This window comes from Molothrus aeneus, chromosome 25 (assembly GCF_037042795.1).
Source record: "Molothrus aeneus isolate 106 chromosome 25, BPBGC_Maene_1.0, whole genome shotgun sequence".
Classification (NCBI taxonomy): domain Eukaryota; kingdom Metazoa; phylum Chordata; class Aves; order Passeriformes; family Icteridae; genus Molothrus; species Molothrus aeneus.
The window spans coordinates 4,970,151-5,248,758 of record NC_089670.1 but is presented as its reverse complement, the minus strand read 5'-3'; the positions used below and the strand labels follow the sequence as shown (position 1 = coordinate 5,248,758).

The window sequence follows — 278,608 nt, the reverse complement described above, 5'->3', positions numbered from 1 at the left end:
CTGGGGTTGCAAACGGCTTAGGGTGGCTGTGCATCTACCCTGGGCAGCATCCCGCAGGAGCGAGGGATGGGCCAGAGTATCCAGCCCTTCCTTCCCTGGGAGGGTAGAGATCATACCAACAGAGCCATTTCCAAGCAGTTTGGGCATCTCCAGACAGGTCTGTGACTCACTATGACACCTCGGCAAGGCTTGGGTGATATTACAGCCCCAAGGTTCAAACAGATCCCTCCCTCTCCATCCCAGGCACAATTTTTAGGGAAGCCAGGATGGGATTTAGGGGGAGCCAGAATGCTCGCAGCTCCTCCCCACCCTCTCACTTGCTAGAGCAGCCAGAAAAAAAAGGTGGTTTATTGTTATTTAGTTTCTTGCCCCTTTCATACTCCTTTGCCGGAGTTTTTGCCAGCGGCAGGCCCCGGGTCTGGCGGGGATCCAGGACAGCCGAGGCGCTTTTAAAAACAAAGCAGGGCGCGTGCATGCACACATACACGCACGGCATCCAACCCCGCTTTTAACTCTTGCCGGAGCAATGCTGGTGGAAGCATCCATTTCCAGCAGGAAACCATTTTACACACGGTCCATCGCCACTGGGATCCAACAATTCACCTCCCACCTTCCCAGAAAAACCTCTTTGTGGCACTGGGATCCTGACAGAGAGGTGGCAGAAGTGATGCTGGTCATTTTCGTGGTCCTAGAACCAGCCAAGCCAGAGGATGGAATGCCAGTGCTGGCAGTGTCCTTGCCACATCCCCTTCTCTGCAGCCCTGGGGAGCACTGTCCTGGTTACCGTGCCTGTGTGCTGCTAGCAGCCGGGCACACGGTGTCCCAGGGCTGGGGCTGCCCTCCCTGTCTGCCTTCGAGCCGTCGTCATCTGAATTATCATGTATTTCTGGGTCAGACAGCCAAAACGGCCTCTGCAGCCCTTGGGGAGGGGCAGCTGAGCCCCCTGGTCTGGGCTGAGTCACCAGGAAATGCCCAAGGGATGGAAATTCCCCTCCTGTCCCAAACCTCAGCCTCCTGCCTGTGACACTGGGGATGGCTGCCAGCCTGGCTCCATCCATGGCCCTGAGGGACCTCCACATTTCCAGGAGATCCCAGATTCCCTGGCATACCCCAGTGCTGTCTGACCATCTCCAAAGGATGGCAGCATGACCTGGAGCAGACTCAAAAGTCTCCACATTCATCCCCTTCCCCAGAAGGGTTAGCCTGGTTTTCCCCCCACTCTTTTACAAAGACAAGAAAAAGTCAGCTGCAGTGGCCCAGGCTGACAGCAGGGACCACAGGCTGCCCTGCCAATGGGCGTCCAAAGGCTGGGGACAGAAATACAGACCTGGGACAGGGGGAGATGTGGAGCTGTGAACACAGGGAAATGGGGGGCAGGGGGCAGGGGCTGGGCCAGCTGATGCCCAGCACAGGCTCCTCCATCTCCCTGTGTGATGCTGTTTCCTTGTCCCTTATCTCCTGCACTGGCACAGCGACTCTTTCCCTGGCTTCAGGCACTCCAGTGGCAGCCGGGCCCCTTTCCAAACACAACACCTGTTGGAGCCCAGCTTTGAAAACCAACTATCCCTTCACTCCTTCTGCTGCCTGTGCGGGGCTTTTCCTTCCTAGCTGGAGAGGTGCGAATGCCAGGATGGGAAAACCCACCCAGCAAACATCAGGCTACCAGAGGAGACCCCCCTTTACAGGGAGGTCAGGAGCCATGGGAAGAGGAAGAAAGGATTGACCCCCACCCTGCCATGGAGCTGCAGCCCCACCACCATCCAGCCTCGTGGCTGCCGCACTCTCCAGAGCCTTTGAAGGCTCTTTTCTCCCGCTCCCCCCACCCACCCACCGCAGGCTGGTTCAGGAGCAGGTCTGGGCACGCTGTGGGGTGGTGGGGTCCCCGGCACGAGGCCACCACCAGCCCAGCTCCCTGGGCACGGTGCCTCACCCCGCTCCTGGCTCAGTCCTGGAGGAAGAGGGAGTTTTGCCCGTTTCGGCAGAGTTTCTCAGCGTCTCTCCGCAGGCGTGCCCACAGCCTTTCCAAGTCGGAGCGTGGCTGCGGAGCCGGTCCAGCCCGTCAGACCTAGAGCGTGCGGGGAGAGGAGGGGAGGACACAGCCAAGGACGCTTTGGGAACTCGTCCTCGAAACTTGGGCTCCAGGGAATGTGGCCAGAGCCACACTTGTGCTCGGTGGCAGAGCCGGGTGCAGCCGCCTGCACTGCCCAGGGCAGGAGTGGAGCAGGAAAGGTGCCCAGACACCACTGCACCACTGCCACCAGGGAAAGCCATCGGGTGTAACAGAGCCTGACACGATAAGGATCCTGCCCAAGGCCAGTCTGAGCTTTGCTCTCCAGCCAGACCAGGAATTGTACCTGGAGTACCCCCGGACAAGCCTCGCTCAATAGCAGCAGCAAAGAGGAGGATAGTCCTCCTCTGTAAGGGGGGATGCTGCCTAGCACAAAGGCACATCCAACACTATTACAAAATTACTAACAGATTGCAAAAAAGGAGCAACTTCTCCCCCAAACAACTACAGACCTGCTGGTGTTGGGAGAAGTATAAATCCCAGCAGGTCATAAAAGGAGGGCAGATGTTTCTGCAGAGGACAGGGACACAGGGTGCCAGTGGCAACGGCTAACAAATCACAGGAGAGATATTAAACCTCACGCTTTGAGGCTTAAGCTGATACAGCTACTAGGGATTAGGAGGAAATTCAAGGGGGAGAGAAGGAGCGATTTATCCCACATCTGCCTGCTACAGTCTCACAGCACGTGGAGCAACATTGCCCTTCTCCTGCCAAACTGGATGGTGGCAGCAGCATCTGAGGGCTGGCACAGCTCTTGAGAAAACCTTAACATGCTTTGTGCTGCTGGGGTGCAGTGGTGAGAGGCTCCAACACAGCCGTGGAGATAAAGCCAAGACCCCTCTGCAAGCTTTGCTAGCATTTAACGACTTGCTAGGTCATGGCCCAGACACAGCCATGTCCCATGAGCCCACCCCAGTCCTTAATATCTATGGTCTGGAAAGCACCAACATAGCTGGTGAAATGGGGCAAGTGGCTGACCGAACCTCCTCAAGGCAGAAGCTGAACCCCAGCAGGGCTTTGCTCCCTGTCCTTGAGAGTTTCACACCAGTTTGCTCAGCTGCTGCCCTTTCTTTGTACTTTGCATACGTTTAAACAAAAACCTTCACCACTCCCTTGAGGAAGGCAAACAGTGAGTCCAGCTCCCATCGTCTTTCACAGCTCCTCCAGCCCCCGCTATCACAGGGGCTCCCCCTCTCCCAGCATCACCCTGGCATCCCCCCATCCCCTGTCCCTGGATCCTGCATTCAGGGATGAGGACATCCAAACTTTGCTGGGCACCGTCCAGCTCCAGAAGCTGTTGCCCCAGAGATCCCTGGCCAGAGGGGCTCTGCCTCTCACCTCCCCCGGGAGCCCCAGCCCCTCGGTGCTGGCCCTAGCCGGGCTAACTGGTGCATTGTTGGCGAGGGCAGCAGCCGCCCAGGGACGTGATTGATCGCGGGGGAGAGAGGCCAAAGCCGTGATGGGTCGTTTAACAATTTCAATTAAACTCTGCAACGCTCCCGAGGCAGAGGGGAGGGGAGAGGTAGAAGGAAAATAAAAAGCGGGATGTTTCCATTGCCAGGGAGCCTCAGCAAAGCACGGCTGGCCCGGCAGGAGCAGCCTGGCTCTCCCAGACCAGAACCCCCTCCCTGGCTGCAGGAGTGACCACGGCGTCGCGCCGTCCCCTTCCCGCAGGCAGGACAACTGCCCTTGCCTGCCCTTTCCCTCCTGGCTCCTGCCCCCAAAAATCTTGTCCCTGCCCGCCCCAGCACCTCGGAATGAGAGGTGCTGTGACCCACTTGTGCGGCGGCGCTTGCGCGGGGAGGAGGCTGCGCACGGAGAATATTAAACGTGTCCCTGAAGTTCCCGCTGCCGGGACTGGCGCTTGGATTTTGCTTACGTGCGGTGACTTTTTTAGGCACAGGAAGCCCCAGAGGGCTGATCACAGCGATCGAGCTCCCAATCCACTGAGACAGCAGAAGGACTCTTAGAGGGATTTAAAAAAATATATAATAAAAAAAAAAAAAAAACCAGCATCTCAGCCTGTCATATGGAAAAGGCACTTTAATGAGCAGCAAAGGCAGCAAATGCTTGGCTCACATGGCATCGGTGAGAAGAGGGAAAGGGAACCATAAGGGACGGGGAGGAGTGGTGCCCTCCACGCCAGGGATGAGCCTCCAGCACAAGGCAAGCCCCACAGCAGCTCAAGCACAGGAGCCCCACTGAGGGCTTGCAGCAGTGGCCTTGGAGGGGTCAGGGGTTTTTGGCCCCTCCTTATAAAGGAATAAAATGAAAATAAGCTGAGGGAGCCGCTGATGCCGCTGCAGCGGGGGAGTTAAACACACATGTTCACGTGGGTGCCCCACGGCTGCAGGGAGGGGAAGACTCCAGAGAGAAAACAGACAGGATTGAACTGTGAGAGAGTTACTGGAGGGTACAGGAGAAAACAAGTGTGACTTCACCCCTCTGGGTGTGCAGGAGGAGGAGAGCCATGAGCACCCCAGCCTGCACACACTGCCCGGCCATGGGACACCAGATTAGGGCACGGGGCTGCGTCAGCCAGCAGGACACTCATGTCCTGACATTATTTATTGCCTTGGGGGTGTCCTTCAACCCATCCACATGGACAGACTGCTCTTGTTCAGCTCAGGGACCCTGTACAGGCACAGTCCCTGAGCAGTAGAGGCAATGGCACCCAGTACCTTCACCCAGGGAAGGGGCACCAGATGCCCCTGTTCTGGGGAGGAGGTGGCTCCCAGCCCTTCTGAAAGCTCAGCAGTTGAGATTTGCAAAGTTCTGGCCCAATCAAAGCTTTCCAGTAGATGACCCAGGGGAGCTGATCCCCTCCTCACATTTATAATCCTCAGCCTAAGTCGGGTTTCTTCGTGCCAGTCTCTCTGCTCTGAGCTGCTCCTAAGAAGCCTTCTCTTGCCTGAGTTTCCTCTCTCCCTCCTCCGGACAGCTTATTCCCCTTCAGCTTTTCCACCCACCCCCATGAGACCCCCCACGATGAGCAGCCTTGGCAGAGGTATCCACACTCCCACAGCCTGGGCAGCCAGGGTGCACCTTCCCCCAGCCAGACATGGCATCGAGAGCCCTTTTATTTACTTTTCCCAGTTTCCTTCTCTTGGTCTGTCAGGAGAAACGGCCAAGAGCTCAGTTCTATACACAGGCTCCGTGACAGTGGCCACAATCTCATCCACCTTTCCACCCTCCCCATCTCCTCCAGATGCTGTGCAGCGTCTGCAGGACCCCGGTGCCCTTGGGGACCCCCCCAAGCCCTCTGCTCATTCCAAGCTCTGCTTGCTGCTGACCTTTCCAAGAGCACAAGCAAGAAAACAGCCCTGCTGAAGGGTTAAACATTACCAGACTGAAATTCAAGGCTTGACGATTGGTTCCAGTCGACTGGCTGGGATGATAATTTTTCACAAGATAAATACGGCTGGGAGTGAGCAGCAACCGCTAAAGACCCTTTGTAGCAGCGTCCCCCCCAAAGCGGTTCACTTCCCCCCGCCACGGCTGCTTCCCTTCACCCATCCCTGCTCAGTGGCCCACACTGCAGGGCCCCTGGCCCCGAGCCCAAGGGGAACCCCAGCTCAGCTGTAGGATTGCTTACAGCCCAGTCATTCATCCGCACGGGCTGTGCTTGCGCTCCTGCCTCCGGCCGCAGCATAACTCATGAGCCGGGGGTCAGAGCCAGCACTTGCACCCCGGCTTGGCCAGCACTGAGACTCACACCCCAGGACTGGCAGGAGTGCCCAGCCAGGGGGAGGGAGCCCAGGGCTCTCTGCCCAGGTACTCACTGCTCTTGGACGCCTTGATCTTGGCCACCAGCTTCTGCACTCCAGGTACGTCCCCGTTCTTCACGGCCTGGATCAGCTCCTGCTCGCGCCCCATCGCAGGCAGGTGGGAGCAGCAGCAACGGAGAAACCCTCAGATCCCAGAGGTTTATAAAGCCATGGGAATAAGCCCCTAATTCCTCAAAACACACTTTGATGAGAGGTGAAATCCAGGAAGAAAGACACTTTACAATCCCACAGGGCATAAAAACCAGAAGGAAGAAGTCTTTCTGTTAAGGGCAGAAGTCCCTTTCTGCATCAGGAGGACAGGACCCAGATGGGGTTTGGTTGGAGAACATGCAATCAGTTAAAACAAAAATTACTTCAGTGCTCGGGGACAGGCTCCCAGCAACACAAGAGCTCTGTGAGACAAAGCCAGGCAGCTCGAGGCAGGGTGTCCAGCGCTGGCAGCATTGGGATGCCCTCAGCCTCTCACAGCACTCCTGGAGCCAGAGGTGGTGTGCTTTGCTCCCTTCAGCAGGCTCTGCTGCGTTGACGAGTCCCTAATTCATCCCAAAGGGATTACGGGCTCGTTGCCATCTGGAAGTTATAGATCCTCCCTCTCTGGTGCTCATTAGCCCCTTCGTTTCGGCATTCCTCTCGGTGACGGCACTGCAGGCACGCTGGGGAGCCCCGTACAAGCCGAGCCCCGGCACAGCAGCCCGGGACCTGCGGAGGGAAGAGCAGAGTCAGCCCCCAAAGGCCATTTACCTCCCGGCTCTGTCGCGACAGCTTTTGTATCCGTGCTGAAGAACGAATACTTTGACTATATTTAGTCCTGGAGGGACTTGGCTCGTCCTTATGTTAAACGGAGAGGGAAGAACCTGTGGAGGAAACCTCCCGAGGGTGCTGCCCCCAGAGCGGGACAGGACAAAGCTCCTTCCCTGCCCTCCTGGGGCCAGACACACACCACGTCCTCCCTGAGGGCAGCACACGGGGCTTGGGGCACACGACGTCTCCCCCTCTCCTTTCCCGGTGGCAGTACACAAGGAATGGAGCTGGGAAGGTTTAACCAAAGCTCTCTGCAGCCCATGGGAGTGGGTCAGCCTGCCTCACACTCTTCTCCTCCTGTGCAAGGATAAACCTTCACCCTCCAAACTTCCCGGGACGCTCCATGCCCTGGGACCCAAGACACCTCACAAGTTCAGGAGCTCTCTCCGGCCCCAGTGAGGAGCTGGGTGTAATTCAGCAAGACAACTGTGCTCAGAACAGGATCAAAGCCATATCCTGGCCAGCCAGGGTACCCTGGAGAGGGCATAGGGTCCTGCAGAAGCAGTTCACATGTCCCAGCCTGTGCTCCCACAGTGCACCCGGGCTGCCCAAACTGTGTGGCAAGAAAATCTCTCCTAGTTCAGGGCCATGCACCTGGCAGGCTGCTCCAACGCTGGGGAGGAGCGTGCGTGCAGGAGAGCAGGGAGCACACACCGTGCCAGCTGCGAGGCTATCGCCAGATCACCCCACAACTTCCCCTCTGCCCATCCAGAAGGGATCAGAACCAGCTGGTGGCTCGGTGGAGTCTCCCTTCCTAGAGCACTCGCTCTCCACAGTTTATGTAACAGCGCGTGTTGCTTCCTCCAAGCAATCGAGGTCACTGTTCAGAGCATGGAAATCACAGGCGAGACAAGGCAACAATGACAGGTCCTGTTGGGATGGGGGCAAAACCAGAAGGAGAATCCCATGGCATAGCATTGCTCAGCCGGGAGCTGCAGCTTCACATAAACATGGACCCCTCACGGCTTCCCCGTGTTCCTGCACTCCCCAGGGTGCAGCAGCACAGGGCAGATGAAAAGATGATCCTCAGGTACTGCCTTGGCTTCTGGAACAAGGGGGTGTGTGATTCCCACACCAGGCTGGGGGGTTCTCCCTCCACCGACACTCATTCAGCTGATGAATCCCTCGGCACTGAAGCTGGTCCCCCTCGGGGTCAGCCGTCACCTCCCCTCGTCCTGGGGCACATGCACAAGCTTATCTACCTTACAACAAAGTTTCAGCCACTTGACTCACACTAACCTCTCGCTGCAAACAAATCCCCTCCCGAAACCTCCTGTGTCGCACCGTCTTCAGAACTATTTCGTTTAAACCTGTGCACTGCATCCAACTCTCTGCTGCTCCTCAAGAGCGCTCACAAGAAGCGAACGTGAGGCGGTGAGACGACTTTGTATTTGAAAAGTCTGTCCGCTCTCTTGGAAAACAGCCCCGGTGCTGCTGCTTCGGCTCCCGGAACACGCGGGGCTCAGCGGGCAACTCGGAGGGACCGAGAGCTCCGAATGCCGACCTGCACCTCCTCAGCCTCCCCAGAGAGGAGCAGCGAAGGTATAATTCGAGAAAAATTCAAAGCTGGAAAAGCAACAGCAAAACATCCCTCCCACACGAGCAGAGCTGAGCCTCCAGCCCAGGAATCCACCTGGAGAATCAAAGTATCCCAAACATTCCCGCAGCCAACGGCAGCGCTGGGGGAAAAAAGGAGGGAGAAGAGGGGGGGAAAAAACCCCAAACAAACCCAAACCAGTTACGTAAGTGGCGGAGGAAAGATGCAAAGAAGCTGCAGGCACCCGGCCGGGTCCCGAGGGGCGGTGGGGGCAGCGCGGTTCCCCCGGGAGGCTCCAGCCCCGCTGCGGGCGCGCCCGGGCCCCCCTCGCTGCCCGCCCGGCCGCGCCTCCGCCTCCCCCGCCCCGAGACCCCCGCGCGGGGCGGCTCCTTCCTCCGGGGAGCTCGGGGGGATTTCTGCCCCCACCGAGGGCAGTTGTTCCGCGCATCCTGGGGCGAGTTGCTCCGCCGGCCCCACTCACCTGGCGGCGCTCCCAGCCCGCCGCACCGGGGCGAACCGAACGGCGCCCGGGCGAACCGAACCGCGCCGGAGCGAACGGACGGCACCGGAGCGGACCCGCCCGCGCCGTGCGGAGCCGCTCCGGAGCGCGGCGCACCGAGCAGTGCCGAGCCCGGCCCGGCCCGGCCCGGCCGCAACTTCCCGAGCCGCGCAGGGCGGGAGCGGGGCCGGTACCGGAGCGCAGCCGCGGGTCCCGGCTCGCAGGCGGCGCGGCACTCTGCAAAGTCCCGCTCGGGCCGGCCCCGTCCCGGCAGGAAATCCCTCCCCGGCCCGGCCTGATTGGAAAAGCCCGGCGGGTTGTGCGGCGGGGCCGGGCCGGGGCGGCTGTCACTCACCGTGATGCGGCGTCGAGCGGGGCAGGGGCCGGGCCGGGGCACCGGCACCGCTCCGCCCTCGGTCGGGCTGCCCCGGGCTCCCGAGCATCGGCTCGCTTTGAAGGGGGTCCGGCTGGACGCGCAGCGCGGGCCGGGACCGGCGATGGGGAGCGGGACCGGCGTGGTACGCGACCGACCCGGTGCTTCGGGACCGGCGGGGTTCGGAACCGAGCTGGTGGGAGATTCCCCATTCTCGATCCAGGACCGAGCCAGTGGTTCGGGACCGGCTCCCTTGGGAATCCTCCATCCTCCTCAATCCAGCTCCGAGCCGGTGTTTAGGGACTGGCATCGTACAGGACCGACCCAGTGCTTGATCCGGGATTGGTACAGGACGGGCCTCGGAGAGAGATCCCCCACCATCGATCCAGGAGCAACACGGTGCTCTGGGAACCAGCCTTCCCCCCCTTTCAGCCCCAGCCCTCCCCCTCAGCCCTTTGCCCAGCCCCCAGCCCCTTTGGCAGAGGGGCTGCATAATGCCACTGATGGCACCCATGGGACCAAAATCCGATCCCCAGCTGTCCAAGCCCCAGATTAATCCTACTCTCACAAAGCACTAAAACCACCAAAAATCACCTATTTCTGCCAATCTTCAGGAGAAGCAGCAGAGGCAAGTGCTCCCTCGAGCACAGTTATTTTAAAACAAGAGATTGCCTAATAAAGCTGGACAGTTTTTGTTGCATGATACCGCTGGATTATCATCAACTAATCAGATTAAAAACACACGGAGGCTTTGGTTTTATTCACTAAATGGCCAGCCCACGGCTCCCTGGGGGAGTTGCAATGATCCCACACCTCTTCAAACCAGGCCCCCGAGACATTTCACCAACTGATGGTTTCATGAGCAACCCCAATGAGGGGGATCCTTGGCAAGGAGGAGGGACTGACGTCTCCAGACATACCCTGTCTTTTCAGCTCGGGAATAAAGAGATTATTATGCACATCTAATTATAAATGTCAACATTTTATGGCTGCTATGCTGAAGCACGAAGCTCTAAGTAGCCCTGCTAGAAAGGGCTGTGAAGTGAAAGGTCTTGTTATTCCTCCTCTGAGTTTTTCCAGAGCTTGTAAAGCGCAGTGACATTTATAATAATCCCCTGAATTTATATGGCACCTTTGGTCCTTCTAAGGATCTTAATTAAGCTTTGCAGCTTCCTGAGCACAGAGTAAACCCACTTTGCAAAAGAGGAGCCCAGGTCCTGTTTGGTACAAAACGTGTGTCCCATTTCAGGCAGGGGAAGGACTTTTTCACCCCAACGACCTTCAGCACACGCTGTTACACCACAGTAAGGGCACAGCGCCCTGACATCCCCAGCCAAAGTCTGTGCTGCTGCAGCCACACTCGTGTGGCTAAAGCTGGGTAATTCATACTTTAATCTCTGGTGTCACACAAGCCTTTTAAATGGAGGGTGTTATTGGAGGGGTTTACTAGAAATCAACAATTTCTAGTGCAGCCTCAAACATTTAACCACATATTGGCAGTCCTGACACTGCACCAGTGCCTTCCCTCTACAGCCCTGCCTGCAGGGAGTGCAGCTGGGAGGAGCAGGCAGCAGACCCCATTTCCCCCTATGAATCCCAGTTTTCCAGCCACCCCTGAAGGTTGAACAGCTGGTTGGTGACACCAGCAAAAGAGCTGCCATTGGCTTCAGCCGTGCCCACCTTGCAGAGCTGACAGACCCCCCATGACATTTATTCCCCTGTGCCTGCAGGTGCTGACAGCATCAATTGAGTTTTCACTGCAGAGAAAGTCCTTTAACAACTCTATGCAGCAGTACAAGATGTTTTAGAGTCTAGGGGGTTTCAAGGTGCAGGCACAGTTGTGTGGCCAGCTCTGCCCTCAGCCTCTGCAGAAAGGTGCCCAAGGCAGCACTGACTTGTGTTCCTCACTTTGTGAGGGGCCTGGGGGCTCCAGCCGGGTCGGGCTGCTCAGTTCTGCGGGGCCCCGGTTCCTGCTTGCAGCTCCTCAGGTCGATGTTGCCATCTAGAGGTCCCTGCTACGGCGATCGTCTCCTTGTAAAGTACTGGGAAGGAGGTTGTTGGGGTTTTTTCAAATTCAATACAACAATTCAAAGCAGTTTTTTAGGTTCGCCCATGTCTTGGGTAGCTGCAGCTCATCCTGGCTTGTCTCACAGCCCCTGCAGCTGTGCAAACCCCTCCTCTCTACTTTGACTTTATTTTGAGATGGGGTAAAACTCTCAAAGCTGTGCATTTGCTGCCCGGCATGGAAGCAGCCGCACTGGCAGAAGCAATACACACAGTGGTATCCACAGCAGCTTCATGGCCAGCGCTGGCTCCAGGTGAGGCTGACAAACATGGCTCCAAATTTTGGAGTGCAAGACTCCCAGTCCCAAATCTCACTCATGAAAACCAAACTTGGAAGTTCATGGCCATTTCATCCTCACTGAATGGGCAGGAGATCTGCAAAGGCCCATACCAGACATCCAAAACATTTAAAGTATGTTATGAACCAACTGGATGGAAATACACTTCTCCCCTTTCAGCAGTGGCTCAGGCTTCTCTTTTCCTTTTTAAAAAAACAGTGCTGGTTTTTAAAAGTGTGCCCATCTTGACCCCAGGCCTTGCTGCAATCCCAGGGCTGCATCTCAGACAAGGGAGCAATGGCAGTTTGATGCCCATGGCAAGGGTCGATTCCCTGGGTGGGTGTGCAGACACTGCTGTCCAAACACTCCCAGTTCAGGGTCAGCACAGGGCTGGTGTCTGGCACCTGCACAAGGGCAGCACCACCATGGCAGAGGCTGCGTTGGATCACAGGATCTGTCCTGCAGGGAGGAGGGTGCAGGCTGAGGATGAAGCAGGATGGGGAAGGGCCTCTCCTGCACCAAATCAGGCCATGCCAGAAAGCAGGTTATTGCCCAGATTTAAAGCCACCCACAGGAGCCCTTCCTGCAGCTCCTGACATTTATTCACACATCACCTGGCTCCCTGAGCACTGAGAGGTGATGGGTGCCCCACTGCTGGGCTTTGCTTGTGTCCTTAAGCAGCCCAGCAAGTCTCTGTTTCATTCCTGATCCTCAGAAGTCACATCATGTCCCCATGGAGCCTTTCCTGTACCGGGATCCATCTCCCACATTTCATCCAGGCCAGGCATTTCCCACCCTGCTCAGCACTCCACCTCACAGGCACCAGTGTGAAGGGCAAAGTGAGAGCAGGACAGAGGATCTGCACACAAAGGTGCTTACGTAGGTATTTACTCCATTGCCTCTTACACACCCTCCTGGCAAGAGCTGCTGCTGGAAGCAGTCCAAGGAGATGAATTAGGGAGCTTGATCAAGAGAGAGATGCACTGCCCACAAGGAGGAGGAAGAGGATCACAGCTCCCTCCCAGAGACCAGGCTCTGGCAGACAGAGCTTTGGGCTGGTTTGGCCCCAGACATCTCCTGCCATGCCACAGCACAGCTGCTACCTGCAGCTGGCCACTGCCACCAGGAGGGCTTCAATGCCAGGATACATCCCAGGCCCAAGCCAGAACTTGGACACAGCTCCATGAACTCATGCCCTGTGAAGCTGAACATCAGCCTTAGTGTGAAATGCAGCAGTGACTGCCCTTAGCAGAGCTGGTGGGACTTGCTGGTGGCAAAGAGCTACAGAAACCCATCCAGAATCAGCTCTCAGACAGGTAGCAGGGCTTGGTGGTTTAGGAAGCTCTGGTAGTATTTTTTGCAACAAATAGTTTCCCCTCACAAAAGTAATGAGGTAACCAACACCTTGCTACGTCATTCCAGGCTGGCAGTCCAGCTCTGAGCTCCCTTGAAAAGCAGCTCCTCAGCCCTGGCTGGAAGACGTGCAAGCCAGGAGTTACAGCCTGCACCAGCCCCTGCCCTGGCACAGCAAACCCAAATCCTTCCCCTGAATCCCTGTGGGAACTTGGGCAGGTGCTGGCGTGGGGCTCCTTCCCACGTGCCAGTTCCTGGCTCCTGCTGGACTCACCCCTCCAGGTACACGTGAGCTGCTGCTCTCACTGTCCTCCTCGCCCTACCTTCCTCTTCTTGTCCCCCTCCAGCCTCCCTGTGCTGACAGTCACTTCTTTCTGCTCTTGTGCCTTTCTTTTCTCTCTGTCTCCCTTGCTTAGTCCCTTACTCAGGAAATTAAAGATAATCCTCCCTTTTTTTGCAGCCGGATTCCCTGTTTAACATTCGCTGCATGTGCTTGCACTGATTCAAAATGGGATTAGACTTTCTGTTGCTTTGATGTCATTTGGGCTTTGCACTTAAGGCAGAGGGGGGAAAGAAAATGTCTGTTAACAAACCTCTTGGATTCCACCCACCCTCTTGTATCCATCCTAGAAATGAAGGTCAGGCACATTTACCTGCAGAAACTGAGCCCCCTTCTAGGACTAATGTGGGGGGAATAAACCAACTCACAACTGCAGCACCGCACTCACAGCGTGTGGACCTCATTCCCTGGAAACACCCAAATTTCACTCTGGCTTCGTTATCATCCAGCTGCGTGGAGGCTGAATGGCTCCCATGAGGAGGGAGGTGTCATTAATCATCAGAAAACCACAACTCGTTGGCTGTCAGTGGATATTGCAACCTCCAGCTGCCGTGCAGCAGGGAGCGCGTGGGCCACCGGCATCGCTCCAAGGATCGGGGCTGGGGCTGCCCGCCGGGAATACCCCGAGCTGCTGCTGCAGGGTGGCTGTGCTGGAAATCCACATCCTGGGGCGTGACATTTGTGCAGAGGCACAGTCCATAACTTTCCAGGGCATTTCCCTCTGCTTCCTCAGGCCTGAACTTCTCCCCCTTTGGAAGATAAGGGTTTGGGGTTATTCTTACTGCTGGTCCTTCCAATGCCAGTACGAAGCAGATGAAGAACATTTTTCTCATGTTGCCTGAAGACATTTTGCTTTGCTTCCAAGACACCACTCCTCAAATCCGTGATGTCCAAAGTGACACAGTTCACACACAGCTGGAACAGAATCTCACACCAGAAAAGTGCCTTTCACAAGAGATTCTGCAGAGCCATGGCCAGGGCTGGGATGTGTCAGTGGATGCTATTCCTGCTTATCCAGGACAATCCACGGTCTCCAGAGCCTCACAGGTGGCTTCTGCTTCCTGATACTCCGTCTCCATTCCCACCAGAGCTTCCCTTCACAGGCAGCTGTGTCTCCTCTGGGTAACAGGCAGATCTGGGGGCTGCATAACTGGAGATGTTCCAATATCCCTGAAACCATCCCAGGACCTTCTGCACATTGTTTAGAAGAGCAGCTCCATGGATGAGCACAATCCATCCATGACCAGAATCCACCTCAGAGCCCTGAGCCCCATGGGGAGTCACAGCCAGCACCAGCAGAGCGGAAGTGGGGACGCACCTTGGCAATTCTGGGGCTCTGGCTGCTGTAATCCCTGTCACCCACACCACATCACTGTGCTGCAGCCCTGACTGGCACTGCCACCACGCTGGGATTCCTTCAGGACTGCCCAGGGACTCAGGACGTGCCTCTGCCAACAGCACAGTGTCTAATCCATTTTGCCTGGTGCACACTCACAGACTTGATTAATGTCTGCAATGAGCTCCATCCATCATCAGGGAGTAAAGGAGATTAGCTGTGCAGCACGCCTGCCTTGCGTTGATCCCATTCTCCAGGCCTCCTGATTAATGGCGAGGCCGTCTTATCTGCCAGGCCAGGAAACACGAGGATCCGGCCTGCCTGTGGATGGAGGGAAGCTGTGGGAGCTCAGGAGCAGACAGGGCAGTGCCAGCACAGCCACAGCTCGCTCTGCCATGGGGCCATGCTGCTGCACCTCTGCTCCCCATGCTGCCAGCTCTGCTCTCCATTCCTATTGATCCCTCCGTCCCACTGCTCCTCTCCTCCTCCTTCTGGCCCTTCCCAGCCATGCTGACAGGAAGGAGAGCAGCAATTGGAGCACTGATGCATCCATGCAAGAATGCATGGAAACCAAAGACTGGGGCTCCATTTTCCCTCGATGGGTCAGCAGGGAAGATGTCATTCCCTATCCATAGAGGGAATTCAGATGAGTTGATTTGGAGGCCTGGAATAACCCAGTCAAATCCCCTCCTGGGGTGGGGGCGAGGCTGCAGCTGACCAGGGCTGTGGAGAGGCTTGGCTGAGCCCTTCCCGGGAGGACGCACGTGTTTAGTGGATGCAGGGAATTAGCGGTGCCATCTGGATGGGCTCCAGCTCCTGCCCCTGGCTCGCTGCTGATGCTTCATTAACAGCTCCCTCCTTTCAGCTCCGTCTCCTCGGCTTCTGCTGTGATCAGCTGGGCTGGAGTTTTGTTGTCTTGGGTTTTTTCCAAGTGGAAATTATTTCTCATTTCTTTTAACAATCAGGATGGAGAGAAAGAGACAGGAGAGGAAGGAATTTCTAGGAGATGAAAGGGCAGGATTAAGGACACGGCTTTCACTTTGTTATCCCTCTAGTGTGGCTAAGAAATTCCTTTCAGAAGAAGGCTTTAATTAACCATGATTTATGATGGGAATAAATCCTGGACCTAGAGATAGGTCTGGCTTCTTGGGTCTACTGACAACCTCAGCTGCAACCTCAGCAGCCCAGATTTGTACACACACACATGATGTTACACAAAACTTAGCACATTTAGAATTGCTTTGCAAAGGCACTGACTGTCACCCCAGTCTGGAAAATAAGGATCAGAGGAAAAAACCCCAGGCATTAGCAGGCCACTGTGCACGGTGCCAGTGGAAAGATGATCTGGGTGCGCTGAACCATGGGGCTATGGTGGCTCAAGATGTGGGAAGGGGCCTTTTGCACAGAGTAATAACCCAGGACAGGAGGCAGTAGAAATATCTCTGTTGCCTTCCAGATCAACAGCCCTTCTCACACAACAGGAAAAATCAGGGAGAGAGGAGAGAAAGACACCCAGTGGCAAACTGGGACATTTAGAAAGCATCGCAGTGATGTATTTGCATCTTCCACTGCCGCAAAACCTCCAGGAACTGAGTCAATCAAAAATAACATTTGGAGCTGATTTTTATCCAGATGAACTGTCTCCAAATATTTTAAGGCAACCAGCAAAATGGCCAGCTTCTGCTTGTTTAACCCTTCTTCTGGAACCTGCACTGGTTCTGAAAGAATGCACCATTGGAGAAAGCGCCTTTTCTGTGAGCCTGACCTGCAGAACTGGATGTGGTACCAGGCCTGTTCATCCCCAGCATCACCCTGGTCACTTCCCTGTGCCCTAACTCTGTCCTGACTCACTCAGCGTTCCTGCAGCTCAACTTTCTGTGCAGATCTGGACATGAAAGATGAAGAATCCATGCAGGTTTCCAGAGGAAGCCTCACCCCCAGTTTACATAACAACTCCTGCCAGGGAAACATCTCAGCAGGTCCCTCTGAGAACCACATTTGCCTTTTTCTGAGCCATGTTAAACAGGGAGCTCACACTGAACCCACATCCTGCTCCTCTCCCATCTTTCCAGCTAATGAATTCCCAGCTGATAACAAACGCTGGCTGCTGCTGCTGGAGCATCTGCCTCTGCTCATGTTTAACAGCCCAAGAGGCAAAGCACTTTACTGATTATTGTTTTCATAAGTGAGCATCATTTTACTTTTTCATTATCATTTTAAAAGGTTCCCACCTCTTCCACTGCCCGGAGCCACTGCCTCCAACCCCAGCAGATGCCACTGTGCCCTGCAGTGGCACAGGGAACATATGGTTGTTTTCCCTGGGGGGAAGTGGAGAGGAAAGGAACATCTGGCTGCTCCAGCAACCCAGCTGCTGAGGTGAGCAGAGCTTTTCCTGCAGGGGCCTGCAGGTTTGTGTCAGGAGGGTTTCCCATCCCATGCTACCACTGCTAATGGCCCTCTTGACACAAGACTTTGGTCTCACTTGGGATTTAATGCCTTATTAATTTTACAGATTTTGTGCTTGTTCACATCTTCTGCAAACTAAAAATTTCCTGTGACATGCTGTATCAAATGTTTTACTGGACTTCAGGTAGAGTTAAAAAATCAACTATTACTGCTTTCTTCCCCCCGCTTGCCCCTTCTCAGGACTAGGCAGCAGGATTGCTGTCTCTGGTTATGAAACACCACTTTTTTTATTAGCTCTGTCATAAATCCTTACACTTGGATTTGCAATTTCATGTGACAGCTCTTTCCAGACTTTGAATGGAGTTTATCTCGTTTCCCTGACTTGAACCTCTCAGGATTTTCCCTTTTGCTTCATCTTGGATCTGTAATTTCCATTTCCATTTCCAAGCTTAACAACATCCTAATTCTCATTGAAAAGAAGGATGGCATAGCACTCATTTTGGGTTGGGCAGACACCAATTCTTGATCATCAACCTTCCACATCAATCCTCATGTTCTGTTTCCTCTTGAGCTTCATGAACAGTTATCCACAAGCCACAGACCCAAGCCAAAACTTTCTTCCCTCAGTTCAGACTCAGGAGGAATTCAGGTTCCAGCTGCCTTCTCCTTGTGCTAATGCCTGCTCTTGTAAAAGGGAATCAATGACTAACAACAAATACATACCCTGAGGCAGGATTTGTCTCCCTGAGGGCTCCTGGCTGTTCCTGTCCAACGTCAAGATGTGCTGGCAGCTTCTTATCTCTGACAAGGACACGGGGGATCTGCCCATTTCACCAAGCACACATCCACATCCCTGACCTCAGCACATCGGCTGACCTGGCCCTGGAGCCCGACAGCCTCTCACAGGGCAAGTCCTGCTTAGCCCCTTGTTATTTTTGGCTGTGCCTTTGTCTCTGGGATCCACTAACCTTTAGCAATGAAAACAAAACCACAGAAGGTGCTGCCCTGGCCTTTGGCTTGCTGAGAGCAGTGGGATGGCCAAAGGCTGAGGGCTTAAACCTCAAATTAGCAGTGTGGGACTGGAATGAGCCAGGCAGCCTGGACCTGTCATTTCAAGGGCAGGAACCAGTAGGGAGAGAGGAGGTCATCATCTGGTTTCAGATAAATGCCCACTTTGTGCTCATTAGAAATTCAGCACAGATAACAGAAGAGCTTAGATGACCATTTAGCTGAAGAATTCCTGTAAAGCCACATGTGGCTTTTGAGCAGCTGAGAAAGGGAATTCACCTGCTGCTTTCATTAGAGATGCTCATGTCTAAGAGAAAGCAGAGCCTGGGAGTTGGGAAATCAGGAGTTTGCTCATGGCTCAAGCTCCTTGTTCATAAATAGCAGCTCGGGGCAGAACTGGATCACACTGTAGCACCGACCTGAATCAAATAAGGCACCAAGGCAACATCAGCTTCTTTCCAACCTGCCAGACCATACATACAGCTGTGCACATCTGGATCAATGACAGCAGCACCTGAGTCACCACCAAGCTGCCTTCACTAACCTACTCCTCCAAACATACGAGTTTTCTGTGTTTAGTTTTTAAATCAGATCATTACATTCAGTACACATCCCTCTGTGAAGATAAAAAAGTTGTGCTGAGATAGACATTGCAGGAGTAGGGATAAGATGCTGCAACCAGGGCTGTTGTAGAGAGAATTGCTGTCAATTTTTGACCTCAAGCTCAGCATGTGGCTTTAGGGAAATTGTTTAAGTTTGCTATCACTTCTCATCTACAGGGAAGGAAAATGTTATGTGGCAAAGACCCACTTTCATCAAACGAGATAAAATGAAACAGCAGTTGGAAACTGTTTTATTGATCTTGCCTGGAAAGAAGGGAGACTGATATGCAGCTATCAGACAAAAACAGCACTCAGTCAGCATGGAAGGTTGATGCACCATGTCTAACACATCCTGAGTGAGATCATCCCTATCCCTAAGGCCACTACAAGGACAAAACTTCACCCATTAGGCTACTTGGTCAATGTAATCACAGTCAAAGAGCTAAGCAATAAAAACGCAGAGGCCCATTCTGTAAGTCTGGAGTTGTGAGTAAGGAGAGCAATGAGTTAGCAGGGAGGATTTGCAACCTGGCTCTTAGTGAAGGCTTCTCTCTCCAGAGTGCAAATCAGAGCAGCAGCCAGGTGCTAAATAAATATTTAGCAAATGAGAAAGTCTCCATTTAGTGAGAAATTATTTGGTGAAACCAGCAGGGGAAATGGTTTCAGTAGCACAGTAACAGAAGCCGGCGTTGCTCTCTGCCCCATGGGATGCTGTGGTTCCACTCATGTTGCGTAAGTCAGGATCTCCAGCTGGGACAGGCACAGGAAATATAACTCATTACTGAAATGCAAGAGCCTTTCAGGGTTAAACTGCTGTTAGACCAGCCAGATTCATTCCCTGGTTGCAGAATTTGCCCAGCAGCAGCTTTGGATGATTACTATCTTTCTTCATAACAGCGATGTTGCAGACAGGATGGTCTAAGTGTAGTGGTGATGCCAAGTTTGTAGGAAGAAGTAATTTTTCTTTCTTTTATGTTCAAGGGCTGAGCTCCATTTCCTCACTTTTATCTACATCATTAGGCTGTCGAGATGACAGTTCCCTGTCTAAATGTTAATTACTATATCTCTCTCTTAAGAGGTGTTTTCAAGGGGTTAGTGCCTCAATCTTCCTTGTAATTACATGCAGTGGTTAGCACAACTCATCGGCTATATCCCAAGGTCCCCTGAGAGCTCATCCCTGCTGCAGTTTCCAGTAGATGAACACTCACAGAACCAGTCCTTCAGAGAGCTGCTGTCTCCAAGTGTTCAGGCAGATAATGAGCCGATTACTGTGCCTGCTCCTGCTGCCGACGGCAAGCTCTGTGCACAGACAGGCTGTGCATCACCAGTTGCTGCAGTTCCAATTCCTCCCGTCTCTCTACCCCTTCAAACTCGGCAAAACTCTGCACAACCAGTCCCTCCCCAGGGCAAGAATTTCCAGATTATTGACAGAGCAAAAAAAGGGAAAAACAAACCTTGTCAAAGCCTGAATATAAAAGCCCAGTAATGAAACAGTGACACAGAAATGGTGGTGAGGCAGATCTCAGACGCTGAGCATGGCTTTGTCATGTCAGGAACAGAGCTGCTGTGGGTTTTTATGCCTCTACAGCTGAGAAGAAGGAATTACAGCTTCCTCATGTGTGAGGCTTTTCTAAGTGAACAGCAATAGCTGAGATTGCAAAGTAAAACTAAATGTGTGCTTTGGAACAACTGCTATATTTAAATGTCAGACTTTTTCTTTGAAAGCTATAAGATACCACATTCCTCTCCAGGGAAAGTGAGTAGGAGCCTGTCTGTGCAGGGAAAATGTTTGCAATAGCAACTGCCTACCAGTTTCCTATGCAAATACTCCTAATCCATACTTCAAACCTGGATAAAACTAAATTATCTGAAGGCACTCTGCAGAGAACAGCACCCTGCTCATAACACTCGAACACCCACACACATACCAGTGCTTGCTTTGCAGTAGTAACCTCATAGAGATGAACACTAACATTCATCCAAGATATGAAGGAAACAGTTTTTAAAGAAAGTATTAACTGAGAAACATCAGTTTTCAACAAATTGTACATGTTCAAAACTTAGATGCCACAGATACCTGCCATGGAAAAAAACTCACAGGCAAATCACTGACTGAGGCAACTCCAGAGACTCAACAAAAACCTTACAGCAGAGCAGACAAATTGGCTTCATCCTGTCTCTGATTTTTAAGAGCTTCAATGCCAGGGCAAAATGTGCACCAGGTTTCTGTCTGCTGCTGGTCCACTAGAGGACAACCTAATAATGATGAACTTCTTTGGGTTACACAAAAATGGCCCATACTGAAACTGCTGCTGCCAAATCTGGCTGGGATTGCTGCTCTGTGTGTTCACCTCCCTTTTACAGGTACAGATTGATTCCTACAAAATTATGAAGCTCCAAAAAATTTCTCCTTCAGTTGATGCTAACCTTTGCAACTACAGAAAGAAAGAGACAGAAACAAGGGAGATTTCCAGGCAGACATATGTCATTTTTATAAAGCAAACCATATCCACTGCACTGTGCTCTGCCACAGAGAGAACCCTGCCTGTTGCTGCTCATAGGCAGAAGGATTTCTCACAGGCTTCTGACATGATACCATGGGTTTTTTTCAGTCCAGGAAGTGCTCTGAGGTACAGAACGATCTGTTTGCCTTGGTAACATGTGATTTATCAAACTGTAATGGAGGAATCCATCTCATGTATAAACAGTGGCTAGGAGCACAAGACAATCATCAGCTCAAAGCCACAGAAAAGCACAAGCTACAGCTCTGGCAATGCAAAGAAAAGGAGTAAAACAGCTTCTCAAAACCCAAGGGAGTCCTTGCCTAGTATTTTTAAGGCAAATAGAAGACAAATAAAATCTGAGCTAGCAACAGAGCTAATTTCTGGAGCTAGGAAGCAAATGAGCTGTGGCAAGAAGCAGAACAGCAGAAAACAGCAGAGAATTAATTACAAGTGAAGTGTCTCAGGTTAGAATTGCAGTTAGAGGCATCAGAGGGTGAAAGCAACAGTTTTCAGTGGGTAATTTGCTTTCTTAACATCCTTCAGCCCCACTGGGACTGTGCCTATGGCTCAGGGACTAAAAGTGCATGTGTCTGTAAAGAGAAAAATACACACTGAAGGCAGATCAGAGCTACTTAAAAAAAATAAAAAATAAAAAAAAATTGGTACTCCTCCTGACGCCGGCGAGCGCAGGCCCCGGGAGGGCGCGAATCCCAGCCATGCCCTCGGGTGTGATGTGCGGGGGCACTGCCCAGCCCCGCTGTCGGCCCCGCTCCGCACCCGCGTTCCTCCCACCGGCAGCGGCGAGGGATGCTCGCCCCCGGCGTCTGCCCGAGTCAGCTGCTCCTTGATGTCAGAACCTGCTCGGGCTCGGCGGGGCGGGAGCGGCACCGAGCGCAGCCGAGCTCAGCCGCCGCTCGCCGGCTCTGGCAGGGAGGGAGGGCTCCCTCCTCCTCCTCCCGCCTTCCGCCGGGACAGCGCGGGGGAAAGAGCGGCCCGTCCCAACGCGGGGAACTTGCCCAACTTTCTCCGTCCCGGCTCCCGGCACTCGCTGCCATGGCCCCCGGCAACTCTTCCCGCAACTTCTCGGCACCGGAGGCTCAGAACGGCTCAGGTGAGCGGGGCTGAGCGGGGCTCGGAGGGGCTGCGGGTGATGGGGGCTGGGACAGGGACCCCCACCCTGCCCGGGCCGTGCCGCCTTCAGCACCCGCGGCCGGACAGCGCCGGGCGGGCGGAGGGACGGGCTGGGCGCCCCGGGGCTGCGGGACCCCCCGGCACCGCACAGCGCTGAAACACCGCCCGGCCCCGGGCCAGCCGCTACCTGTTGGCTGCCAGGCAGCAAACTCCAGCAGCCCGCAGGTCCTGGCTGCTGGGAAGGGAGGAACCAGCCAAGCTAGACAGGGAGGGAAGCACAGAAAAGATGAGACAGCGCTGGAGAGGGATGCAGAGATCCTTACCAGCCTCCCGTTTGCTCCATTCCGACCCTGTTTTCAAATCAATAGTTTAGGGTCGGGCAATACAGTTCTCAATGGCTCAGGCTGGTGAAACTCTTCAACAGAAGGTGGTTTATACGTGGTCTTTGACTCTTTCTGCACCAGAACAGTCCTTTAAAAACCAAAAGTATGCCTTAGGTACTTCCTTATGAAATGCAGTGAAGATGAAGTCTATTACATATCAGAGTATGGCTTAGTACAACAACCACCTTAGAGAAAAAAAATTAGCCCAGTCCTCATTCAGTTCACATAGAGCAGCCCCTTTGGGACTTTAAGAAAAACTATCAGGGCAGCCACAGACCTACAAACAAGGACAAATCAATGCCTGAAGCAGCTGCTTAAATACAAAATATATTCACTTGGATATGCACAAAAGCAGCACTGAAAATTCAGATTCAATGATGTCTCAAGATGAAAGAGACTTTAGAAAAGACAGAACTTTTGAGTATTTGATAGATGTGCTCTTGTGACTCCAGCCCATAAAACACACATGAACTACAGCTCCAAATTAGTGCAGCTGATCATTCATGCAAGTCCTGCTTGTACAGACAGCATCAGCAGGACAGGTGCTACAGCACTGCACAGCCCACCCTCACACAAAGCCTTTGGGCCTGCACACATCCTGCTCTGAGTCTGGCTGAGCTCATTCCAAATGTTACGGCATCACCATGAACACTGCATCGATTACACAGCAGGAAAGGGACATTTTGTCCCAATTTCCAGCTGGCATTAACCATGTGGCATTTATGTTTCACTCAAACAATCCTTTCCCACCACACTCATAAGGTCTGCAGTTAAAAGAAAGGAGATCAGAATTCATAACAGCTCCATGCAGAACAGCAGGATCAGAATCATCATCTTCCAGTTTCTGGTCCTCCATCTTCTAGCATTAAGGAGGCTTGAGATATCTTTGGATGCTCAAGAGTGTCAGATTTCAAGAGGGTGCTGATGGCTGTAGGTTATCTGCTAAAAATCACATAACAGGGGATATTTTCTTGCATTAACGGGTCACCAGGAGGAACAGGGAGCACTTGAACCCCCACAAACGGTCTGGACAAGGCTTTTTTGTCTTGTCAGCCAAGCCTGGCTTCCACCTTCAGGCCCCCTGCTAGCTCTTCTGTGCCTCACTGGCTGCTTTCCAACACCTGCAGAGAGGCTTCCCAATAAATAGTGCAGGAACTGCTTTATTGGGTTCTGGCATTGGCCTTGGACTTATTCACGCCTAAGCTGGCTGCTTCCTAAAGCCAAAAGGACTGAGCCAGTGGCAGCTCATCATGGCCACTTCTAAGAGCACTGAAATATGGCACACACATTTCCAGCCACAGGCCAGCAGTGTAGCCCCAGTTATCTTGCTAATTCCATCAAACTTCTCTTCACACTGAAGGAAATGTGGAGAAATTTGTACTCAAGAATTCCAGAGGTCAAAGTTAGCAAATACCACTTCAGCAAACAGACACTGCTTTGGCAAAGACTACACCTGCAAGTATCTCTTATTCCACTTAATCTAATTGTCAAGATTTCCCTAGGTTCTGTTGGAGGAGGCTTCCCCACTTCTGCTGCTAAGGAGATGGAACAGTTCAGTGCCTGAAAGCATTTCCAATTAGCAGCACATTGAATCATCTGCAATTCAATGAAAGGCAGCCTGGGCTGAGGGGCTGTCACGAACAGTCCTTGTACAGCCAGGTAAATAACTCACACAAAACCATTTCCTAGAAAAAAAACCCCACCAGGTCCCATAGGAGAGGAGTAATGAGATGAAATGAGATTTGCCTCAGCTAAGAAGGGCTGTCTTAGACTTCAGCACAGGGGAACCCTGCAGAACAGAGAGCACCACCATCACTGCCTTCAACACCACCTCCAGTGCCCAAGAGCTTGTGGCTTCAAAATGTGATTTTACACCCTGGTGAGGGACAAGGCCAATGTGAATTTGATTATGTTTGGGGGTCCCACCCCAAAGAGCAACAATCAAGCATTGGTGTGGATAAGCTAAGTATTATCAGGCAAGAATTTTGCCTTGGAAATCCAATCACATCCAGAACTCTAAGACAGTAGCTTTGAGCTGTTTTTCTCCTAGGACAATCCCTGTTGAAGGGCCCCTCTGAAACATACTCCCAAACCTTGTCTGACCACATACTTGGATTTCTTATTAGGAAAAAAATTGGAGAAAGTGAGAGAGGCAGGGAAGGAAGAGGGAAAGGAGAGTGCTCTCTGGCCTAACCTTGGTAAGAGAACAGGGACACAGCCAGGGTACAGTCCCAGATCTCACAATACAGATAAGCATGAGGTGTCTGCCTGCATGGTCAATGAACTCCGTGTCTCACACCATACAATAGATAAACTACCCAACAGATGAACTGAAGCTTTCTGACAGCAGCTTGAGTATAGACTTTATCCAGATTTTGGCACCCACAGAAAGGCTTTACTTCTCCAGTGTGGGAAGCACAAGCTGCCTCACCCACTCCCCTCAAAAACACTTCACTCCATGGAGTAAAAGTTACTCTCAACTCTGTCAGGTGCTGGTGAATGCAGAGGCACACCAGCCAGAGGTTAGTCCCTCAAAAAAGGGCTGGGGAGTTGCAGGGCAGGACAGAAGCACATCAGGAGAGCTGAGGAAAGATGCCTGCACATAGTCAGGTTTGGGCATGCTGCACGTACTGAGAGGCAGAAAAGGAAGTGCCAAATCCCCAGCTTAGCCTCTCCAAGTGCTGGAAAGGGTGTTAAAATCATTCCAATCTATGTCTTTGATGGGGATGGGTCCATCTGCAGGACAGGGCAAGCACACCGAATTGTAAAGAGGTTGTCTCTGGGTTGCACTCACTGCTTTGGTTTGTTTTGGCATTAGCAGAGAAGCCAGCACCACACACCAATGTGATCATGCCCAGCCTCTTCAGCATCATCTGCTTCCTGGGCATCATGGGGAACCTCATTGTGATCTTCACTATCGTCAAGAAGAAGAAGCTGAGATGCAAGCAGACCGTGCCTGATATTTTCATCTTCAACCTCTCCATCGTGGACCTCCTCTTCCTCTTGGGCATGCCCTTCCTCATCCACCAGCTCTTAGGCAATGGCTCATGGTACTTTGGAGCTCCCCTGTGCACCATCATCACCGCCCTGGACACAAACAGCCAGATCACCAGCACCAACATCCTCACAGTGATGACACTGGACCGTTACCTGGCCACCGTGTACCCCCTCAAGTCCACCTACGTCCGTACGCCATGTGTTGCTGCTCTCGTCATCTGCCTGGTGTGGCTCCTGTCCTTCCTGACCATCATCCCCGTGTGGATGTACGCAGGCCTCATGCCCCTGGAGGACGGGACCGTGCGCTGTGCTCTCCTGCTCCCCAACCCAGAGACCGACATCTACTGGTTCACCCTCTACCAGTTCATGCTGGCCTTTGCTGTGCCCTTGGTCATCATCTGCGTGGTCTATTTCAAGATCCTCCAGCACATGGCCACCGCCGTGGTGCCGCTGCCCCAGAGGAGTCTCCGGGTGCGTACCAAGAAGGTCACCCGAATGGCAGTCGCCATCTGTTCCGCCTTTTTTATTTGCTGGGCTCCCTTCTACATCCTCCAGCTCGTTCATCTGGGCATCGACACCCCATCCATGGCCTTCTTTTATGCCTACAACTTTGCCATTAGCTTGGGCTACGCCAACAGCTGCCTCAACCCCTTCCTCTACATCGCCCTCAGCGAGACCTTCAAGCGCCAGTTCTTGGTGGCCATTCGCCCCGCCAAAGAGCCCTGTCGCAACAGCAGCTCTGCCAACAACAACAGCATGACAGAGGCCAGCATGTGCCTGAAGCTGGCGCCAGAATCCACCCAGCAGACTCAGTTCCAGGAGGACTTTTCCCCACGCTCACTGCCGGTGACTGTGGCTGTTCACTAGGGCAGCAGAAAGCCTCTGGATCTGTGATTTGATGGAGGAGCAGCAGCTTCAGACAGGTCTTGGAGCTGCCTATGGACTACAAACTTCCACTTCCAAAATGCAGGTGCCTCCTTTTTCCATTACTCTGTTTCTGCACTGCTCCCAGCCCATGAGATGCTGTGTGCTGCCGCTTTTCACCCTGCACAGGAGGACCCTGCCACCACTGGGCTCCCAAAGAGGATGAATGGAAAAGAGAGAAAGGACAGAAAGAGGATTTCTGGGGGGAATATTTACCCTACAAGAGCAAAACCTCTATCAACACTGCCCAATAATTCCTCACCTCTTGGCCTAAGAGTTCTAAGCAGCTTGTCAACATAGATCTTCTTCATTCAAACCTTGAACCTTTGAACCACAATGTCATATATGTTTTTTTTTTTTAATAAGTAATCTGCAGACTTTGCTGGCTGTGCTGATATCCTAGAAGCACACAGCAGAGAGATCTTGGGGACAGAAGTCTCACTCAGCCCTGTTGCTTGGCTTTTCAGTCCAGCCCCATCTGCCTCCAGTGGGCTGTATTGTTTGGCAACCAAAACATTTCAAGAACTGGCTCATTTTGATGCTAATCCTAAATATCTCAAGCAAAATAAGACACATAATAATCACACTGCTTCAAGGGACTGCAAAGAATTCTCAAAACTGTTGCTGCTAACACCAGCTTTGTGGTTTTTCATGCCAATGAGCAGACTTTCACAGTGCTAGTTCTTCATGCTGCTCTTCTGCCTCATGGTCTGCATGGCCATTGGGGAACCCCTGGCAGAGGATTTTAAGCAGGACTAAAAATCACAATCTGTGGAGCAAGAAGATGTGAAAAAGCAGCTCAGGGGAAGCAGAGTTGCTTATGCAGCTTCCTCAAAAATAACAAATGCTTTTCACAAAGTTGAAAGAGGGAAAATTAAATGTCTGTGTGTTGTATATGCAGCTTTAACAGTCGGAGGTTAGGAAGTAACTCTGCTCATTATAAAGTAGAGAAAAGACAGCAGAGATCAGCTCAAAGCAGGGATTACACCGACAGCCTGTGCTGGGCTCCACAGGGACCATGCAGGCATTGTTCAGCACTTTGTCAGACATGGAGGGACTGGTTACTGTAGATGGATTTAATTTAAAGAATTAAAAAGATCAAACAGTCCAAAGGAATTTGTTATTCCACACTTACGGTTTCATGCCACCAGCCACCCACGATATGCTGAGAACAGAATTTCACCCTTACTCAGCTCCAAAGCAAAACTGTGACCTGCACAGGATGTCCTAAGCCATACACACACTCACAGGTGCCCCTAATGCACCCACATTGCACTTGTAAGTGCATTCAAGTACAGCCAATATTTCAGGCTACACCCTGTAGAGAGCACACAGCCATTCACTCACCTCTGGGGATCAAAGCAGCCAGGTGTGCAACACCAGCACCTCTGACACCATCACATGCAGCACATTGCTTTCTGAATCATTGTACAAACCTCAGGACAGGGTTTCTCTGTATTTTCTTCCAGACTCTGTCAAAACCAGCACATCCAGACCGTGGCTGAGATTATCTTGTGGATGTTTCGCCCGTGTTTCCTCAGCCAACAAAGCCAGACACCTGCAGAACTTTCAAGCTTTATGGCTCAAAAGTCTTTGCTCCGTTTTAACTGCCAGGAATTTTCACCTGCTGTTTTTCATGGAGCTGCTTTGCTCTTTGGTCAGTACTCTCCCTGAAGGGCTCATGGAGCGAAGGTCGAGGAGGATGTGTGCTGTGCCAGCCAGACTTGCCCTCGGGACAAGGGAAGCTATTGTGTTACCTTTCTCCCATGAGGCAGGGAAGGCAAGAGCTGGCACACTTTTCTGGGAAAGGAGGTGGTAATGACTGGGTGGGTGTTTCTTCCTCTAGTGCCAGCCATAAGGAAAGTATGAGAAGCAAAAACAGCCCGAGTTATCAGGGCTCTCTCAGAGAGCAGTACATTGAAGATACTATCTCGCTTACACAGTAAAGGTGTTTATGGTTGAACAAGTCTGTTCCCATCTGAAGTGAGTCCATCTGACCCATGTGGCCAAGCCATGTGCTAAAAACCACAGGGGCAAGTGGGCTAACCACGAAGGGAGGCCACCCCAGCACCAACTGGTGCAGCACTCAGGAGGGGTTTTGTGGGGCAGACCTTTCCCAGATCTCATCACACTGAAGTCAATACACCAGTCCAACACTGACCACAACACAGGCACCTTCCCAGCCCAAAGTCCTGTAGATCTCATCTGTGTGAGGTGGAAATCCTTACTGGAGAGATTGGTCCCAACACCATGGAGAAAGCTTCCAATGCCAGTGTCCCAGGAGAAGCATGTGCTTCTTCCCACTACCCTGCAAAGGCTCTGGTTTCCATTCCCTCATGTTTCTCCTGCCTGTCGTGAAGGGGTTTCCTAGTCCAAATGTTTAAATACTGGCCGTGGGGTCCTTCCCTTTCCATGTACATCCATAAAAGCGTCACAAATACTCCCTGAGAAGACAAGGATGTGGACACCTGTGTATGTATGGAGAGGCTGGGAAGAAAGGCACAGACAGGAAGCAAGCTAGCAATTAACATAGCCAGCATATAACTTTTGTCAGCTTCCCAAAATCACCCCAGAGCACAGGGCAAGATGAACAAAAGCCTGTCCTTAGGAGCAAACCTACTGATCAAATGCCTTTAGAGGTGTCACTCTACTAAGATAATAAGGCAAAGCCTTCCAGGAGCTAAACAGTCTCTGTGCACCTTGGTGTGACCTCCTCCAAACATCCTATCCCTTTTCCAACTTTTTCAGAGCTGGCTTTATTCAGCCAGAGAGTCCATTGACATTCTGGTTTGTGTTCAGCTTTACCTCTTTGTCCCTCTGCTCTTTGTATTTATTATGTGATCTCCTGTCTCAGTGCCTTGGTTACCAAGGGCAGAGCCTGAATAAAGGGAATTGCAAAGTAGGGAAGGGCCCAGCTCCTCGTGCAGGGATGGGGAGCCTGGAGTGCTGCGAGGGCTGCCCGAGAGGCGCCGTGAGAAGGGCACAGAGATAAGGCAGCTCATTTCCCAGCAGTCCTGCTTCCCAAACACAGTCCATTTTCTATCTTGAGAGAAATCAAAGGGAAATCCAGCTGAAAAAACAGGGGGAAAACACCCTCAAAACCAAAGGGTGATAGAAAAACTATTCAATCTGTTTTTTCAGATCAACAGCCTACTATGCTTGAGGAGACAAATTTCCTCTGCTCATTTTGCCAGCACTTATCCCATGTGTTTGTGAGCTGCCTTGTCAGACAGCAGGGCGACAGATGGGTTCACTCTCCAGCCCCTCCTCTTCCCCTCATTGTCCTCAGAGGTGCAAGTGAAGCCACATGTCACAGCTCTGCTCTGGATAAACTCCCACAAAAGGGCAGATGGTCCAGTTACTTTTACTCCTACTTTCCCTCCTAGTGACAAAGCCATCCTTGGCTGGTCGTGGCAGGATTCAGTCCCCAGCTCAAACTTCTCAGTTTCCTCTATTCCACTCTCCACCTCCCTGTGTCCCTCAGGCAGCAAAATAAACTCCTGCCTTCCCCCACTCACAGCTCTGCCAAGCCATCCCCGGAGCTGAGCTCCCTGGAGCCCAGCTGGTGACATCCTTCCCTGGACATCCCTCTCCACCTGAAGTCTCTGCACAGCTAAACCTGCCCAGGAGAAAACTTCAGCCGTGATGGAGAACACGGCTGGAGGCTGCGGGGTGGGGAGGAGGGAAAGGTGGGGTGACTCACTGGCCCCTGGGACACAGCCAGAGCCTGACTAATCCTGTTTCCTCAGCCCTCCTGGGCTGCTAATTGAATGCATTTCATTCAGCAGACTCACTGGTGGGGAGAGGAGCCACGTGGCAGGTACGGATACGGTTCCCAGCACTAAACTCACTTCTCCTAAATCCTCCTGCCAGATGCAGGGACCACACAGCAATGCCCTGCCCTGCTCACCTCCTGCTAGCAAAGCAGCTCAGCCAAACCCCCATAGCCTTTCCACTGGCTCCATCCCTGCTGTGGGTCTGGGGAGGGGCAGCAAAAAGGAAACACAACTACAGGGGAGAAGTAAAGGGGGAAGGATGTCTCATCTACAGCCCCCATCTCCCAGTGAAGGGCTCCTCCAGTCTCCAGCCTCTGCATTGAACAGGGAACTCACTGCACCACTGGGGAAAAAACTTTGCTAAGAGATGTGGACCACAATTGCAGAAGGGCATTGGAGAGGATACCAGCTCTGAGAGCCTTTGTCTCTATCCATATGTCCTTTGGGAAACAGCTCCTATGATCATATAGGACACAATAATTGTTCCTCTCACATCTTTCTACCAATAGAACTGCCTTGGCTATGGAAAGCACCACTCCTGCTGTCCCAGTCTGGTTCAGGGAGAGCAGCAGCACTGGTTCCTCCCAAAGGGTAGAGCTGGGCTTCAACAACTGCAGTCACCCTTGAGAAGTGGCTCCAGCATGGCAGTGCACAGAGCAGTGCTGCCAGAGGCACTTCAGGAGTGCTGAGGACAAACATCCCAGGGAGGCCATCAGGGTGTCACCTCAGTACCTCTCACCATCCCTAAACACTACTGGAGTCAGGTCCAGCCTTTGCAGGAAGCCCTCCCTCCTCTGCTCCTCCAAAGCCAAGTCACTGCATCAGCCTCCCCTCCCCACAGCAGCTGAACAGCACAAGCACCACTGAGGGCTCAAGGCCTCGTCCTGCAGGTCCACACAGGGTCAGTCCTTTGGAAATGAGAGCCAGGCTCTGCCCATCACACCAGGGGTGAATTGACACCACAGCACTGAGGAAGTTTTTAGCACACCAGGGACCAGATCCTACCCCAGGCACCAATTGCTCATTGTTCAGCACTGCATTGCAATAGGATCTGCAGGGTCTGGATCCACAGAAATGCATTTAGGGCAATGATTTTTCCAAGCTTTAGTTAAACCAAAACTGGAGCATGTCCCTGTTTAAGCTTTAAACCTTATTTCTCCACCTGAAGCTGAGTTAACAGATGAGTCAGCCCTTCCCTCCAACCTGTGCTCTTGTTTCCCCTGCAGGTTTCCACTCACAGAGTAGGCAGCCTGAGAGTCAGTGACATAATTTTAATTATTCTGGTGTTTAGTTACTACTCAGTTGTCTTTGCTAAGTCTGAAGGAGCTCTTACAATTATCTTCCTACACATGCTGCTGTAAGCACAGCCGCTCAGAAGCACCAGGCTGCCATTCCCTGCCCCACCAGACACTTCAGGGCAGAGAGCAGAGCTCTCCTTAGGCAGCCACAGCCTCCAGGAGCATCTCATACCCACATCCTACTCCAGGCTCCAATCCTCTACCCCCTCCTCCCATGGGGCTTGAACACAGAAAGCCAAATTCTAACATTTTATTGCACATTTTGGCACAGAGGAGTCAATAGGGTTAAGCAGTGGGATGGAAACAGTGGCTGAAGTTATCCCTGATGAGAATTTCTAAAAGTTCTTTTTGACTTACTCTTTTAGGAATTTTGCTCTTGGAGGTGCATCTTCTCCAGCAGCCAGGTCCCTCCCATCATGAAATTGCAAGAGATTGTGAAAGGAGCTGACTGTTCACATCAGGGCTCCCTGTCCTCCTTCCTCTCAGCTCGTGAATTAAGAGCTAAATTTCAATTAGAGCTAAATTTCAATGCACAAAACATTTTGGGGACTTAACTCCCTCCCACTTTTGTTTTCCTTAAAGGTCAACATGTTACAACCACCTAGACCCCAGCTAGGATTTCAGCTTAGACGTTCAAGTGCTCTGGACTTGTGCATTTGTTATGTTATCAACACAGAAACTATTTGAGAAGAAAAAGAAAAGAGTAAAATGTCACCTCTGAGAGTGAGAACAAGTCCTTTGCTTTCATTCAGATCCAGATATTTTTCCTCAGCCAACTGCTGCCACTGAAGAAAGCACATGAACATTTGCTCCCAGGCTGTGCCAGCCACAGCCCCCAGTCAGTTCTGGGGGGCTCAGGTCTAAGAACAGCTCAATGAGAAAGGGCTCATTTGCTGTAATTAATATTCAGCCTTTCTGCAGCATGGGAAACATCGATTGTTCCGTGAGAAATAAATCATGTGTCTTTCTTGGGAGGATTTTAATGAAACCTCCCCCCTCTTTTCCTGACACTCTCAGGCTCAGGGTAAAAGGAAAAAAAGAAAAACAACATTCCAGCACCTCCCCATCAACCATGTAGTGGCCCAATCAGGCTAATTAAGATGTCTCCTGTGTGCCGAGGGAGGCTTTACCCAGCAAATCCAGCCCCACTGTTCATTATATTGCCACAGCACAGCTAATTACTCCTGGCTTTAGTGGGGAGAGGAGCAGACCAGCTTTGTGTGCAGCTGGGAAAAGGGCTGTGCTGGATACAGTCAGGTTCTGCCTTTCCCTCTGGCCCTACCAGCTCTCCTGCAGCTCTGAAGGCTACAGGATGGAAGGAGAGGCTGAGCTGGGTAGTTATCTCTCAGAAGAACAGCATAAGGACCTAAACACACTGGAGACACCTTTATTTTATCTCCAAACTCACCCTCACACCTTCAACAGCAGTTAACCAGGGAACCTGCCTTGAACATGCTCTGGGACCAAACCACCCCTCCCAAGGGGTTGGGTACCTGTCCCAAAAGGGGATGGCACCCTCCACAAGTCATCCAGGAGGCAGTGGCAGCACTGCCCAGCTCCCAGGGGCACAAGGAAATGGGGCATGGGCAGCTTCAGGCCCCTTGGCCACAGGGAAATCCAGAGCATCCTCTCACTCACCGCTGCTTCCTCTGAATTAATGACATGGGATTAGAGAAAAGCCAAGCCAAACAAGGTCTGAGTCATGCCAAAAGCTTCTTCTGGCTGCCTAAGACTCAGGGCTCTGATTTCACCACCAAAATGAGCTGCTAAGAAGGAAAGCTGACATGTTGCTGTCCTTTAGTTCCTGAATCTAAAAACTTCAGATGTTTTACAAGTATTTATGACCCAAACCTCAGATGAAGGCTGGAGATAGGAGAATAATGAGGATCATTTTTTATCCTTGGAAAGTGTGGGCTGTTGTCTCAGATAAAATCTATAGTAGTGCTGAGAAAAGCAACTGCTTATCTTGACTGTCCCTTAGTAGAGGAAAGGAAAACAGGAGAGAGCAGTGGGTGCCTCAAGGAAAGACAAAGCCACCAGTGACAGACCAAAGCTGCTGAGCAGCTGAGCCTTGATGTGTTAAACACAGCACAACCTCCATTCCTCTCATCTCCCCAAATCTCCTCATGGTCCTGATTCTTTAAAATATGCTGATTTAAAAGCTGCAAAGAGCTCAGATACATCCCATGGGCTGGGGGAGATGGCCCAGCAGTGAGTGTTGCTTCAGATGAGTACAAGACAGGGTAGCACACAGCTGATGTACAGAATTGCTCACAGAAAAGAGATTTCAGGAGCCAGTGAGGAGCTGGGGTACCTAGATCTGCCAGATCTGTGTTTTCCAGGAGTGTTTAATCCCTTCTTTAAAGAGGAACGGGATAACTTCTGAGGATATCAAGTTCCAAGCAAATTCCACATCTCCTTTAGTCTGCTCCTTCCTTGCCTTGATGATGAGTAGAAAGGGGCTGTGTTACTCAAACTGGGTTTGACTTGGAAATCCTGCACAGGAAGAATCTGGGGTAGCACTGACAGCAGTGAGGGGACAAGAGCTGGCACCTGGCTGGGTCATCTGGAAAAAGTTGGACAGTTTTCATCAAATAACAGGGAGTGAGATATCTTTAAACAAGATCCATGGCCAAGGGTGATGATACAGGCAGTGGGAAGGAAAACAGATGCAGGGAAGATCTAAGGACTTGGCAAAGAGAAGAGGCAGCACTGTTTGTGCCACTTGGAGAGTGGAAATAGTCAAGAGAAGTGAGCAGCACTCCTGGTGGGATTGTTCTAAGCTCCAGAAGGAGCAATGGGGACTAGACATTCAGAGACAAGACAATTTCAGCACTGAAGGGTAGCCAAAGGGAAACAAACTTGTTGTTCTTTATGAAAGAAAGACTTTGTTGGGTTTCTTCTTTTTAAATATACCATCTCCAGAAGTTAGCTCCTGCTACTTCCTCTTAGAGAACAAAATTAAAAAACCCTCACAGTCAATTCCAAGTCCTCCAAGCACACTCTGAGAAGAGAATTATTGAGCTGTTTAAAACCAGAAGCAAGTTTTACCAAAATCTATTGCACTCTGATTGCCTTGTTAGTGGCTCTGTCAGGACAGTTGATTTTGGCTGTTTATATTCTTCAATCCAACTGGCATGGGGGCTTCAGCACCTGTCCAGGCTCCCCCACCAGGCATTCCCTGGCCATGCTGCTGCCAAAACACCCCACACAGCAAAGTAAACCCAACAAAGCACAAAATGTCAGCAAGGGGATGCTGGCAACACAACCATCTAGCATAGGAATGGAACATCCTTCCTGAGCCTGTAAGAGTTTCTGGTCTGCACATTTTCATTTCCTCCCTGACAGACAAAAACACTTTAACTGGTCAGAGTGAAGCTGGTGCTTAGAGCATTTCTGCTGAGACACTGCAGAAATTGGGTGCTTGAACTGCATGAACACTTCATTCTCTGTCCTGGATTTAGGAGAGGTCCCTGCCCTCATACACATCTACCTAAAAGCAGTTGCCAGCCTTTTTTGGGCTGAACCTGAAAGGGACATCTGCATCCCCTGAGCTTCCACTGAGGGCTGGCACACACCTGGCTGTGACTCCAGCTTCCCACAGGTTTGTTTCTATAACATCTTCCAGGGTCAAGCAGGGACATTGTTTCAGCAAAGTTTCCTTTTCTTCTGGGGATTTATTATTGATGTTTCTATGGTTCCCATCTTCAGCTCAGGCCTCAAAAGTAAGCAGCACTGCAGTGTGCAAATTGAGAGAATTTTCCAATTGCAAACCTATAGCAAAAGGAACTCTCTATATAAAAACACACTTTGTTTTTATTTATTATATTTGTGTGGAGGAACAGGTTCTCATTGTGCTGCACAGTTCTCAAATTATCAGCGCTTAAAACACACCAGTCAATAAACTTTTTTTTAATTTAAAAGCCGAATGAATTTCTGCTGAACAAATGACTTGTACAGCTTTTTGTCCCTATTGCAACATTGGTTTTAAAAAAACAACTCCCACATTTGATTTCCTGTGAAGTCAGAAACAGATTTCAGTCTGTTCTGGTGTACAGTAACAGATCCAGAATGGAGTAAATCAATACCTTTTGAATGGATTTGCCTGCAGCTGTGCTCACACCTTTATTTACTTCCTCCACAATTCTGGGTTTATTTACTTTGCTTGGATAAGCTGAAGCCTAGGCTTATTCTTCTAGGTGTGTATGTAAGAACTGTCCCTGCTGTTCATGCACGGTTGGGTCAATATAAGAGAAGGATTAAATATGATGTTTTATTATGAGCACAACTGTGCACACACAGGCCCATCACACGCTGGCATGGAGTATTTAACAAACCCGAAATGCATGTGAAACTGCTCTAAATGAGTGATTATTCAGATAGTCACAGAGAGGGTGTCCACACAGGGGAGGCAGATCTGAATAGCTACAGCACAATTACAACCCTACCATTACTCTGGATAATTTCCTAGCAGACACGCCAGACTCCCCCAGCACACAACACAGCCTCAGAGCCAGAGATCCATAAGCCAATTTACATGGAAAATTAGGAGGTGTCAGAAGAGGCAGAACTAGACAGGTCTCAAGGATATTAATTCCTGCTGCCTTAGCCTTGAGCTTTCAACATATCATTAATTTGAGATCGTTGATGTTATGCTGTCATCGATACTGTGAAAAGAGGGAATACTTCACACATCCTATGCTTGTGCTGGGTGAAGATAAAACCAGCTCCAGAACCAGCCTGCATGTGCAGGGCAAAGCACTTCCAGCCCAGGAACAGGGATCAACCTCAGCTTCCAGAGCTCACCCCTGCCCATGGCACCCCAGCACCACAGACCCCAGGGCAGCAGAAAGAGATGACAAACGACACCAAGATACTTCCACAAAGAGCTGTTCATTTCAAAGCTTAGCCAGCACCACTCTTTTCTTATTTTTACTTCCTCTCAGGCTCCCTGAGCAAGGCTGTAAGCACCCAGGGCTGGGATAACTTTGCTCTGGAGCACACCTCCCTCCCTCTCTCCCAGCACTGTCAATCAGTTTGATGCAGAGTGGTGTAAAGCACACCCAGCACCACCCCAGTCTAGTTCACTGTCTTCAAATTTATGATACATCTGCAAGCAATTTGCTCTGGGACAATGAAGTCCCAATTAATTTGCAGCTGGGTGCAGTTACAGCAATAACAAAGTGGGTAAGGGATGCAAACTAGTAGTGCCTGCACAGAGCATATTAACCATCCTTTTAGGCAGAGCAGCAACGAGCCCATGGCTGCACCAGTGAGTCATTACAGCAGAGAATAAAGCTCCCTTTGGATGCTGTTATCAATTTTTATCTCTTCCCAGGAGCTGGGGTTTCACACAAAGCCAGGGCAGCAAGCGGCCGTTTCTGTTGGATTCAGCAAACACAGCTGTGAGGTGCTGGGGTTTGGTCACACTGCTTCCCACGCCTCCAGCCCACAGCTGAAGTGTTCCCCAGCCTGGATCCCCTGCCAGTGACACCCTCTGTGCATCCACACAGGCTCTTCCTCCCTGGCTGGGAGGCAGCTCAGCTCCACAAGAAGGGCTGAGCAAGCTCACCTCAGTGCCAAGTGCCCCCACCCTGCCCAAGAAGCAGCCCCTGCACATTTGCTGGTTTAATACAGACACCTGGGGTTTGTTTTTTCCCTCTTCTCCTTTTCCTAAACAGCAAAGGCTGGCAGCCCAGAGGATCATTATATTTTATGGGTGTATCAGACACAATTCCCATCCTGGATCCCCTGTTCTGGCCTTTTGGGCATGATTACAGTATCAATACATGACTTGTTCCAGTAAATGCTTGCAGTGCTGCAGACCCCAAGGATTCAGAAACATCAGCCTTGACACCAGCTATAACCCAATAACACAGGCAGCATCCTTCCTCCTCCACAGCTCCCCCCAGTGCAGGAGCTCAGCCTTTAGGGGCTACAAGGATAAACACCAGCAGGCTCCCAGCTCTCCAGATCCCTGCAGGGTGCCTGTGTGGTCTCTTCCACCCACCCACCACCCTACAACCACCAGTCATTTTGGGCTCTTTTCCTTGACTCTTGGTGCTGGTGTGATGGGATTTTAAACCCCTGGCAATTCAGCTCTGCCATAACAGGTTCAGCATTGGTGGGGCATGTGCTGGGCATGACAAATCTCTCCCCTGGATCTCATATCATTTTCTCCACCTCGAGAGGGAAGCTGCCTCTGAAGAACAAGGCAGCAGCAGCTAAAAATCAAACCAGACAGCTAGACCAGGACTAGGACCACATGGCCAGGCACGCTGCTGCTGGAGGCAGTGCTGCTCCAGTGTCTTCACACTGAATTCACACCCACCTTGTTAATAAGACCTTTGAGACAGGCCATGAAATTGCATTAAATTAAATACCAAGACAGACTACCACAGCAGAGGCTCTTCCTCCCAGGAGTCTGAATGCATTTTAACTCAAAATTAAGAGGACAGGTGAGGGGAAATGTTGTATTTTCCCATTAGCATTTTTCCACTTCTCAGAAGAAATAGCAAGCAACAGCTCCAGAAATTAATTTCTCTTGTGAGTTAAAGTAGGGGAGGAGAAGCAGCCTGGTAGTGCTGCTGCAGACCAGTGGAGGAGGGAGATGGCCTCAGCAGCTATTTCCACCTTCCAGCTGAAATAAAGACCCTGCCCAGCTGTAGCTCCTCAGCCAATTTTAACCTTGCAAGGCAACAAGCTCTGATTTCTGTAGAAACCCTAAGCACCAGCCTGCCAAACCAGCTGTCCCTGCAGCAAGGCACTTCATCCTCCCAAATCTCTACTTCAACCTGCAGCTTTTTCAAGAGACTTAAATGCACTTAAAGGCACAATTAAAGCTCAACCTTTCATGTTCTTTATCCTTAAAGAGCTGCAAAACTGGAAAGTCATTCACAGCTGAACAGGACCAGGTCATCCTGCATTAAAGATTGGGCAACAGAGCTGCATTTGTGTAGTGGTTAAAGCTAAATATTAATTAGCACATGCTGAACCCAACCCAGGCCAGTCCCTCCCCTATAAAAAGATCCTAGTGACATTAATATAAAGCTAAACAGAAAAACACAACAGAAAAACCCCAAGGTATCAGTTGATTCCCATCCCACTCCTATGTGATTTTATCTTCTCCACCCTGTGAAAAGATCCCAGTGACATTAATATAAAGCTGAGCAGAAAACCCCCAAGGAATTGGTTGGTCCCATCTCATTCCTATAGGATTTTGTCTTTCCCACCCTATGAAAAGGTCCCAGTATTTCCCAATACAAAGCTGAACAGAAAAATAGAGCAGAAAAACTTAAACCCAAGGAATCAGTTTATGCCCATCCTGTTCCTATAGGATTGTTTTGTTTTAACCACCCTGTAGCTGAGCAGCCACACGAGAAGGATACTGGATACACCTCAGCAGCACCTGCTGACACCTCTGTGGAAGGACACCCAAATGGCCAAATGATTTAAAATTTAAAGTTCAATTCAGCCCTCTCCCCCTGCTCCAAATGGGGGGAAACACTTCCCCACAGCCAGAAGCCTCATGGCTCAGGTGTGAGTCACCAGCCACCCACCCTTGCTCATGGACCAGTGTTGATGCAGGGTCACTTTGGCAGCTGCTGGCCCCTGCAGCCCACAGCTCCTCCATCCACCCTCTGGCTCACAGGGACAGAGGTATTTTTAGTGCACCTGGTGTTTTCTAAACAAGAAATGGCACTTTCCCCCGATGCGCTGGCCGTGGTTGCACAGCAGGGGCTGTTGCCTTAAGCAGTCATGACTGATGCAGAGTCCAAAGGGCTGAATCAGGCAGAGCAGTGAGGCTTGGAGGAGCTTTAGCCTCCAGCTGGCAGAGTAATGCACAACTTGGGGGATGCCTTTTGCTGCTGGGGCCAGCCCAGCCCCATTGCTGCAGCCTCCAGCTCTGGCTGCTCACAACAGCTCACTTCACCCAAGCAGAGTGAGCTGGAGACCCTCACTTCTGCCTACAGGGAACTAAAGGGGCAAAAAGCAAACCCAAGAAGTTCTGACTAAGGAAAAAGCCAGCAGTGCTCTTCCCAGCAGCTGTGCAGGCAGGCAGTGGCTCATGACCCCTGCGGGGTCACAGTGGCTCTGTCACCATGGAGTGACTCGCCAGCACATCAGTGCCAGTGAGGTGGGACAGGGTTCTGGAGGTCTTCCCGCTCTGGCACTGTGGTAGACAAACTGTTCCCAGGCTGGCAGGGAAATTATCCAGCTTTCCAAGCACACTGGAGGATGAAGGCAGTGACAGACTGCCAGCACTGGGTAACAGGATCCCTTATCCTATTAGGCAAGCTACATCCTAGGGAAGTAACAGCACTATTTCACTTGGACAGGATGAGGGTAAAATGGGCTCATCCAAAGCAAAGACTCCTGAGCTCACTTTGCAAGATTTAATTCACTACATTGCCCTCCAGAAACTGATATAACTAAACCCTGTCAGTCACAGAGTAAACAATTCCAGCTTTGTAGGTGGATCAAGAGCAGTTTTGTGAGCAGATGATATGTGAGATGGAGCATGTTTTAGTTATTTTTCCTAAGTGCAAGACATCATTTGGCTTCCAGTCCAAAAGCATTTTTATTTCAAAAGGCAGATAAGCAGTTTCCAGAGTTCATTACTCTCACAAGCTCTTCTTTCAGGAAACAGCCTATTCAAGATAGGAAAAGAAATTCCTTGTATGAGACAGGGAGAAGCCATTCAAGGATCTGCTTACTTTAAACTGAGGCACTTCAGAAGGCAGAAACCACTTCCAGAGCACCTCAACACCTCTGTAAATTGGGAAACTTACATTTTCAGGATACTTAATGCAGGAGCTAAATAGCTTGTTCACAGCCAACCTGGAAGGACTTATTCCATTCCACTTCTGCAACAGAATCATTCCACTTTCTGTGAAGGGAAAAAAAAAATCAGCTTCCACTCACACACAACAAAGCAAGTTCCCCAAACCTTGTCCCACCACGCCAGGAGCCTGACTCAGAGTCCCTTGCCCTCAGGGAGCCATGCCCCCACCGCAGAGCAGGAGCTTCGGGCTCACAGTCATCCTTGCTCAGGTCACAGCAGCTCACCTGGCTCAGGAAAACCCTGTTGAGCCATGGACACACACTGGGACCCACCCAGCTGTGATGGGAAGCTGGGCAAGCTGAGCTTCAGTGCCTCTTTTGCTTGGAATTAAATCTGCTCTTCCAGCAAAGTTACAGGCAAAGTTTGTGATTTCCATAAGGAAAAGTGTAAGAGAAGGGATCAGATTGAATGAGGCAGCAGACAGAGAGATGCCACTGCCACCTTTTCCTCCCAGGAATCCAAGGAGCCTCTCCCCTGCCTCTAGGAGGGGAGCAGCTTCTTGGGTTTGGATCCTGGCCCCTCCAGAGCTGACAGGGCTCCCACAGAGTCAGAAAAAGATTCATTGTCCTGGCAGGCAAATTTGTAATCACATGGACCCACAGCCCAGCAGCTCCCCTGAGCACAGGCTGGAACAAACATCACTGGCAGGAGCCACACAATACCTTCCCAACCTTCAGAAAAACCCAAACTAATCAGCAAATCTCTTTGCTTTAATCATGTGCACTGGAGGCCAGAGCAGCACAGAGGTGTCTCATTAAAACTGACCTATCTGCCCTGGAAAATACATCTCATCCCCTTCAGCACGGGAGGCACAGGGACTGAGTGATAAAAAAGGAGGAGGGATGGGTTCCCTGCTTTGTCCCTGCCCCGCACTGAGGCTTCCACTCCATTACAGGAGACCTCAGCCTCATCTGCACACAGGCAAACCTCAAAGAGAACAAAGTATTTAAATGGACCAGCTTTTATTTCCAAAGAGAAGATGAATTCCTATTTGTTTTCAGGATTGCAATTTTCTCCCCACGCTGCAGAGGATGTGAACAAACGAGTAGGGAATGAAAGGGATTAATGAATGAATGGGTGGGAGCTGGCTCCCAGCTGCAGGGAGAAGGGGGGCACACTCACACAGTGGGACTGCCAGGGGGAGAGAACCAGCATGGCCAGTGCTCAGCACCACAGACATCCATCCCTGGGACCCCCTGCTCAAATGTGGACAGATTAACAATCATCTTTGAAAGGATTCACTTAAGGGAAAATCAAGCAAAAGGAAAGGTAGGAAGGGTTTAAAGTTTAGATCAACCACACATGGCATCGGAAGGGCTGTTTTTACAGAAACACTGAACTTCCAGCTGCTGACACCACTCAGTTCCCAGCAGCTTTTGTCCTCTTTAAATGATGGACCCACCCACACAGCAGTAGTTTCCTCCCCAAGTCTTAAAAGACTCAGAAAACCAAAAAGGCATTTGGTGTTTACTGAGGCATTTATACCAAGCATTGCTCATTTGAGACCTATTGACTCTCCCAGCTGGATCAGAGAGATGCAGCCCTGTGGAAACTGCAAAACAAGGAAAAAATAAATCTTCTTTTTCCCTTATTCTCAAGCTATTTTAAGCCAAGTCCAACATCAGGGGATTAGAGGCAAAGTTTGGGATTAGGATTAGTTTTCAGCCTGGTGCATGAGCTGCTCTGCTTTACATGGCAAGCTGGTTTCTGGTGCGATGGCTCCCAATAAATTGAATGAACTCATGCTTTGCTCTCAATGCTCCAAGATTAATTTTTCCTTTGGCTTCCCAGTGCTTGGGATGGGACCCATGAAAGCCACATTAAAGCCACCATAGTTTGTTTTGGTGGGAGAAGTGACACTGCCTTCTAAATCCAAAGACCTGGCATTTACCCATCATGCTGCTATAATGTATGGCTTAATTTAAAGGCAAGCTCAATTTGCAGATTAATTATTATAGCCTGTGACTGGTTGAGCTTGTAATAAATCACCTGGGTGAGAAATTGCACAGCAATTAACTGATTGTACACTGAGCATGTAAATGTTGGTAAAGAGGTGTCACCTAATGGAGACTGATGTTGGGGAACTGCAGGCTGCAGCCAGCAGAAGAAAGTCACAGTGCAAAGCAGGTCAGGGGAGTGGGTGGCAAACAAAACCAGAGACCAAAACGCTTAAAAACATTCAAATCAGCCTTCAGGAACAACATGCAAAACCAACACAAGATTTTCAGGGAGCAGCAAATTATGGTGGAAGCTGCTGGGGTTTCTTGCAGGTAGAGCTGGGCCAGCAGATCTGGGAGATGGGGCCGTGGTCAGGACAGCCCCAGCCCCAGGTGAGGATCAGCATGGACAGAGCTCAAGGTGAGTGACCTTCAAACCACAGGGAGGCTGCAGCACATGAAGCTCTCTGGCTGCCACAAGCCTGGATTTCAGAAGCATCACTTCACACCCTGTCCTGCCAAGAATTCCCTTCTGGCAGCTTTTCCCTTGCAGCCTCCTTGGGCTGCAGCAGATCTCACTGACCAGCTGATCCCAGGCCTGGGGCAGGGTGAGTGCTCTGGGACCTTGGGGCACACAAGCAATGATTCCCCAGCTGTGTCCCACCCCTGGCCAGGGAACAGCTGGGTTCTCTCACGAGCACTGACACACAGTGCCCCTCTCACCCTCAGCAGGGAAGGTCTGAACCAGCCTCCTGCCACCACAGTGGCTGCCCCAGGTGGCTCCTTTCTGACAGCAGCAGAGCAGTAACAGGTGAGTTTCTGACCTCACTGCAATTATCACAAACCCATGGAGAAATTCCCGTTTGCTTTTGGAAGCTTCACTGTCCAGCAGTGGCAGGCTTTGGTTCTGTTTGGGAACCTCCCTTCAGAGGAACCAGGTTTCCAGCTTAATAATTAAAGTCCAAAGCTGTGGGGCAGCCGAGGCTAGAAATAGCTTTAGAATAGCAAGCCCAAGTGTGTTATCTTTCCTAAGACAGGACAAATGGGAAACAAGGCAAGTTTAGAAGGTATTTTTTCACTGTAGAAGGGCTCAAGCCTTAGGGAGCAGTTTGCCACCCTCAGGGCCCACCTGTGGGATGTCCCCCTCCACAGCACCAGCACTCCCACCTCAGGACACTCTTCCTTGGAGCCCAAGGACTCCCTGTCAGCACAGCAGCAGCACTGCTGAGACAGCAGTCCAAGAGGCAGAGGGAGGGAAACTTCTCACCTGCTTGGACATGATCCCAAAATGGGCTGGGGAAAGGTGGCAGCATCCTGCAGAGCTGGAGGAAGCTGGGAAATAGCAAAGCACCTCAGCCCATCAATGTTAACAGCTCTCACAGACTACTGGGTGAGATTCAATTTGCCAAAGGATCTGGGATTTATTACCATGATCAAAGTACTAGGAACAAACACAAACACTTACAGCACCATGAACACTCATCCAGAGCTCATCCAGCATTAAGACAAGTGGCCAAACCAGGCTGCAGTCTGCGTCCAGGGCCAGGACCTTGATTAGAGCCAGCAGATGTGGATCCTTCCCTAATTCACAGCTCCCTCCTTCACTGCCAGCTGCCCACAGAGTTGATCAGCAACAGAAGGGCTGATACTGCCAATTTATCCAGAGTGAGCCTTTGGGCTCCCAGGAGGAGATGCTCTTACCTGACACTGTGCTCCCTGTGCTCTCAGCCATGGAGACCTGCCAGGGAAAACCAGGAGCCCCTGGCACCCCAAGGTAATGGCGGGGGGATCCCCCACAGGCTGCACCCCTGCCTGCATGGGATGCACCAAGAAAAAGCAGCACATTTGCCTGGCACAGGTGCCTGCAGTCCCCATTTACACACCCCATCCCTGCAAACAGGGCTCTGGCAGCAAGCCTCCCTTGCCTGAAGCTGCAATAGGGTTAGGTTCATCACTCCCCAGTGTTTCCCAGTAAATTCTTGTCCTGAGGCAGACCTAGCAGGCAGAGGAAGCACGGAGCTCCAGCTGCCTTTGACAACACACTCAGAGGCACATCAGGATCACCAGGATCCTTCTTCAGGGTGAAAACAGGCCAACATTAAAGTCCTGCAGCCATTGCAGCCCACAACTGCAGGGTTTCCATCACATTCTTTCCCTTTAACTCCCAAATGCAGCTTTTTGGCAGCAGGTCCCTGATGCACTGGACACTCTTGGATAAGGATTTGCTGTGTACATGGTCTCTCCACCAGAGAATCAGGATTTGTCCAAGACCCCATAGCAGCCCCTGGCAGCATCCAGGGGTCTCAACCCAAAGGGCCCTATCCCAGCAAACCAGCAAGAACCCCAAATGCAGCTCTGCCTACAAAAACAAAAAAGAAAATATGGGAAGCTCAAATTCATATTTATGATTCTTGATTATCTGCATTATCAGGAATTTAGCAATGCAGGTGAGGTGGCAGAGATAAGCTGTTCCTCCAGCCCCAGAAAGCACCACAGCCCACACCTGGAAGGACTGAAGGCAGAATGAAAAAAGTTCATTCTTCACTGAGAAAGAAAACTTTCCTGAGGAATGAAAAGATGACAAAATCTGCTTTGCTGCAGCAGAGCTTCCAGGGAAATTGGGCCAATTACAAAACCTGCTTGGGATTTAGCAGGCAGCTGCTGGGAAACGTGTTGGTTTGTCCAGAGAAAGAGAAATCAGGTTGGAGAATTATTAGCAATGAAAGAAAGGAGCTTTCCATGCTCCATGCCCGAAGTCAATGTGAGTGCCTGCAGCGCTTAATCCTTATCAACATCAGATTGCACAGCTGGAGCCACAGGCCCATCACCCTGGGGACCACAGAAACTGCCCAGGGTTCCAGCCAGCCTCTCCATCCTGCTGTGGGGAGTTTCAGCCTCACCTTGCAACACTGGAGCCTTTGGCTCTTCCCCCTGTGACTCTGTGTGAGGTTTCTTGCTTTTTACCCCACCAGCTGCAGTGGGTGGGTATGTTCTGATTCTCAGTTTTACACAAGTTTTCTCAACTAGGATCAAGACAGTCACCCATGCTGTGCAGAGGAGCAGCTCAGCAGCACCAGGACCCTGCAACACTCAAAGCTGAGCACATGGTGAGGTCCAAGACCTGCAATCCTGCTCCTGGGCCTCCAACACCTCTTGGAGACCTCTCCGTTCTCCTCTAGGAATTACTGACCCTTTGGGCTGACACATGCAGTTTATTTACCTGCTTGCCTGGGAGCTGGTTACTTTGCTGCTAGATGGCCTGTTCCCCACAAAAAACAATTCCATCTTTGGTGTCCCTAAGCAGCAGGGGCACCTCTGGAAGGGTCTGGGACCTCATCAGTCTCCAGACAATTTTCCATGCACTGCAGAAGGGAGAGGTTTCATTAATTACAAGGTGAGCCATTCCCCAAGCAAGGCAGCAGCTAACAAAGGAAATTACTCACTGGCCTCCCAACAGTTACAGCTTAATTAAACCAGGATCCTTCCTCAAAGGCATCATCAGATTTCTGGAGCCTTGCTAGAGCTGAAGGAGGAACTAAGCAGCCTTCAGCCCCAGGGCTGCAATTGCAGGTGGAATATCCAATGCCAGAGAAAGGCACTCCATTTTCTTGCAAATGGATCTCATCAAGAGCAATGCTTCCCTGGAGGTTTTCCATCCCAGAGTGGTGCCACAGCCCAGTGCTGCACCATCCCATTTCACCTCCATGCACAGGGCTCAGATCTGGTGTCTCTCCAGCAGCAGGGCAAGCACAAGGGCAGCAGCATTGGAGGTGGACTCTTCCACACTCCTGTATCCTCCTTGAAATCCCTGGTGCCTCCTTGCAGCGGGAAAGCTGCTTGACCCACAAAACTTTCATCTCCAGTCCATAAAGAAAAGACAAAGACTTATATTGCCAGGTGTTCTAAGCCTGGTGCTCCATTTCTCTCTGCACCACTAGGCAGATCCACCAGCAGCTTTTCCATCTGCAGATATATAATTTAAATGGAATTATGCCAGCAGCAGGGATCACGCTGTTCCTGTTCTATAGCAATGCTTTGGAAATGGATACAGATTTATTTAATATCGAATTCTGACTTTTCTCAGATCTGTCAGCACAGCTCCCTTGGCTTCAGCATAGCTGAGGTGCTGGGTGCAGCTGAAAGCAAGATCCAGCACACAGCACTCTGGAGTTATTAACAGTGCATGAATAATCTGGATACAATGCCCCTCTAATGCCAACAGCAGCATTAAAAGAGCAGAAACAGAGCCAGCAGAAGCAATTTCTCTGCTCTCATATGAGCACAGACTGCTTTCCACCCACTGCCTCCAGCAAGCTCAGGAACACCGGGTCTGCCTCTGGCCCACTGAACATGCTCTGGATGTTTGTGGCTGTCGAGACCAAGGCAGGACCATCATCCCATTTATCTGCACAGCTGCTTTGTCACAGCCAGTACAAAGATGTTGGCCAGATGTCCAAACTCCCAGAACTTGGACCCTGCAGCCTCACAGTGCTGAAAACAGAGCCCCCTGCCCTCATTTCATGGTCGGAAATACTTCCCTTCCCACCTGACGACTCCCATGCCTGTCTTTTTCGTCCAAATTAGGTGCTCGGTTTAGTCAATATGCAAGACAAGTCTGGCCAATTCATGCCATCCCAACAGGAGACAGCATTTCTCCCTTTGGGGTGGAAGTCATTAGCAGATTGCACAGTACTTCTAGCTGCAATTGGTCTGATTTTATCCTTCAGACAAGCTCTCATTGTGCCTTTTTTTGTACTATTAAAGTGCTCTTTGTTATCTTGCATAGTACTTAAGTGTAATTAAGTCACCCAGTCCTTCATTTGATAAGGACTAAGCCGACTGAGTTCTTGCATTCTTTCCCTCCACATGCCTTCCAAGCTTTCAGTATCCTTTTAAAACCCCTAGTACAAAAGTTGTAGGAGTCACTTTAGCATTTCTGGTCCAAAGAGGGGAACAGATCACCTCCCCGCCCTTGCCTCCCACCTGACACCAAACCTCCTTCCCACCCAGCAGCAAAGGCAGGGGGACTTTCCCCTTCCTCCCCCCTTGGAGGCTCCTGCATTTCACCCACTGATAGCAGAGCCCTCTGGTACTGCAGCCAGGGCAGGCATCCTGTTACAGCATTGCACACTGATAACAGAAGGGTTTCTGTATCCAGGGTTACCTCTGCATGGGGAGGTGTAGCCAGAGGGTTCAACCTTGCCTGTTCCCACCCCAAATCCTGCTGGGCTGGTGGGATCATTGCTCACACACATTGCAGATCAATGCCACCTAAACACCATCCTCATGCTGTCCCCTGCATGCAGGGCAGCTTGCTGCTAGGTATTTCAGAATAAATTCCATCTCCTTTTAGGAGTGTACCAAGGAAAAATAAAAAAAAAAAAAGTCTCTCCAGTTGCATTAGGATAAAGTTATACCTGGCTCAAGTTGACACTGTGCAGCCATTTCTGCTGGAACAGCTTCTTGATTAAATCCACCCATCCCTACAGCTCCTGACAGCTCCCAGCACTGCCTGAAAAAGGAAAATGAGGCTTTCAGGAGAAAGGAGCATGGCTGTTCACTTCAGTGGCATCAGCCTCACTTTTCCAACTCATTGTTCAGAGTACTACATACAAAGTTTGCATCCCAGCCTGCCCCCCAAGCTCAGCTTGAGCACACCTTTTAAAACCTCATAGATGGATATTGAGAGATTCCTGACACCAGTTCTCTGTGCTCCCAACTGAAATAAACTAAATAAAAACATTAAATTAGCTGCACACCAATGAGAGCTGCTCTGGAACCACAAGTGAAGCATGGCTCAGGTGTACCGAGGTTTGCAATGAGAGGCACAGCCCTTGCACCCAAGTGCTCTTGTGAAGCTCAGTGCTCCCAGGATGACCAACAGCAGCACTGTCAGGACATAAACCACTCACCAAAACAGCCAGGAGCTCTACCAACTTCTTTGAGGCAAGCACAGGCTGTAGGGCCCAGCATGGATTCAGGTTTTCAAATTAGTTCAATTTTTAGCAACAAATTAATGGGAGACGAGGGGGAAGGCAGCTTGGTTAATGGGAAAGATTTATGGGACAGTCTCTGCACATGTGGCAGGAGCTGCCTCATGCAATATTCATCCAAATGTCCCAGGGCTGCTGCACACACAGACTGGACTCCACACCTCCCCCAAGTGCTCCATCGAACACATCAGCTCCCAGTGTGGTTTTAGAGGACTTTAAAAAATACCTTTGCTGTGTCAGGTGAAAATTACTCTATTCTTCAGCATAAAACCTTGTTGAAAAGCAAAAAGCAGACAACTGCCTTTACAATCTGCACCCAGACCCACACGTGACTGGCAGAAAGATAACAGCCCTCAGGCACTGAGTGGTTTTCAATTTACACAGTTCTTTCAGTGCAAAATGCACCACTCCTACAAACCTGCCTTTTTACTCCAGATGGAATCCAATCACACAAATACCATGCACACATTGGAGAGAAAATTCTCAGGTTATAAGTTTAAAGCAAAAGGGAGTTGTAGCCACAAAACAGCCTTGGTGTTGGCTCTGAAAGTTGTGTTCAGCTTCAAATGCAAGAAGCAGCACTTGGCTGGGAAGTGTCCAGTCAAGGCCAGCTCTGTGCAGGGATCAGAGTCTTTAACATCTATTTAATGGCCCCAAAGACAGGGCACTCTGCAGGATCCCACAGCCAGTGGGACACTTGGGATCAAAGTCCTTGATATTAACCCCACCAGGCTCCCAGCTTGACTCCTGAAGCCACACACCCAGTAGGGAGGGAGACCAGAGAGGATATTAAAGGGGTTGCAAGTGTCATGTAGTGGCAAACCTTCTCCCAGCATTGAAGAGCTGCTGTGGAGTGAAAGCTGGTGGAGAAAGAACAGAAGGATGAGACAAAGGAGTCAACAATCATCACATGAAGCCTCCTCCCACCTTCCTCATCAGAGCAAGGCATGCCAGCTCCTCCAGCCCACCCCACAAGTGTTGCCAAGGGCCAGCTTTCAAGCAGCAGCCCAGTTTTCAAATAGCACAGAGCATAATCACAACCTTACTTCACAGCCTTACTTCCCACCCCTCAGTGCCTGCTTCACACCAGTTCCCAGATGGAGACTCATCCCTTCCCACTCCATCCATAACTCTGCTGGCAGTTTGCTCCCCATAAGAAAAGGAAGCAAGCAACATCTTCTTTAGCCTTGTGTACCAAGAACAAATCAACCTGCTCTAGTGCTGGAACTGAAGCTGTCTCAGCCTGTCACGGAGCTGCAGATGGCACTCGGTGTTCACAAGGCTGATTTGTTTGTTGGAGCTGTTAAAACACCATCATTATTCTAAATTCTTGCTGTAGCACTTGAATTAAACTCAGGAGCTCAGAGAGGTACACACCAGCATTCCAAATAAACTAAGCAGAGACCTTTGAAACACAGACACAGAAGAGAGTTCAGTGGTCCTGGGGCTGCTGGTGCAGACACTGAACAGCTCCTCACCCTTTCTGAGCACACCATCACCTGCTGCTCCACATTTCACTCTGCTTATGGACTCACCACACAAGCACAGCAGGAACTGTTCATTCCATTTGGTTTAAAGCCTGGCTGTACAGAACAGGTAAGGAATAGCCTGAAGCTTCACAAGCTAATGAGACACTGCAGAGCAGATCCTTAATCTCACAATTCCTTGCCTTAAACAATATATCCTCTCTCTCAGTCTCCAGCACAAGCCAAAGGCACCCTGGGTGTCCTGACTCAGTCACTTGTCTCCCACCTGAAGACATTTCCCTGCCAGGCATCTCCTTTCATGGAATACTCAGCAAGAAGCAGCAGGATTTTGAGTGCTTCTCCAGACCAAAGCCAGGGAAGACATTTCCAACTACCTGGTGAGCACAAACACATTGCAGAAGTTATGAAACTTGAGCAAGGAGCATAATCTGTAGCCTCAAACTCTGTACAGTGAGACTCCTTCACCCCAGGCAGGCACTGCAGTGTCAGTCTGTCCAGCTGAACCACGAGCAGGGTGCCAAGGCACGTTGGGAAATGAGGAAAGCTTCAGCCATTCTCTCCAGACAGAAATAACTCAGCAATTCTCCCAGCACATCACCGAGGTAAGAAAGGCTCCTGACCATTTCAATCAGTCTTGCTGCACTCAGTCAGTGGTTCCTTGGTTTTTACAAACAATTAACAAAGTGCAGTTTACAGTAAGTGATTGCAAATAAATCCTTAGGTGCTCAACAGACAACAGCTCCAGAAAGTCACACAGTGACACTAGAAAGCCCAGATTCAGATCAGTACTGGGGTTTCCAGTGGCTGATTGTGTACCACAGCTCTGCATAACAACACTATGTTTTCCTGCCACCAAGCAGAGCCCCAAGAATTGTCCTCCAGTATGGAAAGTGACACAAAGGCAATTTCTACCACAAATTTAGAAGACAGTGTGAAATTTAAGCTCTTGCCATTTCTCAGCCATCAAGAGGCAGTGGTAGCTGTCAGCAAACCAGAGCAGTAGTGGTTATGGAGAGGTATTAACTGCTTAATCCCCAGAGTCCTGTTCTCAAAGACATGTTTGTTGGGTTTTTTTGTTAAAAATCTCCTATCTTCTAAGCCCAGCCCTGATGAGTGACAACAGAGGTTTAGCCCAGAAACCCTCTTCAGTAATCTCCTGTTTGGACAAAAGTCTCTTTCCATTGCCCTGCCCCAAACTCCCAGCTGTAACATGCTGTGGGAATGATCACAGGCATCCTAAAGCAGTAAGGAATTTGCCAAAAGACTCCCAGGTGAGGCTAGAAAACAGATCCCACACCTCCCAGACAAGCTGTAACACCTGACACCATTACCTGCTTTGCATCCAAACCCAAATACTTCAGTGTAGGCTCAAGGTCTGCCAAATCCTGCTGGAACAGACTGCCAAACCACCCCTTCTCATGGCCTACTCTAAGAAGTTTAAGCTGTCTCAATGATGCTCTGGAAGCTCAGAATTGAGATTTTCCACTAGAATATAACAAAGTATAATAAAAATCAGACAACTGATTGCTGAACTACAGCTAATCCATGATTACAACTTTGTTGGGCATAGCTCAGAGCAACTGTGATAACACTACAGGTATTGCAACACACACAGGAATTGAAGGACTTGCCAGTTTTACAGAGTTTCATAGATTCACAGAATGTTTTGGGTTGGGAGGGACCTTAAAGCTCATCCCTTTCCAGACCCTGCCATGAGCACAGACACCTTCCACTAGACCAGGCTGCTCAGAGCCCCCCTCTATCTTGGTCTTGAACATTTGTACCATCCTTTTCTGTCCCAAATCACACAAACCTCCTGGTATCAGAACAAACTCCATGAGTTGCAATGAAGGCAAGAGGATGGGCAATGTTATCCATCTCAGACACTGTTTTCCAAGTGTTACCATTTGTAAAGTCTGAGGCACAGCTGATTTTTGCAGAATTACTAAAATTTTTCCAAACACCCTGCCAGGAACTGCAGGAGTTGTTAACACAGGGATTAAAGCAGGTAGCTGTACCTGGCAGAGCTGCTCTGCTCCAGCACAGAGCATACAATTCCCACCTGGCTGTGCTACATGAAACTAGAAAAACAATCCTAAGGCCAAACCTTCTCCTGTTTTTTCAAAAAACACTGAGTCTATTTACATCAAGTTCATCCAGGAGTTAACCACAAGGAGCTTGTGAATACAGAGACTGCATAAACACGACTTCAGCACAACAGGAAAGGACTGGAAGGACTCATACCCATCCTCAGACACCACAGCTCTGCTCTGCTCCCCCCTGGAGAAGAGTCAGAAACAGGAGGGAGAACCAGGGACAGGCTGTCCTGTTCAGAACAGGCAGTCAGCCCCCACTTTTCTTACACTTTATTAACATTTTTCCCAATCAGACAAAAACCCCACCACAGTAAAGTGGGCAAATGCACCACACTCACCAGCTCCAAGAGCCCACATGCACTGCTCTGGTTTATTCAGTGTGGTGTCTCTCTAGGCAAATCAAGCCCTTTCTCAGTTGGGATGATGGCAGTGTCCCACAGGGGAATCAGGAGCAGCTCTGGCCTCCACCATCAGCTTCCACCATGGCTTCCCCTGCCACCCAGACAGTGAGGGCTGGATCCTGCTCTGCTCCCTGGTGCCACACACCCACAGTCTTCCTGTGGGACCTCCCAGTCCCACATCCATCATTATCTGAGCTCCCAGGACCCCCCGAGCGAACCATTCATTCACAGTGCCAGCTTTCACCACTGCTCAGCTCAAGGACCATTAGTTCAGCTTCTTTCCACAGCCCTGTGCACAAAGAGAACTCAGGACAGTCATGCTCCACTCAAAATGCATTCAGGTTCCACCCTGAACAAAGGTAAAAAGATACTAAATTTAAGGAAAGAAACCCATTAAAAAACCCCACCACAAGCACAGTTCTAAAGCAGCAGGACAGAAACCCAATGGTAAAAATCCTAATTCAAACCCAGAATATCTAAAGTGAAAAAAGAGAGCCACCTCACCCTCCATTTGTAAGTGCAGAATAGGAAGTGCGGCCCCCAGGACCACCCACACCCAGCTGGTGACACTCAGAATTAGGGCTGATAAGAGGATTCAGCTGGGGAGAACATGAGTCCCATCCTGCCAGGGCTCTGCTGGTGCCCCTGAGAGGAACAGGATGTCCCCCCATCACATGACAGCTAAAATCCCAGTATTGAAAAGAAACATGAACCGAGATTAGTCTTGACATTTCTGGGTCTTGTAATCACAGTGGGTGACAAAAGCAAATTCCGGATCAGAGCTTTTCCCTGAGCAATTTAAACACAGCTATTTTAAGAAGACTGAGCTAAACAAAGGGGTGACAGCCCAAAAGTTGAAAGCTACAGGATGTGGGGTCCTGGGATTATGTGATAATCAGGCAGTCCAAACAGTCTCCAAACTACATATACTTTTTGGAAATCAGGGTGAAAAAGCACTGCCCCTGCCCAGCCTTGTTCCCCTCACCCCATCTGTGGGTTCTTGTCCTCTCACATGCCATGGAGAGGCACTGCTGGCCAAAATCTCTTGACCTCCTCACAAGGTGAAGGCTCAGTTCAGGAGGAGGAAATAACGAGGCAGGAAGTGAAAATTAAATCATTTCAGTGGAAAATGGAAGGGAATGGTTTTTACATTCATCTCCTTTTGTTGGCATCTTGTCAAAGGGCTTTTATTGGGAAACCACAGTTGGACCCAGGGACTCTGGTGGGGAGAAAAGCTGTGTTTTTCCTACTTGAGGCTCAGTGCCTCCTGTGAGATATCCCACAGCAACAGGAGACAGGTTTGAGGTGAAACTTGAACTTTTGGTGTGTTTTCCCATCAGACCTGTCCATGCCTTCCCTGGCAGCCAGTCCAGCCATGCTGGCAGAGGTGTGAGGCCCTGCTGGATCGCTGCATGCTCCAGGCAAAGGCACCAGCCACTGCTGGAGGCCAGGAGAAATAGTGACACCATTGAAGGGACAATCCTCCTGCCCCAGGGGCAGGACACAGCCACTTCCACACTGGTCTGGCTGGTCCCATATGGTTCTGACAGCCCCATGGTAGGGAACAGCCTGTCAGTGATGCAGGGGAAATGTACTGAAGAATTTATTGAGCTGATAAGATTTTAAGAATTTGTTAGCATTTAAGAATTATTTATATTATAATTACTAAGAATTTATTATTTAAGAAAGTATTTTCCTTTGGAGAAATGTATTTAAGAAAGGGCAAAATGCAGTGAGGAGAGAGAGGGAAAACATGATAGAAGGTCCTGTGAGCAGCATGGCTGGGGGAAAGAGGGGAAGGACAGGTGGCCCAGGTGCTGCACTGCTCCCCAGAAGCCCAGACAGAGCAGATATCCAAGCCTGGATTATATTAATTAGCAATAATTTTTTGGGGTTTTGTTTTTTTTTTGTTTTTTTTTTTTTTAATCTTAAACCCATCCTGTTTACCCGTATCATTTACCGGTGCATGATCTTCCTGCCCTTTACTCCCATGATTCGTTTCACCTCCCTTCTCCCATTCCGGCTGCGGACGGGGCGTGAGGGGAGCGGCGGGTGTTGATCGGGGGCAGCTCAGCAACGGCGGACTTGGGTCAGATCCCGGGAAAAACCCGGTGCCCGGCCCTGTCCCTCAGCAGTGCCCGTCTCGGTGCTCCGTCCCTTCCCTGGCGCCCATCTCTGGGTGCTCCGTCCCCTCCCCGGTGCCCAGTTCTGTCCCTCAGCAATGCCTGTCTCGGTGCTCCGTCCCCTCCCCGGTGCCCATCTCTGGGTGCTCCGTCCCCTCCCCGGTGCCTATCCCTGGTGCTCCGTCCCTTCCCCGGTGCCCATCCCTGGTGCTCCGTCCCCTCCCCGGTGCCCATCCCTGGTGCTCCGTCCCCTCCCCGGTGCCCATCCCTGGTGCTCCGTCCCTTCCCCGGTGCCCATCCCTGGTGCTCCGTCCCCTCCCCGGTGCCCATTCCTGGTGCTCCGTCCCCTCCCCGGTGCCCATCCCTGGTGCTCCGTCCCTTCCCCGGAGCCCATCCCTAGGTGCCCTCTCCGCTCCCTCCCGGTGCCCGGTCCCCGCCGCCCGCAGTCCTCCGAGCCGCCAGGGGGCGCGTTGTCGGAGCCCGCCGCTCTTGGCGGCGCTCGTGCCCGGCGGCGGAAGGACGCTGGTCCGGCACGTGCCCATGGAGGCCGGCGGGTCCCGCCGCCTCAGGTGGGGCGGAAGGGGGGAAAGCGGGGAGGGGGCCGGGGAGGTGCTATGGGGAACCGCAGACAACCGCACTACGGGAAGCCGCGGGAGCACTGGGGGAGTCTGCACTGTTGGGGATCCGGGAGGCACCGGCGGAACGCGCGGTACCGGGGAAAAGGAGGCACTGGCGGGAGCCACCGATGAGGGGGCCGAGGAGGTACCGGGGGACCCGCGGTACGGGGCCTGGGGAAGCACCGCGGGAACGCCCGGTACGGGGATCTGGAGGGGCTGCCGAAGCACGGGAGGACCGGGAGGCCCCGGGGGCACTGCAGTCCGGGGCTGTCCGGGGTGCTGGGGCTGGCGGCCGCTCTCCCGTCCCTCACCACCCCGCTGTCGCCCGCAGCACGGCAGAGCAGCCGGAGCGCCAGGCCCCGCGGAGCCCCCGCGGGCAGAAGCCTTTCCTCCCCGACGGCTCGGCCGGGCAGGCCGAGAGGCTGCGGCGCTGCGGCGAGGAGCAGTGGCGGCTGCTCTGCGAGGAGCGCCCGGAGCGGCCGTAAGTCCATCCCTGGAGCGGCGCTGGGAAAGGCTTTCCCCGTGGAAGGGGTGATGCCGGCGGGCAGAGCACAGCTCGGGGGTTACGGGTGCGATCCTGTTGGCAGCAGGAGGTGTTGGTCAGCGCAGTAAACCCCCCGCAGTTCACCTGCGCTCAGTGCCCGTGCTGGAGCAGCAGCAGTGCGACACAGCCTGGCTGTCCCTGAAGGAGCACAGGGACATGCTGGCACACCTGTGGCTTCAGAAAGTCCCTCACAGAGCTCTTGGTTTTCACAGGTGCGTGTGTAATCCTGTGGCCTTTGCAGGTAGCAGCTACAGCCTTCTTGGGCATGATCCAAGTTACAGAGTGTCTTGTTGATGCTCCTGTGTGGCCTTGTGAAGATTTGACCAGGTGTCAGTGTCCCTGATTTATTAGTCTTGGTGCTTTCAACAGTGCTGCCAGATTTTGGTGTTTATCACTTGGGAGGCATTCACACCCACTTCTCAACACAAACCTTCTCTGCTTGGCCTGCAGCTATTGATTTTTTCCTGTGAGTCCCTGTGGGTGGGGTACAGTGATTAGAAGATGTCTTGGCAGCAGCTGAGTTCTGTATGATACAGAATCACTGAATGGTTTGGGTTGGAAGGGACCTTAAATATCACCCCATTGGACTCCCTGCCATAGGCAAGGACACCTTCCACTAGACCAGACTGCTCAGAGCCCCATCCAACCTGGCAGTGAATGCTTACAGGGACGTGGCAGCCACAGCCTCTCTGGGCAACCTCAGAGAAGGTTAGTTAACTAACACCTCAGAGGTGTTAGTTCCTCAATATCCACATATCCTGCAATAGGCCCTGCATCTCCAGCAAGCTGCTGTAGCCTGTGGACATGTCTCTGTGGTGCTGACTGAAGACACTTTTAACTTTTTGGTGGTGATAAAGTGGTGCTGCTAGAGCCAGGGGATGATGGCTTTCTGATGCCTTGTAAAAATGCCACCTGGAAACTTCCTGCCTTTGACACCTTCCTGAGCTTGTTTTGTGCTGCTACACCAGGAGCTGATTGTAGGCCACCCTAGCAGTAACAAACGAATCTTTATTCTTCTCAGGGGGAATCTGGTGAAGGCTGAGTGGAAACCAGAACAGGGCATCGTGGAGCTGAAGTCCCCTGCGGTGAGTGCTACAGAGTGTGCTCAGTGCCATCATCTCCTGCTGCCTCACAGATTCCTTAATTTGCTTCTTGCAATGGAAAGGAGCCTGGCTGTCAGCAGGGAACAGCCAGAACCAATCAGGGATTTGTGCTCCTGTTCCAGGGAAAGTTCTGGCACACCATGGGGTTCTCAGAACGAGGCAAACAATGTCTGCTGCCCGAGGAAGCTCTGTACCTGCTGGAGTGTGTAAGTAGGATGAGAGCACTGGGTCCTCACTGATTGGGGGAGCTATAATAACTGATAAACAGCTGGTTCTCAAAGAATTGTCTCTTTTAGTGTGTTGCTGATGGACCTGTTTGTCACCAGGCTGTGGGGTCTTTCCTTCTACTCTCAAGCAGCCTCTGTGTCACTGACAGAGTGTGTCAGTTGGATCTGTGGCCAGTTCATTCAGCTTAAACAGAGATCTTTGGGGTTGCTGCTTGGGATTTCTTCCCAGTATATATGTATATTATTATACTAATATTATATTATTATATATATAATATATATAGTAATATTATTATAATATTACATATATATTATATGTATATTTCTTCCCAGTATATATGGCAGAAAGAAATTTAAATGTGGCAGACAGAGTAGTGAGACCACGTTGTGTTCAGTGCTCCTCTGCTTGCAGAAATGCTGCTTAGGGCTCAGCTGGATTTCTTTGCTGTAGAAAGGGGGTTTTTTTGGTCTCTCCACCAAAACCTGTTATCAGTAGAATTGGTGCATTGATCTAAAGGGAACTTTTATCCCTCAGCAAAACAAACAGGTTGTGAGTGTCTGATGCCATCTCTTAAATCCTAAAGCAAAGGTGGGGCTTTTTTACCCCTGGCATTCTGACAAATAGGTTGTAAACAAATTGATGGCAATAAAGTGGTTTAGTCAGATGCTGAGTACAAAATCCCCCAAAAGCAGAAAAGACCAGGGAGATGCCTCCAGCCTATGTAATGGAAAAGGTGTGATTCCTAGGGTTTTGTTTTCTTTATGAGTAAACACTATTTAAAAAGACAGAAAGGAAGAAAAAGGTGTAGCCTAAAACAGCCTCCTGGAGGTCATTTGCTGTTCCCAGGGGAACTTACCTATGGGATCTCTGGGTCTGTAAAGGAAGTAAATGCTTCTGAGGAGGCACCAATTGATGCCACCTGAAGCTGTTGTTCATTCCTCTGCTCCAGTTCTCAGTTATGCTGGTATAAGTGCTTTTGTTGTTGTGCTGTATCCTGAATCACTCAGATCATCAAAGTTAATTTATCTGTCCAAGCAGTGGTTATTTTATCAGCTGAGCATTTTGCTCCCAGGTGCATCCTCTGAACAGATGCAGGAGCTGGAGCAGGAGCTGAGAGCTGTGGGTGGGAACTTCTTACTTGGCTGATTAAACCAGGGTATGGGGGAACTGGGTATGAGAAAGGGACTGTAAGTAGTCCAGGTGGCATATGGGGAGAGATGGATATCCTGTCAGGGAGAGTGCTGGGACCAGCTGTCAGGAGCAGTGGGAAAGGACAGTGTGAGCTTGTATAGATTTGTTCCTGTGACTCACACCAAGCTTCTGCCCTGCAGGGCTCTGTCCAGCTCTTTTACAGAGATGTGCCCCTGTCAATCCAGGAAGCCTACGAGACCCTGTTGTGCCAGGAGGCAATGAGCCTGTCACATTACCAGGTGTGTTGGGACCTCCAGCTGTTGGAGGAGGATGAAGGCAGAAAGCCCAGCCTCTGCCACACAAGCTCTTCCAGTGGCTGGAAGCAGGGTAGGCTGATTGGGGAGGGAAGGGAAGTCATTCTCAGTTGTTCCCACTCACCTTCTTCCAGATGTTCAGTTCCTGTTTCCCCACCTTTGCTTTGGGTCCTAACCCTGGCATTTGCTCCTCTGCCAGTGCCACACTGTGTTCACTGTCCTGGTTTAGGGCAATTTTGGGAGAAAAACCTCTAAAGAGGTTTCCTCTAGAAAGCAAATTCATGCAGCCCCTCCCACAACTGGTTTGGGAAAAAGATTTCCTTGGAGAAAAGTGGAAAAAACTGTTCATTTAACAGGCAAAGCATTCACCAGCACAGAAAAAAACCCCCCAATATTAAACAATAAAACCTCTTGCCCCTCCAAAAGAGATGACAAACTCAGAAAAGTCCCCTTAGTGGGCTGTAGCTCGACTCACTCAGTCTCTTATCAGTCCCTCCGATGCTGGAAATGCCACAGTCCAGGCTCAGCCTGGTGGGCCGCAGGTGTGAGCTGCCAGTGCTCTTCTGGTATTCGGTCCAGAGCAGGCTTAAACAGGTCCAAAGAAAATGAAAACCCACAGTCCAGGGAACTTCTCTGCCTCAGCTAGCTAAAAACTAACTAAAAGCAAAGGAGAGCTCTGTCCCACTGTCTGTCTGTCCGCAGACAACACAGTCCAGGAGCAGGAATGTGTAGGAGTGAGTGCAGTGTCTGAAAACAAACTGCACACTTCTTCTCCCCCGCCTTCGCTCTCAAAACCAATCTTAAAGGTGCAAAACTTATTTCTGGGCTAAACAGATAAATGGGGATACAAGCATTATAAAGTCACCCCAGGACATCATTCAGTCATAGTGGAACCGAAGTAAATAGTTTGTGTTTAGAGCTGTCATTTAACCTTCTTGCTTTCCTTTGCTCTAAGGTGTTCAGCCACTTGAAGCAATTGGGTTATATTGTACTGAGATTCGATCCCAGGTAACCAACTTTTCCTTCCCGTGCTGCTTTCTCCTTCCTGAAGACCCTGAGACTCTCTGTACCCACTGCCTGGCCCCAGGGAATGGAACCAGAGAAGAGGACTTTGGCCCTGCATTTCATCTCTTGGGAGGATTTAAGGCTAAGAGTGCCACTCTACCCTTCCTTGCTCCTCCCTCCTGAGGAGGTGATTTGGAACATGAAATGGGGCATAAACTGAGGGCCATCCTGGTCCCATTTGGGCATTTTCCGTGTCTTTGGTTGCTATATTCTGGGGGCTGGGCAGAAGGTAGCTCCTCTACATCACCCTGCTCTCAGCCTCTGTGTTGGTCTCTCCTTCCAGCACTGTCCTGTCTCCCTATGAGAGGCAGCTGAACTTGGAAGGTCACTGCAAGAGCTCTGGGAAGCACCATTGCAAGAGGAGGAGGAGTTCCAGTCCCCGGTAAGGATGTGGCCCAAAGCCTTCTCCCATCCTCTTGAGGCCACGCTTGCTCAGGAGCAGCTGCTTTGCTGCAGTGTCCCCAGGCTCTCCTGCTGGGGGTGACCTTGTATGGCACCTTGCTCTTGGCTGTTCCCAGGCAGTGCAGCACTTTTCCTGAACGCTTTGCAGTGTTCCCTTTTGTCACATGTGTGTGTCATGCCAGGGCTAAGAGGGGCAAAGTGCCCCCAAGTGCAAAAGGAGGCCATTGCAAAAGGAACACAGGCACCTCCTCCTACTCTTTTTTAGCAGGAGCACAGCTACCACAGTGCACATCTTCCATTTATCCACCTCCTCAGTCCAATTTACCTGCCAAGATTCAACAGCAGAGAGCAGACTTGTGTCCTAGGGCTTGCACATGTCCAAAACATCCCCACAACCTGACAATGAGCAATTCTCATATTCTGACAGTTCCCAGGAGGTGGCGTCAGCCTTTCAGAAACAGGGAGGATGAGGCTAGAGAGTCTCTGTTGACAGTAAATCAGTGCCTGAGGAGTTTGGAATTGTAGGAACTGAGAGATTAAACTGCTGGTCTAAGAACTGTCCAATCTCCTCTGGAATCAAAGTCTGAATCTCACACCATAAGAGGTGCTGGCAGGCAGGTTTCTGCCTGGCCTGTGCTGCTTTGGCTGAAGTCCATAGTGTTTGCATGGAGGTGTTTGGGTCAGTGTCTGGGGTGTGGACCTGGCATGGCAGGTTGGGAACATTGTCTATACAAATCAAGGCTGAGATTCTCTTGGGCGTTGAAGTCAAACCTTGTGCAGGACTTCTCAGAAGTTTAATCTGCCTTTGGCATTCACTCTTTAGTTTTGCCTGCTTTTTTCTTTTCTCATTTGTCTCACAAAGAAATTGTTCTGTAGGATTTGCAGACCTATCTGGGGGTTCCTGCCACTTTTGCTGTCCTTCCTTCAGGCTTGGCAGACTGCATTCTTCCTGTTGGCAGGGAGCAGGCAGAATTTAAAGGAAAGCAAGCTCTACCACATGCTCTCCCTGAAATTTTTACTGTATCTTTGTCTTTAGGTTGCATGAGAAGAAACATAAAGTAGATGAGGACCTTCCAGAAGCTGAAGGGACCTCCAGCAAAGATGGAGATGACTATGGAGACTCCATTCCTGTGGATGAAAAGCCCTTGTCAGTGCAGCCAAAGGAATCAGATGATGGCAGTGCAGAGAGGGAGTCAATGCCAGTTCCTCTTGATACAGGACAAAAGGACTCTCTGAGCTTCTCCAGCAGGCAGGCTGGAGACCACAAGGACAACAGCACTGGCACCCATGCACCCCGCTGGGATTTTACCGTCATCACCTTTCCCAACATAGCCTCAGACCAGCCATGCACACATCTGCCCTCCCCTGACAGCAGGCTCCTGCCAGAGAACGTGCCAGGCAGGGAGGTGGATGCAGCTTCCTGGTGCACACAGATCAACCAGAAACAGGAGAAGCTGACGCGGAAGGAGAGGAAGCAGCGCGAGAGGGAGAGCAGGTACAAGAGCAGTGTCAATGCCGACCAGGAGGTGAGGTGCTGCTCCAACTGGCAGGAGTACAAAGCCCTCTTGGAGCAGAGGAGGCAGCAGAGGGCTTGGAAGCGACCGTCGCACCTCTGGAACCAAGCTGTCACACCACTGCTGCGGCCAGAAGAAGTGACCTCGCCAGGTAGTGGCTCTGGGAACTTGACAGGGACCATTCTCTCCCCCCCCAGCTGTGAGAAAGAGTGTCTGTTATGCAGCAGCAAAAGGGACGACATGGAGAAGCTGACATCAGTTCTGGGGACAGTAGTTTGAGCAGGAGAATCTTTCTATAGCCCACTCAAGTGCCAGGATAAACAAGGCCTTGGGAGGGCTTCTAATCCATTCCCCATGTCCTGCTGTATTGCAGTCCTTCCTGCTGGGCTGTTAGGCATGTGCAGCCAGGGCCAGCAAGATGCAAAGCAACTGCAGAGTGTCTGGGCTGTGTGCTGGGAGGAGATGAGGAAGTTGAGGTCTTTGAAGTAGCCAGTGGTGACTGTGGAGCTGCCAGCCATTGTCAGAGGAGGAAGGCTCGTGGGTGGTGTGGAGTGCTTGGAGTGCCCTGGGAGGGAAATTGCTGGTCTGATCCTTTCCCGTTCCTTCTCCCTCCAGCTGAGCTCCTCCAGCAGATCAGTGTGCTGCAGCCCTCCCACATCCTGGATGGAGCCTCCTGGTTAGTATCCAGCCAGTCGGCTTGGAGCTGTTGGGGAGCGGGAGTGTCTTGTGACTGTCCCTGCTTGTGAGGTCTGTGAGGTGCTCCCAGCAGCAGTTTGGGAGCTGCTGCATATCCAGGATGCCAAGAGAAGCCAGTGCTGTTCTCCATGACCCCCTAGCATCTCTAGAGAGGGGGTGACATTTCCATGAAGTAGCAGGTCCTGCAGCAACAGAGCTTTCCAGGCCACTTAAAACAGCAGGGTTCCTCTTTTATCCTGCCCTTCCTTCTCTGCCCCCAGCTAGAGGTTTGATTGGGTTTCACCTGTGCCTCATCCCTGGAATGTGCTGCCATCCCTGCTTCAGTGGTTATGAAACCTTGGTTTTGGGACTTTGGGTTCTGCTCCTGCCTCAGAGTCTGTGTGGTGCTTGTGAGCAGTTCCTGCAGTGCTTTGCTCCTGTCTTTGTTAGTGCTGCGTCTTGTGAGGGTGTGGGGTAGATGTGAGCCAGGATCTTGCTCTGGTCTGACCACAGGAAAGCTCTGGAAAGTAATTGATACAGTTGCTGGGTCAGCCCTTTGAGGAGTGAAGCCTTTCAAGGGACCCAAACTAGTCAAAACTAGACCCAAACTAAAGGGAGTTTTTGCTCCCTCTTTTCTCTGCTGTACCCATACCCTGCAGTGTTCTGATCTCATACCTGTGTGGGTGTGTTCCCCTGCAGGCTGCAGGAGGACCGAGAGGCCATGAAGATAGACTTCAACGTGTACCAAGCAGACGCTGTGTCCAAGTTTAAGAAGACAAACCCTGGGAAGCCCCATGTCAGGATGTGTGTTCGGAGGTACCCTCGCATCTTGTGCTGTTTCTGAAACTTTGCAGTTGTTGTGGAAACGAAGTCCTAATGATCTGTAAATGACCCAACGTCTTGTGAGCTTTACAGATCATCAGAATGTTTCCCTTGAGGGTGGTCCTGCCCAGGATTTTTTTTCTTTCAGTCCTCATCCTTTGTTGGAGGCTGTGGCCGACAGTTCCCCCCTCTACCCCCTGCCCTTGCATTCAACCCACACTATTTGGTCATGTGGTTGCTGCTCATGTCTGAGTATCACTGGGAGTCAGGAGAAAGAAGCCACAGCTTTTATGAAATGCTTGTGAAATTCAGGTAGAACCCAGTGCTATGGGAGCTGAATCCTCAATCAGTGCAGATCACTGTGGAATTCTGCAGACATGAACCTCCCCAGAACTTGCTACAGGCTCTGAGCCATAGGTTCAGTATTTTGATCTTTGTCGAGTGTAATGTTAAAATCACTAAGAACAGAGGGTATGTGTCCCCTTTCTTGCTGGATCCAGAACCTGATACTAGAAGTCTGTAGCTCGGTACAAAGTTCAGTTTCTGCCTTTTCTCATTTTGCTTTATTGAAACTGTCCCTCTGCTCTCTGCAGCTATAGTAGACAGAGCAAGGAAGGTGGTAATGCAGTTTTACCAAGGTATATCATCAGCCAGTAGGATGATCCTTGTTGTCTAAATATTTTCATTGATGAGCAAACAGACTCTGCAGAATTAAAAGGAGGGAAAAGCAGGTCAGATGTTGATCCCAGCAACCTAAAGATCTTCCCAGCACAAAGGCATTAAGATTGCAGTGGATTGACCATGTGCCAGTATCCCTGTGAGCCACATCTGACCGGCACAGCGTGGAGCAGTGTGTAGTTATCCTTGTTTTTGGCAAAGGATTCAACAGCTCCCAGTTCCAGGCATGCTGGGTACTCACTCTCAGGGCTGGCAGGACTGCAGTGGGTGGGGAGAATCCCTACCAGCTCCTCAGGCCAAAGGGAGCTGTTGTGACGGCTGGCCAGGACAGCTTTGCCTCTGTGTTCTTCTAGCTTGGAGAACAAATAGGATGTTTTTTTCTCTCTGTAGCTTTGATGAGCAGATCCCCTCCCTGCGGGCTTTGAAGCAGGTGACGTATCTGAGTGGGGACGTCCCTCTGGTCTTTGCACTGGTGGATCATGGAGAAATCACCTTCTATTCACTGAAGGAGTTCAAGCTGCCTGTTGATGTTTATCACTGAAGTTGCTGTCACTTGCAGAAATGGGATGGGATAAAGGGAAGAGTTTTACTCAAGAGTTGTTTTCCTGATTAATGAAATATTACAGAAAACAGAGCCTGTGATAACTGGAACCTTGGGAAGTTGGCCACTTTATTGGCTGTTACAGACTTCACCCACCCAAATGGCTCAGGCATAATGTGTGATTTACAGCACACGAGTCTGTTTGGCTTTTCTGGGCTGGAGTACACACTGCTTTGTTCTTGAAGCCACTGGCTCTCCAGCTTTCTCACCTCATGGACCACCAGCCTGCCTTTCCTGAGTCATCTTTTGCTGACTGTGGACCATTAGAAAACACTTTGCTGGTCATCCTTTTTTCACATGTAAAGAGCACTGTGCTACACCGATGGAATGGTTGGAGTGTCACTGAGGTCAATCAGGGACAGAAAAGCCGATCAGTGCTGGTGGCCTGAGCCTCTGTCATTCAGCTGTGCCAAGGACCATCAGATCAGATTCTGGTCTGGAAAGGGCACAGCCATAAACTCGTTCACCTGGAAGAAAATTTCCAGACACTTGAGAGCAGGAAACTGTGCCTTGAACACAATTTCATCAGCCAGAGGCCACAGAAAGCCGCAGAGCATTGCAGACAGCAGCTTGGCCTCCTGCAGCAGCTGTGCTGAGATGCATTTTGGCCACACAGTGTTAAGCCATGCTAAAACTTGACCACCACTATCAGCACACTGCATCTGGCAGTCTCAGCTGGGCTGAGCTGCAGCCCCTCTCTTTCAGCCCTTTCCCAGCTGTGGATTCTTGTTATTTCTCTTGCACGTGGGAGGTCCCTGAGTAAAGAGAAAACCTACAAATTCCTCATGAGCTTTCCAGTCTGCTCTCCACCAGGATATCTAGGTACCAAATTTGCTTTAGCCTCTATGCCAAAAGTGCCAGGTGCCAGAAGGTCTGCTCAGTGGGTGGAAGTGAGCTAAGCATGGCTGTGTTAGATATCAAAGTTTTCAGAACTGTAATAGCAACTGGTTTAGATGTGTTTTATTTGGTATTTTTTTAGTTCCTTTTGGAGATGTGGAGAAGGCTAAGCAATAAAAAAATCCTTTTCCAACGATTCAAGCTCCTTGGTGTATTTCTTAATTCCCCTAGAAATGTTAAGTTATGCAGAGGGAGACTGTGGAGGCTACTGGGACCCGAGCAGCAGCAGCTGGTGAATGCCTGCTCAAGGTCATACTGTGGCTGTGTAACCCTGGTAACCCTGCTCCTACGCCGGCTGTTCCCGGGGAGGGCAGCGTGACTCAGAGCCTGGAGGTGTCCCTACATCCGCGTGCAGTTCCTGTCGGCACACGACACCTCTTCCTCGTTCATCTTCCTCCTGCGTGGTCAGAGGTATCGTAGCCCAGGGTGCCGGGGCTCTGCTGCCAGCGCCGGCTCCTGTTTCACACACACGCCCCACTTATCAGATGCTGGAAGTCGGCGCGGCTCTCCTGAGGTGAGGGGTCTGGCGGCTCCTCCCACGCTCCCTCCCCTTCCTCTTCCTCCTTCCAGCAGGGCTTTGGCTCCGATAGTTTCGCTAAAGCCGGGGTTGGCAGCCCCAGCTGCCCTCAGCATTCTCCCAGACTGTTTTACAGATTAAAGGCAGTGGAAAGGGAGTTTCTAAGAACAGGCACAGCCAGGAGAATTCCAGCCTGACCCACAAGGCTCATGTTTGTCCTGGAATTAGGTCAAACTCACTCCTGTTGATTTCAATCAGTCTCATCTCTTTATGCCGAGGTGAAATTGTATCGATGAACTCTACAAGAGCCACCCAGTGAGTTTCACTGGGGCAGAGACTCCCTGATTCAGCACAAGACAATTACAATTTAATAACCACTGCAGGGAGGATTGAGAAACTGTGGCTGCCTTGCTCAGCACTGTAACATCTGATGGTGCCTTTACCCACCCCAGAACAGGGGCATGATCCAGACTGATACCACTGCTCCACTTTGGCCTGTGATGCAGATCGACTGAGCATTGCAAGATGAGAGAACTGAATGTTTAGTTGAAAAACATGACTTTTGGAAAATGGGTGAAATACTGTTACTGGACTCTTGTCAGAGGGAATTTCAAGCTTTTGATGGATGCAGAGTGGGCAGACCTTCACCCGCCATTGCCCTTTACATAAATACAGCATCCTTGTCCATCTGCTGTTCCCTGCAGCAGGACAGGGGATGGCTGCTGCGGGACTGTGCGGTGGGACTTTGTATTCTTCTCTCCAGCGAAGGCTTCGACTTTTTGCAAAGTCTGCCAATTTTCACAGGCAAGGCTGTGAAAGCTGGGAGCTCCCTGGCGGGGCTGGAGCCGGGAGGAAGGGCCCTGAAGTCCGGTCCCGGCTTTCCCCGCCGCCCTTTCCTGGGCCGCCTTTCCCGGCCTTTTCCCGGTGCCGGGTGCCCGCGCTCCCGAACCGTGCGGTGCCGCTCTCTGATTGGCTACAGCGAGCACGTTGCTGAATTATTCATGAGCGCGCTTGCTGAAAGGGAGGCAGAGCCGCGGTCCGGCCTTATTTGCATGCGAGGCCACGCCCATGCATGCGGTTTGGATAGCGTGGCCCCGCCTACTGGCCGGTCCCGCCCCGGCCCCGGCCCCGCCCGCCGCGCCCCGCCCAGAGGTGCCCGCGGAGCGAGGCCGCCGCGCAGCTGAGGGGGAGCGGGCGCGGAGCGGAGCGCGGCCGGGGCGGCCCGGCCCCAGCCCCCGCAGGTGAGCGCCGCTCGCTTGGGCCGCGCGGGGAGGCGGGAGGGGCTCCCGGGAGGGGAGCCGGCGGGGGGTCCGGCCGGCACGGCCCCGGCAGAGCTCGCCGGGGCGGCCCCCCCATGCCCGCCCGTGCTGGGCTGCGCGGCGGGGCCGGCAGGTGCTCGCCGGTGCCCCCGCCCTCGAGTGGGTTCCCTTCGCCGGTGCCCGGGCTCTCCGCGCTGCCTGCGCCGGCCGTGTCGGGGCTGCCCACACGTGAAGCCCCGGCGCACCCGGGGACTCCGGCAGTGTCTCCCCTGGAACTTGCAGCCGCGGCGCTGAGGGCTGGTGGGGTTTTGTTTGCTGCTGTGTCCGCTCCCGGGCTCGCTGCGCTGTGTCGGTCCCGGCCGGAGCGCGCAGCCCCGCGGGTACCGCGCGGCCGCTCCGCATCCCGGGATTCCCTGGGGTGGTGGCGGCAGTGGCCGCTCCGGGACTTCCTGCCGGGCCCTCCAGCGGGTCCGGGCCGGGGCCGCTCCCGGGGGCTGCGGGAGCCGCTCCCGCCCGGTGCTGCGGTCGGAGATGCCCCTGCCCGCAGCCCGGCCCGCAAGTCTCCAGTGCTGCCGCTGGCTCCAAGCAGCGGGTCTTGGAGAAGACAAGAGCAAGAACTGCAGTGACTCTGACTCCCTCGGGATATTCTGTTAGCATTTTCTCTCTTTATTTTTTTTTTTTCCTATGCCTGTATTAAATGCATCTTGTCACTATTGGTGGTTTTTCTTTCCCCTCCCCAAAGCTGCGAGAACTTGCTGAATGAAGGAGCACGTTACTTCCAGCAGGCAGCAAACAGGTGTAATAAACCGGTGAAGGAAGTTGTTCAGCCTTTGTCTCAGGTTGCCCTTCATTGTCCCGTGGGAACAGGCTCTTGCTGGTATCTCCCCTCCTGGAGCTGAGGCTTAACCTTGGTGTTGGAGAAAGCTTTGCCTGTTTGTGTTTAGTTTTGTTGATGGTGTAGTGCAGTTGACTCAGGCTCCCGGGTCTGTGTTTCTGCAGGCAATGGCACAAAGCCGTGTGTTGGTGTGGGGATAGTGACAGGACAGGGGGACAGCTCCACTGACATGGTAGAAGTAAGAGTTGTCCATTGTCATGTCTTACTTGATGGGGAATGCTGCTCTTTGTAGTCATCTGAGAGCACTTCAATCAACTGGAATATCTGGCTTTACCAAGTCCCAGCTGAAGCTGTGTGCCCAGAGCAGCTGCCTGGTGATCTGAGCTTTGAATCGGGAAGCTGGTGCTTCTGGCAAGTGGGATGCAAAGTGCTGGTACGTCCCAAGGCTCCTCCATGAGTCCTGGCACGTTCCTTGTAGGAATAGACTGGCCCGTGGAGGAGATGAGGATGATCCGTGCCAGTAGTGAGCAGTCCCTAATCCTGCTCAGTGCTGCTTGTAGCCTGTCAAGGGGCTCTTTATAGTTCGTGGTATTGGAGAGGGAGACAAGTTCTCAAACGACTTCATAGGATGGTGCTGAGGAACGTCTTTTATTTGGTTTTGAACAAATTACATCTGCTATAACAGCTGACCGAAGAAAAGTACTGGAGGAGTTAAACCAGTTGAGAGCCCTTTATCTTCCAGTGGCCTTCTGGTATGGTAACATAATTGTTCCTGGGAATTGCTTATGGAAGAGGTGTGTCTTTTCTTGGCTGACACAGAAGCTTGAGAAATGTCAAAGAGCAAGGGAAGTTTTAAACATATGTCTTGCAGTTAATACACGGCAGTAAGAGAATGTGATACTCTCAGTACCCTCATCTTTCTTTAAAATACCAAAAGAGACACTGGTTTGGTTTCTGTGCAGAAATTGTGTGAAAACTCCAGTTCTTATATAAACATTTCTCATAGCTGGATCTCTTTGTGTTGCTTTATGAAGCAAATGCTTTTGTGGTTTGTTGCATCGACCCACTGTTTGTAAAGTGCTGCTCCAAAGTTACAAGCCACTTTTCTGTTTGATTCACGCTCCTTAGCAAAGCCTACAAAAGGTTTTGCATCACGAGCAATAATGTTGTACAGTGTAAAGACTTTGTTCTGCTGTAGTATTTTGAAACTTTGTGTTGTCATGCCCCCATGACAAGGAGAACACAATAGGAGTCTAATGACACACAAGGTTTGCACAATTCCCAAATTCATTGCAGGTGGGCGGTTCCTGGTAACTCCAAGTACAAGGCTGTTGGCAGTACACGAACTCGCCTGAGTTGTGTGATTAGTTCTCGATTCTTTTCAAAGAGTTCTCGGAGAATCGATGTCAGATACTTTGTTCAATATTGTTTGTGTTTTAGGAGGGCAGCCACCTGCACATAGTGTTGCCACAGTCTGTTCAGTTGTTCATTTCACTGTCTGTCTCTCCAGGTTCACTGAAATAAATCCTTTTTAGAGGATCTTTTGGTTTTCCTCTCTGACCACTGTATGCAAGGTGCACATGAACACTCTGCTGTTTATGAAACTGCAAGTGGTGGGGGGTAGCAGTGGCTCAGCAGTTGTGTAAGAGAGATCTCTGCATGGTCTCATTAAAGTGAGAATAATGTTAGAGCATCTTCCTTCTCCTGGGAAAAGGAGGTGTTGTCTTACTCTTCTCTGTGTACTGCAACTGCTCCTTCCCTTGCTTTAGCTGTTCTGCTTGGCTTGTGCTTTCTTTTTGAGTATCTGCCTTGACAGTGTGTCACAGCCAAGCAGGGTGGTAGAGATGAACAGTTAAAGAATAGCTCAGGCTCGTTTCATTGATTTCAAGCTAAAATTGTTCTTAAACTTGTCCTTTCACGGTGAGTCATGGCACCTGTAATCGATAAATGTGATAAATCTGGTGTTGAAGTGATACTTTGCTCAGTTCTGTTGGTGTGAGATCACTGGTGCTAAGGAAGAGCTTTTTGCTGTGCAGCTGAGCCAGCCTCTGTTGTCTTGCTGCTGTGTTGGTAACAGCAACAAGGCAAAAACTCCTGGGTGAGGAGAGAACCTGGTTCAGACAAGGCCATGGGAGTGACTGTTTGTTACAGCAGCACCAACTGCCTGGAGTTCAAACAAAGCTGTCCGATAAGGCCTCTTTTATTTTAGCAGGGTTGATAAAGTGTTATCAGCTGCATAGGTAGATGTTCTCCCTCTAAGGACCTGTAAGCAGGAAGGAGTGCTGAGGAAGGAATGAGAAGGAAACTGAAATCAAGGCAGGATTTAAGAGTTCTTGAGATACTTGCTGGCATTTTGAAAAGAAAGCTGTTGGACTGTATCCCATTGAAAACCTGTTCAAGCTGAGTAAAGGTTGCCAAAGAAGCACACAGATGGTACCTTGCAACTCTGCTATGCGAGCAAAACAAACTCATTATGGGTATGTTTTTGTTGTGGGGTTCACTTGAGACTGCATCCACACTTAAAACTGTCTACGTAATAAAAACTTCTGACCTGGGCTTCCTCTTCTTGCAAGACTGGATTAACTTGTGTGATTGGGACTTACAACATTTTGGCTGGAAATTCCACTCTCATGAGAGGACATAAGGAAAAATTGCAACCAATTTCTGCACAGGGTAGTTCCCTGCCAGCCTATGCCAAGCTGATGTAGAAAATGATGGAGAGTATCTCAGCAAGCTGTGCACGGGCACCAAGATGCATTGCTGTGTGCAGAAGCAAGGAAGCCAAAGGAAAACGTGGAGCTCTGGACTGGTTACACTCAGCAGTGAGGAACAATTAATGCTGCTCCTGGGAAGGAGCTTTTGTCCTTCTGTTGAATGTGGGTTCGCATGAGTGGAGCTGAGCAAGGAGGACAGAGTGAAATCTGGTTGTGATGTTAAACTGCTCTTTAGCGTCTGATTGGAAACAGGATTGTCTTGCCACTCATGCTTTCATTGCCTTTCCATATGAATAGTGAGGAGATTTTGCTTTGTGTCTGGATCTAATCCAATGGGGTGAAAAAGGGGACTTTACTGTATTTAGCTGAGCATTCAGGTAAGGAAGCAGCAGGAGTTTGATGTTCAGGGCACTCTGACCTCTGCTGTCAGGTGTCCATGTCCTGAGTACCAGCAAGACTTGGGTTGGCTCAGCCTTGGGCTATTGTTGCCTCTAAACAGCTGCTGGGAGTGCATCTTAAAAGAAGAGAATGTTGCACATAGTTTCTGGTAAAAGACTTGTCTTTGAAAGCCTAAAGAATTGTTTCCCTGGAAAATGAGAACATTAGATAAATGCAGACCTGGCATAGCTTCAGAGGCTACTGGAGAATTCCTCTCTGGCTACTGGTAGCCACAACTGTTACCAGATGGTTGTAAATGCTGACTGGCAGACAACTGCAGAGCACATAGGGCTGGAGTTTTATGTAAGACTCCAAAGGTGTGTGGGAGAGAAACTAAACTGCTAAAATGTAAATGTGCATCTGGAAGATAAGATTATACAGATTGTGGAATCTATTTCTAGAATTGGAAGAGATACTTGCTTATTGTACTAAAACCAAAATTCTTCTCTTTGATAAGTGTCTTGTAAACTTGTGATGATAACTCTTGGACAACCTGTGCTGCAGTGGATGCTATTCCTTCTTTGCCTTTGTTCAAAACTGCTTGTCCTCTCATCCTCTCCCATACTGTGACACTCAAAGGTTCTTTGGTCAGAAAGAAACTGATATGAGTCTATGAGAGGTGACTTTTGTAGCTTGCCTTCTCTGATCCTCTCAGCCCTTCAGGGTGATGGTTCTTCAAGTGAGTTACTGCTTAGTTCAGAACTACTACACTTCTTAGCCTGTTGAACAAGTTATTGTGGGCTGGAGTGTGAATGGTGGAGCTCTTGCATAAGCAGGCTCAAACAGCATGCTTCAGGATGCCATTAATATTTTAGGATAAAATATTCTAGCAAGTTTTAAAATGTAAAGTTGTGTCTCTCTCAAAACAAGCCCCCTGTTCTTTGCTCCTAACACTGAGTTTGTCTCTGCTGGCATAGCTGAGGTCTTTTGTTCTAAAGTGGGGAGGGTAATTAGTAGAGTTTCTCTGTGGTTTTGCCTCGTTTAACAGGTCCAGGATATTGATTGACAGTGGGAAAGGGTGCGTCTCCTTGGCACTTTCCTTTCCTTGTCTGGCTCAGGGCAAGTTGTGTGTTATACATGGGCATGATGTGCTGTCCTTTCATTGCACAGCACCTTGTCACTGCTCTGTAACTTTTGCTAACTTAAAGTGAATGCAGCTTTGTGAAAATATGTCCCTCTCTCAGGCATATCTAGTAAAAGAAGTCTTAAAATCTGACACTATTTTTGAAAATTCAGTTGAGGTGCTAAATCCTTGTAGAAGGATTTACTTTCCAAGTAAAGTACACTTTTATTCTTCCTCTCTTTTCTGAGGTCCTCATATGTTTCTGTGCACATTCTTCACCCCTGCATGTGCTGGTGGCCCACCAACACAGACAGCTGTAGCTGCCCTACTCAGAGCCAGTTTTTCTGTGGTAGTTGGTGCTGCCAGTTATTCTAGGTGACTGGAATGTCAGGTAGGTGACATATTCCAGTCGTGTAGATCCTAGTAATATTTCAGAAGAAGTGACTTGGGTGATTGATCCTTGTGTGATCCTCTGGTCCTCTGAACCAGGGATGCGTTGCAGGCCTTTGGTGAGCTCAGGGCAGTGCTGCACAGGTGGCTGGAGATGTTGGAGTGAGTGCAGGAAAGGTAAAAGGGCAGTAGTGCAACAAAGAGGTACAAGTTCAAGCTCAGGGAGTTTCTAAGGGAGTTCTCAAAATATGCCTGTGGAGCATCCTGTTTATCACACCATTTCCTTCTTTTGGACCTTCACAGCTGGTGCAAGGCCTTGCTAGGAACTCTTTGAAAAACAGCTCAAGCTCTTCAGGAGTGGCTGCTTTAGGTCATTATCCAAAGGCCATTGTTGCTGGCAGGAGCACAGAAGCAGCCACCTTGTTTCCAGCTGTGCTGTTCCTATCTCTACAGGTGTGAAAGCTTGTCCCCTCAGTCACTCATGTCCAGCCTCACTGTTTGAAGGGTTCAAACCCCTCTGTTCACATACCAGTTCCTTAGGTGCTCCTGATCCCTCTCTTTCTCATGCAGTGTTGGCCCCCTGCTCCCCACCTTGCTGTAGTGTGTATGAACCTCTTCTGACCATGTATGATATCCATTCTGACCCTTCATTGCACCTCAGAAGTTCTGGCCTCCACTGCACACATGTGTCATGTACAGAGTAGCTGGCAAATTGCTCCCTGTCCAGCAAATTAAAATAAAATACTGAGTGCAGTGTCTGTAAACTGCAGCTTGTGAGAGATGGCCAGGGCAGGCAGGAGCACTAACACCAGGGTAAGCTGTCAGCATGTGAATTCAAGCCTTTGCTCTTGGATTGGCAAGGTTTACTTGTCACTTAGACCCTGTGCAGAGGGGAGATGCGACAGCCTCCTGAGCTGTAGAGAGCAGGAAGCTGGAGCCTGGTATTCCCCGTGTGATTGCTGGCTGGCCAGTCAGGTCTGATTTGTCCTGCTTGGATCCTCCTGTGAGAGGCCAGGCACTAGGACACTGCTTTGTGCTTCAGCTGCACAGTGAATTGCAGGTGTGAAATTCCCTTCCCTACCCCCACCTCGAGCAGGGAGTTCGGCTTGATATTTTACAAAAGCAAGTTAATAATTAATGCAGCTCCCCTGCAGGCAGCACAGCGCCCTTTCTGCTGTGCCCGTGGAGAGACCTGAAAATGGGATTCTTTCTCTCTTTGGCTCAATAGCTGGAGAGTTACCTGGGGTGAAAACTGATGCTAGTCAATAATGCCTGAGCCTGGGAGTTGGCCTTTAGGTTGGGTTTGTCTGAATGTTTATGCAAATGCTGCAGTTTTGCCTTTTCTTTGGATAAGGTCAACTCAAGGGATTGCAAAATGGCCAAGTGCAAAATCCTTTTTAGAATCCTCTTGTTTTATCTGTACTAGTTTGCTTAATCAATGTGAAAATAGAATTGTGAAGTGCTGCAGCAGAGAGCCGTGCTAGACTGGTATCAGGTTTTAGTCACTCGATAGTGATGTTGTCTCAGTCTGCTCTGGCTGATTTGTTACCTGCTATACCAAAATAAATAACCTACTTCTGCCTGCTTTCTGCTCAGGCTGCTTTTGTTTATATGGGCTCTTCTTTTCTATTTTGTTAGGATTTTTGTTGCCAAGATACTACAGCGAGGAAGATGAGAAGGTTCTTAAGACCCGGACACGATCCAGTGCGAGAGAGGCTCAAGCGCGACCTTTTCCAGTTCAACAAGGTACGGGGCTTTCCTCAGGCTGCAGGGCAAATCTGTCCTGAGCCACTGCATCCTGGAAAAGGAGGGAGAAACCACTTGAGTGTGGGTGGAAAAGTTAAATATAGGAGCGGTGCTGGTTTGTTCTCTTTTTAGTTATGCCTTTTTCTCCCCCAATGTGCCTGAGTAGTTTCCTTTAAGGTCCTGGGCATGTTCTCAATTTTCTCTCCTTTTTTAAGAGGAAGGATATTGTGATGCTGTTGAGTGGCACTTGCTGAAAGAAGAGGTCTTCACAGCAACTTTTCTATCCTCTGAGTGGTCTGTCACTTGTCCTGCTATGTGCTGGGACTGTTTCTGTTATAGGTAGTCCTTGTTAGGAAAATAAACATTTTTCTAAAGATACACATGAGCCAGAGCTTGTGGTGCAGCTGAAGCCAGAGTTCTTTGTCCCTGATTATCCTTTGGATTTACAAGTGTACCCCTGCTTTTAAATGTGCATTTAAAAGGCTGGGATATCACCTAGGCAGCACAATGGCCATTAATAATCAATTTACTATTATCTTAGTCTGAATCTGTTTCTAGATTTTTTCCTTCCCTCTGTGAAGAAGAAAGTACAATGGCTGTGCTATCTGTCCAACACTTTTTCTTTTGAGCTCTGGCCAGGAGCATAATGCTTTTATCTTTGAAAATGCCTAGTATTAAATCATGGCTAGGCTAATGGCTACTTACACTTTCTTTGGGGAGCAGAAATATATTTGTAGGTTTTGTGTTTCCAAGGTTTAAATGGAATTTTGCTGAAAAGTGTAATGGATAAATGAAATCAGCCTAGAAAGTAACCTCCTTGATTCATTGTAATTGTACTGTAGATGGATACTTGAAGTGGAACTGTGGATATTTGAGATAAATGATTTAATGTAATTGGTACTAAGCACACCAATTCCGTGCATACCTCCCTGCCATTGGGGAGACAAGGGAACTCAAGAGTGCTTCGGGTCTGTTTTCTGCCTGCTACCATCAGGAAATCCTAGTGCAGATGCAGTAGAAAAATCAGTGAATGCAGACCAGGTTTGAGTTGTTTGCATCTGGCTAAATGCAATGTCAGCTTCAGAAAAGATGTCCCAGGGATGGGTCAGAGTTGCTTATAAGCATTTAAAATTGTATATACCTTGGAAAAACTCTGTTATTTTAGGGATGGCTCTTCCTTGTATATGCCTTTCTCTTATGAGAATGTTTGGCTAAGCTTTACCTGCCAGAGACAAACTAATTTGGATAATGCAAAACAGGGTTGAAAGAGGTAGCTTTTGCAGCAGAGGGAAACTTCCAAATATATTAGAAGCTGACATCAGCATTTGTGACTCCATTTGATTCAGTCCTGAAGGTAAATGTGACATCTTGTTTCCAGGGAGACAGCTACTTTGGACACTTCCTAATGTTTACTCTCATTAACAGCTTGGTAATTAAAGGCCTTGTAAAATCCATTTGCACCTTTTAGCCACAGTAACTTGTTCTTTTCTAATAAGAATCAGAAGGGAATGAACATTATACCAGAATCTTTTACGCTCTACTTTTTTCTTGCATAAAAGTGAGGGGATTTTTTTCCCAAGTCTTGTGTCTCCCATTCCAGTATTTCTAGAGATAATGGGTCATTTGAAAGCTTCTACCCTTTGATCCAGTAAACATCTACTCACAGCCAGGTAGACTGAGAAAATCTGGGAAAGTCAGACCTTAATTCTGAGCTGTTGAAGGTTGTGGCTTCAAGGAGCCAAGAATCATAGTGCTTTGTGTGCCAAGGCTGTCCTGGTCTAATGTGCTATTAGAGCAAGCACATTAGTGCTGGTAAGCAGGTTTTTAAACACTTGTTATTTGAGGTCTTTGAAAGACTTCTGGTTAAGAACCTGCTTGGGAAATATTTTGTGGGCCTTTAAAGTTGCTGATCAGAGAAATTGCACAGTGGATTTGCACCTCTTCAGTGTGTGATGCAGGCCATGACTAAAGGCAAAGGTCTGCACCTTAAAGTGCTGGGGATTCCTGCCCTCATTTTACACTGAAGTTGAACATAAATGCATGGTGCCTCACAGATTTAGTGTTAGTGTAGTGGAATGTATTTGACCACGCTGACCTAGAATGGACTTCAATTTAGAAAGTCTGTTTAATTGGTGGTGGATTTTTGTTTGTTTACTCTGTCAGGTATAAATAGGTTGTGATCTTCTTACTGCTTCTCTCTTGCATTTCTGTTTTGCATAAGGGGTGGTCCAGATGGTTTTAAAGGATTGATTGATGACTGGACTAGCACTTCAAACTGTCTTCAAAGTTGTGTTTGTTTCAAAAAACATCTTCCTAAATTCTGCTAGTCACTTAGCTTTGCATATCTGTTTCTCTGTATGAGTAAGAACTTCCCATACTTGTGTGTACCTGTTGCAAGAATCTGTTTTTAGCTCAATGGATAGAATGAAGGATAAGGTATGTGGACTTGGCAGTCTACTTCTTTGAGTTTATCCTGCTTTTGGAAGTAGTATTTGGATGCCTTTGGCTCAGTCCAAGCCCTGCAGAAGAAACATGTTCAGGCTGGCATTGTCAGACTAGATGATGGGTAACACACAGGTGAACCAGCCTGTCTTACAGCTGAATGTTACCCAACTGGGAGCATTGCATTTAATTTATGGCTTCATGGTTTTTCCCCTGTTTTCAGCCTTCCTGCCCCTTTGCTGATGGGTGTGATGGAGACCTTACCTGAAATCTGAATTAGTGTCTAAGCAAAGTGGAGTTAGCACATGCAGGCTTCATTGTTTCTTCAAAAGCTGAATTAACAAAGGGACAGGGCTTGTATTGCCTGTGGTTGGGTTTGTCTCTGCTCTGTCATAAAACAATCTGAGAGGAGAAGCAGAGACAAGTGAAAGGAGGAAGACAGAGCTGAATTTCATCGGCACAGCTTTAGTGTGGGCTGGGAACAACTGTTCAGTTTGGCCACATTTTTCCTGCAGTAAATACGACTGACACGAAGCATTTCTGTCAGTGCTGCTGACACCAGGCTTGCTTGAGTCTGACAAATCTGTAGAGGACAAGAAAAAGCTCCTACCTTTCCCCATAGAAACAAAGGCCCTTTTGAGAAGGAGGGCACATTGTGGGCACTCCGGTTTCTTATTTCAGCTCTGCTGAAAGGCTCCATTGTAACCTCTGCTGCCTCCTGCCCCCCTCTCTCCCCCTTGCTGCGTTTACCTGCTGGGCAGGTGAAAGGATTGGCTGATGAAAGCTGTGGAGGGGAGGGAGGGCAGCCCAAAGCTGCCTTGATGTGATTTAACAACTGGGTGCAAATAAGTACAAGGAAGAGATCTGGGTAATCAGGACAGTGAATGTGAATGCCTGACTCTGGTGGTGTCAAATGCAGCCCAAAAACCACCCTGAAGCCTTTACTGCCCAGCTGTGGAAACAAATGACATAAGGGAGAGTTATCTTTGTTGCATCTTATGGGCATCTTGGTTGAAGATTCAGAGCTACCAGAAACCTTTAGTACATTTACTGCTCTCCATGAGCAGTTGTGTAGCACACTGTGGCTGTTACTGATATTTGTCTTTTGCAAATTTGTCTGTGGAATGGGAGGTGCTTAAAATTTTTGGTTGAATGAAAACCTGGAGGAGAAAAAATCACCCTCCTGTTATTATTACTGAATCATACACACTTGGTTGTGCAGTTCATAGGTCTCATACTTGAAAATTCAAGCTTTTATTGACTTGTCTAATGTGTTTACAAATTAACACATCAAACCCAGGATCTAATTAGGCCAGTATTAAGGCTGGTGTTGACAGCTTCCTAACAGGCAGTGCAGTATTGTATAAGTCATGGTTTTCTGAGAGTTGTGGCTAAAGCTTTATCTTTTGGGCTGAATGGAATCTTAGAATAATCACAGTTTCTAATTGATGTGTCACTGAAAATTGCACCTGGTTGTCCTGATATCATGACAGTGCAGTGACTGTGAACAAGTTGAAACTAAAACTATGTGGGGGAGTTACACTTGTGTCTCCCTAACACGTTCCTCACTTTGTTTTGGGTGAGAGTGGAGTGGTGTTTATTGCCTGTGCTACACCTGATTCATTTAAATGTCTGATTTATTGTTAAGATAACGTTACCTTGGATCTTCTTCCCAGAATTTTGCACCATAGCTTTATACTCCCACAACTTTGACAATTAGGAAGCTTTTCTGTGTTGCCTCAGTAGCTATCACAGTGCAGAGAAATTCCTCTTTGCCTGTGCTGGGTTAGGAAACTGCCCTGTTTCAATTCTGAGTCCATTGAAAAATTCCTAATTTCATAAAGCCTTCTCTAGGAAGTTTTATATATGTAGCTATGCAAAGGTTGGTTAGCAGTAGCATCAAGGGTGACAGTAAAAAGATTGACTTCTCAAGATTTGTTTTTAATAATGCAAACCTAACACTTAAATCATCTTCTTAGAATATAAAGATCTAAGGCTGGACACTAAGTTATCAAAAAAGGAAGTAAACTCAGTGGTCTTGGGGGTTGTAGTACTAATCTTGGCTTACTACCTATGAAAGGTAAAAAAATTACTATCACTCTTTTGCCCAGCCTAATGAGTTGGCAAGCAGAAAATTGGGAAATGCTCCAATATTTTCAGTTTCATCTTCTAAAGAGGCTCATCTTCCCTTAAGAGAACCTCAGGCTGGGATACCCAGTATTTTAGAGGAGGGAGGTCTTTTCTTGCAGCTTAGGAATTGTGATCAAACGGGTAAAGCCAAAGTGAACTGGCAGACTCTGGAGTCAGCTGGATCCTCCTATGCTGTGTCTTTGAGCAGGACATTAAAGTGCTCTGCAGCAGCTGGGGCACCTCGGGCTATGGCCTGACCACGGAAATGAAACCAGCTCCATTTGATTCTCGTGCAGGGGATTAAGTTGGGAAATCACTGTGCAGGAAATAAAGTCCAGGTGTTACTTTTAGGCTGAATAAAGCATAAAACTTAAGTGATGTGGTAGCTTTGCTTCAGACATGATGGAAATGAGGATGGGAGTGAGGTGTAAGTGCTGCAGATGGAGCATTCTCAGTTTTTTTTCTTTGTCCTTTTTTTTTTTTTTTCAGTAGTGAGTGTAATGAGTTCCTATTCTGTAGCTGGCCAGCTTGCCTTAGAAGAAGGTATTTTCCAGAAGTTGGGCCTTTAAGGATCAATGTTTTCCAGGAAGCATCCCTCTTAATCTTCCCTATTAATCTGTGGGCACACCAGTTCTCTTTACCTGTGTGTTGGTGCATACTGATTTTGCCTAAACCAGGATAAGAGCTGTGCATTAGCACTTCTGAAAACCTCAGTGAGCTGTTTTCTAAGCAGCTTGGTGGCATCTGTAAATATGGCAGGATATTATTCCCTGGTGTGTAAATGCATCAGTGTGGTGTGTACAGATGCTCCAAATCTCCCTCCTGAAGCAGTTGTAAGTTGTACTTCAGGGAAGCCACCAAGGCCAAGCCACACTGCTCCCCATGACAGTGACATTTTTAGTCCCAAATGGCTTTGAATTACTATGAGGTGGCCTAGCAGGCATTAAATTCCAGTGTTCCCGTGTTCCCTCTGGAAAATGGATATGGATTACATTAGTTTTCCTGGATGCTCATAGGAAACCTGTTTAGTTTCCTTGATGAGCACTGATGTTCACTCATAGCTCTGCATTGCTTTGCACTATTTCTTCATGTCAGTCACCAAAAAGAGGTCAGGAAGGCTGACCTCTGTGGAATTTGGCAGATAAAGCTGGTCTTACAGTGCACAGTATTTGTGTCAGACTTTGAAATTGTGCTGAGCAGTTGGTTTACAGAAGTGCAGCTGATGTGGAGTGATGGAGTGTGCTGTATTGACTGACTAAGCTGTGCTTATGCAGAGTTATTTATAATCTTAACATCAAGAGCTGCTCAGGCTACTGTTTTAAGAATATTTCTCTTTCATTTCTGTTACACTTCTGGATATCCTGGCTGTGGAGCCAGGGATTCTTGGCACACATTCATCATTAGGCTGTTGTTCAGCAAATCAAAAAGGTTCTAACACCTTTCAGCAGAAGAAGCTGCCATTAAGTGCTGTTTTTCAGACTGCCACGCGATGTTGAATTTCTGCCCAACAATGCCCATGAAACAAGCTGCTGATTATAATTTTTCCTTCTCTCCCCCAGACTGTGGAACATGGATTTCCCCACCAGCCCAGTGCTCTGGGCTACAGCCCATTTCTCCGTCTCATGGCCATTGGGACACGATCAGGAGCCATCAAATTGTATCCTTTGAACACCTTGGGTGAGAGTTCTCTAACCTCAACAGAATTAGTGCAGCTTTGAAGACACTTCAAAAGTTAGATTAAATATGAATTTGCAAGCAAGGGTTGTTGGAACACTGAAACAGTTTGCCAGGGTTTGGAGTGATTTTGGTCTGATCAGCGTGGGGTTATCTTTCCAAGAGCTGAGCTACAGCTCCAACAGGGGCTGAGCTGATGCAGATATTAAACAAGACTCTGCTCTTGCTATGCAGAAGGTCAGACTAGATCTGGCCTAAGTTTAGCAATCCTTCACATTGTAAATTCCAGGGTTGTTTAAATATTTGGGGCAGGGTTCCTTTTTCTTTTTTTTTTTTTTTCTTAAAGCAATTCTATTTCAAAGGTTAAAGCTGAAGTCAGAAATGCTTTCTACTTCCTGAGTTTTTGACCATCCAGGAATTAAAGACCTAAACATTGAAGATGGTAATTTATTTTTTGTAGCTAATGACATCCAGTCTGATTTTTTGTGTGAGATAATTCTCATGGCAGAGACCAGTTAGATGAGCTGTAAAACAGGCATGTCACCCAGCCCAGAAAGGAAAAGTTGGTGCTGTCTCTGCCAGCTTAATCATTCATTGCTGGTGTTGTTTGTGCTCAGGGGCTGGACTCCACATGCAGGCAGTTGCCATCTGTCTCCTGGTTACAAATTAGTTAAGCAGGATTGTAGTGTCTGGGAAACCACTGAACATCCCTGAGAAAAAACAGGGTCCAGGCACCTCTTCTGCATATACTGAAGGAAGAAGTGAACTTCCCTGTTCTCCACAGTGAGCACAGCCTGCAAATTTTACAAGCATGTAAAATGAAAAGTAGATTTGCATTGATTTTTTGCAGGCCAGCTCACCAACAGTAAAACATGGTTTCAAACTAATCTCTTTTTGTCTTGCTTGCTAGCAAGCTTCTTATCAATTAATTGTAGCTGTGGGTCACCTTAAATACTGTAGATCCTCAACAAACTCATCAGATATGGTGCTCCTGGGGTGGAGTTCATGGGTTTACATGAAGAAAACAACACTGTAATGCAGATTCACTTTATACCTGATCAGGTAAGTGCATTTTCAGTATCTCTGTGACTTATGTAGATCTCTCCTAAACAGGTGTTGATTTTATTCCAGGGATCTGGGCTCCTATTACCAAGTATTATCAAATGCTGCTTGGTTTGGAATGTTTATCCCAGTGTATTTTGTGCTCTCAGCAATGCTTGTTGCTGTGGAGATGCTCAGTAAAACTAGAAGAGAAGCTTTAAACTAAAGAGTAGCTTTATTGTTCATAACTGTTACTCATTTATCTCCAGTAACATCCTGGGAATGGTAATAAGGCCAGGATAGTTCAGGCAATCTGCTGCAGAAGCAAGAACTTCCTTTTCCTTTTGCAGCCCTTATTTTTTCAGTAGGACTGAGTAGTCTTTCCTCTGCACAACAGACAGAACAGGAGCTGCTGCTGAGCTGATTTAATTATTTTCAGGAGCTCAAAACAGCACTGCTAACCTCATTTGCTGCTAAGTTTGTTGCCTTTGTGTTTGGGGGTATTGACTCTTGCTCCTGGGGATTGCTGAACAGTTATTGCCATGCTCTAAAAATAGGAAAGCAGAATTTTCCAAATGTCTGGTGGCTGTCTAACCACTTTCCCTTGACTGTCCAGACTGCTGTCTTAGTTGCAGACTTTGTTCCCTGATGCCCCCAGTGTAGCACAAGTGGCCTCTTTATGAGAGGGATTTAATTCTTGAGGCGGTTTTGGGTGTCTGTTTGCTTAACTAATGGTATAAACTGAAACTCCCATGGGGAGTGTTGCACCAGGTGTGGCTGCAGCAGGTAAAATGCTTCAATTTGAACATCCAGCCAGCAGGGCTGGGCTCATAAAAGGATTCTGACACAACCCTCAGAATGAGGTTGGACATGAAGAATGTGAGGACTGTGGTGTAGCAGAGTATATCAGCCCCACCCAAAGCTGGGGTGTGTTCAGCAAACCTGTGCTGAGCCAGGAGGAGGTGAGATACAGCCTGCAGCTGCATGGCTGGGCTTTACAGCACAGGCTGATTTTCTTCAGGAGCCTAAATCCTTGTCATCCCCCTCAGTGATAACCTGTGCCTTTATAACAGGGTTTTTAGCCTCTAGGCTAGTTCTTATCTTCCTCCACCCCCCAAATCCCATTGCTGCAGTGCTTGTCCACTGCCATAAAAAACTGAAGCAGCTCCCCAGTCCTCTTTTAGCAGGGAATTATGAACAGCAGCAAATCTACTGCTAAATTTACTGTGTTATATTTAATACTGGCATTCTGAAAAAAGCAAGTTGTGTGATTTTGCAGTGCCAGCTGGTGACACTGCTGGATGATAACAGCTTGCACCTCTGGAGCCTGAAGCAGCACGGAGGAACATCCGAGCTGCGGGAGGAGCATCGCTTCACCCTCAAAGGGCCACCTGGGTAAGGCACAGCAGGGGCTTGCAGCTGGTCTGGGGATAGGCAAGCCAGAAAATTCTGCTGTTGTTTAAGCTAGAGCCTGTCCAGTTCTTACAGCCTGCCACCCCTCTGAATCCATTGAAAGGGCATCCATGGAAACCAGCCAAGAGCTGGCTGGGGCATGAGAGACCAGCTTTTAAATGTGCTCAACCAATGCAAAGGGTGACATATTTTAAAATATTGTGCATTCACTGCTGTGAGTACAGGAGCTGTTAATCTTAAGGTTAGGTAAATCTAACCATGCCTTAAGTCAGGCTTTGAAATGCTCTTGTGGTTTTAGTTTGACTTGATCTTGCCAGATTTAAGTGAGCTATTTTTAGGAACACTTAGAGAGGGTTCTGTAAAAAAGATGTCTGGTTCTTTCCCCGTGCACTTGTCAAAATTTCTTACATAATTTGTCTTAAAGCTGATGTTTTCCTTAAAAAAAAAAATCATGCCTCCAAAACAAGTGACACTGATAAATGTCCCTGTTATGTTGTTAACTCACCCAAATTCAGTAACAAGAATCTCTTTGCATCCCCAGCTCTCCACCAAGTGCCACCCAGGTAACAGCTGTGCTTCCCCATTCCTCACGGGAAGTGCTGTACCTGGGCACAGAGAGTGGCAACATCTTCGTGGTGGAGCTGCCCTCGTTCCGAGTGCTGGAGGACAGGACCATCACCCCCGAGGCCGTGCTGCAGCGGTGAGTGAGTGAGTGAGTGAGCAAACAAGATGTGGAATCCCATTACCAGACACATCCTTTGTTAAAATGTCACCCCAGATTATGTGCTGGGGCCTCACTGTTGTGTTAAGCATTGTCCATAGGTGCCTGACTCTCATGAAAGTAACTTTTGGTCCTGGTGTGTGTTAAGTAACAATATCTGTCCTGGTCCAGACTGGTGTTGTCACTGTGGAGATAGAGCATGTTCACTTGAGGTGAATCTGCAAACCTTGTGCCCTAGCCCTTGTGTTTAGTTTTAGAAAAAAAATGTATTTTGTTTCGCTGTAATTACACATTTATTTTTTTCAACCACTGGCAGAACAGCTGGTGCTGCTTTGTTCAAATGGAGTTTTTATCACTCTGCTGAGTGCTGCTGAAAATTGTCCTACTTCACTTCTCCTACTGACATTTCCATCTTACCTTTATTCTGTAAGAGAATAGGGTGGGTGGTTCAAACTCTCTTTACAGTCTTGGCATGCAGTCCTGGAATTCATTGTAAACCATGGCCTTTCCTTGAAGAAAGCAAGACTAGGTGCATGTCCATCTGGTAGGCCTGATGTGGTGTCTCCCATAAGATATTTCTGCTGCTTGAAGGATTTGTGGGATCAGCTGTTTCAACTTTGTTGCTTAATTTCTCATTCTTACACCTTTTATTACAGTCCTTTGAGTTTGTACTTGGATTCAGCTTCTCTTTTCTCTTCTGCTCCTGCAGGATACCAGAAGATAACTGCAACAGGAGATCCTGTGAACTGGTGGAAGCCCTTCGGGAGCATCCTAAGAACCCTGACCAGATCCTAATTGGATACAGCAGGGGCTTGATTGTCCTCTGGGACCTACAGAATAACAAAGCAACACACCATTTCCTGGGCAGCCAGGTATTGATTCAATCCAGAGTCAGTTCAGCAGGGCAGGAAGGGCTCTCACTGGCACTCTGAAGACAAATCAGCTGCAGGGACAGCCTGACAAAGCTGCTTTTTCAGTAAGAACAGGTTGTGTTGGGGAGATAACAGCTCTCTGGAGAACAGTCATTTGTATGGCTTTCTTTTCAGCAACTGGAGAACCTCTACTGGCAGAGGGATGGCAGCAAATTCATTAGTTGTCACTACGATGGAAGTTACAGCCAGTGGCCAGTATCCAGTGACAGCAGGCAGTCAGAGCCTCTGGAGAACACTGTGCCTTATGGTCAGTAAGTGAGGTTTAACTGTTGTGTATTTGTCCAAACTCAAACTAATTCTGAGCTTGTGTAGGATATTCAAGTCACAATTCTCCCTAGTGTTTAATGGCAGAATGCAGAGCTGCCTCTTGAATGGCTTATAAGCCTCAACTAAGGGATTTCAGCCCAGATTTTCTCTTGGATTTGAAACTCCTTTGCATTGTTGAAATCTGTCCTGAACATGGAGAGCAAGTCTTGACAATATTAGTGCCCCTTATGAAGAAGGGTGATGGTGATTCAGCTCTTTGTTTTAGCTGGTGTCCTGTTCAGCAGGAGTTGCTTGGATCCTGTGTAATTAATAGTGAGCTGAGTGTATTTTTTGTTGACCTGAGCAGTGATTAAATGAAGCTTCTGATTTGCTGGAAACCATCAAATGGGGATGACCTCACCTTTTGAGTGCAGAGAAGCTTTTAAAGCTCTATCACTCTATATTAGTTTCAGGAATGGCTATGATTTTAGCAATCCTTTCTAGTTAATCAGCTCCTCCAGCAGCACTTCTACTCCCTGGTAGCCATCAGGAGCATGGTTTGGAACTGAGCCTAAGCTCTGTTTTGCTGTGGAGGTCTGTGGTCATTGTGTCCCAGAAGACTTGTCTGATGTGGCTTGGTCTGGGGAGGTGGTGCTGGCTCCTACTAATTTAGGTGGCTCCCCTTGGGGTGGAGGGTGACGTGACCTGGCTGAAGCCGAATCAGCAGCTTCTGATGTAAAGATGCACTTCTTGAATTGTAGCAAATAACTCTGCTTTCTCAGGTCCTTTTCCTTGCAAGGCCATCTCCAAGATCTACTGGCAGACAACAAAAAATGGGTGAGTTTGTGGTGTATCCCTTCAGTCTCACCTATTTGAAGGGTGCAGTGTGCAATGCCATATGAACCCTTTAGAGTAACATTATAAGAACTTGTTGTCAAGCTTTCTTTGACATTTCTTTAAGTTTTTTCTTGCTCCTTACTTCAGCACTTACTTTAACTCTTTCTTTCTCTCAAGGCTTCCTTACATAATATTCCAAGGAGGAATGCCCCGGGCTAGCTATGGGGACCGGCACAGTATCTCTGTTATCCACGGCAGCCAGCAAACAGCCTTTGACTTTACCTCACGGGTGATAGACTTCTTCATAATCTTCAGTTCAGATCCTGCTGCAGGTATGTGGTGGAAGGGCATTACTGAGGAATTAGGGTAGCTGTGTACGTGTGTGGCAATCTGCCTGGTATAAATAGCATATGAAATGTGATAAGGAGGTCAGTTGTTTGGGGAGTTTCTGAGACTTCAGCAGAGAATCACAGAATCATTTCGTTTCACAAAGACCCTTAAGATTGAGTGCAGCTGTGAAAGATTCCCATTTAAAAGTGAAATGTGAAATACTGGTATAAAAAGACAGGGCTGGTTACAAATGCCATACATTCCTCAAAAAAATTAGGCTACTCTGTTAATGAGAAAAGATCTCTTAAGTCTATATCTGTTTAAGCTGGACATTGGATGTAACCAGGTCGTGAAATGAGGATCTGAATATTGTTGTTTGGAAACAGCACTTCAAAGGAGGCTAATAATTAAAACCAGAATTTACTCCCACTGAGACACTGCTTCTTTTAATTAGTACCTGGATTTGTGTCTGGAGCTTTGGGTAACAAATCAGCAAAGGGTGACATAGAACCAAGGGTCATTATATGGAGAACTTAATTTCCTTACTGCTGGTGAACATGAATGTAAACTGAATAGTTCTCATTCTTGGAATTGTGTAGAGCTTGTCAGATTCTTGCTTCTGTTGAAGAGCTTTCTTGTCCTTACTTCAGCAGTAACTGTACGTTCTTCCTTTTCATGAAACTGTAAAGGGTTTTCCCCAATAACTCTTAGTTTAATGCTGGTGTAGTTCTTGCTTCTGGTTAACTTGGAGTAACTGAGTATAAAATGCAATTTCAAGCTCCAAAAATGTGCAGGATCAGACTAAACTGCAAATTGTTTAGGAGCTTGTAAGTAAATCTTCTGTTACTGGATCTTCTCAGGCTTTCTAGTCTCTGATTTGCCTGCTAGACTGGTTTCCAACCCAATTTGTCCTGTGTCCTGCCAGGGAAGGTGGTGACAGCCACAGCTCCACATCCTCGTCTGTCAGTGCAGGTTGAATCGCTCCGGCCTGTTCTGGGAAGCAGAACACAGATCCAGGGGAGGAATATCTTGGGAAAAGAGGCAGAAAAAACCAACTTTTGGATTCCCTCTTGCCTGTCTTCCTAGATCTTAGCAGACCCTCTCAGGTCGCTGAAAAGAGAGCAGAGAAATCAGAGTGTAACTGAGCAGAAGTACCTGTGTGTGTCTGTTACTGATTTTCCCTGCACAACACTGCCCTTTCTAAGCATCTTCCAAGTGTGCAGAACCTACAGGTCTAAATCTTCAAGCTCACAGTGCTGATTAACTTGGGGTACTGTTTCATACTTTGAGTTCAATACCTTTTGGTATTAAGGAAGGAGAATCTTTTGCTTTCTATTAAATTGTCAAGAGTGGAGATTCTGGATGATGGAACAAAAGTATTAACAATGAAAGAAACCTGAGTTTTTTAGGTCAGAGTTGGACTGCTTAGAGTTCAGGTTCTGGATATGATTAGAAATCCTTTAGGATGAAATAACTGAACAAACAGGCTTTATATTTCTACTTACCAATAATTGAATTATCCAGTTAATGCCACTGCCGGTGGGTTCAGACAGGAGCTACTACAGGAAACTGAAACTGTTGCACTCAGATGAGGAAGTTTTTTACAATAAAATGAGGTTTCTGTGGTTGACAAGCTTCCTTGTGGCTGATTGCCTAAGCTTAGTGGATCTACATAGCTTGCCTTGTTTGCCCTTAAGCAGTCTTCCCTGCAATGGCAATACCAAGGTATTAATTGTATACCAAAGCCACTTAATTTAATAAGCACAAAGCTCATGCATTGCAGCATGGTTGTAGCTGGTGACTTTTCACCACCCTGAATATGCTGTGGAAATTGCTTAAAAAGGCCAGCCCTTCCTGTTTCTTTTTTTTTTTTTTTAGTTAGGTGGGTGAGTGTGTGGCAATCGTGACAAATCTTACTGTGCATGCTGCTTCAGCAACTTAAAATAGATTCTTGCCACAAGAAATGACCTCAGATGTGTGGTTTTGCAGAGAAAAAAATTGTTAAAACAGAACACTTTTGGTTAATGCTGGCAACAGTAAACTGCAGGGCTGTTACAGTACAGGGATGATATTATTAGTTTTATTGTGAAGTCCTGTGGGCAACTGCAAATGATGGTACATAGGAAAGCGAGGTAAAACTGAATAGAAAACATTGTTTTCATGATGAAACTGAACTAATTAGTGATGTGTTGTGGCTGGGCCTAGTCAGAGGTGAAACTTGGGGTGCCTCAATAGTGATGCCAAGTACTAATTACTTGAATTTAATTTTGCTGAGTGAACAGTGTTGCTATGTGCCTTCTTGCAAGTGTACACCAGGTTAATCAACCAAGTAAAGGAGGGAAGTAAAAGTACAGTTTAGGAGGGAAGGTCAGGGAAAAGATGTTAGGTAGTTTGCTAATGGCTTAGTGTTGATCAACCCCAATCCAGCTTTATATTCACTCAGATTTCTGGAGCTGTGTTAATTGTCACTGCTGTGAACTGGTCTGTGGTTTTGGTTTTCCCCACCATTTTGCTGCTGTGGCTGACTTGTCAACCTTGCTGCAATAATCTCCTCATAGATTAAATTTTTTTCACTCAAGATTGTCCATTGTAACCTGAGTTATAATTCTTGTTTGTGTCAGATGTCACCAGTCAAGTTACATTAACGTATTTCTTTTGTAATTGTTCCTAATACACATAAGAATTATTAGATGATGTACACATCTTTAAAAAGAAAGTCTAGAGGATGTGTCACAACATATGAGAAGAAGAGAAAATGAAAAGTAAAAGAGCTGAATTGTAAATACTTGTCAGTTCAAGCAGAGAAGCATTCTGCAGAACCCAAGGCATTAGCATGTTTAAGCAGCTTAGCCTGGATGGACTGTGGTCCTAACAGCACTAAATGGGTCACTGCTGGGGTGTATACATGTCTTTCTACCCAGTGCTGTTAATTAGCTGCAGGTAAAGTCTTGGAATTCTGGCTGTTACAGTAGTAAGTATGAACATTGTGTTATTCAGTCATTGTTGTTAACAAATTTTATACTCTGCAATGGAATCTATTAAAAGTCACTGTCACAGTCCCAGGAGTGATGTAAAGAAACACGAATTTGCAGTTAATCTGTGAGTGTCTTCAGATCCATTCATACTCAATAGGCCCAGTTAACACAGAAGCATTTAAGGTTTTTTTCAAGAAAAATGTTGATGTGGAGGTGTGTGATTACAGTTTTTAAAGCAGCCTTACAGGAAGCTTGTTTGCACTGACCTTGGCTGGTCAGTTTTGTCAGCCTCAATGAATGTTGTTTCTGCAGAGTTTGATGACCCTTCTGCCCTGGTGGTGCTGGCAGAAGAAGAGCTCGTGGTCATAGACTTGAAAAGTGCAGGCTGGCCAGCAGTGCACCCTCCATACCTGGCCTCCCTGCACTGCTCAGCCATCACCTGCTCTCACCACGTCTCCAACATCCCACTGAAGCTCTGGGAGCGGATTATCAGCGCTGGGAGCAAGCAGAACATTCACTACTCCAGTATGGTATGGCAGCTGTGTCCCCCCAGTGTCCCCCTGTGTCCCTACGTGTTCAGGTCAGTGTGACTGCCCATGGTGTGGGTGGTCTGTGTTGCTGATGATCTGCAGAGGATTCAGCCCCAGCAGACACTGTCCTGCCTCTTAACAGGGTGGAGAGAGGCCTTTTCCCAAAGCAGTACAGTTACACTGGGGAATTAAAATGTGATATTTTTTAAGCTTTGACAAGCCAGAGGGGAGGTCTGAGTGTTCCCAGCTGTTGGTGGTAACAAAGTTCTCATGTAAAACCATGAAGCTTCTCGGGGAAATGTGTAGAATGCCTTCTAAATGGCACAGTTGGTGTCAGAATGAGGACATCTAATCCCAACAAAAGCTGACATCATGGACTGTTTCACTGCTACTTGCACTGGAGTTCATGCCCTCCTGCTGACTTTGTTCTCTCCACACTGTCACTGCCTAGGCAGTCACACACTTCTCTTACTCTGTTTGTAGCCATGGCCGATTGATGGTGGCACCAACATCGCTCCAGATCCTCCACAGAGGGACTTGCTGCTAACAGGGTACGTGCTGACCTGAGAACCATCAGGGAGCCCTTTCCAGTTCCCCTTTTTCAACTGACTGAGATTTTCCTATGGAGTTAGTCTGCTCATCTTTTAGGGCAGAGACTGCAGCTTTACAGTGCAGCTTCTCAGAGCTGTGCTGCTGGCTTTGTAAAGCCAATTTATTTTGCTGCTTCTGAGCAAACAGGTCATGATGTCCACAGATAACCCAGAAAGTGGCTGATTTTTAGTTTTGATGTGTTTTCCATTGCCCCTACTCTCAAAGTGTGTAGGAGTGCAGGCACTAATCCAGCCTGGTTCAAAGGCAGCAGTGTTAAATTAAAGCTTAATCTTTTATGTTTTGAAGCGTTTTCCCCTCTACCTTACACTTTGAATCTTAAAATAGAGGTTAGCATGGACTCCTTTCTGCTTTGATCAGCACGAACAGATCTAGCTAAGAGTTGGAAGTAGCTAGCAAGAAATTGTCTCATTGCATAAAAATCTGCCATTTTCTTTTCAAAGCACTTTTGAGAGTTTCAGGGGGCTGTTCCTCAGATTGCATTCTTGATGGAGCATGTTAGAAGCTTCTACCCTTGTGTTGGGAGACTGTTGCAAAAAAATTCCCCCTTCCCTTCCTGTAACAGTATTTTTGCCTGGATGAGTTTTTCCTTCTATATGCTAAGCTTTTTGCCTTTTCCATATCTTTTTGGCATAATCTTAAATTAGTGTAATGGTGTCAGATCACCAAGAACCTGAATTAAAGAAACCCAACAACCTAAAACAAAAAATACACAAGAAGCCAAAAAACTATCTCTTTGTGGTTTTTTTTTTTTTTTTAATTCTGTATTTTCCCCTCTGTTTTACCCTCCATGTGCTGTTCTCCTGTGTGATGTGTGCTCCTGTATCCTCCCCCCCAGGCATGAAGATGGCACAGTGAGGTTTTGGGATGCCTCTGGTGTCTGCTTGCACCTCCTTTATAAGCTGAGCACAGTGAGAGTGTTCCTCACAGATGCTGATCCCAATGACAACATGAACACCCTGGGGGAGGACGAATGGCCTCCACTCCGCAAGGTGAGAGAGCTGATGCTGGTAGAAACTTCCTGAAAACCTGGGGAGCTCTGATTCCTGCCCCAGTTAAAGACCAGCCCCTCTCTGTTCTCTTGCCTAGGTTGGTACCTTCGATCCTTACAGTGATGATCCAAGACTTGGGATCCAGAAGATCTACCTGTGTAAATACAGTGGATACTTGGCTGTAGCTGGTACAGCAGGACAGGTATTGGAATATGAACAATTAACATAAACATTGTTTTCAGGGCAGATTTCAGTGTAATCTGGAGATCTGCTAAAATTCAAAATGTTCATTTCTGTTATGGTAAATTGATCTGTTTTCTGGAATGATTCATGGAACCCTGCTCTGGTGAGGCCCCACTTTGAGCAATGCATCCAGCACAGAGAGGACATGGAGATGGAGTGAGTCCAGAGAAGGCCACAAAGGTCATTAGAGGGATAGAGCAGCTGTGCTGCAAGGAAAGGCTGAGAGAACTGGGATTGTTCAGCCTGGAGAAGGGAAGGTTTGGGGTAACCTAATTTCACCTTGATACCTGAAAAAACCTACAAGAAGCATGGATAGAGACTACTTACAAGGTACTGGAATGACAGAACAAGGGGGAGTGGCTTCAAACAGAGAGTAGCTTTAGATTAGATATTAGATAGGAAGAACTTCTTTGCTGTGAGGGTGGTAAGGCCCTGTAGCAGGTTGCCTGGAGAAGTTCAGGATGCCCCATTCCTGAAGGTGTTTAAGGTCAGGTTGGATGGAGCTCTGACCAGAAAAGGTGTCCCTGTGCATGGCAGAGGCTAGAACTAGGTGATCTTTAAGGTGCCTTCCAACCCAAACCATTCTGGGATTTTCTGCTTTCTCTAGTTGGTTTTAGACATTATCTACTGTTATTTATCTGCCCTGAGAGATGCTGTAGTTTAGCAGCTGTAGGGAAGGGCTGCAGCTTGGAGATCTGCCTGCACAGCAAAAGCTGCAGCAAAGGTTGTTCTCTTCCTTTCAGGTGCTGGTGATGGAACTGAATGATGAGGATGCAGAACATGTGGTGGACCATGCTGAAGCAGATCTCCTGCAGGACCAAGAGGGCTATCGATGGAAAGGTCACGAGAAGCTCAAAACTCGAGATGGGCCTGTTAGATTTGAAGCTGGTTTTCAGCCATTTGTCCTTGTCCAGTGTCAGCCACCAGCTGTGGTCACCTCTTTGGCCCTGCACTCGGAGTGGAGGCTTGTGGCCTTTGGCACCAGTCATGGGTTTGGGCTTTTTGACCATCAGCAGAAGCGACTGGTCTTTGTCAAGTAAGTGTCATCTTTCCAGGGGGTCTGTAGTAATCCTTATGTTAATGATGACCTGGAATTACTAACAAAGCAAGGTGTGATAAGTGATTTCCCAAGAGCTGTCACTGTAGCAAGAAGCTCTGTTTCTTTTTTCTCCACCCTTGAAGATCTTCTAGAATATGTGACTGTGTTCCAACATTTGTGTGTATCCTGTTGGACTCTTGGGAGTGATTGCCACCCAGTAGAAAGTGACCACGTGGCTACTGTCTCCCTCTTCCAGGTGCACACTGCATCCCAGTGACCAGCTGGCCTTAGAAGGTCCCCTGTCTCGGGTGAAATCCTTGAAGAAGTCCCTCCGTCAGTCATTCCGGCGGATCAGAAGAAGCCGTGTGTCCAGTAGGAAGCGGAGAGGAGGTGGTGGGAATGCCTCAGAGGTGAGGGCTTCACCTTTTTGGGGTCTGTCTGTTTGCAGCTTGGAGCATGCTAAGACTGCCGAGAGCAGGAGGTGGTCTCAGCCCTGCTATCAAATCAATAGCTATTGGTATGAGGGAAAATGGCAATTTCTGATGCTCTGTTAGATAAAAACAGGCACATTTTTAGAAGAGATCAGTTCAGAGGACAAGTTCACTGGTGTACCTTTCTATTGCTGCCACGCTCCCTCTCTCTCCCTGCTGTGTCTATCCCTGACTGACAGTGTCTCCTCATCTGTGAAGGTGCAAGAAGCAAATGCCAAGTTTGACCAGGACGTGTTGCAGGAGATGGAGCTGGCTCCAGTCCAGCGCAAGATCGAAGCGCGCTCGGCAGAAGATTCTTTCACTGGCTTTGTGCGAACCCTGTATTTTGCTGATACCTTCCTGAGAGACAGTGAGTAGGAAAAACATCTCTCTCTTCTTCCAAATGGGTTTTTACTGCTTCTGCCAAGGAGTGTATTAGGATTTACTGCCAGGAAAACTCGGCACCTCCTGTGTCCTACTTTGTGCTGTGCTGAAAAACTGATATAGAACAAGAGCATATGTTGTCATGTAGAATTGTTATTTAGCCATTCTGGGCTGCTGGCTAATCCAAGGCAAGTGGTCATTCATCTTTGAATCAGGTCTTTATGTATGATTTTCAAATGTGCTGTATTGGCATCTGACTTTCTAGTATAAACTTTTCCTTTTCTCATTCCCTTGAAGTTCACCCCAGTCTCCAGCAAAGCCTTTTAATTTTAGTGAAGGCGGTGGCTGGTTGTGCATCAGAGCCCAAACTGATAGCATGCACAAGTTTACTCTGCTCATCTGTGATATACATGTGGTGGTACTTTTGCCTTTGCTCAGGTGCAGTGCCCTTTCTAAGGGCTGCTGGTGGATGTGTATTGGGAAAAGAATGTTAAAAGCTTGCAGTTTGTGCCTGGCAGGTCTCCCCTATTATAAAGATATTTAGAGTGCAAACAGAGGGAGGTTTTATGTAGCTAAGGAAAGCTGTTATGTCATGGAGGGTGCCTTGCTCATGGGCTTTTTTGTCACTCCAGGCTCCCGGCACTGCCCGTCCCTGTGGGCTGGCACCAATGGAGGGACAGTCTACGCTTTCTGTTTACGTGTTCCTCCAGCTGAGAGGAGGATGGATGAGCCTGTGAGGGCAGAGCAGGGTAAGTGCCTTGGAAAAACAGGGCTCTGTTGAGTTATCGCCAGAAAAGCAGGGTCACTCAGTTAGTGCTGCTTATCAGTGATTGGAGCCAAGTGTGGCACTGTCTGAGCTAAGCAATGCTCACTGCAGCAGCTGAACTGGAGCTCCAGCACTGCTTGATGTGCCTCAGCCTCATTTCCTACTCACTTCAGAAATGTAAATTTGTGTCAGCTGTCCCTGAAGTTTGCCATCAACCCTCGCTGCACATGTCCCTTGTTCTGGCAGCTGGGCCCGTTGTCTTTATGTAACAATGGTTTCTGTCCAACACACATCAGTCCAGTCTGAATGCCCTAATGCCCCTCAACTACCAAATCTTTTTAGGCAGCATTTCTATATCCACAGTATATAGGTCTCCAGTGCTGAGAGGGTGTGAAGGAGTTTCTAACAATGTTTCTGACTAGACTCCTGTTTGTTTTTTCTGTTTGTTTTTCCTCCTTATCTCGCCTGTCTAGCCAAAGAAATTCAGCTGATGCACAGGGCTCCTGTTGTGGGAATACTTGTGTTGGATGGACGCAGCACTCCCCTCCCAGAACCTCTAGAAGTAGCACATGACCTTTCCAAGAGTCCTGATATGCAAGGCAGCCACCAGCTGCTGGTGGTGTCTGAAGAGCAATTTAAGGTGAGTGTCACCTATTGAGGGAGGGAGGTGCCTATGAATTGTGCATGAAATCTCTCTCCACTGAGCAGTGCCCAGTGCTTTAGCCGAACTCTTGGGAGTGCTTGTTCTCCTGTGCCTCAGGAACAGCCTTGGGACAGCACTTCTGGTTGGTACAGTCCATAAATCAGATGTGTGCTGGCAAACTGGTGTTCAGCATAGTGCTGCACATGCTGAATATAGAAATGTTATGCCTTATATTACATATATTACATTATATTACATTACATTATACATTACATATATTACATTAAATATATTACATTATATTCTTTGGACAAAGCTGCTTCTGCTTTTGGGTAAGAGCTTTTCTTTGCTAGTGCAGAAGCGGGAATTTTGTTGGTGTTTTTGTGAAGTAGCTTAAAAGTTTCTTGTTTTGCACACTAACTTAAACCCTGTTCTCTTTCTGTGTTAATTTGTAGCCAAATAGGGAAGAGTTTTGAAAAAATGTGGGAGAAGTGTGGTTACAGCCTGAAGGGTAAAACTGATGTCAGAACAGAAAGACATTTTCACACTGCCTGTGGCTGATTGGTTCTCATGCTATGAGCAGGGGATTGGCTCTGGTTACACCTGTGTGCATTCCCTGTGAATGGAAACATTATCCAGGGAGGGAGCAGCAGATGTCCTGGGGAGCTGCTGCTGCCTTTGTGCAGGAAGAGGTGTCAGTGTCTCATTTCTGTGACAGGTCTTCACGTTGCCCAAGGTCAGCTCCAAACTGAAGCTCAAGCTGACAGCCCTGGAGGGCTGCAGGGTACGGAAGGTGACGGTTGCCAACTTCGGTAGCTGCAAAACTGATGATTACAGTGAGAATGACCTGGCAGTGCTGACCAACCTGGGAGACATCCAGATCATCTCCCTGCCCTTCCTCAAGCTGCAGATCCGCTACCCCTGCATCCGCAAGGAGGATGTCAGTGGCATTGCCTCCTGTGTCTTCACCAAATATGGCCAAGGTGAGGTGGGCTTCTCCCAGATCATCCCTCTTGTTGTGTGCTTGAGACAATGGGAAACAGCTCAGTGTTTTTAGCTGGCTGTGTACACATGTGAGGCTGTTATTGTTAGGTTGGACATAACATATATATATATGTGATTAGGATTTAAAAAAAAAGGTTTTATTTTGCATGTTTTCTAACTTACATACTTTTAACAAAGCATAATCTTAAGTTATTAACATCACAATAATTTATTATATTCATTAATGGAAAGCAATTAGTGTCAATATAATTAGCAAAAGTTTTACAGAAATTTAATAAAGCACATATATACATCTACTCATGCATGTAGTCTAGCTTACAAAAATTTTCATGTATCTTTTCTAATCTGTTTCTATGCTAACACCCTTGTCTTCCTTTTTGCTATAAATACACTCAAAAATCATCAATTATTATTTGTTCTATTAACTCAGCTTTGCTTACAAGCCAGCTGTCAAGTCCCTCCATATGAGACTGTTTCAGAAATGTGTTCATTGTGTGTTTCTGGGCAGTACCAGCTGCCAGCAGGTACCAACACATGAGTTAGGAGTGAGTTTTATTCCATTACTGTTAATGAATACAGGAGTGAATAGTGGTTTTCAGCTTGGTTCTGCCCCTTAGATAACTTCCACCTGACCACTCTCCTCTTGTCTGGTGTGGGTGAATAGCTCTCTAAGCAGCAGGCTCTGGGAAATGGCTCCATTGAGCCTCCTGTACATGCCTGTGTCTGAGCACTCACATTGCAAAACTGGGATCCTGTGGCTGCTGAAGATGGATTGCTGCTTTCCAGTTCATTTTTTGCATCTTTCTGTGCTGTTTTCTCCAAATGTCAGCACAGGACAACAAAATTATGTCTCAGCATAACCTTAAATTGCACAGTCTCTAGGCTATCCAGAGGGGAGCTGGGGTAATTTCTTCCTCAATGGTCCCTCCTTGCTTAGATAGAAGGAAAAGCAAACCCTTTCTGCCAAACACAGATCATGCCTAGATCTGTTCTTTTTTAGGATCACCTTTGGTTCTGGAACTGTTTGCTGAGAGTTGTCCTTATCAATTCCCAATCCCCTGCAGGTTTCTATCTGATCTCGCCATCGGAGTTTGAGAGGTTTTCCCTTTCCACCAAATGGTTGGTGGAGCCCCGGTGCATCGTGGACATGCCAGAAGTGACAACCAACAACCACGTGCACAAGCCTGGCACAGAGAATGCTGCAAGGAAATCCAGGTAATGTCTGTAACACTCTTGCACACTGACTGTGTCTGAGTAGGGAGGAAAGAAAACCCCTTTGAAGTTAACATCCACAGAGGGGGTGGCATCGGGAAATGTAACCTTCCCCTTGGTGGTTTTCCTACTTGGAGTACATTTGGTAGGATAGAGCAGGAAGCTTTGGAACATCCCTAAGCTGGAGTCACAAACTCAGAGAAAACCCTGGCTTGCTTTGCTTGTTCCCATGTGCTGAGGCTGAGCTGTGTCTCTGTGAAAGGAAATCCAGTGTTCCTCCTCTCCTCTTGGAACATCAGTGAGTAACAGTAGATCTGACCCTCACAGAGATCCTACAGGATTTTTATTCCAAGAGTTAAGAAGTGTTCTCTGGTGCCTGCAGACTTCTGCATCGCCAGCATGTGGTGAAGCCCTTCCCACACTCAGCAAACCATTTAGTTGATGTGCACTGGAGCCTCTTGTAACTGCTAAGAACACACAGGAATTCTCTGCACTCCTCTTCTTCAGCGTCAGTAATTGTTTTCTGCCTCCTCTCCTTTTTTAGGGGACCAGGAAATAGTCCAGGTGACTGTGGAGAAGATGGTAAGTGAAAAAAAAAAAGTGTACTGCAAGTAGCATGGTGTGTGTAAACCTCAAAATGTCTTTCCTACTGCTACAGTTGATATTTTCTACCTGAGATAGGGAAAAATAAGGAAGGATGTGGGGGAAATATTGTGATCTGCCTGGATTGTATTTTAGTTGATAGCTCTGAAGTAAGTTGTATGTGGAAGATTCTCTTAAAGGGTAGAACAGAGTTTGCTGGAGGGAAGGTCTGAACTTATTTAGATCTTCTGTTATCCAAACTAGTATTGCTGAAAGAAACAGTTCAGTGCGTGAGAAACTTTAAGGATTAGTTGTGAAGCATTCAATAAAGTCAAAAAGTACTTGAAGTGGGGAAAAAAATCCAGTTCCATTGTGCATTTCTCCAAAACTGTATTTATTTCAGGAAGAGGGGAAAATATTGTTAGCTAAAACAAGTTTTCTTACTCTTCTTTAGAAAGGAAGTCTGGGAGGCTGATGGAACATGCCTTACTCAATGATGAAAGTGAGTGAGATGAAGTCTTGCTGCTGAGGGGGAAGGTGCCTTTCTGGGTGGGAAAAGAAGAAAGCTGCTGGGAATTTTGTGGATTCCAGTTCCAAGGGATCTGTAATTACTGTCAGAAATGCTGAGTTTTCTTGAATCCCCAGAAATGAGGCGTTGGACAGATAGCCATGCCCTTGGGCAGGGGTTGTTCTGCAGAGCTGCATTCCCTGCTGAGATAAGAGAAGGATCTTTATTTCCAATAGGACTTGTGTAAGATGACAGCTGGAACAGACAGTTCTTTTGGGGCTCTGGTACACAGGGATTGGCAACATTTCTTCTGGCAACTGACTGCTTCAGTCCTGTGTGCCAGCCTGCCCAGTAAAAACCTGGTTAAAGAGGCAGTGATGATCCACGGACTGACCTCTGAGTGTGGGAGGCAGGTTCTGGAGGCTGTTCACTGGGGAGGTGGAATGTGCTCAGGCAGCTGCCTGAAAGCAGATTCTCCTGCTTTGGCTCACTGCTTTAACTCTCTGCTTTCCAGAAGTGCTGAAGGAGATCCAGAGTACTCTGGAGGGGGGCAGAGGGTGAGTATCAACCAACTTCTCTTCTTGATGCCTGGGGCTGGCAGGGGTGGGCAGCTTGAGGTGACAGCAGGGGGATGCCCACTTGATGGCAGGGATCCTTCTGCTGGAATCTGGTCACATGTGCATCCCACAAGCTACCAAAGGGCAATAATGAGAGGCAGGTTCTCTTTCACATGCTGTCCCTTGGCGTTTTTTATGAATAACGCTTTGTCTCTTTCTCTCCGAAAAGCAGGAGAGATCACATTCCCACCTCCCCAAGGAACAGGACTCTGAGTATTCGCATACAGGTTTCTATTTGTGTCAACCCATGCTGATCTAAGGGCAGGCCACACGGGCTAAGTTGGTCAAGGATGGGACTCTGGAGTTTTAATCCTGGCTTGACACTGTCCCTTGGATGTGTTCAGTGTCTCTGCTCCCATTCTGTCTGTACAATAGAGCTGAGCTACCACCACGGCTGCGGGGCTTTATCTCATCTCCCTAGGATGGTCAGGGGCTACCAAGTGTAGGCAAAGGACTACTGTCTGCAACAGGAGGCTTGGTGGGATTGGTAACTGCTGGTGTGGAAGGATCAGTGACTGCCTGACACGCTCTGCTCTGTGCACTTCCTCTGGACACTACCTCATCCTGGTCTTCTGTCGGCATCTGGGAGTGGATGGGATGAGACTGCACTGCAATAAGGAATGTCTTCTTGTGTCATTGCAGGAGCTATGCAGAAAAAAATTCGGCAAGAAGTCCACTAGGACACGGACTAAGTAATGGAGGAGGTAGGTGAGGCTAAAGATACTTGAAGTAGCCAAAGGAAGCAGAAAGTAGAATGAAATTTCTTAATAAGCTTCAGCTTATTTCAATGCTCTGTGCAGAACTCTGACCTGAGTTTTCGGGGTGGGAATCTGCTGGCTGAGTGGTGTGTGAGCACTGATCAGCACCTTACATGCTACACCAGTGGTAAAGGAAGAGCTAAAAATCCTTTGAAGGCTCCTGACTCTTACCCTTATCACAAAGTGAGCTGGTGAGGTAGCCAGAGCTCCCAGCAGCAATTTGAGTGTATCAGCTCATTAGCTCTCATTAGCTTTCACTGCCTGCCTTTTCAAATGGCTTTTGCATTCTTCTCTCCTGCAGCAGATTGACCAGAACTCATGGAGGACCTCGTGGCATTGGACTGAGTGCCATAACACTACTGACTGGGCAAACCGTCCCTGGGGAGAAGGCACCAGAGCTCCCAGCAGCCAGGCTGGGGAGCTGCAGCTCAGTGCTTCTGCCTCTGCCTCCCCTTTAGTGCCTCTTGGAGACCTCTCCTGCTGGAGCCTGCCTTGCTTTAGGACAGCAGTGGATGCCAGCTCTGATGCACCACAAGCCTCTGAGTACACCTAACATTCAAATGTTTGCACATTTCTCTTTTCTACTGGGCTGGGTTTTAAATTATAAATGTTTTACTGCCTCGGTGCAGGATTTTAATAAACGCACACTGTTACCTCCAACAATTATTTTTTTGTACATTTTTTTAAAATCTTATGGGTATTTCAGTTTTAACAGAAACATTTAGAAATTTACTTTAAGAAAAAAACATTAAGTAATATATACTAGATTCCTGTGACTGCTGTACGTGGTATCTGAATGAGTAATTTTGGGGTTTGTTTGTTATGGTACTGTTAACTGGCTTTATGGATTTGGGTAGAATCTATTTTTGTAGCCATTCAAATTGGAGAAAAACTAATTGAATTTGATTTTTGTTTCAACACTACATTGCTTTTTTTTTGGCAATAAAATTCTGAATTCCCTTTTGTGATCCTTGTCTCCTCTCATATCTATTCTGTCCTTCAACGGCTTCTTTTATATTGCCCACAGATGCCTGGGAGAAGGTGGAGCTGCCCTCTGAGCTGAGGGGGGCAAAGAGCACTCCTGGAGGGAAGCAAGGTGGTGGGTGGGAGGAGCAAAGGGATTGTGTCACCATCCTGCAATCCATGTGGGATGGGAATGCCAGGAAAGGGCACTGCTTCAGATCATAGTCCCTGGAAGGTCATTGCTGGTTTGTCCTGAATAAACGTGCATGATAACACTGGAGGGAGACAGGATTGATCTGGCAGTGCTGCTGTGCTGTCTGACAGTGGATTTGGAATTGAAGCTGGTGAAGCTCTGCAGAGAGCAGTTTGGTCCTCTTTAAAATTTCTTTCCTTTATCCCTCACCTAACAGCACTTTTTTTCCAGCTAAGAAAAAGAACAAAGTATTCTGAAATTTCTCTACTGTAACTTGCTTGTAGCACTGTGACAGCCAGTGAGGAAGAACTAGATCCTCCTGGAATGGAGCTGAGTTGCTGTCCTTGGCACACTTTGGAAACTTCTCCTTGGAAGCCCTCTTGTTTCTGCCTCTCCTTGGGAGCCCTCTAGATCTTCCCAAGCAAGGCTGAGAAATCCTTTCTTACCTACAGCACTAGGATGGCACAATCTGTTCTGCAGGAAAAAATGCTTGTAGAGTTGCTCTGCTGGTACTGCAGGCACCCTTCCTTCTAAAACTATTAATACCTCCTTTGAGACCTAATTTATGGCTAATGAGGTTTTAGAGAGCCTTCTCTTTCAGTTTCCATTTCTAAAGTAGTTTTCACTTCCTTATTTCTGTTTGCTTCATTATTTCCTTGTCTCTTGCTGCAGGACTGAAGCTGGCAGGGAGGTGTCCTGCTGTTTCCACCTCTTGTGCCAGGCATTGATGCTGCAAATTTACAGGAAATTATGGTTTAATCAGCAACTTCTGAGCTGCTGTCACTCTGTGCATGTGCATCATCCTGGTGCACCCAGCTGCTTCTTTCTGCTCCTTACAGATGGACTCATTCTAAAGCCTTTTCTGAGTATTTATTTGTTGGCAGGCTTGGGGGAAGACATGTGACAGTCTTACTCAGAAAGGGCAGAAGAAATTTATTATCTTCTCCCTGTTTTCACCCACATAACTTGAGAACTCCTGGAAGAGTGAGAGATTCACAAAAATGGTACAATTTTTTGTAAACCCTAAAGTACATTTAGATTCAAAACCAACAGCCAAAAAAAAAAAATCCAGGCTTCTTATTTTCTTCAGAGGACAAGCCAGACTACAAATGGGATTGAGTCATTTAGGATATGTGCTATAGCAGATTTTTTTTTTCAAGCAGAGCTTTGGAACTGAAGGATTTACTGGAATGAGATCCTTGGCTTGTTGTGGGCAGAGACATTAAGAATCCTTTTAGAGCTCCTATGCCTAAAATTCAGGAGAAATTCTAAAGGGACAAAACAGGGCAAGGCTGAAGCTCATGAATTGTGCTTTCAGTTGTGTTCTGAGTTGAGCAGGAAGGGATGGAAAGGCTTGTGACAGAATTAGGGTGTATTTTTTGTGCTGTCAGAAAACAAACAGCAAGTAAAATTGGTGATGGGATGAGATGATCATGAGGGGTGGAGCCTTCAATGAATGAATGTAAGCAGCTTTTGAATGTTGTGGGGGAAAAAAAAAATCCCTTTTCATCTCTCCCTTTCAGGAACTGCCTTCTGAGCCTTGTGGTTACTCTTAGCCTGCCCCTCAGCTGACACTAAAAATAATGGCCTGCTTCTGATCAGAGGACTCAGCTGCTGCCAAACCCCTCGAATTTTGTGCCTACCTCTACTTTTCACTTGAACTCCTTGTCTGGGATCTGATAGGAGTTTGCTGGCCCTCTCCAAGAGCTAATGCTTTAATGCTTGGAAGCACTCTGAGGGCTCATTGGCCCTTATTAAGGTTATTGCCAGTCAGGCTTTGGCAGTGCTTCCCCCTTCTCCTGCTTTGTGCAGCCTCACAGGGCTCTGGCACTGGGAAGTGTCCCTTGGCTGCAGGACCAGAGTTGCTGTTAACACTGACTTGAAAAAATCCTTCCAGTAATGCTGGCACGGCGTTCCCTGACCCCCACAGACCTGCTGCTCTGCAGAGGGGACAGTCTTGGATCACAACTAAAGAACAAATTTTCCCCATCTGAGTACACACTGGGTCCCTAATATGGGATGCTGTTTTATAGTGGCCTGAGTTTTAGGTCAAATGCTTTCTGGTAATGTGAGCTGTTTTATAGGGTGGTGTGTTTGCTGCCAAAATTCTCTACTCCTAGAAAAGCTTGGCCTGGAGTTCTTTTTTTTTTTTTACTTTTCAATAGTAATTCAAGCTTTCCTCAGATGTTTAGGAGTTGAATATTTGCAGAATTTGTCTAACAGTTCTATTAGAAGAACATAATGTTGGAAGGAAAAGTAATTTTCATCTTGGTCTTGAAGCCTGAGGCCTGTCTGGTTAGTGAGAGAATTTTTTTTTTTTTTTTTTTTTTTTTTTTTACAGCTTAACTGGTCTGTTTCTTAGAATATGGTTTGTGTCTGTGGCAGCTCAAAGGATTTCATGCCCTGGACTGTGGTCCTGAATTCAGCCTCCAAACCACTGCCTATGTGGCCTCATGGATTGGGATGTCTTTAAAAGGAGCAGGAATTGGTATGGCTGAAAGATGAGACAGACTTTAGTGTAAAATTGCTTCTAAGACCCAGCAGTCCTTGCTAAGCCATATTAGACTTTGTTGTCTCTTTCAAGCAAAGCCCAAGGTTTGTTGCAGCTGTAGCTGATTCCCTGGGGGAAGCAAGGTGGAAAAATTCCTTCAATATCTGCCACAAGCCCTTGGTCACAGGAAGGAAACTCAGCATCTTCACTCACAGCCACAAGCCCCAAGTGCTTGGGTTATTCCTCAGCCTCTTTCTCCAACATGATGATGATGGGGGTGTCTGATTAGCTTTCTGGGTTAGATGCAGCTTTCCATAGGACCTGCAAATCCCTGTGTGAAAAGGCTGCTGTAGCAGTAGGATGGTCCTTGAGATCATCCTGGCATTGATTAATCTGTCCCAGCTGCTGCCCAGGCAGAAATGGCCTCTCCCAGGTGAGATTTTCTTGTAATGAAACTGATGTATGACCAAACTCCTCATTTCCATCTTGCCTCTCACGCCTTTTATGCATGATGGCTGATCCATAGGGATGGAGGGATGAGTTTGCTGGGAACACAACCAAGGCAGGAGAGCTAAAAGGCTCCTTGCCCTTGTGGCCTGTTTCAGTAGGGAGGAAAACAGATTAAAAGGTACTTTGAGGCTCTTCCCTCTGCTCACCTCTTCCCCAGCTAAATGAGTAGAAAATGATGTCTCCAGCTCCTTGGGCACAGCTCTTGTATGCAGAGCTAAGTTATATTTTAAAAGAGTTTTTGGCAAGGGTGCCCTCTTAAAGATGGATGGTCCTGAGCATGTGCTGACAGCATCAGGCAGTCACCCGAGGTTGGAAGGACCTGTACCTCCAAGGGCAGAGCCCAGCCTGTCCCTGACTCTTGCCCTTCAAAAGACACAGATCTCTTCCTCCTGTTTGCTCCTCTGCCAGATGAGTCTGTGCATTGTGTGCTTATTCCTTCTGCCTCTGCATATTGGTCATTGCTATACTTCAGGCAGGGTCTTCAAGAAATGAACCTTGGATTCTGCTCACACTCTCCTTCCTTAAAGGGAACTTACCTGTATCAGATTGCTGTGCTGAGCCCTTGAAAAGCAGGCTGAGCTCCTAAAAAACCCTAATTGGCAACACAAGGACATCTCTGAGTTGCTGAACATCACCCCAAACATCAGATACTGCAGCTGAAGCTCTGATGGGGTAAGAGTCCAAGAAAGCAGAGAATGTGGCAGGATAAGAAAAGGCTTGGTGTTATTTCTTAGGCAGTAAATTGAGACAAAAATGGCTTCAGCTATAGCTGGGGGAGCTTTATTCCAAACTGCAAGTTAGCCACAGGAATGGAATTTGGGAGAGGTGTTTTTCAAGGGTGTGATTGTTCTGTAGACATACACATCCTCCTGACTTTATTGTGACACTGTTAAGAGCCAATAAAATGCAGGCTGTGACCAAAGGAGGTATCAGAGTCCTTAATCAGTTTGATTACCTGTGATCTTGTCAGTGCTGTGACAGTTTGCTCATAGTTCACAGCTGGTGATATTTGCCTGTACTTTCATTACAGGAAGATGTTTTAAATGTAAATTAACAGTAAGGAGGATGTGAAAAAAAAATCCATCTCAAGGAAATTCAGCTCTGTCAAGGTAGATCCATGAGGCACAGTTTATGGAAATAATAAAATTTAAGCATTAAGTGATAGTTACTTACTATGGATTTAACCTTTAAAAAAGACGGATTTAATTTTATACTTAAATTACTGAAGCTCCAGAGCAGGTGGTAATACCTCAGCCCTAAAGGCTCCTGAAGCCCTTTGCTAAGAGCAGTGTCAGTCCAGGCACTGGGATTCCTGTTGTGCAGCATCCAAGGTCCAGCCTTAAAACAGCCTCTTTTGAAATTGGTAAGTGATACATGAGAATTTCAAAGTGAAATAATATCATGTCATCTCTCTGAAGTGCTTTGCCCTTTTAAAGCCTCAGGCCTTGGATTGGATAGAAACCACTCCTGCTCCAATTCATCTCTGTCAGCTGATGTTGCACAGGCAGATTCCTCCTGACAGTTCTCTGCCCATTCATCTCTTCCTTAGAGGTTTGTTTAAACCACTAAAAAACCCTGTTTGAGGGTAAGAGCTTCAACTAGTAATTTTTAGTGCACAAGAAAAGTGCCCATTTCTCAGGAACTCAATTCAGAGGCATGAATTAATGTATCAGAACTCCATGTGCCTCATTAATTAATAACATGGCACGCAGGTACCATTAACCTGCTAGATTTTCTTTGAGGAGAAGGAACAGAAAGTAGCTGTGATCACTTTCTGTTTCAGAAGACTGACCAGGCTTGGTTCTGCACTTTCTCACTAAAGTGCTTGTTCTGGATCTGCTTGTGCACAGAAGAGTTTTCCATTGGAATGTGTCCTGCTTGGAAGTGGCTCAAATTCTATAAACAATTTCCTTGTCACAGTGATATCTGGTGAGAGATTTATGTGAGGATCTCTCCTGTGCATAGGGAGAGGTGAGACCTCTCATAAAATGAAGAAGGATTTACAGAAGATTAAGGGAGTTAAATATCTGCAGTGGAACAGAGCATAAGATACAGGGTAGTTAATATGAAACGAGAGAAAATGTTTGTCATCCTATAAAATAAATGTCAAGTTTTGGAAGCAATCACCTTGAGAAGAGTCTTTGAGTGTCTTCAAATGCCTGGTTGAGCAAACAACTCCCAGTCTGTTTCAGATCTTCAGTAACAGCATAATAACAGTGTCTGTGCCTCAAAACTGTAAAGACAATATCACAGGGCATAAAAAATGTGAGTGGCCCAACATCTCATGAAAGTTAACAAACTTCCAGTATAGGACAATGTGCTTTTAACAGAGCCTCTGGCCAAGTTTCCAAACCAAACTTTCTTCCAGGAACAGTGGCCTTCCTGTACCCTCCCCCTCTTTCCCTCTCAGAGTTCAGGAGCTCCAGAGAGTTTCACCTTTGTGGCCAGGTCTGTCCTGCCCTCCTGTGTTGCTTGTTCCTTCTCCCTTTCTTCTCTTGGTGCACATGTGTGCTTTTAAATTTAATTTTTAACTAACTAATGCTTTATAATCTGGAATAAGGGAATAACCAGCAAGGGCAATTCCAGGCAAACAGGCCTCTCATTTAGCAGGAAGCTCAGCATGAGGAAGCTCAACTTACCTGTAAGATCAAATTGCACTGAGGTGACCACCAGCACTGGAGCAAAGGAAACAGCTGGGGAATACAGAAGGCACTGGAAGGAAGGAGTGGCCCCACGAAGTCAGTGTGGCTGTAACATGAGACCTCATCCTTAGCTGCATGGTTCCTTCTACCTTTATCTCTGCAAGCTTATTAGAAACTGCTGGGGATTTTCAACTACCTGGGTGTAATCATTTCAGTCTGCACAATCTGACATTCTACTTTGAGCCTTTGATTTGTGCTTTGGGGGCTCAGCTGCTTTCTGCAGAGCACTCATTTCCCACGGGAGAGCAGCCCTGGGGCTGTAGCCCACCCCCCACTATTAAAAAGCCTCTTGCTTTCATGTATAATTGGGTTGAAACCCGGTTTAAATCCAGGGGATTTCACTGACTCAGAGGAATTCTCTATCAAACCCAGGGTTCCCAGCTATGCACAAACAGGGAAGGAGAGCAGGGACAGCTCATTTGGGGCCAGGTTCCTCGGTGTGTCCAGTAAAAATAAAGTACAAACAGCACATCCAGAGTCCCAGAGCAGCACAGGGCACAGCAGCAGTGAAAGAGCAGTGGGCTGAGCCTTGGGCCTGTTTCTGGCTGTTTTCTGCTGCTGGCACTGCTCTCCAGGAGCTCACTGGTGTTACCAAACCAGTGCTACCAAACCAGGACTGGATTTAGTGGAGGCTTGCCTGGCCTTTCCTCCTCAGTTTGCTCCTTTTAGACACAACCACAGAGGTCACTCAGGGGATTAGAAGGGAGAAGTCTGAGCCCTGTCTTAGCACAGAGTCCTTCAGCTCACCCAGCTCAGGTCCGTCCCTGCCCAGAGCCTGGGGCTGTCTGACCCCTGGGCTGGGGCCTTGCCTTGCAGTGTAACAGGATCATCCAGCCCTGCTGCACGGCAGACAATTGGGCAACAAAGTGCTCCTGAAATATTTAAGGGGGCTGTTTTCAAACCTGTGTAACTTAATTGTTTTGGTTTCTCCTTGCAATGAATATTTTATTTGGCTTCCTCGGGTTATGGCTGGGGAAGAGGCCCTTGGAGACCTTTGGGCTTGTCCTAAAATAGCTGGAAGAAAGCAGCAGAGCCCAGTTTGAAACAGCCAGAGGTCAGGAATGAGAGGTCAGGAATTCTCCCTCAGTAGCCTGGGGTACAGGATCAAAGGAGAACATTTGCTGTCAATATGAGGAAGCATATGATATGGAAGCAAGAGTGGAGATACTTTATATTAATGTAATGGGGGATGGGGGAAATGAGGAGAGATACATAAAAAAGATATATTTTTAAACAAGTCTTAGAGGCTTCAGGGTCCTGTGTGGATTGTCAATTCTACTTGCAGTGGAGTCAAACCAAGAGGAGACCCTATTTATATGTTTAGGGTGTTTATCTTAAAAACAGATGTTCTTAAGAATAGCTTTGGCCAATCTCTTTACCTGAGCTATTACCAAGCAAACAAGGTGGTTGGGAATTTATGCAAAGTGTGATTTCTCTGATCAATCGCAGCCAGTTTCTACTTTTTTATTTGTGTGATTTAGTAATTTTTAAAAATTGAGTTACTTTTCATGTCTCTTTTACACAATAGCATCAAAAGCTTTGCTTTTATATAATTGACTTAAGAATTTTCAGTAAAAGGGTGATTCTGATGTTTTATCACTCACTAATAACTTTTTAAAATCATAGTGGCTGAATTCTGGCTGAAAGGACCTGGAATTTTGCATAAATGAAGAAAATCTTTAGGAAACTCCACTATCCAGTCTACTTGGGGATCTGGAGCTGAAATCTGGAAGGGTTTCATCTTTCCTGGTGCTTATCTGCCTCTCCCTTAGTGAGATATGAACCAACTGCCAGCATCTTGCCAGGAGCACTTTAAAAGGCAAACAAATGTGTTCAGTCTGTGCAGAGTTCAGGTTAGAGGTGCTGGGACAGCCAGGTTGGAGACTGGGGTGGGGAGGGAGTATCTGACAGCACCAGTGTAGCCTTTCTCCTCTCAGGTAGCTCAGAGCAGACAAGAGTCTGAAGTGAATGTGAGCTGTGGCTTCATCTCAGCCCTCCCAGGATGAAACCCAAATGTCTGAGGCTTCTGACAAATCACAGAAATCAAAGCAGCAGCTCCAGTGCTGCCTGGGCTATGCGGAGCCTTGAAGAGGCTCCCGCTGATGCTGATGGAGTTTGTTAGAGCCATTTCCTCCTCAAGAGTTGAATTTTTCAGAGCAGTTTCTCCTCCTTGCCACACACATTAGAAGCTTAGACCTGAGAGCCCCGGGGCTTTTCTCCAAGAGTCGTTGAGGAATTGATGCTCCACATGCCATCAGTCATTCTTGGCTTTACAGGAGAGATTTCTCTTTTCTGCAGAGAGGAATAGAGAGTGACTTGTGGACAGTTAATAAAAGAAAGTGATGAAATAAAATAATTAACTACACTGTTGCTCTACAGCCTCATTCTTGTGAACTAAGAGAAGTGGAGCATCCAGAGACAGAAAGCTCAGGTAAAACTCTTGAGTTCTCCAGCTCAACCCTCAGTTTTTATCTTTGCTTCTTAATGGAGGAGTCCTCAAGGTACAGAACGTAACAGCCAGGGGCTCTTGGAAGGAGGTGGACAAACAGGTCCCACCCGAACTAATGCTGCAAAGCATCTAAAATCTTATCACATTTCATGTTTGGGTCACTTGTTCTGGTGGCTGGCCAGACCTGAGTTCATTTTGTTTAATCTCCAGCTCCTCTGGAAAGGCTTTTTGGGAGGAGGCAGGAAACCTCACAGAGCCAGTGACACCCTCAGAGCTGTTAAATCCTGGTCTCCCTGTGCTGTCCCTTTGCAGCCTGGGGAGAGCAGGGGGAGGCTCACACTGAGCATTTGTGCCTGCTCTGTTACCTGATTTCTTGAGAACAGCCCAGGCAGGGCAAAGCCATCCCTGAATTAAACAGAATTTCACGGACATAAACACTGCTGTGAGTAACCTCAGCCTGTCTGCAAGAAGAGAACAACTTTATTTGCAAATTCGAGTTGAAAGGAGATTTAGTCATTCTGCTTGATTTGGACTGAGATTTAGGCATAATGAGGGCAAAAATGGTGCCAGTCTTGCTGTCTTTTTCCGTGCTGAGCTGGAAACTGCTTTCCTGTTTCAGCAGAGAGCTTGGTATTGGCAAGGAGGGAGCAGAGGCTGAGCTACCCGTGCTTGGCTCCCTGCAATAAAACTCCAGGGCTGCAAAAGAAAGGGGCCTATGATTTAATTCTCTTCACTGGCCTAAGCTTTTTTTTTTAGGTGGTTTTTACTGTGCCTTGTCTGGTAGCCTCTTGCATTATTGTGGATGTGTTTTGGTTTTGGAATTGACCCTTTCAGTCTTTCTTTGGGGGTGCACCTAATCATACCACACCTGACCCTGACCTAGGTGAAATCCCACCTCTTCTTTTATCTCAAACTCTGCAAGCCAGCTGCTGATATTGCTGGTTGAAAAGTTCAAAAGATACCATGAGAAAGCTTGAATTATTGATGCCACTCTCCTTCCATATACATGTAATTATCTGCTCTTGGGGCACAGCCCAGCCAGAATCCCTGTTAGACTCCACAGGCTTGCAAGAACTCTGGAACAGACCCTGGGCTGCATGGGAACAAGGCATGGGAGAGGGAATATGTTACCATTGCATGGATGGGGCCTGTGATCCAGGTAAGGGACAGTTAGCTGGAATCAGTGTAGGTATGTTACAAAAAATTACTGTGCAGAGTGATAAAAGAAGGGGTTAGAGCCATTTTTACAGTGAATGAAAATAGGAACTTAAGAACTAAGTTCCAGGCAGGTTCCTTTAATATTATGATTGTACTTTCCTCTGTATGAGTTGGGAGAATCCAGTGTGCTCAGGGAAGACAGACAATTCCCTATTGGTCTTAAAATAGCAGTGTGAGCTTTCTGCTCTTCTTTTTTTCTGTAGGTTTATGCTGTGATTCTTGACAGCACTGAGGATCTCCTTTCTCTGATGTGAGTTATTCTCATTTCTTCTAAAAAGAGAGAATGCCATGGAATTGTTTTTTTTTTCCTGTAGTGATTTAGATGAAGTTGGTGTGGTGAGGGGAGCTGAAAACCTGATGAGCAGCATCTTTCACCTGCTGCAGTGTGCCCAGCAGGCAGATGGTCCAGGGCAGTTAATCAGAGCAGGTCTGATGTCAAAGGAGTTGTTTATATAAGCAGTGATTCAGCTTCCCATTCCCAGTAATTACAGTGGTGATACAAACCAATCTCCTCTAAAGCCCTGTCTCTGAAGAATTGTCAACTCCAGTTTTTCACTTTCTAACCCAGATTCACTCTGGGGTCCTGTCTTTACAGTGAGTCAAACCAAACTCCTGTGTCTAAGCTCCTGACAAATCTGGGCAGTGTTCCTGATCTTCCTCCTCATCCAAGAATTTCAGCATTTTTGTTTTATGGAAGGCTTTAGACACATGACTATCTAGCAACAGCACATAAAAGCAGACCTTTATTTATTATTTTCTCCTGCATTTGGCACTGTAGAGAAGCTGAATCAACTTTAAGCCCCCAGGAGGACAGAACATTAACTATTCTGTACTGAGGATTTAGGGTCTAATTCAGCTGCCATTAATCTCAGTAACAAAAGTCTTGTTGCAGGATTTAGAGATCTAGGCCAGGAGTATTGGGGTATTAAGTGGGGAGGGAGGGCTGGAGTGAGGTGACCAGACACCTGAGTATGACAGTCCTGTTCAGAGAGAGGGAGGGAATAGGATTGGTGTTCAGAGATGAGCTCTGCTCTGGGCAGAGTGTCCAGGAGGGTTTCAACAGAGTCAGCTCTAGACCAGAAAGAAAAAAAAGCAAGTTTAGAGGGAACCCTAAGGACACATTGTTGTATGTAACTGCTTTCAGGGCAGAGGCTTTTTGGTTCAGTATCAGAGTTGCAGCTGGGGTAAAGGGAGATGCTGTTCTTCCCTATTGCAGATTGTTCTGTGGTGCAGAACAGCACAAAATAGGTGGCACAGAAAAGGAACCAACATTTGCAATAAACCCCTGTGCTTTGCACACACCAAATGTGCTTTTGTTAGAGCATCATCCTTGCTGAGCTGTGGAAATCTCAAATGTGGTTTTGCTGCCCTCCTTGGAGTGACTGAGGTGAGACAAACTTTTTGATTCACTGAGTGGTTTCTTACAGAGCTGGTCCCAGAGTACTGGAATGCACTTTTTAATGGCCTTTTTTCAACATTTATTTTAATAATTTGTAAATACACTTGGACAATTTTCAGTCTGCAATCAGGTCATAAGATATTATGGAGAGTGGCTGAATTTCCATCTTTGCTGAGGTACTAAGTGCTAAAAACTCTCATTCCTTGTCAGACTTTATAGCAGCTGTAAAGGTTTAAAGCTTTTAAAGCTTGCTGAATTGCAATCTTGACTGTGGTTTTGCCCCTTCCCTGGGGCAGGGAAATGTCTGTGGATGGAAGTTCCAGGAAACCTCAGCCAAAGCTCTTTTGGGCTTGTAGCTTGTGTACAGACATTGCAACCATGGCCACTGGGGTGCAGGTTCAGAGTGTCAGACAGGTAAATACATTGCCAGCATCCCATAATAGTCTAACAAGTGACTGGAGGCTTCCAGATGCTGGATTTCAGCCTTTAAATAAAGTAACACTTGGTGGAGTTAGGAGGAATCTGTAACAAAATCTCGACTGCTCCATCCTCTGTTACCCACTGACAGAATTTGTAAATTTGTAATGGCTGGAAGTTTCTCTTCTGCCTGTGGAGAATCCACAGAATTGGCTGAAAAACAAAGAGAAAGAAAAAGGAGAAAATGGAGAGAAGACTTTAACAGAGAAAGAGATGAGAGGACAAAATACATAATGGAATTTCCCTGTTCCATGTGCTGGTTTGTTCCTCGTCCATCCCTGGGTAATGGAATTTCCAAGATAGTCCCAAATAGCCCCAACAAGAGCCTTTTAATCTGTTTTCTTTGGGAAGATGTTGCAGATTGATGTCTTTCCTTGCTGTAAGATTTTTCCCTTAGTCCCATTCTCCTCATCCACTCACCTCCAAGTTTTCCTTTTCTCTGATCCATCATTTCCTTTCAGTTGTGCTCTTGCTGTTTTGTGGTTTGGAGCCTTTCCTTGCAGTGTTTGGTGCTGGGGACCCAAACCCAGGCTCTGCCATCAGGACTTCATTCACTCCCAGGGGCCCCAGAGGATGCCTGAAGCAGCACAAGGTTCACTCATAAAATAAGGAGTCTGGAGAGCTGGAAAGGGCAGAAGTGATATTTTGCATCAGCCTGAAAGATCAGGACCAATCCTTTGGACATTTTACATCGTTTATTCCATGCATATCATTAGAGGAAAGATAAAGAGATGAAGGGGTGAACAACTGGGATGCTGACCATTTCCCACAGTGCCAGGGAATGCCAGGGCACTCAGGGGCAGCTGAGTGGAGATGTTCTGACACACTGCAGCAGGGTTTGCTGCTGATGTTTATTTCACATAGATCATTGGATGTGTTCCTCTCTTCTGCAGCACAAAGAGGGATAGTGGAGAAGCAGAAACTGAAATAAAATAATCATTCTATCTTGAGCTACAGTGTGTCCAAACCCCTCTCAGCTGTACAAAGTCATGGACACGTGGCCTAATGAGGGATTCTTGGGGTGTCCTGTGCAGGCTCAGGAGTCAGACTTGGATGATCCTGGTGGGTCCCTTCCAGGTCATCATATTCTATGATGGTATGATTCTAATAAAAGAAGAAAATCAGAAAATCATGATTTGTGACAAAATAAGCCAGAGATTAACCTGGAGCAGGGCAGTCAGTTTGGCACTGCACAAGCGAGGCTCTGTAAATGTTTATTTGGCTCCACAGAAATGAGGCAAATTAGTGCTCAGGAGCATCTGGCTTCCTTTTGTAATTTATTTCACAGCAAAATGCATAATGTTTCCTTTCACAGATGAGTCAAGATAAGCCCTCACATATTCCTGAACACTGAGGAAATGCCTCCTGCCCAATCCAAGACTCGGCAGAAAAAGGCTGGGAAGGAGAAGGTGCTCAATTGTGAGCAAAACTCTGCAGGAGACTCAAAGATCTGCTGTGGGAAGAGGGAAGGTAAGAGCAGAGGCCAAGGGAAGGGCAAAGAGTCACTTCCTGCACAAGGTGACAGCCTTGGAGAAGAGCTCTTAAAAATCCAGAGGCTGGGGAGGCCTCAGGAAAGCAAAGAGAATGACCACAAGAAGTTGTTCCGGAGAAAAAGAGCCTGCAGGAGAAATTATAAAAGTGAATCTGGTCTGGGGAGAAAACACAGAGAGTCCAGGTTGAAGGGGAAGAAAGGAAAGGCCTGCAAGCAATGGGAAGTGACATCAGGACAGGAGAGTGAGGACAGCAGTGACGAGGGAAAAGCCACCACAAATAGAAGGAAACAGAATTTTAAAAAGAGATGTGGAAAGAGACTTGGTGCTGGTGAAACTGGCACTGAGCTGGGGGCTGTGAAGGCAATCACAGAGCAAGGTGCTGAAGGCTCTTTTCAGAAACAGAACTTGGCAGAAAAGGCACAGAACCCCAGGGGAAGGCACAGAGGGAACCAGGACTTCAAGGAGACTTCTGAGCAGAAATCAGGTTCTCAATCCCAAGGCAGTACAGCACAGGAAAAAGGTGAGAGGACTGGGAAAAAGCAAGCTGAAAATCTTACCAGGATTGTCATCACTGAAAGTGAGGATGAAAATATTCAGGAAACCTCAGGAAACTCCTGCTCTGACTCCAGCAGTGAAGGCCATGGAACCCACAGAAAGGCTACAAAGGAGGATGTGGTGGGCAGCACTTCCTGCAGTGAGGAGAGGAGCAGCTCTTCTGAGGAGAGGAGCAGCTCTTCTGAGTTAGATGGCAACAGTGAGAAAGAAGTTGTGCTCAAAGATCCTCCTGTGGGTGAAGGAAAAGGCTACAAGGAACTGGATGATGAAAGCAAGGAAGCATCTATGGAACCTGAAAAGGAGCTGGTGACCACAGGTGGAAAAATTGAATCTGAGGCTGAAGGCACTGAATTTGCAGGATTGGAAGCAGAGGAGAAGATGAGGAAGCCAGACAACATGCTGAGACAACCAGAATGTGCTCCAGCAGAGAGCAGTGAGGCAGATGATCTGTTAAGCACTTCAGGAATCCAAGTTAAGAGGGTTAAGAACAGGGAAAATATTGAAATAGACAAGGAAAATATACTAGAAAATGACAGAGTTGAAGATATGTCAAAAGATGGACACATGAATTCTGACAGCAGTGGGGAGAGCAGCACTGCAGAGAACATTGATGAAGTAAAAGAAAACAAACCTGAACCACTCCCAACTGCTGGGAAAGCAAAACTCCACGTTCAGCTTAGCAAATATGAACAGGAAGAGAAGGTGAATGATGAAGGCAGAGAGCTGGAAGATGGCTCCTTCCTCTCCAAGCAGCAGAGGACATTGAAGGAGAAGCCTGGGAAGTGTGAGATCCCAGAACAAGGTGGAGAGGGTGGAAATGGACAGAGGGACAGCTCAGACTGCAGCAGGCAGGACCTACCAGCACTGATGCTTCCAAAGAAATGTTCTTCTCAATCCCAAATCCCCCTCAGTCTGGAAAACCAACGTAAAAATGCTGAGACCGAACTGTCACCAAGCCAGAAACCAAATCCTGCCCAGATGGCTTTGGGAACCAGCTCAGACCTGAACAAGGTTGAAAGCATCTGTTCAAAAGCCATGACTCTAGAAACTCCCAGTAAACAAAGAGAACCCAACACAGCTCAGAGTTTTGGAGAGAAAAGGTTAAATACTTCAAGCTGCTCCATGATTACAAAAAAATCATCTGATAAGCAGCTCCATGGAAAGAAGAAAAAAGTTGGAAAAGTTATTGGAAAAGTTAAACAGAGTTCAGGCCAGTCTACAAAGGCAAAAAAAGAGAAAGCAGAAGAAGTGGTTGCAGAGGCACCTTCTGAAACAGAACCTGTGCATGGTGGGGAAGGATCCAAGCACCTGCACACCCGCTCTGCTTTTAGAAAAGTCACCAGCTGGCTTGGCCAAAAACCTGCCAAGAAAGCAAGGCTGAAAGCTCGACTGCTGAGTGTGGCACGTGCAATTGGTATCTCCAGATGGCTCTTGAAGAAATTTGGGAAGAAGAAGAGGAGCAGCAAACCTTTTGGATTCAGAAGTAGAATGGCAATCAGGATTCTGAGCACTGCTGGGTGGGTTGGTCGGTCTGGCAAAGCCTTCCCTGGACAGCTGGAGAGGGCTAAGCCGAGGGACAAAGAATCTTCTGCTTCATTAGTGGAGGAGAAAGGTGGTCCCAAAATGGTAGAGGAAGTGGGACACAGTGATTTGCCTCCTGGTGATTCCCCTCTTCATGGAACCAGTTCCTTTCCATGCTCAGATGAGAAGAACAGTGCTACTGATGCCAAGTTTGCTGTAGTGTTCCCCAGAGTCCACAGCTTGGTTAAGGCCAGGAACTCCTTGTCCAGGGGTTCTGGCAATGGTTATTCCCTACAGAAACTGAAACCTCCTTCAGAGATAAAATCTGTCCCTCCTGTGCAACAGGCTTGCAGATTCAAATGTGACCTTCCCAGACCTCTGATGGATCCAAGCCAGAGAAACAGCAAGCAGGGCTTCCTCCCACGCCAAGAAGAGGAGCCAATCCCTACCTCAGATTATTGCAGTGAGGTGGGTAGCAAGGAGGGTTCAGGTGTCCTCCAGACTGCAGGATCCATGGTCACTCCTGGTGTGCACTGGTCCCAGCAGCAGGGGCAAGGATGGGACCCTGCAGCGTGGCTGAACTCTGAGCTGCTGCTGCCACGGCCAACCATGGAGAACCTGAGCAAATGGGCCACCTCCAAGGAGCCCCAGCTGGCCAGCAGCCGTGGGAGGGTCTGCAAGGACCAGTGGGAGGCAGATGATATTGCTGACAATGTGCTGGAGATGGAGTTCATGCAGAAACAGGTACGGGTGTTGTCCCCAGTACTGGAATGGAACTGAACTTCCCCTGATTTTCACTCACGTATCTGTGCATTTTCACTCATGTATCTGTGCATTTCAGGTGTACATGTGTGAAGAGCACTGTGCAGAAGTTGAGGAGATTGAAGATCTGACCAGACTGGAGTAGGTGTCCTCAGTGTCTGCAGCTTATTCAGGTCACAAGGGCTTGCTTGTTATCCTGCAAAGGTGGCTCAAAAATAGAAAACACATTAGCTAGATAGATTAGCTAGATCATTAGCTAGATAGGAGAAAATAAAATCTTTCCTCTGTGGAAGAAAATAGAATGGATTGGATGTGTATCATAGCTGAGTAACTGATGCTCTGCTGAAAAGCTGAGTAAAAGACTGAATTTTAGTAGTGAAGTTATGGACCTACACTGAACCACTGGGGAGGAGCAGAGGTGCAGAAGGAGCTCCTGGCTGTTATGTAGAGCGTGTCCCCAGGCTCTGCTGCACAGAGAGGGCACATTGAACCTCTGCAGTCACAGCCCAGAGCCAGCAGCCCAGCCTGGTTAACACACTTCTGTACAGCTGCATCCCTGGAACTCTGCCTCTCCTGTTAAATGGTTCCCAGTCCTGAAATGGGTTCTAATAAAGGCCCAAAACACTTAATGGGTAGGGGAAATTAGGTTTAGAAGCTGATGTGAGTTCTGTGATGTAGCAGAAGGACAGAATTAGGAATTTAACATGCCTTTCTTATTGTATGAAGTGAGTGCTAAGAAAAGACAGCTTGCAGGATGAGAAGCACATTTCTATGTTCTTTGCCTACTGATATTGGCATCTGTGGCTTTAGTGACTCCTGTTGCCTTCAGCTGTGAAAAATAATGTCCTACATCTCTAAGAGCTGATAAACCCTTGGTTCACTGCTGTTGTTGAAAGATAAGCCCCTGACACTGCTCCTCACCATCCTCCCCTCCTGCAGTCCTGCTGAGATAAACACCTGTTAAGGCTGTGCAAGGGGCTGGGATCACTGAGAGGAAATTCTGAGCTTTGAATGCTCCATTCTCTGGCCTGTTTAATCCTGAGGATGCTGGAACCACAGGAAGGCAGTGGAGGGTTTTAGTCCCAGCTCCTTACAAAATCTTTGATCCCCATATAGGCCCTTCAGTTAAGAGCTGGACTCCATGATCCTTGTGGGTCCCTTCCAATTCACAATATTCTGTGATCCTTGGGAGGGCAGAAAGGTTAATATTTCATATTAACACATGCAAGTGAAGCTTATGGCTGACAAGTCCTTTCCTCTGTTTGTAGGGAAGTCTCTGAGAGCTCAGTTCTGCTGTGCCTGAAGAGGAGGTTCCATTGCAATCGCATTTATGTATGGATAATGATGTTTGGTTTGGTTTGGTTTGGTCTGGTTTGGTGCTTGTTCATTCTGAGCAATGAGCTTTTAGAGAAAGTAATTTATATTATGCCATCAAGCTTTAATAATGCACCAAGCATCTCACTCATTACTGGGAACAATGATAAAAACTATACTCCCACAGTTTTGCTCAGAAATCAGGTAGCATGAAATATTTGGGGTAAAATCTGGAAGTTCTAGAGTTTCTCTGTAATTTTGGTATTTGGTGCCAACCTGTGAGCATACTTGGGCTCCTTTTTAGCCTCAGCTGCTCCTAGTGGGAATCTCCTATTTTAGCAGAGAAGTTCTGAGTTAAAAATTGTGGATCTTGAGAAGAAACCTCAGAGTTTCTGCAAACATTTCACAGTGTTTTAGTCCAGATCTGGTTGTGGATGGTGAATTGTTCTCTTTTCCATTTACTGGCTCAAGTGTTCAAACCTGTGCCTGTAATTTGATGTAGAGAATAGATAGTGACTAAAGAAGATGACCACAGACCAGGGAATGCTCACTTATCCCAAATTATTAATGACAGAGATTTGAAAATTACCACTGAAAAGCTGTGTCCTCAATAACTTGGCAGTATAGTCAGAATAAATAATATTCCTTTAAAGGGAATTTGTATATTTGTTTTAATAAATGCATTCAGCTGCAATCCTTATTCAGAAAATTCTAAGAAGCCCCCAGATTTTTCCCCCTTTCTTATTTTTGTCCTAGACTTACATTGGGCAAATTTTGATTTCTGTGAATCCTTTCAAAGACCTCAATATCTACTCTGAAGATGTGGCTACCGAGTACCAGCAAGGGACTCTCTCAAAAAGTGCCCCGTATGTTTTCCTTTCTCAAATAACTCTCTAAACCCTGTTCTGTTTGTAAAGTATTTTATTATTCCAGAAAGTATTTTATTTTCCTCCAGTTCTCTGGTAGAGCAGGATGAATGTCACAGGAAGTGAACAGCCCATTTGGCAAAGCTGTAGTTGCTTGGGTCCATAATCCTACAGAGCTAAAGTTCATCCCAGAAGTGTCCAAGGCCAGGCTGGACAGGGCTTGAAAAAATCAGGTCTAGTGGAAGTTGTCCCTGTCCATGGCAGAGGAATGAAATGGTCTTTAAGGTCCCTCCAACCCAAATAATTCTGTGATTTTTAGGTCAAGTCTCCTGGGTGAAGACACTGGCCCATCTCTGATGTAGATCCCTGGTGAGGACCCTGTTGGTGCTGCACTTTTGGGTGAAGTGTGGGGTCAGTTAATGGGGGGTCCTTTCTGTCCATGCAGACACATCTTTGCCATAGCAGAGAGGGCCTACACGCTGTCCCAGTCATCAGGGCAGGAGCAGTGTGTCCTCATCAGGTAGGAAGTGAAGGACTTTTTTGAAGGCCCTTTGATTTCATTATGTAAAAGTTCCACTTTTGTATTTCACTGCCTGTAAGTTGATCCTTCTGACCTGTACATGAGGGCTGCCTGTGGAGAACCTGAGTAAGGTGGATTTTTATTTAACTCTTTGCAAGTAACAGTTTGAATTTAGTTTCACTTCAGAGGAGTGGGAGAGAAGGAGTCTGATATTCCCCTGGGGAATCCTTTGTGGGCCCATTTTGTCAGGTTGTCTCAGTGTTTCAAGGAATGGGTGATAGATCTTCAGCTGTAAATCAGCACACCCCCTCTGACTTGCTGCAGCAGGGCCTCTGATGTGCCTAGACCAAGTACCTCTGTTTCGATGCCAACTTCTCCACCTCTTGCTCCTGCAGTGGGCACAGTGGATCAGGTAAAACAGAAGCTGCCAAAGCCATTGTGCAATACCTGACCATGCTGTACCAGGGATCTGACAGCCACAGGATCAGACAGGTAACAGGCAAGTGAGCTTGGCTGGAGGCCGTGAGGGTTGGGCAGGGAAAAGAAGCCAAAGCCAGGGCAGGGAGGCTGCTGCTGATGGTGTTCCTTTGGCTGGACTTGGGAGGGTTTGTGGTCCAAGGTGAAGCTCCCATAAAGACTCGAGGAAAGCTGGTGTATTTGTAGTTCTGTATTTTAAAACCTGGGAGAACTGATGCTGTGAAAAGTGCTGGATCTGTTTGAACAGAGAGCTGGTTGCTGCCAAGGAGAGCTTTTAGCAGTCTGGGAGGTGAATCAGAACGAGCACAGAGCAGAACTAAAGTGAAGGATTATAGCAGTGAGAGTAAAGAGCTCACAGAGCAACTCACCACTGGCTAGAGATAATGATACATTTTAAAAGACATCTTTTACTCATGTGACAATTATATCAGTGAAGTCCCGTTTTTTGTTTATCTTTTCAAACTGACAGGTGCATAAACCCTTTTGAGTTTAAAACCCTGTGATTGCTACTGAAGTGTTCCCTCCTCTTTTCTCTACAGCCCTGCAATGTCCTATCCATCCTTGAGAGTTTTGGAAATGCAAGAACCATCCTCAATGACAACTCCAGCCGTTTTGGAAAGCTGCTGAGTGTCCACCTGCGACAGTGAGTGTTGGAGAATCCCCTCGGGTCCCTCCAGCTGCCAAGGGGTGTTTGGGTGAGACCAGGTGGAGCAGTGCTGAGAGCTCACACATTAACCCTCCCTCCCTTTCCCTCTTGCTATTATCAGGGTAGGAAGAGGGTGAGTTTAAACCCCTATTTTGCTTTTTTTGTGTTTCCTCCCAAAAGAACAGATCTTGTTTGTCAAGATGAGTTAAAATGAGAACATAAGAATGGCTGAACTGGTTTATACCAAGGACCCATCTGATACCCTGCAGTGTCCTCAGCACTGACCTCAGGCACTGCTTGAGGCAAGAACAGCCCAAATACAAACAATGCTTTTCCCTAAAACCCCTTGAGCTCTTTAACATTTGCAGCAGCTCAGGAGTTTTCCTCAGTCTCCTGAGGTATTCCAGTTTCCTCTTGGGCTCATACAAACTTGATGTTTCTGCAACAGCCTTCAAGTGTTCCACAGGTCTAACCAGTTCTGTGAAAAACACCTTTCTGTTTTGAGCCTGCCTCCTTTCTAACTTCTGGATTTGGTTGGTTTGTTTGGGGATTTTTCCTGACTGTTGCCAAGCCCTGAGCTGATTGTTTCATGGAACTGTCTATCATAACCCTCAGGTCTCAGTCCTAAGGAACAATGGTTAAATTTGAGCCTGTCTGTTTATATGTGACGCTGGGTCTGTACCCATCACTTCACATTTATCTACAGTGGGCTTCATGTGCCATTTTCCTGCTCACTCACTCTGCACTCTAAGGTCTGTCTGCATTTATTCACAGTTGGCCTTCATCCTCACTACCCTGAACAATTTCATACAAGCAGGAAGCTTTGTCCCATTGCTGTTCAGCTCCTCTTCTAGGTCACTTATCAAACCCTCACAGGTCAGGTACAGACACTTTGTGGAACTCTGATGGTTGTTTCAGACTGTTAAGAGAATTGACCTTTATTCCTACCCACATTATGACTTTCCTTCTTATTCTGTGCTTGCTTGGTTTCCATGAAAATCCCACAATTTTGTCAAAACAATTTGGAGATTCGTGTAGATTATGTCCCTAAGATTGTTCTTATCTGCGGAGACACAAATCTGCAGAAAACCTGTCCCCAGGTTCTGACAGGATCTGTTGTCTTCTGCTCAGGGGCATTGTGGTGGGAACATCCATCTCCCAGTACCTGCTGGAGAAGTCCCGTGTGGTGTTTCAGGTGAGGACCAGTGGCCCCCTCTCTCCCTTATTAACATTTAGACTTAAATTTACTGTTAAATAACAGGGGTGGGAATTAGTATGAGAATTGTTTTCCATTTCTTCTACCAGCAAGAACTAGGTCCCCTCCATGTAGTACAGGGTGACCACTTCTTTTATTTGAATAAAACAGGAGGTTTCTCTGTCTCAAACATGTTGAATTAAGCCACTTATTAGGGATTACTGAAAGTTGAATCTTCCCTCAATTAGTTTTTCTTAATGTCTGGAGTGTGGGAATGGTCAAATATTAGAGCTGTGTGAAAAGGACTTCTCCCAGAGGGAGTGTTCTTGAGGTGTCAGTGGGAACCCTGATCCTGCTCTGTGAGTGTGTTCTGGGGGTTTTTGGAGCTGGATATGGATCAGCTCCATGGATGTGTCCCATCAGGCCCACGGTGAGAGGAACTACCACGTGTTTTACGAGCTGCTGGCAGGGCTGCCCGTGGAGCAGAAAGAGGAGTTGTACTTGCAGGAGGCAGAGTCCTACTTCTACCTGAACCAGGTGAGTGAGCTGAGGGTGCTCTGCAGCAGCTGGCACAGAGAAATGGTCCAGGCATCCCCTCTGTTTGCTTAGAGAGGCACCAAATCACTCTGCTCCCCTGCAGAAAGTCAGCTCTGCTCCTTCTCATCCCTGATCTAAGAATCAACATCTTTGTCTCTTTAGTGATCATTTTCTCACTTCTCAGGCCCCTTCTGCTCTGAAAGGACGGGCTTTAACGAGGAGTCGTTGTGTAGACTCATGGCTCCATCGTGTGGTGTAAAACCCCTTTTCTCATTGCCTCTCATTACCGTGGGACTGCCAAAAGCAGGGAGAATTTCTTTCTATCTTCTGCAAAACACTTCCTTTATTGTCAGTGAGTGCAGATTTTAAACCACTGAAATATACTGCTGATTGCAATTATTTAAATTGAATTTGTTTGTCAGACTTACATCAAGTCATAAAGTCGCAATCTTGGAACACTTTTTTTTTGTTTGTTTGGTTTTTTGTTTGTTTGGTTGGTTTTGTTTGAGTTTTTAAAATATTGTTTTCCATAATCAAGGAGGTCACAACAACAGCAAGAAATTTTTACTATCTCAGCGTGAGTCAGCTTTCCCAGGTGACAAATTCAAATTCCTCCCAGCAGCCGCGGTCAGGAGGAATCCTCGATAGCGATTGCTATCACCTCGCCTTCGGGCGAGGAATGGACCATGAATGGCTCTAGGATGGAGGGCAATGAAGGGCCCAGCCCCTAATGGGTGATTAATGGTACCTGGCTAGCAAAGCATTGTAAAGCAAAATCTTCAAGGTGAAAATTAACAGGAATATCCCAGCCTGCTGCAGAGAAGGGAAGGGAAGATCAGATTGTGCACAAAAGAGTTAGCAGAGATTGAAAAAATCTATCTTGGATCTTGGCAAGAAGGAGCCCAAGGACTGCCTGAACCTCATCCTTGTCTCACCAAAATCTGCTGAGAGCTGGGAACTGTGGTCAAAGAATGCCCTTGAGCACAAACAGGTTCTGCAGAACCCCTGACCCAGGATTTCTGTGACCTTCAGGGTCACAGGCAGCTGCTAGGAGTGTCCTCCCGTAGAGAGGAAAAGAAGCAGAGGAGTGATGAACCCGTGTTGTGTTGGAGCTCTGTGGCCAAGGTGAGACAGGCTGTAACCCTGGGAGGCTCCCTGGCTTTACAGAACCCATCTGGTACCATCTGGGGAGCTGCTCTGCCATGATTTACTTGGGACTCCACTCAGGCACCACTTCTCCTCTCCTCAAATTCCACCCCGGCATCCTGGGGAGCTTGTACTGCAATTCCAGCAGAAACTTGGCAGGTGTGGGTAAGAGAGATCTTAATCTCAAAACTCCACAGGGTAAAGACACTGGCCCCTCACAAATGCTGAGTTTCCACTAGTGTTGTCTTTCATCTCTTCAGATTCCTCCAGTCTTTAGAAGATTGAACTACTTCTCTGAAGATTCCTGATGGTGGATTAAGCCCTGCCTGAGGCTGAAGGGGCTGATCACGATTATCCCCCCTTTTCTCTCAGGGCAGAGCATGTGAAGTCCTGGGGAAGGAGGACAGTCAGGATTTTCTGGTCTTGGTGCAAGCTCTGGAGGGAATCGGCCTCTCAGATGATCAGCTGAGCTCCACCTGGGCTGTCCTGGCTGCCATTCTGCAGCTGGGGAACATCTGCTTTACCTCCTATGAGGTACAGTAACCCCAGCAGTTTGGGAATAGGATATTTGTGCTGGATATTGCTGTTGTGCCATGTGGTGGGACTGAGGACATGATTCCTGACTGAGGATGACATCCTTTGAAGACCTTTCTGTCCTTTCAGTGCTGGGCTCTAGACTGGTCTAGGGAGGGACAGAAGCTGGGAGACAACCAAAGGTCACTGGAGCTTGGGTGGCTTTTTAAGGAGCCAAAATGAACCTGGTGCTCTGCCCAGGCTGTGACCAGCTCTGTGCAGCTGAGGTGCTGTTGAGAATATTAATACAAGAGGGACCTTGTATCCCATCCATTGTTCCTATCTATAATATATAGTAATATAGATAGTAATTTGTGTACAGTAATATATGTGAAAAACACATTCACTCTCCTGTGAAAATTTAAAAAGTTTAATAAGTGATAATAAGAGACAAGGACCATAGAGCAAAGGTTATTAAGGCTGGGTGCATCTTGGCATTCAGCTAAGAGCACCCTGTTATCTTCAGAGATACCCCTTAAATACCTTTTCCCTTACGTCAGCCTGTTGCATATTCATAGACCCTTAAGCATAGTAAACTTTTTCCCAAACTAGTTGACGAATTTTTACATGGCCCCTCCTTGGGTCTGCCTTTTTAGAGCATGCAGATTCCTTGGTTGTGGTTTTAGTCCATTTTTACCATCATCTTCAGTTTTGGGCCCTGGCCCACACTGCCTTCAGAGTGTGAGTGCTGATAGCTGGCAGATCTGTACAGGTGTCCTCATCCTGTATTCATTGGATGTTATCCCATCCAAGATGGCATTTTAGCACAAGCAGCTATTTCACTAAGCTTAATTAACAACAGAACTAAAAACTGTATCTTTATAACAAAGTTACTTTAACACTACACATATAAAATCTATTTTAATATTTGTGAAAAGCCAATATTATAATATATATTTATAACATATATAATAAAGAACACTTTGTTATTTAGAAAGACTCCTTTGAACACGCAGCCATCGCCAGTGAGGCTGAAATTCAGATTGTGGCCAATCTGTTGCGTGTGTCAGCCGAACTGCTGCAGAGGGCTGTCACTCACCGTGTCACTGTGAGTCCCTTCTGGTGATTTCCCGTTCCTCCTGAAGCATCCCATGTCCTGCCCCACTGTCCTAAACTTAGAAGGCTCAAAATCTGGGGGGTAACAGCAGGAATAAAATGGTTGGGGTGGGCTGAGCCCCTCAAGGCAGCTCTGTAAAGATGGCAGAGCTCACATCTAGGGGGGCTCTTTTATGACATGAGTGGCCTCAGGTTTATCACTTTGGCCAGTTGACTCTCACCTCTGGCAGCAAAATTCTGGGTTTTAAAGGTAAAAAGTTTTTCTTTTGATATCTGGGTAAATTCTCAGCCAAATAGAAAAAAAATCCATTTATTAACTGAGCTGACTTCCTCGTGGATTAAAAAAAAAATAAAAAAGGTATTTTTGTGAAATAATAAGAGTAAATTCTGTCTCCTTATGTATCCAGGTTACATCTTATGATCGGATCTTCACCCCTCTGTCTGTAGAAGGAGCCATTGATGCCAGGTGACTTCTGCTGATGTCTGGGTGGGTGAGATGCACCCAGAGGTGCTGTCTTTGCAGTAACTGGTTCTTCTCCCCCCTCCCACTCAGGGACTCCATTGCCAAGGCTCTGTACTACCTGCTCTTTGAGTGGCTGCTGCTGAGGATCAATGAGTGGTTGGCTCCCTGGGAGTCCGACTGTGCCGTGGGCATTGTGGACATCCATGGCTTTGAGGTTGTTTTCCATGTTCTTTTGCTGTGGCCTAAGCAGTGAGGGCATGTGCTCACCAAGGCCTTGCAGTGTTTTGTTTAGGGCTCCTGTTAAAACCTGTGTCCCAATGAATGCTGAAAACCATGGAATACAGAGGTGGGCTGTGTATCCAAGAGTAGATCTTTCCTTCTTTGTGCTCCTTCACAGCTTGTCTCACCTCTGGCTGTTCAGCCTAGTCAGTGAGCCAGGCTGAGAGCTTGCAAACCAGACAGAAGGTGGTTTGAACTGTTGGGGTTCATTCACACTGGCCAGAACCAGCAGCTCAGCTCAGCTTGGCCTGTGCAGCATTTAGAGGGAGCCACAGCTCCCTGGGCCTGGGAAGGGATGGATTTTTGTCTTTGCAGGATCTGGGGGTGAACAGCTTAGAGCAGCTCTGCATCAACTTTGCCAATGAGCACCTCCAGTGGTTCTTCAGCCAGACTGTCATTGCCCAGGAAGAGGTGAGTGGAGCTTAGTGGAATTCACAGCACCTTGAGCCAGCACACATGGACTGAGCTGAGGCATCCTCAGAGTGTCCCTCAGCAGGGAACAGGAAACTGAATGGTCTTCTTGGGCAATATCCATGGAATCCTAGCCCAAAGAGTTGCCTATTTAATACCTTTAATTAATTCTACAGTAAATTAAGGGAAGGAGATTTTGTCAGCACCTTGCTTCCTTTTCAGATTTTTGAAGTGAGTTGGTCAGGGTCAGAGCCCAGACCTCAATGGGTGCTTTTAAAGCCTGTTTGGCTTCTTTGTAGCATTTTCTGTGCCACTTATGTCCTGGGGACGAAAGTGTATTTATCAGACTTGTTGACTTCTACAGTTCACTGTATCACTCAGTTTAGCAGCCTTCTTCTCTCAAATCAGGAAAATCATTAGTGGCTTCAGAAGAAGTTTTATGAGACAAAACCAGACAATTCTAGGCAAATTCCTAACAGCAGTGAAACACTAACTTCCTGATAAACAACCCAAATCCCTCTGTTAATTCTCTCCATTTGTCCTTGTTTGTGTGGCTGGGTTTGGCCTTTAACATGCAGGAGGAATACAGCCAGGAGCAGTTAGCTTGGATTCCTATTTCCAAGATGTGCAGTGAGTCATGCCTGGATTTCCTTACTGCAAAGCCCCACGGCCTCTTGTGCATCCTGGATGACCAGACATCCCTGACTCAGGTGAGGAGCTCCCAGCCTTTCATGGGATCCCTTTCAGAGGATGGTTAAGGTGAGGCTGTTTTCCAGAATGATTGCACAAGTGTTCAATGTTTTTACCTTCAGTTCAGCAGTGAATTTTCAGCCTACTGAGAGTGTTGCAGCATCAGGAAATCTCTTTTGCAGGCCACAGACCACACTTTCCTCCAGAAGTGTCATTACCACCATGGAAACAGCCCTTGGTACAGCAAGCCCAGGCTGCCTTTGCCGGAGTTCACTGTGCAGCACTATGCTGGCCCTGTCACCTACCAGGTGAGCTGGCAGGGGCTCAGAGCAGCTGGAGAAATAACTCACCCTGGGGAAAAGCTGTGGGTGTCCTGATGGAGCAGCTCTGCGACCAAAGCTCTCCCCTTGTGACTGCACTTCCCTCTAGAGCACCAGTTTATCAGAAGAGAGGAGATTGTTACTAAGAGAGCCAACTAAGCTGCCTCAGGGCAGAAGCAAAATAGGAATTGCCCTCAGTGACACAACAGCCTCAGAGCCCTGGAAATGCAGGAAAGCTCTGGCTGCTGGGGAAAAAAAAAAACCAAACAAAAAGAGAGGTGAAAGCCTGCAGGGTGATGTGAAGGAGAAACGGAGCAATCCCTTCTCAAAGCAGAAGTCATTGTCCTCTCTACCCTGGTGGCAGCAGGAAGAACCAGCCTCATTCTCCAGGGCTTTCCCCTTGTTCCCACTCTCCAGCTGCCTGTCCCCACTCCCAGTGTGTGTAACAGGGGTGTGTGCCTGTCTGAGTGGTCTGAATGGTGCTTTAAATCAGATTTTGCCTCTGCAGGTCCACAAGTTTCTCCATAAAAACCGTGACCAGCTGCGGCCAGAGGTGCTGGATATCTTCTCCCAGAGCCGCCTCAAGGTACAGAAGTGGTCAGGAGGAAGATCTCTACTGCAGGTGCCCAATGATCCATTCATTGTCTTAATGTGAGAAGCAGAAAGGTACTAAACAGCTGTCAGGAGAACCTAGAGAAGCCACAAGTTTTATTTTACTGAATTTACTTGGGAATTGGGCAAATTGTCTTTGCCCACAATTGATGCACTTTATATATAAAACAGAGACTGCCTGAGGATGCAGCTGCATTCCTGCCACTGCCAGGGGCAAGGGAAAATGGTCCCCTTAAGTTTCAGGTAGAAGAGATTCTTCTTTCCACATAGTTCAGCGAGCTTTGGTAATTTCTTTGTTTTTGCAGGTGGTGTCTGAGATTTTCCAGAGGGCTAAAGCTGCCTATGGTCAGCGAAGGGAGCTGGGGGGCAGGGGCAGAGGGCTCAGGCCTCAGGCCTCCACACTGGTGTCCAAATTCCAGCAGTCTTTGCAGGACCTCACAGCCAAGCTGAGAGGGTGAGAGATGCTGCTGGCACACAGAATGTGAAGTGTTCCAGGGTCAGCACAGAGAGGAGGGTGGCCCAAGGTTCTTCCTTTGTTTTGCAGGAGCCATGCCTTCTTCATCCGCTGCATCACCCCTAACCCCAGGAAGGTAGGGCAGCACCCTGAGCTCCTTATGGAGTCCCTCAGTTCCTTCATTCTCCTCCAACAGCTCTCCTTTCACAGCTGGGATTTAAACTTCTTTGTTTCATTTGATAGCTTGAGACTTTTCTTCCCCATTGTTCTGTGTCCCACCCTTCCCTGTGGCCCTGTGAGTTAATCCTGTGCTGCAGGAGCAGAACCGGGGTCAGCTGGACACCAAAGTATTCCTTGGGCTTTGTGTTCCATGGCACAGCCTGCAGCAAGATCCAATCCAAGGACAGGACAAGAGAAGGAGACCCTTTCTAAACTCCCTGCCTTCAGTCTCCTTTCTTTAATTTGCCTTTATTTCTTGTTTTTATTTTTTTTTTTTGTCTGCTTTATCTTCTCAGCTCTCAAATGTCTTTGATGTGGAATATGTCAACTGTCAGCTGCGACATTCAGGGATACTGGAGGCCATCCACATCCTAAAGGAGGGGTTCCCAGTCCATCTGCCATTCCAGAGCTTCCTGGCCAGGTACGGGGCTGTCCTGGCTTGGGATCCCCCAGCCCTGGAGGATTTGTTCTCTGAGGGCTCCACATACAGCCCTGGTTTTTGTCACACCCACTCCTCCTGTGCCAGGTACGGGCTCCTGGCTGGGAGCAGGCCCAGCAGCTTGGAGCAGAGAGAAGGCTGTGCAGCAGTGCTGGCCCACGTGGTGGGGAACCCCTCGGATCTCTACCAGATTGGGGTGACAAAGGTGATGCTTACTGAGAATCCCAGCTGGATTGCACAGCCCCACCCACCATTCCCAGGCTGGCCAAGCAGGAGAGGAGCTCAGCCTCTGCCCACAGAGGGAGGGCCTTGCACACCTTCCCCTCTCACCTTTGCCTCTTGTCCCAAGTACTAAGGAGGTATTTTTAGCACTTCAGATTAACAGGAGACTCCAGCTCCAGGCTATTGTAGCATGGCCAAGCCCTTCGTATACCCAGCATTCCTGGGCTTCTACTTTTGCTACCTGCTAACCTTCATCACTCCCTGATTCCCGTCCACCCCAAATGCATCCATCTCTGCCACTTGCACCTGTGCCTCCTGCCCTCCCCAGTCTCCTTAGCAAGAACCCTTAAAGGCTACAAAGGGATAAACCAGCAGTTTTTATTATTGATCAGCTCTGGGAGAAGCTGCTTCTTGCCTCGTGGGTCAGCAGCTGCTGCCTTTGCCCAGGTGTTTCTGAAGGAGAAGGGCAGGCAGCTGCTGGAGAGGCGATGGCAGCAGAGGCAGAGCTGGGCCGTTGTCACCCTGCAGAGGAAATTCCGCCGCCTCCTCCAGCGCCGGCGCCTCCGCGTCCTGCAGGAGAAAGTCACACTGATCCAGGCTCACTTCCGAGGCTACCAGGCCAGGTCAGGAGCCAGGGGACAGCCCAGGGACAGCCCTTTGGCCTTGCCAAGGGACAGCCCAGGGACAGCTCTTTGGCCTTGCCAAGGGACAGCCAGGTGGGGATGTCCAGGCCCCTCCTCATGTTGGCTCCTGGCCTGCTCCGTGTGTGTCTGTGTGGCTGATGTGTCCCCCATCAGACAATTCTCTCCTCATCCTCTAGGAAGCGTTACAGGAGGCTGAAGAAGACTTTGGTGCAATTTAAAACCATGATTGTGATCTCCAGACCTTTGATTCAGAGGAGGAAGCGCTGCCAGGTAACAGCAGAGCAAGGTGTACAGGAGGGGCTGTTCCTGCCCTAAGCAGAGTGAGACTGGGTGAGGCCAGGGCAGGGATGGCTTTGGAAGGTTTGCTGGGAGTGAGGTGAGGTGTCCTCACCCAGGGAGGTGTCCTTCACCCTCTGTCTGACATAAATGTAGCCAAATGAAGGAAGCAGAGAGGCTGGAGCCTTCTCTCTCTAAATGACATGCAGAATTGGCACAGGTATTGCAAACACAGCTGATTCATGGGTCTGGCTGTGTGAGCCAGGGTGGGAATGATGCCTTCAGTTTTAGCTTTTATATTTTTCAGATTCTGCACTGCATTAGTGTATAACTCTGAACTCCATATGGAATGTTAGTAAGCTCTCTTCACAGTTTGGTCAGACAAAACAATCCTTCCAGGCCTGAGAACCAGGGTCACCATCACAGCCTCAGGTCTGAAAAGAATAAGCAAAAGTGAATTGGGGGAAGCAAACTGGGAGAATGTTACTTCATTACCTGAAGCTGTAATTAAACAATTAACCCGTGATATGCAGATAGACCAAACTTGTATCTGTCTGAAAAACTCATGACCATTGTCCATCTTGGGTGTAGTCTCTGCCAGGCTCCTGCACTGCCCAAGGTGTATCTGTTGAAGGCCTTTAATGAATACCCACTTTATTCTCTAACTCAGTCTAGCCTCTGTTCTAGGCAGCCTCTCCAGGCATCACTCCAGGCTGCCCTACATGAGACAAGAGCCAGTTCCATCTGTGCTCTTCAGAGCTGCTGTTCTGCTCAAGCTCTAAGGTGTCATTCACCTTGCTTTTTTGGTTGCCCAGGTCAATTACTGATGGTGACTGAATTGCAAGATTCTTTCAGTCCATGATGAACCTCCCCTGATCCCTTACAGCTGCCTCAGGCTGCTCAAGCCCTTGGCCTCTTGGAGATCAGCTGGGGTGAGAACAGGATGGCAAGTTTTTGAGAAGATGGAAAGTAGTGTACAGGAGAGAGCCATGGTTCTGTCCAGTGGGTATAATGTATTGTGTACAAACTATTACAATAAAATTGGGAAATTAAAATATTGCACCTGAAGGGTAAGGGCCATTTCCTTATCCATTTCCTTACTATTAAAATAAATCTGGAAAGAGGAAATCAGACGACTCCTCCTTAGAGCAGCAGTAACATCTCATAGCTGTCAGCTTTACAGGGGAAGGACCCAGCACAGCTCCTGGCATGGCTGAGGGCATGGTGGGGCAGAGGGTTAAGAACAATGGTGTTGATACAAACCTGCAGAGGTGCCTCCTCTCCTGCCATATCCAGCACAGCATGAGTTTCTATTCTGTTTCTTGCCCTTCCCACTTGGACAGGATCCAGATTTTCTTTCTCCCAGGTAACCACAACAGTGCAACTCTATTGAATCTGTTTCTGCTCCTTCAGTGTTTGTTTGCTGAGGTCTCTGTACATGCAGTAGCAGCAGCAAAGGTCTCAAAGTTCAGCTGCTGCAAAGTTCCTCCTTTCCTCCACCCCACAGCCCTGCCCTTTGGACTTTAGCTTGCACTGTCTTTCTCAGCCCAGCCCTCATAACTTCCCATGTAGTCTCAGTGCTCTGCACCACTGACAGGCAGGAGAGAGGCAGAGAAGGAGCCAGAGACCCTCCTTCCCCATCTCAGGTGAGTGATGAGGCTGGGGAGCAATAGAACGGAAGGGAAAGGGCAGAGCTGTGAGGGAGTTTAGTTTTTGGTATCACTCCCACCTTTCTAAAGGATTTCCTCTCCATGGACAAGTTCATCTGTCCTGTTCAGGCTGTTATCAGGTGCTTTGATGCTGAAGGAGGTGGGTGAATATTTCTGAAGGAGGTGGCAGCTGCTGGGAGCTTTTGTCCTGAGCCACATCAGATGCCCAGCAAGGGAAAGTGTGGCAGGATGGTGGGCAGGTGCTGCAGGCTCTTGCTGTTGGATTGTGTCAGGAAGGGCAGGAGGTGTTCCAGCAAAGCTCAGGTCTCTGCCTGGGCAGCCCCTTCTCAATACACTGAGTTGGGGTCCCAGGAAGGCTCCTTAGCTGTTCTGTCATTTCAGCTGCTGGAGCAGGACACCGTCTCCTGGCCACCCTCAGCATCTGCCCCCAGAATAGCTGGAATTTAATTCACCCACATATCTTCCCACCCTCTATCCCCTTTCATCTCCTAATAGCAGGATTAAGAGGAAAGGAAACAAAGAAGGAGCTCCCTGGCCTGTGCTGACACAGAGAATAGTCCCAGCCAAGGAATGGTGAGTTGTCAAAGGGTCTGGGGTGGTCTGAGATAAAAAACTCAGGTTCTCCAGGTGTTCTCCCTCCCTTGTGCCTCCTCAGGCCAGGTTTGCTGGGGAACAGCAGAACATCTAGAGAGGGCACACGTGTCTGGAACCTGATACAGAATGCAGGTTAGATGGTGTCAAGGGCCTTCTAATAGAGAAATATCTCATCAGTTCAGTGTTTCCCGTGCTCTGGGCACAGCCAGGCACTGTCAGCCAGTCCTGAACCAGAGCACTGTGTTTGCTCACAGCACTGACCTGGTCTGCAGAGGTGGAGGGAAGATTATTTTTGGCAATCATCTTCTGTTGTGAGGAATGGGAATGAGACACTTCTGCATAAATGTATTAACAGAAGCTGATGTAGAGAAATGGATGTATTAAAGGTTTCACAACACTTTTAGTCTGTATCAACACTTCTAACTAATGCCATTATTGATGTGTCTTGACTGGACACACATTTGCTGCAGTGTCTGTATCAAGGGAATCTGAATTGATATTATCCACAATTCTGTATAGATCTGTCAGTAACAACAAGAAAAAAAATGGAAGCTCTTGTATCACCTCCTTCCCCAGGTGTGGATCCAGAACTGTGGAATTTCACAGTCCACTTCCTGGATACACCATTGAAAAGCCAGACTTGAAGTCAAGTATCTTATGAGCAAAATCAAACTGATCAAAAATGCTGTGAATGTGTCTTCAAGTGGAGAGAGATGTCAGAATAATGTGCTGGCGACACACTTTACTATGCAGATCTTAAAAAAAGCTTTACTATGCAGATCTTAAAAAAAAATCCAAAAAACAGGAAACCAAAAAATCCCACAAACTCAGGGTTTGTGACCTTGGCTTGGTTATATAGTGCCTTAATCTGAGTAGTTCTGTCTGAAATGCCCTGAGCTGACTCTACATGCAGTGAGGCTGACACTGTGTTGTATTGGCCCACCTGCTTCCTACCCTGCAGCAGTGCAAGGTGCAAACCAGTGAAAAATTGAAACTCATTGGCCAGACTCTCCTCTGGATTACCCAGACAGAGATCTGAGCTTTTTTAGGAACCTCCAATATGTATCAAAGATCAGAATCAGGTCTCATTTTATGCTGTAGCACTTTTTGATACAGAAAAATCAAAAGAAAACTGTCAGGAAAGGGCAGGAGGAAATGGCCCTTACCCTTCAGGTGCAATCTCTACAGTGCAATATGCCACACTTGATAGGAATGAGGGGTGAGTCAAAGAAAGCCAACTTTCCTGTCCTTCCCCTTGTGGCAGTTGATATTTTATTCAGGAATTGCTCCCTTTCCCTCCTGTGCTGACCCATGTCACAAGCTGTGTTCAGGCAATACCTCCCTGTCTGCAATGGCTCTGAATGTGGAGGCAGAATTCACTGCTTTGGCTCAGATGCTCCATCCCTGTCCTGGCAGCTTTTCCAAGGCAGTTTCACCCAGTCTCAGCTCAGGGTTTTTATGTGTTTTTTCTCTGATTTGTTTTTGACTGATTTGTTTCTGTCTCCAGGACGTGGGGCTGCTGGAGATCCCTGCAGAGCTCTCAGCCCTCCTGCACTTTGTTGAAGGTGAGAAATCCTCCTCCTCCTTCCCTCCCTTTCCTGCACTGTTTCACTGAGTATTTCCTTGTTTATATCAAAGTATGTCTTTGTTCTCCCTGCTGCCTGTCACTGGGCTGGTTTTGATTCATTATCATTGCAGTGTAAATATGATAAAGGCAAATGGTACCATGGATGTTGTTTCCTGACACGGTAGGGAGGAAAAGCAACTTGGTCCAGGGGGCAGAGCACCAGCTTGAAAATCAGTATCTTTGTTAATTTTTCAGCTCTTCTTTTGAACTGGGCAGGTAGAACTGATGGCAGGGATGGTCCAAAACTCTTTGGTCAAAGTTACGTGACAGCAAATTGCTTAATGAACCCAGGTCTCTGGCAGAGATGAGTATTTGGAGTGGAAAAACTTAAACCCATCTTTTACCTAGTCTAAAATCTTTAAGGAAATTGAAGGGGAAGAAAACAACAGTTTGGACAATTTCAAAGAAATATTTTTAGGTTTCATTAAAAATTATTTCCTCAAAATGAAGTTTAAAATAGAAGGAAGGAGAAACAGGGTAACAGCTTGATTGTGGATCAATGTCATAACTTGAGAAATAACAATTTATCAGTCCAAGGACATAACAATATAATAACTTAAGGATGTAACAATGTAACAAATTGAGTTAATTTATCAATTTTGGGATGCACCAATTGGTTTTCAAATCACCAAAATACCACTAACTGCAATAATTTCACAAGCTGTTGATCTGACCCTGAGCATTGAGTTTTGGGCAGTTGTGTTTCCTCTGTAGCTCTCTGTACAATGTGAATATTTAAGCTGCAACTAGGTTGAGGCAGGATTTGCCTCTCTGTGTCTGTGTGGCGTCAAAGCCAAAGCCAGCTGTGCCTGTGGCCTTCTGTGGGGAACAGTAAGGGAGACAATCAGGCAGAAGAGTCTGGTGAATTGGAGCAGACTGTGCTGGATTCCCAAATAGCTCACATTTCATGGCAGAGCCCTGCAGGGACTATCAGCTGGTCTAGTGAGCAATGTAAGCCAGAGGGGCTCAGGGAACAGTGAAACTGCTGGAAATGAAAGCTGATGGGATGTAAATGGGGAGGATTGGAGAGCATCAGGGACACAGCTGGAGAGAGAGGAATGCACAGGAGCTGTGCTGCACTGAGAAATGCCTTCATTTAGTGATGTTTGCTCTTCTCTTACCCATGAGAAATCCTTCATTACAAAGACCTCTCATTTCCTTGTGGACTGGGGATTGTTGTCAGCAGTATCTCTGTATGGGCTCAGCATTTCCTGCCTGTAAGTGCTGCCAAGCAGCCTTGAATCTCCAGGTGTTCCCTGGGGAGAATGGTCTGAAAGATCAGAGCTGTAAAATTTCCCTCCTGAAGGGAGTCCTTGTGCTCTCAGGGAGGTGAGGCTGTGCCTGCTGGGGGCTGGGCTGGGTGTCCCTGCAGCCAGGGCTGGGTCAGGGGCTCAGCAGGGTGAGGTGCAGGTCAGCAGGAGCTGCCCTGTGAATTGTTTGTGTCCTGCCAGCACAGCAGACCTCCTTCCCTTGCAGGTCGACACCAAGCACAGGCCAACCAGATAACTGAGACACAGCCCCCAGAAGTCAAGGTCAAGGATGACCTTTCCCTCCCACCCACCATCAACAGCCATCCCTTCTCCTCCTTCATCAAATCACACTTCCAGGTGGGAACTCTTTATCTCTCTTCACTGCCTCCCCTGTGGGCAGACACACTGGTTTTAGCAACACCAGGAGCAAATATTTCTGTCTTTTTTTTGTTTCATTGTAGAAGCCAGATTTCCCTGCCCCTGGTCAGCCTCTGCAGCACCCCTTAACCCACCTGGATGCTGAACATCAGGAGAGTGCACTTGAGATAAACAAACTGGTAAGAGACATTGTTCTTGACCTTGCTGGGAACAGGTGGGCACAGACAATGTTTTGATGCCTTTATACAACAAGTTGCTGGTGGTGGATACTGTTCTTACAATACATGGAGGGCTGGAAAAGCAGAATAAATTGCTCCTTCTAGGCCCTGGAGCAGCCTGACAGAGATCACACACAGCCCCTTAAGGTTGCTGTCTTTTTGGGGAGGCACAGACCAGCCACAGACTACTGGGATCAAAGTGAATTGCCTGGTGATGGAGCCTCAGAATTTGGCAGGACATATAGGAATAGGACTGCTAAACTTTAATATCCCAATATTCCAGACTCAGTAGCAATGATAAGGGAAGTCTGTCTTCTCAACCACTTACTTGTCTATCAATCATAAAAAAATTTCATTTAACCCAGATCTTTTCCATGTGGTTTAAACTATGATGTGGTTTATAGCAAACATCTCAATTGCACCTCGGGCTCACAGATGTGTCAGTACCCAACAGAGGACAGTGAACTGTTGTTTAAAGGCTGGAAAAGGGCAGGGACTTTGTCATCAGGAAAAGTATACCTGGAACCACACCCTTACTCTGTAGTGTTTGTGTGAAGGGGATGGTGCTATTTCATCTCTGTGGATGTGAAACATATATTTCTTTATATTTCTTCTTTAAAATGGTTGAAAATAAAATGAAACCCCGGATACTTTCTAAGTAAATCTGGTCATCTTTTTGGGAATTACATGGAATTAAAATAAGCCCATTAAGAAATGGCTTAATACCTAAAAACAGTCTCTTGTTTTGTCCTTGTGATCCCAATTATAGAAGAGCATAACCTTCAATAAAATCTTGTGAATAGGATTGTGTTTAAGCAGAACACTATTATTTTTCTAAAGATCAAAGGCAGTTTTTCTCCCTTGCTAATGAAGTAGGGATTTGCTACAAAGAATTCCATGAGAACTAAACAACCACCATCCCTTGTTTTTCGCAGTGAATCTCTGATACACTTGGTACCATTAAGTGTTTTTAGAAGTGTTGTTATGCTTAAATGTTCTTTCCAAAGCTGTCCATTTTAGAAAAAAAAACTTAATTTGTGACATATTGAAGTGTAGAGGATGAAAAAATCATTCTGTACCTAAGGGTGAGAAATACAAACTAGAAAAGCATTGAAGAAGTTGATATGCATAGCCAAGAAGCTGAATCACTTCAGTGACTGTGTTGAGACACCACATCCCATAGTACTTGGTATAATATTAACTGTTCCAAAGGCTTTGAACACTCAGTGGGCTCAGCAGCAGGTATCCTATGGTAATTTACTTGTGTGCCTGAGCCCTACCCAAGGGGAAATTAATTGCCCTAGACCAAATTCTGAGTCATACCTCAGAAGAGACTGAAGTCACCCTGACTTTTAGTCAGGATCCAATCTCTATAAACGTTACCTCCCAAATTGCCCAGCACTTTGGTGGTGCTCAAAAACCTGAGGACAGGCCCCAATGTGATTGTTGGCCACAGAGGCTCCTGGTGTCTCCAACTCTTACCCCAGAGTTTGGGACAGGGGGTTACAGCTCCAGTTCTCTCTCTCTTGCCCCGGATCCTTCCAGATTTTGCGCTTCATCGGTGACCAGAGTCTCCATGGCTGGCAGGAGGTCCTGCTGGGCAACTTCATTGCTGCCAGAGGCTTGAGGGACGCTGCTCTGCGCGATGAAATCTTCAGCCAGGTGGTTGCCCAGAGCTGGAGGAACCCGGACACGGAGCGCAGCCGGCGGGGCTGGCTCCTGATGGCCACTCTGCTCAGCTGCTTTGGCCCCTCACCAGCACTGCAGAAGCCACTGCTGAAGTAAGAGGAGAAAAGGCCAAGGCAGGCTTACAGAGGGGTTTGGAGGGATGAGCAGTGCTTCATGCAGTTCCTTCTCCCAGGTTTGTGTCAGACTATGGCATGGAGGGCTACAGCGCTGTGTGCCAGCGCAAGATGCTGAGGGCAGCTCAGTGCACAGGGACAGAGGCTGTGCCTGCTCGGGCTTACCCTCCCACCCAGCTGGAGTGGACAGCAAACCAGAGGAGAGGGAAGATGGTGCTGGATGTTCATACCTTTAATGGTAACTCACTCTTCTGCCCTCCTGCTGTCTTTCAGTCTCTAAGGTCTTTTCCAGTGTAGAAATCAGCATTTGGGAAATAATTCCCTCAACTAAGTAAAGTGGGTCAGAACACTGCTAGTACAGCCATGGGGGAAACAAGCATCTGAATTTAGATCCAAAACTTGCAAAGTCTGGGCCTGGTGGGACCTGCTTCTCAGGCTGAGGGGTGACATTGTCCTGGGTTTGGGCCCTGCTCAACAGAGGGTAATTCATCTCTCCTGGGCTGCCATCTATTACAGCCCATGCAGCAGGATTTTGTTACAGGGACTTTCTGCCCTTCTCAAATATTACCTGAAGTTGCCTCTTGAGCAACCAGCAGCTCTATGAATTGAACATAGATCATCCCTACTCTGGCTCCTTGTGAGTGGAGTGATCCCCAAGCAAACCAGGACACTGCAAGGGCTTTCACCTGTCAGGTTGGAAATGCCAATCTGTGCCATCAAACAGATATTTTGGATATTAATTTGTCCATGGGGAGTTTTTATGAGCTTCCATGAGCTTTTAGTCTTCCTGTGGCCCCGCCCAGGAGTGTTTGAGACTTTCCAGCTGGGCTCTGCCCGTGCCCCATGGAATGTGGGTGTTGCTTTGGGTCCTGCCAGGGAGGCTGTGGGTACTGACTTTGCTCTCTGTGCCAGAGGAGAAGTTCTCAGCTGAGGTGGAGTCCTGGATGACTGGGGAGCAGTATGCAGCCTGGATCCTGAGTGCCAGGTACTGCAGAGGATGGGAGCAGGTCTGGGAGTGTGAGAGAGGCTGTCACCAGCTCTAGGGTTCAGCCTGGTTTGGTCTGCAGGCTGGGATTTATATGGTCACATGTAGAATACTCACTTCTTGCCCACGCCAGCCTGTGCTCCCCTCTTCACCCTGAACATAACCCTCAACCATAAACAATGGGCTTCTTTAGGAACAGAGGAACCACTGGTGGGATCTCTGAGAGCAGCTTCAGAGGAAAAAAGAATTGATAAAAAGGACAAATCTTGAATTATTCTAGATTTTTTCTAACCCTGGGCACTTAATAGTTGATTCACACCCTAAATCTAAAGGATTTAAGCCAGGATAAACAAGGCAAGAAGAAATTGAATGTAATGTTTTCCTTCCTCTCCCTTTCCCCTGCCTGCCTGGACACCTTTCCTCTCCCAGGGGCTGTGACAAGAACACTCGAGGGTGGTCTGTCTCCATGTTCACTGGCAACATGTGGCAGGACCTGCTGGGCTGTGACTTTGTGCTGGACCTCATTGGAGAGATGGAGGACACCAGCAACTTCATCAGCTCCTCCCGGGCCCCCACTGAGTACCCCATCACCCCAGAAAGGGACAGGAGCATCCTGCAGTCCTCTGACCTGGACATGTGAGCCACCTATTCCTCCTGCCCCACCACTTGTGGCCCTGTCACCCATCTTCCAGCACTCTGGTCCTCATCTCATTTTCCTCTTCAACAGGATCCCTCCTGCTCCAGGTATCCAGGCCCCTGCCTTCCCCCCACCCAGCCTGCCTCCAGAGCTTATTGGTCTCCATCCAGGTGAGCTTTAGCCCAGCACTGTGGCTGACACTGGGAAGGGTCAGATGGGCCCCAGCCAGGGCATCAGGGCAGAGGGGGAGTCAGATGATTCTTCTTGTTGTAGACTCCACTCTGAACCATGACTAATAGGGACTGGAGGCAGGGGAAGGTTTCTGACCTGCCTTGTCACCAGGTTTCTCTCTGCTCCCAAGATCCAAGGTTTAGAGATGACCTGAGGGTCCCTGTGGGCTTGGATCACTATGTGGATGATCTCTTCAGCCCTGTGCTGCATCAGAGCTCCAGAGCATCTGTAAGTGCCCTGGTGTTCCCTCCTGCCTTCTCTCTGCAGCTCTCCTGTCCCTGTGAGTCCTTCAAGGTTTTCCTGCCTATTCACTGCCCCTGCTCAGCTCAGACACACCTTTGAATGTCTTTCCCTCCGGGAAATCTGTCCCTCTGGGCTCAGATAACTGTTTTGGGTTTATTTTGATGCAGGAGATGGAGAGCAGGGAGAATCTCACCAGACGCATGAAAGGAGGTGGGAAGATTGGCCCCACACAGAGAGGAATCTTTCCTTCTACAGGTCTGTAAGGCCATGGGGACACCTGGGACTACATCACCTTCAGTGAGCACTAGTCAGGGAGCCCCTTAAATGCTAATTATTGCATGTTCAGCTGGTTCATGCAGAGCACTGGGCTTTAGCACAGGCTGCACTCCTTCTCCCAGGTGAGACAGATGCCTTGCAGAGGTATCAGATAAGGGAGCTGCTTTGTTGTGCTTGTAATTTCTCTTCTGAGCTGGCCTTGGGGTCAAGGCAGCTGGTAGCTTGTTTCTGACCCAGGCCACCTCTTCCCCTGACAAATATTTGTAAGTCATGTATTCACCTTCTATTCACCCCATGCTTGCAGAGAGCAGTTGGTGCCTTTATCAGGGCTGGTTTTAATATTTTTTATTACTTCCTTACAGAACTTCCCATCATCTGTAGCTATTCCTTGGGTTAGTAAGTCTGAACCCTCAAGAGGTTTTGGTTTATGTATTTGGTTTCTTTGCTTTTCCTCATTTCTGTGGAGCTGAGACTCTGGCATTTGCAGCAGGGTGGAGTCAAACACCAATATATTAATGGCACTGACAAATCTGAATCTGCATGGGTAGGAACACACCCAGCAGTCTCAGAAAGGTGAGGAATGTCCAGTTCAGTCATTCCTGAGACAGCAACTGCTCCTGGCTATTGGAGAGGCTCTGGGGCATGACAAGCCCTATTACAGATCACTGGCCTGAGGCCAGTTTGTCACTTATGTGGCTTCTTAGATGAGGGAGGTGTATGATGATCATCCCAGGGCCATTCTCAATGGTGAGGACATGATGATTCAGTAGGTTTGTGCTGGGTGCTGACTCCTCTCAGCTGAGTCTGACCCCCACACCCTTTGCTCTGCTGGCTTCACACTCAGAGGGGTTTGTTTGTGACCCCATATGGGACTTGACTGCTGGGAGCAGAGGAGTTCCTTTCTCCCCACAGCTCCTCCCCATGACACACAATGGCATCCAGGCCAGGGCTCCTTGTTCATCCAGCCTGGCCACCCACTGCAAAGATACCAATGTGACAGTCCCAGCCCCAGAGATCTTTGCTCAGTCCTCAAGAGAAAACCTCTGTAATCATACACAGGCAGGAATCATTTACAAGCTTAATCATGAAGAATGGTGGTGTCCAAAGCTAGGCTGCAGAAACAGAGTCTGGATACTGCTGTTTAAAATCTGGCTTGCCACCCATTTTTCTTAGGTTTCCTTTTTCCACCTGAGTTTTGCTGTGTCCTGCTGTGGTTGGTGCATGTGGAGAGCACCAGAAGTGTTCTCTGGGGTTGCTCAGGATATTCTCATTTGGGATTCTCCAAAGCACTGTTCACTTGGTCTTTTCCCTCTAGGCTTGTCTGGAATGACTCAAACACCAGTTTACCAGCCCATGCCCTCCATGATGGGGATGCCAGCAGCCATGCCTGTGATGCCAGGGGTTGGTGGGGTTGCACCTATGCCAGGTAATAGCAGTGTTTCTGGAACTGCACAGGGGAGGGGGTGGAAGGGGGCTGTCAGTGACACTTGTGCATTTCAGTGTCAGGTGAGTGGCTCAGTGGGGAATGTTCACCTGTAGGATTTTGAAGATGTGTGTGTTGTCTTCCACAGCCATGGTGATGCCCCAGCCCGTGGTTCCAGCTGTGGATCCCAGCCAGCTGGCAGCACAGCAGCAAGCCTTTATCAACCAGCAGGCCATGCTCATGGTGAGTGGAAGGGCCCCAGGAACTGGGGAAGAGCCACATTGGTGTTTGTGCCTGAGGGGGAGCCCAGCTCGCCTCCTCTTTGGGCCTGCTCTGTGTCGCTCTGGGCTCACGTGCTGGGGTGAACTCTGTTTTAATCCCCACTATAAAGTGGGCATTATTTAAGGCTGCAAAACTGGGATCCCTCTTTTTGCCCCTTTGTGTCCATGGGGACACTGAGGCACCATCAGTGAGTGAGGAGCAGAGACAGGAGCAGGCCTGAGGAGATTCAGCTGTAATTCCCATGGGGTTTTAAGCTGGGATTTGCTACAGATGCAGGTCTGCAGCTTTCTGTGCAAAGCCCTGTGAGTGCAGGGCAGTCTCAGCTGACAGCTGAGCCTTTGGGGGGTGTTAGGAGCTCTGCATCCTTGGCCAGGTGGGAGAAGACTCCCTGGGCATGCCTTGTTCACGCACTGGGAAAGTTGCCATGCACTATGTGGATGTTTTGGGATTGATTAACAGTGAAAAAACAGGACAGGCTGTGACTGATGGCTGGGTTTGTGCAGCCTAGAGCTCATGGACATTGCAATTCCTTCCCCAGGCCCAGCAGATGACTCTTCAAGCCATGAGCATTTCCCAGCAGCAGCAGCAGCAGGAGCTGCAGAAGCAGCAAAAGTCTCTTGAGAACTCCAGGCCAAGAGTCTCCAGCCCAGCACAAGCCTCAGCCCCAGCCACTCTCCCAAAACCCAAGAAGCCTCCCAGCAGCCAGGCTGCTGCAGAACCATCAAGGTCTCCAGAGCCACCAGCTAAGGCAAAAGAGCTGGTATGAGAAACAAGCAGTGGTGGATTTGGTTTGAACTTGTGTTTGGTGTTTGCTCTGTGGCCATGCATGTGTGGCCATGGTTTGGCAGAGAGGAGAGCAGAGATTTGTGGTTCCTGATGATACTGAGACCTTTCAAACTCTGCTTGCTGAGTCTCTAAGGATCAAACCTCAGTGTCTTTTGCTCTGTGGAGGTTTGGCTGCAGGGTTGGCCAATTCATTTCCAGCTAAGCTGAATTTTTCCACAGGAGAATTAATTACTCTGAGATCTTTATCATCCAGCAAGGTGTTTTGGGCCTCTAACATAATCCCCCTTCTCTGTGCTTGGCTGAGGGTTCCTTGTGTTAGAAACTGACTTATTGGGACACTCCTGGATGTGGAGAGGTTCTAGATCAGAACAGTTTGAGACAAAATCACTCCTGAGCTGAAGGGCACTGCAGAGGTACTGCTGGCTGGTGCTAACTAAACAAGCTGTGCACTGTCTGCAGGATTATGACTATGTGGAAGAGGAGTTCTCCAGCAGTGAGGATGATGATTGTCCTCGGGAAACCTTCCAGCAGAAGAGAGAGTACTTCCAGAAGATGGGTGAGTGTCTGCTACTCTGGGAAAACACCTTCCTGGCATGTCTAGGTGTTCTTGTCTCCCTGTCTGGAATCCAGCTAATCCCTGCAGGAGCTGCTGGTGATGTGTGTGCAGGAGTTTTGGGTTCCTGTTCAGGAGCTGCTGGTGATGTGTGTGCAGGAGTTTGGGGTTCGTGTTCAGCTAGCTCCAGTTCAGATTGTGAGCTGTAGTGGGGGCAGTTTTCTATAAATCTCTGGGCATGTGACTGGAACACTCTCCCTCACTCTAGAAAAGAGGTTTTTGCTGACTGAGGCAAGAGTGAGAACTGTTCATCAGTGCCAGGTTTTGGTGTGGGTTAGATTAGCTCAAGTCCCCCTTTCTATGCAGGAGAGCAGCACATCCGAGTGAAGAAAGTCAGACCTAGCAAAACCTGGACTCCTCCAGCAAAACCCCAGCCAATAGAGGAGGAGGAGGAAAAAAAAGAGGAGCTGGAGAAGAGGAAAAAAGAGGAGCTGGAGAAGAGGAAAGAAGAGGAGCTGGAGAAGAGGAAAGAAGAGGAGCTGGAGAAGAGGAAAGAAGAGAAGCCTGTCCCTGAACCAGAGCCAGGTAAGATGTTGTGCAGTGCAGATTCAAGCAGGTTGACAAGGAAGACCTTTCCAGGAACATCAGGCCAGCATTTAGGGAGAGGAGGAAAGGATCTGACTCTTCTGAGATTCTGCATCTTGACAGGAGAGAAAAGAGGAATGTCCATGCCAGTCAGCATCAGAGGGAAAGGAAGGGAAGGTCAAGTGAGATAAAGGGATTTCTCCTGTGTCTTTGCTGGTCTGTTGATTAAAGCTGTCACCCCAACAGCTCCTGCTTCCCCTCTGCCACCTCCTGTGCCTAAGCCAAAAAAGGAGACACCAAAACCAAAGAGGGAGCCACCTGTAGTGAAGCCTTCAGGCCCTGAGAAGCGTCCTGCACCCAGCCACGAGATTGGGAACATCATCAAAATGTACCAGAGCAGACCAGCCCCCGAGCCCCAGCCCATCCAGCCAAGCAGGTGAGGGTGTGGGATCCCCCTGTGGGCAGGAGGGACATGGGGGTTCTCTATCTCAGCTCTGCCAGTGGCTCCATTGTGCCCAAACCCCCTAATGCTGTTCCATGTTCTCTTGCAGGAGAGTATCCAGGCCATTTATAAAGAAAAACGACCCCAAAAATGAGGCTCTGGCCAAGCTGGGAATGATGAACCCCTCACCTCAACGATCAGTGAGTTCTTTGCTCTCTGGTTACTTCAGGAGCTCAGCAGAGAGAGCCTGTCCACCCCATTTCCAGCAGGCTGGGATCTCCCTGGTGCTGCAGTAGCAGCCAGGTGATTTCTGGTTGGGTTGTGAGATAGCTGGGAGCTCACACCACAGTCCTGCCCACCCTAGACTGGTTCCAGTCTGTAAAGTCATCTGAGGTCTTGAAGAAAAGGCTCTGGAGCAGCAATTCCTATTGTCAGATGCTAAAGGCTGATGTGGAAGCAAGCAACTCATGTTCTCCATGTTTGGCACCAAGGCTTTGGCTTGCTAACCTCATTTCTTCCTTTCCAAACTGGAGGCTTTCATCTCAAATACTTGGTCCTCTTGGTTTGGTTGATCATCTCTTTGTAGAATTTGTGTTGATCTAAAGGCAGTGGTGGGCTGTTCACACAGATCTTGCCCCTGGGGTGGGCTGCTGCCCCAGGATGATTTAGAACAGCAGTGTCAGGACAGAGCCCAGGAATGCAGGGAAAGACTGGCTCAAAGGGTTTTTTTTGTCTTGCAGCCATCTCCTGTGCCACAGGAGAAGAAAATACCTCCACCTGTTAAGCCCAAGCCAGGCCCAGCTTCCAGCTCTATCAAGGAAAAGCAGCTGCCCCTCCTGTCCATCTTCAAACCAGAGGGTGCCCCCTCAGCTGCCCAGACCCCTCATGCTCCCCCCCTTCCCTCACCAACACCTGAGGACCAAGACAGGCAGGAACCCCCGGGGAAGGGTGAGTATTGGTTTCACCCATGTGGGATTTGTAGCAGGGCAGGGAGGAGATGGGGCTGGAATCAGCCCAGGAGGGTCATGGCACAGGTCCTGGCACCAGGCAGTGTGGCAGGGACTGAGCTGTGTGACACCAGGGAGGTGTTGCAATCTCATCTCTGAGCAATCAGAGATGTCACAGTTCCAGCCTGGCCCAGAAACCAGCGTGGCACTTCCCAGCTCTTAACTCTTCCCTTCTGAAAAATGCAGCTAAAAATAGAAAGGTCCTTGGGCTACAGCTTTATCAAGGTCCAGCCCACAATACTTTTATTGTTTGCCTGCAGCATAATTATCAAAGGAGCAATTAGTGGGTGGACTTTAGACCAGGGAGCAATGGGAAGCCAGGTCTTTCACCTTTCCCTCTGGAGGGATCTTAGAGACAGACTGTGGAATAGGGAACGTTTCTCAGAGGGAGGCTGAGCCTGAGAGACCTTGGACACATAAAGAGTGTTTGGATGCTGCCCATTTTAAAAAAGTAGAGCTAATACTTATCAGCAGTAGTTTGGAAGTGTTATTCAGTCTTAGTTTTGCCTCTGAATTTCAGTGTGAGCCTGAATTCATTTTATACATTGGATACCTGTACCAAGGTATTTCAAGCTGTTTAAAATTCTCATCAGCATCACATTTCATAAGCTGCAAGGAACAGTCAGTCAAACACATTACTGAAGGACTCCATCCTGCAGCAACTTCCCTGCTATAAAAGGATTTCCCTGTTAGCTCCTCCTCTCTTCAAAAATTATTATTGAGGAAGTCCTGTGAAATCTAAATCAGAGTAACTGGATTAGCCTGAAAAATTTCTTCATGCTTTGGAATAGGGATATAGAAACAGCTGAAGTATGGGAATTACAACATTATTTGTCTGTGAACTCTGAAGTTTTGAAAGTTTGAAGTGCTTAAATGAAGACATTACTACCTCATAAAGGGAGAACTTTGAGCAGTCGCCTTCAGACTGAGCCTGTCTTTAACACATCTGCAGAGAGAGAATCTGGTGCTAGTTTTGGGTGCCCTGTACCAGAACCTTGAAGCCTCCAAGCTCAGGAGAGAACTTTTATGTCCCTCTGAAAGCTTTAGCAGCCTATTTATAATGACACAAAGTGACACCTGTGTCTCCAACCTCAAGCGCCGGGGGAGTGTTTCATGTTGGAGGCTGAGTGCTCCCCATGCCTGGAGTGTTTCTGTTCTTAGCAATGAACTTTGTGGCTAGACAGTGGAAGTGTAAATGCTACCAGAAATTCTGGGAATGACTGGTTTGTGCTCACATGAGCTGGTCACTGACCTTCAGGAGATTCCCTGACAGGAATATTCCATCAGGAACTGTCCCCTTTCTCCTGGCAGGTCTTCGGTGGGTGGAAAGGACCTTGTAACCCTCATAGCCCATCTTCACTGCTTTTTCTCCCCACACAGACTCTGCTGTGACAGTGGCAGGTGATGATGGGATCAAGACCCAGTTGTACAAGCTCACCACCAGTGTCAGCTTTTCCTATGTCGACCCTGCCTGGAAAATTTTTCTGCGCAAAGAGGTTCAGTTCCTGACCTGAGGATTGGCTGGGGGGGAGCTCATGCCATCTCTGGTTAAAATGGGTTTATTTGGTCACAGGCACTCAGTGTAAGATAAGAGCACAAAGATAATTCTGGGATCCCAGACACAGGAGTTGGAGGCAGGGGATCATGTCATGGGGAATCCGGGTCCTGCTCTGCCTTACTGACACTTGTGTCTCAGTTTCTCTACCTGTCCTTTCCTCCCTCTGTAGAGCACTGAGACATCTAGAACTGAATTTGCTGTTGCCTGGTGCTTTCCTGTTAAAACAGTACAAATGTGCTTAAAATCAAGTATTGGAGAATGTGCTAAACTCACCAGGGTTCATCCCTTGGTCTGACTGCGCCAGCAGTTTATATACAGACACAAACGGGACGGGGCTGCCTGACCAGCAAGGTTTTGGTCCTTCACTCCTGGTCCTTCTGTTTACATTCAGTGTCTCCTTCCTGCCTGTGCCTGGAGATGAACTCACTCCTCCCTGGCAGAAGGGCATATGGATTGCAAAACATCCCTGGGAGCTGCTTCTGCAATATCTGTAACACCACTATTGCCCTCCTCTTGCAGGTGTTTTACCCCAAAGAAAATTTCAGCCACCCTTACTGTTTGAACTTGCTGTGTGAACAGGTAAGCACTGGAGTGTGGCTCAAGGCCAGTTGTGTCTCTGGGGACAAAACACTCCATAATTATATTGCATGAGTCACCTTCACTTCTCCATCCCCAGCAGTGCAAGTCTCTTCCCCAGATCCATCCAGTCCCTGTTCACTCCTCTCTGAGACTCAGTTTAGCAGCCTCAGATGCTCCAGCACAGCCAGGTGTGGCCTTTGCAATGGAAGCCTCTCTGTTCCCTTGCTCTGCAGATCATCCGTGACACCTTCTCCGAGTCCAACTTTCGGATCTCCAGGGAGGAGAAGCGCAAGATGAAAGATCTGCTGAGTAATTAACAGCCCCATCTGGTTAACCCCCCCTTCCCCTCTGTGCCCATCCCAGCTTCTGCTCTGGAATGAAAAACTGGCCTCCAACCCTTTCAGTCAGTACTAAGGGCAGAGGAGAAATGTTTGTCACTGCAGCAGGAAAGCACACTTGTAAAGTGCAGTGTAGGAATGTTTGTTTATTCCAAATGGCCCTGAAATTTCTGTGAGCCAGAAAAGCTCAGTTCTGAACTGAAGCCAAGAATAGGATTTTGATTTGTTTCAAATTTCAACTGTCATCTCTGACATGATCTTCATGGAGAGAGGGATGGAAACCAGTAGTAGACTGGTGCAAGTGTCCTTTCCCCTCTGCATGTGGTTTGCTGTGGGGGTACCAGTCTGGGTCTTTTTTGGGTTTTCCTGGGTCTGGATTGAAGGCACTTGAGACAGTAATTTATGTTCGGACTCAGGTGTTTATTATTTCTTATCAGTAAAACAGTCTCATTACTGTGAGTTCAGCAGCTTTTCATTAGAAGGCACAAAATGGCCAACAGTCTCTTGGTACAAGGTCTTTTAAGACTAAACTATCCAATTAAGAATTGACACCTGGATTATTTTCCCTTTTAACCCAATAACTCATCCCACAGAGCCCACAATGAGGACTTTTCTGCCCAATTACAAAATGCCACCCAAACCCATGAAGAAGAAGGAGGAAGAAGCATGAAGAAGAAACCCAGGATGACACCCTGTGCCCTCCATCTTGCTTCCGTCCACAACATACTAAAAATCCCCAAACCTAAATTTATCACCAAGTGATACACCGACACTACTCTCTATTTCACACATTTGTGGATTCTAGTTATCTTGAAGTCTGGGAAACTTTCTCCATGAATGAGGGTCAAAGTCAGTGCTCCCCTGGGGGTCAGGGCACCCCAGAGCAGACAAAGAAATATTCCCAGTGCCCTGGGTTTCCACAGTTTGCTGTGCTGTGAGCACAGAGGGACTGCTGGGAAAGAATCCCTGGGAAGAGGGAGACTTGGCCACCTTTGTCTTTCTAAACAAGTAACTGTTCTGTATCCCTGCAGTGGAGTTCCAAGTTGGCAGCAATGCCCAGTCCATCCAGGAGGAGGGGATAAAGAAGAGGATTGTAGTGGCTGCTCGGGACAATTGGGCCAACTATTTCTCCCGCCTTTTCCCAGTTCAGGTGAGCCTTGATTCTCTCACCAGACCCTGGGCTTGCTTTAGCTGTGGCTCCAGTTGACTCTTTCTGTCCCCTGCCTGCAGTGATTCTGTACCTTCCATACCCTGCAGGGTTTCACACCTTTTGTGTGACACCTCCTTTCCCTGGTGCCACCTGTGCAGGTGGGATGGAGCCTTTGGTTCTCTGTGCTGCACTTCCCTTACAGGGTGAAAAGGGAAGTGATGTGCAGCTCCTGGGTGTTTCTCACCGGGGCATGAGGCTGCTGAAGGTGGAGAAAGCAGCTGGATACCATCCTGAGCACCTCAAGATCCTACGCAGCTACTGGTGAGCAAAAGGGCTCTGGCTGCTGCAGGAGGACAGCTTGTGTCTGGCAGGGTGTTGGAGGCAAACTGAATGGAGGAGCTGAAAATTCTGAGCTGTGCTGTGCTCTCTAGGACTATCCTAGGCCAGCTGTGACTCACTGACCCTCCTTTTAATGAGTCTGGCTTTTCCTTTTCCTTCCTACCTTGAGCTTTGCTTGCAACAAGTGAGAGCTGGGGGTGAATCAGCTCCGTGTGCCATCACAGGGAGCTCCTCAGGGTGAAAGCCATGAGCAGCAGGAGGAAGGCCAACATGGAGAATGTTGAGGCATGTCTCCATTCCCAGTCCTTGGAATGGGCTCCCATCCCCACGTTCTGCATCCCAAGCTCTGGCAGAAGGAGCCTGAGCATGCTGGCTTGTGTTCCCAGCTTTGCAGAGGTACTTTCAGTGGAGATGAAAGGCAGCAATTCCCTGGAGTTCTCCCTGAAGACAGAGCAGCTCATCCTGCACTCTCCAAAGGCTCCGTGCATCAAGGCCATGGTGGAACTCTTCATGCAGGAGCTGAGGCAGGTGAGGCAGCAGCTGGAGGGCAGTAGGAAATGAAGGTGGTTTTCCAGATGAAACAGAGATTGTCCATGGTGTGCCATGATCCTTAGGATGAGATCTGACCTGGCCATGGCCTTTCCCCAGGACACAAACTATGTGGTGGCCCTGCGCAGCTACATCGTGGATGACAAGAGCCTGCTCAGCTTCAACAAGGGTGACCTCATCGAGCTGCTGCCCATGCAGGGCGTGGAACCAGGTGAGGGGGAGTGTTGGGATTGGCAGGACCAGGACCAAGGGCCTGCTGGATCCATGGTGCCCAGAACCAGAGAAATACAGGGTGGGCTGGCATCATCAGCCTCTAGCTCTGCCAGACAAGCCTTGTCCCTGTTGCCTCAGTTCTAGGAATATATGTTTTATTTATTTATTTATATATATATATATATATGTGTGTGTGTGTGTGTGTGTGTGTATGTATATGTTTCCTTAGGATGCAGGAAAACCTGGTGAGTCTCATGCTCTCCTTTGCCAGCAGAGAGCTTCATTGCTTGTTTCTCTTGGCAGCTGCCCTGGTTCCTGACCCTTTCTCTGTTGCTTTTCCAGGGTGGCAGTTTGGCTCCACGGGTGGCCGCTGTGGTCTCTTCCCCACCAGCCTGGTGCAGCTGGCTCCTGCCATTGACTACCTCAGCAGCAGCATGGACAGACGGGGGGAGCAGAGGAAGAGCACGAGAGCTCCCCCAGAGAGCAGGAACACCAGCAGGGAGGTGAGCAGTCCTTGGGGAGGGACACCCAGGGGACATGGCTGGGTTCAGTGGGAGCTGCCAGGGTGGATCCATGGCTCTGGTAGTGTCTGACCTCTGAGGGCACAGGGAAGATGATGAGGGCTTAGTCTTTGCAGATGAGACACTCAAATCCATCACAGTGTTGGAGGGGAGGCACCACACACACATGAGGCCTGGCAGCTGAGAATACACACTGCAGTTCCTCAGCTGATGTTTTAGGGTAGATTTGGTGGTGTTCCTGCAGAGTTCTGTCCTCAGCCTGACACCAGAAGCCACCAGCACCATGTTAGTGCCCGCTGGTGACCATTACACCATGACTGACTTTGCCACCGCCTACTTCCGAGAGGCTCAGTCCCTGTGAGTAGCCTGAGCTCCTTCCCACACAGGACCTGGGTAGCCTGACAAACCCCAGGCTCTTTCTGGGGGTGTTTCTTGGACTCTCTTGGACATGTTTCCTCTCCTCTGTCTAGGCAGGGCCTGAAGGGGACATCTGCTGAGAAGAAGAATGTGGCTGAGCTGGTGCGGCACACCAAGGTGAGCTCAGCCTCTGCCCCTGGCCCCAGCCAGATCCCAGCTCCAGCCCTGCCTCTGGCTTTGTCCCCACATGAACAAGGAACAGATCCTTGGCTGCAGTCTCTGGACAAGTTTAGGTGTCCCCCACTCTTTGGTGCTGCCTGTGGGGTCCTGGCAGCTCAAGTGTGTGGTGCAGCCTGCAGAGCACAGCCCTGTGTGACCCACAGCCCTGCTCTGTCCTGGTGTTCTGGCCCTGCAGGTCCCAATCCAGGCGTCTCTGCTCCGGTACTCCGACAGTGAGCTGAACGAGCTGGCTATAAAGAACTTCCAGAGTAAGGAGCTCCCTGGGACACAGCACTGCAGAGGGGGAGCGGGGTGGTCAGGGTGGGCACACACAGACATTGGGGGGCTCAGTGGGAGGGGACACTGGCTGAGGAGGGCCCCTTCCAAGGCATTTCTGAGTTCATAATCCCCTGTGTGCTTGCTGAAAGCTTCCAGCGAAAGGGGCCTTGCCTTGATTGCCAGATGTCCCAGAACACTCTGCCTGGGCTTTGGGCTGACTCCTCTTGTCCAGTGCAAGCCTTGTAACAGCAGAGGAGTTTTCAGGACATTTGCTTGCCCACTGCCAGCCCCATGGCAGAACCACCCCTGCTCAGACTAAAGGCCAGGCTTTGCTTTGCAGCACTGATGAGGTTCATGGGAGATCAGCCAAAACACAAGCACCAGGCTGAGGTCCAATGCATCTATGAAATTCTTCAGGTTTGTGAGCTTCCCCTGGGAAAAGTGCAGAAGCACCAACGGGAATGGAGGGCCAAGACCTTGCTGGGAAGGAAAAGAGCAGGGAGAGCCATAATGGCACCTCCTACATGAGGAAGGGAGATGAAACAGACTGTGGGGAGGGTTTGCATGTAAATGGTTTCCCTGGATATCACTGTCTGGATGAGAGCACAACCTGCCTCTGCTCTCTCCTCCTTTGAGCCTAAATAGCACTGGAGACCAGAGGCTGCAAAGCCCAAACTGGCAGAGCTCGGAAGCTGGGAGAGGAAAGGCACAAGGATGACCTGGGGATGTCTCTGATGCTCTCATCCCCTCTCTGATGCTGTTTTCTCCTCTCTGGCTGCAGCTGTGCAAGGAGAAGGAGAATTTGCACGATGAGATCTACTGCCAGGTCATCAAGCAGGTCACCCACAACCCTCAGCAGTGAGTACCAGCCCTGGCAGCTCCTGTGGTTCCAGAGGAACCATCTGCTGCAGGGACACCAGGGCCGGGGGGAGGGTGTCCCCTCATGATGGGTTGTCCCCAGCTGCTCCTGCTGAAGCTCCTGCTGAGCACTCAGGAAATGTTGCCAGTCACTGGGTCTGGCATTTTCACTTTAGTAGATATTTTTCCTTATATTTCTGGCTGCTGATCTATCTGGGCACCAGTAAACATTCCTGGTGGCTCCTGCTCGTGGTGCACTCAGAGCCCTGATTTCCTCCTCCCAGCCTTGGGGAATTGATGAACACCAGTCAAGGACTGGCTTGGCCCCACACTGCCCTGGGAGGTGGCAGTAGTGGCATCGGAGTGGCCTTCACTGTTCCCTTTCTTTGCTTCCTGTTGGAATAACTGAATCAATCTCTTACTCAGCACAAGAAACCTCTGACCAAGGGCTGACACCTCCTTTTCTGCCAGCTGCCAGAGGTGTTCAGAAGGGCACAGGCTGACGTTGAGGTGCTCAGAGGAGGAATTGTCTTGTCCCAAGGTGCCCAACAGTCCTTTCTGATCCACAGGGAGAGCGAGCTGCGGGGCTGGTTGCTCCTAAACCTGCTCACTGGGTACTTCCTGCCTTCCAAAATCCTCATGCCCTATGCCACCAAGTTCCTGCAGCTGGCCAGCAGTGATCCATCCAGCACCCACCATGGTAAGACTGTTTGTGTCCTGTAAAGCAAATATTCCAGATCTAATCCCCCCATCCTGTCATTCTTCTGTCCCAACACTGTCATGTTTGGATGTGTCCTGGCAGGGTGGGAGGTGAGGTCAAGTCTCTTTGCTCTCCTAGCAGTGACCAGGGGTGTCTTGGTTTGAACAGACAGGTGTCTGCTAAGGAAGACAGGAGCCTCCCTTGAAATAGAAAATGTAAACCCCCTCCCTCTGAATTATTATAATTTTGAATTTAAGGGGCTCTCAGGCAAAGATATAGGAGTAGGGAGTAGGAATAACAGTCCTTTACTAGGGAAAAAATAGAAATGCAGTAATACAAACCCACACTGCCAGAGTCAGAGCAGTCCCTGCCCCCTGTGTGTCAGGGGGTGGCACAGCCCCATCCCATGGGGGCTCAGCCCTCCTGCAGTGCCAGCTGTGGCTCTGCTGGAGCAGGGATCCTGCACAAGGGGGGAGTTTTCCTCTGCAGCTCCAGGGCTGCTGGAGATGGGCCTGGGCTCCCTCTGGCAATGCAGGGCAGCAGAAGCTGCTCCTCTGGCAATGCACTGGGCAAAGGCTGCTGGGCTGTGCCAAACCTCAGATTGGATCCAGGTAGGAATGCTTGGCTCCTCCCCTGGGCGCAGCATCTCCCCATGGGATGATGGAATTGGATCAGCCCTGCAGGGACACTCAGTGGCCATGGACAGCAGAGATCTCCTGGAGGGAGGGTTGGTTGTGATAAAGAAAACTCCCAATGAACAGAAGAGAACTGCCCCAGCTCTGACAGATGGTGATAGAATACACATCCCCAGCACATCTTGCAACCTAAGACAAGGGGTTAAATTCAACCCAGCCAGGATGACCCAACATCACAGGACACCATGTTTAGTTCTCTCTTTGGCTCAGCACATGGAGCTTTCTCCTTTCCCTGCAGATATAGCCAAGATCTGCCAGAGCAACCTGCGCAAAAACTTCCTGTACGGGGGCCGCCGGCACCTCCCTTTCCCTGTGGAGATGGAGGCACTGCTGGTATGGGGGGCAGGGAAGTGGGGTGGGGGCTGGCAAGGAGGACAGGGAAGAGGCTTTGGAGGTGCCACGTGCAGTGTGACAGGGGCAGTTGGTGTTTCAGGAGAGGAAATGGAGCGTGTGCATGGAAGGAGCTTGGGAGGTGCAGGCCATGGAGTGAGCAGGGAGGAGGCAGGTGCTGTGGGCAAGCAGTGGCAGCAGGGATGGGGAAGGAGAGGGACAGACACGTGGGGCTGATGGGACCCTGCATGTCTGCCTGCCTGACATTGTCCTCTGCAGAAGGGACACGGCGCCCGCCGGCTGGTGGTGCTGATGCCTGGAGGCCTGGAGTACCTCACCAGGATCAGGACATTCACTGTGAGTTCGAGCTGGGAGTTCCTTCAGTGGTCTGGACTCTGAGCCACACCAGGGAAATCCCTTATCTGACAAGGAGGAATGTGTCTGCCTCCTCTTGGGCTTGCCTGGTCAGGGTATTCATTTCCTTCTCTCCTTGCTTCAGGTGGCCAAGGAGCTCTTGCAGGAGATCTGTGAGCAGATGGGAATAGGTGAACAGCAAGAAACACTGGACTTTGTTCTCTTTGCTGTCAGGATTGACGACAAAAATCTCGGCAAGTAGAGACCAGCATGGAGCTTCTCTCTTCCAGCAGCCTCTGCAAAAAGGAACATCACAGCTCCTGCTTGGAATAGTTCCTCCACCCTTGCTGCCTCCTGGGAGGGTCCTCTTAAGCAGTTTCCCTCTGTATTAGGGTTAAGGATTGATCCTCCTCGGGGGCTGTGTTGCTTGTTCCTGAAAGAGGTGTGGGGTTCTGTGTCCCTTTGGAATGGCTGAGGGTTGGAGTCTTAGGGCAGGGTGGAACTGAGGTGTGCAGGAAGGCTCCAGTCCCAGCCTCTCCCCCAAGAAGGATGGATGACCTCTCCCTGTGTCATGTAGGTAAAATGGTGAGGCCAATAAAACTGGAGGAGTATCTCCATGATTACCTGCTGGAGGACAAGCTGGTCACTGTGACCTTACGCAGGCTCATCTGGAGGACACCTCTGCACTTTGACAACCAAGTTTACACAGATGTCCATTATGGACAGGTAAGCAAGAGCAGGACCCTCCCTAGCAGGCACAGAAGTGGTGTCCCAGCCCACAGGAATGTCCCAAGGGGGCTGAAAAAGCAGGAGGGCTTTGTGTGCTGTTTCTGGGAGTGACTGAGCACTGAAGCTATGAATGCCAGGAGGGCTCTGTGCCTGTGGCCTTAGCCTGGAGCAGTGCTGTTCCTCACATTGTGCAGCTCCCCAGGCTCTTTCTGAGCTCAGAGAGCCTTTGTCTTGCATTATCAGCAAGGCAGGATGTGGGTCTGTGCAGCCTGGCACTGCCCAGACTTGCCTGTACCCTCTGGCAGCTTTAACAAAGGCCTCTTTGCTGTGCTGTCCCTCAGGTGCTGTGGGATTACCTGAATGGGAGGATCCTGCTGAACCAGAATAAAGAAATGGAGATGCAGGTGTGCCTTTTGGCAATGCTCCAGCACTGGGCCAAAGTGGAGCAGCAGAGCTCTGCTCCCTCCAGGTATGTCTGTGGCAGAGGGGATCTCTCTGTGATGGCCATAGGCACCACAGGGGTTAGGGGCAGGTACCTGCAAGTCCTCTCTGAATAATTAAGAAATGTCCAGTTCTGGAGAGCACAGAGGGTCATGAGGGTGCCATGGTCATTTCATTTGATTGCCATGGATTTGTAACACCAAGAAGGAAGGGCATGAGCTCATGGTTTGGGTGAATCCTCCTTTGTTCTCTCTCATGAGTGTCAGAGGTTTTAACCCTGGACACCTGAAATCTGTAGTGAGATGCCTGAAGGCAACAAAATTGTCCCTGGGTACTGGAAACCTTCAGTCCTGCAGTTCCAAGCTGTACTTTGCCACTCCTTCCTTCCCTTATGCATTTTGACTTGGAGTTGAGGTAATGCCTCCATCAGATCCCCTTAAAGCACCAGCAGCAGGGAAATGGCATAACCCTGCTGGGCACTGAGGAGCTCCTGCTGTCCTCCAGAAAGGAGGGATTTCTCTCCATGCCCTGGTCAGTGGTGCACAGCTGAATTCTCTGTGGACAAGGGTGGTCTCACTGTCTCTGATGGTTCCTTCCACCTTACCCAAAGCAGACATCACCTGTTGTGCTCTTCCTCTCCCCCTTCACCCTCATTCCCAGATATACAATGGAAAATTGCTGCCCCATCCCCTCCTTCCCCTTAATCCCCATGCTGGTGTTTGATTTTATCCGGCAAGGGTGAATTAGAATCTGTTTTTTGGCACAGGGAAGAGCTGAAGGAATACACTCCCAAGAGCCTGCAGGCCTCCATCAGCCCCAAGGCTCTGCACAGCCACATGGCCACACTGCTGAGAACAAGGCAGCCCCTCCAGCCACGGGATGCAAAAGTCCAGTTCATAGGTGAGGAGACATCCACATCTGCCTCAGTTCCTATGCTGTTTCAGCTTCTGGAAGCTGCTCTGAATGCACTTTTGGGACAATTCATGAGGTTGTTGATGATTCTTGGAGCCTGGAATGAGCCATGAGAATGGAATTCCCTGACAGCTCCTCACTGTGGATTAGATCTTGTTCCCAAGCATGGTGATCATGCTAAAATTCCATCTTTTGTAGGGGTCTGCAGTGGATTTTCAGAGCTCTGTACAAGCTGTGTTTTAATTGATATTCTGGCTGCATGTCTGTTTTCCAGTCAGAAAAGGACAGGACATCCACTCAGGCCGCTGAGAATTGAGTCTCAGAAGCCAGGGAGGGAGGCAGAAGTTGTCAACATTACTTTTTAATATAGTAAATCTTGGGAACACTGGCAGCTTTGACCACCCCAGGCTGGTGCAGTAAATTGCTGGCTGAAAGCTGCTGTCCTCAGGCCACTTTTTGCTCTCTCCTAGAGCACGTGATGAAATTGCCCTTCTTTGGCTACTCCATCTTCACAGTGGAGAGAATCAGTGATGAAACGATCCCTGTGCCCTGTTTCTTTGGTGTGAACAAGGAGGAGATCATTGTGGTGGATGGCACCACCCAGGTATGCCAGACAATCCCTCTTGATGTCTGTCAGATATGAACTGTGACTTTAGAAGAACTTGTGAAGGAAGAGGCTGGACATCACAGCCACTCTGACAACAGCACTGGCCCAGAGCAAGAGTGTACAACAGGCATTATTGCCATGGGCTCTTGTGTAGGTCCAGTGTTCATGCTAACAAGGACAATCCACAGCAAAACTAAATGTGGAACACATTCCTGTCTGTCCCAGTCCTGTGGGAGTTCCAGGGCTGTGCTGGGCTGCCCTGTATCCAGCCTGTGCCCCAGACCTTCCTTCAGCTTTCCACAGGCTCTTGAGGTGACTTGTGGTGAGAATCAGAGATGGTTTCCCTTTGGGGACTGCTCCTGAGAGTGGCTGTTCCCTGTGCAGGAGGTGTCCCGGGTGGTTCCCCTGAAGGAGCTGCAGAGGATGCGCACCCTGAGGCCCATGTCTGACGGGGGCCCTCCCGGCCTGGAGCTCCACTACGGCTCCCCCGAGAGCCCCAGGGCCCTGTGGCTGGAACTGTCACAGGTGAGATCAGCCTGGGCCTGCAGCCTCCTCCTGGCACCTCCCAACCTGCCCTTCCCTGCCCAGCTGAGCCTCTGCTGAGGGATGGTGCTGCTGCTCCTGGTGCTGGTGACGGTGCTGGTGTCCTGTCCCAAAGGAGGAGGGGGACTCTTGCTCCTGGTAAAACACCTCACAAAAGCCATTAGTTTTGTTGTTCTCTTCTTTTTCTAGTAAATTGCCCAGGCAGGACTTTTTGGCTCCTGTTCAATTTGCTATTCTTAAGTTTGAGGTGAAGTCCCCTAGGCCTATGAGATGTCTTTTTACCCAGTTGAGGAGAGAACCTTCTGGGCTTCTTTCCTCTTTAAGGGGACAAAGGATAGTTTTGTCACTCTCAACAGAAGACACATTCCTATAGGGGACACTGTATTTCCAGCCTCTGAAGTGCAGCTTGGTCCCAGCATGTGGCTGATATTTAATTATGGGAAGTGATTTATGGGGATATTTAATTAGGGGAAGCAGATCTTTCTGGGCAAAGAGTGATTGATGCTGGTTTGTGTTTTGCCAGGCCAAAGAACTGTACCACACGATTGTTGTCATCCTGGATAAAACAGAGCTGCACTCCTAAAGCCTAAAACGAGGAGAATGGCCAAGGAAAACAGCACTGTTTTCCTTTCTCTGAACTTGGTCAGTGCTCCCTGACCTGTCTTTGGGAGAGAACTCTTCCAGCAGACACCCATGACCTCAGCCAGCTGCTTTCTAAGAATGCCACCGCAGCGTTTGTCGATGGAGTGACCGTAACCATCGTGACCTGCCATTCAGCCCTCAAGCCCTTCCTTGAAACAATCCAAGCTGTGGCTAAACAAACCCCAAGGGCCTCTCCACACCACAGCCCCTTCCAACAAAGAGCAGCTGACCCAAAGCAAGCACTTGCCTTCGAGCTTTGCACTGTGCAACTCCTCCTTTCTGTTTTGAATTAATTATCCCGAGCAAAGCCTGGTGCTTGCTAGAGATTTGTGTATCCCAATGCCCAGCTGAGCTGTGCAATGCCTGCAGGGGCTGCTGGTGCTTTCCAGGAGCCAGATTTGTCTCTGAATTGATATGCAGAGATCCTCTAGCAGGATTTGTGAAGCAATTTGTAGAAAGCATCCTAATTGACAAGCAGATCAGTGTTAATCATACAATTAACACATATGCTAGGGCACAGATTGAGCTGCAATGGTAAGGAAGTTTACTGTTAATTAATTTCTCACTGACATAATTATATGCATATGCTTCACTCTACTATAAAGAAGTCAGTCATGGCCATGCAGCTGTCAGACTTCAATGATGGCTCTGTGCCCATGGAGGAAGCATCTTCAAACAGAACTTGTATTATACTGAAGTGTTTTGGGTTGTACAAAAATATTTATTTTTATTGCCACAGCTCTCCTAATGACCTGAGGAGTAACTGCCCTTTAGGAAATTGCAATAAAATAATCACAGAGATGTTCTGAAGGTATGATATGCTAGATCTTACATCTAACCTGGGAAAACTTAACTGCAGGTAATGGGCAAAGCTTGAGGAAAATGTTGTCACTGTTGGCAGGGAAGGGGGACAGATCTGAGAGTGCTCAGTGCAAGCCCTGATGCACAGTTAGACTTTTGCTGATGAGCTGATGCCAGTGGGAACGACAGCATCTTCCCTGGCAGGTGCTTCTCTTTGAGTGCTGCTTAATGAACCTCTGAGCAGTCTGTGTGACTGAGTGGTAAGAAAAAGCTTCCAGGAACAATCCACAGCAGTTGTAACATTGCTTTATTGTCAGTCCTGCATATACCCTTCAGAACACTTAAAAAATACATCTGTGGAATGCAGTGATCCCAACCCCTGGGTAGCCTCTGAGGCTGCACATTCCTCTGGCAGCACTGGAGCCTGAGGCCACCAGCCCCTGTAGGTAAGGAATAGAGGCAGAACCCAACAAAAATCCAACAGGAAGGACTTGTACCAGGGAATCAGGTTCAGGTTCCATATAAACATAGCAGCAGAGGTACCACAGTGTCAATTTGAGGGTCACAGCAGAGCCCTACCCAGCTGTAATAGCAGCACTGCTCCCTGCACTGCAGACTTCTGGTGAGGCACAGGGAGCAAATATGGCTTTAGGGATTACAAGGAAAGGCTGGAAGTGTTGCAGGGGTTAATACTGAAGGAGTATCACCACTTAAATTAAAGGGCAGACAGAATTGGACAAAATCAAAGAAGTTCACATTAAAAGAAAAAGAATCTGAGTTTCTCCTCCTTTAGAAAGCAAGCACTGCCTCCATGGTAATTACAAAATGCTCCTCCCCTGCCCTTCAAACAAAAATATTCCATCCAGAAACTCAAATATTGAGTTTGTCACTGGCAGCCCTGAGCAAAGCATGAGAACTTGTAGCATATTGGTGACACTGAAATAAGAAACAGGGAGAGGGGGAGCAAGGGGAGGAGCCATTTAGAAAGCAAGGTGCCATCCCAAAGCAGAGTCCCAACTGGAAAGTCTGAGCCCTGCCCAGACTGCTGCAGGTAGTAGAGTGCAGAACATCCAAGGCAGCAGCCCCTAACAAAGCCAGCAGGTACAACTTCACACCTCTTGGTCCTTGAGGGTTTCAGCACCCCACTTACTGGGGAAACTCACCATGAGTTCACAAAAACTGGTTCCCTTGAATGTGTGTCACTAAGGGCACAAGTGAGCAAAAATGCAGTGGAGAAAAGAAAAATAAATCTCATTTCTGCAGTCTCATGAGACCCTCCATGGCTGAGTTCTTCCACATCCCCTGGTGGTGCTGCTGCAGGAAGGAAGAGCCAACAAGCAGCAGGGATCAGCTCTCCAAGCTCTGCAGCTCCTCCCAGTCTGCCTCATTCTCACACCTGAGCCTTGTTTTGAAAAACTCCTTGATGAGTCTCTGTGCTTCCTCCTTCACTGCAACAGAGGAAACACCATCTTTTGAGTTGATACTTAAGACATCTGCCCCTCTAAAGCCATGAAGCAATGTGGCATTGCAATAACCCCAGACACACCTGTCTTGCGGGCAGGGCTCTGCTCCTGGGTCAGTAAGTGAGACAGGTGCCTGGCAAAGCCCTTGAAGAGATCCTGCAGCATTGGGGAAGAGCAGAAAGCAGACACAGTTACCTCACCAGTCTCTTCCCATGTTTGTCTTGCCCTTAGCACAGACTGGCACAAACCACTCCTAGACTGAACACACACAGTTGGCCCTGCAATGCTGGAGAAGGCCAGGCACACACATCTTGCCTTGCAGGGCACAGCAAGGAAACATCAGCACTGAACCTGTTCCTACTTCACAGGTGGGAGTTAAAAACGTGCCAGGGTTTAATGTGAAAATATGAACAACCACAAGGAAATGTGGAACAGACACCAACTTGTTTGTGGGAGAGGGGAGTTGCTGCACTTGGAGTCACTTAAACAGCACATAAATAAAAGGTGATCCAAATCATCTCTGCCTTCACAGAGCCCCAGATCCCTAGAAAGATGAATTCTCCTTCTGCTAAAGAGGGCCTTGAGCTATACTCTACCTTGGAAGCAAATTTGCCCCCCTTGTAGAATGGGGTCAAATACTTGACAACGATGTCTGCAGTCTCTTTAAGGGACATGCCTTTGGTCACTGGCTGTATGGTCTTGCTGCTTCCTTCTTTATCACACTGTGCTAAGTTTGAGTCAAAAGTCACCTTCTTCTTTGTTGGACCAACACTTTTGCCCTCTGGATGGGTCAGAATTGAAGATTTTGTCACTGTCCGGAGCCGCTTTTTTGCAGGACTTTCCACATCCTGGAGAGGGGACAGAAAACCAAACCTACCAATTCCTGTGGCAGCACTGCCCTTCCAAACAGGCACCACTTTCCAAGAACACAAATCTTTGCAGCATCCTGCAGCCTCTGCCTCGAGTGAATACCCAGCAGGAATCTCTGTAACTCCTTTTCACCTGCTGTGCAGACACTACTTCACACACAAAGGGACTTGGAAAAAAACCCTTTAGAGAATATCACATTTAGAACTACCCTGTGCTCATATTGGGGCAGCTAATTGCTAGACCCTATCCTACAGAGGAAAACTGACTGGAAAGATTTCTCAGGATGTCTGCTGAGAACAGAATACACCCCTCAGGAAGAATCAGCCACACCAGGAAAGCCCCACTCCTGCTCAGTTTGAAAGAGAAAGGAGAGTGCAGTGTTGCAGAGACAGCTGCCAGGCAGTCTCAGCTGCCAAATGCAAAAGCAGAAAATTAATGGCAAGGCAGGCTGTGAGCAGGGGTCACTTCCCAATGGTCCTGTGTGTCTCTGGCCTGTGGTTGTGCCCTTGCCTTGAGAAAGCAGCTCCCTAATTATAGTTAGTGACAGATCTCAGGGGGTGGGGACACTAATTCCAGGCAAGTCACCAGCAAGGGCACAGTCATGAGTTGCACAGAGGAGGAACAAAGCCCAAGGTGCTGGCACAGCCCAGAGGGCAACAGGGAAACACCAGGAATGCAACACAACTGGGGCTCTCCTTTCTGCTGCAACTGCAGCTGGGCCTTCCCCGGGTAAATGACACTCTCAGAGCAGGAGTGTCACTCTCAGAGAGAAATTTGGCACAAGATGAGCAGAAGAAAGAGAGGAAATCAGCATTCATTGAAGTCTTACCTCATCTGATCCTGGCCGTTTCCCACTGTCACCTTCTCCCACAACAGGCAGCTCAGTTTCTGCAACATTTTCAGCAACACTACTGGGAAGAGTGGAGAGAAGGCCAGTTGTAATCATTCCACAGTGAAAATATTTCTGCATTCAGGGTCAGTGGCCCTGAGACTTCATGGTAAAGCAAGAGTCTCCCTCACTCACCCAGAGACCTCAGACAGGTTTCCAGGACAGGGCTGCTGGGGTTCTGGACAACACAGGGAGCAGAGAAGTGAAGATTTTACCTGGACTTCACATCCATTTCTTCCTCAAGGAATTCACATTCAGCAGGCTGCTGGCTCTTAGAATTTTCCCCTCTCTCAGTCAGTGTTACTTCTGTTTCTCTCAGTTCTTTATTCTCCTCCTGGAACTGCCCAGTCAGGTCTCCAGAGCCATCTTTATTTTCCTGAGGCGTTGGTTTCTCTTGACACACACTTTGAGAAGAAACCTGAGGTAGTGTGCTTGCAGAACAGCCATCTCCCTTTGCTACACTGCAGCTCTGGGCTTTAGAGCCAGCTTTGGGGAGGGAGAAGAATTTGGAAATATCCTGTGATTCCTTTTTAGCTGCTTCTGCAAGCATTTGCTGCTTCTTGCTACGTTTGGACTTCTTAGCAGGGCTCTCCCCAAGAGCACTTTTTGTGTCTGGACTGGGTTGCTGCCCCTTCTTTTCTGGGTGTAGTTCTACCCCTCCACTCTCATCCACTGCTTTGGTTGCAGTTTCTTCCCTCTGGAGAACAGAGTTTCTGGTGTCCAGGTCCAGACTGTAGCTGCTGTTGTCTTGCCCATTTGGACAGTCATTTTTGATAGGCTTTGCATCACTCTCCTCCTGGATCTTCAGCAGTTCTGAAGCTGTCTGGAACAAGCTGGATTTCTTTGGAAATCCTGCTCCCACACGCTTGGGTTTGAACTGGGGAGACAGGAAGAAGAAGAAATTTTGGATGTGAGATCCCTGAGTGCAGCACCATAAAGCAGCTGAGATTCTGCACACAATACACCAGTGTGGGCAGCTGTAAGCTGGGAGAGGCTCTAAATCTGGCTGATCACCAGCCCCATCAACAGAGACATGAGGGAAATGGATTAGGTGGAAGTCCTAGGCCAGCAGTAAGAAAACAAGGCAGCATCCTTGGATAGAGCAAGATGAGAAAGAATTTATTTAAGCTGTGGGCTGCACACAGATTATATTAACTAATAACAATGTGACAGACAGGAAAAAGCAGTTACAATAGAAATATTCAGTTGTGGCCACAGAAAGGACTCAAATTAATAAAAAGGCAGACAGAAAAACACCATTCCTTCCTGTCTATCCCACCAGTACTCACCGAGGGAACTTGGGATGCAGGAACAAACTCCCCTTCTGCTAAAGAATCAGATTTTGTCTCCAAATTGCTGTTACCACCTGTTCCAGACCCAAAGACTGAGAACAATTCCCCTTGTTTGGAGGCTTTATTGATTTCTGCCACCTGAAAAGAGAACAGAAATATTCTCTAATGGCCAGAAATCTTTATGTATTCCTGCCTTAGTACATTCTAAAAGTCGTAGTAAAAAACAAATATCTGCCCTGGAGAGGAACCTGCCTCAGGAACAGAAATATCTTCATTGAGAATGATGGCAACCAGATAACCTAAACCAAGGCTTCTCCCGTGTCAGCAGCAGCCTGAGGAATTCCCAAATCCCTGTATTGTTACAACATATCTGGATAAACTTGCACTGCTATGTAGGTTTTCAGAGCCTGTAAAGCCAACAAAGATGTGAACCCGAGGTGATTCTGGGCCCTCCTGGAAACAAAATCACAAAGAAAGATTTGTAAGATACCCAGGGCAAAACAGAGCTTGTCCATCATCTTTCCCACACAAACTCTGCCCTATTTGCCCTGGAGCTCCCAGGTTGCAGGGAGCAGCAGATATAGAAGTTTGTCCCTACCTTCTTTAGCACAGCTGCCTTGTAGGAATTTGCCATTTTGCTGGTCCGGAAAGCTTCATATTCCATTTCCACTGCACAGGCACCAGGGTCTGACCTGAAACACAGCCTGGGGTGATTCCTGGCAAGACACACTGCTGTATCTGCAAGGGGAACACTAATGCTGAAGTATCTCCCAGAAAGTAAAAAATCCACTCCCTCCGGTACAAGAATAAGTAATAACTTCCAGCTAAGTCCTAGGGCATGTAGTGGTGAGTTGATCGAGAATGGAAAGGGTGATGAAAATGGTTTTACATCAAGATTCTTGCTCACTTCTCCGTTTGAGAAGTACACTATCCCCATCTTGTGGGGTAGGGAAGAACTGCCACTCCTGGGATCAAGCTGATACCAGCAATCAGCCACGAATCCTCAGGTCCGGTCTTCAACATCACAGCCAGAAAGATGCTGCTAAGTGAAACGACATCCTTGGACAAAATAGTTTTTAAAAAAGCATTCCCTGTGTATTAATTGTGTTAACACAGGGCCTGCTCTTCCCTGAGCACAATTAATAAACATTACAATGGTAATTGTGCTCAGGGAAGAGCAGGCCCTGTGTTAAGGGACTCAGTATGCACCCCTATTTCCTCATCTCATACCATTTTCCTTCTGCTGCTGGAGTCTTTTGGTTGTTGCTCAAAGCTTCTTCCAGCATTTTCAGGCAGTGTTCCCGGCCCTAGGAAACATGGGATACTCAGACATGCTCTACAGAAGTCTCACTGCCCCTTGGACTTCCACCCCTGAAGGCGTAAGGACAGGCCAGGCAGAAGCCTTGTTGTTCTTTGCAACATCACTTACCTTCACAGTGAGCTTGGAGATCCTCCTGCTGGCAGCCTCCTTCAGGGGACAGTCTGCACCTGCCACAGGAGAGGAATTTGGGAATGGAGCCATGGCAGGGCTGGGCTGATGGAGAACATCTCAGCTGTCACAGGGAGGTGCAGGTCCAGGACTGCCTGGCTTTCTCCTCCCTGCATTGTCACCCCAAGGAACACTGTGGTCACCCTTTCTACCAGGAGAAGCTGCACACTCCAAAAGAGTAGGCAGAAACCAAAGTGAGAATGTTTTCTCTGATTGAGAACATCTACTTTGGAGTTTAGGACTAACAGCTTTCCAAAATCTTCCCACCTCAGAAAACCTTTCTTTAAGGCTCTTAGGAAACTCAAATCTTTTCTCCTCCTCACAATATCAACAAAAAAAATCAGGCTGGATAGAATAACCTGACTTATCAAGTGTTCTTTTAACACTAACAGTAACAGTGCCAGACAGGGCCCCAAGCAGCACAGTTACAAACAGCAAAAGTTTTCAGCAGTTTCCTTCTAGCATTACTACTATTATTATTATTATTATTATTATTATTATTATTATTGCTGCATAATCACTGCAGAAATAGCCAACACTACAAAGTCAGGTTAGACAGAGTTTTCCTTCTCTCGTGCTTATTTGGAAATGTTGTTCAGAAAGATGCATTCCATATCTTCACCCCGACCAAAGCTAAGCTGTGGTCCATCTCCTCCAGCCAAGTTTTCACAGCCAAAAGCTTAAACTCTGTGCCTAGGGACTGATACCTCCAGTGGTGATGCTGTACAAATTGCATGCAGCTGCAAAATATAAGACTTTCTTCTCCCAAAGAAAACCCATTATAAATCAAAGAGATATTTACTTGGAGGAACAAAATCTTCCTTTTCTGGTTCTTTGCCCTGGAAGAAAACAAAGATCAGTCAAACATTTCCATTCCTACTACACACATGCTGATTTAGAAGCACAAAAGACATGTTTTATATCCCTGCTCCAGGGAAAATTAAAGCTGAAGTTATAAAGGCATTGAATATGTGCCAAAACAGGGCCAAGAAGACAAAGAATGAGAATCAAAGCCAAAAGTTCACCTCTGCTATAGGAATATTTAAGAGAAGCTGAATGGGAAAGTCTGCTTTTACTACTACCGTGGGCATTAAAACCAGCAGGCTCCTCTTGCTTAGTACTGCAGAGAAACCAGCACATGAATAAGCTGCATTTCTTCCTATTATGGGACTGGCCAAGAATGTGGAGAACACAACAAAAACAGAGGTACAAGAAGTGAAAGACAACAACCAACACCAAGATGAAATAATTTACTGTCATCAGTGCCAGGAAGCCTTTATGGCTGTCAGACAAGCCCACAGCAAACCCTCTGAGCATCCCTTAAAAACTGACCCCAACTCACTTTGCGCAGGCTCATCTGTTTCTTGTAGAAGTTGTCCCACTCCCGTTTCCGACGCTCCTCGTTGTCTTCATCCCAATTCCCACTGCCCTCTTCATCATACCTGGATAAGGCAGGAAAGCAAGAGGAACTGTAGCTGCAGCATGAACTGGGGGACAAGTCTGGGAAGCCACCCCAGTGATGCATCCCACATCCTTCCTGAACATGTCTTCACTTGGAGTTTCTCTGCCATTGCCCAAGCAGGACAGCAGTGAGTGTCCTCCAAAAATGCACAGCCATTTGTTAATCCCATAAAGTAGGAGGCAGTGGCTTGAACAAAGAGCTTGTAACCAGTGCCCTGAGAATGGAGGGCTCCATTTCAGCAGCTGTGCCAGATGCTCCCAGGGGGTTCAGGAGTCACTGCCTCATGTCATGTACCCCATCTGTCAGTCCCTCCTGCCCTGGGAAAAGAGATGGCAGAAAGGGCACAACATCCATTCCTCAGCCTCACTTGTTCACAGGCTGCTGCAATAAATGAAATCTCCATCTCTACTACACTGAAATGCAGCAGCTGATGCTCACCAGATGCAGCCCGGGAGTTCACTGCCTCCCACAGCTGCCAAACTTACAGGTATCACAAATCTGAGCTTTAGAGCTGCTAACTATTACAACTTCCAAGGCAAAACTACAATCAGGTCATGGAAAGGTTCAATAAGCCAAGTGGCAAGCACTGTTCTGTACAATAGCATTAGCTGTGGCTTCTCAGGTTCTGAGACCAAACACAGCTTAGGTCACCAGTCCTGGTTTCCTCTGACTCAGCTGGACTTGGCCAAAGAACAAAGGTACCAATCTCAAGCTTTTTAAGGTAAAGCAGAGGGCCTGGCCAGCCTACAGCACTGTGTGTCCTGGCACAGCTTCATGGGCAGTGCCAGCAGAGAAACTTCCTCCTGACACAGCTGGACAATCACTGCAACTCTGCCAGAGAACAAGGGGAAAGAGAAGTTGTCACCTCCACACTGCCAAGCATTTTACAGAATTCATCATGTTTTCCACTGCACATATTCATTTTGCTGTCAGTCTCATAGAAAAATGCAGCAATCTGCAGAAGAATCTGACACTGGCACTTCATAACATCCTCTGTGGTGACTAAGTCCTGTCAGTGGCCCCTGGCCTGCTGGCTCACAGACAGTTGTGTTAAATCAGGAATGAACTCTGGACCATGTCATCTTGGTCTCAAGTTTAAACATTTCTGATCCTTGTGACTATGAACAGGCTGAGCCCACTTGCTGCTTTCAAAAATTTCAGGCTAGTTTCTTGAGCCAATTACATTGTGCAGGGCAATTCTCAGCTCTGTCAAAACAGCTTTTGGTTCTCTGGAACACGAATGAGAACGAGGCTGCCAAAGTGTGTGGAAAATGAAATTCCAGCTGCTGCTGCCAGAAAGTTACAGGAGAATACCATCCACACAGAAACGTGCTGAAAATAGGAGTGTCTGGGCCTGCAGCTGGTGGATGCTCTTTTCTCTGATGGCTCCTGTGAGGTGAGGTTAAACTCTCTGGTACAAACCTGCTGAAGCCTTTGAGGCCTCTCCTCCCGCCCTCGTAGAGCTCTGGGTCGTAGCTATCCCAGGAGGATCCCGTGGGCCTGATGGAGGTTTTACTCCAGCTGTTGCTGCAGCGTTCCAGTTCCTCCAGTTGCCTTTTCACTGCCCCTGGGTTCTTGCAGAAGTCACAGCACTTGTTGCAAGGTGGGGTGGCGTCGCCAAAGTACTTTGCGATGGCAGCGTGGCGACAGCTTGGAAACACAAGGCAAAATCATCTGGTCATCACTTCTATCCACAAAAACTCCACCCTCCAAATGCAGGGTGTCTTTAGATACATTTGAGTCCTGTTTTTTCACAGAGAATGTCTATTCCAGCAGAAATCACAGGGTTTAATCCCCGTAGCAGAATTTGGGCTCTGTTCCTGGCACCATGCTTAAAGTCTCTCTGCCTTCACTTCCCCATATGTAAAAAACCATCAATGTTAATCTCTTCTGCTAAACCCTTTCAGGTCTTTGAGACCTGTAAAAAAGGAGCAGCTGATGAAATATACAGTTATTAATTCTGTATCACTGGCTAAATATATTCCATGTCCTATCAGGTTGGCTGTAAGTAAAGACACCCCATTGATCACTACACTTCAGAGAACACCTCACATTGAAGAACATCTCACATTGAAGAGCTTCTAGGTTTATTATTTGTGATTTGAAGGTGAAGAAATATCTATTTGAAGACACAGGAATGTAAAGAAAGTCCCAGGAATAGAGACCAGAGTGAGGTCACAAGGGAGTACCATTCAGATAACACAGCCTGGATCTTGATGGGCTCACACATGCTCCAGGATCAGCACCCAAAGTTTGGGTAGAGTCCTACATGCATGAAAACCAGCTCATTTGCTCTCACAGGATTGCACAACCAGTTTACCAGGATTAGCAAACCAGCCATGAGAAGATTACTAGATTCTTCCAGAAATTTTCAAAAGATTTTTGGCAGGCATCAGTGTTTTGGGGTACATAAAAAAGAATTTGGTGACAATATGCTCACTAGCAATACAGGCAGGAAATAATTTCTCTTCTAAAACACTCCCCAACTTAAACCAGGGAACACACTGAATTTGCCAAAAAATGATCAGGCAGTTACTTTTTACTTTACCCTCCCCCCCACCTTTTTTTTTTTTTTTTTAAGAAAGCAGAATTTAGAGGAGTTTCTCAGCAGAGGTGGCTAGTTGAGTGTTATTCAAAAAGCTGACAATAATTATATGAAAACATTCACTTAATTGGGCATTTAGAGATCAAATCCAGCAACCAAGTGGGAACAAAAGTTATTTTAAGAGAAAATTATTTTACTACAAGGAAGAACAAAGTGGAAATTTTTCTTCTCCACCAAGGTGTGCCCTAGTGGGCTTCCCAATTTCAGCTGCAAAAAGTGGGTCACAGAAGGGAAAAGTAAGAGAGCAAGCACCTCATTTACTCTTATTCTAAACCCTTTAAGGCATGTCAGAACTTGCCAGAGATCTACCAAATACAGTTTTCTTCTTCATTTGTGTCTGTGTGTGTCTGGAGGGAACACAACTGCATGTTGTGAACCAAACAACTGCATGTTACCAAAGCATCACAAACAAACCCCAGAGGTGCTGCAGGGGCTGCTGGCTCACTCCTTCCCACGGCCTGGGAGGTGGATCTGGAAGGCAGCACAGCAGCAGGGCACAGGCTGCTGTCCCCAGCAGTGACCTGAGTGTGCTGAAGTGGCAGGGAGCTGGCAGTGCTCAGGTAAGGGGCTGCAGCAGGGTGTCTGCACCGTGCAGGGCACCAAAGCCTGGAGAGGCTCTGACAAAGCTGCCATTATATCCCCCTGCAGAGCCACACTGACTCACTCTGCTCCTGCACTCAAAGAGCTCCTTTCACATGGAGGGCAAGGCTGGGGGGACCAAGATGGGGGCAACACATTTGATACCCTTGTCCTGCCTCTCCAAAAGAACCACTGGTGCTGCCTGGCTTGCCAGTGCAACGTGACTATAGAAATGTCAGCGAGCTGCAAGTCAGCTTTTTGTTTCCCCCAAAGAAAACAGGCAGCATTCTCATTAGTCCCTGTCTCTTCCCCTCGCACGCACTGATCTGTATTAGAGTTAACTGAGGCATTCAGTGAGGGACAAGCCCTCTCCCCACTCCCACAGCTCACCAGGCTTATGCTGGGAAGGGACAGACACACACACCTCTGTCCTTTAGATGCCACAGGGGAGGGCTTTGGTGGAAGCAGAGATCAGCTGTGAGCTCACTGGAATTTAGAGTTCCAGTTTCTAACCCATCAGGCTTGTAAAGCCAAGCCCTTCCTACCCAGCCTACTGTAATGCTGTAATTGCCTTTTTCTTCCTGAAGAATGACCCAGATTGGGGCCACAGCCCCACTTTAGCCAACGGTGTTCAGGAGTTGGGCCATAACGGAAATTCAGTTGCAAAACTAAAATTGCAATCCTATAATTAAGGTCAAAAGACAAAAAACGAAGTTACCAACAGGGATGCTGGGGTTAATCACTGGATTAATACTTAACACAAGAGTTCCTGAAAGACAGTTGGTTATGCATTAACATGTGAGGGGAAAGCTTCCCCTGTCACACCAACACCTGACTAATGCCCACGAGATAGAGATGATTTACATAAATTAATGGTAGTTTGTATTGTTATACATGTCCTAAAATTACTGCATCTTTAAAATATGCTACTGTATTATTTGTCTCCCTTCGCCCTTCAAAAGAGTTATGTATGAGCTGACCACTGGTCTCTAAAATGTCTAAACAAAATCATTATGTCATTTCAGACATCCCCTCCCCCCTCATCTGACATCATGGAATGGGATGAAGAGCAAATAACAAAGAGGTTTATTAACACATTTTTGTCTGTGGCAATGCATTTCAGAAAAGTACTAAACTGACCACAAAGCTGCCTGCACTTGTGTAGCTTTGGTAGTCCTTGTTTTTATAGACCACAAAAAATAGGAGTGCTATTCCTGCAATTAGGAGAAGCAGCTGGACAGCCAGAGAAGAAGCAAAGTCACATATCCCAAAAGAAGCTCAGTCTCTCCCAAAAAACACCAGAAAAAAGCATTCCCTTATATAAGCCAGAGGGTACAGAGCCTCATCAAAAATGCTCCCTGAAATAAACAACTCAGCAAGTCTTGGAATAATGTGAAGTGAAAGGGTTAAAAAAGATAAAAATCACATGAGGGCAAATTACTTATGCAGTTGTCAAGTGAAAGCCATTTAATGAGCTTTACCAAATAGAAGAGCAAGTCATGAGGTTGATGAGAACTTCTAATTTTGCACCTGTCTGAAGGACTGTGTCCTTTCATCATCACCCGAGCTTCACCCTCTGAGACAAGACAGTGCCAGTCAGCTGTCCCCAGAATACAAGAAGCAAAAAGCTCAGCATCAAGAGAGTAAATGACTTGGCCAAGGGCACGGAGCAAATTCACCATCCCAGCATCAAATTCACTGCCCCAGCAATGTCCCTGCTGCCCTGCTCGCGGCAGGTCTCTCACAGAGCTGCACTGTCCTTGTGAGCACTTGCTCTGCCCTTTCAATGAGCACAGGAGAAAAGCTCCTTCTCCTGGGAGCCGCAAGGAAACCGGGCAGCTGAAAGGAAAGTTATTCGCTTTAACACCGCCCCAAACTATCGCAGCCAGGGAATCCATTCAAGTCTCACGGCAGAAAAAGGCGTCATTAAAAGGTAAAGAAGAAACTCCTCTCTCGGAGGAGATGCACAGAGGAAGCCAGCAACAAGTGCCGGCCCTCGGGCGCCCCGGGGAGCTGGCACCGGCTCTGGCTCAGCCTGCGGTGGCTCCTCTCCCTCCCTCTTTGGCACACATGTAACACGAAACTTCGCATCTCCACGACAACCAGCAACAAAAAAAAAAAAAAAAAAAAAAAAAAAAAAGGCAGAGACAACAGCTGGCTGTCAGCAGCGGAGCAGAGAGGAGCCGAGCGAGCAGCGAGCCGCAGGATGAGGGGAGAGATGACGTGAAAAGTTTAAGAAGACGAAAGAAAACCAAGAGGAGAAGCAGAGCTGGCGGTCGGGGTAAGGCTGAGCTATCGCTGCTGTTCGGTCAAACGCGGAGGGCTGGAGCCTGGGGAGCTCCCCCGGCTCGGTCAGCCATGGAGCAGAGCTTGGGAGGCGGAATTTGCTTGCCAGGGACACCAGGAGCGAAGGTGGCAGGAGAAAAGCTTTTAATGGGATTGCGGAGAGCTGCGCCGCAGCCGCCCTGTAACAAAAGGAGCTCCGAGCGCGAGAGGGACTCCGCAACTCCTCTGCCGGTGACAAAGGCAGGCTGCTCGGCTTTCTGTGCTCGTACAGAACGTATGTCCCGATAAGCTGGTGACCTGATACAGAAATAGTCGGTGTGGACAAGGCAGCTGGGTCCGAGGCTGTGCGTGCCTTAGCGGGGAGCACAGGCAGGCGCGTACGAAACCTGGCGGGTGCCAGCCACGGCTTTTCCCGGAGCTCCTCCCAGCTGCAGCCAAGTTTTATCCCCCAAATCCTGATGCAGAGAGCTTAGAAAACAAACCCTGGTCGGGAAGCTAGCATGCTGTGCAAGCTAAGCATCTGTGTCCAATAGAAATAAACGGAAAGATTTTACAGAGTTGCTAATGAGAACATTTAAAAAAAGAAGAATTCAGCCAGTGTATCAGGCACAGATGCTGGTTTAGTGCTCAAAGCAGCATGAGAACCACTGCTCTGAGAGGCACGTTCATGCACATACACAGCTCAGGGCTTACAGTAACCACACCATCAAGTTTGAATGCAGTGAGAAGGGAAGGAAGAGTAAAAGGATCACTTAAATACATGAAATTTTACAACACAGAATCATTTAGGTTGAAAAAGACATTTTAGGCAATTGTGTCCAAGCTTTGGTTTTATAGAGGTGTCCCACCTGTGCTCCCATCTCTCTTTTCCTGTTGGGTACAGGAAGAGGGGCTGGTAATGGAGACTGCCCTGATAAATCCCCATTTTCTGCTATCTGAAGCTGACTTCTTTGTTTGGAAGCTGCTGCAGCTCCCAGCACTGAGCTGGGACCCCTCAGCCTCTGCCAGGAGGCACAGGGGCAGTCAGCTGTTTACAAACTGGAGCAGAAAGCCAAGTCTCACAGAAAAAAGGTCTTCCCAATCCTACATATGCCTGTAGGGAGGAATGTTAAGGATCAGGTATTTCCACTTCTCTCCATTTCCATTAACCAGGAATGGAGGGCAGGTCTTTCTGACCTAGTGTTGTACAAACATGGAATTGGAACTGCCTGAGTGAGGAGAGGTAGTAGTTCAGACCCACATGCCTCCAGCCTGGCCCTAAGGCTCAAGGGGATGGAGGGAAGTTTCCATCCTGCTAATGGAGAGTCTCTGTAGGTTGCTTGTTGCAGTTAAGAGAGTTTCTTAAATGAAGCATGTGAAAAAACAAAGTTTAGCAAAACAACAAATTAAAAAAATAAGGAGGGAGGAGTGAGGGGAGAAGGGCAGGGGAGGGAAGGAGGTGGAGAAACATGCCAAGTTTTCCTGGCCAAAATAAAATCTTAATGGGTTTGGCTGGGGGCTTGTCCAGCTGCAGCCATGCTGTTGATGTGTGGGGGGAGAGGCACAGCAATGTGAAACACATGTCTGGATAAAACCAGCAGGACATGGCTTGTGTTACAGCTGTCACAGTGCACGGGCCTCAGCCTGACTGCAACCAACAGTGGGTGTGGGAATGAAGGTACAAAATAATCCAAGTTTGACAGAGTGGCTCTTCTCTGTAAGACAAACCCTGAGCACAGAGCCTGCAGTGGGGCAGAGGCACCCACTGGCCAGCAGGGACTGTGAGGGGCTGGGAGCAGCACCCACCCCACAGCTCCATGCAGGCTCTGCCCATGCAGCCACAGCTGATGAGCTTCCAAACAATTCCTCCCAAGGCAGCAGCTGCTGCAGATGTTGATTTTTGAGCTCCTACACCCCAGTGGCACCTTTACTAGGATTAGTCCAGGATATTTCAAAAAGCTCAAAAATGCATGTAATTTAGGAGACTTGTAGATGTGAGATCAAGGACAGGGCACAGAAGTGGCTGTTACAAGGTGGAGGAGTTTCCAGCACTCTCAGGGCCTCCAGATGCTGGACCTCAAGCACCAGCTACTGATAGATCCCACTATGTCTGTGAAGTCACTAAAAGGCTTTCACAGGCACACAGCTACCTCTCGGTCAGCTTCCTGGGAAATGGATATTTTGCTAATATTAGAATAGACTTTCAGGCTAGATTCAAGCATCACCAACCCTAAAAAAAGTTCTCTTGTAGAAGAGCTACAGGTTTATTTTTAAAATTGACCTTTTCCTTTCATTGGATGGTTCAGTGTTTTGGTTTCCCCACTTAAAAAATTTCTAGTAGTGAGGAATTATCTCATGAGGTTTTGTGGACATGTTTGTGGGACGGACTGGAGAAAACCAGGGTGATCTGCAGAGGTGAAAAGACTCCCAGCTCAGTGCCCCAGTGGGCACCTCTGCTACTGAAACTGGGAATTCAGTGCCTTTTTACATCAATCTAATATTAGGTTGTAGGGAAGAGAAGGCACATTTACAGTGCTGCCTCAAAACCCATCTCCAAATAGTGGGTGGTGGAGATGACAGGATATTCTGGCCAAAGGGTGACCCAGGCAGGGCAGCTTTAAAACCTCAGGAATGTGTGGCCTGCTCCAAACCAACTGACAAAGTCCCCAGCTTTCCTCCCATGGTATTGAGCTACAATTTACCAGTTTGGGTGTGTGCTGTTCAAGGGCTGAATTCTCTTGATACTGGAAACTATTTTCATCTGCTTGGGAATGAATTATAGGTCGGTCTGGCTCTGTGCACTCCTGTTTTAAGAAAAAAGGGCTTGTCTGACTATAGTTAAGATTCACATGGCTGGTCAGCTACAATCATGGCAGCAAACACTGCATTAACAATGATGAGAGAAAACCATGCACTGATAATACAACTGCATTTCTATGGCCCTTTTCATCTCAGCAGTACACTAAAAGCTTAGAACAATAAACAATCATGCAGGAATTATGACATGTTACACCAAAATGCATCCACTGTAGGCACACCTAGCAACCCAGCATTGTTTGAGAACAGGAAGCACTGCAGACCTTATCCATATAAAATCAGAAGGACATTTCAGGGACCAAGAACAAAGCTGGTACGTTTTGAAACTGGCCAAGCCTTCGTTTTCTTTAAAAAGTGGCCAAGTACAGTCAGAGCTTATTTTAGAGTTTTAGACCAGAATAAAAAGCATCCCCTCCCTTTTGGCTGCTCAGCACCCTCCTTCCATGAGGTTGGGCTTGCCTTGTAAGATTTCCTACCAGATAAGCCTTCACAATCCATACAGGCTTCCCATCCCTGTACAGGTCCAATTTCAACCAATTTATTGGACTAGTCTGAGTAAGAACAACACAACACTTGTTTCTTCAAAGCCCCAGTCTTAAGGAAAAGCCAAGGTTGCAATGAGAATGTTGCCCTGGCAGTCTACTTGATGGGAACATCAGGAAGAACATCCGGTAAGGTCTCTGGAGCCATCCTGCTGTGGGCAGTGGGCAGTGGAGGAGAGCCAACTCACCATCACTGGGACTCGCTGCATTAGGACTAGAGGCATTGGCAGCTTCTTGTTCCCCCCAGAATTCCCCCTCCCAAAGCTTTATCTCCACTTGTAGGTTACTAGAGCAACAAACCTATGCAAGCACAGTAAAACCAATGGATCAGGATTATGGCAAGAACAATATGAGAAGCATGGCTGGGTTAGGAGCAAACAAGAGTGGAAACCACACTTTCATCTACATCCATCCTAAACAGGCTCAGTGAACAAAGTGTACAAAGTACTCAGCAAAACAATGGCCAGTTCAGTTTGTAACTGCAGCAAAACCAGGGACTTGTTGCCTTTCTATCTAAAGATTTCCAAGCATGCTGGAAACTTGGACACACAACAATTAACAAACAGAGCTCTGATGTGGTTCCATGTTCTGCTGTCTGCAGAGATGAAGTCACCCAGCACTGGGACGTGATGACTTACCCAAAGTCACAACCAGGGAGCATCACTGGCAGGCCAGGGAGACTGCCTGTATTTACTAACTTCTAGTCCTGGGGCTAAACCACAAACTTAAATTTGTGCTTTTTGCACTAAAAAAGGCTGCTCAAATAGCCCCAGGGATATGTGTAAACAAGTGTCTCATTCTCAGCAGCAAATTTCAGCTCACCCACTCCCTACAGTTCACCTGTGGATGCAGCTGTGTCCACACACAGATCAACACAGACCAAAAACCCCAAATGTACAGCAAAAATGCAAAACCAAAATGTACAGCAATTCCAAAAGACTCACAGCACCCTCACCAGCTTCAGGCAGGCACAGGGATGTGAGACCCTACTGTACATGGTCATCTCAAAGCTTTTTTCTTGGAAAAAGAAACCTCCATATGCAGCCAGTTCACAGCAGAAAGGAACCTTGATGGAGGCTTTTCTCTTGAATATCTAGATTGAGGCTTTTTAATGGTTTCATTCTCCAAGGGGCTGAGCAGCCAACTTCTTTGAGTGCTTCAGCATGGCACAAGTCCATTAAAACAACTCAGAAAGAGAATTTCAGTGCTATTATGGCAATTTTCACAGCTTTCTTCAGTGGGCAAAGCAAGATGAATCTGCATTAGTGTTTTCTGGGAATCTAAACCTATGTAAGTCCTAAACACAGGACATGCACTCCGGTTTTCCAGGGTCATGTAATCCTTGCAGCTGAGCAGCACACCTGCAGCTGTTTGCCATTGCCCTGCATCATTTCTGTGCTCTGTCCTTTCAACCAAGGCTAATAACTCGTGGCACATGGCAGAATGGGCCTTTTTTTTTCATCAAAACCAAATAAACCCAAATAAACCCAAATTAAATTATTTGTTTTATTCCCTCCCCCTGCTGGGCCTTGCAACATTAGAGGAGGGCAGAAAGGTTTGACAGTCTAGTTCCACTGGCATCACTGATTGGATGAGTTATTTCTTAAGTCAAAACCATGAATTTCAGGCTGCCACCCCATCCCAGCAGGATGTCACAAATGTCTGCCTGTGACAAGACATTGTATTACTTTCTTTTCTATGTGAGATCTTACCTTGTCTCTCTTCATCGGATTTTCACTTCATTTGAGCTCTAACTACAGCTGTGGAGCAGAATTTCCTGACATCATTCTGACAATGTGTTATGAAGACCACATTGCAGTGTGGTCATTCAGGACTTCTTCCATGACATGGATGAGTTACATCAGCTCTGCTGCCCTACAGCCAAGTCTCCTCTGTTCTGGAGGGTTCCCATCCTCAGTGGGTGAAGTTTTGAGGAAGGACAGTGATGAGCAAGAAGAAATTCCCAACTGAGGGAAACACTGACAGACAATTATATTTTCTCCAAACTCCTGAGAATCTCTGAGGTACTAACACTCAAGTTAGGCTCTTCCATGGAGTGGCTCTGGAAGAGCCACTGAAGTTAGTACCTCAGCACTCCAGGCCTAGAAAGTAAACTGTCAGTTAAGGCCCACAACCTTAAGTTTCAAACCTCTTAAGACTTCCCTGTTTTAATAATTATCATTAGAGTTACTGCTTCAACTGAATATCCTGCACCACCTGGCCTTTACTACTGTTGGTGACTGGAAGCTTTTTTGAACACAATATAATAAAACAAAAGGAATTAATTCTCACAGCTTCACTCTGTTATTGTAATGTCATCACCTTTGTGTTGTAAATGAGGCAGATGCATAAGACAACTGGTTTAAATTACACTATCCTTACCCTTGTGCTAATCTCAAGGGTAAAATCTTGGTTCCACTGAAATCAATTGGGAAAAGGTCACATCAAAACTAGTCCTGAAGAAAGACTTTACATCACAAGTAGAATGGAACATACAAAAGTCTATTAATGTAACTGGCTCTCTTGGAGGAGTTTTACTTTTTTCCTTTAAGAATTATTTTATCCTTCACCCTTTTGCCTTGCTGCAGAAGCAGAAGTCCCAAAGCAGAGAGTCCTTGAAGCAGCAGAAAGTGCAGTCAATCAGAAAAACATTTGCTTCCTCACGAGTAGATTGGAGACTGCGCCACCACCATCAAATTTTGTCCCTGATGTAATTCAGACCAAGGTAAACAAGCAACATTCCTTACAAGTTTTAGAATAAAAACTCCTTCACTCAGCTCCAGATCAGGTACCATGGGTAGAGTGGAATGTCCATTACAGAGACAGGCTTTATAATTTTTGACTAAGCACTTTGCTAATCCACATGCAGTTCTACAATCAGTAGAACTCAGTAATTTTACCCTGTATAACCAAATTTCAAAGCCTGGCTCTTATACCTGTTGCTTCTGATGTAACCCAAAGCATGGCATGGAAGTTCACAGCAAATTCGTTATGAGGAGAGCTTCTGGACAGGCAGAAACACCTCCAAAGGGAACAAGCATTTTCAATGTTAAAGCCATTAATTTTATTTTTTGAATTTTTTTCTTCTAGAGCCAAGAACAGAAAACACAAATCATTTCACCTCTGCCTCATCCACCATCTCTTAGAATGGAAACAAAATTGAAAACCTGTTGACACAGAATCCTGCAGCACTAAGGATAAAGCAGCCGTTTCTGGAGAAGCTTACTTGGGGTATGCAATCATCTGGAAAGAAGTATTTAACCCTAGTCTCAAAAGGTGACCTTTTCAGGTCAAAAGACCACAGCAATGCCTCCTTCCTGAATTGCAGTGATCTTTCTGTGGATGTGGATTTTCCATCCACCTCCATTTCTAAGAAACCAGCTGGTTCTGATTTTTATTCCTTAGCTTGGATTTAAAAGAACAAAGAAAACCCTTTTTGAATTGCATAAACATACAAAACTAATTTAACTTGGCACTGTAGTACTTAAGCCCAGCATGCAAAGAAACAGCCAAGGTCTCTGTCCTCAGTGTGTTTAGAAAAACTGAACTCCAAGCATCCATTTGTTTGAGTAACCAAGCCAGATGTTCAATAAGGAACTAGCTGGTTTGTTCTGGAAGTGCAGACTTGGCCACTTGGCTTTGTGTTATCACCAAGATCAGGATATTAAATTGCAATGTTCAAGTCCCAAACCCCAGTGTTGCCTGTTACAACACACAGAAACCAGTACATTTTGATATAATAATGAAATAAGAGTTGTAACCCATTCAAGTGTTGACCTGTCTAAACACTTGTTTTAGGTGGAACTATGGATATTTCTCAAAAATATCCAATTCCAGTTCCTAATTGAAGCAAAATTTGAAGATCCATAGGTTTCATAGTTTGTTGCAATGCCTCCTAAAATCTTGCTCATGGGGTAAAAGAACAGCAAATATTGCTGACAAAACTGAGGCCCTTAACTTTAATTAGACTAGTAATATTTTCAGTACAACAGCTCCTGGTGATCACTCTGGGAATAAAGAAGGCCTAAGATTACTGAGCAGGACAGGACAGATTAGCTCCACAGGGGAGATATCCCCCTGCCAGATCCAGGGGCTTTTGCTTTGCTCATGATCAGCAGTGATGGATGGAATCCACTGTTCAATTCATATATTGCTCTGTGGCTTAAAATAAAAAAAAACACCTAAATTTAGCTTTCTTTATAAAATTGCATTCATCTGTAAGAACTTGAAAAGCATCCAGCTGTCTCCAGTGAATGCAGACTTTAACTTTTAGTATCACATACAGTAAAACTGGTTAATAAAAGATTATTAATGCTATTGTATTGAGGTGTTGAGGTAAATGCCTTTTTTAAGGTATTTTGAGGTAAATCCCCCGTTTTTTTGAAGGGGGTTTCTGTACCTCAAAGTGCAAGAAGCCTTCAAGGGAGTCTACTTTGTGTTATTCAGTAACAAACAACTGAAGACTATGTACAGTGGAGTTAAGCATTCAGGTTGGGTTAGAATTGCATTTGTTTCTGGAAGGACAAGTTAGCACAACTGGGAAAAAAAGTGCTTTGACTGGGTGAGAGCCAAGGGCAGGCACTGTCCAGTCTAACTCAGTGCCTGCTGGAAGAAGTGTCCTTGTAGAAGAAACACCGTTTGGACTCTGCTTAACAGTAGTTGACAAAAACACCCTTGAAGCTGGATTTTGAAATTAAAACAGTGCCGGGACACGTAGACAATTAATAGTCCTCCACCTTAGCTACTGGGAGCAAGGACTGAGACCAGATAAACTTGTTTTCCTTGTGATCACTGGCTGTATAAGAAGGCTGGCAGCTCCCTAGCATTAGTCAGTGAAAAGGTTTATTCTCTGTTTGGTTCTCCTGCAGCATAAAGCCTGGAGAGGTTGTGACAGAATGTCTTCTGAAAGCTTTCTGAAGGAAGTTCAAGCCATTGGTGAGAAGTTTCTCCTCAAGCTCCAGAAACTGCCCAAGGCTGAGCCAGTGGAGATTGTCAGCTTTTCTGTGGTTCTTCTGTTTATTGGTGAGTTTGTGGATGGAGGCAAAGGGGTGTCAGAATTTCTCTCCTCTCCTATGGGGGCAACTTGCTCCACAGGCTGTGTAGGTGGGTTGGTGGTGTTGGCTGTTGTTTTCTAGGCTGTGCTCTAAGGCCCAGGTTAATTCCTGGGTAATTTTTAACATTCAGTGTGTACCTTACATGGTTGCAGAGCATGACAGGAAACAGTACAGCTTTCCCCAAAGCTCCCATTTTAAACATTAGTTAAATCAGGAATATTTTAACCAACCCAGAGCTGCTGTAATGTTTTGATGCATAGGAGATAGTTTATGACAAATGGTACTAGAGCACCTCCCTGCCACAGAAGACACTTAAGAGGGGCTCTGAGTGTCATTCTTGTATTGGCTCAGTGGAACCCAAATATACTTCAGATGAGCCTATTTATTCTCCTCTGATAATGGCAAGATCCCTCCTGCTGCTCTGTGTGGGGATGGCATGGAAGGATCAAGAACTGTTGGATCAAGGAGGATGAAGTTTGTTTATATAATGGGAAAATAAGCAGGAAGGAAGACAGGCCCTGCTCCTCAAAGACAGGGCTTGCTCCTGGCCAAAAGGAAGGGTGTGTATTCAGCTGGACACTCCTCCCTGGGCTGGAATTCACAATGTCACACCTGCTGCTTTATTTGGTTCATCCCTACAGCTGGTTCCCCACAGGTCAGGTTACCTGGCAGCCCAGGTCCAGGCTTTAAAGGAACACATGCACACACAGAGGCATGCTCACACTCTTACATGTTCTGCAGGATGGAACATGTCATCCTTTTCTACTCCAGATAAACTAACACATCCCTGCCAACACCTGCCATCCTGGCTAGAGGACAGTCAGTTAGCCCACTGTTCTGTGAAACAAACCCCTGCATTTGAAGTATCTTATTTTTTCAAGCTAAATACAGAAGAGTAAAGCCAACCCAGTCATGAGTCTCTATGCTTAAAGAGTATGCTGAACTCACTCTTCAGAAATACAACTGCCAGTTTGAGTAACCAAACTCCCTCAAGTCTGGTTACTCAAAAATCCAAAGCTGGATTTTCATCCTTTCCAGGCACATGGCTGTGCTTAGGTACTGCATGTCAGCTCCCAAACAACAGCCCATTAAGTAGGTAAAGAAACCCTCACATGGTTTGGAATGTAGCTCTTAAGGTCTTGAAATGCCTGGTAATGATTGTCCAGATTAAATGGAAAACCAATACAAAGGAGCAGGAACTTAGGAGGAGGAAGATGGGGATATAGGGAAAAAAGATTCTCAAGAAACCAGGCTTTGCTCATTTTGCTGCTCACCAAACAACTTGGAGGAGACATAGGGTTACTCTGCAGTAGGAGGAGGAGACATAGGGTTACTCTGATTGTTCCTATGCTATGAAGCAATATCCTTTGTTTCTCTCTGCAGTTACTGTGCTGGTGCTCACGATCATTGCCTGCAGTTGCTGCTGCTGCAGCTGCTGTGGCTGTGATGGACGCCCTGATCCCAGACGCAAGAAGAGCCAAGTCAGCCCAGCTGCCCATTCCTGAAGTGACACAACCTGCTATCAAGGACACACATGGATATCAGGATTCAGTGCTATGGGAATGACTTTCCACACTAGCCCACTGAAAATGGCAATAACAATATTAATGAACATGACTCAAAGGACCAGAAATCATAGCATGGAGTTCCTTCTCTCTGTGACAGCCATTACTGCGACCAGAAAAGTAAAGCTCCTCTACCATCACTGTGGCCCTCTTCTGGGCTGGGATGGGGTGGGAGGACATGGACACAGATTGCTGAGAAAACAGAAAGCTTTCCCAAAGACAGCCCTGCAGCTGGGCCAGCTGAGGATTCCCCCCAGAACATGGAGCTACGGAGCAAAGCAGAGGCCACGCACACAGCCACACACGAGGCACTGCCTGCTCTCCTCACCAGAAGGATGGTACTGGGCATTAGCAAAACCCACTGACACCACTGGGAGGTCCAATTGCTCAGGTCATCATGGATCAAGGCCAAACTTGCTTCAGGAGACACGTTTAGCTGAGATATCTGCTGGAAAGAACAAATGGTGGACCCTCTCATCCCAATGTGCCAGCTGAGGCTCTGAGTACAGCTTGTGTCATTTCATTGGTGATATGATGATGGGAAATTGCCAAAGAAAACAGATCATGTGGAATACTCTTTGTAAATAGAAAGATGATGGCAAAAGGGAAAAACTCACCAATCCTATGGTTTATTTTGATCATTCTCTGCTCAACATGCTCCCTCTCCACCCCCTGTGGTTCCTACTCTTCTGCTTATTGCAGATAAATGGCTCTTGCAGAGCATGGGAGCTCCAGGAGATGAACAAATCCCAATTCTTACTTGAGGGATCTCTGTGCCTGACTCTCTGCACTGTGTGCAGTTTATTTTAGTAGACATGAACATGATGCCAAGGGTGTGTTTATGAGCAAGCACAGAGGCATTTCAGAGGAGTGACACATGATGGGAGCCATCACTTCAGGGTATGTGTGCAGCAGCTGACAGCGGGCACTGTGACAGAGCAGAGCCAAGAATGGGCTGCTGGGCTGGAGTTAACAAGTGCAAATAAATCCCTTTTCCATGCTGCAGCCACTGTGCATGTTTGGTTTACACTCCGGTGAACTTCCGAAAGGGATTTACCGACGTACAAGGCTGTGGCACAGGCCACCACTTCCACAACTAGCACAGCACAAGAAGGCCACAATTCTGCACTAAACTCTGAACCACTGGTGTCTCAGCCACAAATGGGAGACCAACCATCTTTGTGAGAAGGTATAAACAATTACATTAATATAGAGAAGTCATCTTTTGACTCTGTATCCCAACTAAGTGTATGTATCAAAGCCAACGTCTAGCTAGGGAGAACAGAATCATCAAGCTTTTAACAGTGGGCTTTAAAATACTCTTTACACTTCAGGAGGTACAGAAAAATAAAGAAATCTCTGTATAGAAATGTATTTTCTCTGTTGCCTGCACCCATATTAGTAAAAGGCACATTACTTCAGCTTCTTATGTATTTAATGCACTTTATTTTTTGCCAACAAACCAGATCTAGGTATTTGGTATTTTTGTACTGCTGCACATTGGAATATATCTGCAGCCAGAGACACAGTCTAAGAATTATAAGAAAAAATAAAATTCCTAAAACTACCAGTGTTACTTTTAAATTAATAAAAAGAAAAACTTTCCAGTGGAAAATGAGGATGTTCTTTAGAAATAAATATTTGAGCTCAGCATGACAACTATCCAGAGCAGACTGTACTAGCATGAACTATTTCATGCACAGTCACACTGAGACAACAAAGTGTAAAAAAAAAAAAATTATTAGGTTGTCCCAAAGCTTTCACTGCCAACCAACATGTTAGGGGGAAACAATCTCAAGCATGGCATCAATTTAAACATTCAGAGGTGCATCACACCAACCTTCTTTCACATAAGTCTTTGCTCATTTCACTCACAAACAAGTGGCAATCAAAGTGACATCAGGAGCCTCAGAATCTCTTTTACAGAGACAGACTCAACAGATGTTTTTGTATATAGATTAAGTCACAAGACCCAGGGAAGAACAGAGCTCACTTTCTTTCCAGGCTTGTGCTAGACAGTGCCAGCTGCAGACATTAACAGCATCCCATTGAGGGCTGTTCCAGCAGCACGGAGCCAGCCTGTGCAAAGACAGGGGGAAGCTTGGCAGGCTGGACACACACCAAGGGCTGACAGCTTGCTGTCACTGGGAACAAGCTGCCAGGCCTTATCTCAGCAGGAAAAGCCACAAATGCATGTTTCCCAGTGGTGGTACAAGTTAAACCACTGACAGATACCAGGCAGAGGAACAAGAGAAATGGCTCCTGTCTTATCTCAGCCACTGCGAGTTCCTGAATTAGAAAAAGAATAAACACAGCAGTGTTAGAAAAAGGGAAGGAAAGAAAAACAGGCAATCCTCTAAAGGATTCAGGTGGCTTTCTGGAGCAGAGGACCAGCTACCATGTAGAGGGGGTCAATTTCTACACACTTGTTTGGACCTCACAGGCCTGACGTTCTGCTTTGGACTATTTTGTAGCACTGCACTCAGCTGGACTATTCCTACAGCTGGGATTCAGACATGTCAGTTGTTTGCCTGATCTGCTGCTTTCTTGCACGCATTCAGGGTAACCTGAAAGATGCCAGCAATTGCCCAGCTTCCTGCAGCTCTTCAGCTTCTGCTGACTACAAACCTGCTGGTCCCTGGGTCCCTGCTCAGCACTCACACAAACTTTTGTGTTTTGGCTTCAATCAGTACTCAAATACAGGCACCTACAGGGAGCAGCAGTGAGGATGGATCCTCTTGTTTCAACCTGCAGAGGGAAATTCAGAAAAGCACAGAATAAGGCAAGGCTGCTTCTAACACAGCAACTGCCATTCATATTGTGAAAGCCTAGGAGGAACTGCACAGGAATACTGTTACTTCAGTTGTGAGGATAAAAAGTGTTGAAATTGTTCCTTTCCCTGGGGAACCTCAAAGAGCCAGCAAGGCCAACCCCTCCAGCAGAAGTGGTTTAAGTTCTACTGATGACTTAATGGAATAGCTTCTGTTCTGTAACATTATCCCTCTGGTTTGCTTGGATTGTGAAAATTAAGTTTCCTTTTATACAGGCAGTGTCACACATCACACTCCTCCTTCTGCCCTTCCTTCTCTCTCCAGCACCATCCCTCTGGCCTTCTCCAGTCAGGAAAGTGATAGAGAGTTTTACTGCAGCTCACAGCAGTGCAATGCTCTGGAATGGGTTTATTCACCTGAACTGTCACAATGAATTTTGGACTGCAGGGCAGTCCTATTCAGACTCACTCCAGTCTCCTACTGGAGCTTGCAGCACAGACCCAGTTGGGATGTAGGAAACACAGCCCCTTTCTCTCCACCACATCCTGCAGCCTGCCCCAGACAGAGGCCACAGTGGGTCTTTACAAGCCTGCAACAGCTGTAGGAGTGGATAAAGCCTTAAAGAGGAAGAATGTCTGAGAAACAGCTGAATTAGGACTTTTTAGTTGGGTTCAAGGCCTTTGATTTGATTAGATTAGCCACACCTTTGCAGGAATTAATCAGCTGTTAATCATTTACTCCAGCCCAAAGAGGAAACTTCCAGGCTACCTCTACAAGTCTCCAGGTACAGCAAGGGGTCCCCTCACCACAGGCCGAGATTGCTTGGAGGGGTGAAGAGGAGGCAACAGAGGAAACCCCTGCTACAAACCACAACAGCTTCAGGTATTTATAAAATGTCATACAGCTCTCCTGTTCTGGGAGGTGAACTGCACTTAGCAAAAGAGACAGGAACTTCCTGAGGTGTGCAGTCCCACAGGATTTCTGCCCTTGGGTCTAAGGAATTTATATCTAGGCTGCCTCCTTTTTGAAGGCAAAGGAATCCAGAACAGCTTTGATGTCCCATGTGCTGGTTGGTTAAAGGCTGAGCACAATGATCTGCCATCTACCCAGAAAACAAACCATTAACTGAATAAATCTGGCTGTTGAGAAAGAAACAAAAACTTCAGCAAGTGTGAGCTTGTGCTTCAACTCAAATCCAGCCTAGCGAGGATGAAAGACTTTACAGGAGTAATTCTTCTTCTTCTTCTTAGAGTATACAGGATACAGACATAAGAGGCAGCAAATCAAGCAATTTTTCAAAAATAACCTGTAGCTCTTCCTGTATTACATATACATAATCACATTTGCAAGAAAGTGTGAGAAATACTCCATCCTTTCCCTTGAGAATGAAGAAAGCTTTAGTAAAACCACAAGATGCTCAGTAAGAGATGCTGAATGTTCTTTAGAAAGCTGACAGCAAAGTCATTATTCAAAGTATCAGTGAAAGAGCAAGTGAGTAGAACCCACTGAGATTAAATTATTACTGGACCTCCTTGTGGGAGGAAAATTTATGCTTCTATTGCAGAGTAACAGAAACCATTACTAAAGCAAACTTCATTAGCAGGAGTTTAACATAAAATTAGGACACCCTTTTTAACATATTTGGACTATTCTAAGCCCTATGGAAGAAATAAGTTGTACATGATCCTTGCTTATTATTGGTGGGTTTTTTCCCTTGATTGTTTTTAAGTAAGTGTTCCTTTAATCTCCACTGTGACCTCAGAGTTTAAGCCCCTAACTCTACCTTTTAGAAATCCTTCCAATGTTATCAAGGAATTTCTCCCACTGAATACTTGTCTTTCATGTATAGGCTGTACAGCTCACAAAGAGTTCATATTGCACATGCTGGAGAGACACTGTATTATTGAAAATATTGATAAGCTATGATTAAAATAAATCTCAACTGCCAGAATGCTGTAGAGCAAGCAGCTTTTCCTCTTTACATCTCTATAGATCTGATTGTTAAACCAGTCTCAGCTGGATTTCCTCTGGTTTATGCTCCCATTTCTGTGAAGGGTGACCCTCCTTTTGGAGGGGGGTGCCTGCAGGCACAGACACCAGGTATACCTGCACTGGTTTTGGGGCTGTGGCTGAGGGCATGGAGAGAATACAACACCTCTGACCCTGTTGTTGTCTGTCCCCAGCAGGGTGGAAGCCAGCATGTCACTAGAGCAAGAGGCATCCTCTGAGCTGCAAGACCTAAAGAGCCTGATTGCAACAAGTGGTTGGGCTCTTGGAGGGCTGGTGGTGATTGTCATCTTCTGTTTTGTTTTTATTGCTCTCATATTATTTGCTGGTATCTTTGGATGCTGCACATCTCCAAGGCACAGACGGGGTGGCTCATAGACAGCAAAGTGGGGACACAGAACTTGGTACAGCTGAGCAAGAACCAGCCTGGGTACAACCTGATTGTGTTGTTCACAGAAAACTCTCATCTCACTCCCTGGGTGGTTATTTCTCTCCATGCAACTTCCTTGCATCAATGTCCCAATGCCAGCAAGTTGTTCTGCAGGCCACAGCAAACTCACTACATGAGGCTGTCTGGATTCAGGAACTGCAACATTCAGCAAATACCAAAGTAAACTCATCTCTGATTTTCATCTTTCAAGCAAAACCACTAGCTAGAGGTGGCAAATGCTCAGCCACCACCTAAAGCTGATAAAGATGTGTTCTGCTGCTGCAACTACATGTGTTGGGGGGGTTTTTCATCTTGCAAAAGGGCAGTAGGAAACTCTGGCCACTGAAAGCTTTGAACCCACTCTCTAAAAGCAGCTTAGACCATTGTTCTCCTGTCATACTCAGGCCTAAATACACTATGCAAAAACTTACTTGCCAGTACACAGTCTGTCTTTATTTGTTCTTATTTATAACCTTGCAAGGTCAGAGTTTGAGGTTTGCTTTCACTGTTTGGATAGTGAGTAAAACTGTAATAATTCAATATGTAAAAAAGAAATGCAACGTGGCTTTGCTTTCCACAGCACCTCAGTCACCTGTAGAGTTATGAGCAGGGAAGCCAGGCAGGGGTGCTGCCATTTGTGACTCTGGGATGCACAACCCATGATATGCATTTGGAAGAGTGGATCAAGCTGAGTAAGGGAAGAAAAAGTCTGGGAGGGGTGACTTCTGATTAAGTCAGTGATATTCCCTTACTCAGATTATTACTTTGAGGGTGGTGAGATACTGGGACAGGTTGCCCAGAGAAGTTATGGATGCCCCATCCCTTGCTCCAAGACAGGATGGGGCTTGGAGCAAACTGGCCTAGGGAAAAGTGTCCCTGCCCATGGCAGGGGGTTGAACTAGGTCATCTTAAAGGTCTCTTCCAACCCAAACCATTCTATGATTATTCAAAACCCAGCCACAACAGCCATCTGTGATCTGGGAACACACATCAGAAGGGGCAGAGCTCCTCAGACAAGTGGATCAAATTCTTAGGAAAAGAAGTCTCCCAGCAGCTACTTCACAGCATCACCTTGACTTTGGGCAAAGAAGTGCCCTTTTGAGTGCCCCAGGGCTCACTGTTGTGCCACACTTCAGTACAAACAAGACTATCCCATAAACCTGGGATTTGTTTGCCAAACGTGACAAGGAGAGAACACTCTCACCAAGGCACCAGAAAAGCAGCATGTGTTACATTCATGCTGAAAAAGCTGTCCTAGACCCACATATGAAAAATGAAACAAAATGAAGAACTTATAAGCATGACACACAAAGATCATTTTCAGTTAGTGGACATATACTGCTCTCTTCTTGGCAAAATTATAGCTTTGATGGCTGATCCAGCATAGAACAGCAATTAGTACAATTACAGCATACAAGGCATGAACTAAACCTGAACAAGGCATGTTGTGGTTGCTAGTCTGCATTTATATTGGGCACATCCATAATTTGAGCCTGTCTCTGAAACATTCTAAGCACCATCAGGTCCTTCTAAGGTCAGTGAGAATCACAGACACTTTGCAGAGTGGAGATGTTGAGATTTACAGAAACATTAAATCTAAATGCTTCCATCCCTCTCTGCCCCATTAGGAGAGGAGTGATGTACTGAAGGCGGAGAGTCAAAACAAAAGCAAATGCAACAAAGTCAACCCATGATCAAAGATGGCATATTGTAAAATGTATCACCAGAGAAGTTAAACATCCCTGACTTGGTCAGACTCCAAGACCAAGGTCTCAGTTAACTCAGAGGTGGGAGTGGTAAGAGATTTCTCAGGGACACATGCAGAATCTCAGCCATAACAGTTTCTTGGAAGAACAGGGCATGTTTTCCCCAGCATTAACAGTGGTGTGTGAAAGAAATGCACTCACCCCAGCTCCTCACAGAAGTTCACAATGGCATCAAATGCTGTCATCACAGCTTTGTCAGACTCTTTTAAGGTGCCTTTTTTTTCCTGAAAGTAGAAGGGATAAGGAACTGTAGTCTTCAATGTAAATTTACACAGAGTAACTCTAGCAATGATCAAATCCAACCCTTCTGAGCTACATGGCAAACAGCTACAGACACCTCCCTGTCTCTGCTCTATTCCTCTGTAATAGAGCTGGCTCTGGCAGCCTTTTCCTTCCCTGCTTCCCCCTTTCTTCTGCTATCCCTTGAAATGGGGCTCCACACAGCTCTAGACTCGGAATATTTCATTTCATCTCTTCGTATTCAGAGGTTACTGCAGGCAAACCAGACCAGAGCCAAGGCAGGGTGATGCAGGCAGGTGGGTACAGTTCTGCAGCTCTCACCTGGATGTTAGAGAGCTCCTTCTTGATCAGGAAGCTGACTTGATCCCTGTCATTCCTTGAGTAATAGAGGCGACAGCAGGATGGTTTTCCATCTCTCCCAGCTCTGCCAGACTCCTGGTAATACCCAGCCATTGACTTGGCAATATTCCAGTGGGCAACAAATCTGCATGGGGTCAAACAGGGAACATGAGGCTGCAGCTTTCTCAGAGCACTGCACTCACCAGTCTGGTGTCTGTGGGCATCCACAACAGCCAAAACCAGGGCAGAAAACATAAAAGAGGATGAAACAGAGCAAGAGGATTTGCACACTGAAGTTTTAGTCCTCTTAACACACAAGACATGGAAAGCAGCAGAGCTGTAAGAAAACAAATGCACCTGGGCAGCATGTGAGCAGGATGCCACTCCACATGGATAGAAAAGAATGAGCACATGAGTATCCCAAATATGCATATAACTCTGCAGCTATGAAAACTGGGAATAAGAACACTGAGTTAAGTAGTTTGGGAGAATTTACCAATATAAATACCAATTATAAAATACAGCATCAATAAAAAAGTAATATTTATTTTGTGGGACACAACTGCACCATTACAAAACATGTTTTTAAATACTTTCTTTTAAAAAGACATTTAGCCAAAATCTCCATGGGAAATTCCACCTCACTGTGCTTCTCAGTTGAGGTAACCTTCATAACCAAAAAAATATGACTATAGAGTCATTACTATATTTTATGTAACCTCTGCAGGAAGGTTTTCAACACAGCACTGCAGGACTGCTTTAAACCTGCTTGTACCTGACTATTCAGCAATGCAGCTTATACCTGTTTTGAGAGGATTGCACAGTAATGCTGCCAATGTTTTCAAGTCTGCCTCAAAGCCAGCATGACCCAAGGGCAGGTATGATGCATATGGGTGTAGCTAAAGATTAAATGACAAAAGCAAGCAAATGTGTTTCTTCAAACACAAACAGCCTAGGAACAGGCCAAGCAGGAAGTATCAGAGCCCTGCACATTTAAACCCCATCAGGAAGTTTGCTGAAGAAATTGATAAATAATTCTAAGCAGAACTGAATTAACAGTGAAGACAGAGGAACAGATTCCATCAGAATAAAAAGGGACACCACCTCTGTTTTCCCTTTTGTCCAGAAGAGTCACCTCCAGAAGTTGTCAGACCTGATCTGATTTGATAACATATGCATGAATACTCAGAAATCTGCCAGCACAGAGCAAAGGCTAAGCAGCAGTGCCTTCTTAACTAGGCTTGGGTATAATGTTCTTCAAGTTATTTTTAAAAAATCCTGTAAAGAGTCATTTTAACTCTTGTAAGGTAACCAGATTACAAGCATATTTGAGCTATATTCCAGTTTCAGTCAGCCCTATGCATTTCAGTTACTCTCTGCCTTTTTTAATGACCACTGGACAGGGCAGAGTGCTTCAGCAGGTCATTAATTCATGTCCTGGGAGATTCCTCACTTCTCTGTTTGGAAAGATGCATCAAGGATAAAACTGTCACTGCTATGGCACTGTTTCCTGGCAGCACAGTGACACAGGCAGAGGGATGGCACAGTTGTGAACTGATGGGATTGGCTCAGTGAAATCCTGCCCTTCTCTCACAGTGTTCAGAGCAGCTTCTGTATGTGGATTTTAGAGATCAGGTCTGTTGTGGGTGTTGTCTGAGCTGCACCTGAATTTTCCCCTCTAGTAAGTGATCACAATAATAACTCAGCACAGCCATATTGCAGGGCAGGAATTCTAACCCAGAGCCCTTATGGGGACAGCAATCTCAGAAGAACAGCAATGGCAAACCAATTGCAAAGTTTCTGTCCTTGGACCAGAGCTGTATTTTTATATGGTTATTGCCATTTGTGAAGGGCTATTTTTTCCCCATTGCACTGCGAGAGATCTCCAAAAAAAGCTGGTTCTGACTATTTTAATAGAGGGTGGGTAAATTATTTTAGGTGCAGATTTTCTTTCCACTGATTTTAGACAGCAACTATTGCACTAAGAGAAGTGAAAGAGACAGCTATGATTGCACTGAGATGGCTCTTTCTGAAACCCTGGAGGGTGTGGCAGAAAAGCATTCCTCCCATTTTCTTGATTTTAAGGCTGACTGGCAAAGAGGAGCTCTGCTGCCTTGTGTATAATGTTTTTACAAAGCCTTCCCAGAGGTTTGGTTTTGCTGTTTTCAAGATAAAAACTTCCAACGCTGGTTTTGTTGGTTTAAGCAAGTGTTCATCAGGCAGTTGAGTCAGGTGGATTAGGTAACAGAGCCCGAGACTTTTCCTTCCCCCTGCTCAGGTTTCAGCCTCTAATGGTGCACAACACTCAGCCTCACACACCTGACATTTCCTTTGTCTACTCCCATTCCAAAACTGATGGTTGCAACAATGACAGGGATCTTCTCCTCCATCCATTCATTCTGGACAGAAGTCCTGTCAGCTGCCTTGAGCCCTGGGAAGGAAAAGAGAAGAAAGTAAACAACGACAAAAAACCCCAAAAAACAACAGACCAAAACAAACAAACAAACCCCAACCCCCAAAAAGATAAGAAAACCAACAAAGAAGCATCACAAACAAAACAAAACCCCTCAAAAAAACCCAAGAAGTAAAGAAACAAGAGGATTTTCTTTCTGATCCATTCCCCCATTGCAGGCAAACTCCCTCACTAAAACTGTCTGATGTACACACTCCTCTCTTCCCAGTGTTTAAAATGGCCTGGGACCAAGCAGAAGTCAGCAGCAGCTGGTTTTATTCCAGAGAAAAAAATCTAGCTCCCCACCCAGGATAAAAGCAGTTGTTATATGGAGGCCATGAAGATCCAACAAAACCAACACTTCTGGAGACAAGGGAATGCCATTGTGGTGAAGGGCCTGCACTTACCTCACAGACCTGATGTGTGAGCATCACACAGAGTGCAGAGCATGCCTAGAAAGCTCTTTCCTAGGTAGCCCCAACCCAGGTGGCAGAGTTCAGCTCTCCCAGGTAGTGAGAGATGCAGACTCCAGTACCTGCATGGTAGGCCTTGGCTTTCAGCCCTCGGTAGCTCAGCTCAATGGCCAGCTGGTCACACACATCCCTCATCCTGCAGTACACGATGCCACAGCCGGAGTACACCTGGGAGCCAGGAGACAAAGGCCAGGACACTGCCTGAAGTCAAACAACAGAGCTGCAAATACAGCCCCTCATCTTCTCCTAGCAGACACAATGCAAGAAGCAAACACACCCACATGCAGAGGTTATAGATGAGCTGCAGAGAGTTTTTTTGAGAATTAGTGTTAGAGCAGGCAATTCAACACTTCAAATGCTTCTGCTCATGTTCACAACACTAAAAAAGCAGAACACAAATATACAATGGTCACAGAAGATGTGACAAACCAAGTGGAAATGCTTGTTCTGTATTCCTAATCAATTTTCTTTCAGACTAACCCCCTTCTGAGGACACCTCTGACAGGACCATAGCCTTCACATTCTTCCTGTTTTGGAGGAACTAAAAAACATATGTGTGCACTTTTAGAGGACTTAGAAAATACACATGAGCAGTCTCCTTCCTAGGACCTCCTCATTTCCTGCCACAGACCTGTCAGGGCACCACCAATCCCTGGAAGGCCAGAGACCATTAGGGTAGATTTTGTCCAGTTTAGTTTTCTTCCCTAAAGGTAAAACCTACCCCAGCAGCGCCCTTCACTTCGAGTGCCTTCAGACAGAAATCCTTCAAGTTGGCGTACGGATCAGTAAGGAGCTCTTTGAACTGCACATCATAGAACAAGTTAGATCTGAAACAAGGAGTCTTGAAGGTGGAAAGTGGCTGCTTGAGCTTGAGTGCTGCCACCACGTCCTCCTGGACCTGCTTGGTGGCAGTGGCAGTCAGGGCCACGCAGGGGGTGCGGGGGACGCGGCTGCGCAGGGAGCCCAGGCGCAGGTAATCGGGGCGGAAATCGTGTCCCCACTGGGACACACAGTGAGCTTCATCAATCACCAGGTAGGACAGGAGGTTTCTGGTCACCAGGGAGTTCAGTGTTGGCTGGAAGGAAGAGGCAGCTGCCATCTCTGGGGTGATGTACAGGAGCTTTACTTGAGGCTTCTCGCTTGCCAAGTCAGCCAGGATGGTTTTCTTCTCCTGGGCAGACAGCTTGGAGTTCAGAGAGCAGGCTTTGATCTTCAGAGCCAGCAGGTGATCCACTTGATCCTAGAGTAAATACAAAATAGAAATTAAAATCAAATGGGAATAAAGAAAGTCACTAGCACCAAGAAAGATTAGTAGGGAGAGCCAGGTGAGGCCCCAGTTTCCACCTCCAGGATTAAATCCCAGGACCTACAGTCCTGTTAGTTACAACTTCAATTCTAGATGCCTTTTCCTTCACCTGTGAGCTCCATCCAGCTCTTACATTCAGCTGCATTTTTGTGCATCCATTTACCTTAAGACAGTTTTTTTGCTGCTAGGGAACACCAGCAGGGATCTGTACAGAACAACTCATCACAGGCTCAGTGACCTGAACATGTACCAGTATCTACACTACAGAGTTGTCAGAGATGGAAAATGAACACTCCCACCCCTGCAAGAACAGGGAGCAGGTCACTCCTAAATAACTGCAGGATGTCCTAACACAACTGAGACAGGACAAAGTGCAAGGATCATGCAAATCACCACTGCAGCAGAACCAGAAGCATGGGTGAGAGTTGTGTCATGAAAACCAAGAAGAAAACATGGCATCACATCCAGATGAACACTGGCCATACAAATTCATTTTTTGTCCCCCGCTGACTTGCACTTGACTAGCACCTGACATTTCAGGATATGAAGAGTCCTGAAAAGCAGGTATCTCATCATTTTACTCAATATCTGGCTTCAGTAATTGATTTAATGTCTGTTTCTGTTTACTGTCACCCCTCAGCCTTCCCTATAATGAACTGCACAGGTTGAACTCTTGAAGTTCGGCTACACTAAAATACATCATGATCATTTCAGGCACAGCAACCCCTTCTCAGGGCTTGATGAGAAGACTCTGGGGGTTTACTCCAGCTCTTTCCCCGAAGACTCATCAAGTTTATCTCAACATATTTGTAACTCTCTTATCAATGATATCTTAACCTCCATTTCACTAATATTGGCCACGCTGGAGTTTCATCAGTAATCCTCACACTTGGAACAAATTCACTCTTTATAGTATCTTAGAAGTATCACCAAGCCTGCTATTATTTTTAACGTGTATCACAGTGAGACTGTAAAGGAGTTAAAATAATTCCACAAATAACAAATCCCAAACCAGCAGCCAGCAGCAGCAGATGTCACACAGTGCTAATGGTCTACACAAGTCTGAGCACAAGTCTGCTACAGCTGCCCTTACAGGAAATTGTTTCTCCCAACAGGTGATGAAACAGTAGAAAAGGCAAAACAGAGGAAAAAAAGTCTCACAGATGAAAATGCTCATGGAGCAGCTCTACTAAACCAGCTTCTTCCCATCACAGATTGACTACAACAAAAAAGACATCTTGATGCAGAATGAATTGTGCCTTCAAAGGCAACTTCATCACTCCTGGAGTGATTACTTTATAGGTAAAGTGGCAGGTTTTTTTCTGGTTAAAGATCTATCTTTTGGAGCATTTGAGTTACTCTGCTTTGCTGCTAATGTCTGGAGAAAATGGAGAAAGGCTCAGTTGTAAAAACCACCAGGTTATTATTAAAGACAAAACCATCCTTACAGAGAAATGCAAAAGTGTCATACCAGAGATACTCTGCTGTCCTCACCTATCCCAGGGTAAGGAAAGCACACTGAGACATCAGGAGAATCCAGAGGCAGGTCAGCAGCAGAGACTTGTGGGCAGAAAGACAAGAGGGCAGCTGCTGTGCCTCCAGAGCCTCCCCTTCCCTGGCTGCTATTCCCCAGCTAACAGGAGACAGTTACCTGGATCAGTGCAATCAGAGGTGAAATGACAATGGTGATGCCCACTGCCAGAAGTGCAGGAAGCTGGTAGCACAAGGATTTCCCTGCCCCTGTGGGCATGCACACAAAGACATCCTTCTCTCCTGCAAAAACAACAGAAGAAAGCTCAAGGCCTCTGAGTGGTGTTGAGTTCCTGGGGCTCAGGCAGGAGGGGAGGGCAGAAACAGCACCTGTGTGCATGTACCAGGTGGCACAGCAACAAAACCCTTCAGTTTAGGTCCTAAAAGCACAGCAATACTTTGCATGCCAGCAGTGGTTTCCTTCAAAGAACCTCAGATTGCTTTGTAAACATTTAGAGGCAGCTGTACAAAAGTACCAGAAGATACACAGAAACCAAGATAAGGAGAAGTTAAGTTATTCATGCTGAATCTCCTCCAGAAAAGCTGCTTTCACTCATTTTACAGACCTCCACTTACCACATTACCAGCCCCATGACAGAACTTCACCACATCCTCTTAAAGCTTATCCCAGAAAGGCCCCTCACATGAAACAGGAGTTGGAAATCTCCACACTGATAACATCCTGCAGTGAGTGACTGTTCCTGCACTAACCAGGATCCAGCTCGAGGCAGGAAGGTGCCAGTGACACCAGGTTAACAGGCAGAGACACCTTGCACACAGAATTCCACTTCTGACAGGTCTGTTGTCAACATTGAGTGGTGATAGATGGAAACTGAACTGGGCACTGTTCTGATTCACACTGAGAGAGCTGCTGGGGGAGCTGGCAGCTTGTTTGTGTGAGCTGCCTGTCCACCCCCAGCTGCCTGTTGGGGCGTGCGTCAACATCAGCACAAAAATGTTTCTGATAACGGCCCCATGAGTCTGAGGATCTGAGCTATGCCAAGAAATCAAGTCCTCTCCTGGTATTGTCTTTAACACAAGGACAGTTTTATTCTGAAAATGTCTGAATGTTTGATGTCATCTGACCACAAACACACTGGCAGGTATGAGGAGACAACTAGAAAAGACACCAACAATGCTGCACTTTCCATTTCCCATTTCCATGGCTGATAAAATGACGGTGTCACAAAACAAATGAAAGGAAAAGAAGCAGAGCTCGTGTGCAGCACGTGCCCCTGGGCCACAAAACCACCTCAGAGCAGAGGAGGGCGGGGAGGGCTGGGCGTTGCTGCTCAGTCCGGGTGAGATCTGCTCATAGCAGCACAACAGCAGCTCCTGCAGCATCCCCCCGCACGGATGGAGACGGACAGACGGACACCCCGCCGTGCTCCACACGTCTCCCGTGCCCAGCCTCACCTCTCGCCACAGCCATGGTCGCACTTTCCTGCAAGGAAGTCTTGAAGGACTCGAAGCCGAAGACCTTCTGCAGTGTTTTCCGGACCCTGCCCTCCAGGCCCGGCGGAGCCTTCCCGCTCATCCTAAGGAGGCCACAGGAACCTGAGCTCGACCCGGGCGCTGAGACCCTCCCCCGCCACCTGCACGGCCTCCCCCAGGGCTCCCCTGCCACACTCCCGCTTTGGTCGGGTCTCTCAGGGATGCTTATCCAGACCCCCTCACTGGAGAGGACCACGCTGTGTTTCCCGTGGCTCAGCCCCGTCTCCATGGGGCACAGCCGAGGGGCTCATAGCGGGGGGGCAGTGCCCGCTAAACCCGCCCGCACCCCACATGGAGGGGCTGTGGGAACAGGCAGCTCCTCCTCACCCACCCCCTTCCTTCCCTGTGTCCCTGCACGCTCCCATACCCCCGTCCCACCTCCGCCCTGTTCCGGCCCCCACACTCCGCGCTCGCTCCCCACCCGGCAGGTGCTGTTGCGGCGCTACAAAATGACGTCAAAAGCTTCCCTTAAAGGGCCAGCCCGCGCATTTTTCATCCCCTCTTCTCCCCCGAGACGCTCCGCTCTGCCTGGCTGAGGGTTTTGCCCTCCGGCCGTGATTTCCCCGAGCAGTTTCTCCTCCGGCCGTGAGGGCGGGATGGCCCCGGTGCGGCGGGAGCCGCTGAGGGCGGAAGAAGGGCGGCGTTGCCATGGTGACAGCGCCGTGTACGTCATCTTCGTGCGCCGGAAGTGCGCCGCGGGCGAGGCGGAAGATGGCGGCGGCGAAGCGCAGCGTTCTCTCCTCGCTGGCAGTTTACGCCGAGGACTCGGACCCGGAGTCGGACAGCGAGGCCGGCACAGCGGGGAGCGATGGGGGAGCGCCCACGGGTGAGGGCGGGCAGGGAGCCGGGACAGGCGGCGGGCTGGGGCGCCGGGGCTCCCCCGCGCGGCCCGCGCCGGCCCGGCCCTTTCCCCGGTGTGGGGGGAAGGTCCCGCACGCTGCCACCTCCCTTTTCCTCACCGTTTTCCTTTTGTCTTCCTCTTTAGGAGAGAAAGGAGGCCTGGTGTCAATTGGGTACGGAGAAGATGACTTTACCCGTCTGGAGGGGGACGAGGAAGGGTACGAAGAGGAGGACGATGAGAACAGCAGGCAGTCAGTAAGTACCTCCCTGCTCCGGAGCTTGTCTTGACCCCTTACACAGGCTGTAGAGACTTGTCTCTTTCAAATAAAAACTCGAAATAGGAACCTGTGATGGAACCCGGAATATCTGAATTCTGGTGTGGGTTTCAGCACTTTGCACCTCCTCCTTTCCACTTTGTTTTCAAGTAGAAAGCATTTGCCCTGAAACCCATCAGCAGCTTGGCACAGCTCGTGTTGCTCGTTATTGTGTTGGTGTCCTTGGACTCTTTTATGGGAAAAAGGCTGTTAACAGCCGCTCCAAATAAAAGCTGTTCTTTAAACATAATTTACTTATAAGAACCTTGTAGGAGGACCACACTGTCAGCTGGTGGGTTAAAAAGAACAAACTCCTGTGCTGTGTTAAATTATTATTTTGTGTGTAGCTCAATGCACTCCCTGCATCAAGGCACCTTGATGTAACAGTGTCCTGTCTACATGTGGGTGGCTTTTGTCTGTCACAGGTGCATGGCACGTGTCTGATATCACCTGGATTCTGAGATAACAGCAGTGTGGGGGACAGGGCACAGAGCTCACAGTCTGTGAGTGCAGTTGCATCACACAGAAGGATGTGTAGTTCTGCCCTGGGTCTGGGGGAGTGAAGCAATAAGTTTGGAGGGGAACAGGGAAAGTTCTCATCTACTTTCTTTATTGTCAGTCTTTTTCTTAGCAGTGTTTTATCTTCTCTCTGTTCCAGTTCTTTCTTCTATGACATAGCCAAAAACCCAGGACTACTCCTGTAACTTTTCCTCACTGAAATCTGCTCTGTGTGTGTTGGATCAGTCTCTTAGGAGACACTGCCATTTTCTGCCATTTGTCTGCCCAAGTAGCAGCCAAGGAATTCCTCAGTCTCTTGTTCCTGTTTTAGGTTCTGTTCTGTTGCCCTGCTGTCTCCCTTAGCAAAGCAGTGAACCTTTTTACTGCTTTAGTGATTCTTCTTTTTATATCCAGCACTTCTAGACTCTGCTTCAGTGAGGTCTGGGTAGTCCAAAGGAAGCCCTGTGTGTGATCCAGGTGCTTGCCAGGGTCAGCTGTGTTTAGTTAGCATTGTAAAGGGCTTGTAGATGGAGTGGTTTTATGGCATGCACAGCTTTTGGTGCAGGTTGCAGCTCTCCATCATCAGCTGCTCTTCAGGAAAGGGCAATCAGTCAATCACTGCTGTCAGCCAGTGGATCTTGCTTAGGTTTGTGGTTACAGTGCAGGTTGCACAAGTTACTTCCCTTTTTTATTTTCCATTAAATATTCTCTGACCAGACTTGAAAACTTCCTTGGCATTGCTTGTGCTGGTAGCTCATGGGGGTGATGAGTTGTTTTTAGAAAGCAGGATGAGGTGCACTCAGGCTGCCTGTGCTTTGCCCTGTACAGCTCAGTGGGTGTTTTAACTACTTTAACAGTGACTGAAAAGCCTCTGTTTTTATTCAAAGCCACTTCTCAGTAATGCTGCTTTGTTTGTTAATTTTTTTACTCCCTGCTAGGTCAGAGGTTTTTGAGCTGTTTCAGTTACTGTCTGCAACATGCATAATTCAACCCATTATTGCTTTGATGAAAATCACTTTTATCTGTGTAATAGAGACTGTAGAGGGGAGAGCAATCCCATTTGTGGTAAACACCAAGTTAGTTGGTTCTTTGCTAGTTACAAACTCACTGTAACTAACCTTTGACAGTCTGGACTGAACTATTGTCATGTGTGCATCTTTCAGAAAGGGAAGGTGGAGTGAAGGAGTTTGTGTCTCAAATCTGTAAGTGAGGCATCTTAATTCAGTCAATTAAAACTTACTGCCATTATTGTGTGATCAGCCTCTAGCTTGCCTTGTCAGAACTGGCTCCTGTGCCAATGCTTTGAGGTGGGCAGATTCTTGTAAACTCTTCCTTTCAGTTGCATCTCTCATTTCACTTTTTCTTTTGTTGCCCTTTTTGAAGCTGAAACACCAAGTTCTTGTTTTGGGGCCAACGTTGGAATTTGTGGGAAAGTTTGGAAGAAAAACCATTTTGCTGAGTTATGTGAACATGAAAAATGCTTTCTGCTCCTCAAACTTGTTTTGAACCCAGAGTATGTGTTTATGTCTAGAAACAGGGGTGCTGGGAGGATGCCCAGTGAGGGGACAGCAGGTTTACTGTGTCCACATCCCAGTGGGGACCAACCTGGAGCTTCCTGCTCACCTGGTGTGGATTTTCACACAATGCTGTGTTCAATATTTTAACCTCTCACAGGACAGAAGTTCCCCCAGTTCTTTGGTTTATTTCTGGTTCATAAAATAAATGTTTAAAAAATGGAGACTGTCACCTGGAATTTGTCAGTGTTCCTTGTGTGGAGGTTCACAGCATCTGCAAGCAAGGCACGAGAGCTCTGCACCAGCAAGGAAGTTGTGTCTGCTGGATCCCTGGAACTTGCTGCTAGGCCAGACCCTCTCCAAGCCTGCATGTTTGGTTTGGTGGCAGGCCAGCTGTGTGTCCTGTGTGTGTTGCTGATGCTTGGGAGTATCACGGGCCTTGCAAATGCTGCTTTTGCTGTGGGTACTGCTGAACAGAGGCTCTTCAATCACCTCCCAGCTGGAGGGGACAGAATTATCAAAGGACAAATGCTTTTGTTCCCCAGTTCTGCTGCTTCTTGTTGTCTAATTCTGAGCATTCCAGAGCTGCATGAGTTTTGTAGGCACAACTGCTGCTGAGTGATGCTTTTGCCTACAAAAACCCCCAAAAACCAAACAAACACTTCTTCCCCTGACTGTAGGACTTGTTTTCTGGTTATGAGTGGGTGGGGCAAAACTACCCTCCATGGAAAGGGTCTTGGACTGCTGCTGGGCTGCTGAATGCCCTTTGCTGTAAGTTCAGTTACTTGCCAGGCCTGCTCTTTAAGCTTAATCCTGTAAATTCTTGTCTTGTAGGAAGATGACGATTCAGAGACTGAAAAACCTGAGGCTGGTGACCTAAAGGTATTTGAAAGTGTGGTCTGGTGGTGGTGGGGAAGCTCAGTACAAGAGGAGTAAGTTTTAACAGCATGGCTTGGTGTTCATTTGTGGTCTGTAGTTAGTTCCACATCCTTTTGTAGCTTTAACCTTTGTTTCTGACTTTAGTCCTGGCTTCTGCCAAAGGCAGATATCACAGGTTGAGTCACAGTGAAGGTTGGCCTTCATGAATTTGGTCATGTTGTGCATTAGATCTGAAGTTTGCTGACAGCATCTAACCTGTTTTGCAGTGGTGTGGGAGGTGCAGCATCCAGTGCAGAATTCTGTATGACCAGTGTTAGTTGGAATAATTTCTTCATTTAGAACTTAATGAATGAATTATCCTGTGGTCTTACAGGCCATGGAAGGTGTCAAAGTAATTCAGTTCTCTCCCGCTCTGTCCTTCTGAATGGAGCAGTTTTGTAAAGGTCATAGATAAATTTAAAAAGTGAAATAAGATCCCCAGATAATAGCTATTATCATAAATAGTTGAAGTCATCTTTATCTTGGGATTTCACCTTGTTCCTTCTGAACAGCAGGTGTTTAACAGCACACACGACATGGATCAGGCTAAAATCTGGAGGACAAAAGGCCAAATCCATTTGAAACTATAGGCAGCTGTATTGAAATGTTTTATGTTAGTTCAGTAGAAGCAGTCCTGCTTGTCAGGGATGCTGAGTGATGAACAAGTGTAAGAGCATTTATTTTATCCAGCAGCTTCCCCAAGGATGCAGGCAGTCCCTAAACTCTGCTACAAAAACCAGAGGACTATGCTGCAAAGCAAAATTCTGTAGAGAATTTGATTTACTACAGTGCTTTGGTAGGCTAAGATGAAGGCAAATGGATGTGTTAAGCTATTCTATTTGAATTAGTTTTATAGCAGCACCTTCTTCCAGGTCCCACAATATTCTTATGGCTTTACAGTGATACACAGCTGGAAATCTTGGCAGCTGTACTGCAGCTGGTACAGGCTCAGTGTGTGAAATGGCTCCCAGGCACTTGGAAATGGAATGTATTTTCTCCTTTCCTTGTTGCAAGAAAGAAATTTTTATATGAAAGGAAGCAAAAGGCAATCTCTCACTCTTATCCTTTTTCTACTTCCACATTTTTGCCCTGGTAAATATGCTAGAAAGATGTTTCTGTAAAAACTGCTGGATCCAAATCTGTACTGTGAAGTAAAAATATGGCATTTCCTTAGAAGATAAATTTGGTGTAAATCAAGTTTTTGAAGTTGTGTAGTAGGGCCCTGATGCAAGTGTGTGCATTTCTGTCTTCTGTAAAAGGGCTGCAGGACTTCAGGGCAGTGGAGAATAGGTCTGGCAGAGAGAAAAAACAAAATTAAACTGTAGTTGTTCTTATCTGAGTAATCATATGTGACAGAAATCTCACCACTGAATTGTGTGGTTGCTGCTTTAATGTCACAGACATTTCATGTTGGCTTGTTTGAAAAGCCTCTTGCTTTCAGTGGGTTTTGTGTGCTGCTGTCCAGGTGCATTTTGTGCTTCTGAAGAAGAGCCACACGTGGCCACCGAGCAGCATTTCAGCTTCAGTCAGGAAGCAAAGAAATAATGAGTATATTCAAAATAAAAAGCAATAGCAACTCTGCAAGAACTGAAAATGTGAATTAAAGGAAATCAATTAAATAACAGTGAAATATAATTCCTGCCATCCCACTGTGGCATGAAAGGTGAGGATTTGAGAAGGGTAAGAGGGAGGCAAAGCTGAACTGAGTCTGAAACTCAGCAATTTCAGACTTCCATGTCATTCTTAATAGATGTCTTCAAATACACATGAAAAAGGGAATTGTGTCCTTTGGCCTTTTGGGTTTTTTTTGAATATTGAGTGATAGCTGCAGGGCCAGCTGGCACTGGGTGGGCTGTGGAGGCAGCCCAGTGCCCTGCTGGGGTGTGGCTGTGGGGGCCCTGGTGCAGCTGCACCAGCCATGCTGCCAGGAAATTCACTTGGGATGGGGAGGGATGGAAATCCCTGTGGAATTATTTGTACTTGATGCAGCTGCAAATGTTTCCTTTGCCCTTTTTCCACCAAGGGGCAGTGTTCTCCTCAATGGAGCTTGTAATGTCTGTGACAGCTAACAAGTGTTGCAGTTACTGTAAATCCAAAGTGCAGCCAAAAGAGAGGCCTTTGATTATCACTTGCTTACACTTTGGGGTAATTTAATTTTGTTTTGAACCTGCAGGGTGCTGTAGTTGTGCCTGCTCAGTTTCATGGAGACATCAGAGACCTACAAACATGTTTTAATAGATTTCCCATGCTCTTTATATATGGCTACGGCTTTTCCAAGGTCTGAATCTGACCATAGGCAGAAAGTAAATCATTTAAAATGCACGAATGAGAGAAAAAATGCAATTCATCAGTCAATTATAGTAATTTCAAGCCCTGAAGATATATGTGTATATATATATAGATATATATTCTCTCTCTCTTTTTTTTTTTTTTTTGCACTGGTGTTTTGCCTCTTTGTACATATTGTGAATGAACTGTCTAGAGCTTATACCTTGAATAATGGGAGCCAAGTTCTGTGGCTCCATTATGTTCCCTTGTTGCTGGTGCATCCTGTGATTTGGCCTCATTGTGAACTTGGATAGTGCCAGAACCAAAACCTCCAGAAGGGTCAAGTTGGTGTCAGTTGTAGATGGAATCAGAGGAGACAGAAAGTGGGGAATGATGTAAAAATTCTTTGGTCAAGTGGTGATGGGGAGAGTGGAATTTGGAGTGTGCCTCAAATAGCCCCACTGGGAAGATATTTATTTTATATTTGTCTCAGGTTTTTCTCTTGATTCTAGGGAATCTGCCCTCGTTGTTTTGAGGAAGGGGCACCTCTCTGCCCTAGTTCCTCACTGGAGGGGAAGCCAATACAAAGTGCTGGTTGGTACTGCAGCTTTCCTTTTTTGCCAAGGAACAAGTCACAATAAGCTTTCCAAGTTCTAACATTGTATGTGATGTCAAACCACTGCTTGGTGAGATAGAGAAGTTTTATACACCTGTTTGCAGGAAAAGGTGTGCCAGGAGGAGGGGAATATTTAAGCCTCATCAGTCACTTGGAAGCAGAGCAGACTCCTGGCCCATGGAATTCATGTTACTGAGCATCTGTGAGTTATTCAAAAACACTGTGCTTGCAGCAGAAAGCAGAATCCTTCTCTTTAAGTAGCAGATTCAGATATATTCAGTTGTATCCTGTGACTGCATTTTGAAGTGCTTCAGGCACTCAAGGGAAACTGGAGATTCAGATCTGGATAGAACTAACTGCTCTTCCAGAAATCAAAGCTGGATGGATGCTCAGGCTCTGGAACAGGACAGGTTTGTGAGTGGCCACAATCCCTTTTAGCTGAGCAGTCACCAGTTGGAAACAAGCACAGGGGCCTTAAGTGCCTTAAAAGCACTTTAGAAACAAAACCTTCTGCTTTGAAGGGAGAAGAAATAGGCAACAAGTTTAACAGTGTTTAACAGTGATGTTAAAACAGTGAAATCCACAGCCTGGATGAGTCCTTTGTGCCCTTTCCTCAGCTGCTGGAGCCCTGGGTACAAACTGAAGGAGGTTTGGGCTTGGGTGTTGGGAAGGACAGGGTTAACAGGGTGCAGGTTGCTGGGGCTCTGGCCAGCAGCTGGCTCTGGTTACAGCCTTGATGCAGTAACAAGATACAAGCTTTCAGAGCTCACTAAATGAACCAGCCCTGCTGGAAAATGAAAAATGAACCTTAAAATATTGACCTTGTGCTCCAAGCCTCGCCTGAGGGGTTCTGTGCTTCATATTGGGGAGCTGGATGAATAAAAGGTTGCAAATGTTGATCAAGGACAGAGCCCAGCCCTGCAGCTTGGCTCCTGGAGCTTTCCCAGAGGGAAATCATTAACTCTTGAGCCTTAATTGTTGTATCAGGACCAGCCAGTGCAGGAAAGCTAAGAAATTTGCCACTCCCTTGGCAGGTGAATGCCTGCCACATGGTAGCAGTTTTTCAGAACAGGTGGCTACTTTGATGTTTTCCTTTCCTGGTTTTATGTTGAGGGTCCCCTCTGCATCCTTGAGGTGTTGTATGGAGAGGCAGCCAAACTGGGATCTCCCAGAAGACTGTCAAATTTTCAGAGGAATACTGTGCCTCTAAGCATGTCTAAGTACCTCCTCTTGGTAATCATCAGCTCTTTATTATGTTTAGCTTTTATTGATCCAGCATACCTGTAAAGTAATTCTCCTGTGTTATGGTGTGTAGGTGTGTACTAATACTTAGAGGCTTTTGACTGTGGTGGTTTTTTATCTTGCCTACCCATTGACCTGTTTGTTTAAATACCAAAATTATCTTGATTTAAAGTAAAAGTGGTAAGTGCTGAGACCCAGTAAATGGGTGTGTGTGCAGTAATGTAATCCCTGAAATTAACTCTTACTTTGATATGGCATATTAATTTTTCTGAATTCAGCATACATTCATCAAGCCAGCTTCTCAAAAAAATGCTTGAACCTACTCATTAACTTTAATCTCAGGTGTAATTATTTTGCTCCAAATAAGGGGAAAAGTATGTTTGGGGAAAGTTCTATCCTTAAGTTAATGTCCTTGCATTATGCATGGCTGTGAGCATACCTCTGTAAACATTTTCAAAGCATGAACTGTGCAATTCCCAGGGTTGGTGTCAAGGTTAGAACTCCAGTGGTTTTGTTTCCTCACTCATTGCTTTGCCTGGAAGCACAGCCTGAAGGTGCCAGTGATAAGCACTGCAGTCTCAGATTCTTTTTCTATGTTTCAGCTTCCTTTTAATATAATTGTGTAAAATGCTGTCTGTGTTTCCAACTCTGTGTAGTTTCCCCTTCTTTTAGGGGTGACAGATGTTTTTTCAGAGCTCTATAGAGAGAACCAGAGAGTTTTGCCGAGAGTTTAGAGGGCAGTAGAGGTAGCTCAGCTGCAGATGCTGTCTCTGCACTGCTACAGTGAGTGCCCAAACATGAAACCAGCTGATACCTGGTTCCCATTTTATCTGGGTGAACTTTGGTTATTGCCAGAGAATATCACAGGCACTCAAAGCTGTTCTGCATGCAGGAAGCAAAACAACATTTGGCATCTGGGATTATTTTGCCCCTTGCCACACGTACTCCTGTCTCCAGCTCTGTCTGAGAGGGAGACAGATCACAGCCTTGTGGGGCTCTGAAGCTGGAATACCTCCTGGAGAGCTCCTGGCTTCCATCCAGCTCTGGAGCTGTTTGGAGGATGAGACATGTCCGTGGACATGCTTGTTCCTTCCTCCCCGCCGGGCATACAAGTTGTAGCAGACTCTTCACTCCCTGCAGTACTGAATACCAGGGATTATTGACACAGGTGTGGCTTGCCTTCTTGCAAAGAAGAGCCAGGCTTGTTCTGTTTGTCTTTAAACTTGAAGAAAAGTCCTTTCTGGAGCTGCTTCCCTTTGCATATTTCACCTGATAAAGGTCTGAGTTCTTCAAGTCCAGCTCTGTAGCTGCAATTATTTCTGGCTGCTGTTCTGAGTGTGCAGGTCTGTGCATGTCACAGTGAGGGGCTGAGCAGTCAGCACAGATGGAGCATTGCCTCAAATACCAGCAAATAGCTGAAAATAGCTCCTTCCAGCTGCCCTGTTCTGGGTACAGAAGGAGCAAAATCTGGATAAACTCTGTGGGATCTATTCATGAAGGAGTGAATTTCTTGCTGAGGATACTTGCTATTACACCTTGCCTCTACTCCAAGCCATGAAGAATTTTTAGTAGTATATGCTAAGGGAGAAAGCTTGTGCAAGAAGTTGATTTTGTAAGCTCTCCTGAGCCTTTCCTTTGCTGCTGTGAGGCTTCAGAATTTTCACAGCCCACCTTCACCTTCTACTTGATTCTGCACTGCAACAAGCTGTAAAAAATAAAATCACCAAAGTACCTTGACACCTCCAGCCTTGTCATGTCTTGCTGGTACTTGACCAGTGAATTTCTATTTCATTGTAGTAAGTAAAAATCACTTGGAGGAATTTTTGGGCTGTGCAGATCAGGAGCTGTTGTCCTCCTGGGGCTGTGAAGGGAAGCAGGTAGCTTTGGGACCAGGCTCCACTGGGATGCAGGTGTTATGAATTGTAGCTCCACATGGAAAGCAAAAGTTCTGGCACACAGTTCCTTAACTGGAAGTTACTCCTAACAAATAATCTTTGTCAAATACTCAGATAGCATATGTCAGGTGAATGGAGTCAAGTTTCAAAGAAGCTATTTAAAGGATTTATGCTATGAATGCTTCCTTTCTTAAGCACTTTCTCACTGAAATGTTTTGCCAGGTCTTGGTTGGGATTTTTTCAGTAGATTGTTTTTTTTTTTTTTCATTTCATTAAAGAATGTGTAATTTTAGATGTAATTTAGCTGGAAAAGTAAAAGGCAGTGTCAGCTATGCACATTTTGACAGGGAATGTCTCAGGAGCTGACTGTTTGATTTGTTCTTCCTTCCCCTTCTGTCTGTGACTGTATCTCCAAACAGATTTGTAAAGCCTGTATATAAGTGTCACTGAAGGGTGGATGTATCAGGCTTTTTTCCTATGGAGGCTTATTTCTGAACTGCTGGTTTCTCTTGGTATCTAGATCATGGTCCCTACAGGTTTTTCTTAGTTACATTTCTTATGCTGAACTGGGCACTTTGCCTGGAGCTATGTAGCAGAGCTGGCAAACAGGATATGGCTGTAGGAAATGTGCTTGTTTCAAGCTTTCTCTTGGGATTCTCCTCTCTCACAATACAAGAAAAAAAAAAAGGGTGGGAGGAGGAGGAATAAAAGCATTGTACTCCTGTTGCCTGGCTTTCTCTTCCCCAGACTCTAAATGCACTTGACATGCACTCTGTTTGCTGCCTTCAGCCTGGGTGCACACCAACATCAGGCAGATCTGGAGAGCAAGAAATGAAATCATGTCATGCACTTTTAATATTAAATGAGACATTTCTGGTGTTCTGTTCCCATGAGCACTTCTGATCTTTGTAGAGGAAAAGCAAGAACATAATTGCTACCATGTTCCTTTAAAAAAAAAAAGAAAAGAAAGGGGAGAAAAAAGGCACAATGCAGGGTTTGGGGTTGTCTTTCTCCTGCTGCCTGCATGATGTAGACATTCCACCTGCTTGCTCTGGCAAGGCCATCATCACTTGGCTTAGAAAACTCTTCTGACACTTTCTGCTAAGTTATAGTTTCTTTCCATCATGCTCAGCCAAGTGAGGCTGTTTGTGTTTTGGGATTACAGGAGATTCTCTGAATTGTAGAGAGGAGGAAAAATTACAAAAACTTACTGCTGGCACTTGCTCAGATTCAAGAAATCCACTGTAACAGCTGTTACAGCAGCAGATCCCCTGGCTACTGTACTGAAAAATTCTCTGCAATATCTTCAAGCTAATACACTGCTTGACAATGATGTCACTGCTCTGTACATTTTGTGGCTGCCAGTTTAAATTTGCATTAAAGTTACATGCAAACAATCATGTGAAGTAGTTGGGAGAGAGAAGAAATTCTGCAACACAAGAGCATTTGCTGAAAAAAAAAAAAAAAAAAGAAAATGTTAGGGGGGAGGTATTGTCTGAGCTAGTTGCTTTTAATATTTCCTGGAAGTCAGTGGGGGAATGAAGCTGCAGGTTTCAGTTGGCTGAAAGTTTGGGAATGCAACTGAGCAGTGGCAAATCTGGCATCAACTTCACCATTTCTTAAAATTTGCACATTTGTTAAAGCCATCAGGGTCTGGTTTTGTGTCTTCAGCCTCCCTCTTGAACCATTTCTCCTGGTAGCTTGAAGTGCACCTGCATTGACATGTGCACCTGCTTCTGCAAGAATTGCTTGAATTTGTACCTCGTGGTGACAGTTAGTGCCAGCAGTTATGTTGGATGTGAGCACTGAGCTGGATTTATGGATCTTGTTTCAGCAAGGATTTAGTGAGCATTGTTTTAAGTCAGTCCATTCTTTCCATTAAATAAAGCTGTTCTGGGCAAGCCTGTCCAAACTGGAATTCATCAGTCTCAGATTCATATTGTTTTGCTTCCTTCCTTTAATCTCTGTTCCATGCTGTGAGGATTGTGTTGGGTTGTTTTTATTTTCCTTGGAGCTTGAGCAGACACTGTTTTTTATGTAACTGGATGGAGACACTGTAGGACTGAAAAGATGTCACCCCAGTGAGGTGAAAGCTTCAGGCAAAATGCAGCACTTCCCTTTTGTGTGTGTTTACACACCCTCCCTTCATCCTGCTCCACTTTAACTGATGATTATACACAAAAACTCAACCAGCACTTGGTGCTGATGAGCCAGGCTCTTGCAGGCACTCATCTTGTCCAGGGCTTGAAAAACGCCATTTGTCTTGGGAAAGTGGAAAAAATTAAAAACCTTTTCCTATACTCAAACAGGATTAGTAACACCATAAATGCTGTCTGCTCTCAGTGAGCTGATATGCACAGTTGTTCTTGGAAGCACAGAAATCTATGAAAAAGGTGTAGTTTGTTTGGTTTTTTTTAATACTTTGTCCATAGCAGCTTGTGCTCTTCAGAGTCTGCTCTTTATCAATCTCCAGTTCAGGGGGAAGGAGTCTCCCTCCTGCCTGTTTTTGTGTTTTCTCTTGTTCCAGCTTGGCTCTGGAGCACCGTGGCATCCCTTGACTCCTTTCAGTGCTGGCTTTGGGCCCTTAAACTGTTGGTCTTGTGAGATCAGGGCTGCACAGTAGATGGCAGCCAGAAAATCAACTTGCTGAGTGCATGATAAAGCACAGTACTGCTTTTTTTTTCTTTCTTTTTTTTCAAATTCAGTCAAGCAATAAGTGAATTTAGAGTTGCTTCTGTACAGATTTTCAGGGGTTTGGTTTATGAAAACTCTGTGGTACAGGTGTCACTAGCAAAGTCCTAACATTGTTTTTTGAAAGGCCTCAGAATTCAAATGGAAATGAACTCTTTAAGTGATGCCTTTAGCTCTGGGATGCTTGAAAACTGTAATAATTTCATATATTTACTCTGATGGGGAGTTTTGACATAAAATCCCTCCTGCTGGAATCAGTCACTTGCTTGATTTCATGCTCCATGTGAGATACTGATACATAACACAGTGGGTATTGGTGATGTAATCAACAGAGAGATCACCTTTGCCTAAGTGGATTTAGGTAACTTCCCTATATAAAATTCATTTACCTTCAAATTTTCCATTGTTTAAATGCTTTGGAATTCCCTTAGAAATCTCTCATCCACACATAAATATTTCTTCTCTTTCATAACCAAAAGGTAGCAACTTTCCAGTATTTATTGTACCTTATTTTTCCACTTGGTGATTCTCCATTTCATTCCACTTAATGGATTAGATAAGATCTGCAGATTTGTGGTTTTTATGCTGTCTTTCCTAATCAGTTCATTGTACTCATCGTGTGTCTCAAACTTAAATTAGCCTAAGGGAGTGTAGAACAGTTCTGGTGTGATTGCTCCATTGGAAGTTTTTAGAACGTTCTGGATCTTCAAAAGATACTCAGAGGTTTGAACAAGACTCCTTAAACCTTGCATCTGCCAAACTTTAGTCAAGTTGTTGATGCTTGCTTCGTAGTTTTCAACAGCAAACTGAGCAAATATGAACAAGCACTGGAGAAGTTGGTCATCCACTTGTATTTTGAAAGCATTTAAGAGGTTTGAAAGCAGCCCAAGTTAATGAAAAGCTGTGTTGATGTCTCCAGCTCAGGAGGGAGCAGTGGGTGGAGGTATGGAGGAACTCATCACTAAGCAAAATTCCTGTCCCTGGGCAGTGAGGTGTGGCTGCAATCCAGGGCTGAGTGTGTTTGCTGTTGCTTGGAGTAGCTCTGGGCTCTCTGATGTCTTGGCTGGGGCCTGTGGGGACTGGACCTGGTGGGGTGGCTGTGGTGGGAAAATGTGAGCCAGAGCAAAACAGTGGAGCCTGAGAGGACTGGCTTGATTTAGCCTCTTATAAATGGGACAGACTCAAAGGATTCAAATTAAAGAAGAAAATTCTGGTTAAAGCAAACTTACTGATGATTCTGGAAGTTCATAGAACATGCTATGTAACACAGCTGACATTTCAGAGATCTTTGTCTATGTCATGGTTTGATCAAACCAGGACAGTCTAATATAAAACATGGCAGGAGGGGGTTTGGCCATCAGATTCTCTCTCAGCACATGAGTTCATGTTTCCTGAGAGCTGTGTGCTTATGCTTGGTACTAACTTCAGGCATACAGGAGACTTGAAAATGAGCTTCTGGACAAGTCAGAAATGCAGCACAGCCCCTTGCAAGGCTGTTAGAGCCCAAATAAGAGGGCAGCCCTTTTGAGGCCATGTCTAATTCACCTGAATATGCCTGTGCCACTGGGTTGCTTAAGTGCCTGCTTGGCAATATTGCTGTTTTGGGGGATTATTTCTCTTGCAAGAAGTGGGCAGAAGGAGATGGGAAGCACAATGGAATAATAAATAGTATGAGGGTAAGAGGAAAGATCAGGAGGTGCTCAGGGACATAGCCTTGTCTCTTCCACTTCCTCCTCAGTTCCACTTAAAACTTACAAGAGATAAGAGTGCAGAATGGAGTTTAGTCAAGGTTAGAGCTAAAGCACTTCCCTCCTTTCACCTCAACAAACATTTGCTTGTCTCAAACCAAGGTGAGAAATAGTTTTAATTACCCATCTAGCAAGTTTCCCCCTGAAAGGGAATGAGCAGCCTCCTGACACATGTATTCACTGCTGGTGAGTCACTGTATGTGCCTGGACAGATGTTACCTTGCATCTCCAGCCTCTGTGGTCATCTGGATTTGTCCTCACAGCCCATCAGTTACCACAGAGTTGCTCCCACTTCTCCAGTGGTGACCTGAAGCTCAGTCTGTGAACTCCCCATCCATGTAGGTTTGTGGAGAACACAGTCTGGATTCCCTGGATTCCTGTCCAGTGCCCTCACCAAAGAGAGCTACTGCTTTGGCATAATTTTTTTGCTTTGAAATGTCATGTTCCTGTTGAAATTTTTCTCTGTGATGCTGGGAGGAGAGCTGTTGATGCACACACCAAAGGCATTGTCTCACAGGGCTTGGAGCTGTGACACTTCAGCCCATCTCAGAGGGGCCTGGGGCCAGCTGGCCAGGGAGAAGATGTGTGTTCCTCTGTGTACTTCTTTCTTTTTCTAAAATAGCTTTAGCCTTGTATTTTTGTGATCCAAGTGTACTAATGCAGAAATAGTGCTTTCTTCTTTTTTTTTTTTTTTTTTTTTTGTGCCCATGAATGGCTATTAAAAAAATGCCCTGTAGCAGTTAGTGCCACACAAAGAATTTGTTTTTCTGCTTCCAGAGGGCTTTGGCTTCTCTGAAAATGGGTCATTTTCAGAGTGAGTTTGGCACAGGCTGTTCCCACATCTGGCTTGGTGACCTCACTGCTCTCTCCTCACCTGATGCACCTCTCACCTGACTGGAAATGGAGAAAAGGAGAGGGTCAGGGAGCTGTTACCAAGCAGCAAGGAGGCAGCATTCTGTCAGTGTCAGGTTCAATGAATGGCTTCAGTGTTTGGAGGCACTGAGGAATTTTGGACAGACAGTCCAGTGAGTCACAAAAGGTCTCTGGGAGGGAGGCAGAGGGAGAGGGCAATGTTGGGATACAGCTGGTACTGTTTCAGAAACTTTATTTGTGCTGAGCTTGATATCACTTTTGACTCTCCTGGGATCTCCCAGAAGCACCAGAATATTTGGGTGTTGGTCTCAGTATGGTGAAACCATATTTAAGAATGTCTTAACCTACATAATGCCTCCTGCTCAGCACACTGCTGCAAACATGTGCAGATGAGGTGTCCTTAATTTCTTTAAGCAGGCAAGGATTAGCTGTGTGGCCATCTCCAAACAGAGCACTGCAAGCCAGTGCAGGTTGCTCTTGAATCCCTGGTAGAGCAGGCTGGCTGTATCACTCCTGGAAAGCAGCAGCAAGAGAGCTGACAGTGGAATCGTCCTTCTGAAATAGGAGCACAGGATCTGCATCACCAGCACTCCCTGGCAGTTTGGTTTGGTTTGGTTTGGTTTGGTTTGGAGAGGGTTTGTCAGCCAAAGCCCTGCATGGCACAGGGGCACAGATGAATTTAGCATCACACGCACACATCTGGCAAACCTCTGCAGGCTGGGACCCTGCAGAGCTCTGGGAGCCTCCCAGAGCCTGGGGAGGCTGATCAGGAGCTGATCCCTGAGCTTTGGCTCTGGGAGCACCTGGGCTGTGGCCACATTGCTCTGGGAATGCACCAGGCTGGTCCTGCTCAGAGCACTGGGAGCTGCACAGAGCTCTGCTTGGCATTCCCAGGACTAAAGGAGTCTCCTGTGGGCTGGATCCAGCCTGGGTTCACCCATCTGTGCTCTAAAACACTGACTGCTGCTTGGTGCCCAGGGCCAGTCACCAAAAATGAAGAATCTATGGCTTGATCTGTTTTGAGGAAAGGCTTTGTGTACAACAGTTTCTGTAGAATTCCAGAGGAGTTCAGTATCCAAGACCTGGTGAAACAAAGCCTTAATTCTTTCATTAAATTTAGCTTTGCAAAGAAGTGGAGCATCCTGTTAGGCTTTGGCTTTCCATGGTCCAGACATTGTCCTCTTACCTAATAAATCGGATTTAATTCTTATTTTTATTCCCTTGTCTCAGAAAAAAAGTTGCACATTTCTAAATAAACAGCATAGCTTTTTAGGCTGGAGGCATAACTTGACTAAAATCTGTTAATTCCTCCTTTTTTTCAGGAATTCTCAGAAGTGGAGAAAAGAGATCCTCAGGAGCTAGTTGGTAAGTTCACTCAAAAGTATTTATTCACAGGTTTTTATTCAAGCTAGACCTTGTAAGTCCCACTTTGTAAAAAGCATCTTCCCTCTGACCTGGCAATGCTGTAATTTCAATTCCTGCCTGAATATTTTCAGTGAACTTTTCTTCTGGGAGAAAGGCTTCATGCTTAAAATATGAAAATAATTTCATGTTTAAAACTTGTATGTAAAGGGCAGTGTTGATGTTTTTCTAGACAGAGCCAGTGGAACCAGGAGTGATGACTTTGTTCTGTGGCTTCCAAAACTCACTGAAAGTATCCCCATTTAAATGTGAGCCACTCACAGATTTACAGCTGCTGTGCTGACATAGTACTCTATGTTTTCTAATAGTTACTAAAACTTGATTTTTGTGGCATCTCATTTAGTCATTGCACCATTATTAGATTTGGAAAGTCCAGGGTTGTCAGCTTGAAATACAATCCTCTGCTTGGTCTCTTTGGAGCTGCACAGAAACTGTATTTTATATTGCATTTCTGACTGTCTTGAACTGATCCTCTGTTCCTGAGGTTACTCCTGCAGTTGTGTGGTATCACATAATAATATCATTAAAGACAAATGAGTTTGGAAGTTGCTTCATCTCTCAAATCAGTTTGATATTTCAGTCATAAAATGTGGTAAGTGTAAATTAAGATGGTAAATACTTGGGTCAGCTGTGATTCCTACAGCAGCCATCACTGAAGTCTGGGATTTATAAGTCCTTTTTAGTTGGCCTGCCCAGACTTTGCAACTGCTGTCTATTGGAATTTCTGCCTTTAGAAGGCAAAACTGCTTCAACCAGTCTCATCATTAAATGCAACAGAAATCTTTCTCCCATCTACTCATCCTTCTCAAAATGTACCCTGGAAACATGGATGAGACAACAGGATTTGGGGTAAAACCTACAGCAAAATCCCTGAAAGCCAACTGCTCTTTTCCTCTGTATTTTACATGTGGGTGAAGCTGTGCAGTTTGAAGCAATGTAGTGGGAAGTCCTTTCTTAATGAAGGTGTAAGGCTCAGGTTACAATTCTGTTAGTCCCCTTTTCCCACAGTGACTGCCCTGACTGCATTTCTTTGTCTCACAATGGCCCAGACTTGCACATGGCTTTAAAAGCAGCACAGGGGGCACTTGGTAGTGTCACAGCTCATGTGTGAGCAGTGTTGGAGAGTCTGAGACCTGGACTGAGGTCTCTGCAATCTTATCTTTAATATCCTTTTCCAACAGCATGTGCAGACTGGCTTTGTGCAGAACCAGGTTATTAAAGGTCAGCATATTTGCCATGCTGGATTCTGTAGATCTGTTCCATTAGACCATATCTTATCTAGTTGAAAAGGACCTGTTGCAAGAGACTTACAGTTGAAGTAATGTAAGAACCACTCCCTTTCTGAAAACTTGGACTTTCACAGTTAAAATTCTTTAATGGAAAAAGGTGCAAGATTTTCTGACACAAAGTGAGTAACTGCTCCAATCTGGACCCCTCAAGTTTTGTCTATCAGTCTATGGAAATCAAGGTCCTCCTTGGACAGTTTTCCACAACTGCTTTTTGCATTAAAAGAGTGTGGCCCTGCCCTTCTCAGAAGATAACCCTAAATTTTTCTGCATCACCTTTATTAAAGTCTGTGATTGTGCAGTTGCTTAAGTATGAAATAAGTGTAGGCTCCTGCCAAGAGCACTGTTTGTGTTTTACCTCCCCGGATGCACAAAAACGTTGGAGCAGCTCTGGAAGTGGGAGCCAGCTGGGATCCATCTTCACTGCTCTTTTCTTCTTTTTTTGTTGTTTCTTTTTTTTTTTTTTCCTTTTTTTCCCTGTGAGGCTTCCAGCTGGATCCATTCCCTGATGTGCTTAGTGCATGCTAGGTGAGCACTGGAGTTGGCACAAAGAAAACAGTAGGGAGGAGCTGCTGGGAAGGGCATGGTTGTCCTGACTTATGCCAAGGTAGTAATCACATAATCAATGGCTGACAGAATGAGAGGGAAGGTTTCAGCCCCATGGTTGAGAAGGAAATGTGTGAAACTTATTTTCATGGATTTCTACATCAGCATTGTCCTTTGGGGCTTTTTGTACCACTCTGAATCAGTTCATGGTGCTGCCACAACATTGCATTTGCTGTTTCCTGCGGCTTTGCAAAATAATACTTGAAGGATGTAGGGATTTTTGCCCTGAAGTTCTTTGCAGCATGGTTGTTTGCCTTTTGGATCATAAGAAATGTTCTCTCCAGCCCTTGGGATATCTAAGCACAAAGTCAGTGTTCATAAGAGCAGAAAGTATGGCTGACTTGCAGGTCTCCCTCTGCATTTCTCAGCCCACGGAGCAGAAAGGGACCTGGTGTCCTTCCATGGATGGGTGACTCACTGGCATGTTGTTGTCTCCAGTTCTTCCCTCTGATTTGGCTGTTCTGGTGCCAGGAATTTAGAACCCCCCCACCCTGGTTTATGCCAAGCAGCCTTGGCAGGAGTGCCAGGGAATGCAGTTGTAGAGAGCTGGCACCACCGGTTTGCATGTTTCCAGGGGAAGCCCTTGATGCTCTGATCACCCTTTCCTTGTTTCTTTTTGTATAGTGTGACCTTTAGAAAGAAACCGGCACCTGAACTGCCTCTAATCCTTTGTGGCTGCTTCAAACAGAGCATATAAGTGACCCCTGAAAGGGACAGGAGTTCTTTATTTCACCTGGGAGCAGCGTTAATCCAAGAGCCATGATCCATACTGTGTCTGCCCTGTACAGCCAGCTCTGTGCTCTCTGCTCTTTTGCTTTTCTCTGCACTAGGAAATCATTCCTACCCATCTGTAGGAAACAAAATTCCTGTGTGCTCTCTGCCAATGTCTCCAGCACAGCCTTTGGACTGAGAGCAGTCATTTCCCTCTGGAAGTGGAGCTCACAGTTTGCACTGTGCCACTTTCTCCCCTGCTTTGCAGATTTGTCTCCTGCTGTTGGGTATAGGTCACATAATCCATCCATCTCAAACTGAAGCACATTAAATGTAGCATTTCCATTTCATTTTCTGCCTTACCAAGATCTAGTGAGCAAATCCCTGAAATCTGTGAAATCTCCTTCACTGACTGCTGAGGTGCTGAGTCTTTGCAAGATGATATTTGCCTGTGCTTTGGCCTGCTGTGCATGGCCTGGGAGCAGAGGAGTGGCTCTCCTTTACCACAGTGCATGTGCTGACTGCACAAAAAGCTACAAACACCTACTGCTTGTGCTGATGAAGGTTTTAATTTTAAGGCCAGCTTGTGGAAGGAGAATGCACAGACTAAGCACCACCAGCAGTGTCCTTTAGCAGCAGGAGGCTTTCAGGGGCAGTGGCCCCTACTTTCTTGAACCCCCATCTGATTCATGGGATCTGCTTCACAGCCTTAGTTCTTTGTCAGGACTGAGAATCTGATTGGGGAAGATATTTACTTACTGTGAGCCAGAATCTGGGTGTGCCTAGAGTGATTAATTGTGCCAACAGCCATTTCCTGAGGTCCACACTTGGAGATCCTCTAGGCTGTGAGCCTGCAAATCACAGGGCAAATGAGGGGCTGGAGGCAGTGTCACTACCTGTGACTCATGTCAAAGTAAAACTGTGGTCTTGACAGGAATAACAGGATGCACAGAGCAGTTGGATGTATCCTGTGAGGACACACCTTGTTGTGAGCTGTTCATCTGCAGTTATTGCTGTAGACATGGTGGAAAGCTGCCCTTGGGACTTGAAAAACAAAATGTTTTATACAAGAGTGTGTGGCCATGCATGCAAATGCCAGGATTATAATCCCAGTTTTCCTCTAGGGAAAGAGCTTCCTCTAGGGAAGATGCTGTGGAATCAGCCATTCTGTCAGTGTGGGGAGCAAGTCTGAGGACTGCTGGAGGGCATGGATAATTTGTACTTCCTTACTGTAAATAAGCCCAAAGGGGTTAAACTCACCCTTAAACTCACCCTTTTCTTCCCAATGATGTGGCACCTCAGGCTGGCTGCAAAGTGATGAAATAACTGAGTAATGCTGCAAGTTTGTGCTCAGTTTGTGAGGTGCATGTCCTGCCTTGCTGCTGGCAGTGTTCAGCTGCCTCCTGCTCTGGTGGGATTGAAGGAGGCAAAGATTCCTTAGTTCCAGCTCCTTGTAAACCATTAAAAGGTGCTTTCCCCCATAATGTTGATAAAGAATTCTTTTCACAAGGCTCAAACAAAAGAGGAAACGAGCACCAAACCTGAAAAGTCATGCATCAAAATACATTGTCTCACTGGGAGCTCTTGTTCTGCTTCCAAAATGATTTCTTTTTCAAGGCAGCTTTGAATGGATTGCTGAAGATATTCTTATGACTTTGACTTTTTTTGCAGGTAAAACAGAGGTCCTGCCCAGAGTTCCTGAGTTTATATGAGCACACAGTTCCCCTTCCCATAAATGCTTCATTTCTCTGTGGCTCATCTGCAAAGACAAGGGAGCCTGTGGGATGTCTAATGTGGAGCTAGGCTTGATTTTTTTTTTTTTTTCAGGCGCTTTCTTTACTAATAAAATCTGGATTTAATGGGTTTTTTTTTAATGCTTCTGCTGTGAACCTCTTAAGCCATTAAGCAGCTTTTACCTTTCCCAGCAAGCCCTGTGTGCTGTGTATTACCCACACTTCTGTGTCTTTGCCACTGTCTTTCTGGGTTTCCTGAAGCTGTAATTAACCCAGAGGCCTCCCCATCCCAGCAGCAGCTGTAACCTGTAACAAATGTGTGCCTTGTTGTCAGGGAGCTCCCTTTGCCTGCCTTTCTCTGGGGAGTCTGGCAAGCTTTCCTCCTTCCATAAAGGCTCCCACTTGCTAAATGCCAAAGGACACTTTTTGTTCGTTACTGGCAACTGCTGAAGAATTTAACCCTCAGCAACATCTTGATCAAATAGAATGAGTGGTCGCCTGCCAGCTTTTCCTCTGCAAAGGAACTTGTCCTTAGTGCTTCACATTTTTACAAAGGACATGGAAACTGTAGCAGCACTGATGGTGTGTGTAGTGTTGTTTATCTGTAGCCTCAGCTCTCCAGGGTTCCAGCAGCCCTGTCTGGCCTTTGGGCCCTCCTGGCCTTTATCCAGAGGAGCTGAACTCTGGGTGCTGGAGTTTTACTGAGGAATGTGTAACTGAGGAGCTGCACATGTGAAAAGCTTGGTTGATGTGGCTTGTGTGCTGCTCTCAGGTCTCTTATCCACTGCAGAGCAGCTCTGGGATGTGTTCCCTGGACAAATTATGCTTGAAAACAATCCCAGCTGCTTAAATGGGGCACAAATCTCTGCTCCAAGGCTTGGCCAGAGACCTGCCTGGGTTTCCCATAATAGTGGGAAAGCAGTAAGCAATGGGGGGAAATGTGGCCATTTCTTTTGCTGATAATTCTGTAAACTAATCTTTATAGGGCAATCAGGTACTTTAGTAGTGTATCCCAGTACAAACAGCTGTGGAAATTTGGCAATCTGGACTGGGCTGTTCCCAGTGCTGCAGCACGAGTTGTTCTTTCTAGCAATAGTCTGTCTCTGTAAGCAAAGATCAAAGGGTCTATTAAGGAAGTCTTAACTTAAGGATGAAATGTAATTTCTTGTGGTTAACTCTTGACAGCCTTGGGGAGTGTTGTTCTCTCCTTGAGCCACTTTGGTTCATCCAGGTATGTCCTGAACTAAATATTCACCAAGTGATTATCTCCCCCAAAATGGCAAAGGGCCAGCCTGCATAAAATTGATCCTGTGCTCCACCCCATGCATGGTCCCATTCTCTCTCCAAGAGTGTAGGTATCAATAAAAAAAGCATCACACCCCTCTTCTAATGACCCAACCTTGAGGTTCTTTGTTTGCTTCTTGCTCAGCACCTTGAAAACATCACAAGTACCAGTTGTCAGCATTGTCATCACCTTTGCCCTGGGTTCCCAATGAGGGAGTAGTGCTGACATAGGACATAAAACAAATATAATGACTTATTTGGCTGAAATTCCCGTCAGTAGTTCCAGAACTCATCCCAGTTTGCTCTCTCCAGCTTCTTTTTCAGAGAGAGTGAGGAACATGTCTCCAGATGAGATCAAAATCCCTCCTGAGCCTCCTGGCAGATGTTCTAACCAATTGCAGGTTGGTATAAGTCCACTTCATTTATTATTTTGTTTAAAGATTTGCAGTTCAGGGCATATTTGGGAACCCTGCTCAGTAATGTGCACAAGGCAAAGCTCCAGATTAAAGCTGGGTTTTACCACTCTGAGTTTTATAAATGCACTGTGTTAATGCTTTAGGCTTTACAGAAGTTCTAGTTTAGGAATCTCAAAGTAGCTTTAAGCTGCTTTCCAGCCTCTGTGGGTTAATTATGCCTTAAAACAGCTCTTGATGCCAGCAGTGACACAGAAGCAATGTTTACTGTCAGGGCTGCTTTCCTCTTACCTCAGCAAATTCAGCTCCCTAGCAAAGAACAAATTGTTTTTCTCTACAGCCCTGAAATCCCCTAAACTGGAATAGTTGAGGCAGCAATGCCTGGATTCCTTTTCCACCTACATGTCTCTGGATGGTAAACATTTAGAGGGAAGGCTGGTAGCTTAGAGGCAACAAAAGAGCACAAACACGTTTTCTCTGGTGTACACCCAAATAAAAGCAGTGACCAAGTTTGCAATAACCTTCTGTGTTCTCCTCGTGGAGTGCAAATGAAAGAGCAGGGACTGCTGTCTCCTAACACACACTCGAGTTCTAGCTCTGGTTTTCTGCCCAGCAGAAATGCAACTCAAGAATCACTCCTGGACTGCTCTATAAAGTAGCCCCTAACATGCAGTGGTGATTCAGAGTGACTCACCATCCAGATTATGCTTTCTTCTCCACACACTGTACCTGGGCACACCCAAACCTCCTCTGGTGCTGTAGGAGGATTTTACTGTTCTGACATCAATGAACTGGAGTGTGTTAGACCTGAGGAATGCACAGAGCTTGACAGGGTAGACAGAATAAAGCAGAATTTTTCCCCTTTGACAGAAGTTTAGTGTGTTACATCAAAGGGGAGCTTGTCCTCTGTTGGCAGGTCAAACCACATCTTAGAGCACTTTGAGCAAGGAGATGGGATTGTTCCTTAGAAATGCAAAATGTTCTGGGCTTTTCACTTGGTGGTTTGCTCTTTTGTCAAAATTTTCCTCTGATAAACTGTATTTTGAACTCTGCCAAAGAGAGGACTTCTTATTATAAAGTTGACTGAGTAGTTGCCCATCTGTGGGCTTGGGGAACCTCATTGCTACTCCATGGGGAGGGGATAAAAGGGAACACCTATTCAGTCATTTCTACTCCCTAGATTCACCTTTTTGCAGTTTGTTCCTTCAAACCTCACAATGTGTTGCTGGATGTGGAGATGGTGTCATTTCCTCTTGCTGATTTTGTGACAACCTGATGAAAATTTATCTCATAGAAGTTTTTTTAGGATTGTTGAGTTTCATATCAGCTCTTAACAATCCTCCTTTATTCAGGCTGCAGCAAGCCCTCAGACAATAGTCAGCTCTGTGTTGACTGTCCAGGGAGGGAGACATGAAGTGACTTATCCAGAAGCAACAAAGGAAAATTGACTCAGCTTCTCCCATCCTGAAAGACTGAAGGCCCAGCTCTGGTCTTGTTTTATGTGCCTCTTGTACATGAGAAATTTCTGTCATAAAGAAAAGATGATGGAAATTACTGAGAATATTTTAGCAGTACCACTTAACTCTGTCTGAAAGCTCCTGCCTCTGCTGTCCCTTCACCATCACCAGAGTAGGAATACTTTTATATACTCTCATCCACCTTAGTGAGGAAGGTAAAAAATCATGTTTGATTTGAAATCTTCTAGCCTTTTTGGAGAGTAGACTGCTTGACAGCTGCAACCTGGGTCAGTTAAGTTGCCTTTGGCATGGGCTTGTGCCTTGTGGGTGATGTGCAGAGAGAAGCTGATTCCATCTGACTGGTACCAAAGCAGGGATTTATGAGCACATTGTTCCTAAGAGCATTTGGCTGCAGTGGGCACCCCCAGCAATACCTGATGATCACTCTGGCTTTAGTTCTCCAGCAGAACTTGGCTCTGGCCCTGCCTGGCTAACAGATGAGCAGGAACTTTGCCCTGCGGGCAGTGTAGCCCAGCTGCTGTGTCTCAGGTGCTCACCTGAGGCTGCAGGTGGGTGTTGGTGGTTGCTGTGAGTTGTGGGGGAACCTCTGGATTTCAGAATTAGCTTTTCTGTGTCGTGCCTTGAAGGGAAACAACAGCCTGGGAAGGAGGAGTCCATGCCTTGTATGCAGATCTTTAATCACTGAAGCCTTCAGTAAGTGCAAAGAGAATTCCTTTACCAATCAGACAGTTCATGAAGGTACTTCAGACATTCAGGGAGGAAATGTCTCTTGAGCAGCCTGGCCCTGGTGTAAAGATTAAATCCTATCTCTGGTTAAGGAGGTCACTGGTTCAGTTGGCTTCTTTCCACATGTACAGGAGTCAGCTGCTGTGTTGCTCCTTTTCATCCTGGCTCACCCTATAATCTTTCTCCTGTAGGATAAAATTCAAAAGTTGTATGAGAGGAAAGTGAAAGAGGGCATGGATATGAACTACATCATCCAGAGGAAAAAGGAATTTCGTAATCCCAGGTGAGCCACCATCTTTTCATGTGACCACAGCACCACAGAGCTAATTTGAAGAATTTCCCTCTTTGTTGGAGTTGTTGCAGAAGGATCCTGAACAGGAAGGACTACTGCTTACAAATTGTCTTTCTCAAATTGGTGACTGAAACAGTAAAACTCTTCTTTGTGTTTGGTGAAGCAGCAGCTGGAGTTGGTGTGTTGGTTAGATTTTAAAAGTGAAGGCTCAGGATGAAGTACTTTAGAAGATGTGACTGTTCTGGGAGCTGGGAGATGTTCTGGGGAATAGGAAATACTGTGGATAATGGGGTGCCACATCCATCATAGCAGGTGTAGCTTCTCCGGTTCTCATTTCACTTTGTAGTGTGAAGAGGTGACAGCCTCCCTCTGTTGGCACATCTGAAACACTTCTGTTCCCTTCTGCTCCCTGGTTCTGTTCTGACATTTTGCTTTTCCTTTGCAGCATCTATGAAAAGCTGATCCAGTTTTGTTCCATTGATGAACTTGGTACAAATTATCCAAAGGTGAGGGGCAGTGTTTTGACTGGAAAAGGACTGGGTAAAGGTAACACAGAGATGTTAAAGTCTCACCTCAGGCTTTCTTCAGCCTGCTTGCTTAGAGGTCTTGTAATTCAACCTCAGTCTGAGCCTCTGCAGTGATGTGAACATTTCTCTGTAGGCACTGAGCCTCAGTGCCTCAACCTTTGCTACAATGATTCTGCACAAAAACTGCTGAAGTGTGGAGCTCTGAATAGAACTCCTTGAGGGGGGAAAGAAGCTGAGTAACAGAAAAATGCATGACTCACCCCAGCATCCTTTTTGCTTCAAAGCTGTTTCTTCATTCACAACAGAACATGGTCCCGTAAAAGAAGGTCTGATGGGACCTTTGTGTCACTGGATACAGGAAGAAATCAGTGATGATTCTCACTGTCACCTCTGATTATCATCAGGGAGCAGAAATACGTAAAGCATTTTTGCACTGGGTTTTGTGGTTCTGTGGGAAGAGCCCTAATCTGGTTTATTTCTTTTTTTCAGGACATGTTTGATCCTCATGGCTGGTCAGAGGATTCATATTATGAGGCACTAGGTAATTCCAGGAAGTCTCTTTTTTGTCCTAGCTTAGCTCCTTGTGTTTTGTACTTAATTAACTGCACTGGAGTCTTCACTTTATGTATAAATGAGAAGTCATCACATGCTGCTCTTTAATGACTCCATTCTGGTTGGATGTGCCTGAATGTTATTGATGCTTCATCAGTTTGGAAAGGCTTTTTAAATTGGTTCTGCAATGTTTTCCTCTCCCAAATGACTAAATTAGTGCTGCAATGCTTTGATTAAAAAGCAGCAGTTGCTTTCATGGCAGTTTAATTTTTCTATATAGAATTTGAATCTATTTTTTCTTTTTTATCGTGGGAAGTGTGTGAATGAAAACTGTTGAATTTTACTGTTCTTAGTGCTTCACATCTTCTGCTCTTTCTCAGCTAAAGCCCAGAAGATCGAGATGGACAAACTGGAGAAGGCCAAGAAGGAGCGCACCAAGGTACCTGCTCAAAACCTAAAGAGATGCAGGTGCAGGGCTTTTCTTCCTTTCCCTGCTGGATTTCATTCTATTGCTTTGCTATTTCTGTGCTAAAACTGCTTGTTTTATCCTAGATCTCTTCTTTATTCTTGCATTTCTTTTCCCAAACTTCACAGATCAAGTTATTTGCCCTTCCTTATAGGTCCATTTATAGGTTGTTTACTCCACTGGATTTCCTGCTGTTTTGTCAGTATTTTTAAACTAGAACTCTAAAAATGGCATTCAGTAAGTCAGATACAGGCAAGATAATGAATAAAGAACAGTTTTTTCCTTAATTTATGACATTTTCCCTGGTGCCTAGCCTAGTTAAAGCTTAATTTCCTCACCATGTCTCAGTGTGACACAATACCTGCTTTCTGTTCTCTGTGATATTAACTTGTTGCATCCAATTTCCAGGAAAACTGGGCCTACTTTAACTTTTTGCATTTTGTGACAAGCCCAGTTATTCTTAGATATGCCCCAGAAAGACCACAGAGAGGCTTTGGAAGAGATTTCATTCCTGTCCTGTGTTTCCTTTGAACCAGTGGCTGGCATTAGAACATGTCTAATGTTAGAGATTTGCCACCTAAGCTGCAGAAGGCTCCTTCCATCTCCAGTCCATGGAGGGTTTTTTGTGCAGTGCATGCTGTGTCTTGCTGCTTGTTTTGGTTTTTTGCACAGTAACCCAGGTATCTGATCATGCCCTTGCCCAGATCTGCAGTTCTGAGGCTGCAGTGCTGTTGGAGTTCTGGTTGCCAGGGTTCCTGCTGTGGTGCAGCCACAATAAATTCTGCAAGCAGGGACTTGCCTTGCATGTTCCTTAAAGGAAAATGAATATGAGCTTCGAACTGTATAAATACAGAGTTAAATGACCAGGATCTGTCCTGTCTGAGCTGTATCAAATCTTGTGCTTGTACCAGTAGACAAACACATTTTCATGGTATCAGGCTTAGGAGCTGGGTTGCAGCTGAATAAATCCTTAATTCTCATGGCCTGAGGTCTGTGTCTTCCTTCCCACATGATGGGCAGCTCAGAGGCCAGTCCATGTCTTACATCACACTAAAGCTGTTTTAAAAAAACTTAGAGAGGTGCTATGGGTTAAAAAAGGCTGTGTATCTTAACAATTCATTTTTTTATCTTCTCTTTCTCCTGTGTGTCTCTCCCTTCCCAGATTGAATTTGTGACTGGCACTAAAAAGGGTACAACAACAAGTGCTGCTTCCACAACCACCACAACATCCAGCACCACTGTGGGAGGTAAAGAATAGCAGTGAATGTACACCTTAAGCTGCAGTAATGCTGGGATTAGTGCTTCCTGAAGCCTGAAGGCTTCTTACTGATCCTGTAGATAATGCAAGGGAATGTTTCTGCTGGGGGGTGTTGGACTAGCTTCCTCTAGTCCCTGTAGTCCATGGCTGTCCTTCTGGAGTGGAAGACTGGGGCCGGGTGGGATAGTGAAGAGACTTATTAGTGGGTCAAGAAGCCTGCTGCTATCTGTGGTTCCTGGGACTGATTTTGAGATTTGGAAACCCTGGAAATCATTCTCCTGCCTTGGAAACTGAGGGGAGGGGACAAAAACCACTGGAGGCTGATGAGTGAGTCCAGTGCCTGTAGCTGAGCAAGTGGGATCCATGTGCTCTGTTGAAATTAAATGTGCTTTGGGGCAGGGAGTGATCCTGTCTCCCCTTTTGCTGGAGTTCAGGTCTAGAGTTCTACTCTGACTCCTGGTACCCCAAGAGAAAAGTTGCCTTTCCTCCTCACTACTTACTGCCAGTGTATCCTGAAATTAGTGTAGGGGGAAGCTGTTAGTCAAGCAGTGGGATATTAAGGGTTGACAAGACAGGGTGTTAAGAAGGGATTGGTGACCTCTAATGTAATGCTAATCCTTGTGTGCTTGGTTTAATCAAATCCACAGATGCCCAGAAGAGGAAGAGCAAGTGGGACTCTGCCATCCCCGTAACAACGATAGCTCAGCCCACCATCCTCACCACCACTGCCACCCTGCCAGGGGTTGTCACAGTGACAACCAGTGCCAGTGGCTCCAAAACCACAGTGATCTCAGCTGTGGGCACCATTGTAAAAAAGGCCAAGCAGTGACTGCTGTGCTGGGCCTGGAGTCTTGGACTTGTTTGTCACTGAAGCCATTGTCCTTGGAAGGGAGGGGTGGATTTCTCCTTTGGTAAAAGATGACAAGATTCTTTGAAGCAGCTCACAGTTCCCCTTTGGAAGGCTGGGGGCAGGAGCAGGATGCCAGCTGTGTGCCCACAGGAATGGACCTCTGCCCACCATGCCTCTGCCTTTGCTTGCTGGGGGAAGACCCAGGCTGCCTGTGTTGTACTGGAGGAAGGTGGCATCTGGAGTCAGCTTGTCAAAGTTTGCTTATTAATTACTGCATTGAGGTCTTACCTACCTGCAAGTTTGTTTTAGGGGGGGAAAAGAAAATAAATTAAAAGAGCAAGCAGTGAAAGACTGTCAGTGTTACCCCTGTGTGTTCAGGGTGGTGCTCCAGGGCTGCCTGCAGCCTGTGTAGGTGCCTCCCTCCAGAACCAGCTCAGCTCTGAGGGAGTTGAAGCAGAGACAACCACTCAGTGTCCATGTCCAGATGTGTAGCAGAGACTTGAAGCAAACCACATCAGTGAGTGTAGGCTCACTCTTTGTTCTAGCACTGACACCTGTACCCTGTGTTCTCTGTGTAGATCTTAGTGACCACGTGTGAAACTGTGGAACTCTTGAGGAAACTGCTGGAACATTCTGTTACCATCTAACAGGGATGGAGATTTCTATGCAGAACCCTCAAGCTGTAGAGGTTTGATTTGTGAGCTCACTTGCAAAGACCTGTGCAGAAACACTTCCATTGCCATGGAATGAGCTTGGACAGAAACAGAGGAGGAGAGTGTCTGACCCTGTTTGTGACATTGTCCATCTTTGTTTTAGCTCGTGATGGTCTGTGAATGCACACATGGCAGTTACTGCTTGCTCCACTGTTGTGAAAAAGTATTTTCAGTTGAAAATTTTGTTGAATAAAAATTGAAAACTCTTTTTAAAAAGTCCCTGGTGTCATTGATGTGTCTGCATTTCTTCAGAGTTAAATTTCTACCCAGAGCCTCTTTGTCCTAGTGTCTAAAGCAGTGATAGGAGAGATGGTTGCCAGATCAGCAAAAGTGTAAATTTCTGAGAATTCAGTGGTTTGGGGTTGCTTTTTCTTTCTTTTTTCCCTTTCAGTTTTCTCTGTATCTTTCTGTGCCAGTCCTGATCAAAACTTTACATTTATGGAGACTTAAGGTAGAAATAACAGGTTGATATCCTGGCTTTAGATAATTTTAAAACATGTTAAACACTTTGTCCTGGTGGTCATTTAAGCTTAAAAAAAAAAAAAAAGGCATCTGTGAATCCAGGACCCCTGGAGCAGCAGTTTCCAGGCTCCTGCAGTAAGAGCTTCTGCAAGAGACCTGCAGGACTGGGCTGTACCCTGGCAGTTCTGTCCTGAGCTCCCAGGAGTCAGTGTTTGCTGCCTGCAGTGGAGAATGCAGCTTGAAACAGGCTTGATTTAGGTTTGGGTTTCTTCCCCCAGAAAGGTGGAGTGAGGATGCCAACCCCTGTATAACAAACCTGCAGCCAGTAACTCAGTGTTCTTGTTTGTCTTGCATGCTGGATCAGAGGTAATAAATGGATCCTTAGGTTGGAACCTGCAGGAAATGCCTTTTTTCCAGCTCTGAAAATGGCACTGGACAGGCTGATGGCTTGCACTGGGCTGTGGTCAGTCAGTGCCCCAGAGGAGCTGGAGGGAACCTTGGGCACACAGGGGTGATGTCCTCAGGGAAAAGGATCCTTCTGGCCTGGGAGCCCCCAGACAGGAGTTTGGACTGGTGTGCTTTGGAGCTCTGGCTGGGAGCCCTGCTGAGGGCTGGGGGGCTCTGCTGAGTGTGTCAGTGCCCAAACAGCCCTCGAGGACTGCAGCCGTGCCCAGTGTGCCCTAAGGCAAACTCAGAGCTGACACTGAGATAAAGTTCCTTGTGCTGCTGCAGCAGTGACTGCTCAGGCTGCGCTTGTGGCTCTGAGAGCTGTAGATACTCGTTCTTAGCTCTCCTTCCAAAGGGATGCTAACCATACCCAGGAGAGTAAAAACAGTCCTATTTTCATCTTTCCTTAGTCCAAAAATTAGTCTCTGCTTCTTGAACACCACAGGGCTTCTCTCTGCCTATCTCCTTCCTAAGCAGGGGTGTCTCATAGCTCAAGGAGCTTTGTCTCAGCTGAAACTCCACGTTCAGGTCTGTGTCTCTGCCCCAGCAGAGGCATGAGAGCTGCAGTAATGAACTCATCCTTGGCAGAGTTGGTTCTGCTCTCCCTTCTGAACTCTTTTCTTCCACCTCCATGCCCTGAGGTGTTGATTTTCTCTCCCATTTGCTTGTTGTGCTTCAGAGACCTGCCCTGCTTTGATGCTGCTGTGGGAAGGGATTTGGTGTGTTCAGGACTCACTTTTATTTTCTGTCTCACTGGGTGCTGCTGGGCTGAGGGAGCAGGTGGGGAGGGCAGCTCTTGCCAGCCCCACCTCAAACCGTGGAATGGGAGCACCTGAAGCTATGTTTTACTTGGATTGCTGCTGCACTGTCTGGTTTAGGGGAGTTGTGCACTGAGATGAACAAAAAATGAAAGAAAGAGCCCTCCTTGCCAAGGCTTTGGGCCATGCCAAGGCTTTGCTGATGACAGTTCCAGCAGTGAGGGAGGTGATGGCTGCAGTCAACACCTGCACAAGCTCCTTTCCAGCTCTTCTCCATTGCAGGGGAGAAATCAGCTCCTGTGAAGCCCCTCAAACAGGTGGGCTTTGTAATGTGCCCAGAGTGTCATCAAAGGGTATGAGCTGCTCATTCCTGGGGGATGGTGTGGGCCAGGGAAAGCCCAGAGTTGGTACCTGCAGGGAATCACAGGATGGGTGAGGCTGGAAGGGCTGCAGTGGCCCAAGCTCCCTGCTCAGGCAGTTTTTCCTGGAGCACTTGGCACAGGGTTGTGTCCAGACAGTTCTGGAATATCTCCAGAGGGACAGTGAGAAACACAGATCTTCTCAGCAGGGCTCCCCAAGACTCTCTAATGTTAAATGTTCAGGTAAATAAATTGCTGTGGAGGCTCAAGACCCCCTGAAAGGGCAACGAAGTTCCACCAAAGTCTCCTCTTCCCTTTGGGGGGAACGTTTACCTCAGCACATTCCTGCATGGCTTTTACAGGGCAGTTTTCCACCTCTGAGCCTTCCCTGCACTGCTGTTCCTCTGACTGTTTATATTCCACTTCCTTCCTTTTGTTCCAAGCGAGAACCAGGGACACCAATGACTTCCAATAGCTGCTCTGTGTTTATTTGGAGCTCGGGCCAGCCTCGTGCTCTGTGCTGCTGGAAAACAGCAGAGCTCTGGGATTTCACAGGGCTCAGAAAGGCACAGTTTTGCCTTTCTGCATAAAGACGTGGGAGTGTGCTCAGCCCCTGGCAGCTGGGTGAGATGCTGATGGATCCCTGGAAGGCCCTGATGTCCCCAATGGGTGACAAGAGTGTCCCAGACTGAGGTTGTATCCTGGATCCTTTACTGATGTTTTCCTCTGGTGTTGTTTCTGTGTCCCACTTCCCTCTTGCTGCCAGTCTGTCCCGGAGGCAAATGTTAATCAAGGGTGTTCATCAGAGAGATTTTCCTTTAGGAACATGTTCATGACAAGGAACATCTACTGGGAAACAGGGGGCACGTGTAGTTAATGCTGCCTTGGGGGAAAGGCTGAGGGAGAAAATATGGCAGGATTTCATCTGGCACTTTTAATTGAAAAGGGAATTATATTAAGCATCATTTAGTGCAATAAATTATGTGCACGTTAATGTACATTAATAATACATTATTACACATTCCTTTTATTTAAGCCACATAGCAGGATATTGTCACTACAGTATACAGTGCAGTGATGGGATTAAGTGTTTATTTTTCTTTTAGTAATGTGTGTTGTTACAGAATTTAAAAAGGAGATGAATGTGCTCCAGCCAGCAGGATTTTGGCTGTAACTGCACAATAAAGACCTAGAAAAAGCCCCAAAGCTGTCTCCAGGCATGCTGTGGTGGCAGGACAGAAAGAAGAAAGGCTCTGTTGCAAGCTGGCGTGGCATTAAAAAAAAAAGACAATAATTAACCCTGAAATCACTTGTAATTATCAGGAATTGGCACTCAGACTGGTAGTCAGCAGAGAGAGCAATAATTTCATGTGAGCTATAAAACTACATGTTTTTCCTCCTCGGGCAAAAATTTCTAGGCCACGTTGCCACCACAGAAATTCACTGATTTATGAATGTGAGATTCACCACAGATGTGGCTGTGAGCTGTGGTGGAGCCATCTGCACTGAAATCTGCTCACCCTGCCTCTGAAATCCCTGTCCTCTGTTCTTAAAAACAGCAAATTTGTGTGACAAAAGCCTGATCCAGCAGGCAGGGAGAGCAAGGTATGGAACCAAGGCAAGAATTTGATTTCACCCAGTGTTCTTCCCTGGTGGAAGTAATTTGGAGAAGTTGCCAGAAAGTCGACTCATTAAACAATTAAACAACCTTTTTTTTTTTTTTTTAAGACAAAAAGAAGTTAAAACCTTTTATATTCTCATGAGTATTTACAGAAAATTTCTGATTCCTCTCTGATTTTTTGCCCTAAAAATTTGGTGGTGGAGTTGCCTTTATATTGGAAAAGTGTCTTTATCAGCCCTGCAAATGTAAAAGCAGCCCAATTACAGCTCTGGGGAAACTCACGTTCCATGGGCTTGGGATCTCTTAGGTGCTGGGGGGAGGTGTTTCAAAGAAAGGTGCAAAATTGGTATCTTGAGCTCTTCTGGCAGCACCCAGAGGGAGCAACTGGGCTTCTCCTCACAGCTGGGAAGGCTGAAGGGAGCTGGTGCCTCCTTGCTGCTCCAGGCTGCAGGGATGAAGGGGAGGCAGAAGGTGTCAGGAAACCCTGGGGTTGTCAGGGTCTGCAGGTGACACCAGAGATCCTTTACAGGGGCAACATAAACATTCTCCATCTCAGGTGGAGAAAGGAGGACACCCAGAAAGGCAGGACACCAAGTATTGTGCTGCAAGCTGGGTTCCCATGAGCTTTTCTGGTTGGCTTCAGGATTCCTTTTAGGGATCCATCGCTAAATTAACTGAGTTTTTTACTACAATGCTTCTTGCAGCCTAAATTGGCTTTTTCAATTGCAGTGGCAGCATCGCTTACCTCAAAGAGGGAAATTGCAGCAGTGGGAGGTGGGGTGGGGCTGGTGGGAGCTGCTGGTGGACAGGGCCAGGTGAGGTGACCAGGCAGGTCTGTGAGCACCAGCACAAGCTCCCCTCCCATCTTGGGAACTGAAGCCCAGTTTTAATTCATCTGCAATGTCCAACATCTGCTGCAGCTGTGGCTCCTGAGGCAGAGCAGGACCCTCTGCCTTCATCCCCTCCGTGAGAACAATCTGCTCTTCACCAGCAGCTCAAGCATCAGCACTCACAGCCTGGTTCTGCTCTGCCTTTATTTTGTCTCGTGTCACAGCTCTCACGTTGCAGTCGCTGTCTTCATGTGTTTAAAAAAAAAAACAACAGCAAACCTCCTTCATTTTCAGAACCTTTTTTTAACTCTAGGAAATCACGTCTCCAAAAGGACTGGGATTGCCAAGTTATGAGTTGGGAAACTTGGAAATGCCAGATTTAAACTGCCCGGGCCATCTTCCCCTGCACTCCTGCCTGTTTCCCATTTGCTGTAGTTTTTAATGGCAAAAGCCCATCCTCCTTTATCCTGGGGCTAAGGCAGTTTGCATATATTAACTTGAGCTTCCTAATTTCTTGTAGTGAAAGGAATCCTGCTCCTCACCTTTCTATCAGTTTTGGAGAGCAGCAGCCTCTGTAATGCCACATTGAGAGCAAGGAGGGCAAAACTGCCCTGCTCAAAGTCAGGCAGGAAATGTGCCATTTTTCCATCTAGCTGTTGCTATTGTTTGTGCTGAAGCTCAGGGGATGCAGTTTTCCTTGCGAGGATCTATCACGGAGCCAAAATCCAGCCTGTGCCATTGCATCTACTCCAGAATGTGTGTGCTCTGTTCTGTGGAAAGTGTGAGTGGTTCTGAGCTGTGACCAACCCCAGGCTCTAAAGCAAATGGGTGTTGTGGACAGAGAAACAGCCTCACCTGAACTCTAAACCCTCCTCTGTTGTTCTTTGGACTGGGGAAGGGATTTTGGATCCAGCTCAGCAGAAGGACTGGAATCAGCTGTGGGACTGCTGCTCGTGGCAGCCTTGGACCATGGTGGGATGCAGGTATGGATGGGAATCATTCATGGTGCTACAGTCTTGAGGCAGATTCACTGCAGGTGAGGAGTGCTCTGCTGTGCCCACGCCCTGCATAGAGCAGGGTGCTGATCTATCCTCTGCACCCAAAGCACCGAGGCTCAGCTCGGCATCTGCCGATTGTCGGGGCAGGAATTTCCCTGACATTTCAGCAAGGAATTACCTGAGCTCTGAGGGTGACACCTCCCAGTCGTGCCAGGGGGAAACTGGGAGGAGAAACCCCTGCCACGGGAGGTCGGGGAGCTCCCTCAGCTCTGCCCTGAGCAGGCGGATGAAGCCGAGCAGCCCCTCCGGGCTCCCTGCCCTCGGCAGCACCTTCCCACCGCCCTTTCCCAGCCCTGTTCCTGTGGGAGGGTCCGGAGGCTGTGCCCGCCCGGCCAGGTGTGCAGGGAGCAGGGAATGCCAGCCCTGCGTCACGGGCACCCCCTCCTTCCTCCCGCCTGGGATAAAACTTCTCCTCACCTGGGATCCGAGCTTACTTATCGCAGCTCCCACCCTCTCTCCCTGGCAGCCCCTCGGGAGGGCGAGGCGGCAGCGCGGGCACTGAGAACAAAGTGGATTTTTGGCTGAGGGGCCGCAGGGAGTTATGAGGGATCGCGGGAGGGCTGCGCTCCCCGCCGCACCGAGCCCTGACGTTTAACCGGAAAGAGAAAAGGGACACAAAATAGAGAGGAGGGAGAAAGAGAATTAAAAAAAAAAAAGGAAAGAAAAGCCCAAAGCTGGAAATAAATCAAGTCGCAGCAGCGGAGCAGCACGTTCCCCCTCTGCCTTCGGGAGAGTTTCTTGGCTTGGTGTGCGGTGCCTGTTATTCGGGCTGCGGCAGAGGATTTGGACTCTGAGTCAGACCCGGCGCTAATGAGGTTTGTGGAATCAATTCATCTGTGCTCTGCAGCGTCCAGCTCGCTCGAACTTGGCTGCGTTGATGAACCGGGCAGTGAATTAATGCTCGGGCAGGTGGGCAGGACACGGAGCGCGGGGCTCAGCCCCTGCCCGCCTGTTCTCTCTGTTTTCCCCTGGTTTTTGGCTGTCGGGCACCATCCGGTGCCTCTGGGCTGGCAGGGAAAGGCAGCGCTGGTGACCGGGCGGGGCTGTGGGGGCCTCACGGGTCCGGGTTTGTGTCCGCAGGTATTTGGGTGGGGGTCCGGGAGCGGTGCGGGGGTGGGATGGCTGAGCAGAGCCCTTTGGGGACGCTGTTGGAGTCTCAGGGGTTGCCCTGTCCCTCAGTTCCAGGGGGAAAGGCTGTGGAGCTGGCACCCAGGGAAAGCTTTCACGGGTGGAAGGGTGCAAGGCCAGCCGGGCTGTGGGTGCCTCCCACCCCCGGAGCCCACCGGGGTTGTTTTCCAGACCTGGTGGCTGCCCCTGCAAGGGGGGAGCAAGGGAAGGGGGATCCCAGAGGAAACGGCCAGGAGAGAGCGGGGGGTTCAGGGTGGGCTTTGCTGAACTGCAGGTGTTGGGATGTTTGCAAATCCGCGGATCTGACTTGGACAGGGAACAGGACAGGAGGGTTGGTGTGAGGGGGCTGACAGACATGGGTTAGCTGGGGGAAAGGGGGATGAGGAGCACCCACGGAGGGGGAGGACGGAAAAGTGTCTTGTGGGGCCAAAGGAGCAGAGAAAGTGGCAGGAAGAGCACATGGAGGGAACGGGGGGTTCAGAGGCTGTGCTGGCATTTGGGCAGACCCCAGGCAGGGTCCTGCTGTTCCTGCCTCTGCTTCTTGGGGTTCCCCTCTGCCCGAGCCCAGGGGTGAGCAGGAGGAGATGGAACCAGAGCCACCAGCCCTTCACAGCACGGGGGGTGCTGGCACAAAGCAGCTCCCAGCAGCTCTGTGTGGGTGCCTGGGCTGGGTCCTGCTGTGTTTTGTCCCTGGCTGGAGGGTGCTGGGGGCCATGTCTGGGGTCTGGGACTCAACATGGGAGCTGAAAACAACAAATGGAGACACTCACATGGGGTGTCCCAGCTGCAGGAGCACGCCTGGGGAAGGAGGAGGAATGGATGGGGAAGGCACACAAAACAGGACCAGTAGGATTTTGTGTGTAGGAGACAATGTGATTTTTAGGTTGAGTTTTTGGTAGTTTTTGGGAGTCTGGCTTAATAATTTCCAAGTTTTGGAGCATGGTCCCAGCAGCTCTGTGCCACCATATGTGCAGAGGACAGAACATGAGCTGTGTCCCTGATCCCCTGGGCTGTGGCTGCACTGCCCATCCTCAGCACACATGGACATGTGGATGGTCCTTGATGCCATGGACCAGGGTCAGTCCCCTGCACAGCCCCACACAGCCATGAAAAGAGCAATTCCCACCCAAGAGAGGAAAGGCTGTGCTTGGGAACTCCTTGCTTAGCATCTCCCTCACTTTCCCACTCCCGTGTCCCAACCTGCCGGGTGTCCCCCATATGGCAGCTGGGACCAGGCTCCTGCTGTTGCTCTGTGGCTCATCACAACCTGCTCCTTGCTCTTCCATCTGCCATTCCAACCCTGTCCTCTGTCCCATTGCACCAGTGGTTTGTTTGGAGCATTGACTGGATTTTTGGGGATGAGGTACCTAGCCCCAGCTTCTCCAGACTCAGGGGTTCTTGGCAGATTCCTGGAGCAGGTTTGTTGGCTGTGCTGAGGGGCAGGGCAAAGGCTGGGGGAGCAAGAGGAGACCAGGAGGAAATGCTGGAGCAAGTCTGGGAAATGGTAGGAAGTTTATGTGCAGCCAGGAGCTGCTCTTTCTCCTTGTTTTTGAACAACTGAACAGATTTATTTTTTGTTGTTGTTGTTGTTGTCATGAAAACCCAACCAAATCCTGCAGCTTTCCTGAAGTGGAAGTGGCATTTTCCCTTCCAGAGGACACTTCTGAAAGCAAGGGGTGGCCACTCCCATATTTTTGCAGGAATATTGCAGCTGCATTCCTCAGTGGCCATGCTCCGTGCCACCAGCACCCAGCAGGCTGGCATCTGCCCAGCAAAATCCTTGAAGGTTGGTGGCTCACAGGGCAACAGAACATTGATATTGAGCAGGATTTTATGGCCTTTTATCTCAGCACTTGAAAAGACGTGATGGCAATTTATGAGCCTGAGGCCCAGGGTGTGTCCATCCGTTCCTTGGTGACTTTTTCCTAACTGGTGATTAAGGGAAGAGGCATTAGGTCCTTGTGAGCTGAGCAGTCTGGTTCCATACTCAATCCTTTCCTTGTGGCCCCTGCCATGGTGGGAGATGGGATTTGCTGAGTGCTCAGGTGATGTTTTCAACTGTGTTTTCCTTCCATGGACTCTGAGGATTCCTTCCCTACCCTTTCATCCCACCTCTACCTGGCACCTCCCCACATCTCCATAGCACTCTCCTGGGCTGGGGCAGAGCAAAGGGAAAAAAGGCTTTTCCTGGCTTCACAATCTGCCTGTGTCAGTAGCAAGGGACACAATATTTGCCAGTGAGTGCTGGTGTGAGGACTGTCCCTGAAGGAGGCCACAGGCATGTCCTGGGCGAGCAATGCTGGCCTCAGAGCCAGCACTGCAATGGGACTTGTGGGGACAGGGACCCCCCAAACCTGCAAAGGGCCCAACTGAGGACATGGCCTGGCTGTCAGTGGGGCAGGGAGGGAAGCAGAGGAGTTCCCTTGCTCAGCTGGTACCTTTACCCATAAGAAAAGCAGCTCATTGGCAAAACAGCACATTGGCCACAGGTCCTGAGGAACAGCAAAGCTCCCTGGGGTTCCCACCCCAAAGCTTCCCGGGGTTTCCCTGCAGAGACGCTGCCCTGAGGCCCCCGTGTTTCACTTTTAGCCACTGGGCATTGATGGCTGTGGTAAATCCCTCTGGGCACAGCTGACAGGATGAACCAGTGTCCTGCCAGTTGCTGCTGTGCACCCAGTGGCTCTCACATGGAGCCAAGTGCAGCCACCAGGAGTGAGCTCCTGTGCTGTCGATGCTGCCTTGGTTGAGCCCTGTGTCACAACAATTGCTGCATTCAATGTGTTCACCTGGCTGCAGAGGCCAGGTGTGATCTGGTGCTGCTGAGACAAGGCTGGGTTTTTCCAGGGGTTTCCCTGCAGCCCAGGGAGGCTGTGAGTGGCTGAGTCTCCCCGTGACTGCTCTGTGTGCTGGATGTCCCTCGGGGAACTTGGGCATCGTTACTGCACGCAACAACTTTTCCTGTTTCCTTGCCCTGTTTTAAGTGGTTTTCACATTCTTTTCATTTTAGAGTCAGGGCTGACACAGCAAGAAGCTATAAGACAATTCATTCACATTTCATATTTCACAATTGCATCTGCCAGGAAGGAGATGCTTTAACGATATCTTTACACTGATGATTTTTCTTTGACTGCTCTCACTTGCCCTGCTGGCTGTGAGGACGAGCCTCTGGCACAGCAGCTGCAGAACTCGAGTTCCAGCTTTGTGCCTTCTGTTTACCACATCCAAATGCTGACTTCTGGATGGCACTGAGTTTTCTCAGTCATGTGTGGTGCAGGGAGAATGGTTCACTCTGTTTAGGATTTGACCTCTGCGTCCATCAAGGGGTTCTGCTGCCCTGGACAGGACAAAGGGGATCTGCCAGGCTCTCAAAACCACAGATTCATTCAATGACTCCAAAGCTCCAAGCCTGGCATTTCCCAAGACCTCACCCTCTCTTTATTGTTAGCTTGACCATCCTGGAAACTCTTAGTGTGATAGGAAATAGCTGAAGGGAGGGGTCAGTGTTTCTTTTGGGGAGAGATGTGGACAGTCACTTTGTTTTCCCTTTTTTTTTTTTTGGTTTTTTTTTCGGTGGTGTTGTTGTTTTTGGGGTTTTTTTGTTTTGTTTTGTTTTCTTTCTTTTTGTTTTGTTTCTCTAACCTGCCAGGAAAAGCAATGTCTTGGCCTGGTCAGTGCTCACATGTGTGGATGGTGCTGGGCTCTGTCTGGGACCTCCTGTGCTCCAGCTGCCTGCAGCAACCTTGATGTCAAGCTGGACACCCCAACTCCAGGCACAGGGGTGGCATTGCTGGGAATTTTGAGCCTTTTGCAGTTGCCTGAGCAGAGCACAAACCATCCTTGGTTTTGCTTTTGTGCCCTGCCCTGCAGACTCAGCAATTGTTTCCAGCCCAGGATGTGAGGGCTGTCCCACCCTGGCAAGGCTGGTAAGGGGCTCTGTGGGTGCTGCCCTGGCCATATCCAGGTCCATTTCCACTTCTTGGCTCTCTGCAATGCAGCAATCCCTTTATTTCAGGAGGAAGAGGATGAATGTGCTGCTACGGGCGTGTGCCAGGCTGCTCCTCCTGTCCCTGCTCTGCACGACCAGTGTCTGCCAATGGAGCAAAAGTGAGTGGAGCCATGGCAGCCCTGTCTGCCACCTCCCCTTGGGGACTGTGTGCACCTGTCCTGCCTCCAGAAACACCAGTCTTCATGTGGAGAGCACCTGCTGTGGGTTTTTCCTGCTGTTTTCCATCTCCCCAGTTTTGGGAACCCTCCCATGCTACCCCACTGCTGTTTTGCAGCCAGTTTCCACTAACCAGGCAAAACCTTCATTTTTCCATGGGATCAGCCTTTCTCCCACAGCTCCCTTTGTTCTCCCCATCCCTGATGCCCTGATCTTTCCTGGCAGACAACCGCTGTGTGCTGTCCCGGGCAAAGAGCTGCACCGAGTGCATCCGGGTGGACAAGGACTGCTCCTTCTGCACTGATGAGGTGAGACCTTGCAGGGCAGCCTGGGGCTCCTCTTCCCACCCTGCTGAGGAAGGGATCCCACCGCCCTCAGTGGGACAGGGACACAAGAGCAGGGGCAGCTGCTGGATCCAGCTTCTCTTCTGGATGGGAAAGGCTGCAATGTGGATTTCCTTCTGGTGTGGAACATGGGGTGGGAGGGAGGGAGGGAGCGCCGTCCAGGGCAGAATTGCAGTAATACAGGAGTTTATCAGAAAATGACAGTGCACCAGAAACAGTGTGTGCAAGGGATGGAGGGAGAGATTTATCTCACACAATCCAGTGACTCACTGGTAGTCACACTTCAGCTGGTGGTTCTGTGTGAGAACATCTCTCACAGAACCCATCTCTCTGCCCCTCTCCTGCTCTCGAAGGCTCATAATGCTCTAGGCACAAGACCCTGCTTCCTGCCCTGTGTGTTTCCCCCTTTCCCAGTGGATCTGGTGGTTTCTGTGTCTCTGATGCTGCTCTTGCTCCCTGGCAGAGCTTCGAGGAGCCGCGCTGTGACCTGCGGGAGAACCTGCTGCGCTCCGGCTGCGGGGAGGCCAGCATCGTGTACACCCAGGGAGAGATGAGGACACTGAAGGTGCGTGCTGGGGACACACAACCCGTGCTCAGCCTCTCCTGAGGGCTCCTTCAGCCTTCTCTAGGCTCCTCAGCAGGCAGAACACAAAGCCTAGATCGCTATTTATGTAGGATCTACTCAAAAGCAATGCCTTGGCCAGCTGGTGGACCTGTGGGTCGCTGGCCCTGGTCCAGGCTGGGCTGCCTTTGCAGACACAGCAGATGTAAGCAAAGTGCTCACATCCCTCTGGAGAAGGTGCCTGGCTGGACACGAGTAGCTGTGGGGGAGGCTGTTGGACAGTACATGAGGAAGGGGGACGTGCTCATCCCTGCCTTTGTACTTCCCACACATCTCCCTGCTCCTTGCCTCCTCCTCATTGCACTCATGCTGGAGATGGAGTCCATCCCCTCCATGTCACTCTCCTTCACAGAATTCCAGCATCAACATGTCCCTGCAGAGGACCCAGGTGTCCCCCCAGGCCATGTACATGCGGCTGCGGGCTGGCGAGGAGATGAGCTTCTACATGGATGTCTTCCAGCCCAAGGAGAGCCCTGTGGATCTCTACATCCTCATGGACTTCTCCTACTCCATGTCTGATGATCTGGACAACCTCAAAAGCATGGGGCATAACCTAGGTGAGGGCAGAGCTGGGAGAAGAGGGGAGCCTGCTCTGTGCTGATGAAGGCAGGCAGCTCGTTCCTGCCTGTGGCTGCGAGTCCTCTGCCAGCACCAGAGAGGGGGATGCAGCTGGCAATGGCCCGAGAGGGGTCTGTTTTAATTAGAGCTTCTCATTATCTCTCTGCAGTCCTGTGTGGGGATGTCCCTCTGGTCCTGCAGGGATCCTCACATGCTCTCCCCTTCCAGCCCAGCTGGTGCCCCTCAGAACTGGTCTGTGCAGGGCCTCTGGCATCCTGAACCTGCTGGAAGCTATAGCAGGAGCTCCAGTTTTGGGGCTCCAAAGGGGGTGTAGGTTTCTGCCCTATAAAAGATGACAGTTTAGGAATCTTATCAAAGAACCCACCAGCAGAGAAGATGCCCACAAAATGACTTCTTTCCCTGGAGCAGGGAGCTCACAGGCATCTCTTTATTTATGTGTGTCCCCCTTCCTTTCCCCTCCTCCCAGCGGACTTCCTGCAAGCCCTGACTTCCAATTACACCATTGGATTCGGCAAGTTTGTGGACAAAGTCTCATCCCCTCAGACAGACATGAGACCTGAAAAGTGAGTGAGCCCCATGGGTCCCTGAGGTGGGAGTAGAGGGAGTGGAAGGTGCCGTCTGGTTCTCTGTGGCTTTCAGTGAGCAGTGCAAGAGCCTCCATCCATCTCCCTACTTTCACTGCTGGTGTCCTCCCTGGTCTCCCCATCCCTCAGGGCTTGCTGTAGCACTGTGACAATGCCAGCAGTGTCATCCTCTGCTTTCACACCTTCCCTGTTCTGCCACAACCAACTCATCTTGTCTTCTCCTCTATCTCTGCCCTCATCCCTTCTCCCTCTCTGTGCTGGTGGCTGAGCTGCTCAGCTCCATGACTTCCCTTGAGGGATTCTCCCCACATTTCCTCTCCTTGCACCCCGGCATCCCTTGGCTCCTGGCCCACACGAGATCCCTGGTTCCATCTGTCCCAGGCTGCGTGAGCCCTGGCACAACGCCGACTCCCCGTTCTCCTTCAAGAACGTCATCCGCCTGACCAGCAACATCAACCACTTCAGCCAGGAGCTGCGCAAGGAGCGCATCTCCGGCAACCTGGATGCCCCCGAGGGCGGCTTCGATGCCATCCTGCAGACAGCTGTGTGCAAGGTGAGGGTGGCCAGGGCTGTGTTTTTAAGGAGTGGTGTCTCTGTCCCTCTGTGAGCCTCTCAGGAACCCTCAGCTCGTGCCCCAAGGGTACTGAGGGCACCTGGGCTGGTCACCTTTGCAGCAGAAGAGACACCAGAGACATCAGTAGAAGATAAAGGGCCGACTCTTAGCAGGGGTTAATCCAAGGTTTTATTCAGGGGCTCTGGGGAGCTCCTGCACCTTAGGGGGCTCCTGCTGAGAACCCCGGGAGATATGCCAAGGTTACATTTAAAGGGAGGTGGAAACCAAAAGTAGATAACATTTTACTAACCAATGAGTGACCCTAAGGGATGGGTAGTGGGGGATAGACATTTAGGACAGAGTATGGGGCAAGGCTTGGGGGCCTGACCCCTGGCCTCTGGCTAAGCACTCGACATCCTGGATCAAAGCTTCTAGATGGGAGGGATGGGATGCTGAGTGATTGACAGAGAGCCAGGGTGGAGGTTTGGGGATGATCTCATCCAGGGAGAGAGATTACACAGGTAAAGGAAGGGGGTACAGTCTGGGATAAACCATTTGGGAAAAATACGGGGATACAAAACAAAACTACTTCAAAGTATTACAAAGTATAAAAACACACTAGAACAGAGTGGCTCTTCCTGATGCCCACTGATGAGCAGAAGAGTTGTGCACCGGGCACCTGACAGGGCAGCCAAGGAGCCCTGGCTCAGCTACAGTTGGTTCTTGCCCTCCCAGCCACATGCTCCCAGTGCCAAGCTGTTTTGCATTCCCAATTTTCCCTAAGCCTTAGAATATGTGTCCTGCTGTTTGTCTCCTTGCTGGGAGCCCTGTGTGTGCTCTTTGCTCTGTCCCCCTCCACGCCTGCGGTGATGAAACTCTGCTCCCTGGAAAAGAGCCCACTTGGGCTTGGCTGCTTGGCTGAGGGATGAGCACGGCTCCAGACACGTCCAGGGAGGTGTGGGCTTGCCCCCTGTACACACATGTGCCTGGCACTGAGCTGCTGGGTGGGAGACACCCCGTGCTTTGGGGTGTGGGTCGGTGCTGGGATTCCTGGGGACACGTGGCTGGTTGTGATGGCTGCCAGGTGCAGGTGGTGCCTTGTCCCTTGGGTATTCCAGCTCCTGTCAGTGCTGGCTTGCCAAGGGCTGCAAGTGCTGTGCAGGGGTTTGGGAAGCACAGAGATAAAGGTTCCTTCTCCCCTTCCCTGGCTGCAGGATAAGATTGGCTGGAGAAAGGACAGCACTCACCTGCTCGTGTTCTCCACCGAGTCTGCCTTTCACTATGAAGCTGATGGTACCAACGTCCTGGCAGGGATCCTGGCGAGGAACGACGAGCAGTGCCACCTGGACAGCCACGGCACCTACGTGTACGACACCAAGCAGGACTATCCTTCAGTGCCCACCCTCGTGCGCCTCCTGGGCCAGCACAACATCATCCCCATCTTCGCTGTCACCAACCACTCCTACAGCTACTATGAGGTGAGGAGAACACGGCAGTGATGACACGAGGGATTGCCTTTCCTCCAGGGCCTCTGTCTCAGCTCAGCTCTGAGGAGAAAGTGTTCTCCCATCGCTTGTCCCCAAGTGCTCAACCAACACCTTGGTATTTGGGAGGGTGGCACACTGTGTTGGGGGGCTGCTCTAGGTTGTGGGGGGTCTCAAGGTGTATTACTGGATATAGGAATCCGGGCTTCCAGAGGTCTCCTTGTGTTGGTTTCTGCTTCTTGTAAAGCAATGGAGGCACAGAGCTGGAGAGTAATTTAGGTTGGAAGGGACATTTGGAGGTCTCAAAGCAGAGCCCACTCCTGTGATAGAGGAGGGTTCTCAAGGCCTTGGCTCAGGGAGCTCCTGTCTCTCTGCAGAAGCTGCACAAGTATTTCCCCATCTCTGAGATCGGGGTGCTCCAGGAAGACTCTTCCAACATCGTGGAGTTGCTCCGCACAGCCTTTGAGGTAACGGTGCTCTCTGGCTCACAGGGAGGGCAGGGGCTGGGCACCTCCTGGGCAGGAGAGCAGGCAGAGGGCAGATGTGGCCCCTCTGGAGCAGGCCATGGGGCGGTCACAGGTACTGCTGAAAATCAACGTTGTGTTTATGCTCTGGTGCCCAGCGCATCCGCTCCAAGATGGACATCCGGGCTGACTTCACCCCCAGAGCCCTGAAGACAGAGTTCACCTCCCCAGAATTTGAAAAGACAGAATCGGGCTCCTTCCACATCACCCGTGGAAAAGTGGTAAGTCCTCGGATGGCAGCAGAGGGAAGGAACCTGTGAGGGGATGAGCTCTCCGTGTCCAGCTGGGATGTGGTCCAGCAGAGCTGGCTCATCCCTGCAGTGTGTCCCTTCCTTCAGAGCAAGTTCCACATGCACGTGAAGGCTCTGGAGTACGTTGGAGGGCAGCACGTGTGCAGCCTCCCCGAGAGGGACCGGCACGGAGTCATCCACGTGAAACCCACGTCCCTGAGCGACAGCCTCACGGTGTCAACTGCTGTGGTCTGCGACGTGTGTCCCTGTGAACAGGTGGGGTCATGCACAGAGGGGTCCTCCTCCTGCCAGCCCAGGGTGGGAATGTGTTGGCTGATGCATGCGGGTCCTGCTCGACCCCTCAGTGATGCTCAGCCTGGCCAAGATCTCCATCACTGCCTGTTCCCAGCTCGATGTGATGTCCCATGGTAGAGCTTGCTCTTCAGGGCAAAACTTTGTCTTTGCATCTGCCTTTCTGATTCCTGAAATGGTCTTGGGGGCTGCTGGGCCCATTCAGCAACGCCGTTTCTCTCTTCACTTCCAGCAACAAGAGCTGGACTCGCCCAAGTGTAGCTTCCACGGGAACTTTGTGTGCGGACAGTGCATCTGCCACCCGGGCTGGTAAGGACCGTGTCCAGAGCCCCCCCCTGCCGGGGACACACTGCGGGCACCCTGCCCAGGATCTGCTGTGCTGCGCTCTGCTCCTGCCTCTCTCAGCACCATCTCTGTCCCCAGGCGAGGGGACACGTGCGACTGCTCCCCAGCGTCCTCCCCCAGCAACGAGGGCTGCGTCCGGCCCGGGGACGCGGAGCCGTGCTCGGGGAGAGGCGAGTGCCTGTGCGGCAAGTGCCAGTGCTACTCCGAGGGACAGAGCCTGCGCTTCGACGGCGCCTTCTGCGAGTTCGATGTCCTGCAGTGCCCGCGCACCTCCGGCTTCCTCTGCAACGGTGAGAGCCCCCCAGAGCCCCCCCAGAGGGCTGGGGATGGATGGATGGATGGATGGATGTGCTGGGCCTGGGGGCACAGATAGGGTGTCCTGGACCGGTGGCACTGGCACGGGGGGGTTGAGTGACCAGTGTGGTGTTGTGAGGGTCCCCAGGATGAGGTGAGAGATGAGGAATCTGACTCCATGTTCTCAGAAGGCTGATTTATTATTTTATTATATTATATTAAAGAATGCTATGCTAAAACTCTACTAAAGAAAGAGAAAGGACACATCAGAAAGCTTAACAAGAATGAATAATAAAAACTCGTGACTCCTCAGAGCCTCGACACAGCTGGACCATGATTGGCCATTAAATTAAAACAATTCACATACTGTGTAAACAATCTCCAAATCACATTCCAAAGCAGCAAAACAGGGACAAGCTGAAGCTTCTCAGCTTCCCAGGAGAAGTAATCCTGGCGAAGGGATTTTTCAGAAAATATCACAGTGATGGTCTGCAGGGACCCTGCGCTTGCAGAAGCAGAGGGAGGATGCTGTGCAGCCCCTTTGCAGTCCCTGTGCACCCCAAAGAAAGCGGGGCAGCCCCGGACAGGGCTGGGGGAATGGCCCAGCCCTGGAGCCCCGGCAATCGCTGCTCTCCCCGCAGATCGTGGCCGGTGCTCCAGGGGCGCCTGCGTGTGCGAGAGCGGCTGGGAGGGCCCGGGCTGTGAATGCCCCACCAGCAACGACACCTGCATCGACAGCCGGGGGGTAGGTCCTGCCCCGCCTCCCCAGGCAGGGCTGCCCCTGTGCTGGCATCTCTGGGGCACTGAGGGGCCTTGCTGACTCCCAGTGCCACTCTCAGGCTGTCACCTCTTCCCTCCCAGGGCATCTGCAATAACCACGGCAGGTGTGAGTGTGGCAGATGCATCTGTGACATGGCTTCGCTGTACACCAGCTCCACCTGTGAAATCAGCTACTCCCTGGTGAGTCCCTCTGCGTTCATCATTTATTCCCACAAAGAGCTTCCAGGGAAGAAAGGCAAAGCAGAGATGAAGGCACATCTCAGTTAGGAGCAAAATCTTGAGCAAGAGTTTGTCTCACCTGTCCTGTGGCCAGAAAGGTATGGCCTGGGAGCTGCTTTGCAGCCACAGGCTTTCTTTGCCCTGCTGTTCACCAGCATCAGCTGTTGAGAGTCTGTCTGTGTTTATCTGCACCCTGGTTTGAGGCTCAGCTTGTGGCTTGTTTTGATTTGCCTAAAGACTGGGAAAAACCTCATGTCATTGAATCACAGACTGGTTTGGACTGGAAGGGACCTTCAAGTTTATCTCATTGCCTCTCCTGCCATGGGCGGGGACACCTTCCACTGGATCGAGTTGCTCAGGGCCCCACCCAAACTGGCCTTGAACACATTCAATTTCCCCATTGACAAACATGGGCTAATCCCACAGTAGGATGGAGAAAGCTGGCTTGATCACGTTTTGGAAAGGCCACTGAAACCCTTGGAGAAGATCTAATTGCTGCTCAAATGCAGGCTGTTGGTGTAAGAGATTTTGGAGCCAACTGGACTTATAAATCCTTCATGAGTTGCTTGTTGTCAGTGACGTCTTTTTTTGACCCGGACCTTGCTCTGACTCTGGGATAAGGAGCTGCCTCTCCAGCTCTGCCCTTCAGAGGCTGTGTCCTCCCCCACTCCTGGGGGTGTCCCTGACCACCCCACCCCCTCTGCCCAGGGCTTCCAGGCTGTGTGTGAGAGCATCCGGGACTGTGTCCGCTGCCAGACCTGGGGGACGGGCAACCTGAAAGGGAACTGCAGCTCCTGCCACCTCCAGATCCAGATGGTGGAGGAGCTGAAGAAAGGTACCGTGAGAAGCAGAGCAGGGCACAGCCATGTGTGGTGTGTCCTGCATGCCCTGCTCCGTGTGGCTGTGCGCTCAGGGCTGCTCCCCAAGGCTTTCCTGGCCCTGGTGACCTCACACCCATGTCCCCTGTCCCCACAGAGGAGGCTGGTGAGTACTGCTCCTTCCAGGATGAGGATGATGACTGCACCTACCACTACACGCTGGAGGGAGACCCCAGTGTCCTCCCCAACACCACTGTCCGTGTGCAGAAGAATAAAGGTGAGCAGGGCATGTCCAGCGTGGGGATGCCCAGCAGGGGATGTCCAGCCTGGGATCTGGATCAGACTGACCACCTCCACAGTGCCTCCAACCCCTGCTTTGCCCCTTTGCTGTGCCCCTGGGCAGGGTCAGCTGCAGGCAGCACCTCCCTGCCCACCTTGCTGAGTGCCACGGGTGGGTGACACTGTCTGTCCCATGCAAGGGGTGGAACGAATCAACCTCAGAGAGACTTTTACAGATCAGAGCCTTTCCCCTGCTGCCATGGGCAGGGATTGCTGCAAGGTGCTGCAGCCCTTTGGTCTGGCTGGGTGTGACAGAGGTGTGATAGCCCTCCCTGAACAGCATTTCTCATTGTGAGGCATTGCCAAGGTTAACTGGGCTGCAGCATCCCTCAGAGAGCTGGGCTCCAGCCTTTCCCCTCCCTGCTCCCTCCCTCCCTGCACACCCCACACGGGGCTGATGCCTGGAGGTGACATTGCTGCTGTCACTTGCAGAGTGCCCACCTGCGAGCTTCCTCTGGCTCATCCCACTGCTCATCTTCCTCATCCTGCTCCTGGGGCTGCTGCTCCTGCTCTGCTGGAAGTTCTGTGCCTGCTGCAAGGTGAGTGTCTCAGCTGGCTTCCCCAGCCCAGGGGGAGAACCAAATATGGCCAAAAACATGACAAATTTCCAGAACTCACCCAGCCTCCAGCATGGCCAGGTTCACAGCAGATGGCCTCATGGTATCCAACCCTCTGCTGTTGCTAGCATGAGCTGCTGGTGAAATTTTAGCCAGATTTCCCCCATCTAGCTAAAATCAGCTTGAGAGCCCCCTCCACCCGCTGCTCACACATCCCTGCTGATGTGGATCCTCCCTGATGGAGGCTTGGGGGGTTTTGTCCTTGGCCACAAAGTGATTGTGTCTCTGGCCATTTGTTTTCTAGGCTTGCCTGGCCCTGCTTCCTTGCTGTGCACGAGGTACCAACCCTGGGTCCTGGGGAAGGGCTCGGGGGTACGCTCCCTCCCTGGGTTTGGGGTGTGCTGGGGTGAGCATCCCTCCCCTCTGAGCTGGAGAGGTGGATCAGGGAGAAGGCTCCTAGCAGAGAGCCTGAGCCAAGGAGTCCTGGAGCTTCTTCCCTGCCCCACACCCTGTTGTGAGAAATGGATTTGTAAAGAATTTTCAAAATATATCTGCATGCAAATACTGAGATAAGGTGTGTTGAGTTAGGAAGGCTATGGAATAGAGATGACATTGTTGAGGGAGAGATTGAACTAGAAATAAGTTTCAAAATGTCTTTATAAAAAGACAAAATATTTTAGAAATTAGATCTGTGAAAGATTGGAGTAAGATTATGTGGAGTAAAAATATAAGTGATTGGTGTTAGAAGTAATAGCAACATTGTATAGTTAAAGTTAATGGGCTGAAAAACATTTATAAAGTATTATAACTAAGAAATAACTAAGAAATTAGCTTCTGATAGAATGGCATTGAGTTTTACATCTCTTATGTCTCACCCTTCATCGAGACTGATAATAGAATAAAATCTCTTCAAACACCTCTCAGTTACCCAATCTCGATAAAAGCTAAAAAACCCAACACCTGGGCTGCCCTGCTGGGAGTCCCACTGCTGGCTCTCCCTTACATGTAATGCTCAGCTGGTGAGATGTGTTCTCCCCACCCCTGAGCATCCCTTTCTCCTCCCTCCCTCTCCCCTGCTGACATCCCAACCCCTCGGCCTGGTGGAACCCTCAGCATCCCCCAGCACAGAACCTGTGGTGTGTCCCGGTGTGCCCCAGCTCTAACCCGCCCCTGGCTCTGCAGGTCGCACGGTTGGCTTCAAGGAGGACCACTACATGCTGCGGCACAGCCTCATGTCCTCCGAGCACCTGGACACGCCCCTGGTGCGCAGCGGCTCCCTCCAGGGCCGGGACACGGTGCGCTGGAGGATCCACAACAATGTCCACAGGCAGGGCATCGCCTCCCCCGCTGCCACCAGCCCCAAGGAGCTCGGTGAGTGTCCCCAGCCTCCAGCTTCTCCCTGGGGTGTGTCTCTGACCGAGAAGGACGGAGTTGGATTTGGGAATTTCTCTTTCCAGTTCCCTACGGGCTGTCCCTGAGGCTGGCCCGGCTTTTCACGCAGAACCTGATGAAACCGGACACGCGGGAGTTCGAGCAGCTGCGCAAGGAAGTGGAGGAGAACGTAGGAGCCTGGGCACAAGGGGGGCTCGGGGTGGCCTTGGGGACAGCCACACAGGGGGCTGGGCAGTGCCCCTTCCCTGGGAACCCACAGCTACGCAAAGGAAGGAGCAGTTCTTCTTTTGTGAGAAAGCACAATTTTTGAGGTCACGATTGTAAGAATTGGCAAAGCATCTTGTGGAGATTCTGGGTTTGCTTTGGGACATGTGATCTGAAGGTCCTGTTTGGCTTCAGTTGCAGCCTCTTGCCATGTCCTGGGATGAAACCTGGTGTGGGAGGGTGAGGGAGGAGGGCCTGGGGTGGTCAGAGGGCTCCTGTGTGTGGAGGCAGCAGCATCTGCTCACTGAGCACATCCTGTTCAGTGAGGGATACACTGTGAATCTTGTCCCTCTTGCTCCTTGCAGCTGAATGAGGTCTTCAAGCACATTCCTGGCTGCCACAAGGTCCAGCAGACCAAGTTCAGGTGAGTCAGAGGGGGAGAGACTCCTGCAGGACAGGGTTCCCCCAGGAGATCTCAGCTGAGTTTGGCTCTGGAGCAGCGGGAACCCTGGTCGCAGGGTGCTCAATGGGAGAATTTCCACTGGCTCCCAAAGTTTCAGCCTGGTGCAGCTTAGGAGTGCTTGGTGCAGGCTGGGAGGAATTTGGGGATGCCAGTGCTGAGCAGGGAGTGGTATCTCCTCCCCACAGCCTGATCCAGATGTGGTCTCCCCTGTGGGCATGTTCCTTGGTGTGTTGGGAAACCCAGGGCAGGAGAGAGCAGCTGGGCAGGAGGGAACATGTGCTGGGGCTCTGTGGGATGGGTTGGCACCCGCAGGGCAGTGCTGCAGCTCAGACCTGCACAGGGCTGTGATTCACACAGCACTTTGTCTCTCCAAAGGTGTTAGTCACTCTGATTTGGTTTTGGTTTTTTTATTCCCCCAGGTTACAGCCTAATTCTGGGAAAAGGTAAGAGGAATTTGCAGCTCTCTGGTGCTGCTTCTCCCTCTTTGCACAGGCATGTGTGGGGTGACTGAGTGCCCCACACACTCACTGGCCCCCCAGCTGCTGTGTGAGATGAATTTGCCTGGTCTCGGCTCTCACCTGCCTTTCCCTCCCCGCTCCCAGGCAGGATCACACCATTGTGGACACAGTGCTCACTGCCCCTTACTCAGCCAAGCCAGACATCATCAAAACTGTGGAAAAACACGTTTCCCACGAGGCCTTCAATGACCTGAAGGTTGCACCGGGTTATTACACTGTGACCTCAGACCAAGGTAGGGAGCAGAGCCTGGCACAGGCTCCTGGCTGGGTACGGGGGTTGTTTCCCACCTCTCACCCTTGTCTTTTCCCCCAGATGCTCAGGGAATGGTGGAGTTCCAAGAGGCCGTGGAGCTGGTGGACGTCCGTGTCCCACTCTTCATCAGGGACGATGATGATGATGAGAAGCAGCTGCAGGTGGAGGCCATCGAGGTCCCCAACGGCATCGCAAAGATTGGGCGTAGGGTTGTTAACATCACCATCATCAAGGAGCAAGGTGAGGGGCTGTGAGTGTGTGAGGTGTCTGTGTCTGAGTGTCCCCTGTGAGGTGTCTGTGTCTGAGTGTCCTTGTCCAGACTGACGTGGTCTGTAGGGCACAATCTGTATATCTGAGCACCCCTGTGCCACAGAGCAGACTTCCTTGGTGACTCCTTCCTGAAGCCACCTGAGTCTAAACTGGAGCCTGCTTTAATGCTTCCAAAGGAGGGTGATCTTCCCTGCTGACAGAAACATTTGACTATCACCAGTTTAGATGACAATTCCATGACAGATTAAGGGCTGACCACATTCCTCTGCTGCTCCAGTTCACTGAGTGCTGGCATGAAGCAGGACCTCTTTGATGTTATTGTGCCCAGCACTCCCTCTCCTTCCCACCTGGCTGTTAAGAGCAGGGAGCACAAATGGGAAGTGGGGAAGTCTCCAGCCCATGCAATGATATTTCATGCACAGTTCACACCCGTGGGTGACTGGAACTCTGTTCAAGGAGGAGGACACCTGTTTGGGATGTGATTCTTTGTGTATTTTCTCTACACATTCCTTCTCTCCTGCCCTCTCCAGCCAGCAGCCTCATCACATTCCTGCAGCCAGCCTATTCCCACAGCCGCTTTGACAAGCTGGCCAAGATCCCTGTCCTCAGGGAGATCATCGACAACGGGAAATCCCAGGTCACCTACAGGACCCGGGATCTCACGGCCAAGAACGGCAGGGTAAGCATGGAGCTCCTGGCCTTGGCAGGCAGGAGGGAGGGGGAATTGAGGGCTGGGAAAAGGCCAGCCCTGGGGGTGCAGAAAAGGAGTTATCAGCACATGGCTGGGACAGAGGGGACCCAAGGCTTGAGGTCAGCACAAGGGTAAACTTTTTTCTCCATCCTTTGCTCCCTCGGGGAGGGAGGACCTGAGAGGATGTCTGTGCCTGAGGCAGAGGGTACCAGCTGCCCCTGGAGCTGTGGGCACTGGGAGGCAAATGAGGATTGACTGGGGGATGAGGGGAAGCTCTTTGGGGATCTCCTCATGGATACTGCAAGCTGTAATCCTAGAACAGTTTGTATTGGAAAGGACCTTAGACCATCTCATTCCAACCCCTGCCATGGGCAGGGAGACCTTCCACAAGACCTGGTTGCTCAGAGCCCCACCCAGCCTCACCCTGAGCACACCTCTTCCTTCTGCTCCAGGACTACCTCTTCACGGAGGGTGAGCTGGTCTTCCAGCCTGGGGAGACCCGAAAGGAGGTGCAGGTGCCCTTGCTGGAGCTGACAGAGATAGACACCCTCCTCAACAACTGCCAGCTCAAGCAATTTGCTATCGACCTCCTGCACCCCAAGTACGGCGCCAAGATTGGTCGCTACCCCCAGACCACGGTGACCATTGCTGACCCAGGTAGGGGCTGCAGCCGGGCAGTGGCAGTGGCTGCTGTGGGACCTCCTCCCCAGACCAGCCCACCCCGATGCGGTGCACAGAGTTCCATCCTCGCCCAAAAAGCCGCAGCAGGGCCCCTCCAGCTCCAGCTGGTAGATTTGGGTCCCCCTCTAGAGGCACGAGTGGGAATAGTCAGTGGGTGGGGAGAAGATGGATCATCTCCCTCGGTAAAGGAAATAGAATGGATTCTTAATTCATTTTCCTTGGGATATTGAATGAAAAGCCATAAAGATAATGGAGAGGTAGGATTTTCCATGAATGGTGCATGGTGGTTCCTGTGGCTGGACAAAACAGTCATCAAGGGGGTCAATAACATAAATAATGTATTTATCACAGCATGGCAGGGCAGTGCTGAGAGAGGCACGCTTCCTTCTTTTTCATCCAAGGGGGAGGACTGACACTGATGTAAACTTCCTTGTCTGCAGAGCTGGTGGATGGTGTCCCCTCGATGACTGGCTTGGCCCAGGTCCCCCAGTCCCCCAAAGGCCGCCTGAGTGCACCACTTAATCCTGATGCCCGTGCCCTCAGCTCCAGGGAAATCAGCTTCAACTGGTTTCCTCCACCAGGAAAACCCCTGGGGTACAAGGTAAGGGGTGAGTGGATCCCAGGGAAGAGTGTGGGTCCCCTACTGCAGGTGTTTCACATAGACATTTGTACCAAAGGGGTCCAAGTGCACACCCAAAAGAGGGAGCAAGTTCACCCCTCCTGGTCCCCTCCATCCTTGAGGGACCATTGCTGGTGGATGAGGGATATGCAAGAAAGATTCCTGGTGGGTTCATCTCCAGTTCCATCACTTATCACGAAGTGCCCAGACTGTCCTGGCCTCCCATTTCAGAGGAATGGCACACCACGATTCCCAGAGCTGATTTAGTAAGAGACAAGGAATTTCTCACCCATCATGTGAGGTTCAGAAGGAATCATGGCTTGCACTTGCTTTGCCAGGTGAAATACTGGATGCAGGGAGACCCTGAGTCAGAAGCCCATCTCATTGATGTCAAAACCCCATCAGCAGAGCTGACCAACCTTTACCCCTTTTCCGACTATGAGATGCAAGTCTGTGCCTACAACGCCGTGGGAGAAGGGACTTACTCAGACATCATCCGCTGCCGCACGCTGGAGGAGGGTGAGTGACCCCACACCTTCCTGCCCTGCATGTGGGAGCAGGTTTGTCCCTCTGCACCTGTTGGGATCTCTACCTTATCAGAATGACTCCAAGAAAAGTTCAAAAGTCTCTTTTCCCAGCCCAGTGCTTGAAGAAAGAGTCAGAACTTTTCATTTCTCAGTCTCAAGGTTGCTTATTGTACCTTATCTATAAAAAATTTTCTCCTGCCCTGCCGAGGTCCATCCAGCAGGACAGTTCCAGGCACTCTGCCTGCCCCCAGGGCAGTGTTATGTCTTTATACTAAAAATTTCATATACAATGTTTACAATTACTTTCCAATACCTATCACCTATGTTAGACAGAGAGTTTCTACTCTAGACTAATCTGTAAGTGCCAACATCACAGCAGAAGATGGAGGCCAAGAAGAAGGAGAAAGGCTAGATATGCCCAGTTCCCTTCATCTTGCCTCCTGAACCCCCATACCAAAAACCTCAAAATCTACTTTTCTGCCCCGTGATAACTTCACTATTATTCTACCTAAACTGTTGTGGCTTGCTGACCTTCATCTAAGGTTGGTAATTTGCTCCACGGGTCACAATCAAAACCACAGGCATTTTGGGCTCTGTGCCAGAGTCTCTGAGACCCCTGGCAGGGGTCCTGGCCGTCCTGGACAGCCAGAGGGATGTCCTGGGTCCTGACATGCACCCAGCACTGGGGACAGGGCTCCAGCCCTGAGCTTCTGGTGTTCTCAGGGCCAAGCACTGAGTGTCTCCCACTACAGCCCAGCTGTGATCTGGGGAACTCTGGGTTCCTGACTCACAGTGATGGGCACCCTTTGCTTTTGCCTCCCCAGTGCCCAGCGAGCCCGGGCGCTTGGCTTTCAATGTTGTGTCTTCCACCGTGACCCAGCTGAGCTGGGGTGAGCCTGCAGAGACCAACGGGGTGATCACAGCCTATGAAGTCAGCTATGGCCTTGTCAATGAGGATAATGGTAAGAGCTGGTTTTTGGATGGGACAGTCCAGCTAGGCTGAGGGGCTGGAGGACACTTCATGCAGGCTGGGCCGGTCCCAAACAGCAGCAGCAGAGCCAGAACAGCTCCAGCATGATTCTTTTGAGAACTGGGGTTTGGATGGGTCACTTCTTGATGGAAAGAGCACAGAAAAACCACCAGTCAGGGTTTAATTATGCAAATGCCAAAAATCTCTGTTCTGTTCACTTACATAGTGTTTTATGTTGTTTTTTGTCCCATTCCATAAACTTAGTTCAAAGGTCTAGATGAAGGGGTGGGGTGCCGGGAAGGAGTTATTTGTGACACACCAGCAACAGAAGTGTTCTCCTGTAGGTTGACTTCCGCATTGGATTTGGGAATTACCCTGAGCTCATGCTGCTTGTTGTGAGCAGCCCAAAGAGCTGCTGCACTTTTTCCCAGAGCCAGGCTGTATCCTGACACCAAAATGTGGGGTGTTGTGGGGTCCTCTGTGCCTGGTGGGTGACAGGCATGCTCATGCCTTGCAGTGCCCATTGGGCCCCTGAAGAAGGTGCTGGTTGAAGAGCCCAAGAAGCGCGTGGTGCTGATCGAGAACCTGCGCGAGTCGCAGCCCTACCGCTACATGGTGAAGGCCAGGAACGGCGCGGGCTGGGGGCCCCAGAGAGAAGCCACCATCAACCTCGCCACGCAGCCCAAGCGCCCCATGTCCAGTGAGTGCCAGCCTGGGCAGGGGCCACAGGGGCAGGAGCAGTGCTGGGGAGAGCTCCCCATCACCCCAGCTGTGACGGTGTTCACAGGGGTCTCACACTGAGGGAACAGACGAGGATTTGACTCCATGTTTCAGAAGGCTTGATTTATTATTTTATGATATATATTACATAAAAACTATACTAAAACAATAGAAGAAAGGATTTTATCAGAAGGCTAGCTAAGAATAGAATAGAAAAGAATGATAACAAAGGCTTGTGTCTTGGACTCTCTGTCCAAGCCAGCTGGGATGTGATTGGCCATTAATTAGAAACAACTAACATGGACTAATTAAAGATCCACCTGTTGCATTCCTCAGCAGCAGATAATCAATGTTTACATTTTGTTCCTGAGGCTTCTCAGCTTCTCAAGAGGAAAAATCCTAAGGAAAGGATTTTTCATAAAAGATGTCTGTGACACCCAACTGCTTCCCCACCTCCTGTTTGCTCTGCTGCTCCAGCCATCCTGGGAATGCTGAGGGCCAGCCTGAGCATTGTACATTTTTTTGCTGCTTGTCTGGTTTTTTGCTGCTTGTCTAATGGCACTTTCCACCTCTCCTGCAGTCCCCATCATCCCTGATGTCCCCATCATTGATGCAGAGGGAGGTGAGGACTATGACAGCTACCTGATGTACAGCACGGATGTGCTCCGCTCTCCAGCTGGCAGCAAGAGGCCCAGTGTCTCTGATGATTCAGGTTCGTGTCTCTGAGCTTGAAAAGGTCATTTCTAACATTCATTTTCCTTAACAGCAGCTTTCAGCAATGAGCTTCACTGCTCCTTTCCATCTCTCAGGAGATCCAAGTTGTGGAGATGGTGGAAATCAGCCTTTGCAAAGCTCAGTAGCTGCATCCATGGGAACACTTGGCTGGTCACAGTGTAAATGAGGCCAGTGCCTCCTTATTGTAGCCATGGGGCAAAGAGAAATCGGTGTGGGGTGGGAGAGGAGCTTTTCATGGCCCTCCCTGCTCATCTTCCCTTTGTGTTGCCATTTGGCTGGACCATGAGACATCAGCAAACAAGCACCAGCAAAGGCACAAACCTCTGAGTCCCCTGGATGCTCAGGGTCTAGGCCAAGCCAACAGGAGGGAATGCAGCAGTGCTGGGAGGGCACTGGCCTCTCTTACTCCATCCCTTCACTTGCTGAATGAGGCTGACTCCCTGGTCTTGTGCTGGGATATGAGCCATAAGTGAAGTGATGAGGTGTGTCTGTAGGATCTTCTCTGGAGGGTTCTCCAGGGCCTGGGACCCAAGAGTGAGTCCCTGGTCTTTTGAGACCCAAGAGTGATGGGAACATCAGGAGTCCGACCACCCTGAGTGCACATCAAGGAGTGATGAAACCTCTCCTGAGCAGAGGACAATTGTTGCAGACTCTTCATGCAGGGACAGGCATGTGGTGGGACTTTGCCTCTCACCTTTTCTCATGAGGGACACTGGGCTGGAAAACAGCCCGGGGGTTGAGGAGCCCCCTGCATGTCACGCTCCCAGCACTCTCCACCTACCAGATGGCTGCACCACCTGAGCTCTTCAGCTCACACCTGGAACATGGGCTGTGAACAGGCATCGTCCCCACTGCTGCTTGTCCCTTCCTCTCCCAGCAAGCAGCACAGAGGTGGTGGGTGGCCCACCCTGACCCCTGCAGCCTGTGCCAACACCGGTGCTTGCGTTGTCCCAAAAGGCTCCAGGTGGAAATTTGTGCCGTTGCTGGGGGAAGACCTGGACCTTCGCCGCATCACCTGGAGGCTCCCACCCGAAACCATTCCCCGCCTCTCTGGCAGCAGCCGCCTCTCCTCGGACACCGAGGGGCTCCTCCAGGAGGAGGACAGCGCTGTGGCTCCTGGCACTGCAAGGAGGAGCGCGACGCCCCGGCCCCAAGCAGGTGAAGGATGGCTCCGTTACAGCACTGAGTGTCCTGTCTCGTCCTGCTTTGAGCCGAGGGGCCTGAGGAGGGGCTCTGTGCCCCCTGCCTCCCCCTGTGTGCCCACCCTCGTGTTGGTGTGATCTGCTTCAGAACCTTGTCCTGGTGTGTCTGCTCACACGGGTGTCAAGGTAACCCCCATCTCGGCACGGACTTGGGAGCCTGCTAGCAAGTTGCTTCTACCAAAGGCTGGACCTTCGAGGCAGGAGCAAACTCAGATGATACCTGCTAAGTGCCACCTCCAAGGGCAGCTCTTCACAGTAATTAAGTGCCCTGAGCTTCTGGGGCAGGTGTGCTGGACTGTTAAACAGAAATCGCTCTCTCGTAGGTGGCTGATCTCTCCTAGCCTGCTGGGAGGGGATGGGGATTTGTTTGTCAAGGACCAGAACAACAGAACGGAGTTTGCTTTTCAGATCCAGCTGAGATGGGATCCAGAATGAGATCTGGAGGAACCTCCTCCATAAAGAGCCGTTTTCCTTCTTTCACCTTCTTTTAAAATCTGAAATTATAAACCAGCGCTTGCGTCTAAGGGGAGATGTGAGAGAATGTGGCGAGAACCACAAGGCAGTGCCCCAGCAGGGCCGAGGTCTGGAGTTACCTTGGGCACCATGGGTGTGTCTGGTGCAGGGAGAAGTCTTTGTTTATCTCTTTCTTTCTGTGTCTCATGTTGGGTATTGTGGCTTGTTCTAGATGTAGCATTCCAGAATCACCTTCCAGAGTGGCTGAACCTGGGATTCAGCCAAGGCGGGGGGGGCACCATGACACCTCCTGCTTCCTCCCCGTGGAAAGTGGGAGCAGCAGCTTTGTCCACAGCCACTTTCCTCACGGTGTGCCCTCTTCCACAGAGCACTTGATGAATGGCCGGGTGGACTTCTCCTTCCCTGGCAGTGGCAGTGGCACCCTGACCAGGACAGCCAACACCAGCTACCACCAGCTGAGCTCCCACATGCACCAGGAGCACAGGGTGATGGGCAGCTCCTCGCTGACAAGAGACTACTCCACAATGCAGATGGGGCATGGTGAGTACCACAGGGATGGGACCTGCCCTTCCCTTCCATCCCCATGACTGTCTTTGGACCTGCACCCTAAAGTTCTCATGGGGTGAGGACTGTGCTCACAGCTAAGGTGGCCTGTGACCTGCAGGTCTAGGAGGTCATGTCCCCACCACTGGTGTCTTGGTGCTTTGCTAAGGCCTCTCTGCTTCCAGACCAGTTTGGAAAGGGGTCCCACCCCTCACAGGCAGGGTGCTCAGGGAAGGGAGCTCCATCCTTATCCTTACACCATGAGGCACTTCAGGGAGAGCAGGTCCTATCCTCACTCTATCCAGCAGTGTGGCTGCCTTTCAGCTCCACGTGTGTCAATCAGCTGGTGCTGACAGAAGGTGGCTTAAAGATTCTTCAAACCTGAGCCTTAAAAAGTCACCTGTGCAGGAGCCTGGGCTGAACCTGCTCTGAAATCTCCAATGGTGTTTTTCTCTTTCCTCTTGAACCATTTCTGTAGATTACCCAGGGACACTCCTCCCTCCCATCCAGGAAGATGCTGGGAGGACACTCCGGCCCCGGGACGTGGGTTTCAGGAGCAGGGCAAAGGTGAAGGGTTACTACCCCAGCATTGGCTGTCGGGACTCTATAATCATGACTGATGGGTCCACAGGGATGTGCAAGTTCATAGGTACAGCCTGTGCAGTGTTTCCTCCCAGCCACACATCCTATAACAGCCCAGCCACCATCCACCCATGAGCTGCTGCCATCCACTGCTCACTCCAAACCTCCTCTCCATGGCTTGCTGTGTGCTGTGCTGATCTTCCTTCTGACCCAGCCTGCACCTCCATCACATCACCTTTCCATTTGCAGGTGAATTGCAGGTTTCAGCCCACCTGGACTGATTAACATTCACCACCACTGCTGCCACCGTGCTCTGATCACCCCATTGTCCCCATTCTCTTAATTCCTAACAAGCTTCTTGTTCTCAGTCTTACTCCACAGGCCTTTGGAGAGCTCTTGGGAGAACTTGTGCTCCTTATGAGATGTCCCTCTGCAAGCTCCCTGTCAGCGAGGGGCTTCAGTCCCTGAGTGTCACCTGGGAGGCTGCTGTTCTCTCTGTGAGCCTTGTCTCCCAGTGAGATGAGCTGAGAAGCACTCAGATGTGGTCCCAAGCCTCATGAACATGAGGCCTGAATCATGAAGCCTGATTTAGCTGTAGATTAGGGCCAGTCTTAATTGACCTGCACCTGATGAAGTCTGTGAAGCTTCTGGCAGACTGGACAGGGTGCTTAGGGATGAGGAAGGTCACAGCCAGCACCAGGCCCCTTCTCTGGGCTCTCTGACAGGGGCACATTGCTTACATTAACTTGTCCCACCCAAGCTTGGCACCCTGAGGCTGTGGGACATCCCTGTGGCTGTGCAGAGCCAGCCAGTCCCCCTCATGACAGGTCAGCTTGCAGAGATGACATCTCACTATGTCCTCCCTGAACCATCAGGACCATCCCATGTTTGCCTGTGCCACCCCCTCCTCTCCCCCAGCCCCCTTAGCCCCAATCCCCAAAACCTCCAGCCTGATGTTCCCTTTCTGCCTCAGACTCCAGGAAGCCCCTGGGCATCCCTGACACCCCCACCCGCCTGGTGTTCTCTGCCCTGGGCCCCACGTCGCTGAAGGTGAGCTGGCAGGAGCCGCGCTGCGACAAGGAGGTGCAGGGCTACAGCGTGCAGTACCAGCTCCTCAGCGGAGGTCAGTGGGAGCCACTGGGGCTGGGTGCGAGTGCTGAGGGCTGGAGAGGCTGCTCTGGGGCTTCTGGCTCTGGATGACCCTGCTCTGAGCCAGGGGGATTGCACCAGATGATTTCCAGAGGTGCCTTCCAGCCTCAACCATTCTGGGATTCAGGATCCTAAATCTGCTTCTTGTCTAGCTTTTTTTTTTTTTTTTTTTTTTTGTGATGAAATGTTGCAGCTACCTCATAGCTTTCATTCCCTGTTTCTCCTAGAGGGAGAGCAAGTCCTGGAGTTGCTTGTAGAATCATCTCTCCTCCAAAAAAAAAAAAACCCTTTTGACTGATTCTCTCTATAAGCCCAAACAACTTACATGAATTTTTTTTCAACACATGGGACTGGGAAGAAGGATTGAAGTGAAAATATATTATTTTTACATGAATCTCAGGGCAGTATTACTGAAAATATAATTCTTTTGTCTGAAACTCTTTGAGTTTTCAAGAAGATGATTTTTGTCCCAATCCTTTTTTGGAGAGACATCTCATCGTGCACTACCCATTGCTGGTGGCAAGGTGTGATGCAGGTGGTTGGGGAAGGACCCTGGATGGCTTTGCATGCAGTTTGTTTGAGACAGAGTTTAGGTGAAAGTTGCAGCTCTGTCTTTGTGCCTGCAACGTGCTGTTGACATCTCTTCCCTGTGTGTCCCAGGAGAGGTGCACAGGATCACCATCCCCAACCCCAGCCAGAACTCGGTGGTGGTGGAGGACCTGCTGCCCAACCACTCCTACATCTTCAAGGTGAAGGCGCAGAGCGAGGAGGGCTGGGGCCCCGAGAGGGAGGGAGTCATCACCATCGAGTCCCAGGTGGACCCGCAGAGCCCGCTCAGCCCCGTGCCAGGTGAGCTGCTGGGGACAGGAGGGTGGCTTTGATGGCTGTGCTGCTGTCTGCAGTGCTGGCCTGGCTGTTTCCTCTTTGCACATCCTTGTCAGGATCTCTCGCTGGTCAGAGTGACCCCGAGAAGAGTTCAAAAGTCTCTTTTCCCAGCCTGGCTCTTGAAGAAGGAGTCAGGGCTCTTCATTTCTCAGTCTCAAGGTTATTTATTGTATCTTATCTATAAAATTCTTTCTCCTGCCCTGCTGAGGTCCATCCAGCAGGACAGTTCCAGGCACTCTGCCTGCCCCTGGGGCGGTGTTATGACTTTATACTAAAAACTATGTGTACAATGTTTACAATTACTTCCCAATACCTATCACCTATGTTAGACAGTGAGCTTCTACTCTAAACCAATCTGTAAGTGCCAACATCACAGCAGAAGATGGAGGCCAAGAAGAAGAAGGAGAAAGGCTGGACATGCCCAGATCCCTCCATCTTGCCCCCCTGAATCCCCATTCTAAAAAACCCCAAAATCTACTTTTTCACCTTGTGATAAATTCACTATCATTCTACTTAATTTGTCATGGCTTGCAGATCTTCATCTAAGGCTGGTAATTTGCTCCATGGGTCATAGTCAAAACCACAGGCATTTTTGGGCTCTGTGCCAGAGTCTCTGAGACCCCTGGCAGGGGTCTTGGCTGCTCAGGACAGCCAGAGGGATGTCCTGGGTCCTGGCACATCCTCACCTCTCTTTTCCTTCCTCTCAGTTTGGGACCAGGACCTTCTTCCCCACACACTCACTTCACACTCTTTGTCCAGGAAGCTGAGCCCTTCCAGCTCATTCCATAAATGCTCTGTTCAGATCCCTCCCAGGTTCCCTTTGCTGTTATTCTGACGTGTCCCCTGTGCTTTGGCAGGTACCCCCTTCACCCTGAGCACCCCCTGTGCCCCTGGACCCCTGGTTTTCACGGCCCTCAGCCCGGATTCTCTGCACCTCAGCTGGGAGAGGCCCCGTGAGCCCAATGGGCCCATCCTGGGCTACAGGATCACCTGTGAGATGCTGCATGGAGGAGGTACAGTGTCAGCACAGCTCCCTTGTGCTGAGCACCAGACACCTCCAGCTAAGGCAGCAATCTGCTGCATTTCGGCTGGGACCAGTAGAAGAGTTGTGTGCAGACAAAGTGGGGGCATGAGGCTGATGCCAGGCCTCGGAGCTGGTGGCTCCTGACACTTTGTGCCATTATGTGGTCTGGGCTAACAAATGTGGTGGGAAGAGTAAGGACCTCAGCCAAAATCCCATGGAGGTTGTTAGGGTTCCCCACTGCAGTGAAATGGGTTGTTTTAACCCTCAGTAGAAGTGGTGCAGTCCTGCAGCCTGTGGGTTGTAAAGCTCAGGGACAGCTGAGGCAGCAGAGTTGAGGGGTTGTGTGTTTGGAGGGACCATCACTCTGGTCTGTCTTCACCACTCTGTGTCTCTGGATTAGGGGAGCCCAGGACAATCTATGTCGAAGGAGACAACCTGGAAACCACCCTGACTGTGCCCCACCTGAGTGAGAATGTCCCATACAAGTTCAAAGTGCAAGCCAACACCACCCAAGGCTTTGGGCCAGAGAGAGAAGGCCTCATCACCATTGAATCTCAGGACAGAGGTACAGTACCCTTGTGTCTGTGGAGGTGCAAAGAGAAACCTCTCAGAGCAGGGAGCACAACTCCTGCAGTCACTTTCCAGCTCTGGTGGTGACTCCATGCTCCATGAAAGACATGGAGACAGTTTTCCATAAGGCCAGTGCTGTGCCTGGTGAGGGAAGATTCCTGAGCTTGCTGGTGCTCACTCCGCAGTGTTGAGGAGTTGGAAGCTCTTTGCCATTTCTTGACTGACTTGTCCCTTTTCCTTCTCCCCAGGTGCTTTCTCCCAGTTTGGAGGACAGCAGTACATGAGAGAAGTTTACAAATTCCCCACTGAATACACCACCAAAACCAGCATCAGCCATTCCTCTCTGGATCCCCACTTCACAGGTAGGGGCTCATTGTTGCTTTGCAACCCACAGGAAACAAAGGGTAATTCTGCTTGTCCAAAGGTCTGAGGCAGCTTTTATCAGGTGGGATTGAAGAGGGTCAGCCCTTTTCCTCCACTGTGTCCCTGCTTTGCCCCAGGGAGAGCTGCAGCCATTTCCACACGTGCTGCTCAGTCCTGGAGGGAATGCTGTATTTGAGAGTCCTCCAGGACTATCATTAGGGACCAAATCATAGCTCTTCCTGCAAGATTCAATCTCTTCAGAGCAGACAGAAACAGAGCAGTGGGACAAACATCTTTATTCCCATCAAAGTAGTTGTCCCATGTTATCCCACTTGAGCTCATGGGTTCATGCTGCAACACAGAGAGCTTAGGAGCTGTCAGGAGATCCATCCCCTTGACTGACATAGCAAAGCACTGGGTCACTTGGTGTGGGGGTGTTCACAGGGGTCCCAGGACGAGGGAAGAGATGAGAATCTTGACTCCATGTTTCAGTAAGCTGATTTATTATATTAAAAGAAAATTATATATTAAAACAATACTAAAAGAATAGAAGAAAGGATTTCTTCAGAAGGCTAGAAAGGAATGATAATAAAATCTTGTGACTGATCAGAGAGTCTGAGACAGCTGACTGTGATTGGCCATTAATTAAAAACAACCACATGAGACCGATCAAAGATGCACCTGGTGCATTCCACAGCAGCAGATAATTATTGTTTACATTTCATTTCTAAGGCCTCTCAGCTTCTCAGGAGAAAAGGTCCTAATGAAAGGATTTTTCATAAAATATGTCTGTGACAACTTGGTGTGGAGAGGTCCCTAAATGCCACTTCCTATGATGGAAAACTCCTGCCTGGAGCTGTGGGGCAGAGCAGACCCTGTTGCCTGTGACCCCACCCGTGGTGCCTTCCCTTGCAGACGGGATGCTGGTGACCACCCAGCACGTGGAGAGCTCCAGCAGCACCCTGACCCAGGAGTTTGTGAGCCACACGGTGATGGCCAGTGGGACCCTGAGCCAGCAGCTGGAGAGGCAGTTCTACGAGGCCTGAGCCAGGGAGGCCAAGCACCCGCAGGACTTCTGGGATCAGTGCCAGCATTTTATGGAACAACCCAAAGGTGCTTCACCCAGGTGGTGCCTGGGCAGCTCCTCCTGCAGGCACAGACCCTCTCAGGCACTCCAGGCTCTGCACTTCTCCTTTGGAGCCCAGCACACTCAGAGCTCTGGCACAGCTGGGTGGGTAAGCTCATCCTCCAGGGCAGAAATTGGGGTGTCTCCATGGCTTCAGCCTCCCCAGGTAAATGGAATGGAATGATTTTATTGTCAGCTCCACGGTTTTGAGAGGACCTCAGATGTCAAAACCATGATTTGTAGAGGGTCACCATTTCCATTTTTGCTCCAAGCTCTCTGGTGACTCACCTGTTCACTAGAGTTGTTTTGTTCAGTATGGGGGTTTTTATGAGAGCTGCAAGGTAGGGCTTTGGGGTAACCTGTGCTTTCTTATTGCACCTATTTGTGTCTATCCTTTGCTGCTGACATTTGGTACCACAATAGCAAAGCCTAACCTTTCACTTGTGTTGCGTTACTTGATGGCCTCAGATGCTTTTTTTTTTTTTTTTGGCATACAACATTGTACAGTTTTCATAGTATATATATAAATATATATAAATGTATTTTATTATTTTATAAAAAATGGAGGCGGATGAGATCTATGCTCAATGTGGAGGCTACACAGGGGCTGTGGCTGCTGGGAAACAGGAATAACTGGAAGCAATGAGTTAAGAGCTTGATCCAAAGGCCTCTTGAACCCTCTGATGATGCTGGTGGGCTCTGCCTTGGACCTTGTATCCTTCAGCCCCAGAGGCTCCAGTAGAAGGCTGCAAGGGCCCAGATCCACCCACTGCAGAACATCTCCCAGCTGGAGCATCTGGACACAGAAGGGCTGGGAGCTTCCTGGAGGTGTGGGATGGGAACTGTGCTGGGATTCCTCACACAGCTGATGTGGACAGGTGAGATTTCAGGGCAGAAGATGTTGGGTACCTTTTAAAAGACTTTTTGCCTGGCAACAAGATCCATAAAGGAGCCTGTGCTCCATCAGTAAGCACAAAAGAAGAGCAGGCCTGGAAGAACAGGCACTCCCACTCTCCTGAACAAGTCTGAGGCTTCTTCATCTTCAGCTCCCCTCACACAGGGCTGGGCTGAGCTGAGACCCTGCTGGGTTTGATGTCCCAGTGCAGGGCAGGATCCCTGGAGGCTCCCTGGCCTCTGCCAGGGACAGCAAGCAGTGCAAGCTTTCCCTGGCGTGTTCCAGCTGCATGGGAGCAGGTCAGGAGCCTGCCTGGAGCAGCAGCTGCCACTGCTCTGCGTTAGATCTTCCAACCAAAGCAGCAGCTGCCTGGGCCCCTGGCAGCATCACCAGCCTGCTTTGATCTCACAATGAACCTTGGCTTTTTTTGTGGTTTTCTTTATTTCTTTTTTTTATTTCCTTTTTTCTTTTGGACTCTGAAGAAGAGCTCACCACCACCAGCTCCTTCTCCTCTTCAGGCTTTTTATTTCACGGGGGGAAGGGCTGTACACCTTTCAGCCAAAGATGGATGTGGGTAAACCAAATCCACAGGAATCTCCATGACTGCAGATGGAGCTGGGTCAGTTTTGAACTTGGCTCCAGGGATCCTTCACCAACCCTGAGGTTTTACTGTGCCTTCAAGAAGCACTTATTTCTCCTGAGCAAGTGCCAGGGGCATGAGGCTGCCTCCCTCCCTGCTCCCTTCTTGCCTGGGGTTGGGATTTTGTCTCCTCCTGATCAAGGACTCTGTGACCCTTTGGGATTCATGCCTAAACAGGGAGTTTCCCAAGCATTTTAACCAAAGGTGATCCTGTTCTCCAAGAGCAGAGCCTGGCCCATCATCTGCTCTCCAGGGAATCAGGCCTTCCCCATGCACATGCACTAACCTAGGCCTGTCTTTTTTAATTTATCTGGTTGTTGGAATTGGTGCTGTTTCAGCCTTTCCAAGATAGATCCAGAGCAGGTTCTTTGATCAGATGGCTTCCTCTTGCACTCAATAAATATTTTCTCTATATTCTGCCTCTTTATTGCTGATTTTTTTTTTTAATAAAATAAAAAATCCCTCCTCCCCCTACTCTCCTCCATCTGCAGCAGATGCAGGGCAGGGGCCAGAGGCAGGAACTTCTGCCAGGTGTCAGTGCCTGCTGCTCCTGCACTGCCATCCCCTCCTGTGACTGCAGCTCTGCTCCTTACACCAGTGCAAATTGGAATTAAACCAGTATCCTCTGAGGAACAGTCCCAAGTGATTTTGGCACACACAGGCACAAAACACCTATGCAAATGCTTTGCTTTTATTAGCTAAATGATGCAGATGGACAAACTGATCCCCTTGGGGGGGGAGGCAATGCCAGCCCAAGGTTCCCAGGGGAGGTGGTCACTCCTCTACATGGACAGAGCCTTTGCCCCTGCTGAGGGCTTGGTGAGGTAGAAGGTGGCTTTGCCACTGTATTTCTCCTGAAAAATAAGAGGAGCAGTTGAGGCTGGGGGGAGAGGCCCTGCTGGTCAGTTCCACACTCTGCCTCCACTCTTCACTGAACTGTAACTCCTGGTCATGTTTCCTCTCTCCCACCTCTGCCCCTTCTTTCCCCCTCCTCCAGCTATTTTCACAATCTCATAGAGCAGTAAAATGATGTTCTGCCTTGTTCACAGGCCCCATGTTCTGACATCCCCATTCTGCTGGAATTTCTAGCTACCTGAGAATGCCAAGGTGCTGAGTTAGGGAACACTGGTGATGGCACTGAGATCTTTCCCAGGCTATAACTGCCAGTGTTCAGCTCAGGAGTACCCAAGCTCAGCTCAGATCCCTTTTCTGTGGATGGATTTGGCCTTCCTGAAGCTCCCCCAGCACCTTTTCACTCCCTTTCTCAATGCAAAGAGGTCCTGGGGCAGGCTCTGTGATTGGCACAGAGTACTGAACTGCTTGCAGGAGCTCAGTGCATCAACAGGCTCAGGGCCATGGACAGGCTCCACCAACCACAAATGGCTCAGGAGTGACAGTTCCACAGTGTCCCTGTGCTGTGCCCCTGAGTGTTTCCTTGGGATCTTTCAGTCTCCTGGGGCTTTTCTGCCACATACCTGGATGTGCTTCTTGGCTCTGTCTGCAGCCCCAGCCTCCAGCAGTGTCACCGTGCAGCCTCCAAAGCCTCCCCCAGTCATCCTGCTGCCATAAACCCCATCGACTTCCAGGGCTGCTGCCACCAGCTGGTCCAGCTCGGGGCAGCTCACTTCATAGTCATCCCTGGAGAGAGGAGGGCCATGCTCTGCCCTGTCCTGCACCCTGGGCACAACCGCTGCACCCCTGACAGCTCCAGCTTGTGTCCTGTGCAGCCACTGCCATGGCAGCAGCGCTGGGTGCTGCAGAGCCTGGCCCAGCTGTCAGCATCCTCGGTCACCCTCACCTGAGGGAGTTGTGGCTCTCCACCATCAGCTTCCCGAAGGTCCTGTAGTCCTTGTTCTGCAGCGCCTGCGCTGCCTCTTCTGTCCGTGCTATCTCGCCGATGACGTGCCTGGCCCGCCGGAACACCTCATCCCCCAGGCGGCTCCTGGCCTCTGCAGGGACATTGGTGTTCCTGCAGCAAAGCCTCACAGCCTGCAGGATGCTGCAGGGCTGCATCCTGCAACCATCCTGTGCCAAAGCTTCCCTGCCCGCAGCACATCCCATCACAGGGTGTGCGCCCACCCGCCTGCCCCAGGTCTCAGCCCACGGGGCACCAAGCTCTTGATGCCCCAAGGAGTGACCAGAGGTGAGGGGAGGGCTGTCCCCACCTTCCAGCTCGGCCATGGTGGCATCCCTGAGGCTGGCCTTGCCCAGGGCCGCTGCTGCCTCCTCGCACTGCCGCCGGCGCGTGGGGTACTCGCTGCCCGTCAGCGTGTGCCGCACGTTGGAGTTGGTGATGAGCACGACCAGGCTGGGATCGCTCAGCGGGACAAGCACGGTGTGCAGGGACCTGCAGGGACAGCTCAGCCATCTGCCCGCCCCCTGCCCGCCCCGTTCTCAGGCACCCGAGTGAGGCTACGTGGCAGGCAGATCCTGAGCTACAAAGGCAAAGTCCGGGTGGTTTGGGATTTCACTTCAGCACTTCACTCCCTCCCAAATATTAGTGCCATAATAGACCCTAAGGACCGTGGGAAAGACAACCCAAACTCCCAAATATTAGTGCCATAATAGACCCTAAGGACCGTGGGAAAGACAACCCAGGCAAGCAGCAGAAAGGTTGCAGGAGGAGGAATCAAGACCAGGAGGAATAAAAGTGCAGGCTGCCCCGCCCCCATGACGAGGTTTTGGGCTGGGTTCAAGGGTTAACCTCTCCCTGCACTCCTGCCTTCAGTTCATGGCCACAGGGCCAGCTCAGCCCCAGCTGCTCAAGGACAGCACAGCGAGCCCAGCCCTGACACTGACCTGCAGTCGATGAGCAGGGCGTGGCCCTCCCGGCCCATCACGGAGATGAACTGGTCCATGATCCCACAGGGCATCCCAGCAAACGTGTGCTCCGCCTTCTGGCACGCCAGTGCCTTGGCTGCCAAATCCCCATCGTCTGTGCCACAGCAGAGACACACAGGTTAGCAGCTCCTGCAACTTTGTCCCTTGCCTGGGAGCAGGGGAGGCAAACATGGAGGTAAAGGGTTGTTTTCCTGTGGAATGGGTTTTTGCAGCTGCAGGTGCTTGCTCCTGCACCCCTGCATGGCCTCTATGCCAGCCTGGACCCTAGATCCAGCTGGATGTGATAATTGACACTGGTATTTCAGGTATCTTGATTTTTGGGGCCATTAGGGAGGGGAGAGGATGCTCCCAAGGGAACTTCATCTTATCTCCCTGGCCAGCCCCAGGAGTGGTCCATGGATTTTAGAGGTCTGGGCAGGTCAGGCTGGATGAGCCAGAGGAGCCACATAGGCAGGGCAGTGCCAGCTGGGGAGTTGTTACCCACTCACAGCAGCATTTTCCCAAGGGCTGTGGGATCTAGCTAAGGGCATCCCACTCATCCTAGCTCCCACCTAGAAGCAGATGCCAGGGCCCAGAACAGGCTGCTGCCTTACCAGGGCAGAGCTGCTGCAGGAAGGTGTAGGTGGCCACCTCCAGAGAAGCTGAGCTGGAGAGGCCCCCGCCCAGGGGGACGTCACTGGCCATGACAGCGCTGAAGCCTGGCACGGGACCACCTGCAGGAAAGAAGCAAAGGGAGGAGGGGGGCCATGAGCCCCTGCAGGGCTCTGTGTGCCCCACAGCTCACAGGGAATGGCACAAGGAGCCCCTGTGCAACATTCAGAACACAAGGTGACCCACAGCAGAGTGTGAGCCTGCAGCCCCCCAAGCACAGGAACCTTTGGAGCTGAGATTGAGTTTGCTGGAGCCTGGTCCTGGTAGAGCTACAGGATTACACAGACACCACAAGAGCGCCTGGAGCACTCCAAAGCTGGATGTGAACAGCAGTTCCCTGCAAGGGGGGCTCTGACCCACCCCTCAGCCCGGCCTTACCCCGGTAGTGCTGGATGACGCCCTTGACGTAGTTGGCCCAGTGGGGCTGCCCTGGGCTCAGGGGGCTGCTGGCAGTGGGAGCCGGGAACTGCACCTTGTGGGGCTCATCTGCCTCTGCCGAGGTGGTGATGATGGAGATGGTCTCATCCTGCGTGGGGGCTCCCACCAGCACCGTCCCCAGATGCAGGGCCTGGGGGTAGGGAAGGTGGGCTCAGACCCTGCAGCACCCCTTGGAGCATCCTCACGGGTGGCAGGTGACAGCTGTGTCTGCTTCAGCCCACAGCTGGAGCATCCAAGTGTTCTCTTTAGCCCCCCAGAGCTCCCACTGCACACTCTGGCTTGGCACAGAATTAAACTTCCTGCCTATTTACTGACCCACGGGGTCAGCCTTCCCACTGAATGTGCCTGACCCCCAGCTCAGTGCCGGGTGCTGCTTGTTGGGCTCCGGGGGAGTGGTAACCACGCCAAGAATGGGAGAGGCTTCGGGACGTTTCCTTGTCTGTCAGGGAATTCAGCTGACCTGCTCCCACGCTCCTCGGCTTCACAGTAATTATCTGTAGGTTTGATTTAAGACTGAGTGGGAACTTCGCCGCTGAGCCAAAGCGGCTCGGAAAGAGCAGGAAGCTCCTGCTGTTCTGAGCCATCTCTGCCACCAAAACATCGCTCTCTGGGAACGGGAAGTTGTTTGACGGGGCTGCAGAAAAAAGGCTTCAGCCTCTCGGAGAGGTGGTTGGGAAGAGAATCTCATGCCCGTGAAGCGGTGAGGAGTTGGTCCGCAGGGGGGGCTGCAGCAGGTCCGGCTCCGAACCCCGCGCTCTGGGCAGGGGATCCCGAGGATCCCTCAGGGTCCTGGGTGGGCTCGCCTGGAGGGGACATCCCGAGACGGGGATGGGAAGGCGGTGGCCGAGGACCCCCGTGAGCTGCCAGGAGGACCCGGAAGAGTGACACGGCGAGAGCCCGGGGCCGGGCGGCAGAGCACGGCCCTTACCATGGGCAGCACGAAGCCGTCGTTGTAGTCGGTGTGCTCCCCGATGAGGTTGACCCGGCCGGGGGCCCACACCGCCAGCAGCGCCGGACTCCCGAAAGCCTCTTCGTGCACCCGGCGAGCGGCCGCCAGCAGCGCGGACGAACCGGGCTCCGCCATGGCCGAGCTGCACCGCCCCGGATGGGTCCCGCACCGCCCCCGAGCGCCCCGGACCGCCCCCAGGAGTCCCGCACCGCCCCCGAGAGCTCCCCGAACCGCCTCGAGCCCCCGCACCGCCCCGCACCGCCCCGCACCGCCCCGAACAGCCCCGAGCGCCCCGCACCGCCCCGCACCGCCCCGAACCGCCCCTGAGCGCTCCGCACGGCCCCGAGCGCCCCGGGAGCCCCGAACCGCCCCGGGAGCCCCGCACCGCCCCGAACGCTCCGCACCGCCTCTTCTCACGGTCCTGGGAATCGCATCGTTCGCGCGCATCCCTCCGAACAGGGCGAGCGCTCGTCCACACACCCCGAGTGTACCTGCGGCGGGGCCGGCACCGAAGATTTATAGCACATATACCCATATCCCAAAGCCTGTCCTAATACACGTAGAGATTAATACGTGTTTGTTTTGCACATGTGTCTCATATATGCGGGTTCTGCCTATGCAATGTATGGAATTTATGTATCTGTACAGATCAATAGGTGTGTGTGTGTCACTGTGTTACACCGATGTACAGCAGCGTCTGTGCTTTCCGTTCAAGTGCACGTACACCTGTGTGTGTGTGAGGTTCCCCCCGCCCGTGGGGCCGGGCTGCTCCGCTCCGCTCCTGGGGCGGGGCCCGTTCCCCATTCCCGGTTCCTGGTTCCCGGTTCCTGGTTCCCGGTTCCTGGTTCCCATCCAGCCGCCGTCGCGGGATCACCTGGCCCTGGGGGACGACAAGCCCATGACCAGGAAGGAGCCGCTGCTCAGCGCCCTTAAAGGTGAGCGTGGGCCCCCGGCCCCTGTGCGAGCCTCTCCTGGCTGCGCTTGGTACCGGTCTGACCGGACCGATGGCGGGGCCGCGCTGGGGCTCCCCGGGCCAGCCCCGCCGCCCGACCGTGCCTTTGGGGAAGTTTATCCGCGTTCCTGCCCGGCGCAGCGGCGGCAGCCGGGGGGGTCGGGCCGTGCTGGGGTGTCGGATCCCCCCGCGGGGCCGTGCAGAGCTGTAGCCCCGGTACCCGCTCCCCTCTCCCGGGCTGGGCACCCACGGTGCTGCCGCTCTCTCTCCTCCCCGCAGGAGGGGTGCTGCGGCTGCGGGAGGGCGGGGGGCCCTGCACGGACACCTCGCCGCACCTCGTGTCCCTCTGCCAGCTGCTGGAGAGCATCCTGCGCAAGGGGCTCCGACGTGAGTGACCCTTCGTGCCCGGGCGGGCGGTGGCAGCGTCCCCGGGCCCGCGGCGAGGGGTCTCGCACTCCCTTTCTCCCGCAGAACCGGCCTGGGGATTCCGCCGGCGGGATTACTGGCACTGGCTGGAGCAGCTCCCCGCGGGCACCAGCGGCCGGTGAGCGACCCCGAGCTAGGCCGGGGTGAAAATCTGAGCCGTGGTGGCGTCTGTCACCATGAGCGACACGCTCATCCCAAAGAGCCCAGGCGCAGGGAGGACGCTCGGTGTGCAGCCAAAGCTGCTTCCCCTCTCCCCGAACAGGCCGGAGCCCCTGTCCGTCAGCATCCGGAGAGCCGCGGGCTGTGAGCGGGCGCGGACGGCGCAGGGCCGCGGGCGCTGCTTTGTACGCTTGGCCCTGCAGGGGAAGGTGCTGGCGGCGGCCGTGGGGCAGCTGGCACGGACCCCCCGACTCCTGGAGGTGCGCACCCGGGGGGAGCTGCTGCCCACGGGAGGTGGGCTGTGAAACGGAGGCGTAACCTGTGCTTTTCACTGGCTTTCAGTTTTATGATCCAGGGAGCTCCATCCTCGGCAGTGAAGATCTCCGGGGTAAGATGGTGGCTCACCCGAGGCAGGATGCAGCCTGTGTTATGGCACTGCACTGCTGCTGCAGGGGAGGGGGAAGAGTCCACTGTGATTTTTCTAATCCAAACTTAGCGCTGGAATCTAAATACATTGCTGCAGTGATGGAGAAAAAACCCCAAACAAACGTGTAAATATTTAAACATGATTTGAATCTATCTAAGGTTGGCTTTAGTGTCATGGGAAAGGAAAATTTCTTCTGAAGTATCTTCCACATTATTCATTTGTACCAAGGATTCTGGCTTAAGCAGACCCAGTCTGGCTTTGAGGAGAGGCCGTGTTGGATCAGTCTGGGCTGAGAGGTGGCACGGGGGTTTAAATGGCTGCATTGCCTTGACAGGCTGCAGCACTCCATCCATCCACAGCCAGACTCTTTTGGGGGGCCAGGCCAGGGTGGAAGCCTTTAATCTTTTGATTATGATAAATAACCCCATGTTAAACCTGTACATCAATGGTTTATAAATCAGCCGTGCTGCTGGTGCATGAGCAGATTGCAGACCTGGCAGTGTGATTGCAAGGTTTGTGTAGGAGAGCCTGGGCAGCTTTGCTGTGCTTCTAAGGGGAGAAATAGTCAGTGGCATTTGCTGCAAGTCTTCATCTGAATTTTGGGAAAAAAGGTACCAAGCTGCCCCTGTGCCAGCAGCAGGAGCCTGGCATGAGCCCCCAGCAGCACCTGGGTGCATGGTGCTGGGATGCTCTCAAGGCCTCGCTTCCAGGACTCATTAGTTACACTGAAAATGGCTTCATTCAGTCCTCTGCCGTGCCCCTGTGAGGCTGTGGCTGCCAGGAACCGGCAGTGATGCTGCCTCTCTCCATCCCCATCCCTCTGCAGAGCCGTTCCTCTCGCTGCTGCTGGTGCTGACAGAGATAGATTTCTCCCTGGACCTGCAGGTGCAGTGGTGAATCAGTGGGGTGGTGACCAGCACAGGGCTGCCAACGTGGGGCCCTGGCCCCTTCCCTGACACTCCTTTGTTTGCAGAATTGCAGCTTCTTGGATGAGAGCTGGCTGCTGCCGGTGAGAGCCCATCGGGAGCCGTCCTTCCGCCACCTGGCCTTCCCTGAAAAGTCAAATGAGGAAGACAAGGAACAGTTTGGTGGGGAGGGATTGCCACACACCCCGGGGTGAATTGGCTCAGGTTCACCAGGATGAGCAGAGCTGCCTCTGCTATCGAGGCTGGATCCTTCTGGGTACCTGCAGCATCACCAGGAGCAGATCCCAGGAGAAAAAGCAAGCAAGAGAAGCACCCAGGCCTGAATCTCTGATATAAGTGAAGTTTTCCCATGCTCCCTTCCCTGATTTCTTGCCCAAAAAATCCCCATTTCCCTAGGCTGACACAGATTACACATCAGTTGGTTTGCTCAGTGAAACATCAGTGTGTTACTGAGAACAGCAGGAACGCCTTCGTGTCTTTTAACGATGAAGAGCATGCCTCCACCACCTTTTAAACCCAAAAGAATCCCCAAAAAGCTCGAGGCAGCTTTGGGACTGGCCAAGGCGTGCGCTGAGCCGTGGTGGTGCTGCAGAGCCTGGGATGCCGCTGGCTTTGGGGCATTTCTGACAGGCAGTGCCCCCGCTGGCCGCGGCTCAGGCCCGGCTAATGCGATGTGACACTGAGTGCTCTGCACACAGCAGCGCCTCTGGGGAGGGACAGCTGCGTCCCCCGGCCGCGTGGGGACATGTGGGGTGAGGCAGGAGGGCTCTTCAGTGAGTTAAGGGTTTGCTGTTGCTTTGCCATCCCATCCTTAGAGCAGCTTTGTCCCTTCAGGGTCTGGGCACAGCCTAATCCTGAAAGAGGACAGAGACAAGCAGCCACTGATGGTCCCAGCTCAGCCTAGGGTACTGAGACTTGCCTCTCCCTGGGCTCCCAAAGACCTGGCTTGGCATCAGTGCCAGAAATTATCCAGGGCATGGGGTTCCTTGGATGTCCCACGGCCATTGCCACTGTCACCATCCACTCTCTTTCAGGTGTGCAGTATTTACGAGACAGTCCCATGCCGAACCCTGGGGATGGTGCTCAGGTAGGAAGTCTTGATCCTCCTCTCCACTCTCCAGAGGGATCTGGTCAGCATAGCCCTGAAAATGCCCCAAAAAGGGAAATAAATATCCTGCTGAGAGCATTGGGGCTGTCTCGGGTGCTTTTCTCCCCATCGGCTCAGCCTTGCCAGTATCTGCTGTCCATGAGGTGGCTTTTCCCTGCATTCAGTGTATGGGTGAAATGTCATGCATGGTACAAAAGGGGAGCCAGGCACGGTCCCTGGGGCTGAGTTGAGGCTCGGCTGCACCCCTAGGTACGTGGATGGCCGAGTCTTTGTCACCAAGGTGCTCCCCGAGAGCCAGGCAGAGGTGGACGAGGTGGTGCTGGCCGGTGACATCCTCGATGAGATCAACGGCTGCTCTCTGAGATCCGCCTCCCCCGGGCAGGTGGGTGGGGACAGCGGGCTGGGCTGTCCCCTCTTCTGCCCCCTGCTCCCCTCTGCTGCTTCCTCCCTCCCTCCCTCCAGGCCGGGGCTGTGCTGCAGAGGCTGAAGGGAGAACCGCTCACCTTCCGCCTGCTGCGGTGGCGGTGGCACGACGGGAGGGTCTTTGAGCCACTGCTGCCCTACCTGAAGGCCCTGAAGGAGAAGGAGCCCCAATTCCAGCTGCAGCACAGCCCCCGGCCCAGGGGCGAGGGGCAGCCCCGGCAGCTGCAGGGGGGCAGGTGGGTCTGTGCCATGGGCAGCCCCCAGGCTGGCACCGGGGCAGCCCTGTGCCCACACCATCCCTGATCTCTGCTCCAGGCTGTGGGGCCAAGGCTGCCCCCATGGCCTGGAGGTGAGCAGGGGGCTGGGAGCATCCTCCCCTGCAAAGAGCAGCAGGAGGGATGTGTGGGCTCCTTCATCTGATGCCCCCGAGCCCTTTTCTCCCCAGGCTGCTCTACAACCTGCGGTTCCTGGGCCAGACCAGCATTGGGATGGTGAGGCTGTGGGGCAGAGACCTGCCAGGGGGTGAATCACCTCTTCTGGAGTTCTCTTTATGTGTCCAAGGGTTATTCCCTCCTTCCCATTCCATTTCAGTATGGTGGCAAAGAGGTGCTGGAGGGGGCCATCCCTGCTGTGCTGGAGAGGAATTTGGCAGCACGGGTGAGCAACAGGGCTGGGGACATCCTGGGAAGGGCTCTGTGAGAGAATGCAGGCCATGGATATTTTTTCCAGCTCCAGGTTCACATGGCTTGGCTGAATATTTGCCACCCCATCACCCCTGTGGGGTTTTTTCAGGTCAGAAGCATCTCAGCAGCCAGGATAGGAAAGGGCATTAAGGAAAAAATGCAACCACATGCGGGAAATCACTTGGAAATCTCTGGGAAAGCTAGGCCTGATTCCAGGGGTGCTTTAAGGCTCAGGTCCCTGTTGTTTGAGCCTCTGGGCGTTGTTTGTAAAAAGATTGAAGTGTGGAAGCACTGGGTGGTGGGGAAAAAGGGGCAGCAGAGAGAAAACTTGAAAAAGCTGAGGCTGACTGTGCTTCATCACCTCTGCATTTGGATAATCTCTGGTGAGTGTCTGATTAAAAACAGAGCTCAGGGCTGTGCTGATCGGGGCTTCTTCCCTCTCATCCCCCTGCAGGAGGTTTTATTTGATGTGAAGGAGGCAGAAGTCCTTGTGCGGGAGAAGGCTTCTTCCAAGGTGAGTGAGTGACATCCAAGGTCTGGGAATCTGGTGGCATGGGGAGCCCAGCTGGGGATAGAATAAACCAGGAATGGGGCTGACAGGGCCTGACCAGAGCCCCAAACAGCCCCTCCCTGAGCCCTGCACAGCTCCTGTGCCCCCATCCCAACCCCTCCCTGTCCCTGCACAGCTCCCGTGCCCCCATCCCAACCCCTCCCTGTGCCCTGCACAGCTCCCGTGTCCCCATCCCAACCCCTCCCTGTCCCTGCACAGCTCCTGTGCTGCCATCCCAACCCCTCCCTATCACTGCACAGCTCCCATGCCCCCATCCCAACCCCTCCCTGTCACTGCACAGCTCCCGTGCCCCCATCCCAACCCCTCCCTGTCCCTGCACAGCTCCCGTGTCCCCATCCCAACCCCTCCCTGTCCCTGCACAGCTCCCATGCCCCCATCCCAACCCCTCCCTGTGCCCTGCACAGCTCCCGTGCCCCCATCCCAACCCCTCCCTGTCACTGCACAGCTCCTGTGCTGCCATCCCTACCCCTCCCTGTCCCTGCACAGCTCCCATGCCCCCATCCCAACCCCTCCCTGTCCCTGCACAGCTCCCGTGCCCCCATCCCTACCCCTCCCTGTCACTGCACAGCTCCTGTGCTGCCATCCCTACCCCTCCCTGTCACTGCACAGCTCCTGTGCTGCCATCCCTACCCCTCCATCTCCTGTGTGGGACGCTGCACGTGGAGCCCCAGGATCTTCGCCTTCTGTGTGCTGTGAGTGCTGCCTGTGGGTCCTGGCAGGGCACAGAGGGATGTGGCTCTGGGAAACCTCTGAGTGAGGCCCAGAGCAGCCACAAGGTCCTGCTGTGGCGGGAGGCAGGGCTGGGCTCGGAGCTGGCTGGATAATGGATGTGTTTCCATTTTTAGCTCTTCCCCCGAGAGCCCTGACGGGAGCACGTTCGACTGCCTGGTGTTTGCATCCAGTTCTGAGCAAGAATGCGAGGAAATCATCGGGACAATTGGTAAGGGAAGGGTTTAAGGCTTCAGCTGCCATCAGTCACACCATGGAATACCAGGAATTCTGTTCTGGTTCATCACATGCAGGATCTGACTTAATTCCTTTTGTTCAGGTTACTAAGCTGAAGAGATATTTTGATATTTTTCTGATGTGGGGTTTTTTTATAAAGGACCACTTGACAATGATTTTATTTAAAGAAGCAGCTTCTAGGCATACCCAGCTGCTTCATTGTTTCTAGTAAGGACTTGGAGGAAATACTGTTTTCAAGGGATGTTATTTTAAACATACTTTTCTTGCAGGAGCTGAGGCTCCTACTGCAGCTCAGCACCAAACCAAAAAAAATTCCTATGACTTGGAATCTTTCATTTTCAATTGGCCTAAATGCAAGCTGTGTGGTTCTTCCTGAATTACATGGGCCACTGAGGATCCTCACATTTCCCATGGGGACATTCCTGGCAGGCAGGGTCCCTGTTGAAAGGTGATTGACCTGAGATCACTGAGCCTCACCCAGAGTTTGAGCTGGTGGTTAACTTTGTGTCTAAGTTGTGAACCTAATTACTTTGTATCAAAGGAATCTTTTCCCCTACAGCTTTAGCAAAAAGAGGAAAATACTTGTTTAAAACCTATCAACCATTTCAGAACAGGATTGTGGCAGGACTCTGCTGTGAGGCCGGGGCTGGGTTTGCTCGGAGCAGTGTAGGACAGGGAGGTGAGGAGGCTGTGAGGAGGTGGTGAGGAGTGCCCGTTCCTCCAGCTGCAGGATTTAAGCGCACAGAGTGGTTTGTCTGAGAGAGAGGAGCACGATGAGGCACCAGCGGCCCAGCAGCAGTTGAGGGATGCAGGCCCTGCCTCCCGAGCGAGTTGGGATGGATTTCATGCTCTTCCCTCACCACGGTAGTAGGAGACCATCCTCTTCCTCACCATCCTGGGTGGGAGATCACAGGTACTGGAACCTGGTGGGGACCGCTGCTACTCTTGCCCCAGAACAGCAAATTTCCACTGGAATAAATCAAGCCAGGCTGGCTCAACCACTTCCCTGTGCTGCTTTCTGTGACAGCTCCAGCCTGACTCGTAGAGCCTGTTCTGGCAGGGCTGAGCAGTGTTAATTACCTCTGAGCACTTTCCTCCACCACAGCCCAGCCGGGCCTGCCTTAGCCCAGCCTGAAGTGAAGGTTTGAGTTCAGTCACATTCCATCCAAAAATCTGGATGGGAAACGAGAAGCCCATGGAGCACCCACCCATGTGCTCAGCAGCCCATCTGCTCCCAGGGTGCTCAATCAGCTGCGCCCCATGCAGATCCAGGACTGGCACAGCCCAATCCCATGGGAATGCTCCCCCCACTGCTCGGGAACTGCCAGGTGGTTTTGCTTCAGCCAGACCAGTCATAACTCCAAAATAAACTTTCCCATCCACTAAAAAGGAAGAAAGAACTTAGAGCTAAGCTTGTGCCCTGATCAGAGAAAAATCCCCCAAAAAGCCACTGCAGCCTGGGCCACTCCTCCTGACCCCTACACAGCTGTAGGGCTCCACTCTCCCCGGGCACAGCAAGGACTCAAGCTGCACAAAATCTCCAAAATACTCCAAAAGTTCTCCATTCTGGTGCCAGTAGAAGTTTAGTTGCCACAGCAGCAGCCCAGGATTACAGGAATCTGTAGGAGGCAGAAGCTTCTTCAAGCCCATTCAAACCAAATGACAAAGACTCCTCACATGTGAATGTAAAACATTTAATTTAAAAATGTTGACACTACAATATATAAAATAGCTATTATAAATGCACATAGTGTATTCTATAGCTGCCAGGTTTACGTTTTTAGGAAACTGTAAGTTACACTGTGGTTAAGACTTGAAGTTTCACCCTCTGAAGGAAGTCCACATTTGATCACAGTGATGCATGGTCAGACTAACAGCCCCAATTGTTAAACACTTGGATCAAGTCATAACCAGTTTTATTGCAAAAGGACCCTGTACACATTTATATCAATTCTAGTACCTTACAAGTTTATCTACCCAACAAGTCATTAACATACAGAAACATGCATGAGAAGCAAGAAAGAACACCCATCCCTTCTGCATATTAGCAACTTGTCACTCCCGAGCCCGAGGCTCAACATCACTGAGGTTTATGTGAACAGTCACTTTTAGCATTCATCCTGAGTGAAAGATGGAATGACTTAAGTACAAATGCAACATATTATAAACAATTTCTTACAAAAAAAGTCACAAATTAAAACCAAAGTATTTTACAGAATTAACTACAAAACACCATAAAAACAGCCTTCACTTAAGCCCTCTCTCCCCGTATCCTGCGAGCCAACTGGATATCTTTGGGCATGATGGTGACTCTCTTGGCATGGATGGCACACAGGTTTGTGTCTTCAAACAGACCCACCAGATATGCCTCGCTGGCCTCCTGTTTCAAGAGCACAAGAAACGTTGTTAAAAACGCTCAGCGCAGCTCCCCCGGCACCGCAGCCCAGCCTGCCCTCGGCAGTACCTGCAGAGCACCGATGGCCGCACTCTGGAACCTCAAATCTGTTTTGAAATCCTGGGCGATTTCCCTGACCAGCCGCTGGAAGGGCAGCTTGCGGATCAGCAGCTCCGTAGATTTCTGATAACGACGGATCTCACGGAGCGCGACGGTTCCCGGCCTGGATGGAAGAGGGAGGAAGGGGCGGTGAGGCGGGGCAGGGGCTGCGGCAGCCGGGGCCGAGCCGAGGGCCTTACCTGTAGCGGTGAGGCTTCTTGACGCCGCCGGTAGAGGGGGCGCTTTTCCGGGCCGCCTTCGTGGCCAGCTGCTTGCGCGGCGCCTTCCCCCCAGTGGACTTGCGGGCGGTCTGCTTTGTACGGGCCATTTTTCCTCACTTACCTACAGAGACACACACGCGTGACACCGGGGCCCGGCTATCCCCGTGACCCCCAGGCCCGACGCCGCAGCGGCCGATTCCCTCACGCTCCAAATGCCCCCCTCCCCCGCGGCGGGCAGGCGGCCAGCGGCCTCCCCCGGGACGGGGAGGAGGGGTAACGGTTACCCCGCCGCCCCCGCCTCGCGGCCCAGCCGCTCCCGTCCCCGGGGAAAGCCGACTGAGTCACGCCGCCTCCTCCTTCCTCCCGGGCCGCCCCGGGGTGGGGGGGAGGGAGGTGCAATGGTGGGGGATGGGAACCGGCCGTGACTCAGGGCACGTAGGCAAGGCCCGGCCTGTCCGCCGCGCTCCCGGAGAACCCAAGGCCGCGAACGGCTGCGCAACACCTCCACCCGCTTTTATACGCGTCCGCTGTTCGGTACTTACCGGTAGGAAGAGAAGGAAGCGCCGGTGCCGGTAGCGCTGCGCGCCGAAGCCTCTACGCCGTGCTGCTGCCGAGCCGCTCCCCAGCCGCCGCGCCGCTCACTGCGCCCTCCCCGCCGCGGGGACACGCACTTTATAGTGGGGGCGCGCGCGTAGCGCGGTGACGTCACAATGCCTGTAAGCAACGCGCCGCGCTATTGGCCGGGACCTCCGCCGGCGCCGTCGCGTCACCACACACAAAGGCCGTGCTCCGGTTCCCCGGCGCTGATTGGGCGCGCAGCCGGGCGCTGATTGGTTGTTAAAGTAGGCGTCCGATTGGGTGTTGAGGGATGAGAAGGATCCAATCGGTGGCGGGCGGGCGCTCTGCGCGCTGATTGGACGAAACGGGGTAAGGTTTGGATCCTACCCTTTGTTGCGAAGCTCCACAATGGGAAGTCAATAGGAGCGGGGCGAGCGGCGGCGGCGCCGCGGGATCCCCCGGGCACCCCCGGCCGGCCCCGGCCGCCCCCGCCGCGGAGCGCCAGCCTCGGCCTGCGGAGCAGAGGCGCCCGGTGGGGGCTGCGAGCGGCGAGGGCCGGGCCGCGGGGTCCCCCCGCCTCCGCCCCCTCTCCCCCGGGAGCCGCCGGTGTGCGGCCGCTCCGCACCGCGCTCGGGGGCGGCCGTGGGGCGAGCGGGGGCCTCGTAAGGGGAGCGGGTCTGGCAGCGCCTCCGGCACATCTTGCCCGGGTTTGTCCTTCCAGATGCCAAGGAAGGGCTGTCACGGGACCTGGATTGGCAGTGGGCAGTAGGGCTGGGTTGCGGCTGCCTCATGTCAGAGCCTGACCTTTGGCCCTGAGGAGGGAGCGTTCAGGAGCTGGGGCTCAGCCCCTCTGCGCTGCCCTTCCCCAAATCACACTGATCTGTGGGTCACCTTCACCCCCAAAGTGAGTCACAAAGTTTCATTGTGAGTAGAAATCCAGAATCCGTGCTCCCCGTTGGTGCCATCTTAGCATTTATCTTCCTAAGATAAATAACAAGTCAATAATAAAACTTGTCTTTTGGGGAAAACTGCTGCCTTAAGTTATACCTTGACTTATATCACTATTTTACTGTATTTGCCCTGACTGTGGAGGCAGGTCCCTGCCCCCACGGGAAGGCTCCCAGGATCAAGAAGAACAGGTCCCAAATGCCCTGGAGTTGTAGCACGTAGGATATGCAGGGAACACAGACGCTCCTGAAGCTGTCCCTGAGGTTTCCAGAGTGGAGAGCAGCTGGGATTACCCACTCTCTGCATGAGGCTCTGCATCCTCGGCCTCTGGGCTCAGAGGATGGCAGGACCAGGATGGAGCTTGGCACGTTGGGAATGTGTTGGGAGCGTGTCCTGCTCCTCCGTGTCCGGGCTGCCACTCAAGCAAACGTGGCACCGTGGTGTGACAGGGCTGTCACGTGTGCCCGGGCTGTTGCTGCCCAAGGGACGTCATCTCCCCTGCCTCTGGTCCTCATTTTCAGGTTCATTTTCTCTCTTCTAAAGGAAAATGTTAATTATTTATCAGAGGCAAAAAGCTGGGAGGTGTGGGTAAACACTCACTGCGCTGTTTTGGAAGGTGGAAAAGGAATAATGCCTCTTTCGTCCGAGTTGTTCAAACTTAGGGAAAACAAAATTTCTGGTGGTAACAGCTTCTAATACATTTAATTCATAACTTTTGAGAGCTCCCTGCCCT

At 49.0% G+C, this 278,608-nt stretch overlaps 11 protein-coding genes and 1 long non-coding RNA gene across 22 annotated transcripts in view; 7 read left to right on the top strand and 5 right to left on the bottom strand.

Annotated features, from left to right (window-relative positions):
- CASKIN2 (CASK interacting protein 2) overlaps positions 1–6,465 on the bottom strand; it is a 31,380-nt gene extending 24,915 nt beyond the window's left edge. For both annotated transcript variants that reach the window (XM_066565797.1, XM_066565798.1), the window contains exon 1: positions 5,851–6,465. In XM_066565797.1, coding sequence (XP_066421894.1) covers positions 5,851–5,944 — 94 coding nt within the window. In that variant the 5' untranslated portion in view covers positions 5,945–6,465. The remainder of the gene's footprint in view (positions 1–5,850) is intronic.
- Positions 6,466–21,785: 15,320 nt separating this feature from the next.
- On the top strand, positions 21,786–27,286 carry LOC136566484 (melanin-concentrating hormone receptor 1-like). 2 transcript variants are annotated; one of them, XM_066565644.1, is made up of 2 exons: positions 21,786–22,068; positions 25,293–27,286. In XM_066565644.1, exons 1-2 carry the CDS (start codon positions 22,011–22,013, stop codon positions 26,333–26,335), a joined length of 1,101 nt encoding a protein of 366 aa, XP_066421741.1. In that variant the 5' UTR covers positions 21,786–22,010; the 3' UTR covers positions 26,336–27,286. The 2 variants fall into 2 exon arrangements, with proteins under 2 accessions (XP_066421741.1, XP_066421740.1); XM_066565643.1 differs by having other exon boundaries at positions 25,290–27,286.
- A 12,742-nt stretch (positions 27,287–40,028) lies between these two features.
- LOC136566589 (uncharacterized) lies at positions 40,029–52,521 on the bottom strand. Its single transcript, XR_010785049.1, has 3 exons — positions 52,455–52,521; positions 40,259–40,356; positions 40,029–40,117 (listed from the first exon to the last, which is right to left on the bottom strand). It is a non-coding gene; the product is annotated as an uncharacterized lncRNA (long non-coding RNA).
- Positions 52,522–54,868: 2,347 nt separating this feature from the next.
- On the top strand, positions 54,869–65,075 carry TSEN54 (tRNA splicing endonuclease subunit 54). Of its 2 annotated transcripts, none has more exons than XM_066565749.1 (11): positions 54,869–54,917; positions 55,297–55,446; positions 56,531–56,594; positions 56,735–56,818; positions 58,172–58,270; positions 59,241–59,293; positions 59,634–59,732; positions 60,789–61,417; positions 61,882–61,942; positions 62,641–62,757; positions 63,832–65,075. In XM_066565749.1, the coding sequence occupies exons 1-11, from the start codon at positions 54,889–54,891 to the stop codon at positions 63,980–63,982; spliced, it is 1,536 nt and encodes a 511-aa protein (XP_066421846.1). In that variant the 5' UTR covers positions 54,869–54,888; the 3' UTR covers positions 63,983–65,075. The 2 variants fall into 2 exon arrangements, with proteins under 2 accessions (XP_066421846.1, XP_066421847.1); XM_066565750.1 differs by lacking the exon at positions 54,869–54,917 and adding an exon at positions 55,048–55,110.
- A 1,519-nt stretch (positions 65,076–66,594) lies between these two features.
- LLGL2 (LLGL scribble cell polarity complex component 2) lies at positions 66,595–99,968 on the top strand. Its single transcript, XM_066565567.1, has 26 exons — positions 66,595–66,697; positions 73,794–73,901; positions 80,033–80,130; positions 81,128–81,209; positions 82,468–82,583; positions 83,143–83,301; positions 84,032–84,194; positions 84,369–84,501; positions 85,283–85,337; positions 85,515–85,669; positions 88,955–89,172; positions 89,656–89,723; positions 90,620–90,773; positions 90,871–90,975; positions 91,760–92,052; positions 92,312–92,465; positions 92,745–92,895; positions 93,542–93,658; positions 94,149–94,315; positions 95,037–95,301; positions 96,388–96,538; positions 97,080–97,117; positions 97,572–97,619; positions 98,140–98,182; positions 98,885–98,946; positions 99,302–99,968. Exons 2-26 carry the CDS (start codon positions 73,827–73,829, stop codon positions 99,307–99,309), a joined length of 3,078 nt encoding a protein of 1,025 aa, XP_066421664.1. The 5' UTR covers positions 66,595–66,697; positions 73,794–73,826; the 3' UTR covers positions 99,310–99,968.
- Positions 99,969–115,580: 15,612 nt separating this feature from the next.
- On the top strand, positions 115,581–156,935 carry MYO15B (myosin XVB). The gene is made up of 64 exons (XM_066565527.1): positions 115,581–115,715; positions 115,813–115,874; positions 117,002–117,065; positions 117,804–117,913; positions 118,359–118,433; positions 118,829–118,925; positions 119,450–119,553; positions 120,688–120,751; positions 121,175–121,288; positions 122,807–122,968; positions 124,471–124,529; positions 124,617–124,740; positions 125,121–125,216; positions 125,795–125,926; positions 126,089–126,214; positions 126,735–126,812; positions 127,144–127,292; positions 127,383–127,428; positions 127,808–127,932; positions 128,038–128,155; positions 128,620–128,795; positions 128,993–129,086; positions 132,864–132,921; positions 134,460–134,590; positions 134,695–134,790; positions 136,375–136,610; positions 136,691–136,869; positions 137,544–137,616; positions 138,046–138,252; positions 138,344–138,423; positions 138,615–138,712; positions 138,895–138,982; positions 140,319–140,429; positions 140,575–140,669; positions 141,247–141,468; positions 141,954–142,050; positions 142,414–142,513; positions 142,574–142,632; positions 142,879–143,068; positions 143,184–143,274; positions 143,815–144,022; positions 145,462–145,577; positions 146,159–146,218; positions 146,452–146,527; positions 147,588–147,706; positions 147,909–148,027; positions 148,432–148,573; positions 148,694–148,805; positions 149,150–149,310; positions 149,573–149,685; positions 149,799–149,862; positions 150,101–150,173; positions 150,524–150,600; positions 150,965–151,041; positions 151,611–151,741; positions 152,675–152,769; positions 153,046–153,123; positions 153,266–153,374; positions 153,698–153,846; positions 154,191–154,318; positions 155,057–155,190; positions 155,673–155,806; positions 156,194–156,334; positions 156,876–156,935. Exons 1-64 carry the CDS (start codon positions 115,581–115,583, stop codon positions 156,933–156,935), a joined length of 7,197 nt encoding a protein of 2,398 aa, XP_066421624.1.
- A 1,149-nt stretch (positions 156,936–158,084) lies between these two features.
- Positions 158,085–195,926, bottom strand: RECQL5 (RecQ like helicase 5). 7 transcript variants are annotated; one of them, XM_066565588.1, is made up of 20 exons: positions 195,874–195,926; positions 195,418–195,539; positions 194,123–194,244; positions 191,887–192,405; positions 191,228–191,333; positions 190,560–190,671; positions 188,223–188,385; positions 187,803–187,885; positions 166,683–166,910; positions 165,141–165,240; positions 164,601–164,637; positions 163,739–163,797; positions 163,540–163,616; positions 162,908–163,001; positions 162,307–162,447; positions 161,233–161,894; positions 160,958–161,039; positions 159,855–160,106; positions 159,342–159,414; positions 158,085–159,264 (listed from the first exon to the last, which is right to left on the bottom strand). In XM_066565588.1, the coding sequence occupies exons 2-20, from the start codon at positions 195,536–195,538 to the stop codon at positions 159,143–159,145; spliced, it is 3,153 nt and encodes a 1,050-aa protein (XP_066421685.1). In that variant the 5' UTR covers position 195,539; positions 195,874–195,926; the 3' UTR covers positions 158,085–159,142. The 7 variants fall into 7 exon arrangements, with proteins under 7 accessions (XP_066421685.1, XP_066421687.1, XP_066421690.1 ...); XM_066565590.1 differs by having other exon boundaries at positions 158,085–159,243; XM_066565593.1 differs by having other exon boundaries at positions 160,008–160,106.
- On the top strand, positions 170,394–181,692 carry SMIM5 (small integral membrane protein 5). 2 transcript variants are annotated; one of them, XM_066565597.1, is made up of 5 exons: positions 170,394–170,725; positions 176,657–176,793; positions 177,159–177,299; positions 178,937–179,090; positions 180,506–181,692. In XM_066565597.1, exons 4-5 carry the CDS (start codon positions 178,964–178,966, stop codon positions 180,625–180,627), a joined length of 249 nt encoding a protein of 82 aa, XP_066421694.1. In that variant the 5' UTR covers positions 170,394–170,725; positions 176,657–176,793; positions 177,159–177,299; positions 178,937–178,963; the 3' UTR covers positions 180,628–181,692. The 2 variants fall into 2 exon arrangements, with proteins under 2 accessions (XP_066421694.1, XP_066421693.1); XM_066565596.1 differs by lacking the exon at positions 176,657–176,793.
- Positions 195,927–196,091: 165 nt separating the features above from the next.
- On the top strand, positions 196,092–225,448 carry SAP30BP (SAP30 binding protein). The gene is given in 12 exon segments (XM_066565579.1): positions 196,092–196,184; positions 196,186–196,321; positions 196,481–196,590; positions 199,496–199,543; positions 212,235–212,277; positions 218,267–218,355; positions 220,763–220,854; positions 221,309–221,369; positions 221,880–221,931; positions 222,323–222,381; positions 223,571–223,655; positions 224,314–225,448. Coding segments are annotated over 12 exon segments (1,050 nt in total). The 3' UTR covers positions 224,496–225,448.
- A 6,124-nt stretch (positions 225,449–231,572) lies between these two features.
- Positions 231,573–262,548, top strand: ITGB4 (integrin subunit beta 4). The gene is made up of 41 exons (XM_066565697.1): positions 231,573–231,579; positions 235,905–235,996; positions 236,280–236,362; positions 236,862–236,963; positions 237,373–237,577; positions 238,066–238,162; positions 238,565–238,736; positions 239,951–240,214; positions 240,598–240,687; positions 240,843–240,965; positions 241,083–241,250; positions 241,519–241,595; positions 241,710–241,921; positions 242,567–242,670; positions 242,787–242,885; positions 243,633–243,759; positions 243,900–244,019; positions 244,514–244,620; positions 244,943–244,976; positions 245,821–246,009; positions 246,096–246,199; positions 246,600–246,658; positions 247,117–247,140; positions 247,300–247,448; positions 247,529–247,708; positions 248,269–248,417; positions 248,882–249,086; positions 249,551–249,711; positions 250,068–250,248; positions 251,081–251,218; positions 251,744–251,926; positions 252,527–252,658; positions 253,639–253,839; positions 254,724–254,897; positions 255,379–255,549; positions 256,456–256,605; positions 257,292–257,480; positions 258,374–258,529; positions 258,941–259,105; positions 259,359–259,472; positions 260,389–262,548. Exons 1-41 carry the CDS (start codon positions 231,575–231,577, stop codon positions 260,517–260,519), a joined length of 5,586 nt encoding a protein of 1,861 aa, XP_066421794.1. The 5' UTR covers positions 231,573–231,574; the 3' UTR covers positions 260,520–262,548.
- A 259-nt stretch (positions 262,549–262,807) lies between these two features.
- Positions 262,808–267,149, bottom strand: GALK1 (galactokinase 1). Its single transcript, XM_066565699.1, has 8 exons — positions 266,993–267,149; positions 266,005–266,194; positions 265,569–265,688; positions 264,934–265,069; positions 264,300–264,481; positions 263,933–264,083; positions 263,610–263,772; positions 262,808–262,988 (listed from the first exon to the last, which is right to left on the bottom strand). The coding sequence occupies exons 1-8, from the start codon at positions 267,146–267,148 to the stop codon at positions 262,917–262,919; spliced, it is 1,170 nt and encodes a 389-aa protein (XP_066421796.1). The 5' UTR covers position 267,149; the 3' UTR covers positions 262,808–262,916.
- Positions 267,150–275,332: 8,183 nt separating this feature from the next.
- Positions 275,333–277,020, bottom strand: H3-3B (H3.3 histone B). Its single transcript, XM_066565515.1, has 4 exons — positions 276,912–277,020; positions 276,349–276,490; positions 276,119–276,272; positions 275,333–276,034 (listed from the first exon to the last, which is right to left on the bottom strand). Exons 2-4 carry the CDS (start codon positions 276,474–276,476, stop codon positions 275,906–275,908), a joined length of 411 nt encoding a protein of 136 aa, XP_066421612.1. The 5' UTR covers positions 276,477–276,490; positions 276,912–277,020; the 3' UTR covers positions 275,333–275,905.
- Between the last annotated feature and the right edge of the window lie 1,588 nt (positions 277,021–278,608).

Excerpts from the sequence above, each read along its gene's own strand:
- SMIM5 (XM_066565596.1), top strand. The coding sequence starts at position 178,964 with ATGTCTTCTGAAAGCTTTCTGAAGGAAGTTCAAGCCATTGGTGAGAAG. Across the intron at positions 179,091-180,505 it reads TGTGGTTCTTCTGTTTATTG|TTACTGTGCTGGTGCTCACG; the intron begins GTGAGTTTGTGG and ends TTCTCTCTGCAG.
- LOC136566484 (XM_066565643.1), top strand. The coding sequence starts at position 22,011 with ATGGCCCCCGGCAACTCTTCCCGCAACTTCTCGGCACCGGAGGCTCAG. Across the intron at positions 22,069-25,289 it reads GGAGGCTCAGAACGGCTCAG|CAGAGAAGCCAGCACCACAC; the intron begins GTGAGCGGGGCT and ends TTTTGGCATTAG.
- RECQL5 (XM_066565588.1), bottom strand. The coding sequence starts at position 195,538 with ATGAGCGGGAAGGCTCCGCCGGGCCTGGAGGGCAGGGTCCGGAAAACA. Across the intron at positions 190,672-191,227 it reads AGCCAAGGCCTACCATGCAG|GGCTCAAGGCAGCTGACAGG; the intron begins GTACTGGAGTCT and ends TTTCCTTCCCAG. Across the intron at positions 163,617-163,738 it reads TCTCCAAGCTCACTGTGAAG|GGCCGGGAACACTGCCTGAA; the intron begins GTAAGTGATGTT and ends CATGTTTCCTAG.
- H3-3B (XM_066565515.1), bottom strand. The coding sequence starts at position 276,476 with ATGGCCCGTACAAAGCAGACCGCCCGCAAGTCCACTGGGGGGAAGGCG. Across the intron at positions 276,273-276,348 it reads AAGAAGCCTCACCGCTACAG|GCCGGGAACCGTCGCGCTCC; the intron begins GTAAGGCCCTCG and ends TCTTCCATCCAG. Across the intron at positions 276,035-276,118 it reads CGGCCATCGGTGCTCTGCAG|GAGGCCAGCGAGGCATATCT; the intron begins GTACTGCCGAGG and ends CTCTTGAAACAG.
- LLGL2 (XM_066565567.1), top strand. The coding sequence starts at position 73,827 with ATGAGAAGGTTCTTAAGACCCGGACACGATCCAGTGCGAGAGAGGCTC. Across the intron at positions 97,118-97,571 it reads AGGTGACTGTGGAGAAGATG|AAAGGAAGTCTGGGAGGCTG; the intron begins GTAAGTGAAAAA and ends ACTCTTCTTTAG. Across the intron at positions 97,620-98,139 it reads TGCCTTACTCAATGATGAAA|AAGTGCTGAAGGAGATCCAG; the intron begins GTGAGTGAGATG and ends TCTGCTTTCCAG.
- MYO15B (XM_066565527.1), top strand. The coding sequence starts at position 115,581 with ATGGAGAACCTGAGCAAATGGGCCACCTCCAAGGAGCCCCAGCTGGCC. Across the intron at positions 132,922-134,459 it reads CCTCCTGCACTTTGTTGAAG|GTCGACACCAAGCACAGGCC; the intron begins GTGAGAAATCCT and ends CTTCCCTTGCAG. Across the intron at positions 156,335-156,875 it reads TGTGGCTGGAACTGTCACAG|GCCAAAGAACTGTACCACAC; the intron begins GTGAGATCAGCC and ends GTGTTTTGCCAG.
- ITGB4 (XM_066565697.1), top strand. Across the intron at positions 258,530-258,940 it reads TGAGATGCTGCATGGAGGAG|GGGAGCCCAGGACAATCTAT; the intron begins GTACAGTGTCAG and ends TCTCTGGATTAG. Across the intron at positions 259,473-260,388 it reads TCTGGATCCCCACTTCACAG|ACGGGATGCTGGTGACCACC; the intron begins GTAGGGGCTCAT and ends CTTCCCTTGCAG.
- TSEN54 (XM_066565749.1), top strand. The coding sequence starts at position 54,889 with ATGGAGGCCGGCGGGTCCCGCCGCCTCAG. Across the intron at positions 56,819-58,171 it reads CTCTGTACCTGCTGGAGTGT|GGCTCTGTCCAGCTCTTTTA; the intron begins GTAAGTAGGATG and ends TCTGCCCTGCAG. Across the intron at positions 59,294-59,633 it reads GTACTGAGATTCGATCCCAG|CACTGTCCTGTCTCCCTATG; the intron begins GTAACCAACTTT and ends CTCTCCTTCCAG.
- GALK1 (XM_066565699.1), bottom strand. The coding sequence starts at position 267,148 with ATGGCGGAGCCCGGTTCGTCCGCGCTGCTGGCGGCCGCTCGCCGGGTG. Across the intron at positions 266,195-266,992 it reads ACGGCTTCGTGCTGCCCATG|GCCCTGCATCTGGGGACGGT; the intron begins GTAAGGGCCGTG and ends CCCTACCCCCAG. Across the intron at positions 264,084-264,299 it reads CACCATGGCCGAGCTGGAAG|AGGCCAGGAGCCGCCTGGGG; the intron begins GTGGGGACAGCC and ends ATGTCCCTGCAG.